At 36.3% G+C, this 288,358-nt stretch overlaps 2 long non-coding RNA genes across 4 annotated transcripts; both read right to left on the bottom strand.

The window, feature by feature from the left end:
- Nucleotides 1-53,877: 53,877 nt before the first annotated feature.
- Nucleotides 53,878-266,830, bottom strand: LOC134470359 (uncharacterized). Of its 3 annotated transcripts, none has more exons than XR_010039209.1 (5): nucleotides 259,392-266,830; nucleotides 163,455-163,648; nucleotides 162,430-162,546; nucleotides 79,814-79,860; nucleotides 53,878-62,557 (listed from the first exon to the last, which is right to left on the bottom strand). It is a non-coding gene; the product is annotated as an uncharacterized LOC134470359 (long non-coding RNA). The 3 variants fall into 3 exon arrangements; XR_010039207.1 differs by lacking the exon at nucleotides 259,392-266,830 and adding an exon at nucleotides 166,969-167,139; XR_010039208.1 differs by lacking the exons at nucleotides 53,878-62,557; nucleotides 79,814-79,860; nucleotides 259,392-266,830 and adding exons at nucleotides 116,109-118,116; nucleotides 166,969-167,136.
- On the bottom strand, nucleotides 185,910-214,908 carry LOC134470360 (uncharacterized). Its single transcript, XR_010039210.1, has 3 exons — nucleotides 213,120-214,908; nucleotides 202,781-202,901; nucleotides 185,910-192,627 (listed from the first exon to the last, which is right to left on the bottom strand). It is a non-coding gene; the product is annotated as an uncharacterized LOC134470360 (long non-coding RNA).
- Nucleotides 266,831-288,358: the final 21,528 nt, after the last annotated feature.

Genomic DNA, 288,358 nt, shown 5'->3' with positions numbered 1-288,358 from the left:
AGCTCCCTTGGATTACTTGGTCTACATCCCAACGAGCCTAAAGCAAATTCAGTCTTCTGGCTAGTATCATGCATGTAGTATGCAGCCCTCAAAGGCTACCTTGGGGTGTCCTCATGAATTCACAGAAATGCTTTGGAAGCCCAGTCCTAATCTAGAGAGCTGCAAAGAGAGAGTAAAAGAAGCAGCTTACAGAATTATCCCACACCCCTGTGCCCACAACACCCAGAGCATTGAAAAGCAATGTCTGCCCCAGTATTCCTGAATTCCACACCTGTTTTGCTGTTTACTTTCGCAAGGACTTTGGGGAAACCTAGTCTCTGTATGCTTTAAATATCTCATCTGCAAAACAGAGATAACTGTAGAGACTATATTAAGGTTTATTGTGAGGATTAGATGGGCAAATACGTTGAAAGTATATGACCCACACCTAGGATTCCCATAACTAGAGAATGTTAACTGCTATTATCATTGTGAAGTAGGCAGATGTGATAAATTTCCTAGGAAAGAGCAGGTTTGCAAAAAGTGGGTTTTGGATTTTCAGTGTTCCAGGTGCCACCAGAATAGACATTTCCTTCCTTCCAGAGGTAAGCGATAACATATTATTATTGTTTTGCTTTGTTTTGAGACAGCATCTAGCTATGTAGTCCAGGCTGGCCTCGAACCCATGGCAATCTTACTGCCTCAGTCTCTCAAGTGCTGGCATTACAGTTGTGCATTATATTTTCTTTAACACAGAGAGAGACAGAAACGGAGACTGAGACAGAGACAACAAGGCAGAGAGAGAGAGAGAGAGAGAGAGGCAATGAGAACGAGAGAGTCAGAGAGAGAGAAAAGGCAGAGAGAGAGAGAATTCAAATATTGAAATATATAAAATACATATAAATTATATATATATATATATATATGATTTATTTCTCTTACTTCTGAGACAAAGAAGTCCAAGGCCAAGGTGCCAGTCTCTGGTGAACACCTTCTCGTATGTATAATCCTAAAAGAGGGATAGATTTATAAGAAAAGTTTCTTTTCTCCTTACAAAGTCACTAATTCTACCACAAAGGCCTTACCCTTATGACCTCAACTAATTCTGGTTACCTACAGAAGTCCCACTTCCAAATGAGGGCTAAACTTCCAATACATGGATTTTGGTGGATACAGTCAAATCATTGCATATACATACTATTTAGTACATATGTGTGTATGTGTGTGAGTGTATGTGTGTACTACCTAGAAGCAAGTGGTACTTATGCTTGTGTACAAGTGCATTTCCAAATGACAAAACTACAAGTGGCCTACAGTTTGGTTGATCTGTTGTCTTGGGTTCTTCATGGAGAAGAACTTAGTTTAATGTGGAAATTCACGAAAAAGAAAGAAAGAAAGAAAGAAAGAAAGAAAGAAAGAAAGAAAGAAAGCAAGAAAGAAAGAAAGAAAAAAGAAACATAAGCAGGATGAGCAAAAGCCTTAAGAAAGTACTGTGGTCTACACTGCCTCAGGCAATAGAAAGAGTTAACAGCACAATCTGAATCTCACACATCTGACTGCAGCACTGAACAGCAGCGGCTTTATCATACCTAGGTCTGCGGGAAGATAGAGAAGTAAATAGCCTATACCTTGGTGTTGCCAAAGTAAAATTACCTAGATCACTTTTCAACCCAGAAAACAGGCTCCATTATCAGAGATATGCAAAGAGGAAAATCCAAATCACTTAGTAAATAACCTAAAATATAAACTGATGTGGTTCATTATGCAAAATAAGGGACAAAAGTTGAAAGAAAAACAAAAACAAAATTCAAGAGAAAATGCCATCTTTTATTGTTAGAAAAAACAATTGGGCCTGGAAATTGAAAATCCAAAAAGCTTATTCATTTATTTTGGGTTTTAATCCAGAGCTAAAGAACTCCTTAATTTAAATGTATCAGATAATACATGTAAAAAGTAAGAGGAATTAGTTCTGAATAAAAATAAACAAGTAACAAAAGCTAGACATTTAGGACATATGGGGAATGGAGTGACTACATTCTTCATCAAAGGTAGCTCCTTCATTCAGTTGGTAATATTAAAGGAAAACACTGTAAAAGTGTTAATGAAGCAAAAAAAGTCATTTTGAAAACTTTTGCATACGTTTTGTTTTTCTCCCAGAGCTGCTCACAACTACATCCCTATAAAAGAGAAGCAACACCAGGAACTGACCTGCGGTTGCTTATTAATCATTTACCTTAGAGACTACATATAAAACAGTCCAATATAAAAGAAACTTTCAATTTTACAATTTATCTAGTGCACAAAGGGCAACCCCAAACTGCTAAAGGAGACAAGGGACCTAGGAGGAGTGTTCTTTAAGCGTTTATTCCCTCCTTTTGAAATGCTGTAAAAAATATAAGTTGGCAACAGTCAAGACATTGCCTGAGCTTGGTTTCTCTTTTCATCCTGCCTTCCAAATTTATGAACTCACCTTTGACCACTGCTTTCCCAACTAACTCTCAAAGACAACTCTCCTATGTCACACTGCTTCCAAAATACCTTCCCTTCTTCTTTTAAAGTTCAGCTATCATTTGATCTCTTCTCTTTGTTTAATGTAATGGCAATATTGTATATATTTCCCCCACACTGGAACCTTGGGGTGTCATCAAAATTATGGCCCACAGCATAAATTATTATATTTTTGTTTATCTACTATGAAGATTGAAGGTTTTTTTTAGATGTACAAAGAAAATATTCAAGCACCAGACTTACGGAGTGAATACCAGATGATCATGATGTTAGATTTTTTCTATAGTTAAATGATAAAGAAGTTAATTACAGGGTAGGAGAATTGGATATTTAATTCATGAAAAGTGGGAGAAGATAGATGAGAGAGGGAGAGAGCAACAGAGACAGAGAAGAGGTAGATAATCTTAGCTTTCCAACTATAATAGCATGTAGCCCTTTAATCTTTTTAAGTGTTTACATATAAACATTTCTATTTCACTAAACATTCTCCTGGGTGTCTTTGTAATTGTTATGGTTGATACATTGTGTCAACCTGAGAAGTCTAGAAGCTTAACTAATTAACTCAGCAGTTCTCCATCCTGGGGTGTAAAGGGCACGCCCTTACCTCTCTAGGACATTGTTCATGGAGACAATTTGAGGTCAGAAGTTTAACTAAGTGATTCATCAGGGGGCCAGAGTTCTTTGTAACATCCTCTACCTGTGCAAGAGGAGGGCACAGAGATGGTGTGAGTGCTACACCCGCCCATAGGAGTGTCCTATTTCCAGTATAAGAGAGGAAAGAAGTCACGCTCCCCCTTTTTGCCCTTTCTGCTCTTAGCGTTTTTGGTATCCACCACAAGCCACCATGAACAGTTGCCTCTCAGCCCTGCCACCCTGTGTTAGAATCAGCTGAGTACGGCTTGAAACTAATACAAACCATGAGCTAAATGAACTTTTCCTTCTTTCATTTTGGGTGTCAGGTATTTTGTCTCAGTAATGAGAGAAAAGTAACCAAGACAGTACTGTCTAACTTCAACATCCGAGAGCTCCTGAAGTAAATATTCATGGACATATTTACTCCACCCTTGTGGTTCTCTCTAGAGCCCTACTGATTTGAAGCCACAGTGCCTTTTATATCTGCTTTCCTACTAACTAATTTCCTTTGCTAAATCTACTTCTGTTTTCTTTCTCATGCGAGTAAAGTATACTTTCCTGGATACTCCAGATAAAAATAAGAGTTTGAGAAAATGTGGGATGTATATTGATATTCATGGACTTTTCTCCTCTTAATTCTTAAATTCTCTAGACAAAAACAAAAGTTCTTAATTTCTAACTTTTCTAAGATAGTCTTCTAAGATTTTCTAAGGGTTTATATTCTGGGTATTTTATGACTCATTAGTTGTGGCCGCCTTTGTCAAGATTTATGATATATCTGACTAATATTATTTCCACTAAATGCTTAAAATGTTTTATGATAAAGTCATGTCATTTCTGGGTTCCAGTGTTAGCTATTGATTTAGGGGAAATTTCTGCCATTTTTTCCCTCAGTGATTCATTATCTAGTCAAATTTATAAACTAATTGCATTAAATTTGCCACATTTCTACCATAGGACTTAATAGTATTCCCTTCCATTTGAGAAACTATCTCCCAGCTACCTCAAATTGTGGTTCCTACTGTCTTCAGTGAAAAGCTAAACTAAGAAAGTCTCTATTTCTAAATTAAAAGTTAAAAATCTATATTCTAGAAAGTAATAAGCACAATAGGAATAACAAACATCAAACTTATTTTATTCAGTTCCTGATATATTCTACTTAAGTGTTTCTCATTATGCCTTTCACTAGAAATGCTGGATATGTATACTTATTTCTCCCCTTAGTCTCCTCTTGATTTTAAAGAGGTAAACTGTGAAGAAAGCTACTAACTCTTTCTTTCATAATATTCTGTCAGGACTGCAGCCAAGGCCTGCATAAGACAACTATGTGAAAATGCCATTGGTAAGGAGGCAAGAGTCACCTGAACAGTCTCTCATGACATTTAGTCACTAGCAAGTATCACTTACTTACTGCTGTCACTGGACTCAAGTGTCACCTCAGGACCCATATACACTAAATGTTTGGTCCTGGGATAGCAACGTTGGGAGGCAGTGGAAGCTTAGAGATGGGACCTCATGAGAGATCATTAGGTCATGGGAGGCGTGCCTGGAAGGGGACTGTGGAACCCTAGTTCCTCATTTCTCTCTTTTGCTGCCAGGCCATGAGAAGAGCTGCTTTGCTTTGCCAGGCACTGCCACCCTGATGTACTGCCTTGCCCCAGGCCCAAAGCTTGGCACTAATCAATCGTGGGCTGAAACTTCCCATGGAGCCAAAATCAACCTTCTCTTTTTATAAATTGATTTATGTCAGTAGTTTTTATACCATTAAAAAGCTAACATCCTTACAAATAGAAGAAAAATTCTTCAGTGGGTAAGAGGAATTCTACAGCATTTGAACATATGTCACCTCACTTCGCCTAGCATAGCTGTTTCATTTGGGGCTCTCTGGTCTGAGTAAAAGCAGTGTTTGATTTACTAAATGTCTTTTATCTTTCCTTTTTTCTGTCATTCCATAAAAACAGTGACAATGTATGAAAGACCGCATTCTACTTACTCTTTTGTCTGCCTATAACCTTGTCCTTACCAATTAAACCTAGGAGAGTAAAATTTCAGATTTCTCATAGGCTAAGTACTACTTTGACAGGTAAAGTTAAGCACTTTAAATTAGAAAAAAACTAGACAAGGTGGACAGTGATACATTTCTAACACTAAAGATAGCCTACTAGTTACCAGAAAATGGGATATGTTGGCTCAACAGTTTTTGGAATACAGGAGACATTATAAGTATTATACAGAAAGGAAGCCAGCAACCAAACTGAAGCAGCAATGAATCAGAAAGTGGACGGGAAAAGATGATACTTTACAGAAGACACATTGACTTGGTATGACTCACAGTGTGTCCCTTTGGTTTAGATGAAGTTAGAATCATGGAACTGAGAATCACAGAGCCAGAGTGGCCCCTCCAGATCTGGTGAGCCCTTCCTAGTTAGACCCCAAGGAACTCCTTGATCCTTTTTGTAGCTATTTTCAGCAACTCTTAAATCAAGCTTTGCCTGCCTGGGCAGCACGCAGAGCAGAGGAATTGTCTTGGGCTGCATATGAAATATATACATAATATCATTACTATATAAAAGGGGCAATATTATATTTCACTTCTTAGGTTGTTTGACAAAGTACAGAAACATGAATTTGTTAATTAAGTAAGAAAACTGGTTTCTTTGCTTAATAGCTATACCTGTCTTCACAGGCACAAGCACAAGCAATCAGTTCTTTGTCAAGTCTCACAAATGCACTAACGTCTGCCCGATATTTTCAGGGTCTTTCATTTTTAGAGGGATTAAATCCAGAACTTTCATACAGGTCTTATTTTTACTTTGAGACAGGGTTTCACTGAGTTGCCTAGGGTGATCTGAACTTGTTTTCCTCTTGCTTCAGTGTCCCAGAGTGCTGGGATGACAGGTGTACACCACCAAATCCAGCTATGGAAGTTTTGGTTGAACTGCATGGCAGGCTCACGGGTACAGGAAGCACCATGCTGTATAGTCCACTGCAGAACTTTCTTGTAAAACCCACACTTCATGCATGAGCACTGTAAAACAGGGTCATGAAAAATGTCATTAAAAATCACATGTAATATTAAAAGTTTACAATCCTCTGGGGCTGCATTACTAGCTGTCCTGGTACATGTGGCATATAGGCTACAAGTCAGACACACCTGTTTGAACCAACTTCAATTATCTCTGTGGTTGAAAGGTGAAATATACTTTCCTTATCCGTACAGTTAATCTATGCAGTATTTAAAGGTTTTACCAAGAAAATCACACAGATAGTTAGACCTACTTAGTTAATATTGAAACTTTTTTATAAAGAACCCCAAATATTTTCCCCAATTCTCTATAAACAGAAGATGTGATTTAATATAGGGGGAAATCCTACCTCTTATTTTACAAACTTATGATAACTAAGGCCCTGGGAGATGAAACCACAATTATGCTATCTTTTCAAAAAATGAATCTTCTCATACATCACGTTGATAAGCACTTTGAGTACATTTCCTTGGTCATTGTCACAAGTTTATAGTATATTCCATAGCTACACTGAGAATCTGATCCTTTCTTAATCCCTCTAGGATCCATTGAACCTAATTTTCTATGCTATATTATTACACACACACGCAAGCACATACACAGGGCCTTTTAGAATTTGGAGTGGTGTGTTGGAACTGACTGGTTTCATTAGAGTTCTCATTTTGAACACTACAAATCTACATAATGACTACCAGACTAGGAATCTGATCCATGATCATGAAACAGAGCAGAGCTCACTGGCTCATACAGAGATCAAACGGGTAAACCGTCTCATTAATGTCCTTATTAATAAAGCTAACCAGTTGTCCTAAAACACACGCCCAATCAAAAGTAGACTCAATGCATCTAATATCTAATAAGTAATTCTCAACTCTGTCAACTAATGACATACAATTTGCAATAAGATTTACCACTAATAAGTCCTATGTTTTGTGAACCATTAATTTCAAGATCTCCTATTTAACAATCACTAATTTATACTTCATTATGAATCTGCCTCTTATAATTCTATTCATTGTTCTATTTAAAACTGAATTTCCCTGATTTGAAGAGTTTCATTCTAGAGACACGGTAACTAAAGTACTTACTCAAAGTCACGTTTTAATAAAGTAGTAAACCCTAATCTGGAACCATTTCAGTTTGTCTTAATTTAAACTTGTTAATTTTAGCCAATATGTAATATACTTTGTAAGAAACTAGCAAATGCTAATGAAGGATTATTCTGTGCTAAGCACCAGCTAAATACTTAGTAATTCCACTATCACAGATGAACTTCACATCAACTTCATGAGGAAGTTATTAAGAGATTTTCCCTGTCTCATAGATGAGAAAAACAGTGACTTGGGGTGAAAATATAATTTAGCCTATACTTATAAGCAAACATTTCCTTATGCATAGTCAATTGGAAGTCATGCAAGTGCACAATTTAAAGGCACTTGCTTATGAAATCCTTGCCTGAACTGTATTCTGTTTTGTTATTACAAGGTGTTACAGCTAAGATCTAAAATATTCCTCAAAGTCTCATGTGTTCAGAAGTGGGTTTTTAAGAGGTGTCTGGGTCATGGGGGCACTATGCTCTTCAGTGAATTAATCCATCCGTGAATTCATAGTTCAATATGCTGTAAGGAAGAGGGCCTGGTCAAAAGATGTGAGCCACTGGAGGTGTGACCTAGAAGGGTATATCTTTGTCCCAGGCTTCTCTCTTCTCTCTGCTTTCTGGCTGCCAGGGATTAAGTGATCGTTCTCCACCATGCTCATCTACCAGGCAATTCCACCATGCTATTTCTGCTTTGGATCCTGCTGACCACGGACTGAACTCTCTGAAACCCTGAGCCAATTATAAGTTTGAACTGTATGTGTTATATGTTCAGTCCCAGCTATAGGAAGGTGACTAATACAGATTGCAAACCCTTTGAGTTAAAGCATCATGTCTTAAGTAAAATCATAACAAACACAACAATAATTCTAGTAAAAGTAATACACTGCCTTAGGTGTTTATTCTAGAAGCAGATCCTCAAAGAAATGCTTATGTGACAGTGATGTCTACACCTGAGGAGGGTAACAGAAAAGAGGGAAGTAAGCCAGAGAGGAAACAATAAAACCAAATCAAGCCCCAGCCTGATTTCAACAGGTTAACCCTGAAATGTCAGCTTTGCCTCACAGATGTTCTGACTCAAGTGAGAGGTCTGGACTTTCACAATCCAATACTCCAGGATTGTTTAGTAAGAACCACTTGAGAAGAATTTAAGTTCCCAGATTTTGTGGCCAAAAAGGATTCCAAGGTAATTGGCTTTGGCTATTGAAAGCAACAGCACACCCAGAGAGGAGAGTGCCCAAGATGAAAAGAGAAACTGGGCAGAGCACCAAAATTATCTGCATGCATTGAACTCACCCACTTGTCAGTATTTGTCCAAGAAAGGAGCTAAATCCCTGGGGGAGAAAGTGTGAAGCAGGAGGTTCTGTTGAAGACAGAAAGCCAGCCAAGGTCCAGGCTGAGAAGGGCATAGGACATTGACGTAAGGGTCCCGAGAGCTGTTCTTACTACAGAAAGGGGACCACACTGGGAATGGGAATGAGAGAAGAAAGAACTCAAAGAAGCGACATGCAGACAGAACTTCTTCCCTGTGACTCAGCCTTCTATGGCCTTCCTTTGGTGGATAATTTTTCAAATACCTCAGCAGCTTTCTAAGGAGAGCTCTCTTCACATCCATGGTCCCTTTGGAAACACTGGAACTCCCATATGGATTTTTATGAAAATAAAAACCACCATGTATTATTATGATAAGAGGCCTCAAATTTCTCACAATAAAGAAAAATGAGAAATTTCAAAAATTCTTTTCATTTCTCACCAATTTATTGTATTTGTTTCTTGCCAGTTTTGACTGCTTCTTGTAGAAGTCAACAGTTAGAGCTAGGATTTTCTTTCCCCTTTTCTAAGATCTTCAAATTTTGGAAATGTTATACAGTCTACGTGATGGTGGAAAAAATATACTTTGTACCTGTTTTCAGAAACTCTGTTACATGTGCACATTAATCATGTTTGGAATGATTTATTTCTGCATTCATGCCGGCCAATTTTATTAGTGTTTGGTTTGGCTGAGTAAAAGAAAATCTGCTTTCTATTTCACCTCTGTGAAAAGAAGAGTTAGAGCTGTGCTAGCTTATAGAAAGTCTATACCTCAGCTTTGCTCCTTAATCTCAGGAACTTCCGTATCCATCTTTCTCCTACATTCTTCTTCAGCAATAGTCTTTGTAAAATCTCTTAATCTCGGTCTATTCAAGTTATATTTTTGTTTTGCTTTCCAACCCGTGCAGAACTTTCAAAGCTTTACAAAAACGTTTCATGCTGTGTAGACCTTGTCGCAAACATTCCTCACTTTATTAGTTAGTCCTCTACACTGGACTCAAATAATTCTACTGCTAGGTCTGTTTATTTGCAGACTTCATTTGTCCAGCCCCCTTGAGCAGCCCTTGAGCTTCTTTTCTTTGGCTACTGAAACATAAATGCCTTCCAAATACTGCCATGTCTCTTCAGTCCACAAAGCAAACATCCTCTATCTTTTTATTCATTGTTGCACCACTCACATTCAGAAAGTTTTTCCACCCTTTATTTCCAAAACAGCACCCCAAACATTGCAAAACGCTCAACAATACATAATTCTGTATTTCATCTTTATTATCACTATGGCCTTCTTGAGGGTAGAATTCATATACAATAATGAATTCTTAATGCCAAGTAAGTCTATCACCTAAACATGCTATTTGGACTTGCTGTAATATTTTGGTCATAGTATTTCAATTTTCTTTTTCTTATGGGGTAATTGAGAGACAGAAGTCCAGAGATATTTTTGTCCACTTCCAACGTTCAGACTTGCACCATTTTCCAGCACCTCTGCCTCCTAGCAATAACTTGATAAAAATTAATCTATATATATCTGTCTATAGTATTTCTACCTTGTGACAAATATTTGGCTAATATGTTGAGCACTATTCTTTTGCCCTTGGCCCTTGGGTGTCTTTCTTACAGTAAATCTATATGAAGAATAGAAGGTAAGACTAGCTTCAATTAATTCAAAACATTAGGTGCTACAGTGTTTTTAATAAGTTATAGAATTTGCTAGCCAAATCACAGATTTAAACAGCTCAGGCCATGTTATGACATATGAATAAAGAGCAAGAAATAAATCTTCTGGTTATTTAGTCTATGCTGGAATATAGGTTGAAATGTTAAGCTGAAATTTTATAGTCTCTACAAATATTCTTGGATCTATAGATACAGCTCTATGTGGACAGTTTAAGCTTCCAAAAGCATGATGAGTATAATATTTTCTTCTTTTTATACTCCTTGATGCTATACTTCATCTGGCAAATATTTTGAGACAAGAACTTTTATCCTATGGCTGAGTAAAGAGCTACTCTTTGTAGAAAAGATGGAGGAGAGGGCCTGGATTTCAGGGTAATAATTTGAACTGTGACTTTGAAGTCAGATATCAAGTACAGTTTTGATTCTGCCCAGGGTCTTGACCCCAGGTCATGCTACTGAATCTCTCTATACTTCTGCTTTGTCATCTATTAAATGAGGCCAACACTAGTACTTTTTATCAGGTGGCATTATTGCATAAACTGTGTAACTTCATGCTTATAAAAACCAGTGATTAATAAATGTTAACAGTAGTAAATTAAAAACAGTTATAGTGACCGTTATTATTCTAGATGCCAAATATATTCAAATCTCAATGAAGTTCCAAGTGAAAGATAGTGTGAGATGAAAGAACACTGGAGACTTGGGAGGCAGAAAACTCAGACAAGTAAATCAATCAGCTTTGCAAGATGAAGAGGGAAATCTTGATCTTATACTGATTCTCTGTACCAAAATCTTCATTAGGTAGATGACCATATACTTCATCATCCAAATTGGGAAACTTTAGAGATTGAAGGGGGCACTACTAATAATTACTCTAGGAAAACATCATAAACAAAATCAATCCAAGCTGAACCAGCACCTCAGGTCACTCCTTCATTAGCTCTTTTTGAATTTTGGTATTCGAAATAAAGAAAATTGAGAAAAAAGCTAACTCTGCAGTGTTGGGATTTTTTTTTTTTTTTTGTCTTTTTCCTTTTTCCCGGTACCTGGGATTGAACTCATGACTGCCTGGTTACAAGGCAGGCGCTTATGCCACTGAGCTAAATCCCCAGCCCCCAGTGTTGGGATTTTATGTGCAACGTACTCTTTGAAATGCTGACTAAGAAAAACTGATGAAAACAAAAATAATAACAACAAAAACATGGACCTAAGAAACAAGAGTGAAATTCAAAGTAATGGATTTGTGCAAAGCTTGCAAATTTTAGTAGCAAAACCTTGACTGCATTTTAAACCTGCACATGACTCAGGTGGGTTATTCAGGATATCTAACTTTTTGCTGATACCTTCAAGTGGAAAAAAGAAGACTAATGATGAATACCCAGTACATTACATATCATACAGTAGTATCAATTAGTTGCATTGATCAATTATCAAGGGGAATTTCTTGAAGATCCTACTACAATCATGCCTTGGAGAAATGAAAAAGAACCTTGCCTATGAAATACAAGAACTCTAGGAAAAATGAGTGCATAATCACAACCATGCCCTGATAATTGCTCAGCTGATATTAGAGTCTTCTAGTTGTGAAAACTTGATGTCTTTCAACAAAATGTTGAAATTAAATCAGTAAATATAGTATTGCATTTTTAAAAAATTTGTCTAGACATCATTAAATGAAAACAGAAGTCCAGCTTTAAGCAGTTGAAATAAAGATGGTTTACTTCAAAGTCTGCAGATGGGTTAGGGAGGACTTGATGAAAATGTTACCTGAGCCTCTAATTTTCCTAATTCCGTGGTTATCAATTTGAAGAAATGCTTGCATTAGGTATGGGGCTTTTAAACACTAAAGATGCCCTCCTCAATCGGATCTTAATCTTTGAGGTTCTGAGGCAGGGGCTGGGGTGCTGGTAGTTATCAGCATTAAAAGCTTTCAGCTTCTCAGAGGATTCCTGTGCACAATGAAGGTTTTGACTGTTGCCAAATCAAAGGAGTTACACTTGAGTAAGGGGGTTCCTCCTATCTACCCCAAAGCACCACTCTGTAATCCTGCCTCCATGCATTCCTTCCTAACCCCTCTAGTCCTACAATCCCAGCAGAGTAAGCCCATCTTTTTAACATGTTTCCCAGTCAAATCCCACTGAAAGGAAGATGGCTAATACATCCATTCACCTCAAAGAGTGGCTGGTAAAAGACTAAAAGGATTAATCATAATAATGTTTATATTTTCACAATTACCTAAAGTTTAAAGTAAAGAACGTAAGGGAAATAGGAGATATCAATATTTGAGGAGGGGATTTCTAAGCATTTTCTTGAGTTTTCCGGTATTTCAGGAGTCACATCATGGCTCTCTGCTTGTGTCTAAACTTGTAAGCCTGATGCAGATAATAGTGCAGGAGTAAATCAATACAACTCAATCAACTAACATAATACTTGATTTATATCTTTTATTTCCAGATGTATCTTTTACGTCACATGTTGTCTTCCATTATATGACCCTGACAGGAAGTTAGGAATTGCTATTTCCTCTTCATAAATGAGAAACCGAGGCCCTTAAAAGACATTGCACCTCAAGACCTAGAAATGGGCTGGTCACCTTGATCCATTGTCTTCAAACCCCAGCGTTTTCTGTCCCACAAACATCTTCCTTAGAGGTGTTCTGTAGGAAGTGATCTAGGCCCTGATAAGGTGGATTCAGAACAAAAGATAACCAAAAAACAAATAAAAGAAAAACTATTAGATATGTTGATAAATTTGGAGCTGAGTTTCTGTGTTTGTCTTCTGTATGTTAAATCAAGCTACCATAGGGAAGCACAAACACGTTTAATCTAAAAGCATTTATTATGTCTACTCAACCATGGCTGTTTTCACTGCTATTTCACATATCATGGGTCATCAGTAAATTCTGATAAATTGCCATTGGCAGTCCACATAAACATCATATCCTGTATAATCTTCTAAAGGAAAAGAGAATTGTATCATCTCAGGGATAAAAAGAACTTCAATGATTTGTATATTCCATACTTTAAAAATCTGTTTAGGAACATCCCATATACTTCAAAATGTATAGGTTTGATATTTTAGAGACATTAACTATCCATCCAGGTAATGGTCTATGCCAAAGATATCAGTTAGAAACTTGGCATACTGATCATTTTTTAAAGTGCCTTAGTGGCTAGAAAATAGGCAGAAATGCTTTATAAGATGATCAACTGTTGTATTATTTTAAGACAGATTTTAAATTTTACAACTAGGCATTTAATTTGAATTTCTTATCACATGTTGTTGAAATTAGATTTGAAAATTTCATATGAAATAATATGAACTCAAATTAATGTCCTAATTCCTAAGATTAATACATATATATGGACAGCATTTTCTAGGAGGGATATTTTTGAAAGAAGAGAGAGAAAATACGGAAAGGAAGAGCAGTGGAAGTTCTTATTCCATTATGATTAAAAGAATAAGACCTTCCTCATAGTGTACTTTTTTTTTGTCTTGGAAAGATCCAAGTTTCAAGAAGCAGAAATGCCTTTGGTTTTGTTCCCGTTAATGGTTAGAAGGATGGACACACACTGCACAGAATGAGAGGTGAGAGACACCGTTGGCTTTCACTGGGAAAGAGGGGTAAATGGTGGGAACAACAACATGGAAGCATCAGTGTAAACAGACAGAAACAGAGGGTAGCCCAGCCTCAGAGTGTTTTGGAATGAACAGGAAGGACAATTTCAAACTGCATAAAGATGCAGACATACATCAGGGCTGTCCCTGGAATGAACAAGTGGCAGGGCACCTGCAGCGAGCAGTTATACTCTGGTTGGCATTTGAAACTTTAGTGACCACACACAATATTTATACCAGGCACAGCTTGAGCTTTATGCCCTTAAAAGGCCAGAAAGGTCCTCTAACCCAAATGAAAAGGCAAACGTTACCCAACAGGTAAACAATACCGCGCTTCCTCTGACTCCATAGTTAAGCTGCTCACTCCGGATAACATCACTGTGCGGCCAGACACTGAGCCAGGAAGTAGTTTATTTCCAGTGAAACTGAGGAGGGAGCTAAAGAGAAAAACAGCTGCAACTTGATCAATCCAGGAAAACCAAGTAGGAAGAAAGAGAACAAGTTAAAGATGAAAGCCAGCTCCAGTTTGCTGGGAGCTAACTCTTGCACTCCAGGAAAAAACAACCATCACTGTCTTGTGTGTATTCACCATAGAGAAGGCAGTGCTGGGCTTTGGGCCTTTGGGGTAAGAGGGTAGGCTTGGCTCTAGGAAGAGGTGGAGCCATGGGAAAGCCAGAAATCAAAGACTTTTGATCAGATCTCTGGATTCCTCCTAGGCCAGAGGGAAAAGAGGAGTGAGGGTAAGAGGAAAAGGAGAGTTTCAGAGGGAGAAGGCAGGAAAGGGTACAAAGTAGGGCAAGCTACTTGTTTCAAATCAGAGTTCCTTAAAGAGGATGCTGTGCTTCATCAGGGATATTTCTGGGTACAGAGCCTGACACCCCTAATGTCTGTTAGTCCGAGGTGGCTTTCGCTTCACAGGAGCCCCTTACTCTGCAGCTTCTTCTCTGACTGCACTGCGCCATGATTGCCCACCCTGCCTTCCTTCTCCGAGAGCTCATTTTCCTCCCTCAGGGTCAAGAAAAGCAAAAAAAAAAAATCACCATGCTTGCTCTCAACAGCTGAATAATTCTTCCACACTTTTTTTTTTTTTTTTTAATAGCAAAGTGGTTCAAAGTATTTGTGAGCATTGTGGAAACTGTCAAAGGGATTACAGAATGAAAAAAAAGTTTTGAGAAGCGTGCTCTAAATAAAGAATTGGAGACGAAAACCTGTCATAATGAAAAATTAAACTAAAATGCTTCAAATAAAGCAGAGGAGCATCCAGTGCTTGGCGAGCAGGGAGAAGAATTCATACACCGCGGCTCTGTTAATGAGGCAACTTCTTGCCAATGCCTGAGCCTTTCTCTACCTGGCATGTGCTAAGAAAATTCAAGGGAAGCAATGCCATTGTACCACGCAGAATTGGAAAAGCGAAGTATGGATTTATTTCTAAACTTGAAATTTCCAGTCAATAACTCCTACCTGTATAAACAAACCTATGTGAATGAATGACTCTGAAAAGCACAGTGGACTACAAAACCAAGCTGATCTGTTCCTGATTATGTGGTCACTGAAGTTTCCAGTCTTCAAATAATCAATAGAGTGTGGCCATAAAACGTCTAGAAAAAAACTACCATCCTTGTTAGTTATGTGACCTTGAGAAAGCTTGTCATTCTTTCTAAATATTAATTAACTTGTTAAATAGGCATCATCACACAGATGTAGTACTAAAATTTTTAAAATATTATTAGTTCATGCTTCTATGTTCCAGATAGCACACTAAATACTTTACATGCATTATATCATTCATCTCTGCAACTACCCTTTAAAGACTCAAAAGATAACTGGATGGATGGGCCTGTGAATGGATGGAATTATTATTTTTTTTTATTTTGAAGGTAGTAAAATACAACAGAACAAGACAGAATAAAGCCACCTGAGACAGTATATGAAATTGGTACAGAACTTCATAGCAGGTTACCAGGATAACAGTAATAGTTATCAAGTAATAGGTATCACAGTATATTTCATTATCTTTACAATAGTTGTTCTTTCAATCACGTATATCAAAATAAAACGAAATACAGAACATTATAGAACTTATCAAAACAGAGTATTGAATAGAGCAGTACCATTAATCAGAATAAAGCAAAACAGTAATACAAATATTTGCCTTCAAAGAGATGGTAGAAGGAAATCCCCCTTATTTGCTATAGTCAGTCTCCCAAGAGATGCTCAGATCTTTGGTTCCCAATTTGCTAATGGCAGGCAGGGGAAGTGGGGTAAAGGAAGTGGGATGTTTGATTCTCAGCCTGTGCACCACTAGGCTCACTATTGCTTAGCAGGCAGGCAGGCTGGTTGCTTGGTTCTAAGATCCAACATGGTGTGGATCTCAGGAGACACTGATGCTCGCCCCCTGGAGGGTTCGCAGCCTGCCACACCACAGCCGCTTACCCAGAAGGTGAATTGGTTGCCTGGTTTCCCAACATCCTAAGTTCCAATATGGCATGGATCTCAGGAGTTGCTGGTGGTTCTCCCCCTGGAGGGTCCGTAGCCGAATGGATGGAATTATTAACCTCCACTTTAGGGATGAGGTGCTGAAATTGTGCTAAGCCTTATGGCAATTAGAATATATTCTCCTTTCTTATAATATTTTCTGTCTCCTCCACGTCCATCCTCTGTTTATCCTGCCTCCTTCTTCATCGTGGAACTTTGGTGAGTCCCATTCCTCACCCAATCAACTAGAGTTTTCAAGATTCTCTTTTTCTTTCTCTTTCCAAAATCTGATCTCGTGAAAAAACTGAAAAATCTCTTATTCAATTCAGCAAACAATAATCTGCCAAAAGCAATGTGTCTGGCCATAAGTTAGATGCTGGAAAGATAAGATAAAGCTTGGCTTCTGTCTTCAAATTATTCACAAGTAATAACATAAGACTTCAATCCTTGCATTCACCTCTCCAACTCCTTGTTGCTCGAGATCTAAGCCCCAGCCAATTCTTCCATTACTACTCCTTTCCTCAAAGCCTTGCAAGTAAAATCCGCTTTTTTAGTAAAAAGGGAAGCAATTCAGTGGCATAGGGTTTCAGCTTTGGTGAGCAGGTCTGTGAGAAATGTCCTTTGGTGCTTTTAAAGTCATACCCCCTTAGTGTCCACTTGCTCTTCCTGACCATCAGAAATATGATTTTTGAGGCAAAAATAGCCTGATCTTGAAGAAATGTCCCAAAGTTTCTAACAGCATGGTGTTTTCACAAGAAGACTAGACCTAGACTTGGAAATCCTGGTGTTCAAGGAAGTACAGCTGCTGGGACACAGGAGGATTTTTAGTTCAGAAAGACAGGATTCTTCATTTTCAACTCTTCTTCTCCTTGGGAGTGGGACTATGGGCAAATTAATTTATCTCTGAATGTAATTCTCCTGTATTTTGTAAAATGGGTATTATAATACCTTTGTTTCATGGTTGCTCCAGAAATTCAGTAAGATAATTATAAAAAACACTTAAGCACACTAGTTGTCAATAAATGGTAGCTGTTAGCACTGTTACTATCTGAGGAAATCAACCAAACAAACTTCTGAGAACTTTTAAGATAACCCTGTTTCTTTTGTCTTTCAGTTTTTAGGCTCCCTACATACATGCTTTGTCTTTGTTTTCACATCACATTTGTTTAAGCCCATGATAGCCAGCTAACCTCTCTGCAGTCGGACATTGCCAGAATGTGTCTCTGCTTAGTGGACTTTATTACAGAATCGCATTAATATTCCCATGAAATTACTTATAATAGCCACAGTGTGCCAAAACGCGTCATTACGATTAAATCAGTGAGAATGGCTACCAAGGAAACTGTGCGTGAGTTTCCCTCCTGTAGGCCATTTGGGAACATGAAACCAACATCTAATGAGAAATGCCCTAGGGAGCTAGAGAAATCATAGGCAATAAATACAGTAAGTGGTTTCACGCATCAGATAGAAACCTAAGTGACAATATTCTATTAGGCCCCACGGTGTACTTTCCTTTCCAGTAAGTTAAGAATTAAAGATACAGTATTCTCATACATCTTTAATCATTCACATATATATTTTAATTTTAGGAAAGACATAGAATAAAATAACTAGAAAATATACATATGATATATGATGATGTGTTATTATATTGATATTACAGTTACATTTGTTTAAAATATTAGTCATACTGTACATATCAAGCGGAAAACCAAATCCACCACATATTTCCATTTAAAAGGAGTAAAAATATATCGTTCTTTCCTCCTGCTCTTGAATTGTTCCTTGGAAAGTCACTTTTAAAATCTTTAAGTGTTTTCTACAGGTGTGTTTTAAAGTTAGCATACATTGTTTGCATATAAAATTTAGCATATAAATCCATCCATATTGATACATTTAGTTCTTGAGATTCAAAAGAATCAACAAAAATAAAAATTGCACAATGCAATAGGTATGATCAAAAACTCTGGTGAATGTCAAGGTTTTCAAAAAACAGTTGCCATAGAGGACACTTTACCATTAATCCCCAGGCTATCAGTCTCTCCCAACACCCTTACCTGGTTGTTCCTACCTCTTCCTGAAGCAGGGCTGGACATTGTCTTCTGTATCTGGTGGCACTGTCATGGCTGCCTTGTCCCAAGTCACTTTTTTTGACTTTGGGAAAGAGCCAGAAGTTGCATAGTGCCAGACCTGGTGACTTAGGTAAATGAGGACATGCCATACTGCTTTTTCCCTGTCTGTCTTTCTGTTGGATGGCAACAGCAGTCACCAAATTTAGATCACATCTTATAAAAGTGCTCACAAAAGACGACTTCCAGAACTGCTTCAGAGTATAGCAAAATGATGGGATAAGGGTGTTTGAAGAGAGGAAGAGTTTTTGAGGGGATTTTACTGTAATACAGTAGTTTACTGTAAGAAGATTTTTTATAATTTAAACATTCACTAAATATTTGACTACCCTTGTAAACTTTTGCTTGACTCCACCAATGTGTAAGAATTCTCTTCAGATTTCAATAATATTGCAAAATTTTTGTACCGCTAGGACATTATAATTTGCTTAGGTAGGATCAGCTGCCCTCGGGTCCTCTCTGGCTTCTACAAGGCCAAGTCACCGTGTGAGTGGGAGGAGGGGCTGAGGAGCAGCCAGAGGCAGAATTAAAAAGAGGGGAAGCTTCTGAAAGCAAAATTCAGGGGAAATAAAGGTTTATGTGGTCAGATGCTGGCGGAATCATTCTATATTTTACTCAATTTGAAAAATTTGTAAGTTCCACAGACTATATTTAGAAAAGACGATTTTGTGGAATGGGTCAAAATCAGGCAAACCAGTGATGGGTTAGGTTTTGCATAGATTTTTTCCCCCAAAAGCCACCCTTCCCTCAAAATGTATAATAGCAATGACAGTGACCATTTTAGAGCTTTCAGTGATACAAATACCCTGTTGCAACACATGTGACATAGGTGAGCCACCACTGGTACAGAATTTCACAAATGTAATATAGTTTTGCTTTCATATAGTTCTGCTCTCAGCTGGCTCTACACACTTTTAACTCTAATTTTATTCTTTTTAATTTTAAGCACATATAGTGACATATCCAAAAGACTGAATTTATCTTATGTCAACAAGAAATGTTCTCTTGAAATCTCACTACTGTAATTTTTCTATTGTCATCCTCTGTTCATCGTGAATGAGAAGGGTATGATTTCCACTTGTTTTACATTTGACAGACACTGGGGTTAAGGCCTCTTAGTTGTCACTGAATCAGAAGCAGCTAAAGGCCAGGGATCTCTCATTCTATCCCTCCCCCTTTGTAACTGCCATGGGAAAGCTTCAATCTTGTACAGTTTTTTTTTCCCCTCTACTTGCTACTGGAGGCTCACATCTTTCCTAACTTTATTTACATTTTGCTTATCTCCTTTCAGTTCTAAACCGGAAACAACAAGGGGCAGAAACAAAGCTAGGTGAGAGTAGCTAACTTGGGATGCAGGTGACCATTGCTAGTAATTTGCTCTATTCTTTCATTTACTTCCTTATGCTCACTTAAACCAACATTTCTGAGAGAAACGCTTGGTCTTGAGAGGAAGAGTTTAGGTTTTCATAGTAGACATTTGCTGTAGCCTCTATAGCCAGCCATTTGCCTTCTTTCCCCATATTTGAATGAAGATAGTGGTGATTCCATAGCATGCCTGACAAGCACTAAATAACAGATCTATCCAGTTACCAAACGCAGTCATCCTCGTGGTAAGAATATAATAAAAGCCACTATAACAAAAGTTACATGATCCGTAACTGCTAACCATGCCCTGCTCCCCACCACCACTCTGACCAATTTGTCTTCCTCCCAGGGAACCCTACATCCCTTTAGCACCCTCCCAGACAACTTTTCAGCTAATATTACTATATGCAAAACACCATTCAGAGAATTTTTAAATGCCACTCAGTGTGGAAATGTTCTGTGTAAGTTGTGGTAAAAAATATATGCTGAATGTTTAAATTGAAAAAATAAATAAATAAATACAATAATTGCCAAGAATCTCCCTGATAGCACTCCCCTTGATTTGAACACACTTATCTCATCATTCTTGCCTCATTCTGAAGCAGTTCTGGAAGTCCTCCTTCGTGAGTGTCTCTAGGTGGTAAGATCAAAAATGCAGAGACCGCTGCTGTTGCTGAGCACCATCCCATGGAAAGGGCGGATCCTTCAAACATTGTGCTGTGTCCCTCATCACCCACCTTCGTCACTGGACCTGGCTCCCCGTGACCTCTAGCTCTTCCCCAGAATCAGAATGGCCCTGTAAAGTAAACTGCTTGGGGGGATCAAAGCAAAAAAAGACAAGAAAATGGACTTCCAGAAATGCTTTGGAAATTGACAAGACTAATAGGATTAGAATGTTAGTAGGAGGGTTATTTTGAGGAAGATGGATGGAAATGTGTCTGTAACTTTTTAATTTAAGCTTTCATCATATTTTTCTGTCATACCATGTAGATACGAAGCATCACATCCCTGTGCTCTGTTTGCACACCTCCGAGAGGTGCAGTTGAGCTCCTAACCTGGTGTGAAGTGGGCTTCGGCAGGTCATGTCACTCTGGGGAGACAGTAACCACACATTAACACTGATCTGAACACTATTACTGATTTACTATTTTTGGATGTTTTATTACATTATTCTATTAGATCAAATGGTATCAATGGGGAGAGTGAATTTTGAGAAATAAATCATCTGCAAAATGTTAGGTACACATGTAAAAATTACATCCCACTTGTGATGACACTTGTAGAGACTGTCTGTACAGGGATACATTTCTTACACCACTTTAATTTCATTTTTTATTCTGATTTCAGAACTCACCAAGGCAGGGATTTGAACTTCCCCTGCCTCAAAAATATGACTCAATCTTTCCTCCAATTGCCATCTCACTGGAGCCTAATGAAGTGAGGAGGCAACCAGGTTATGTGTCAGCCTTTAAATTCCATATAGAGTTTTTGAAAGCAGTGTTTCAAAATTAATATCAGTAAAAGAAAATAAAGATTTTTCTAAGCTTCCTTAAAGAAGGTAACTTTGGGGTGAAATATGAGTTTCATTCATATATGTCATTTACATTTTCCTTCTGATTTCAACAAAATAGTCTCTCCAGTTTGTATCTGAATCAAACTCTCCTTGGCTGTGTAGACTGGCTAGATTAGGTAATCTGAAGTCCCATCCAGATAAAGTTGCCCTGAGGACCATAAAAAGACACTAGAGAAAAGTCAGGTGAATAGAGTCTTCTGTGTGGAATAAATTAAATACAAAAGTCCCCAGGCAGCTTTCCTATCTTCCAAGAATTAACAGTATTCCATTGTTGACAAATTTGTGGTATTATTTTTAAATAAGAGAATAAATGTGATATATGTAAATATACTATGTAAGTCATTACATCCGGTATTGATGTAATGAACAGTTTTCACTTCTTTCTAGGGAATTACACAAACAGCTGGATGACCTTGAAATCCTTTAATATGAAAAAGTAGTGATTACCCCCAAATGTACTAATGTTTCACGTTTATTTCCTGCAAATTTCTTTGTCAATGAGAATTATAGGAGTGCTTGCCAAGGCGTTCATGTTGCCTTATGTAAAGGTGTAACTCTGATCTTAGTCCTACAGAAATTTACAGAAAGTTCAATTTTATCATTTCCAAGGTGACTTGATTTCTTAATTTAACAGTTGTTCTTTTTCAAAAAATTACTTATATAGCTCCCTTTGGTTTCAAATATCGAGCTGAAAAGTCTTTTTAATACAATGACTTCTGTTACATGGTTATTTACATCTAGCTCTACGTTTTCATCCATCACTACCCTGTGGAAGAATTTGGGCAGGCAACATACAACTGTGACGTGGGTATCAAGTATATCTCAGAAGCAAATGATTAAAAAAAACAGCAAAAGCAAAGTGATGATGACAACAATGAAACAGTGGCGATATAGGATTTCAAAATAAGATGATAGAAATTTAACAGTGGTTGAGATGCTTGATACCGTGCACTGTTATCCTCAGAGTAATTGCTCAGGTGACCAGATACAGGCATGCAAGACTGATCAAGCAAAAAAACTTCCCTTTAAGCTGTTTCTTCCACTTTTACTACATCTATATTGTAATTTTTAATCATTTGCTTCTTGATTTTTTCTTTTTCCCTTTAAAATGAAAATAAAATAAAAGTCTCAGAGATCTGAAATCTCTGAAGATTTCTTGGGAGCTTCAAAACCAGGGCTGAGATAATGATTGACAGGACCCAGCTCCACCATAATGGAAGCTGTGAAACCGTCTCCATTCTTTGGGTGAGCCTGTCTGATCTTCATCCGTGTGCTCCTTCGGCTTCTATCCACCCTGAAATCCCTTCTTTATTTTTCCTATTTTCCAATGAAAGCATGGCCTGCAAGTTCATAGGAGAGCTTTGCTTTTAATTTCCATTTCTACTAAAGCAAGAGCCCATGCTAGCAAATGACGTGTCCGTCTCTCTTACATTTTCCTACAGTATTCCTCTCTCCATGTATGTATTACTGAGTGTTAGTTTTTATTCTGTTGTTCAACATGTTATGTGTATTGTAGTTTTTCTCACAGGCTCTTCTTTCCTTCGTGTCTCCTTTGCTAGGTCAGAGCAATTTTTGTCAGTTAGGCTTTTTGGTTTAGTTCACTTAGAACTGTACTGTTTTCTTCATGTGATCCAAATTTGAATTATTTCCTTAGGTTAGTCTTAGTGTTCTCTAATGTATTATGGGGCCCTTTTTTTTAAATTTTATTTAAAAGGAAAAAGAGAAAAACACAGAACAAAACAAAGTGGTGTAAGGGTACACGTAATACAGAACTACAAAAAAAAAAAAAAGACAGTAAGAAATCACCAGTTAATAGATTACATATTATCATCTTAGAAATAGTTGCTCAAATCACAGTATCAAAGAATACAAAGTGGACATTCAAACAGTGAGTGGGGCCCTTAAGGAAGAGAAAAGCTGAGTATTCTGGATGGTTGCTGAGTTATAAAGTTTTATCTTGGTACAGGTACATTTTTTTTAACTTTTGGTATGTTTATGGACTCATAATTTTTTTAGATTCTGTATTCCTGACTTGAAATAATTAAGTATATATTATCAGGTTTTGGTATGAGGCAATTAATTATTCCTTCTAAATTGTTTGAAAGCATAAATTGCACTTAGAATTAAATTAAAATAATAAATATTTAACAGCACCTACTGTTTGCTTGACCATCTTGCTTTGTACTTAAGACAAAAAGATAGGCTGGCATAATTTATCTTCAGGCATTTTTTGAGAGACAGAGTCACAGAACAGTGAATTTTCTATAGACATGGTAAAGGTAAAGACTTTGCAACGTGCAACTTACATCATTTTTAACATTTGATACAAAAATAAAGCTGAATTAAAGAAAAATAAATCTTCAACTATCATGTCTTTCTATATCAAGCAAAATATCCAAACATCTTGAACAAAACCTACTCTGCTAATTTCAGTCATTAAATCTGTTTTGAAATATTTTTCTATATAAGCAAATATATAGTTTTGCTTCATTTTAATCTCCCTTACATCTTAAGTGGAAGGAAGCAAAGAGGGAAATAATATCTGATGATACATAGTATATACTGAATATGATACTGTTTCAAAAATATTATTTTAATAAAGTAATAAAAATTCTTCAAAATAGGTCTTATTATCTTCAGTTTAAGCATTTAGGACATCAGACTGACACATCAGGTGATCCATTCAATGTCACTCAATAAGAAAAGGCCAGTCAGTAGTCACACCCAGAAAATCACCCCAAAACCCACTGTTTCGTTTTACCACATCTCTCTCAAAAGAAACCACAAAATTTTGTTTTCAAATAGCTCTTGTAGGATATAAAGTTTCCAAATAAAAGGCTCTAATATCCGTCCAAAATAGTCAATATTTGGGATTTATTCTTTTACCTGAAGAATGACAGCTCTCTAGGAACCAGATCCATACTATCTTGACCATTGGCCTCTTGCCACCAAGAAACAGCTTTAATCCTTTATGGGACTTACCAGATTTTGTAATTTTGGCCTATCTAATTTTGGACTAATGAGGCTATCAAAGGCCCTGAGGCCATGCCCCTAGATGGACAAAAGTGACTGACGATGCTTTAAGAGAAATAAAGCATACATTAGGGTCCAGCACTGAGAATACCGTATTTAAGAAAACTCTTCTTTCTCTACATATCAGGAAAAAGAGGAATTGGTTTGGGGGCCTTGATTCAAGGGCTAGGACAAGAACTTTCCCCAGGGACAATCTTTTCAAAAGAGCTTAGATAGATAGAGTGGCTGCTAGATGGTTACTACGTTAGTTACTTTTCTCTTATTGCTGAGACAAAATACCTGACACTCAAATTTAAAGGAGAAAAGTTTTATTTAGCCCACAATGGTAGAGGTTTCAATACATAATTGACTGGATCCAAAACAGGGCAGCACATGGAAGAGGGGCAACGGATCAAGGCAGGGTAGCATACATCAAAGGAACAATGGAAGACAGCAAAAGCAAGAAAAAAAGAAAGAAAGGTCAAGCCTCTTTCTATCGCTTACGTTGTATGCAGGTTTCCCACCCTAGGATGGATGTAGCACTCACACACTTACTGCAGGCATTGGACCATGAGTCAATTACAAACTCTAGATTCAGCCACTTCTCAACAGGGCCATGACTGCATAGGACTTGATGGGTGATGGAGGCTTCCAGACACAAACCAGCCAGCCTTGCAGAGAGTGTTAGCGGCTACAGTTATGCTGTCAGAGAAAGCTGCAAAGTTAACTTTGGACTAGATTCTAGAAGTCTTAACTACTGGGCTACTAATTATGAAGCTTTTTTCTCCCATGAAATACACAGCTCAGTGGACACTATTTTTTCAGTATCTTCTGACAAGTTTTTCATTTCTTCAACCCAACCAGTGAGCCACAGAACCAAGGCAGTTGGAAAAGACATAACCCCCACCTGGGAGAGTTTAAAGTCCCTGCCAGCTTAAAGAAGCTATGGAAGACAGAAACCTCTGCTCCCTCGGTACCCCATAACTAATGGGGATTTGTGTCTCTGGAGAAAAATGAAACAAACAATTAGGGCATGGCATAGCTGGCTGGGGAAGTAGGTGTGACAGTTAATTACAAAATTCCAGGACACATGCACAACGGTCCTCACAGCTCTGCTTGAGGACTTCTCCTGAGAACTTGAGCAGGTTTCCATGGGATGGCCTATTCCTGGTGTCCTCCTGAGAAGTGAGTGGTATCAAAAGGACAGTCCACATTGAGTTTGTGCCCCTGTGCTCTTTCTTGAGCATGGCTCACCTCTGTACTGTGGGGTGTATTTCTTTCCTTCCTTTTACTTGGTCCAAACTCACTCTGCAGAGCCTATTTGTTTTCCTACATTTAATAAAACTTTGCTACCCTTAAAAAATTAAAGTAGTCCTTTTACAGAAATACAGGAGTCTAGAGGCTTCTGATCATGACTGTCTCACCCTATAGACAAGGAAAATAAAACTTGGAAATTTCAGTGAATCTACTGGTTGACATTTTTTCCCCTAGAAGTTCATGAGCTGAAGCATTCTGCCTAGAGATAAAAGAATGGGCTTCATGCTGTAAGAAATGCTAAACGGGTTTATAATAACCAGAATTATAGGAGGAACTTTTTAGTGGATGAAAGTGTGACTGTAAAGGGCTGAAATCTCTCTTCTATCTCTCCAATTCTTTTAGGCCACGTAATGGAAGATACTTTTCCATTGTTGTCTCTTCAATTAAAAGCAAATTTTACATTTGACAACTTTCTCAATTTTTCTGCTCTAGGATTTCTTAGACTTTATTTTCTCTAAATTTAAAGTAGAATCCAGAAGGAGGACCAAGGAGAAGTCACCTCAGAGAGATAAAGATCTCTCTCTCCTCCTCTCTCTCTCTCTCTCTCTCTCTCTCTCTCTCTCTCTCTCCCATCTCTTTCACTCAGGGGCTCCTTCTTTCTATTTTTCTTCTCTCTCCTTCTGAGCATCTTTCCCTTCCATCTCCATCTCCCATTACTCACACACTTAAAAACACCTTCTATCCTCAGACAGTTTTTGGTTAACTTTATCAAAACAACACCAAGCATTTGTGACTATGGAACTGCCCAGCGCTTGGTTTTTCTGTGCATTTCTGTACATTATCCCAACAGTCAATTACACCTTACATGTAGAGTGTTTTGTTTTATCCAATGGGTTTCTGAGCTTTTTAGTTTTAAACGATTATCATTTTAAGTTTTCAACACAGTGTGAGAAAGATGATTTTCTCTTTTTTTCTTTAAAAATTATTTCTTTAATATAAATTCAATTGCTAACATTCATTTTTAAACTATTAAGTTTCAATTTTAATTTTGCTTCTTACATTGTAAGTTTGGATTAAATTGAATCTGTGATTCCAAGGCCATTACATTAATTTTTATCAATGGTTTTCAGGATTATGGGTGGAAGGACAATTAGATATAAAATATGTTCTTATTTTATTTTTTTAAAACCAATGAATAACTAGCAGTTAATTTGAATAGAGAAAAATTAACTTTATAAGTTTTACTTTTAACTTTCATAAGAATTCATGCCTACTGTGAGTCATTCTAATATTACAGAATTGTGTTTACTAGAAGATAAATTCTTTATTCTCATGCACACTCACCTTCCATTCTTCAAGGATGACGACTATTAGATCTTTCAGTTTGTGCACATACAGTTACATTTTTGTGCCCGAGAACAGGATAACGCTATATATGATATTCTACAGTTTTCTTTTTTCCACCTAACAATATGCTGTGGAAAAATTTTTACTTTCCCACATACAGATTTACCTCATTCATTTTAGTGTCTACTAGCATTCCATCTATGGATGAAACACAATTTATTTAACCATTCTCTGATTGACAAATATTTAGTCTGTTTTCAATTCTTCACCATTACAAATAGTGCTGCAGTAAAGAACTGCGTACATATATACCTATGACAATTTCATTTGAACCATTTACTCAGAAAATCTAAGGCCATCTGAAAGGAGAAACACATGTCGGTCTGTTTCCAAGGTTAATGTGGGGGACTCACAGTAGGGAAGCCCCATGGAAGTACAAGACAAACAGCATAGATTTTAATGCAGGTGGCTTCAGATGCCTTAAGGCTTTGGAAACAATTGTATCTTATATAGTCTCAATAAGGAGAGCACCGATTAGATTCAGGCTGGACCCACAGTTCATGTTTAGAAAGGGAGGGGAAAAATGGGAGGGGAAACGAATGTCAAAAAGGGTAGTACCTGAAATATTAGATATGCTAAAGGGCATCTAAGGTAAGACTCAGGGAAAAAATTCTCCAGCATATTCCAAACACTTACAGAAATCAAAGGCCAAAGCTCAGAAAAGTTTGAGCAAGTTTTCTGGATCTTTAAGGTTATACATCCAACTGAATTACACAGTCATCCCATATCGTGAATGTGACATTACCATAGCAGAGTCTAACAGCAAGTGTCACGTAAAGTAGCCAGTGTGCCATGTAGCATGGAAGTGACAGCTTGATCCCTGTCAGAATGCCTAATTTCTTAGAACTAAATTTTTATCATTTGTAGAAAACACCCTCTTAAACTTTAATTCTGCTTCAGTTAAGGATTTTTTTAAAAATTAAGATAATACAGCTACAAAGTTTTAATGATTTCATGTGTTCGGCCCTCAACTAAGTATCTCTGGGGCACTATCTCATGTGACTTCCACAATACTGCTATGAATCAATGCTACTATTACCTGCAGTGTGAAGGTTCAGAGAGGTAACACCTCTAATAAATAGCAGAACCAGGACTCAATATCTAATCAGTCTTTAGATGAAGCCTGTGTAGCTAATCACCATAGGAGATCCTTTATTTTATTTGGTGTCCAAGGAATAACTGGAGTTGACTGGAGTAATGGAATCATATTAACACATGATTAACACATCTTCATCTTCCTGTTAATGTAATTCTCAGATTATCAAAGCAAAACATTGGTGAAAAATCCTGAAGCCCCAAAGTAAGTGAGGAGTGTGGGCCCTTTGAGATGATTTGAGATTTGTATTGGGTAGCTTTATTTGGCTCCAGGTTTCTAGGTGTTCACTCATGGTTATCTGGATCCAAGGTGGAAATGCCATGGCAGAAGAGACTGGAGAAGGAACTCTGCTTAACCAATAGCTGTCAGGAAGCACAGATCAAGGAAGGTCAAGGAAGAAGAATATACCTTTCCAAGTTACAATTCCAGTGTCTTGTCTCCCGCAGTCAGTTCCCAACTCCTAACAATTCATTATGCTAATGACCAATCACTTTCTACAAATCTCAACTCTAAACACATGAGACTTTGGAGACCGGGCAGGGTATTTTAGATCTAAACTGTCACTTGCTTTTCCCAAAAGTTCTAAAAGTATGTCAAGTAAAACTGCTTAATTACATCTCAATCTTGGAGCAATCATGGACAATAAAATAGATTCATAAGGATAGAAAACAGACAAAAATTCAAATTGTAAGGTGGATTTTACAGAATTTAAGGCTATTTAAGAACTTAAGACTATTTAAAGCTATTTAAGATGTAGGAGTCAGACACTCAGACTGATCATTAAAAAGAGTCCCTCATTTGGATACAAAACAAAAAATTCTAGACAGAAGTACAGACTTTAAAAAGTAAAGTCTTTTTTTTTCTTTCTTTGATAGACCAATCTATCTGGACATCGTCAAAGAATCTGACCATCATTTCACGTGAAGACATTTTGCCAAAACTTTCATGGGAGAGATGAAAAGGTAGAGAAATATAAGGTCAGTGATGTGCAATTAGATGAAGGACTAATTCATCAATTTAACTATCAAAACTAAGCTGCTGCTTAATCGTCCAAAAGTACCCCAAATATATCTCCATCAACAAATAACAAATACAGTGAAGAGAAAAAGCAAGATTTAAACAATTTATCACAGCATGTTTAGCCCTGAGTCTAGAAAACTACATTTTAATGTGGATAAATAAAAGTAAAATATCTGAGACAGTTCATTTCTCCAAGTATCTTTCAATATATTTCCTAACGTCGTGATTAAGCATTCCTAATATTATTTTAAAAGCCAGGATAAGCAAAACTAAGGTCTAAGAAGAAATTTAATTAAATAGCAACCAGAATATTAGGCAAGTATAAAGCCTTCAGTAGATGGGATGTATAAAGACACAGTTGGTCAATCTCAAGCAGCAAGACTCAGTTACTTTCTGCAACCCATGTATCTTCAGTGGGAGTGGGCTGGAAAAAATCGTTTACTGATGTTTAGTTCATTCTTGCTTCTTCTTCTTCTTTGATGGGGAGTAGTTACTAGAGATTATACTCAAGACTATAACCGCACACTCCTCCATTATGTTTTTTTTTTCATTTTAAGACAGATTCTAGCTAAGCTTTCCAGGTGAGGTTTAGATGTACAATCTTCCTGCTTCCGCCTCTCATAGTGCTAGTGCAGGGATTACCGCATGCACCATCAGCCCTAGTGATTCAGACAGGCTTCTTTATTAACTCGACTCAAAACTCATTGCACCTGCTGACTTCCACTATGATGCAAAGTCTCTAGCCCTGGCATTTACAGCAGACCACACATCAAACCAACCCCAATTCACTCCCTTTCCTACTTTCAGGACCAGTTATGCTACTAGAACCACGCTTCTTCATTCAATTCAAGTAAACTCTGATGGCTCATAATCTCAGGGGGCCCATCGACCCTAAGGCTGTTGGTTAACTGCCCAAAGACATCTCTAATAGCAAGGAGAAGCAAGATTTAAACAATCTAAACAAGCAAGACATAAACAGTCTGTGACATTCCTAGTCCTGTGAATGGTTTGGGGGGAAAGCACACAATTCGGTTTGGCAAATAAGGAATTCATACAGTCATCAATTTATTCCACAAGTATTAGGTGACTAAGCACCTATTACATGACAGATTCTAGGTGTTGTAGATTGAAGTCAATAAAACATAAATATCTGCCTGCATGAGCTCCAGATTCTAACCGGAAAAGAGAGACAGGAAGTAAGAAGAGTACTAAAGGACTTGTGAGAAGAGATTACTTACTCCTAATATAGTTTTAATAATGCCAAAGGAAGAAGCCATTCCTTATCTCTGTCTGACACTGATGAATAGGCTGTGTTGGAAGAGCACCTAGCCAACCTGGCTGGGGTGGCAGTGCTGAAAGGCAGATGAACGAGCTGCCGAACTACTCAGCCTGTCCACCACGTGTGACTCGCTTTCATTTGAGTTTCCTATTCCATTCTGTTGAGAGCATTCTGATGGCTGTGATACAGTACACAGGTCCTGGTGGAAAGACTGTAGAGCAATCTCTGACCATCTGTGACAGGCCAGGCTGACTGGGAAACCCATCGCCTCACTGGTGACAGACAACATTAAACAAAAGTCAAATACATATCTCACTGTGCTACGTTTATGCACTGGACTCAGAGAGGAAAAGAATAAGTGAATAAAGAAACACAACCAGTCCAATAAGATAAGAATGTGTATCTTTAGTAAATATATATTAGATACAGATTGCACCTGCCTGCTACTGAAAAAGTATGAATCATCCCATCATCACAGAGAGATTACAATTATTTTGAGAATATCCTTGTCCATGTTTATTAGGAGAATATCCTGTGTCCATCTTTGTCTCTTGTAACAGTGTGCCATCCTTTTTTTTTATTTTAAAGAGGATAAAACCAAGGAAAATAAAACATAATGAAATCAAAACAAACCAGTGTGACACATGACTTCAAAACAATACAAAATCAGCAATAGTTACCATATTGCCTGTTATTGTAGTCAAAATAGCTGCAGATACCTTCAGACACAGTAAAACATCAAACAACAGAACAGAACAGAACCAATAAAAACAAAACAATGAATGCAGTAAAGGACTTCAAAGCAAGACAATAGTAAATTCAAAATGGTTATCATAATATATCTTGCTATCTTTGAAATAGCTGCCCATGACATCGGATATAACAAAATCAAGCAAAACAAAACAGAACAAAACCCAACCCAAAAAACAATGAAAATGACGCAGGACTTCAAAACAAGATAATAGGGAATAACAGTGGCTACCACCTTCCAGTGGCCCATCCTTCACCATCTTATGTGCTATATATATATATATATATATATACACACACACACACACACACGTATGTATGAACACAGACATTTTCCAAATCATCTTCTAAGAAAGACTTCATATGGTATATACATGTAATCATCTTTATATAATATACTATATATATATATGTGATATGTGTTTCATCTTTTGAAAATTATTTGGAAATTCTAATCTGAGGTTTTAATTATTAATATTGAGAATATTATATTATAGAAGCATTGATTTTGTATAGATATAGAGATGGATATTACTGAAAACTTGCTTGGAAAAAGTGATGTTATTTTTCCAAATTTTGAAATGAGGCAAAGAGAAATAATGTGCATTCTCTTTGATGACACATCAAAGATCTCTCACTGACAGAAAAGAAATGAATACTTACTGAAAGAATGAATGAAATAAGCAGATAGTAGTCATTATTTCTGTATTCACAAAGATATGGCCCTTTTTTTTTCAAAAATATACATTTTTATTCATGAGACAAAAGTTAAGTAGGTCCTTTATTCTCCTTCCCTGTCTCTGGTTCTTTCTCTTCTCTTCCTCCTTCCTTTCTTTATTCTCTCTCCCTCCTCCTTTTTTCTCTTTTCTTCCTTTCCATTCTTTTTCAGCAAGCCTTGTGCACCTTTTATGAGCTGCATGTAAATTAGACGTATAAGACAGTGTTGTCCATAAGAAGCTCATTATATTCTAAGGAAAGATGCTTTTAAGATAGATGTATTTACCTGGTGAAAGGACTCTGATAAACAGTGAATGATACTGCCTTACAGGCTGCTGTGAGAAAGGACCCTACAGGGTGGCTTATCAATAGCAGAAATTTCTTTCTCATGGTGTTGGAAGCCAGAAGCTCAAGGTCAGGCTATCAGCATGGTCTAAGTCTAGTGTAGGCCCTCTTCTGGGACTGCCAGTTGCCAGCCTGTCATTCTAGCCCCCATGGAAGTAGAAGGACCAGAGAGCCCTCCGGGGAAGCCCACTCATGAGGGTTCTTCCATCGCTTCTTACTTTAAAACACCCACTTCTGAATACCATCCTATTAGGGGCAGAGCCATCGGCATTTCAACTGTAGAAGGACACAAGAATTCAATGAATGACAGCTACTGAAAGCCAATGTGAGGAAAGAGAAAGGTAGGAGCAGAGTTTGTGTGGAGACACTTTAAAAGGCGGTTGTTCAACTGGATTATAGGGTTATAACAATATGTAAAGGGAAAGGGACAGCAAAGATTGAGGACGGTATCTAGCTTAGCATACGTATCCACACATGCACACAGCTTCACAGGAGCAGGAGCTCACTTGGTTGAAGATACATGTTTCCTGGAGAAGTCCTGACAGCTAGGGTTAGAAGAGGAGAATATGTTTGTAACAAAAGACATTTTTGCAGGTCAGACTAGTACTTGAATATTAAAGTGACACAGGCAATGGGAAACATTAACAACAACAAGCAAGAAATATGACACAGAAAAGATTCTAACAGGACTAGCCCTTCTCTAATGTAGGCAATGGTAAACAAACAAACAAAAAACCTTTTTAACTTGCTGAACTGTGAACTGAAATAAGGTTTCCAAAGAAAATTCGACAACTCTATCTGGAAGTATCACATTCGAAATGGAAGAAGTCAAGTGACCGTCTGTCCAGCTTCCTGAATCTAAGACTCCTATAACAATACAGAATAGCAATTTGAGGTTTTTTAAAACTGTATTTGAACATAGCATGAATAAGAGTAGGAAACAGTTTAAGCGATAGAATCTCCAAAGCTATCATTACTTCAAACAAGTAGTTTTGAATTTCAAATAACCAAGATGTTACTTTAAAACACACAGTTTGTTTAACTCATTCATCATGTTCAATTGTTTCAAAATAAAGTATTTTAAATGCTCATTTTGATCTTAAAAATCCCATTTAATGAATTGAGAAGTCTCTAGAAAACCTTTTATTAATCCAATCACATTTTTGTCACAATAGGAAATCCTGAGTATGCTACTAAGAAAAGGAGTGTTTTAATGAAAAGAAACATCCTAACATGAAGCTACTTGGATTGTGCTTCTCAAGGGTCTCAGTAGAGAAACGCTAAATATTATCAAAAGTCTCTCCAAAGCCAAAGCTCTGGGGCATAACAAACTCCTTCAAGAATTATGGTCTAAATTAGCTAGTGTTCTCTTGGATCGTTTATTAGAATTTTATAACCCAGATCCTGAAATTAAAACCATCCATATTACATGCTATGTCGATATTTTATGCATTATATTAAGAAGGAAGAACTTCTCCAGTTTATATTTCTCATTGGCTCTCTGCCTTCAAAAACACCGGTGGGGAATCTATGACTGGGATTCTTACCTGGCAGGTGGAACACAAAATGTTCTCTCTTTACTCATGAAGACAAGTCTGGACTTAGGCCAAAAATTTCACTGGCTAATTTGCAAACACTCATTTATACTATTTTATACAGAAGGTTTTATATGAATAAATGACCATGTTTTAGATATTTAGTGGAAATGGATATTTACAGGTGTTAAGCTTACTTGAATGATTTCCTTTAACTCGAAAACTTTGATGCAAAGGTTTTCTTTGCTGCCAATATTCACTTCTGAAAAGAAAGTTAAGGATGAAAGCAATGACATGCAGAATTTTCCGAAGGTAAAAAGCAGACCTGTTACTGAAAAGAAGTCACAAAAGAAATTATTGATATTCTGTCCATCCCCCACCCTCAAAACTGCATAACTATTACATAATATAAATTGGAAAATGATTTTTTTCTTACACTCCAGATTCTTTCCCCTCTGATATGCCTATGTTAAAGTAAAGCAGAGTCCTTTTCAGCTAGAACTAGAAATTAACACAGAAATACTACAAGCTTACAAGGAAATGGGACGCAAGTGGATAGCCCTTCCTTGGTCTAGGCACTCCACTAATCATCAGTGGTGAGTGTACCCCAGAGTATGAGATGCAGCCTTGCTGTGGAGTTCCTTCCTGTCTCCTGCTTCCCCCAATATCAATGGGTTTATGTGATTTCTGAAGTGTGGTTTCAAGCTCATTCATCAATATTAGCAACTCACTGCTTAGCATCACCTAAAACTGAATATACCAACATAAGGATTGATGCGGTGTACACTGTAGGACCAAAATGAGTCTTCAGTTTTGTAGATGGACTCCACCAATAACCTTTTCAGTAACCTTGATGTCTAAAAAAGAGTGATCATTTAATCACCTTGTTTGTTTTTTTTAAAAAAAAAAAATTGAACGTTAAAATTAGCAATTGACCTTAAGGCAATCTCAAGCATCTGAGGGCTGTATATCAAGGTGAGAAAAATAAAATAATAATAATTTTTAAAACTTTAGGTAGAAGTCGTAAACATGGAAAGTATTTAATAGAGGTATGCAAGTTTTTCTTAACCCTTAATTCAGTGTTTTCTTGACTGGTTTTAACATCTTTGTCATCGTGAGATACTAATTTCAGAGACTCTGTAATTCCTTTCTTAGCACAACTAAAGTTTCAAACTAGATATTTGCATGTTGTATTGAATAAGGAGCAACACAGTACCTGCATGTCAGGTACACAGGAGGTTGCTGGAGAGAAAGACCAAAGGGCCAGTTATGAAACTAGAAAAACAAGAAAGAAAAAACTATTTTCCAGAGAATAGGATTAAAAAATAGCTATCTGATAAACAACATAAATATCTCATAAAATAAATAAAAATATGAACAAATTTTCAGTATTTGGCATATACTTAATCAATCTTTTATTTGAGCCCTATCAGGGAAAAAAGAAATTCCAATAATACCTAGTCCAGCCAACCATTTCAGCTTTTAAACTTCTTGTAAGCAGTCTAATTATTCCCTGTACACATTGCCTTTAGCATGTCAAGAAAAAGTCTTTAATATCCTCGTTTTAAAAGATTTACATCATTGCTCCAGCTCGCCAGGATGCTGTCATTTCCACACATCCATCATTAAATGAGCACCGCACCCCTACTTCCTTTCCCATTTTCAAAGGAAAGCTAGCCTGGGCTTTCCTAGCATTTTAAATCTCTTTTTCTTAAGGGAAAAAGATACTCAAAATCAACCAAACTTTTCACTGTGATATTAAAAATCGCTGGGTGGTCTTAACTTTTCTGCTTTTATATTCCTCTTTCATGTCAGACACTTGAAGTATATTTTGAGTTGGCTTTTCCCCAAAAAGAACTTGAGTTGGCTCAAGCATGAACAGGCAAACTGTGGTTTCTTTAAAAAAACAACAACAACAAATAAACACTATCACTTGGACATGACAATTCATAAGACAAAACAACAACAACAAAAAAGAACATTGATTTAATTTATTTTTCAGTGGAAAACATTTATACATAGAAAAAAATTAAGGATGAAAATCCCTCAGAATCACATATGTAGCCAAGGTGAATAAACCAAAGCCAAAGGTCTTCTGGGTTGAATGAATGTATCAGGCAGTTAGAACATGGTGATACGAAATGTGAGACTAGAGGATCAGTTTATGTGACAGATGAGCTGTTTTATCCAGTTTGCCACCAATAACTTAGTGTCAGCCAATTGTTACACAAATAGGTATTCAAAGACAAAAGGAGTCTCCAAGTGACAAAAATTTAAGTCTCTCTGCATTATTGCAAAAACTTGAAGCACACAACTTTTCAAGTCATTAGTTTTTCTATAAGTTTCCTCTAAACACCATCTTAATAAATTCTTCATAATAAATAGATGCTTCGTTAGATGATATGGTGATCTAAATACTGATTTCATTTATTTGCATATTTCACACACACAAAATTTTTATAATACACAACAGAAGAAAAAACACAGCAAATATAATAGTTTGGCTTAAAATTACTGTATATTTAGAGTATGACTTAAAATGCTGAGAGGATTTTCATCTTTCTAAACATTCCCCTTTAGAAATAAGCTAAAAACATGTATATTTTTCAGCACTTTACCTATAATTAAATGTTTTGTTACAAGCATTAAATACAGTTCTATGTCCTTAACCAAAACTCTGCTATTGAAAACTGCATTTGAAAATAGGTCTCCTAAAAGAAAAAAGTTCACCTTTCTAAAATGTTTTATATAGTCATACGGCATGAAATTTTATTTCAGTTTAAAATTTCTGCTTGGAAAGTATGCTATCTAAAACTCAGTAAGAATTCAATAACTCTGGGCAACAAAAATGCTGAATCCACACAAACCTGAGTTTCAGTCCTAATTTTGTGACATACTAATGCAGTCACTTTGGGAAATGTGACCATCTTTAGTACTAGCATATAAAATAAAAATGAAGATAATGATCTCTACTTTGTCAGGCTCTTGTAAAGATTTCCAACGTGCCAATTACGGGGCTTGGTTATGGCAGCACAGCATCGTAATTAACAGCATAAAATCTAGGATCAGATTGGTTTGGGTTCAAATCCAGCTCAATCATTGTAAGTCTTAACATCGAACAAGTTATTGCTTCACTTTCCCAATCTGCAAAATGGGAATAAAGATAGTTTGTGAATTATTGAACAATACACAGTGAATATCAACCAGATTTTGGATAATGTTCAACACAGATTAAGTATTATAAAAAATGCTGCCTGCAATTACAAAACACATTAATGAATGACAATGAATACTCTGCTACTCCTGCAGAGGACAAACCATATAAGGGGTCAAAAGCAGGCAGGAGAAACCCAGCCAACTCCAGTCTAAGAGACTACAATGGATCAAAACAACTGCACCTTGGAGAGGACATATATACAGAGCCTTCCATTTACATTGTATTCAGACCTGAGGGATGTTTCCCAATCATAGCCCTGTAATTCTTTGAAATAATCTCTTTCACACACCCAATGGTAAAATATAAAAGTTGTCATGTTTTTCAATCTTGATGATTTTTAAAACGTATTTATATTTAATTTTTTTCCTCTACCATGTTATCAGTTTTTCATTTTTTTATTTTTTGGTACAGGGAATCAAACTCATGGCCTTGCACTGGCCAGGCAGGCACTGGGCCACTGAGCTGTATTCTTAACCATTTATCAGTTTCTTTGATGGCAAGGTTCTAATTGTTACTTATCTTTATAGCCTACTTTGAATAAAGGCAAGAAAAGTGTTATTGAACATAAATGTTATTACTCTTAAATAATTGATAAACTATTGTTAATTCTTTGTGTTTCCTATGTGAGGCATATATATTTGTCACTAATATTCATTTGTAATGCATCATTGTTTTCCTTATCTCTTTAATTCCAATTTCATGTGAGTCAACCTAGAGTTTATTTATTCACCTATGTTTAAACTTTGCTTGGTTTTGGCACAAATGAAATTTCAATCATCATAATTACAGTACTCAAATATTGTAGAGCTGTACTCTTCTTGGCTAGAAACTAATGTACCTAAAGTATTGGGACATTTTACTTAATTATACAAATAATGTATACAAGAAAAGTAATACACTGTTGTTTTCTAGTTTACGTTCATTGTAGTTTCATATCTAGTTAAAATATGATTGTTACTTTCTAGATATTTTCTAGTTCTTTTTTTTTTTTTGCTTTTTAGTTCTAGAATGAGATAATAGAAATTAGCAAGTTAAATAGTTATTTTTTGAGCTCAGAAACCTTTTTTCCAGTATATCTTAAATAAGTATTTCTTTTTTTTGTTTTGTTTTGTTTTCTGTCCCAAAAAACATTAACTAATGTATGGCTCTCTTATTTATTCTCCCAAAGTCATTATTTTCACTTATTTGCATAATAATATGCATTGGGAGAACTTCTCACAATTTCTTTCATGTCACTAATTTGATTTTTCTCAGTATCATTCCTGCATCTACTTCATACCAGTGTGGATTTTAATTTAGTTACTACATCTAATGACTTCTCTACTGTATCATTTCTCTATAAATGTTACCATGAGCTGAAGCAAATACTCTCATTATTTTTAGAAGCAAATACGATATGTTTTTTACTTCTTTGAAATGCTTTATTTTTAATTGAATTCAATCTCACAATTAAGCTTTCAGCTTCTTAAGTAAGCATTGTTGTCTGCATTTTAAATAATTTATTAGCTGACTGGAGTTAGAAACAGAATAAAAATCTAAGTTACGTAGCTTCTGGACTAATGCTTATTTATACAGCAAGTGCCATAATGATAGTTCCACACTGACAGCTGATATGTCTTAGAGATAACCTGTGACCGTATCCACACAACACTAAGCTACTTTTTCCTGACTGGCATAACTGACAGAGATTTTCTCACCCATTTGTAAAATTGGAATCAAGTAAATTATGAAATTGTTCTGTTCTGATCTGCTTTGTTATGTCCTCATTTGTCTTAATCTCTTTAAAATAAAAAAAAATTGTTAAAGGAATAATCTTTTTTTTTCCTTTTTTTTTTATTGGTTCCAGGGATCAAACTCACAACTGCCTGCTTGCAAGGCAGGTGCTTATGCTGCTGAGCTAAATCTCCAGCCCCAAGAAATGATAATCTTATACTTTATAATTATTAACAATTTAATGTTAATACCTGACATGTAGATTATGTATCATAGTAATGATTTGGAAAGTTCACAAGATCTTTGTTGAATATAGACTCATAGGTTGTCACTAAAAATAGGCTTTAGTATATCTTCTTATCAAATTCTATATATTTTTATGCATTCATTGGTTGATAGGCATTTGGGCTATTTTCAAGGTTTAGCTATTGCAAACTGTGCTGTTAGAAACATGAGTACGCATCTATCACTGTGGTGTGCTATTTTTAATTTTATCCTCTTAAGAGAAATAAATTGGATACAATGTGTAACTATTGTATTGTCGCTCTGGTGTAAGAAATTGAAAGTGCAAATAAGAACCAAAATATGCAATAAATATGGTGAATAACAGCTGCGTGTGATGATGCATGCCTGTGATCCCAGCACTCAGGACTGAGGCAGGAGAATCATTGGGAGATTGAGACCAGTCGGCTACAAAGTAAACCCAAGACCAGCCTGAACCAAACAGTGAGACCCTGTCTCAAAAGGACAAAAAAAAAAAAAAAATGAGAAAAAGGATAAAATGGGGGAAAAAAGCTTTGGAAATAATGAAGGGAACAGGGGTTGAAGAGAGGAGAAGGGAATGAGGGAAAGAAGAGGAACTAGGATATATCACATAGAGGTACAAATTTCCTGATGAATATAACCATTATGCATATCTAAATTGGACCAATAAACTTAATAAAAATGGCCTTTTGCTTACTTAGTTTTTGTAGAGCACTTATCATGTTTGTATATATAATCGGCTTTGATAATTATTTATATATGTTCCCCAATGAGACCATAAATTCCTTGAGGACACAGATTGTGTGCTGTTTTTATTGCAGTCCTCAGGACCTGATAGTGTGGTACCCAACAATCCTTAAAATATATTTGCTTAATAAATTAGTAAGTTAACAGAATCAAGAGATTTTAGCAGTTTGGTTCCAAGATTCAGTATCTAGACCCACCTTTGTAATTTCAAAGCCAATCCCTGAGTTCTGTATTTTGATTTTTTGTGTATTAAGATTTCATTCATTTGGGGGAAGATAAGTTTTTTTGGTTCTCTGTTTAAACTACTCTTTGCACCCTTTGTCAGTCTACCACGCTAATCCTTTCCTTGTGTTTTCATCTGCTTGACACCTCTTCAAGCTACCGCTTCATGTCACACAAAAAGCCCTGCTTCCTGAACACGGAATAATGGTGACCACAGGTTTTACAGCAGATGGAGAACAGGCAGAAGCCTGAGTCAGCCAGCCACAGTGGCTCCTGTTCCAACGCTTTGCAGTCCCATCATTTTGCAGGTCAGGAGGATTGCCTGAGTCCAGAGTTCAAGACCAGCCTGAAATCAGGGGAGAGCGTTCTTACAAAGGAAGGGTGGGAGAGCAAAGACAAAGGAATCTGATCCCCCAATACAAAGTGTAGGGGCTTCAGCTGTAAGCAGAAGTCATGGTGAAGGGGACAAATTAAAATTGTAAATAAGATCCTGCCCAGGATGCAGGCCAAGACCTACTGGACATTTCCAGCAGACCAGATAACAGAACACTTCTTCCTTTGTGTAAACTCGTGTCTTGGAGTAACTAGTGACCTTACAATGTAACTTAAAATGTAACAGGACATTTCTTCCTTTGTGTAACCCATGCTTTGTATAACTGACAGTCTTATGATGTAACCTGAAATGTTTAGACTCCCCTAACAACCCATGACGTCACCCAATCCTCCAATCACATGCGCCTAATCTGCCTATGTATCTCTCCACTCGCTTTCCCTTTAAAAACTCTAAAGCCCAGCAGGGCAGGGCTCTGGCTCTTTGGGAGAGATATCCTAGTCAGAAGCCCACCGTGGAATAAACTGCCTCCTGAACCTCCTCAGTGCCTTTTCTTTCCACCTTTGGCCTGTTTGCTATAACGATGGAAAGAAAGGTATGAATGAGAACTCTTGGTTATAAATTTTACTCTTACATTCTCTCAAGAGTATTTTTGTAACACTGTCAAAGTTTCACTATATTAAAAAAATTAGCTATATCATTCCAGAAAGCCAACTGTTATGCAGTTTAAAAAACAAAATAAGCAAAAACTTCCTCCAAGATAGAAATGGCATGACAGAAAAGTAAATGTATATTTTATAATTGAATCATTTGTTCCACCCTCCAAACAAAATGCTCAAAGCATCAAGAAGTTCATGTTTGAGAGCTGAAAGACGTTTATGCGTATGATGGAATGGACAGTGGGTCAAATTAAATATAATGGACAGGAGGACACTTTCTCTATGTGTGACTTCCAGTTCTGTAACCCTCCCGAATAAAATGGGACTGCAAGGCAGAGTCCAATTATATACTCAGAGCCTTACACATGAGAATGGCTTTCTAATGCAAAAGGCAATCTGGTGATGTCAGTCAGGGCTTTCTCATCATCCTGCATTTTTCCTCCATCAAAGGAAAGGAAAGAAAAATACCTGAATGTGATGCAGCCCTGACAAAGAAACCAAAGAACACAGGAAATGCTATTTCTCCTTGTCGCACTGTCATTAACCAGCAGCAGACCAATTGGAGAGGCAGGTTATTTCCCAGGGGCAGAACAGAGAGGGCTTCTCAGGGTCTTGAACAGAGGACTTTACCCAAAAATGTCTCCTCTCTGTCACTCTATCTCTATCTCTGTCTCTCTGTCTGTCTCTCTGTGTTTCTCTGTCTCTGCCTCTCTGTCTCTGTCTCTCTCTCTCTGCCTCTGTCTTTCTCTCTCTCTCTTCCTTAAAATTTTTCCTGCCTACGTTTCAGTGATGCAGTGATCTGTTTCCCATCCCTGTTGTCCCTAATGACAGGGAAATGTGTGTGTAGAAAATCAAACTCTTAGGAAGAGGAACACCATGAAGCATCCTGCAGATATTTGAGACCAAGGAAAGATGAGCCTCTTTGCTGGGTTTGTTGATGAATATGCTTCATCTCAATCCAGGCTAAGAGTAGAGTCTGGTTTCCTTCTGTGGCCAGACCTTTCTTGATATTATTGTTCTTGCTGGAGGGGAAATAAACTACAATTTTGGTGTGCAAAAGAGCATGAGTTTGTTTCCATAGACTTATACTGAATTCAGAGATCTGTTTCTATTGTACTTTTTAAAGTGGGAACTTGTTTCTTTTCCCACCAATTCTTTTGGTCCATGCCTCTCTCAAGGGGAATGAGGGCAAAGAAACATGGCCCCTCAAGTGGAGCCTGGGTGGCTTATTCCACCCTGGGCATCCAGAATCATCAGCACATGGGGGCCAGCAGGGTCAAGAAGGTACTCTAATATAGACAAAGGTGGAGTTTTACCTATCCACCAGCTCTCCACAAAAGCACTAACTAAATAAGGCACCCCAGCCTGGGAAAATTCATGATCGGCATTGCTTACCTAAGTGAGTCCATTTATATACAAATAATATAATTAGAACACATGAACAGTCTGTTTTGATGTATTGCCTACAAGCCCCTGACTGTTTCGTGTAAATCTTCACTGAGACAACACTTCCTTAGCAGTATTCTATTAGTAACTGTGAAACTAAATAACTTAATTTCTTGGGGAAAAACAAAAGATTCAGATGCTGTATTTCCTTGATACTAAACCCATGAGACCCAGATTGAATTCCTTGGGCAAATATATTTACTGATACTCACTTTCATCATCTGAAAAGAAGATAAATAAACTTTTGTTACTATGAGAAATAAATGGGATGAAAAATAAAATATCTGCCAGAGTGCCTAGGAAAACAGTAGGTTCCATGTCACTGATTGCTGAATTTGAACTTTTAACTAAATTGTCCCCCCACAACATTGCATCATTCAAGGAGTTTTATGCTTAAAATATAGAATGTTTATTTTAATATCATCCCTGAAAGACTCCTTAGAAATATTTTTAAAGAGAAAATATAATAATAAAAACAATGATACAGAATTTCAAAACAAGATAATAGGAAATTAACAGTTAATATATTATGTTATCTTCAAAGTAGTTGCTCAAATTTAAAGATATAAGCATACATAACTGATCAAACAATGTAACCACAAACCATTTTTTAATGAACTAAAAGAAATCAGTAGTGTAACCTAGTTATCTTTTGTTTCATAAATTTATTTTTCTTTTCCCTTCTTTCTTTTCTTCTTTCACACATTGCAGTTATTTTTCCTTTTGAGCAATTTCTTCCTTTTCACAGTATCTATTGCAGATTTTGGCTGTTACTCACTTAAGCATCATATTGTCTCCCGAGTGAAAAATTCTTACTTTACTTTATTTAATTTGGTAAGGTGGACTGCACAGCCTTGCTCATGCTAGGCGAGAACTGACCGTTAAGCTTCACCTCCAGCCCCTACCAGTCCCTTAGTTTAACTGTCTCTCGTGCTTACACCATTCTATAACTCTTTAGTAAAATACTGTTTTTAATATAGAGTGTCTTCTTACAAATACTACTTTAAGAATCTTTGGCCATGGGGATTTAAAGTTATATCTTCTATTGCCTATTTACAATCCAGAAAAATAAAGTTTAAGAGCACGCTGGCTTTGGAATTTCTGGAGAGGAAAACAGTAATGAAAAGGTCTGTGAGGATTCGTTCCAGATGTCCACACATTCTTAATGCTCCCCTAACAGCCTTCAAGAAAAGTCTTCCTTAGTAAAGAATGACAGCTTTTTCAACACAAAATCCTACATGTAACTTTCTGGTCAGCTTAGTTTAACTGAATTAACAGTATTTCTTTCATAAACTTCAAGCATCAAACTACTCGGTTAAAATAAAGATAGTATTTTGGTCAGCATTAGGAATTTTAATTACTATCATCAATATCTGTGGATTATATATTTGTAAACCTTAGAATATTAGGGTCTAAATTAGAGGAAACATCTAGCTCACCATTCTCATTTGTCAAAATGAGGAGAAAGAGACCTAGAAACTTTTCCCCTTGTCAGTCACCTAATGGCAGCTACAATTCTAGAATTTTGATCTACCAACCAGTCTCCAAGTCATTTTAACAGCATCATTCCTTTTCCACGACTGTAGCTACTCAAAACACACAGAGCTTTGCCCTGTGTTCTATACCATCATGAATAACTACATGGAAAGAAGGGCTTGTCCTGTTTTTCAAAGTGAAACCTTTCATAATTCATTGAGATTCTGGTTTTATACTTGATGACAAACTCAAGTGAAACCAAAAAAGCAAAGAGTTATTAAAAAAAAAAAAGCATGTAGACCAAGAATGAAAAAATTTAATTTGATGGACATCTTAATAAGTTTTATGAGAAAAACGTAAATCTACCACAAAAAGTCACTCTTCAGAGTTACCTGGGAATGCAAGGGGTGGGGAGGAGGGAAGACTGAGTTTGGAGAAGTATTTGATGGAAAACATAAAACATTCCACTTTCCCATCAACAGACAGGTCATCTCAGAGCAGTGGCAGTGAACCTGTGAGGACTTTCCATGATAACAAACAGCCGGCTGCGGTGTGCATGCCGTAGGTTCACCACACTGGCTTAGACCCTTCTCACGTTTGCCTGTTTGGGAATATTTCAATTACCTATTCTGAGTCTTGGAATACCTGGCCAATGTCCACACTGCAAATTGAGAGTTAGGAAGAAAGTCTCCGGAGAAAAACAAAGAAATATTTAAAACAACCTGCAGAGGATGCAGCTGGTTAACCAGCGTGCACACCACACCCATAATCCCCTTCCATTTGTTTGTCAGACAGCTGGAAAAAATTCAGTATTTAGGAAAGACATCTCAGTCCTCTTGACTTAGGCAATGAAGTAGTGAAGAAGACATGTTGTTTCTGTTTTAATTTAAAAATATAGGTAAGACAAAGTCAAGAGCTCAGTTTGGGAAGCCATAACATATAACTCAAGGCTCTCACTATAGATTACGTTGCTTTATCTTTCATCTGGCTTTAAATGTTTCCTCATAGTCACTTCTATACCCCCTACATCATCATTCCTAATGCTCAACTGTTTCCCCAAGTCTCTCTGAAAAAAGTTTCCCTGGAAGAGCAAACATTCTGAATAAAGCATCATGGGCATGAATCCTGCCAATTTAGTTTGCTTATTAAGTAAATTTTATTTTGAGTCCCCATCTACAAAATTTTAAAGTATTACCTTAAGGTACCCTAAAGCACAACTGCAGCTTTAACTACTGCAAAAAACACTTAGCAACCTAGTAGGCTTCCAAATATTTGCTTTTTTGCAATTAATACCTTTCACAGCAAACATGGTGAAGTGTTAGCACTGTAATCACTGTTATCCAAACTTTTCTCTTTCTCTTTCCAAAATGAACTTCTATTCACTCAACCACAATCTTATAATTCGTAAAATATTCTCTTTCATAAACGGGCACAATTCTTTCATATCCTGGATGATATTCAGTTCTAAATTAATACATGTGCTACTATCACAAGTAAATGCAAGACCCATATTCCGCGGGGCCAAAAGGGCAAAAGGCAAGCCTAGTACTAGACTGTTCTGCCATGTCTGAAATATTTGTAAAATTCAAAATACCTAAAGAATGTCATAAGAAATAAAGAGACCGAAGTCTTTCTGAAATCAAAACCTATCTGACTAGCAGAAATACTGAGCAATTTATTTTGGACAAAATGAAAACTCAGTTCACTTTGGCAATGGAAAACCACTGGTAGAAGTGTTAAATGTGTTGAAAATCCTCATGTCACTATTAAAATATTCCCAGATAGCTCTCTAAAGATCTCTGATCTCTGTAATGGAAACTCAATGATTGGAATGTATATCTAGTTCTAGGTGGTTTTCCTTCTTTCTGCATTAGGGCAGCAAGATTTCCACTCATGTTCAAGTCTGAAAATAGATATTGTGCTGAGACTGACCAAATCCCTTTGCACAGAAAGAAAGGGAATGAACACATCTCAGTTAAGCTCTGGTACTAACCAGTAACCTAGAACATCAAATTTCTTTGGATCTTTTCCCACACCAGGCTTAATATGTGTTTTGTATAAAAGCTGGATCTACAACCAAGAAATAAAACCTCTTCCTTCTAGAGAACAAACAAGTCAGCTGAATCTGTGCAATGAACATATTTCTTATGAAAAGAGAAGTATGAACTCACTGTAATAAATTACAGCATGAACTTTGAGTTTTTATTCCAATTTTGATACAATTGCGATTAACACAGAAATTATCTAAAATAAGAGAGAAAAGGGAGAGCTAAAAACACCTATAAATATATCACCAGGAGGGCAAAACAGTACATAGAAAAAAATAAACTAAAAGGAGATACAAGGGAACATAAAATATGGGCTAGAATATGGAGGGGAGAAGTGTATAGAGTAAAAATAGGATACAAGCTCTATGTTCTAGGATCAATGAAACTTGCGTTGTCTATCAGGGTCTCTCACACCTGCAGCCTTTCTCTCAAGCTGAACAGGCTGCTCAGAGCCATAGTAGAGTTCTTTAGTAAACCTAAGTAAAAATCTGAAGAAGCTGTCTTTTATAGCATGCACTTTCATCCTTGGAAAGATACCAACCATCCAAAACATCTCCTCCAAGGGGAAGGCACTGATTCATCTTTGTGTTTCCAGAACTTAGTAGAAAACTTGCACACAGTAAGCTCTCAGTGTATGCTTGGGAAATGAAGAATTAAGAGGTCACAGAGGTCAAAGGCCAAACTCCCCATCAAGCCGTAGGAAGAGAAGATAGCTTGGCAGCTGTGACATTCATACCAAAGTTGTTAGTGTTGGCAATTGCAACACTGGAAGAATTAGGGCTTACCTGTCTGGTGCCAATCACAATATCACTATATGAGTACCTACCAAATACCTTATAATAACAAATATAACTCTGCAGTCTCACAGATTTGTGCTTGCAACTCTGGACCTGCTCCCAGCTCATGAACTCCAGACACCAAGTTAACAAGGCCTCTGGAGTGAAAATAGCATGAGTCCTCACAGGTGCATCTGAGCAAGACTAGGACCTGGACCTTACCGTGCACCTCCCAAGTTTCCAACAGGGTGTGAGTCAGGCATGCGACTGAGAGAATTGTTCTCTGTTAAAGAAACGGAATGTTTACCTTAAATTACCCTCTTTTTCTGCAGCTAGGAGATGTAACACACAGATTGCCTGTAACCATGGCAATCAGTTCAGCTGTGAGCACCCTCATTTATTCAAAGCACAGAGGCAGTATAGGAGAGAAAATACTATTACAAATAGGAACAATAAGGTTTAATTTCAGATGCCAAAGCATGATTGGTTTGATATTAGATTCCCAACCATATGAAGCACATTACACTTTCTGGATTTCATCTGCCCTCTCCTAATCCTCAAGAGTAATATTAATTTCAATTTCCTCCAGAAATAATGATTAACTTGTTTCCAGGGCTATCTTGAGAGTGAAAAAATTTGGAGAAACATATTCTCAGTCGTGCGTTGTATGCAAGACTGTCACGATAACCACGCCAAGGACTGTAAAGAATGTCAATGTACAGCTTTTATATGATTTTATTTTTTAACTTTTAACATTCTTTTATGGTAGTATCCAAATTCACTGAGTACTAGAGGATATGCTCTGCATTTATTGATTTTCCTAATTTTAGTTTATTTACACCCTTATCTACAGTGGCACCTTGATACATGAATGCTTGTTTGCAAACAATTTGATCTGCAAACAGAAGCAGTTGGAAAAATTTTGTTTTTGTTTGCAAACTCTGCATCAGATGGCAAACGTGACCACAGTGATCTTTCCCACACAGACACAAACGTGGACATCTTTTCCAAAGCCACAGAACAAATTAAGTTCTTGAACCAAGACACCACTTATATTTATATATGATTTCCTTTATCCCATAAGAAGAATGACACAAACAGTATTCTTGACTGCCAAAGTAATTATTTGTGAGTTATTAATTTACTAAACCTCAGGGATTTCCAAAATTTGTCTATGCATCCTGGGCTTTCCACTGATAAAAACTCACCAAGCATATTACAAAGGTACACAAATATCAACATTGGAAAGAAAAGAGAAAATGGCAGTAGAGTTTTGCAGTCTCCAAGGAAAGCATCACCATTCATCAGGCATTCATTGGTTACTGTGTTCCTACTACGTGAAAACCATGTGAGACCCAGCCAGAGTGGATGTGATGCTGTTCCCACTGTGTATAAACAATGGGAAACATACAACAATGGCATAAAAGATCTTTATTTCACAGTACATCAGCACAGAAGGAAATGTCAATTTGAACCACTAAGGAAATACTTCCTTGAAACAAATGCTGCTGAAATCATTAGTTTAATCAGAAAAATATAAAGTTATTTTTATCTTAGTAGTAATTGAATTGATTTGATTCAAACTGTCTACAATTTTCATTGCAGAATCTAAAGCTTCACAAAGCTATAATTTGAATGCTATTTCATATCCCTAAAGCTCAAACTATTTTTCATACTTTTAATTCAGAAAAGATTTTTTAAAGTGACAAGAAATAACATTAAATGCAATGCATGCATGTTCTTAATATTATTTCACTTTCTTTTGTCCTCAGACTCCCCACTAAAACTTCTTTTTTGCTCTATCCTGTAAGGGACTCCAGAGATCCCACTTCTTATTAGAAGATCTTGAAAGAAAACAAATTCAAGAGGCCTTTGTCCTGTGCTTCCTGTGTTGCTCAGGATTTTCTTAATTGGTTCAAGTCATCGTCTTGCCTCAGCCGCCTCAGCTGGTCCTAGAGGCCAATCTGACCACACTAGGCAAGGGGTACATTTTAGGATGGCCATTAAAGTCATCTAAGATTTGCTTACACTCCTAACCACCAGAAGCTATCATTATTTTTAGATAAGGATTCATTAAAAAAAAGTTGATCACTACTACTCCTTTAATACTGGAATTTAGTAATGCACAATTTTCTTGATAATGCTGGTTATCAACTACTTAGCAAAAAATTGAAGGATAGCATTCATATCAATCCCTCTTTCACAAAGCCCAAACCAAACAAACTGGGTTACTGCTGATATGATGAATTTCGCCTTCTGTCAAAGAAGATTTGGGTTTGTTCTACTTAGGCATTTCATTGGTGGCCATTATTTTGTAGCCAAATCTGTACATTCTAGGCATTGTTGAGTACCTAGCCCTGTAAACTGAATACTTCCAGGCCTTCTTTCCATGTAAATTCTTAGTAATGTAACTGTCAGACTTAGTGATATTGTCAGCGGTGTATATAAATTCTTATATGCCAAGTCCCATACACATATGTGTATATTTATATATAAATATACAAATTAGTGACTGGATATGGTAATTTAAAGAATAAATATGGGCTGTATATGTGGCTCAGTGATATAGTGTTTGCTTAGCACACACAAGACACTGGGTTTGACTCCCAGTACCTAATAATCATCATCATAACAACTATTATTATTTTAAAAGTCAGATGGAATTGAACACATGTAGCCAAGATTGTTAATTAGCTAATGAGGCTCTCATTTCCTTTTCCCCAAGACTAAGAGCAATGTCAGCATCTAAGGTAACGAATAAATGCTTTAGGAAATCACAGCTATAAATACTTGCAGACCTGGGCTGAGGGACACAGGTCAGAGCAAGTGGCCTATTGAATGCCCAGAAATAATGTATATGCAAAGAAGATATTCATTTCTAGCAAATGTTTGCAGAATATTTATTATTTTCCAGACACCAAGAATACAAATTGTTAAAGTACAGGTCAGCCCTGAAAAAGTATAAAATCATGTTCAGACAGAGCTGGATTCAGGTCTTTCTTCTGTTCTTCAGTAGCTCTATAATCTAAAAATCCTTGAAACAGAAATTTTAAGTGGCACAAAAACAACCATGTTCATAAAATGCCACCAACACAGTGCCACAGAGATATTTGTTACATACTCAGTTATGAGCAAATATTTATTGAATGTTATATTTTAGACATTGTCCCAAGAATTAGGGTTACAACAGGAGACAAGTGTCTCTGATTTTATTAATGCTTTGTTAGAGTGAATTAATCAGGTCAAAGGACATGATTCTGCTCCTTTTTCATGCCAACAGATCTCATCCCCAAAAAAACTCTGGTTTCTAAAATTTCCATAAATAGATTGTATGACATTGAGACCTCTGACCATTATAGTTGGAGGAGATATGAAAAGACTACCTAAAAATCTAGTTTGCTCATCTTATTCTACATTGGCTGGTTTTGTCTCTGGATGTCAATATTGTATTCTACTGACACAGACATTTTGTGTAAGCAAGTTAGAACACTCAATCCTCATGGCTACATGGTGTGTTTGTGTGTGTGTGTGTGTGTGTGTGTGTGTGTGTGTGTGTGTTCTGAGGGGAGACAGACATAGTGGCAGGAAGGGGAAAGGAAGGGAGAGAGGGAGAAAGAATACTGCTAAAAGAATACTGATAAAGATGATGGAAAATTCCACATTTGTTTGAAAACACTTAACCTGGAGTTAATTACTCAAAACCGGTACATCTTCTATATCCATGCTTCTCTGATCTGCTTTTCCCTGATACCTTGTGGCAATAACTGAACACTATTTTTAAAGAACATTTTTAGATTTACAAAGAGTTGCTAAGACAGTACAGAAGGTCCATGCTTTATTGAAATCACCTCAGTGTGTCTTCATGCCATTTTCCTGTTTCCAGGTCCCATCCAGGTACCATATTGTATTTAGCCATCATGACTCCTTAGACAATCATTTTTGATTGTTGTGATCTCTCAAATTTCCTTAGATATTGGTGATTGGTTTAGAAATACTAGTCAGATTTTTTTGTGGAACACTCTCTAATTGGGATTTGTCTGAATTTTTTTTCAGGATTCCTTTGAGACTATGAATTCTCAGGGAGAAAATAGCAGAAACAAAGTTCTATATTCCTCACATCAAATCAAGGCAACATACAACCAATAGGAGTTATTACTATTGATTTTTGCTATGACCAGCTGGCTGAGCTAGCACAAATAGTAAATTCTTACTATTTATTTATTTGCATTAGCAAACCCTACCCCAAAACATTTATCAAGAAATCTCAAAATAACTTCTTAATTTCTCTAAAAAATTGCTTCTTTCTTAATTTTCAGTAGGAAAATATAATGACCATACATCATTGAATACCAGACATTGAATAGATAGGCATAAAGAAAACCTGTTGCTACTTTTAAGAATTCATGGCCTGTGTACTGCAAGAGAAACTTGTAAGATATGAATAATAAGCAAAGGGGCACTGTGTCAAGGATCAAAGGAACTTACGGAAAGCGATCCCTGCAGTCATGTTTGGGTGGGACTGGAAGAGAACTTCCTTTCTGTAGCAAAATCCTGGGGCTAGTTCTCAAAGGGTAACAGGATTCCTTCCGGCAGGTAAAGGAGGAAGGTGATCCAAAGCAGACCATGCGATGGGAAGGAAAATGGACTAGCGGGCAGAGAGCATGAGAGTCCAGCTGGTTGATAAACAGTTCGGCTGCTACTCTTTCAGGCTGCTAGAGTCACAGGCAAAGCCTGATTCAGGCCAACTCCACACCTGTAATCTCCAGAGGCATGGAGTCAGATTTAAGTTATTGGAGAGAGACAGGACAGAGGAGACAGGAGAGACCAGAGAAGAGAGAGGAGACAGACAGAGAAGAAAGAAGAGAGAAACAGGAGAGAGGAGTGAGGGAGGTAAGAGAAGAAAGGAGAAAGGAGAGAAACGGAGGACAGAGTAGAGAAAAGAGAGAGGAGACAAAGAGAGGGGCAGACAGGGAGGAAGAGTGAGCTAGAGAGTGAGTGAGAGAGAGAGAGAGACTCCCACTGCACATGCGCTCCCTGAGAGGTGCCAGTCCACACTGGTACAGTGCCAGGTGTGGATGGAGAGACACCAGCTATGGCTCAGGAAGGAAGCAGCCTATGTAGTGCTATCAGCAAAGATTTCAGTGGTTTGGCTATTCCTGCTTATCGGGGCCCTTGAGAACACAGTGTCAGCACCCAAAAGGAGCCAGAAGATTTTTGTATCACACGCCCATCACATGCTGTGGGACTTTCCTGATTTTGGAGGAAAGCTGCCTTTCCTCAGGAAAACCTCTACTCCTAAGAATCCCTGCTATGTAGCTTAAGAATCTGCCTCCAGAAACAAAACCCCTACATCTTTACATATGAAAACTTCCATAAAGAGTAGCAGGAACTTCTGGCCCACAGGAAGAGATAGTGGATGAAGTTTTTGCATTCTGTAAGAAGACTAAATACCCTTTACATTCTCTATGGTCTTCCTCACCCCAATATCTTTGTCTCTATGTTCTGGGATGTCTACAATAGAATATAAAATAAATCACTATAAAATACAATCTTCAAGCTCTCATGAAACCCTTTTAGGATCAAGATGCTGCTGTTGGCTCTCACCTCGTCTTTCATCCTCACCACTTTTGCATTTAATCCTCCCTCTTCCCTTAACAATAGAGCACCAAGTCAGCAATCACACGATGTTCTCTATGTTCTCTTTTGCTACCATACCTTGTACCTGTTGGTCTCTATGTTTGAATTCTTTTTCCTGAAGCACAATTGTTTTTAATTTTTTTTAAAGGAAAAACAAAACAAAACAAAGCGGTGTAAAGGTACAAGTAATACAAAACTACAAAAACAAACAAACAAACAAACAAAAAAAACAGTAAGAAATCACCAGTTAATAGATTACACATTATCATCTTAGAGATAGTTGCTCAAGTCACAGTATCAAAGCATACAAAGTGAACATTCAAACAGTGAGACTGCAAACAGTTGTGTTCAATGATCCATCCAAAAACATTAATATGGTCAGCTATTTAACACCCCTAAACACACTTGCTGTTGTATCCTTTAGAGCTCTTTTTTTTTCCCTCTCTTTTTTACAACACAATTTACACATTTTGGGTTTTATTACTCCTTAGTTCTTATTACTTTTTTTTGGAAGAGAATAAAGTCAAATATGGCAAAACAAAGCTGTCAGTCAAAACCAAGGATAGACATAGCACATGATGTAAAAACAGAGTACAAGGTTATCAACAATGGTTACCATAATGTCTCTTGCTGAAGCACATTTTTGAGGGTTGCTTTTTAACATGACATTGGATTTTATTTAATTTTAGAGAAAAAAGATAAAACAAAATTCCATGACAAGATAACAGGAGAACAACAACAGTTAATACATTACATGTAGTTATCTTTAAACTTGTTACTCAGAGTATAAAATATGGGCATAAAAATTGTTTCAAACTATATTAACACAAACCTTCATTTCCTGTGAACTAAGAAACACTAACTTGCAGTTTTCCTCTCCCTACCCCATCCTAGTTCCTTTTTCCTTTTAAACAGTTTTTTTTCCCATTTCACAATATCTACTACACATTTTAGACCTTATTTATTTTTTTTCTTTTCTCACACCAAGGAAAGAATATGATATTTACACATGTGAGTCTGATTTATTTCACCCAACAGTATGGTCTCAAGTTGCATCCATTTACCTGTAAAAGTCTCAAGTTTATCCTTCATTGTACAAAAATACCACATCTTTTTAATCCACTCCTTGGTTGGTGGTCATTTGGGTTATTTCCAAGATTTAGCTGTTACAAATCCATCTTCATCAGGGTAATTCCTGACTTACTACCATCCTTTAGAATTGAGCTGATTATCTTTCGTGTTATCCTTGCTACACCTTGAGGGCCCTTAGCCTTCCTCTACGATGGCTTACCTAATTGTGTTACAGGGCTTGTGTCTTTGACCTTGCCAACCGGGATTACATCCTATTTGGGGGGTTTGGGCCTTATGTTGAGTGCAACAGGTCAGCCAGCCTTTTGCTCTGCCATCCTTGATGCACAGCTTCTTTGTTCTTCAGCTTGTTACCCTACAATTGCAGATGAGTCATTATCCTTCAGTGAATCGCATCTCCATTTCAAGATCTCAAGCAGGAAGGAAGAAGACAGTAGAGGGAAGGAAGATAGCACTATTTTTTAATCAGAGAGAAAGAAAGGAGCTCCAAGTTTTATTTTTATGCCTCATTGGCCAAAATGAGTCACATGTCCATCCATTGCAAAAAAGAGGGCTACAAAAGCAAGTGAGGATAGTCACAATTGGTCCAATATGATGCATTCATTTCGAGGAGTCAATACATAGTTACCATAATGAGTAAGATTATGCTAGCCAAGGAAACTACAGCTTTTGACCAGTCAAGTAATAGTTTCACAACACGAACATAGAAAATACAATCTTGAATATTGTACCAACTAGGAAGCCACCTACAAAGAGAAAGAAAAACTGTATATGCAGGTGGTAAAATAGTTACTACTTATCAGTTGAGACTTAGTTAATGTTTTATTCCAGAATTATCTCCACGCATCAAGACATCTCTGAAAGTCTTTACCCATGCCTTTTGATTTATTATGTCTAGAGAAATAAATGAAGCTCTATTCCTGTACATAGCAAAGGTGATCCTAACTTCATAGATCCATTTACATGTAAAGTCTTACTTAATGTAATAAGACTTGGCAACTCTCTACACAGGCTAATAAGTTTGATTTGATTTATATTATATTAGTCACATTTCCATTGCTGGAAAAATACTCAAAATGAAAGGGAGAGAGGATTATTTGTGGCTCACGGTTTCAGATGTTCCAATCCATGGTCAACAGGCTCCAAGGAAGAAACTGGTGGAAAATAATGATGCAGAAAAACTCTTCAGTTTATGGCAGCAAAGAGGCAGAGGACAGCAGCAGTGCCAGAGAAGTGGGGACCAGGGACCAGATCTAGATCCACAAGGACCTCCATGACCCACATGTACATAACTTGGAAGGAAACCTACTCAACTTATGCATCCAAGATGGAGCAAACAGGAAAAGAACCAGAGAGGAAGGGACCAGGGACTAGACATGGCTAGCAAGATCACAACCTCATGATCTACTTTCTCTAGCAAAGCCCTGTAGCCCATTCATCTATGAAATCACCACTGAGTAAACCTACTGATGAGTTTAGTACCTTCAGAACCCAATCATTCCTTGAGGAATCTTTTAATCTAGTCAAGTTGGTGATCAAAATTAACTGGTGTTTGTGTTTAGAAGTTAGGGATAGTTTTCTAAAATAAACAGCTAGGTCTCCATAACTAATACATTAAATGGATCCATCAGCCACTTCTTTCAGATATTTTGTGAGTGACTTTCTTCTCTGAAGATATTCTACTCCAAATTACATGACAAAACATTTCCACTGAAATATATAAAGGATATGGTCAAATGTGTAGCTTGTAATTTAAGGTAAAATTATTTCACCTAACCTAAAATTAGCCTAGCCTTGTTAACTTGGAAGGTTAATTCACAAGGATTAAATAATGATGATATTGTAAGTTCTGGACATTCCATCAAATCAATGAGTACTACTGTCTCATTGCCCAGATAAGGTGACATTTGTCCTACACTACCTCCATTGTCACTGGCATTAATGTGTCTTCAATCAATGTATTCACAGACAAGAGAGACTTGGGGGCCCTAAGGTAATAATTTTCACAAGGTTGAAGATTGGAGTTAAAACTATAGTGTTCCAAAAAGTGAGGATTGCCACACTTGGGACTCTAGGATTTGTTATTTCTCAGAAGAAACTCAAATACCTGTCTCTTTGAATTTATGTCTTTCTTGCAAAGTAAAGTAGGATCAGGCTCTGGCCCTACTTAAAAATAAGTGCCCCTTCTACCCTGTATCCTCTTAGAAGCTATCTTAGTCCATTTTCTGTTGCTACAACAAAGCACCTAACACTGGGGAATTTTTAAAGAACACAGAAGCTCAAGAGCACACTCGTGAGGGCCCCATTCTGCTTCAATTCAGAGCAAAAATAAGAGTGAAAAGCAGACATATGTAAGTGGAAGGACAAGAGAAGATTCCATTTACAGCAACTCCCTATGAATCCACTCCTTCCAGGAAAGTCTTAACTCATTTCATCCTTCCTAATACCCTGATCATCTCTTTGAGTTGCTGCATTGGGAACAAATCGCCCAACATAAATTGTGTGAATTCCAAGGGACATGTTTACACTCCAAGTGGGACACAGAGGGACAGATAAGGGAGAAGGAAGCATCTTAGCCAACTGTTGGCCTCAGTAAGAGTTTAACCTTCTCTGCAAGGTCTGGATTACAGCCCCAAGGAAATACACAACTGAGATTAAAGATGTAGATATCTGTGTGACATGCTCCTGTTTTCCAAATGCGATCTGCTCACACATGGGTCTCCATGAAGGGTTTACTCAAGTAAGTGTGGTAAATGAAGGATTTCATTGGAAGTTTCCCAGACTATATAACTAACAAATATCTTAGTTACTTTTCTCTCATTGTTGAGACAAAACATCTGATATCCAAAGTTAAAAGGGGAAAGGTTTATTTAGCTAGCAGTTTGTAGAAATTTTAGTCCATAATCAGCTGGCTCCAAGGCAGGGTGGTATTGCAGGATCAACAGTTCATGGTTATGAAAAACATCAAAATCAACAAGTAAGGGGTAAGACAAGACTCTTTGTGTCCCTTATATTGTATGCAGGCTGCCTTCCCTAAAGTGAGTGTAGCACTCACATCCTAAATCCCAGCCAGAATTATGTCAGACCAATCAGTGGCGTGATTTCTTAATCATAGAGCCTTATAGTTCCAGCATTATACCTTCTAGATTCAGCTACCTTTGAAGAAAACCCCATAACCATATAAGGCTTAGCAGAGATATCTATACACAAGTCTTATCAACAGCCATCTTTTATTTTCTTGGCCATTTGTCCTCACATTGCTCCTTCCACAAAGCTAGTCATCTTGTCATATACAGCCATTGTTAGAACATGGAAAGGCCACAAACCTTTCCAGTATAAGGAACCACGCACAGAAAATGGAGAATACTACTCCATACTTGTTAGAATACTACTAACCCAGAGATCGAAATTTCATTCTCAACATTGCCACCTCATTTTGTGACTAGAAAGTTATTCGTCTTTCTGAACTTTCATTTTTTTAATGGTTTAGTAGTACTTACTTCAGGAATTATGTGGTTTAAAGGTAAAAATGAAAGTTTATAAAGTGGACCGGGCATTTATTGTTTATGCTATGATTGAAAACTATGATGGATACATTTTTAAATGTATCTCAATAAAACCACATTGCAATTAATCCTCCTCAAAATACTCTCCCATGCTTCAAACATACTTATCTCATCAGTCGTGCCTCTTTCTGAAACAGTTTTGAAAGTTTCTCTCATGAGTATCTTTAATCACGCTGTTGCAGCTTCTTTGATGTCCTGAGTTGAATCAAAATATTTACCTTTCATGGTTATTTTGAGTTGGAGGAAGAATCAGAAGTCTCTTTTCTTAGAAGTTTGTCTTTGCATTATATTGCATTCAGCCCTATCATTCACAATTTTTAATCACAATTCAAAAAGACATTGATGAAAAACGGATTTCCAGAAATACTTCATAAAGTGGCAGAAAGGAGAGTATAAGTGTGTTTGAAGCTAGAGGTATTTTTAAGGGGAATTAAAGACATTTTTTATTTAAATATTTACCATATTGTTATGGTTGGTGTCTGAATATGCCCCTAAAGCCTCATGCAGTCATGGGGATAGGTTTCTAAACTTTGTGATCAATTCATTGTCCAATTCTGGGGTTATGAGTCTGAGTACTACACCCACCCTTGAGTGTGGCCTACATACAATATGAGGGGCAAAAAGAGTCTTTTCTGTACACTCTTCCCCTTTTCTCTTGTTGATTTTGCTGTTTTCCACCTCATGAGCTGTTACTCCTCTTCCATGTACCAATCTGCCTTAGAGTCAGCTGAGTATGGACCAAATTTCCACAATCTGTGAGCTAAATAAACCTTTCCTTCCTTAATCTGAGCATCAAGTATTTTGTCTCAACAACAAAAGTAATCAGAACAAAAGGTTTCAAGCATCTCTTCTATATTCAACAAGTTATCCATATCCTACTTGAATATTATTAGTAGCAAATTGCCTCAAACATCTATTAATGATAGGCCAATATGAATATACTCTTGGACTGGATATAGCTCAGTGGTAGAACACTTAGCATAAACAATGCTTTGGGTTTAATCATCAATACTGCAGATAGATATAGACACAGATATAGATATAGGTATAGGTATAGATATAGATATATACATAATATCTATGACAGGATAAATAAATATAGATGAAATAGATATAGATATACAGTATCTATGACAGGATAGACAGAGAGGACTAGAAAAGCCATGTAGCTGATGACCTATATTTTTAGACCAGCTATGTCACATAATTAAAGTTAATTGAAACAGACAGATGACATTAGCTAAGTACTTATTATCTTTATTTCAGGATTTTCAAAAGCAGCAGGTTTAAGAGCTGGCCATATTTGAAAGTTTCTAATATGTCACAGAACTGATGAAAGGTCTGTCACCACAGATTGGATGTGTTGATTTTGTTTCCCCAAAGGTATCCACATAGCAACTTGGCAGTACACAAGTATTCTAAAAATTCTACCAGTTTTTATAGAAAATAATAATTGTACCCTTACCTAAAATGTTAGATCTCATTTTCATTTTAAAGACTCATAATGCTTTTCCTAAGCTAATAAGTTTGTTCATTCCAAACCTGTCATTGTGAATTTGAAAGAAGGCCACAAAAAATTGGTATTTAACTAAAGTAGGTGCTTTTTCAGTTGATTTTACAAATGTGAATTTATTGATTAAAGGGATAAAACAGAATTGGGAAAACAAGGAAATGACTCTCAATTACACTATAATTGCAGCTCATTTTTCGATCTGTTTTTTACAGTTAATTTAAGGTCATGACCCAACCTGAGAAGCTCTTGTAGACAGTGGCCCCCATGCAGCCTCTGTCAGGAGCTCTGGTATACAGTGGTGCCCAATGAGTGCACTGAGTTAATCATTCGTCTTATTCACTATATTTGCATTTGACTACTTTATTCTCACATGAAAATGCTATCTTATAAAAACAGGTCTTGGTTCCAGTCCCAGTTTCCCAAAATTTCGGACAAATCACTCCATCTTTCTACATCAAGTTTCTCCATATCATGAAGACACTAGACCAGACACATGTACCAAGCTATATATCAAGGCATGCTCTGTGACAGAGTAGTGCCCCCAGAACTGTAGACCCTTGCAGAGACTAACAATGGTTTTTAAGAATGTCAGAATTACTAGGTTAAGCACTAGCACTCAGGAGGATGACTTCGAAGTAATAACATATATTTATTATCTCTGGAGTGTTTTGAGGGTTTAGATTTACGTTTTTAAATTATGCTACTTTAATTCTGTGTCACATACTCATTAGGATACAATTTAAGAGAGCAAATGTCTACAAAGGCTTGAAACTTCTTGGCATATTATCAATCATTATTTAGAATTTCTTCATGTTATTTTCTTAAGGTATTTTTCCAGGAACACAAGCTTTGTGTGATGTAATGAGAAAGAAATAAAGGAAGTTTAATCTGCGGCTCTTTCACCCTTATCCACTCAACACTTACCTCGTGACAAACCCGAAGCTCTTAATGAATTCCGAGGTTACCGTAGAACTCGGAAACTCTTAGATTCTTACAATATGATCATAGAGGTTCATATTTTGCTAAGCTGTATGCAAGTGGCTACAGGGTACATTTATTTTATCTTCATGTCATCTGGGTTCCTTTTTAATGAATGTTTCTTTAATGATCACATAAAGTACTCTACTGGTCACTTCCCACCCAAATAACTATTACACAAGTGACCATGCAGCAACCTATGTGTTGCCTCAAACCCACGTCAGAGAAAGTTTTCTGGTTTATATAATCCACTATGCAGCAGCTAGTACACACTGTAAAAAGTATAAGCCTTTACATTGTGTGTGTATGGTGGTGGGCTGGGGTGAGACTGGGTTTGTTTCATACTGCACAGAAGTACACCTCTTTTCTCCCCTTGAAATATATGGGATAAGTGAGATTCTCAATACACACAGAGCTCTCTGCAGACACAATGAATGGCAGAGATCCGACTCACACCCACGTACTTCCCTTAGTGACAGAACTGTGCTAAAGACCAGAAGTTGTCCATGGCTGTGCTGAATACATACTTCTGGATTCCTATGGTATTTGGCTTTGTTAGATTATATGTTAGACTAAATATGATTTTACAAGCCTTAATCTTCCTACCTTAAAGCTAGGGTGTGTCACAGGGGTAATCCTGCCTTGCTACTGTCCCTTCGCCAGCCTGAGACAGTCTTCTCCAGCCGAGCCCAGCTCGCACCGGATCACTGTGGAGCGGAACCAATTTTTAAATGTCTTCATCTGGTCCCTCCTACTTTCATGGTTGCTCTGGGGGTGGTGAGAATCGGGACACACTGAAAGCTGCTGGGACATCTGACTCTTTATTTTCTTGGCTCTGTGTGGTTTAACTCTGCACCAGTCCTCCCGCCTGTGCAGAAATTTACTTTTTAGTGCAGACACAAAAGGAGATCCGGAAAAAGGGGCAGGAACCTTCACTGCTGGCTAGTAAAAAGGGAGAAGAGGAATACTACAACTGCCACCTTGATGAGCTGCCACACCCATCGGTGACCCCTCTTCCCTGGCCCCTGACCTGGATCTCTCTTCCCACAGCATGATGATGGCGGTGAATGATCCCAAGAGGAAACTGATGCTAAGTGCCCTTCTATTTTCAGAAAATACTTCCTAGTGCTCGCTCCTGAATGCCTTTGGATTTTGTGGATCAGTGCCACGGTTTCTAGGGGAAGGGTGTATGGAGAGAGATAATGATCTCGAACATGTGGAAACCAGCTATATGATTTGGCCTGCCCTTTGCTGCCTGGAGCACAGCAACAAGGCACACGCTGAAAATCACAGGACAGATCTAGTTTCAGATAAGACTTCCCTGCCAGCATCCTGCAACATAATGGATTGCAATGTGTGGTGAGCACCCACTTTATGGAGGTATCTGAGCAAGTTCTGCATGGTCACTTGCCTCAGGAATTATTCAAAGGAGTCCACTGTTGAAAGAAATGGGATATTAAGGAAGGCTGGCCCTCCCTTCCTCCTCCCCAGCCCAGCCTGTGCCCATGAAGCACAAAACAGCTCCCCCATCCCACAGCTCTGTGGGTGAGTTGTCTTCCAGTTGTCTTAAAGCTGGCATCTGGGTGCCATAATTTAATAGAAAGTTCTGTCATCGCATCTTGAGAAAGACAGGGCCATAGCCCGCTTTCTTCTTTCGCTTTGTACCAACTCAAAGCCTGTCTTTCCCCCACTTTTCTCTCAGAACTTTGCTTCCTTGGTCAGAGAGCCAAAGCCTACTCCCCTTCTTGTCCTGACACAGAAGCAGTCAGACCTCACAGCGACAGAAGCTGGGAGCAGCCACCAGTGGAGGGAACCTCTCCCCTGGCTGCCTTTCTGCTGACCCTGGCCACAGATAAGCACAGCAGATTGGCTTTTTCCCTGTTGCAGAGATGAGTTCCTTTGGCCCCAAGAGGCCTCATCTGGTTTCCAGGCTTAAACTGTGTTCTCAAAGCTCTCCTTTAACAAAGCCAAAATACAGTAGTATTTCCATTAATCCACTCACTAACTAAGTTGGTTCTTCATTTACCACTCAGCCATTATTCGTCATACAATCAAACCCAAAACAAAAACCCAACAGTTTCTCTCAGGTATAGTGCTGTACTTACACAGAGTGATCTAAATGACCCAGGAAATGTCTCTACCATCGCTAAATAGAAACAGAATTATACATAACCTGCAAGAAAGAATTGAAGAATTTTCCTATGAAATGGTGAGGTACAATACATAGAAATTTGAGAATCATCATACAATTTATGACGCCTCCTTGAACCCTAAGTTTCTATGACTCAGTACTGTGTGATATTTTCTGTTTAGCCTTTCTTAACTCAATTTTCATCTATTGAGTTTGCAAATTAAAATTTCTGCAGATTCATGTGCTATTCCAGAATAGATATCATCTCTTGGTACCTTTACCTACCTAATCAATTGAGAGGAATCCTTTGCAGAAAGGGTAAGTTCTAATTAATCCCTTGGAACAAATCATCAGCATACCAACCATACTAACTTTGGTAAATACTGCACCCTGCAGTTACTAGGTGTTACCAATAAATAATAAACAATCACTATTTGTACATTTCACCAAAAGTTCTTCCTTGCCTTAAAAGAAACCATTCTATAAAATTCTGTGTCTCAATCTCTTTTTTATTTCTGGTGTTTCTGATACCAGCATAATCAGGAAACAATGAAAATGCTCCCTGAAAAACCAGTTCTCACTAAGCTCTGCAAACCAATGAGAATGGAGATTAACTCAAATAAACTCTGGAATGCCAGCCAAACCCTGAAACTTGTCAGCAGTTCACCCGCTGAGAGTGGTTATGATTTTCCAGTAGTACCTTGTCCTGAAATAACCTGAAGAAAGCCAGTGTCAGATGACACGTGACATCAAGGGTTCCATGCAGATCCTCCTGGCAGAATATTCCATCAGACTTTACACGCTCTGAAGCTGCCACAGTTGCTGGTCTGAAACAGTGCCTCGTCATCTTCTGCAAAACATACAACTTCATTCTTCCAGGAAGGACCTCCCTTTGGCATTCATGGACTTGATTTTAGGTTGGAAAATGAGAAATCTCTTTAAAAAATACAAAAATAAAACACCTTTTTTATTTTCAAGAATAGTTCTGATATGAACTTCACTTATGCAGGATAACAATTTTATACTTTATTTTGTTTCTGAAGATACACAGAAGTGTCTCTATTTCATCCAAAATTGAAAATGAATGATTTTAAGCTAATTGACTTTGCTTTTTCCCCAAAAAAATGTTAAATTCAGTATGGTATCTCATTTGAGGTTTCAGATATGGTATTTTATAGCACCTTGATTTATAACCCTGTATACAGAAAAGTTATGTCAGCGTTTACATTAGGAAGCTATGTTTTTGTGTGTTTATAACTAAGCCATAAAATTATTCTGGCTGAAATTTGGAATGCCAAGTTTCTACCTTGAAACACAAGTTTGTCCCCAGACGTACACCACATGTGTCACACACATTCACACATTCACACATATACACCAGAATTTAACAATTACTGTCTTGCATTCACTCAATGTATTGCCTTGATGAAAATTAGTTGAAAGAAACTCAAGGTTATATAGCAAAATCAAACATAGCTGTCATCCACTGGTAGTGACTTATATCCTAACATCTATTTTAGCAGATTGGAAAGTTAATGACAAAAGAATTGATTGTATAGTTTTCACAGTTAAGATGAAAGGACGTAAAGATGAATTAAGACTTCCACAGCACAAGTTGCTTTTCCTTACCTGAAAATGTTTACAACTTTCCTCCACACTGTTAATATTCTCTGAATTTCAAACATGTGATCTAATGTCCCCAAACATATTTATTACAAGTGATCATCTACATAGCAACAGACAGGGAAGTGCTAATAAACCAGACCTGGGAATAAATCTGGTAATTCATTAAGCAAACCTACTTCTATGTCATGCAGGTTTGTGCACCATTGCCTGCCTATAAAAGGGAAATAGAATTTCTGATAAACAAGTTACTTCCTCAGACTTGTAAAGCTGTTGCCTTCAGTTCACATCTCAACAGTTTATTTTGTATCTTTTCACACTCAAAATGCTAAAACACACCAGTATAAAATTTTCACATTTTAAAAAAAATTAATTTTGTAAACTGAACTAGTTCAGAGATAACAATGTGCAATATATTAACTAGTATTAATTCCCTACTTTTTTCTTTGCTCTTTTGAAATTCTGTATCATTTCAATACTTTTTTTCCTGTTTTGATTTTTAAAATAAAAAAATATATTTTTATTTACCATGACCATGAAATCTGATAGCAAGTGAAAAAAAGAATTATTTTCTCACAGTGAAAAAATATTGAAAATTAGAAGGGAGAAGAAAAATTTGAGTTACCTGAAACACTAAAGTCTAATCTTATGAAAGAGATAATGCAATTGGTGTGAAAAATCCCTTAGTTACTATTAATACTACTATATAGAATCTATACATCCCAACAGGATTCAAGAAAAGTTGTTTTATTGCACTGTAGTTTGTAGTGTATAAAACTGTTTGAACTGGGGGCTGGGGATTTAGCTCAGCGGCATAAGCGCCTGACTTGCAAGCAGGCAGTTGTGAGTTCGATCCCTGGTACCGATAAAAAGGAAAAAGACAAAAAAAAAAAAAAAAAAAAAACTGTTTGAACTGGTGACAAAACATACCTGATTGGGCTTCCTGACACCTAGATCTAACTAGCAAGCACTTACTAGCTGCATAACCTTGGACTACTCAATCTCTAAGTGTCTTAGCTTCCTCATTTGGAAAGCAGAGAAATAGAATCTCCCTCATAAAGCAGTTTTAGAGTTTTGATGAGTTAATTAAAAGCATATCCTCTCAATGCCTGGTACATGATAAGTGCTTACAAAGATTAACAATTGGTAAGTGACCAAGCTCAGAATGAAATTCTACAGGAAGTAGCAATGTTGTTTAGTGCATCAAAATTATGTATTACCCTTCAGTTGTGGCTCTTTACAGTCAAGAAATTCTAACAAGAAGAAAATCTACTGCTTCAGAGAAAATGGGGAAGAACAGTATTGGCTTACTTGTTATTTACCTAATAAAATAAAACCTCTTGAAGAGATACCAAGTTATGAAATATTTAAATCCTTGATTGGCTCTAAGGGGGAAAATATGTGAAACCACATTTGTTACATGGTGGTTTGTTTTGTTTTTATTTATTGTTTATTGTGGTTACTAGGGACCCAAAACTTTCACACTGATCTCCATCCCTGATCTTTTAAAATTTTGAGACAAGTTCTTGCCAAGATGCTCAAGTAGGAGTCAGACCTGAGATCCTCATGCCTCAGTTTCCCAAAGTGCTAGGACTATACACATGGGGCACCACACCTATCTATAAGGTGCATTTTTATATGAAGATAAAGAGTGATAAATCTGTCTCAGTGTCTGAATCTTGGCTAAAGGTATGTATGAAACAGAAGCCTTAGGTGTTCTCTAAAAGGAAAAGCTTGTTTTATTATTGGGAAGGGGAGAAAGAGTAAAGTTACATGATCATCAAAAGAAGCTTTCTTGCATCTCTATATCATCTTGATTACATCAGAAAGCATCTTTCTCTTTTCTGGGCATGAAGAAGATAGAAATTTAGGACTTTATAATTTAGTAAGAGAGAATTCAGGATAAGTCCAGGGACATCCAACCTTGAAGCAGCTAGAGACAGAAGAGTTTAGTTCTCTCTTTATTACTGTGATTCGATCTGATTTTGATTAACTCAAAAACATATGGCAAAACCCAAAGACAAGACACAAAGTAATTTGATTAAGATGCTCATTGCTGGGGGAAAAAAAATAGTACTTTTCAGAGTACCTGAAGATATATGTGGATTAATTATCTCCTTCAGAGTAGCAGGAACAGAGCTTCTAGACACAGAAAGACAAGTTTTACCATGCTTTGTCTTCCCATATTTTTCTGTCAATCCAGAATCTAGTTTCTAGGGTTCTGTCAATAACCACCAGCAGAGAAATTTCGTATACCCATGTCACACAAAGAGAACTCCCAGGGAAGACACCCTGGGTGGATGTATTTATCAACAATCTTAAGACAAAGTGAAGAAAGAAACAGTCTTACTGCTGCAAGAGAAGTTCCCCTCCCTGCTTGAGCTGCATTCCCTCCACCACCAAAACTGAGTCCAGGTGCACGAAGCTGTTTGAACGTATCCTTTCGTTCATTATCTGTGCTGAATATGCAGCAGCAAAAGAGGGGAACTTTAGTGACTTTCTTTACAATTTCCAAGCTTGTTCGTCATTAAAGCTATGATTGCCTTCCTCCACCTCTTACTCAATTTCACTGCACATTGTAGGGGTTGTGTAATCCTCGCTCCCTCTATACGTGTTATTAGAAAATAGGAAAATTGCAATTAAAGTGTTTAGTTTCTTTTGGAGGCCAGGGTACAGCAATGAAATAAATTCTACCCCAGGAGACCAGTTAGAACACCTCACTGCATTTCTTTAAATATCAGACACACTATCCCTAATTCCTTATAAGGAGAACAGTGTGTCAATCTCCCATTTTACTTTCTCCATTTGATCTGATGTCTGCGTGAGTAAGCTTCTATCTTTTGTTGATCATTTGTCAGTGTATTAATTAAGCCTGTTTTGTAGATAATGCCTCACCAGGTGAATTTGAATTCATCATCGGCTCCCTTAACTGGTCATCTAAGGAGAAGGTAGACTTCCTAGAAATTTGGTTTTACAGCAAGTAGTCAGGGACCAGTGTGAGGATCAACTGGATGTACGGCTTTTACATATGAAGGAGAAAGTCTCAGGCCTCATCCCAAACCTACTGAATCAGATTGTGCATTTTAACAAGGTCTAACATGATTTATGTGCACATTAAGGCACCAGGTAAAATAGGAGCTCTGTTGTAATTCTGGAGGTTTCTCCATGCTGGTTTCAACAACAAATCAAGATCATTGTAGTGAAGCTTAACAAGAAAATATTTTAAAGAAATTTCAGGCCTACAATATGTGTTAATTAATTTTGAAGAAGTCATAATGATTTTGTTAGCCATGATGTATAAATTCCATGGAATATGTAAACTCAGAATTTTATGCATTTGCTTACAAATAAAGTATACTTCGTTTTGAGCACTGCTAACAGCAAGTGGAAATATGCAGCTATGTCTTAATAGAGCATCTTTTTACAAAGCCCTGCCATGAAAATTATTGTTATACATTAAATATTGATAATAGCTAAAGTCAATACTATTTATGCTGCAAATTAACTAGTAAATGGAAGCTTTCAGATTATTTTATAAGGAGTTAATGTATTTATAAAGCAGAGTGTGGTTTTAGTCTTATTTTTCAAATGCTCATTTTTCATTTATCCAAAATGTGCTAGCATTGTTAACGTCAGGGAGGAATTATAAGGACCCATGGAGAGAAAAGTCATCCCCCATGCTACAGGAAGGAAGACTGAAGATTTACAGTAAAGGCGCTGTCAGCTTGACTGTGATAGGCACTATGGAAGCAAGGAAAGACTAGGAGACCAGAAAAGAGCTCCTAGAGAAGTGGTCTGTGATGTTAGCCAGGTAGCCAAAAGAGCCTTATGAAGAAAGCATCCTTTTATCAAAGACCTTAAGGAAGTGACACTTACCAAGTCATTTGTACTCCCAGTCAAATCCTATAGGTGGCTATAAAGTGTAAACATTCATCAGGTGGAGAATTTGTGGATTACAGAGAAATCATCTGCATTTATTTACAATGATAGTACCAGATGCAAATGAAGATCGAGACAAACCATGTCACAGCCAGGAAATAGCCTCACAAGAGGTTCCTGCTGCTAGGAAAACAGCTTTATCAATCACTGCAAGTAGAAAATAGCTAATATCTATCCAGGACCTACACATGTCAGCCACTATATTTGTTAGTTAAGACTACCTTGTTAACATTAAATACACCAGTAGGTAAGATTTTACTGTTTTACAATCAAAGAAACCAACTGAGAGACTGACCATTGTCTTGCCCCAAGTAATACCACCTCCTTAGTCAAAACCAGAATTTAAATGAACCCTTGCTCTCTGTCCCCAATGTTTGAGTTTGACCCAATGCTTTTTGACATCGAGGGCAGATTTTCCATCATCATCTGAGTTACTAATTATTCTCCTAATTATACCAACTCCAAAGGATGCTTGGGAGAACAACTATTACTATTTAGATATTCTCCTTAAATATTGGTTAATGCCTGAGTTTTGCAGTAGCCACATAAGGCTCAATCATTAAGAAATGAAGAAAATACCTTCAGCAACATTCCAGGTAATGTTAAAAGTCCTACACTGGTGGTAATTTAACAAGCTTTAATGCAAAATGCATCCCTCGATGGGTTTCAATCCATCCTTTTCATTTAGATCTTCTTCATGGTGCTCTTTAGTCTGTATTTGAATTTACCAGGCAATTCAAGAAGCTGTCCTGATGAGATCAGCCCCAACCAGTCCCAGTTTTTAGCTGCTGATTCAGTTGAACAGCCTACGCTGCTGCTACAACAGTCCTCTATCTCCACAGCATAAGCGTCTCAGCCTCTGTCTCTGTGGCAGCAGCCACTGGGATTTTGGAATGAAATCCAAATGGATTTGATCTGCGAACCTATAGATTCTGTAACTTCAAATAGCATCACCATGGATTAAGCTTTAGCCTGGGAGAGGGCAGGCAAACAAGAGCAAGAAGACTAAAGATCAATCCATGGGCAAATAAGATTTCTGGATATAGTTGTCCATCTCTCCAGGCAATCACTGAAGACCTCATACATCACAGTGATATTGATACAGCAAATGAATGAAAACAGGCATTACTATAAACAGCCGGAGGTACAATCTGGCTTGTATCCCATTTTTATAAATAAAGTTTTATTGGAACACAATCTGCCTATATTCATTCACTTATTGTCCATGGCTGTTTTCATTTTGCAACAGCAAGACTGAAGGAAATTTTGCCCACACCTAAGACAAGAGCTTTCTGGAAAATGCTGTGCAGTGTCAAGCAATCAGTTGTGTTTCTTATAAAAATGAAGCCAGCTTGGTTATGAAACTTCTTGCATTTGCAATCCTTCATTCCTGCCTCAAGTTACCTTAAGAACTGACTCATTCATTCTTTGTAATATTTTTAAGTCTCAATTTCATTAATGTTTGCTCTGATCTTCATAATTTTCTTTCTCTCATTCATTTTCCAATTGAATTTTGTTTTGGTTTTCCAGGACCTTGAGGTACATCATTAGAGTATTTACCTTGGGTTCACTCTGTTTTAGTTTCCTCTTTTGGCTCTTTGTCCCATACGTTCTAGTATGTTGTACAGGCACTATTATTTGTTTCTAAAATCTGTCTAATTTCTTCCTTGATTTCTTCTGTGATCCATTTATTATTCAAGAGTATATTATGTATTCAATTTCCATGTTTTTGCACTATTTCTATTCATTTTGCCACTGGTTTCTAATTTTCAATTCCCTAAATTCTGATAACATGCATGGAATAATTTCAGTTATTTTGCATTCATCCATACATAGTTTATGGAGTATTATCAGTCAGTTTTGGAGAAAGTTCCATGTGCTGTGGAGAGAGGAATGTGTGGAGACAGGGCTGCTTTTGGAGGACCACTTTCTAGATGTCTATTAAGAGCATTTGTTCAGAGATATGACTCAGTTCTGATGTATCTTTGGCTATTTTTTGTCTGACTCATCTGTCCACTTGTGACAGTAGGGTACCGAGGAGTTCACCATAATAATTAGTTTGATGTTTATCTGATCTTTTATATTCAGTAATGTTTGTTTTATGAAATTGGGTGCACAGGTGTTCAGTGCAAGTATGTTTATAATTACAATTTTTTCCTGTTAAAATGTTTCCTTAACAATTATGTTAACTTCTTCTGATCAGTTTTCATTTGAAATCCACTTCATCTGGTAATAGGATAGCTACTCCTGATTGCTTTTGGGTTCCTGTTATGTAGATTCTGGTTTTCTAGTGATTTTTAATCTGTAATCCTTTGATATTTAGTCTATAAACTTCTTTTTGCATTAAGTGTGCTTCTTGTATACAGCACACCGTAGGGTTTTGTTTATTGATCCATTCTTCCAGTATATTTCTTGTTCTTTGGGGAATCAAGACCATTCCCATCCAGGATAATTACTGAAGGGTACTGGCTTAGTGCTGTCTTTGCATTAATTTCATGTTCCTCATTCTCTTTCTTTTTTTCCTTCTCCTGAACTCCTCATTCTACCTCCTATATCAATTCAATTATATGTTTTGGCATTGTTTGCTTCATTGTCTCTTGCTAGGACATTCTTGAGAATATTTTGAAATGCTAGTTTGATGGTCATAAATTTCTTGAATTGTTCTTTGTTATATGGTACCTCTGCTCATGAATGCTTTTATTTGTCAGCACTTTGGTTCACCAAACAGAAGTGTTTGGCAAATTTTTGTTTTTGCTTTCAAACTCAGCCTCAAGTGATGAACATGGCATTGCCATTGTTCTCACACAAACGCAAACATGGCCACCCTTCTGAGACTGTGGAAAAAATTAAATTCATGAACCAATGTCTTACTGTACCTTATTTCTTCATCAATTTTGAAGGAGAGTTTTGATATATATCAAAAATGACACATCAACCCTCAGTTAGGAATTGAAACATTTCATTGCAAACTTGCTGGTCCTTTAAGGTTATATTGAGAAATCTGATGTATAGCTAATGAATTTACCTTTATAACTGACTTGTTGGTTTTCTATAAAAGTTTTTAAACTTTAAAAGTCCTTATGTTGGACTTCTGGGACTTTGGTTGTAAAGTGATGCGGAGAAGTTCTTTTTGGTCATGGCCATGTGCCTCATTTATCTGTATGTAAAATCCTTTCCCTAGATTTTCAAAAATTTCTATCCTTATTCCTGCAAAAATGTTTTATGCAATTTGTGCTGTCTTCTAATTTTTCACTAGTTCAATTTAATTTTAGATGCATCTTCTTTGTGTCATCTTCCAGCTACTGAATCTATTTTTCGTGTTCCATTGTTGTTTTTAAGGTACCTCTGAGAATATAGTTACAGGCATCAAGCCTGTCCTCTATTTTTAACACTTTGTCCTTTTGTTGGTCACTTCTGTTGCCCAGACAGAAAGTGATTTTTTTTCTTTCAGATTTCCAACAATTATCTTTTCATAGTTTCCAATTATTTGCTAACCTGGTTATTCATATTTTATATTATTCTGTTCATCTCAAAGAGTTTTTCATTAGTGTTTTCTGAAAACTTGTTGTCTTATTTATTAAGCCCATTGAGTGTTTTATTAAATTATCTGTGTGACTGCGAAGCACTTTATTGATCTGCTTTTTCAAAATCTCTTCTTTTATAGTTTCAAATATTTTACTGTGCCTTTTTTTATTTCCTAACCATTGTTCCCTCATAGATCAGCCTTGGGGGAACTGAAAGTTTTTGGAGGCATTTTGTGAACTTGTCTTTCACGTTTCAACTGTGTGTGCACGTGTGTGTGTGTGTTGTGTGTGGTGTGTGTGTGTGTGTGTGTGTGTGTGTGTGTGTGTGTTGTGTGTGTGTGTGACAGACAGATTTTTGGGGTCCAATATATAAGAGAGACTTCATTCTTAGTATGGAGATCTCCTGAGTTAGCGTCTGCTTTTTAGTGTGGCACTGAGTGCATGGCTAATTACAGGCCTTTCCCACTGTTCCAAAGCCAGCTCCCTCTGTTAGTTTGTGAAGGAAGAAAGCAGTGTAATTGGGCCAGCACACAGGTCTATGAGAAGGTACCACAGTACTGTTAATGACAAAAAGACAATCCGGGGACTGTGGTGAAGAGAAAAGCTATTAATAGCAACAACTATGCCAACCTGGCAATAGCAAGACAACTAGCAACAATTGTATCATTAAAGACAAACTGGATATTGGTATAAGAGCCAATAATGTACTAACTTTAACATTGAAAAGAAATCTGCAATTATAGTTTAAACCAAAGACACACCAAATACTGACATACAGTAGAAATGTATTAAATCAATGACTATACTTCCACTAACTATAGAAAAACATCAACAATAATAGTAGAAAGTTAAGTAACTATCTAAAGATTAATAAAGCTTAATGGTGAAACTAATAAAGATAGAGGTGTCGAGAATGGGAACATTAAAGAAATACTATTCGAAAAAAAGAAAAGGAAAGAAGAAAAGTGAGTTAAAAGATCCCATTAAAAAGTGAAAGGCAATTAATAACAGAAAAGAATGGCAAAAATACAAAAGAGAAAAGAGCAAAGAAAATAAAATTTAAAAAGATAAAATTAAAAGAAAAAACAAACAATTCTAAAAAGAGAGAGAATGAAATGAGTCCAAAGTAGAAAATTCCATTGTGTTTTTGAATGATTCTTCTCTTTCCACAGTCTACAGTCTTGGAATCCAGGAGACATGGGAGATGGATTGTGAGTCATCGCTAAGACCTAATTTGTTTCTGTTCTGTTACTTGTTGTGTGTAGATGCTGGATCCTGCCCTGTCTTTCCTGCTGGGCATGAGTAGTTAATGGTGTCTATCTTAACACTGTGGTTGCTTTCACTTTCTAAGGGTCTCTGTGCATCCCAAGCTATGGTTTCCTCCACCCAGCTCTACAGGCTATGAGTGTGACAGGTGACCCCCCCACACTCCAGGCGCTGTTCCATCTGTATATCCCAGGCTATGGCAACTGTCCAAGCCATGCTGAATCTTTCTTCACTTGGGGACAAAGATGGGAAAAGCGAACAGAGCACGGATCTCTGCTTGATACAGAATGAGGGTCAAAGCAAACCACTGGACACAAGGCCAGATTTTCACACTCAGCAGCCTCTGAATCCTATGCACACTAGCTCTGCCTTACCATGGAGGGCAAGACCCCCACGTCCCTCTTGGTCGAGCTTAAATTTCCCTGGAGATCTATGTCCAGCCTATTCTTACTCTACAACTGTCTCTTGGGGCTGTCTCCAACCTAGCCCATGGCAGGGCAACAGAACGTACCTGTTCTACTATTGCTCTTTGTTTCAACCCTAAGGAAGTCATTCTTTCTCAGATCGGGCCCTGCTTAAAGCCTCTTCAACCCTGTTGGTGCTGCACTGGCTTCCCTACTCCCCCCCAACTCCCGGTCTTAGTCACCTTCAGAGTAAAATGCCAGTTTATAGTACCCTGGGCTTCTCCTGGGGCAAGCATGTCTGGTCTTGTCTTGTCTCTGTTCCTGGAACTGCTGGCACTCTCTAGGCCTACCCTGCATCAGTGAAGGCAAATTCCTCTCCCCAGGGCCAGGGTTGAGATTTCCAGGCTGCCTTGATTCTTTGTCCTGTGCTCAGTGTCTCCAGCTTCTCTGCAGTTGCTAGTCTTCCTGTCAGCTCCCTTCCGAACTCCCTGAAATTCACCTCTTTCCCCCTCTTTACCAAATTGTTGTTTTCCAGGTGTCGCAGCTCCAGGTTCCAAGGAAAAAGTACTTTGCTGCTGGTTTCTGCTTAGCCATATTGTGATATTTAAAGCCATTATAACTATAAGATCTATACCAAGAGATATATTATTATGATACATGCATACTCATCCTTATGGCAGCAGAACTCAGGATAGCTAAATCTTGGAAATGGCCTGTATGCCCATCAATAGATGAGTGGATAAAAAAATGTGGTACTTGTATATAATGTAGTACTCTGCCCTAAAGAAGGACAATCTTGAGTCATCAATAGGAAAATGAATGTACCTTGAGACCATCCTGTTAAACCAATCAGACACAACCTTAATGTCATATAATTTCTGTTATATGAGAAACTCAATATATAAAGTGCAAAACAAAAGATGTATAATAGAAAGTAGATCCTTTTTAAATGGAAAGAGGACCATAAGATGGGAACAAGGAATTGGGAGGAAAGGGAAGGGAATTAAATGGGAACTGAGATGTCTTTTGTGCATACACCAACACCCCATGAGAATATATTCATTATATTCGATATTTGCATTAGTACATGCAAACATGTACTATTAAATACAAAAATAAAAATAATAATAAAAGGAAAAGATCTCTAGTGAAAATATTTTTAAAACTCTGACCAACTTTACCTTTCAGGAAAATCCTGTTTAATTATGTCTAACATACCCACTTTTGCAACTTTACCTTTGTATATAGATTTGGGGGTGATTTTGCAATCCACAATTCCTTTTAAATAGTATTGTATGTGGTGTACACAGTTTGCAATCTTGGTGTTCTCTATGGTCATATTTAATGAACATTTTGATTGGCAGCCTTCCTCTATCATGACTCCAAAGTCATATTTCTTCTTTTGTATTTTCATTTCCCAATAGCAAAGTCTACCCGCTCTTGAAAATTTCTCCTTTGTCAACTGGATATTCTTCTTTTCAAATATAAAGACTTAGTTTATAAGTTCTGTTTAAAAAAACACATTCACTTTCAGCCTAAAGAAAAATTATACACTGCTAATATTAATAAAGAACACATTATAGAGAGGTGACATGACTCAAGAACTTTCAAAGATGAACACTGGAGTTGGTGGTAAACATTTGCTTAGCATGTATGATGCTCTGGGTTCAAGTACCACAAACAATAAGCAAATAAATAAGTAAATAAACAAACATTCACATTGCAGGTCTTTCTTCATGTCCTATGAAAGAGTATGAAAAAAACAAGAAACAATTTAACCTTAACAGTCTCCTAAAAACCAAAGATGATACAGGTTCTATAGGTATATCATAGCCTTAACGTTGATTTTCCCTCATCTTCTCCTGACTCTTTTGCATAAAATGAGCTGATCAAATTCGACCAGGGCATGAGTGATTGACCCTTTCAGTAGCAATTTGCTGAGCCCATCTGGCAAAAAGCCAAAGTGGCCTAGAACTTCTGAGTCAATTTCAGTCCTGAGTGATCCTATTGGAACAAAACTGGAGGAAATATTGCCTTGATTCCTTTTTCAAATTCTCCAGGCCCTTCCACCAAAATAAATTATTGCAACCCAATACTTTAGGGAACAATTTAGCAGTTCTTTGCAGTCCATTCAAATTTTTAAGGTGCAGATGATCACAAAAATAGTCATAATCAGATTAAGGAAATAAAGATTGAAAATAATAGTGCCCTCTTATACAGAAATGGAGACTGTGCTCCTCTCAACAGTAACTGCATTTCCCCAGCCTTCTCATCTTTTCCCTTTCATGCTTGAGGAAGCTTATTTGGGAGTTCGGAAAGTGAAATGAAATCTAAACTCCTCTAAAATGGTATAATGTTTTGATTTAGCCCAAAGAACTTTCTCTTTTGGTTAAATCCTGTTTAAATATCCATAGCAAGTCTACTTTTGCAAATAGAAACATTGACAGATCACTACCTTAGCTCTCCTTGAAGCATCAACGTTAAAGAAGCCATAAACATTTTAATTAATAAATTAAAGCATTCCTTTGTGTTACTATCATTGCTATATACATCTGCTCCAGTTACAAAGGAAGAATAACAATAATTACTTACAAAAGTAGAAAAAGTCTGAAAATGTGTAATGTATTTAAAAGCAAATATAAGCCATTGTATTTTGCTCTTACATTAAAGGTCATACAAGATTTGGTGGGGGGGAGATTGGCTTTCATTGAGATTATGCATAGACTAGTCAAATAAAAAACCCATACAAATCAAGCAAGAAAAGCCAAGAGACTATTTTAATTGTGCTAATAGCAATAATTACCTATGTGATTTGGGGTCTTTAGAATTACCTTCTAGAGTTCTACTCAGGACTTAAATATCTAGATTAATAGTTACGATAATATGCTGATGGCTTCCAAATAGTGTCATTTTTTTAACCTGGATATTTGAATAATATGTGATAATAAAGTGACCAAATTACCTTACCAAAATTGAAACTAATACAGATACAAAGCCCAGTTACAACTTCTCTTAGATTTTATTCTAAATCTTAGCTTTATTATTTCTTAGCTTTATTCTAAAGCTGCTTATTTACATGGCTCAAAGATCTACCCAGTGTATCCAAATCTGTTGTAAGTTTTAGAAATGATATTCTTATCAAAACTAATGTTAAACATAACAGGAAAAACTTTATCATCCCAATGAAGGATTTACTATTAAATACGAAATTTCCCAAAACAACAGGATTGTAATAGCAACAGATACTTCTGCAATGAGAAACATATCATAAAAGATCTTTAAAAATTATTGTTTTGTCTACAGTGCTGACTCTTATAATTTGAAGAGAGCATCCATAGTAATTAAGGCACTGAAATTTCTACTATTTCATAATGCTTTATATCTTTGAAATAGTTTCAAGAAGACTAGATTCCCAGAGCTCTGATCCCACTATGTTAGTTTGGACTGGCATTAAGATACACTGCACCTTGCCAATGTGGCCTCGTAGAGGGTTGAGTCCTCACCTTTAGGCGACATGTCCTTCAGTATGTCACCTTGCTACAAGGACCACAGATTTGGTTTCCTGATAAGGGTGACAATGGAGATTTGTTCACATTTCAGCCACATAAGGCATTTCAACCTGCAGAGAAACCCTACTTTTCTGAGATAAATGGAAGACATGTGGTGGCATGGTTGGCTATCTCGTCTTGCTGGCATGAAAGTGCCATGCTTTGTCTGTACATAACTGCTCCTTTGTTTTCTTAGCTTTTTCATTGAGCACTCCATATGTTATCATCTCAGAATCCTTGTCCCTGGACCCATAAAATTGGAAGGACCTCCCATATGCCGTTTAGCTCTGGGCTCTTCAGACGTTATGCGGAGAGGGACTATGGTTGAAATATCTGGGGAAAGTTGAAAACAGTAACTACAATGATAGGAAGAAAGTCATACTTTTCTTGAAACTCAAAATACTTCTTTCTTCTGCTCGGTTACGATAAACATTCATTTATCTTCAAAGCCTTGAGTGCATTATCATGTGCTGGTGTACTGGGTAAGAACACAAGGTAAGCTCTTAGCCAAAGATTTAGCATTTAAGGTTTTATCAATAGTAAGTAACCTTGAAGGAAGAGAATTCAAGTTGATCATGCTACAAACACACTGATCTCAGAATTCCCAGACCACCTTAGGTGTATTTTCCTCTTCTTGCTCAAACAGTGACAGTCATGAAGTGGTTTCCTTGTGGAAAAAAGAATAATCCTCAAAAGAAAAAGAATCATTAGTTCTAGATGCACAAGTGAAAGAGAATAACAAAGACTCTTTAAAAGTTATAGATCTTTGAATATATAAAAAGTTTTATTGGGGTAATAATTTGTTATTGTGATGTTTATAACTTGAATATTTACAAAGCCTTGAAATGTGCCTCTCTTGAATTTAAAGACTTTATATCATAAATCCAGGATTTTGTAATAAGCATAATATTATACATCAAGCAAACTATTTATGAGACTGAAAATTTAGGAAACCAAGCATAACCAATTCAGTCACAAAATCAGCAAAGAGAACAAGTCACAAAAATAAACGTTCCTTGAGGAAGTGACATGGAAATAGAATACCAATTCGGTCTCCATTCTACTTTGTCTTGATTTTTCACTTCCCACAAGGTTTTGGAATATTGTTAACACTGGTGCAGAGAATGGATTTTGAGTGCTTGGCATCAAAGATGATGCTTATACATTTTGACATATCTTTAGGTACATTATAGGACTTAAAACAGTTTGTAAGTAAAAGAAAAAGGCAGTTTGTAATAATGTACAATCTGACTGGTTTCTTTTATTTGCTTCAGTGTTTACTGTATTCCACATCTTTAATATGCACTACCAAAAGAGCAACTGTCTTTAGATATCAGATGTGCATGGTTTTATCAAGTTCAGTGATAAGTCTCAGTTCTGAACGTTTCAGCAGACAATTACAACTGAAGATAAAGAATGAAGAAATTCTCCAGAGAATTAAGAACATTTCATCACTCTCTGGAGTGTAGCCATGGCTGGCAATTATAAACCATTTTGTGAGCGTCACCCATATGGCCTTTATAGAGCACTAAACTTCCCATAAGCAGTGTCGTCCATCTGGTTTTTATGAATGTATGATGTATTTGCTTCAACTCAAATGGTAACATCTGTCTCTAGAGATAACCCAAAGCTAATCTATAAAGATGTATCTTGATATCTCTGTGAATCATCTAATGGATGACCTGGCTTGTCAGGATCATTGGTGGCAGTGTTATCTTGCTACCCTACGCCTACACTCATCATCTATACTTATTCCAGTGTCTTCTCTAACCACCAGAAATGCTTCAGAAATATATATTGATTAATTTCTCAGTGAGTCAGTGTGTGTGTGTGTGTGTGTGTGTGTGTGTGTGTGTGTTTATAAAGGAAGTCTTTATTATTTTTTCACCTATTCATTGATGGCTCAACATTTGTACTTAAATAAAAATTTTAAAACCTTAAAATGCAAAAAGCTTAATAATCTTCTAAAATCTATGTTAAGTTCCAACAACTTTTCTGGAAATAAACAATGGCGAAGAACCTGCCTGTCATGTGACACTGAGATTTCTTTCGTCAAGATGTATACCACACACAGTATCACAAAGTTAAATCTTTCAATTTATATGACCTTCACACTTCAATAATTTATCAAAAAATGCTCAATTCCATTGCAAGAAGTATCCTGTAACATTAAAAGTTCAAGACCATGAATGAAACAGAACAATTTAGAAATTATAATGTAAACAACAAGAATGAATTCTTATCACTCCAGCATTTTAACTGCTGGACATTAGGACTCTCATTGGCTATAATGTGTAGTGTTTGCTTTGGTAACTAAGCCAAAGGTTTGGCACTTAGGAGCTGCTGCAGTGTTATGTAAGATTAACCATTTATTAGGGCACTGAAGCGATCCTTGTGCAACGTCCTTGACTCAGTGCCAAACTCTGCCTTCCCTTCTGCTCAGCCTCCACTCAAAATAGACTTTATTCAATGATTTAGAATTTCCTTACATGAAAAGACTCTGACCCCAGATACTCACATGGACCCTTAGTAACAACAAACAATGCACCCCTCACCATCACATCTTTCCTACCAGTGAGAGTGGCTTTGGGTGCACAGGCATGAATGGCATATCATGCTCAATGAATTTTGTCCTCCTGGACAGAAAGGAAATCAAGATGTGTGTTGCTCATGAAAGTCTAATCTGACTTTAGGAGATGATACATGCAATCATCTTTTCCCTACTTTCTGGAGTTACTTATCTCTTCCCAGCTATTTATTTCATGGAAAACAATGCTACTATCTAGCTTCTACACTACAGGAATTCTCTCAGAAGACATCCCTATAACTAAAAGGATGGAGGATTAAGGATTTATATATTGAGATGATGTTTTCGGTTGCCATTCCATGAAGGCTTGTTATATCTAAAGCCACAGGAAGAAGTATGTTGTCCTTCCAGCTTTACTGTCCCTATCATTGGTGTCCTATCCACATGGAGAAAGAATCAGCTTGCCTTGGTGTCCTTCACAACCACTGGTGAGGTGAGTCATCCCCCAAGCATATTAGCTATTTCCAAATTACTCCTATGGTTCTTTACTTCCCAAAATAATAGTATATGTCATGCAATTTATATACACACAAGCACCAACATATATATATATATATATATATATATATATATATATATATACACATACACACAAATCACAAAATTATATTTTAAATACAAATTCTCATTGTATTCCAGTACAGATCAAAGAATTTAAAAAGGTTCATGATAAAAATCTACCACTGTCACACAATCTACTGCTTCGCAATTATTCCATGCATTTCTCTATCAGTTTTGGAAAATAATATAAATTTTAAAACAAAATAATTTAAAATGCCTAATTCTCTTTTTAAAATCACAATGTCACAGAAACACATGACAAAATTTTAAGTCTGCATATGTGTGTATGACTACATATATTAAAATAGATACAGGTATCACAAAAAGGAAATGGTTTTTAACAAAAAAAACACATGTGAATTAACTGTTGAGGACCTTTGGATGTGGATTTAGAATCTAAATTCTAATTTTAATTATTCATCGTATTAATTTGATCATTTTAGTTATTTTCCATCTACAGAAAAAATTATCCACAAATTTTAATGCATATAAATTGGCCAAGTAATGTTGGATACTCAGTAAATATCAGTATATCTCTCAATTATCCAGAGTTTTTATACCTTAATATAATCACTATTAAACTTCTGAAAACAACAAATAAAACCCAATCTCCATGCTGAAATTTTAAAAAGAAACTTATTTCAAAATATCAAAATGAAAGGTGAAATTGTCCCTGACTTAATATTTCTAATACAGTTATCAATTACAATAAAGAGGAGGGGAAAGAATCATTAACTTACAGTTTGAGGAATTTCAAGAGCTTTGCATCAGGTTGCAGGTAAGGAGCCTAAGAGAATAAAGAGATTCCTTCCTTAGTGTATGGCTTCAAGAAGGTCTCAACTCCCCAGCAAAGGAGAGCAGATAGACAACACTCCCCAGAGAAAGACTCATGCACCTCGATACTTTGAATATGTTGATGTTAAATTCTGATAATAATGTTAAGCTAAGCCCAAGCAAAATAATCACCTCATTCACTTCTTTGCTAGGCTAAGCAAATCAAGTAAATTTTTAGAAATTTAAAGAAAGCCTTTAAATGCATTGGCTCACCCAAGTTTATTTTACTGGCAACATTCTGTGATTATTTTATTTTGAAAGAGGAAAGAAAGATGCACTAGTGGGTCAGTTTCTTGGGAAGACGGCTCTGAGGACTGAAATTTGCTTGTTCCAAGTTTGGTAGGAAGTGCTCTTGGCATTGGCACCGTGGGACATAAAAGGAAGACTGGGCAGAGAGAGAAGGTGAGCACCGCGGTGTTGGAACAACCTCATGGGAACCCTTGAAACTGGGATTATGAAAGCAGAGTTGTTAGAAGTTGAGCAGAAGAGCCAGGCTTCATATTTTTCTTGTCAATCATTAGAATGAGCTTCCCTTGGGAATGAACAGTGACACAGTTGTTGAGGAGACAGGAAATTCTGCTTTCCATTTTTGGTCTTGAATGTTCTCAGCATCTGGGAGAGGGAAAGACATGCTCCCAGGAAGGCCAGATGAACATGGGAGCTATTGTCATGCTCTCACGTGGCGTTCCTCATCACCATTGCCCTAAGCTCATAAGAAGAGGAGCCAGGGGTTTCTGTCTCCCACATTCAGTTATAGGTTTGGAGATTGAGGAAATAATCACTAGGTGGGGTTTCTCACTCTGAGTCAAACTTGGACCAGGAGTCTTTAATCTTCCATAGGCCTCCGGTCCAGCATTCTTCTTTCTTCTTTCCCCATTGTGTAATCACCAGGTACCTGTGCACACATTGCTTTGGGGAAGTCATGGGCGAACTATTCCCATATGTAGCTGTCATGAGTTTGTTGTGTCCTTCCCTCAAGGCGTCCAGTATTTCCTGTGGTGAGTGAGTTCTGGACTGGTAAACCAGCTCAGATCCAGAAATAGACTAATTTATTTTGACATTTTAACTGCGTAACCCATTGATCATCTATTCTTGATTTTTTAAAATTATGTACATTGAGCAGTACATCTTCTGGCTTCCCAACTATCTTGCTCCTAGAGATACAATGTCCTGTTAACCATCTCCAGAGAGAGCTCTTTGCATCTCATGGTCACCCAGTGACCAGTCCAATCTTGCTACTCTTTATACTGTGTCTAACCAACTCCTGACATTCATGCTGCATCCCTTGGCTTCCTATTATTTGAGAATATTCTCATCCCCTTTGCTAGCAGAGAGTTCTGTTCTGTAAGGGCAGCATCAACCTTCTATTCTGACCTGTGGAGCCCAACCAGCCAGCAAAGGACTTCTGTGATATTGGTGTCTCTTGGTGTCTCTCTTGCCAAAGCATGGCCTTTGGAAATGTCCTCTTAACCTTCCCTTAGACAAATCATCAGAGGGCTTTTCCAGTCATACATAATACATTCGCCTCCCTAGATTTTAATCGCTCCTTCCCTCAATGTCCCTCTTTAACATGGGCCACCATGATCCTCAAGCTTAAGCCTTCCCCAACTGTATGACACTTTCAACTCTCAGGATCCTTTATCCATGTGGAGTTCTACCATCTGGACAAACTTTTCTCAGGCAAATTTTGTTTTCTTTCTTTGGGCAGCATACCAAATTACGTTTTAAAGCCTCAAAGAGCAACCAAGAAACAGAGAAAACTAACCTATCAGAAAAAGATACCCCAAATTGTATAACCTTTTGCAAAATAAATTAGCATCCCTCACATCAAACAATGCAGTGAAAAAGCACCCTGCATGCAAACAATAAAACAAGAAATCTAACACTGCCTCAAACGTTAGGGGAGCTGAAAGATAACTGTTACACACATATTTTCCTGTGATCTTAAAATCTTCAGATTTTTTTTTCCTTTCTTTCACTGAATAGGATAAGAGAGAAAAATCTGGTCCTGCAATAGTTGCAGATGGAATACTCAATAGTGCAATCGCTTGGCCAACACCAGTCTGTGAATGTCTTGGAGGGCGCACATTTTGACAGAATCTGCCTCAGTAGGATGTAAAAGGGACGTGTGCAAAACGTAGCTCTTTCTGGTGGAAATAAACACGTGCCTTTCTGAATTTCCAGGCAGACAAAAGGAACCATAACAATAGAAGCAAACCTGCAACGGTACTACCTGAGATCATACTGCCACTCATAATTGCAATTATTTCTTAAATGCCATCCTGAAAATTTCAGCATGTTTTCCTTGAGAAGTTGTCTCTACTGCTCCAAAACATAGCCTATCAGCACCTCTCACTTTTCTTGCTAGAATTAGAATGTGAGTGCAGTTTTTCTTTAAAGGCAGTTTTCTGAAGGCCAACAACGTCAAACAGGAGACCTTCAGAGCATGCTGCTCCCCAACAGTCTCTCTGTGAGCGAAGCTTCTACACCTGGCACCTAAACCACTAGGACTGAAATAACCTCTAGTTACGCAGTTATTACTAGGTACCCAAAATAAATTAGATTCCACTTCTCTCGTGTGTCATAGAGATGCCCTTTCCCTTACCTTTATCTTCAATACACGTACACACAGCTGGGGTCCAATGTCTTCTGCATATCTATCACAAAATTTTAAATACTGGATAATATATACTTATGCTCATAGCACATTTGTTTCTCTTATTACTTTGCCTCATTTTGTTTGAGAATTCCAGTGTATATGCTTTTAAGACACTTACACTTAAAGTGTTTTGTAACATTGGCCATTTAAAAGCTTAGAGATATTTTGTTTTTCATCTAAAGCTCTTTATTAAGTAAATACACACACACACACACACACACAAACTAGTTGACAAAACCAGATGATAAAGTATGGAGAAACTAGAGAAAGTATATTACCTATCAACTGTTCCTGGGCATGTAAAATGGCCCAGCTCCTCTGAAAAGTTTGTTAGTTTCCTTTAAAACTAAATTCAAATCTATCATACAGCTTAACGATTGTACTATTGGGCTTTTATCCTAAAGAAATTCAAAATTTGTTTTCACACAAAAGCCTGGTCATTTTATTTGTAATAGCCCAAATCTAGAATTAGCATCAGTGTCATCATCCTGTCACATTATAGTCTACTTTTTCAAAATGTTAGCACTGGGAAAGGGCTATCTCTATAAATTCCTACAATCACAAGTGAATCTGTATTTATTGCAATAAAATCTTAATGAAAAATAATATCAAGATTTTTTTTACTTGTTTCATTAGCAGAGGAGCAAATCTCTATCCATCATGTTGGTAGCAGTAAACACCTAGTAAGTCCACGTTAAAACTACTGCTATGTTATTTCCAATGCTTCAAGCTTGGTATATAGTTGGCACTCAAGTCAAGACTGAATAAGAGAATAAAAGACGGAAGGAAAGAAAGATAAAGAGGGACAGAGGAAAGACAGATGACAAGAAGAAACATCTGTGAGACAGAACTAAATTTTAAGTGAGTACAGGAGAAAGAAGTGCTGAAGCATACCATTCGCTAATGTTGAAAAGTATCGGCCATGTTGCTGTCTATAGTGACTGTAGTAATTTACCCGCCAACAGTATGCAATGGCTCCCTTTGCTCCACATCCTTCCCAGCACACATTACCTGTAGTCATTCCCACTGAGGTGAGGCGCTATCTCACTGTAGGTTTGATTTGCACTTTTTTGGTGATTGGTGATGTTGAGCATTGTAAAAGATTATTCACCATGATCAAATGGGATGTGTCCCAGGGTGCAGAGATGGTTCGCCATACACAGGCGAATAGATGTGATACACAGCATCAACAAAATGAAGCCCCAAAGCCATATGATCCAATAGATGCATGGTAAAAACACTGAATAATTTAGTTATAGATGGAACACAAGTAAGACCATTTGTAAAAGAAACAATAACTAACATTATATTGAATGGGAAAAGGTTACAGAGCCACCAAGAAAGAGAAAGATATAAAGAGTATAGAAATAGAAAAAGAAAAGTCAAAGCTAGGCATGGAGGTACATACTTATAATCCAAGCACCTGGGAGGCAGGAGCAGAAACATTGCAAACTCAAACCCAACCAGAGCAACTTAGAGCCTTTTTATTTAAAAAGGAAATGTCAACTTGTCTTTGTCTTTTTAAATGATACATGCTTATATACAAAAACTTCACATTATCTACCAAAATACATAAAAATCTATTAGTGTATTGGTGTATTGGTCAGGATACTCTAGAGAAAAGGAGTCAACAGAAAATATACCTAAAATTATGCAAGGGGATTCATTAGACAGGTTTCCCTATCAGAGGCAGGAGAGTCCGCAATGGCCATCTGAGTGGTGAAAAATCAGAGGACCCAGTAGCAGCTAAGATAGATAGATAGAAATTCCAGAAAGATAGAAATTGCAGACAGAGCAAGAGAAATTAAGCATCATCCCAAGGTCAAATGTCTGGAAGCTCCCTGGAGAGTGACTATTATGAGTCTGCTCTGGAAGCCTGAAGAAACAGGAGTCTGATGTCTGATATCCACAGCAGCAGCAAAAGACACACCTCCTAAAGCAGAACGGAACTTCTAAAAACAATGATAGCTTCCTTTTACGTTCCTTTTTATTCAATCCAGGTTACAAGCTTATTGGTTGGTGCAGTTGGGATGGACATTCCCTCTATCAGTTTGCTGGCCTACAGCACAGTCATCCCTGGGAATACACATGCACACCTATCAGTGTGCTTTATTAATCTGTTAGTCAATTCCTTAATCCAGTCAAGCTGACATTTCAGGAGCAACATTTACAAGAACTCATTAATGAATTCAGCAAGGTTGAAATTAACCTACAAAATCAACATACAAAAAATCAGTAGCATTGTTGTGTGCCAATTAGTCATCTAAAATAAAAATCAAGACAGCAATCCCAAAGAGGAGAAAGCTCTCTGTAACGAATCATAAAACACTTGTGAAAGAAGTTGAAGAGAATACCAAAAAAAGAAAGACATTCCACCATGTTCGTGAATCAGGAGAATCAAAATTACTAAAATATTTATACAATCCAATGGAATCCATAAGTAGAATATGATGCCTATCAGAATATCAATATCTTTCAAAGAAATGGGAAAACATCTATAAAATCAACAGAAAACCTAAGAAAAATTCCAAATAGCCAAACTAATCCTGAACCAAAAGAACAAAAGAGGAGATCTTGTACTAGCTGACTTCAAAATATACTAGAAACCATTATTATTCAAAACAGAGTATTGGCAATAAAATCAGACATATAGAGCAATATGATAGAACATGGAGCCCACAGGTAAGCCCACACATGCACAGCTGACTGATTTTCAACAAAAGCATGAAGATCATGAATTGGGAAAAAGATAGTCTTTTCAATGCAGGGTGTTTGGGAAACTGATTATGCACCTGCAGAAAAATAAAAATAGACACGTACCTGTAACCATCAAGAGTAAAATGAATGTAATCTAAAAATGGGATAAAAACTTACATGTAAGACCTGAAAGTATAAAACTATGGTTCTAAAAGAAATCATAGGGGAAAAATGTCTCAGGACACTAGAATAGGAAAGTCTTTTTTAAATTAGATCCCAAAATCATAGGCAATGAATGCAAAAAATAGACTAATGGAATTACTTCACACTGAAAGCTGCTGTCCAACAAAAGAAATAAGCAGCAGAGTGAAGAACAAAATATTTGCAAACTATACCTCTAACATGGTCTTGATATCCAGAATGCAAAAGGAACTCCAAAAATTCAACAGTAGAAAACAAAATTTAAAATGGATGATAGACTTTAATAAATATTTCTCAAGAATATATGAATGGTTGCCTTGTATGTAGAAAAAATATTAAACATCAGAAATCAGCATTTTAAATTTCAGTTCAGTTCTGGCAGTGTACTGATATGAACACATTTCTGTTCCCTTGCACACTTTCCAGATCATCCATAATGGAGATAATAACTCCAACTCTGCTCGGTCATTTAAAATTAAATAAAGCATTGAGTTTAAATAAGTAATGCAAGCACATTGCTCATGCATTGCATTCAATAAGTAACAGAATGCATTGTAGGAGTTAGAAAGTTAAAAGGAAGAAAAAAAGAAAAAGCAAATGTGCCTTCCTCTCCCCCACTCTAAGAAGCAAATGAGACCTTAGAGATGAGCCTCCTCTGTAGAAGCAGCATCCAGGATGTGAAGGTCCCTGCAGCTGCTTCATAGGGAGTTCAAGGGTAAGTTGTCTAGCAAGGATGAAAAGTAATGGAAGAGGATGCTTTCATGAACTGGTTCTGAATCTAGTGACTTCCATTGAAGCATACAAAGGATCACTGCTACCCTAGGACTCTGTGTAGCAAGTTTCACAGCCTTGGGATTTAAATGAAGGGGAAAGGAGTTCTGAGATATATGGTCAGGACACACAGCAAGACTTGCAGTGTCAAAGGAAATACTCACAGCTGGGGCAGTGACCAATCAGAAAGGAGAGTCTTTAGGGGGTTGGTAAACAGGAGGGAAAGGAAGGAGGATAAGGTGCTCATGGATATGTAAGACTTGATAGTAAGAAAAATGTAAGTTACATATGTTTACAGTTCCATAAATTCTCATCTGCTCCAGATGTACGTATGTCTGTGTGTAAATGTATAATTTACAGAATAGTTATCTCTGTTTTGGTTTTGCTAACTGTCTTAACATTTTCATAAAGTGGTTGCAGCTGTTGATGTTACAGCTCCGATTTTCCTACCCTCAATTAAAAGCAGGATGTTGGGGCTTAATTATACCATAGGGAGTTTTAATAGGGTATCACCAAAATTATCATGAGATCTCATTAGGTTTACCACAAAACTTTAAATATCTGTGATCACACCTCTCGAAGGCTAGATTCTAGAATCACAGTCATGGAAATTCCAGGTTTTTACCATATAGTAAATTAGCAATGAAATCGTCACACTTCATTACTTGAAAATGATTGGTATTTTCTTTCCAGGTGTAGTTGCATGGCAAGTGAAATTTGAGTAAGGAAAACAAAAATAATACATGCTGCTGAAAAACTGACAGCAAGACTGAAACCATCCAAAATAATGCTGAGAAAATATGTTAATTAGCAGCTCACTAACTGTATCCACTGAAAGCTGCATTTTTTTCACAGACCATCTGTAGCCTTGTGGGTTACAGACTGTCCAAATGAGATTAAATAAGTTGCCAGGGAGCACACAATGAATATGATGTCACATCTATAGGTATTAAAAAGTAGTAATAGTAGTAGTAATAATAATAATAATAATAATAATGGCAGCTATAGCATGATGTACACAGAGCCAGAACAGAATTGGATTTCTCAAGAGGCAAATAAGAGCCAGCTGGGAAAAATGCCCATCTCTAAAGACAAAAGACAATAATGAAAAGGTGGCACTGTTACTACACCAAGAGAAGCTTTAGGAGTCACACCATATTCATGGCAGAAGAATCAAGCCACTTCAGGAAGGAGACCTGAGATGAACCTCAGAGAACCAGGTAGGAAATGGATTTAATACCTGTTGACTGTGGCCCTGGTGGCTGTTTAGAGCGCTCTCAGTAATGGACCTAGCAGTACCAGGTAATACATGCTGTCCCGAGAACCCAACCATCCATCGCTTCACCTACAGCCCGCATGGCATGAAAACTTACATTTGTTTTCACTGTCAATCTGCTGCCAGTTTCCTTTGATTGAACTGGATCAGATTCTAGAAAACAAATCTAAGTATTTAAAAGACTTATATTTCTCTTCAACTATTACCCTCAATTCGCAGTGCACTTAGGTTTATGTAGTGAGATCTATCAAATGTCTAGTTATCCATTAGACTCGTGACTGTTATACCTTGGACTTTTTATGACACTAATTACATGCCCCTAGCTTGACATTCACAATTTCAGGATGTTTTTTTTTTTTGTTCCTGTCTCCTGCATATCTCTAACTTCATTTAGACATTTCTTCTTTTTTCCGTGTGTGAATTAACCTTGATGTTTTACTTTGGTCTTTCCAGGCTCCTTTGGATAAATCTGCTGTAGATTTATCCACTGAAGAATATTAGCTTAATGGAATTTCTGATTCTGATTTGTCAGATGCTATCATTCAGTGACAACTGTTACCAGCTTCTACACTTTGTATGCAATTTCTTTCTGAGAAACCAGGACACTCACACATACACCAATGTGGAAACCCATGTGGGCAGAGGTGGATACACACACACACACACACACACACACACACACACACACACAGACCCCACCCACCCACACACACACATACACACACACATTTAGGATTCCATAAAGTCCATGGAAGCATAAAGAATACTGATAACATTTGTGTGCTTGATTTGCCTATTATGTAAACTTTCACTTTTATACCTTTGGTCCTGGGCTTGTACCTATGTAAAGCACCTTCTTAGCCCTTTTTCAAAATCAGAGATCTATAATTTTGCTCATAAATGTGGGAAAGTGTTTCCTTTTTTTAAGGTCCACTACTTCAGCTTTGAAATCACCTGTGATTCTCGCTCAGGCTTGGTATGCTCAAGACTCCTAATTTGAGTGCACTACACAGCACATAGACCTTTATCTTAGCATAACCTAAGTGCTTTTATTTATATATACACTAAAACTTCCTGGACTCTTGTCTGTGACATTGCCTAAATATTCATAAGATGCAAATGGTCATACTTTCTTTAGAGCAGGTAGTCATGGGGCAACAATTCAGGAAAAGATATAGAAAAAAAGAGGCTGAAAAGACCAAAGAAAAACACCTAGAATTTTGCCAAGAACCAGACCCATGCTTCATGAGAAGTGAGATACATTTACATTTGGCTTTTAATTTTTTCCATCAATTTGGATTGTGTTTTTGTGAAAATGAGATAATATATGTGAGAGTACCTAGTCGAATTCTTGGGACATGGAAGACGCCCAATAAATACAAGTTTTTACTGCTATATTAAGCATCTTCTTGTCATAAGCAGAGTTTACTCAGTTGATAAAAAAGTTAAAACTTGGTTGAGCCAATTAGAATAAAACATTTCAAGCTGAGAACACACACTTAATGTTACCATAAAAATTCTAAGCCTTATCACCATCCAAGAATATCATGGTCTTTGAATTCAATTCAGTAAAGCCTAAGAATTTCTCATTTCCCACCACTAAATCTCCCTAAGCTATCAATCCAAATAGAAAGAGACACATTTTCAAGCCCTTGCATTTTTATTTGTTTCAGGTTACCTACCATTAGCTCAGATTAATAATTGTTAAACTCAAGCCATTTATGATTTCTACTGGCCCTTTCATACTTACAAGGGAATTTTAATGAAGGAGAGGTATCTAAAGGCACAATTCCATTTTGGAAAATCTATGTGCAGCATGTGTTTTTTCTCTTTCATGTTATTTCCATTCATTATCTGCTACCAGTAAGGTGTGACCATGTGTTATCTGTTTCACCATTGCTACAGGGAGACTGATTGCTCATTTTGAGGGGCTTTCATAAGCAATACATAGGAGGCTGACATGCAACAGGTAAATGCCAGGGAAGGCAGCGGAACCCAGGACTTTCATTCCCAGGCTGTAACAGGAGAAACTGAGCACTTGCTCGTTCATAAGCTGTACCTGCAGTTTAACACTTAAAAGGTCCTTTAGTGCTGTAATTCACATACAAACACACACGTTCTCCAATGTGGATAGCTCCCAGTTCACAGACTGTTTGAAGCACTAAAAGATAATCCAGCGTGGCCTACAAATTTGATGCTTTATAAGTATTAAACAAATGGGTGAATGACATAATATAAGGAAATCACTGTAAATATTAAAGCAAAGTCTATATACACTGTTAATGTTTTGCACAGTTGCTTTTAAGCCTTAATAAATTCTAGGTAGATTTTTCCACCACCAAACTCACCTTTAAAACAAACAATAGTAGCCAACAACTTTCTCATATTATCAAGGGACAACATTCATTCTTTACACAGCAGTGAGAAGCAAATGTCTTCATCTAACAAAGAGTACTTGTTTCTACCAGTACTAGCATCTCTCAGCCCTGCCTGCTACTCAGCAGTGTCTTTTGGAGAGCACTAATATTTTATTATATTTTATTCCTGTTATATTACTTCTTACCCTGTTTTACTACATCAGAAATTTTCCTATTATTAAATCAAATCTCCATTCTATTTAATTCTTGTACATGTGTAAAGTTATTATTTGTAGGTTTGTCTCTAGGTATAATTATTTGCTTGATTCGGTGATTCAAACAAAATATTAAATATATGTAAATTTTACACAGATACATTACTAGTTCATTTTTTAGATGTTTTCGAGGAATCATTTTTCATTTCCATTCATTCATTCTGGTTTAGGACAAACTAATTTTATGTGGCCAACTATGTAGAGACGTACTTATATGGGAAGAATTAACCATCTGAATTACTATGGAAAGAAAAATAAAACAATATTTTTAAAAAGATGCAAACAAAAATTTGTAGGCAGTATGATGGCTCTAATTATATTTATCTATTTACACTCTAGTGCATCAAATAAAATATTAGCATGTAGATCAAGTAAATTGAGGTTCCAATATCATATACTATGTGTTCAAATAAACTATGTCTATGATGAAGAAAACAAATTCCCAGACCTCAGTCTACACCCCCAACCTCATCTATTAGAGAAGAATGTACAGCTTCTAGGCATCCCCTGGGACATTTAGGTCAAGAGGCCAATTTGATTTCTTCACAGTGATTAACAGCTAATGATGACTTGCACTGAACAAGAATCCAATCACACCACAAGCTGCCATAGTTGGTACTAATTAACAGGTTTGGCAACTACAGTAAGTTCAGAAATTGGATATTGTGGCCAAGGATTGTTTCATTGGTGGAAGTACCTTACCCATCTCTAGTGTTCTGTGAAGGAAGCTTTGATATGTAGAAAATTGGCCACTGTGCAATCTCCACAATGCTCCAATATTTTACAAGACAAGAACTAATTTAAGTATGTGAGAGAAGGAAGAGAGAGGTGGTTGCTCCTAATATTCAAAGTACAACTCAAGGAAATATTATCCAAGGATAATTGAAGGCTTAGTTTAATCAAAAGCAGATTAAACATGTCACTGGCGGCACAACTCCAATATCCAATTATTAACAGGCAGTGCAGGCAGTAATAATAATGTACCTCGATGTTTACAGTAGGGGCACAGCCTGCAGGTGAATCAGTGAGAAAGGACGGAAGCCCCTGTATAAATTAGAAGTGCTAACATTTTCATGAATAATAAATAATTGACTCCTATTGTTCTATAAAGAAAACAATTTACCTGAAGAATTTTTATCTCATGCCAATTTATAACTCTTCTTGACATTTTGTTCTGTTACTCAAAATCATGTCAGAGCAAGTGAATTATTATAAGAAAATTTGTATTAATTTTACCATTGATATAAGGAAAACATATTGCATTTGATTTTTATGAATTTGTTTTTCATAAATACATAATTAACTCTATTTTTCTTTCTTCATGAAAGGAAAGGGAACTTTGAATACATAAGATATAGCTACAAAGATGTCAGTCTCTCTCTGTTTATATCTGTTCAGTCAATACATCTGAAATGTTCTGAAGCTGTATTTTTTTTTTATTTTTACATGTAATAAAGTGTGTCACCAATACAATGTGACAAGATTCATAACTGACCAACATTTCGTATTGCAGGTCTTCAACCTTGACTCAGGCAGAAATAAAAGTTTGGGGTGAATGTTATATTTGAGAAATTCTTCTAGAAACATACGGTATTTAGCTGCAGTATTCTTTTGTTCCCTTGTAAGCATACTGGTCTGCCCAAACAGGAAATACAGAAAACAAATAGTTACATCATTGTAGACATTTTCTTGTGGTTAAGTAATATGAAAGCAGAAACGGTCCTTAAATTTATTTTCTTCAAGCAAGAAACGCTTATGAATTTATGATATTAAGGAGTGTTTTGGAACTGGGGCCAGGGAGATGGTACTTTTAGGGAGTCTTTCTCTAATTGAGCATCCCATCAAACCAAGAAATCCTACACTTTATCTAACCAATAAAATTTGTTTCTGGTAGCAAACTCTTCAGGATGAAACATGATAGACTTCTTGTTGAATCGTTGTGGAGATGTTTCTAAAAGTAAGGAAAGAGATGTAAGCATCAAACCGTGGTCAAATGCTGCAATCATAATGTCTCATTTTTTTGCCATTCAATATACTTTATCAAAACTCTGTGGAAAAGAGTTTGCTTGCTCTTATGGTTTAGGCAAATTTAACTAAACCCGTGTGTTTCAGACTTGCCTGTCAGCCAGTGATGCCATTAGGAGTTGTGGGAACTTTAGGAGATGTGTGTAGAATCAGTGAGTTATGTCACTGAGGGTGTGTGTGCTTGAAGAGGACCCTGGGATCCATGTCCCTTCCTGTCCCTTTCTTTCACTTTCTGGCTCCCCTGAGGTGAACAGACTACTCCACATAGTCCACCAGTACGTTAGCTCAACACAGGCCCAGAAAAATGGGGCCAATGGACCGTGAACTGAGACTTGCAACATCATCAGCCAAAGTAAACCTCTTTTCTTTCTAAGTTGGTTACCTCAGGAATTTTGGTACCGCAATGGAAATCCAACTGGCACATTGGTCAAAGTAGAATTTCTGTGAATTCAGTATAACATAAAGACTGAAAGCAGCCAACCCAGCCTCTTCACTAAAGTTCATTTAGGGAAAAGTTGCATTTTCTCTTTTTGATAGGTATATAACAGGCAGCCTGCTAGTAAATGCTTTGAAGACTGAAACAGGAATGCATAAAGGATCATAATGAGTTCACGTTAGAGAAAGAGATGCTCAACTAGACTAGCAACTACTAGATAGCGAGACCAGTCAATGGGAAGAATCTAAGTAATTAATCAAATAATATTTGCCACCACTAAAATTCTGTATTAAAATGTCTAGCATAAGATCCATAGGAACTACTCAATAAAATATATTTATTAATATAAATTTAATTTTAAATGGAGCACAGTGGAAAGCTCACTTGTCCTTAAGTATTTTAAGATGATCTTCTTTTAGTGTTCTTTATTTTCTCACATAATCGCTGGTGTACATATATTTATGTTGCATAAAGTATTTTTTAGTTATCTTCATATCTACCAAATCCAATGCAACACAAATTTTCTAGTATACACTGGGCGCTTGGAAAGCATGGAACTATTCATACAAGGCACATAATCACTTAAAGCTGTAAGCCTCATACATATTATAAGCCAAAAACCCTAAGAAAGAATGAAGTAATAGAGATACCCTTCAGGTCATCTCATCACTGGGCTCATATAGAAACATACAGTCTCTGTTACATGTGGGTAGCACCCAATGTGTAGGCTGTTTAGAGACTTAGAAGGTAAGTCAGAGTGGCCTACATTCATGGTGTGATAAAAAACATGAGGAACGGACATGTAAAAGTATTTGTTTCAGTGATGAATGCATTGCCACTAATCTCCCTCAAAATACACCCTGTCCTGTCCAATATACAGACTACATCATTCTTGCCACTTTCTGAAGTCCTTAAAGTGTTCCTCATGAATGCCATTAGCTCTGCTGCCATGGCTGCCTCCACGTTTACCTTTTATGGTCATTTTTGACATTGCCAAAAACTCCAACAATTGCACAGTACCAGATATAGTGGATAAGTCAGATAAGGAGATGCCATAATATTTTTATTTGACAGACATTATAATAAATGTTTGATCAATATAACATGGTAAAGAGGAAAAAGAAAAAGAAGGAGAAGGAAGAGAAGGAAAAAAAGAAAAAAGAAGGAGGAAGAGGAAAAGAAAAAGAAGGAGGAGAAGAAGAAAATAGAGAGTATTTAAATTAAAAAATTACAGTAAAAGCTTGGCATTAACCCACTTCCAAATATTCAAAACACTCCCCCTTGCTTTAAACACACTTATCCCATCATTCTTGCCAAAGTGAGTCTTACTGCATAAGGTTTTTTTTTTTTTAATTTAAAAAGTTACTGTGGTTTTTTGAGTACCCTTTATGCTTGGCATTCGGTAAGTATTAAATGACAAAGTGAATGAACAAATGAAATAATATGTGGAAATCACTGTTAAATGGAAATCAATGTATACACAAGTGGTTAATGTTTGAATACTTGCTCTTAACACCTAATAATTTCTAGATACTTTTCATTCCCAAACTTATTTTTTAAAGCTGTTTAATTATCTCTCTACACTGTAGGGAGACAATATTTATTCTCTGTATGGAAGATGAGAAGCAAACATTTTCATCTGACAAAGAAGTGCTGTATACCTATCAGTGTATCAGCCAAGCCCATTAATCTAACGCAAGGAAATTCCTTCATATGTATCACCGCTTCCTTATAGTAAAACACAAAATGGAATGGCCTTACTAAAGGTACCAGCTTTTAAAAGAAAAATGAAAAAAATCTCTAGGCTTTAAATTAAAAGTGGTATATTATAGAGTCCTTCTTGGGTGTGGCCAGAGAATTATTCCTTGAGTACAAATAAGTTGATCAAGTATGGTTTGGGAGTTAAAGGCAACTGATTCTCCAACTCCTGAACTCATCTGTCATCTGATTTTTCTAACAGTAGTGGATCCAAGCGACAATGTCGTAACTTCTCTCTGATGAGAGAATCTTTCCTAAACACAAGCAGGACTGAATGAAAAGAGTTAAAGAATGTCCTCCTTGGGACAGCACATGATCTTGTAGCCAGGACCCATCAGCAAACAAACCCAGTCACCAACATTCATCATCAGCTTTTGTTTTATCATTTCTGCCTATTTTTAAATATTCAGACACAAATATTCCTATTGTTGTTGTTCTAATTTTGTAGTTAGTTTTACTAATGCTCCGGTGGTTTGTTCAACTGAGCATTCATCTAAATGGAAAATATTGGTGCTATTCTGAAAACACCTTCTTAAATGAAGGATGAATATTCTCTTGTTTGCTTATGGAGAGAACAAAGAACTTTTTCCTCAGAATTCTGCCTATGTGTCTCAATTGTGTTAAGAAGTTAGCAATCTATCCCTTTCCAAAAATGTTATTACTGTGCTCTGTCAGAAGGTATGTCCTTCAGATTTGTAGAATAAAAATATTCACTCAGAAAATCATGAGTTTTGGTTTTTCCACAGAGAGGCTGAGTCACCTTAGTAGTTCATTCAAGTTCCTGAATATAGCAAGTCATTGAAAACTCTTTCTGAATATCAAACCTAGAGAGTTTAAAGTGGTGGAATAGATAGTGTGATAAAAGGACCAGACGTATCCAAGGAAGAGTTATACATAATGACTTAACAGATGAATAAACTGCTTTCAGGTTCCCAGTGTTTGGCACATTCTCCTCAAATCAATTAGTACTAACATGTTCTTGACTCCTATTCCAATCCCTGGAAATAGGAATGACCACATGTGACTCTGAGTTACCTTTGTCTTTCTGATGGTGACTTCTCACCACTCAAGGACAGGGATGCTTTTGTTTGTGTTTTGCCTCTTAAGTACAGAATTCGTTTTCTCATTCGCTTGCCAGCATTGGTTAGCATCCCCTGGAAGCCATAGTTTGCTGGGAGCTGCTTTACCATGCTAAGGGCATCTGTCTTCTCCTATACACCTTGAAGGATGGGAATACCAACCCTGAAGTCTCAAAAGCAGACTTGGATCAAAACACAGAAATCTTTGGCATGCCCAACAAATGTAGCCCTCTCTGCAAATTAAAACAAATGGAGAAAGATTTAAATTACTGATGGAAATCATAGCAGATTCATATAGCTCATCTAGACTTTCTGAATTACTGGCATATAATTGTTCTGAACACTGCTTCTTAATCTTTAAATTTGTTTCTACTATTTTCCACTTTTTGAGTTTACTACTTTTCTTTGTCTTGATTTGCTTTTCATCTCTTATTTTATCAGGCATTACAGAGAGCTGTTTTTTTTTAATTTTATCTTTTTCTGTTTTATTACTTTTGCTGTTTTTCATTTTCTTGATTTCTTCCCCTCATTTTATTGCTCCTTTTCCCTTTTTTTCAGATTTAAGATTCATTTTCAATCTGTTAGAGTTAAATATTGGTTTTGTGGATTTTATTTTGTTTATAGTTTGCTCCCATTTTGATAAATATATCTAGTATTTTTTTACCTTAAACTATTTGTGCCATCTCATTTTGCGTTTTTTGTAATAATTTTATTTTTCCATAACTATTTCCTATTGAATAAATCAAACTTTCTTCTGGTATTTTATCAGTTATACCTCTTATTTGCATTATTATGTCACATACACTTGTTATTTGTATCATTATGGTGGGCATCCATTATGTAAAACTCTTTGACATAGCTATGAAAAAAGGAAACTTTCTACAGGCTCATTCCTCTCTGACCTGTCCTTCTCAGCACGCTCACTTCCTGGCTAATATTGGTGTTATCTAGAATTTGTAGTTTTGAATTTATATATACATATTCAAAAAATATATATGTAAATATACAAAATACATAAACTTTTCTGTTTTTGTTGATTTTATAATTAAGTTCTATTTTTCATATCCCATAGCTTCTTGATACACTTCTCTTTGCTTTAGAGAACACTCCCTAAGAGTTCTTTGAAAATAATTCCTTTGAGGTCAGTGACCTAAAACTTTTATGTTTGAAAATATGTTTATTTTATCCTAATAGTCAAATAATTATTTATTTGACCGTAGAAATGTAATACTTAAAACTCTTTCTTTCTTTTTTTAAAATTTTATTTAAAAGGAAAAAGAGAAAAAACAAAACAAAACAAAGTGGTGTCAGGGTACAAGTAATACAGAACTACAAAAAAAAAACAGTAAGAAATCACCAGTTAATAGATTACACATTATCGTCTTAGAGATAGTTGCTCAAGTCACAGTATCAAAGCATACAAAGTGAACATTCAAACAGAGAGACTGCAAACAGTTGTGTTCAATGATCCAACTGCTTCTTTCCTTCAACATATTGTTCAGTTGTCTCCGTTTTCAATATTCTTGTTTAGAAGTCTGATGTTAATATAATTATTGTTTTGTAAGTCATTTGCTTCGTTTCTCTAGAAAATTCTAGGCATTTTCCTTCGTGTCCTATGATATAAAAGGTTACTGTAATTTTTGTGTGTTGAGGCAAGAGTGCCCTCATTTATTCTACATGGCATTCCCTGTATCCTTTCCATCTGAAGTTTTATAATTTATTTTATTTAGATGGAAATAATTATTATTTTTCAAATATTTTTTTCTTTTTATCCATCTTTCCTTTTGACATTTTATAATCCAAAATCCATTACATTAACTTTGGAATCATACTTTGGAATCTCTTATTATTCATTAATGTTCAAGTTTCTACATCGTAGTATTTTTTCTCTATAGCCATTCTGATGTTCAAATCACCTCTTATGTTACGGTAACAAGTAAAATTTTAAAATGAAAATCATCCTTCATTGCCTTTACGCAACTTTTCTTCTCGTGTATGCTATTCTTGCCTATCCCCCTAATGACATTAAATTTATATCCTATATTCTATGATCTTCATTTCCTTTACTATATGTGTTGTCTCATCCTTTTCTTTAAAGCATACTTACTTGTTCTCCACCAAAGCTTCATTATCTTTTACCATACATGACTTTCCTTTTTACTCCTTTGTAATAAACAGGTACCCTGGCTAGTATAAAACGAACATCTATTTAAACAAAGCACCAGGAAAAATATCAGCTTTCTCCTGTCCCCCCCAAAATTTGATAGATGCCCATAGCATGTATGATGTTCAAGCTAGTAGGCTTTTCTCACAACCATGAATTCTATTCACACCAACTAAGGACAGCTAGCAAGCTTAGTTTGATTTGAGCTCAAACCTATTTATGCTTTATGGTATCATTACGAATATCAGCATAATCCTGTTAAATACAAGTACATGGATGAAGAAAATTGAAACACTTGTTCTTATGAAAGTAAGTTTTAGGAAAAAACAGAATTATGAATTTTTCAGGAACAATTCATCTAAAATAAGCATAGCCCATATGTCTATTTTTAGTAATGGGAAAAACAAAAATCTTGGAAAGCCTCTTTCAGATGGATCGTCAATTATTTTACAATTTTAATTCATTTTAAGAATTGAAAATGAAAATGATAGATGGGCAGAAAGGTGTGATGCATGCAAGAAAAATGACTGACCTTCAATTGAGGAGATCAGTACTCAAGGCATAGGGAGGTATGATTGAAACTTGCAGTGAATTTTAAATTTCAAAAACTCTTGGCATTAAAAGACATATTATCATTAATCCCTTCTCCAGATATTTACTTCCTGTCACTTCAGGTACACTTAGCCCATCCCTCTTGCCACTTGCTAAAGCAGTTCTGGAAGTCCTCTTTCGTGAGTGTCTTTAGTCATGCTTTTGGAGATATTTTGATGTGATAAATCAACTTACAGTGTGCATCTTCTATGGTTATTTTGACTTTGGGGAAGAGCCAGAAGTCCTTTGGTGTCAGGTCTCCTAAATAAGGTAGATGGAGACAAACCAAAACATTTGTAGGAGCCTGCCTTTCCATTGAAGGGCTGTTAGCAGTATTCACTGAATCTTGATCACATCTGAGAAAGTCAGTCACAAAAGAGGATTCCAGAACTGATTCAGAAAATAGAAAGAATATTTTGAAGCAATTGATGGTAAAATGTGTCTTTTACTGTAGTAAGTTGTTTTATTTTATTGGAAAAAAGTAAAACAGAATTGCATAATTAAATAAGAAAATAACAATAATTCATACATTGCATATTGTCATCTTCAAAATAGTTACTCAGAGTACAAGGTATGGGCATAAAATTTCTCCAATCAATGTCAGCATGAACCTTCCTTTTCAGTGAATTAAGAGGAAATGATAGCATCATTACTTTGCACTTTTCTCTCTTTTCCCTTCCTTCTTTTCCTCTTTTCTCCCTCTTAGTTCCTTTTCCCTGTTAAGCAATTACTTCCCACTTTACAATATCTACTGTACATTCAATCACTGTAGTAATTTTTTTAAACTTAAACATTGATCCTGTATTATGATTACACCTTTGTGCTAATATTTTGGCTTAAAATACACTTTATTTCATTAATTGTATGCTTTTGGTATATAAATTCTTTAATATAATTCTCTCCTTTCAATGCTTTTCAATAACGAGGACAGATGTTGTGGCCTTTCTGCATTTGTGGCACCCATGCAATGTACAGGCAGCCTGGCAAGTAGGAAAAGCTAATCAGGACCTTAGCTGCAGGGCACAGCAAGCGGGGTCCTGCCATGTCCATCATGCTGGTTTTTGCCTGGTAACATTGCAATGCTTCTGTCCCACACGGGAGGAAGGCAGATATGAGGCATGTCCCGATGCCACCTGAGAGGTCCCTCTCAGCTAAAAACATTGCGGCTCCTGACTGTCTAAGAGGCTCGCATTCACCTCCTCCACCCCAGATCACAGTCATCTTCCCCCACCCCCACAAGTTTCTGTATGGTTTTATTTCAGCGTTTGGGGAGACCTTTGAGATATTTAAATGTCCCCATATCTTGTCTGGCACTTACAGGTTCATCTGAGGGAAGGATCCAAGAGTTGGTGCTGGTTGTCTTGCTTTACTTATTTTTAAAAATCTAATTATATTTTGTAAGGAAAGAAAAACATTGGACTTTCTCCACTTACTAGTGTTTTGACATCTATACTGATTTTAGAAGTTATCTAAGGATTGGAAATATCCAGCACCTTTTGATTTAGCCCTTCTCCCACGTAAATCACAAGATTTTTTTTTGGCATTTTGATAAAATGTCTTTGAATTGTTAGTGACCACTCCCTTCTGACTACCTCCTCACCATGAGGGGTTGCTCACTTTACCCTGATTTGTTTTTTTCTGGAGCCAAAGTTTTGCAGCATGTAGAATAGGAAGCCTTTCAATGTGGCACCATCATCTCCACTACCAATGACAACAACAAAGTAACAACAACAATGTCAACAATAGCAAGGCTATCAATAAGAATCTCGAACTTGTAAAGTGCCTCCCACTACAAGGTCAAAGATATTAATCCAGAAAAATACATCAATGGATAATTTCAGTGTTGGGCAGGCTGTGTGTGTGTGCATGCATGTGTGTGTGTGCATGTGTGTGTATATATGTTTGCATGTTGCTTAAATAAAAAAGACAAATGGTACAAGATGAAGATATCATTAATTTCTCTTCCTTGCAGACAAAGCACTTGCACCTAATGAAGTGTTATTGAACTTGATACCTCTGTGCTTTGAAATCCTGCTACCTGTATCAGCACCTCTTTTCAGTGAGATCAGGTGTTCTAACAAATCAAAGTTCAAATGCTGAACTCACACACTGAACACTTATGAACACTGCCTTCTGCTTCATTTGTATCTAATATGAAATCCTTCCTGCACCAATACATACCAGACATAGAGTTTTTCCAAATAGATCAGTATGATCAGTCAACTGGGAAAGTCTGCTCAAGGGAGAGAAAGAGGAGTCAATGTGTTATTTTACACATAGTTTGCAAAGTTCTGAGGTGTCAAATGACTTGTCTCTTCAAGTACAGCTTGAGGTTAAAATTAAATTCAACAGAGATTGTAATTTGAGCTTTTTCATATAATTTTCGGGGTTTTCCATAGAGTCTAGCCAAATATTTCAAACAGCAGGTTATTAGCAAGTGTGTGTTTAGAAATACTAAATTTATTAGCCTAGTAGATGAATTACTAGACATTGGAGAGTGTGTGACCCCTAAAAATTGATCTTGTTTTTTATATGCTGTAATTTACATACACTAAAATATTAGCCTTAGGCTCTCAAAGAAGATTGTAGGTCACCGTGGAACAAAAATAATATAAGGAGTGGCACCCACAAACTCACTGTGAGGATGTAAGCATTGTAGTCTATGACTATTTCCACACTTAAGAGTAGAACATTTCATTGGCTCCCTTTGTCTCTGAATTAAATACAATTTCACGGCTCTTTTTCACTCATTTGGAGAACACTGAACTGTCCACCATGTGGTAGGCATTCTCTGATTTCCAAAGACATAAATATAACATGATCCTATGTGAATATTAAGGATTAGATAGGCAACTGACAATCCTAGGGCAGAGCCAAGGACAGGGAAACTCAAGTGTTAATACAGTTCTAGGGTCCTTGGGAGGTGTGAAAACAGCAATTGTGAGGCCATCCACGTTCACAGGGCCCATTTTGATATCTGAGTCTGCAATTATCAACTCAAAAGGAATAGAATTACAAAGATTCTTCTCTCTGTTTGCTTTCAAATTTGTCTACAACACACCAGTGTCTAAGTCATAATGATAAATGACTTCATTTCAAAAATTCAGCCCATATATTCCACCCAAAGGGGATTCTAACTATGTTTTTGGGCTCGTGCTTTTACCTGATAGTTGTCCTATAACCAAAAATAACTGAAATTCAGAACATCATGGCACTCTGAAGGCCTCTTGACAGCGGTTTCGTATTTTCAAACACTCTGAACAGAAACAGCAATCCAAACACCCTCATGCTTTTTGCTATTAGACAGACCCCCAAAGGTTCCTATTATCTGTCATTACTTCTAGCAAAGGTAATCTCGTCACCCTCCTGTTTCACCCTGCCTTCATTGCAGCAGGTTTAAACACACTTAGGTTAAGTGATGCTGTTGTAAGTGCTTCTTACTTCCACAGTTGTCCTCTAATTCATTCTCACTCTGCCCTACCCACTAAGGCAAAGATATCAAGGAAGGAAATTACCTAAGATCATTGGTCTACTTGCAAGTTTTGACCTTCCGCAAAGCAATTCAGAGTGAGAAGGGAATCATAGATCATACAATAGGGATTTGGTGAGAATTAGGTGACTGCTATGGTTTGAATGTTTTTCCCAAGTTCATCTTTGGACATGTGAATTCCCAAATTCAGATGTTAATGGAATTTGGAGATGGGACTTTCATGAGGTAATTGCATCATGAAAGTTCTGCCCTCATAAATAAATAATTAATTCTTTTATGGATAAAGGACATTTGCAGATTTTATTGCAAACATGACCTTGGGCCAGCTTGCTATGATGCAGGATTAAGGCTCCCAGCAGAAGATGATCCAGGGCTAACACCAAGCTCTTACATTTTCCAGCTTTTAAAACTGTGGATAAAATAAACTTCAGTTATTTATAAATGACCTGGTCTTGGATATTTTATTATAGCAACAGAAATTAGACTGGCATAGATAAATTTGACACTGAGCCATATACTTCACTCTGTTGATCTTAGTTTCCTCATCTGTAAAATTAGTTACAGTAAATGATCACTGAGTTTCCTTCCAACTTAAAAAAAAAAATCTATGATATTAACTAGGACAGTACTTCTCTTAAGCTATTTCCTGAACATTCACACACTCATTTACTAAACAACAGTTTAATTTAGGCCCCAAGTGTCAGACGTTTTTACACATTCAACAAATGGTACAATTCACAAGCTAAATGCTTTAGGCCTGATCATAAATTGCCAGAAGTTGGTTCTAGCCCCGAGCCTGTGATGAGAAGACTGGGGTTTATAATTGAAAGTGACAGCATGGCTTCTGGACCACAGCTGAGGGAAAGGAATCCATTCCAAAGAGAGACAGGCATTGCTGCTTCTCTAAGAAAAATATTCCAAGTCACATGGCCAGCCTATTAGGAACCCTACCTACTCTTGCCAATTTTTCTAGTGACTGCTTTGAGTTATCATGGCATAAAAAATAGGGTTTGTTTTCCTTTTTTTTTATTAGAAGGCACAGATGTATTTGATCATGAAAAGTAACCCTTCCAGAGATGGCATTTGGAGATGTGGAAAGTAAACGCGTGCCTGCGGAAGCTACAGTCACTCCCTCGTTTGGCATCCTCTGTGATTCCAAAACAACTGCTCTGAAGGGTGACTGAGGTCTTGTTTGGAGAATGTATTAGCCAACAGTGCTTGGGCCAGTACAGATTGGAATCCAAGTGTAGAAAGATTTGGGAAACACCTTTACTTTTGTGTTTTCTATAAGTAAACTTATGTGTGTTCTGCACAACTAACACAACATGTAACTTCACAAAGGAAGGACTCAGTCTAAAATGGATTTTATGTATTACTGCATTAACAAGGAAGATGCTGACCAAGTAAAAACCAGACTACTAGATATTTCATAAGTTTTGATGATAATATGAGCATTTTAAATCAGTTAAGTATCTTTTAAGCAATCAAACATTTTCTACACATATGATACATTCTTCAGAACACTTCCTTGGTGTGGTTACTCCACATGGAAAACATATTCGATGTAGGAAAAGAACAAGATTCCTGCCAATTGTGGGAGAGAGAGCAGTACTGGGATCCTGGGAAACCAGGTAGGTGCTGTGCCATTGAGCTCTGTCCCTGGTCCCTGTGCCAATTTTTAAATACTCAATTTTATACTGGTATCGTCATCAGTATCATTTTATTACTTTCATCCTCTATAGAAAATCACTGAAATATATTTAAATGGGTATAATACAATCACATAGGTAACTATATAATGAAAGTTTGGAGGTATTTATGAGTCAGCTTTCCTTTGCTGGGAAACAGTACCCGGCACCCAGCACCTATAGGAGAGATTTAGTTTCTCACAGTCTCAGGGGATTTAGGTCATGGTCTGCCAGCTCCCGGGCAGAAATGTCACAGTGAAGGAGTAAGACAAAGCAAAGTCACTGAGTTCACAGCAGCAGGGAAACATAGTTGGGAAACAGAGCCAGAGAGGAAGTAGCCAGAGACCCGATATAGAAGCCAAAGTCATGGCCTCCTGACCACCAAAACACACCCACAACTGTTCTTTACTAATCCCCTGGGCAGCTCCCAAGGCATTCAAACTGCTAATCTACTTTAACCAGCACAGGAGATATTCACATATAAATATAGATGACAACTGAGAAGCTGGTCTAACAATCCTCCCAAGCAATAATGAAAGGCTGAGTGAAGTTTTGGTAACGGGAATAAGTCACATACTGTAATTACTAGTCATTTAAAACAACACTTTATGTCTGTGTTGCCTAGCTCCTTTCCTCAATAGGAACAGATAGCTTTAAATTTATTTTATATTCTAAGAATTAAAGAAGTTTTGAAATATACTTTTCGTGGTAACTGAAATCACGCAACTAGGTAGATCATCAAAGGGTAGATTTAGAACAGAGTAGAAAAGCAGAGAAGGGAAGAAAATGGGGAAGAGAAGAGGAGAGGCATGGGGAGGAGAGAAGGGACATGATGATCAAACAAATAATTTGCATACATAAAGTTCTAGGTACTGGGAATTTATCAGAAAACTAATCAAAACAAAACAAAACATTCCTACTTTCTTAGAATTTTCGTTCTTTGTTTTAAATCAGCAAAATGAATAATATGTCAGATGTTTATAGATGTGTTCAAGAAAAACATATCAGGATATCAAAGCAGTAGCTGCAAAGGTGGTGGAAATTTCATGTACTATAGATATGAAAAGTCTTCTTAAAACTCAGAGTGGTATCTGGAAAACATTCTAAGTAGAGGTCACAGCACAGCAACGTGGCTACTCAGAAAATGAAGAACAGTAAAAACAAGGTTGCAAAATCACATTGGCTCTTGCGGGTCAATATAAGGAGTTTGGATTCTGCTCTGTGTTTGGGAAGCCAGTGCACGGTTTGTAGCAGGGAAGCATCTGCCTTGCTTTTTAACAGGATTCTGCCTGCTGCAGCATTAATGAAAAGCCTGTAAGAAGGCAATACTGAAGCAGGAAAGCTGTTTTTAGGAGACAATTGCAGTCACGGGAGTGAGAGATCACAGTGATGGTGGAACTGGAGAAACATGAGTAAGTCCAATATTTTTAAAGTGGTACCAGTGCAGTGTGAGACGTGTAAGATGGAACAATTAAAGGTAAGATTTTCTCTGGAGTCCCTGGAGAAACAAGAAATGACAGTGGTCAGGTCGAGCCCTTTTTTGTATGTGCCTATTAGATTTCCATTTCAAGATGTTGAGTAGGCACTTAAAACTTGGGGTCTAGGAAGAGATGACTCTGAAATGATCAGAGAGTTACCAACATAACTTGGCTGATGAGATGGAGAAGGCACAGAAGGCCAGTATAGATAGACAAGATGCCAAAGGCCACTTTGACAGTGAGCATGAGCACGGTGGCCAGGAAGAAGCAGAAATCCCCTGAGAAGGAGCAGCCAGAGGGGCAGGTGCTGAGGAGCAGGTCTAGAAACCAAGCCACAGACTTGAAGACTGAGAGGATTTGTTCTGGCGTGGGACAAATCAAAGCCTGGCTGTGTGACCACTGCAGTGGGTTCTGGTAGATACCGCAGTTTGGAGCTGGAATGTCCACCATTGGCCCATGTGGTAAAGGCCTGACTTACATGAGATAGAAACTATAAGATGTGGGATTGGGGGACACCTCTCAGTCACTGGAGGCAGCCCTGTAGGCAACAGAGCCACCCCACCCATTCCTCTTCTACTCTTTTGCACCCTGGCCATGAAGCAGGTGGTCACACACTGCATACACCTGCCTCGGTGTGATCCACTTCCCAACACAGAGTCCAAAGGCACCAAACCCGCCAAACTATGAGCCAGAATAAACCCTTCCTCTTTTTAAGTTGATTATCTCAAGGATTTGTTACAGTGACAGAAAGCTGACTAACACAGATCCAATTCTGTGCAGGTCAAAGGTAGATCAGGAAGGTTTAAAGAAAAAGAAAAAGAAATTAGATTCAAGATGATAAAGTTATAAATGTTTCTAAAAATTGGCTCCCATCCTGTGAGAACTCTTTCATGATCCTGATCTTTTCTAGAAGGGAAGCATTAAGTGTGTTTTATTATTTCTGTTAATTTTCTGTGTCTCAAGATGAAATAACCAGACTAACGTGCAGGAGCACCCTGCTTATTCTTCCTTTAAAAGGTTAGGCAATAGTCAAGAAATCCAAACATCTTTTGGAGAACAAAAAATGTTAATCCTCAAAAAGTGCATAATTTGCTCTAATTTTGATCAGTCACTACCAAAAGCAAATGATGATTTTTGCTTTCAATCTGTGCAATGGATCAGTGATGGAGTAACCTGCCCCAGATGCTATGGCTGCAACACCAAGTTGTATTTTTTCAGATACATCTCTCTTAAGAAAGCTACAGCTTATTAAAGATGAGGTGTGTATTCACATAACTAGGGTATAGATACACAAGCTGGAAGCCCTCCATGGCAAGGTTATTCTGATTTTGTTCTCTTTGCCAAATTGACTACTAGGATGGCCTGGGCATTTAACAAGGGCTCTACATTCTTTTAATCTCTTTCTTCTTTTTGTACATCATAAATCAAATCCCATAAAATTTTTATAAGCCAGGGGATTTGGGATGTGATATTCATTTAGATCTTAGCCATGCCCTCAGAGGGAAGAACAGGATGGAGCGTTCAGAGATGAGATGTTGTCACAGGTGTCTGAACGGTTCCTGGACAGAAGAGACAGTGCTTATAAGAATGTGAACTTTGGGGTCTTTTTCTGAATTTATTTCCTAAGGATCCATTTTTCCACAAACCTGTGTGGGTACAGGCATCCTATTTATTGCCACTGAATAGAATTTTGGTAATAGAATTTATGAAATGTTACTGTTTACACCAATAAAATCCTGACATTTATTTACTTACATAACGTATATCAAGCTGGAATTACAGGGAGTTAATTTGGCAGGACACCTTGTTTCATGCATGTCATAGAAAGTCTCTTTCCTGAAAAGAAACTATGTGCCACTTTAGGAAATCTCTAATATTTAGGAAGACCACTAGGTACCAAGCCTTGAAGTCTGAATGAAATATAGCTTCTATTCTATGCAATTAATTATTTTTAGAATCAATTATCAAACAGAGAAATCTGCCTACAAAATCATCCTCTCTATAAACTGAGTTTTCTTTCATTATGAATTGGAGTAGAATCCATAATATATGCTAAAGATGGCACCTAATGGCTAAGTCCTCAAAATAGTGAAAACAACCCATAGTTTGCTCTAAATTCTAGTGGGTACTAACAAATGGTAATATCCATTGAGTGATAAGATTTTCTCTTTATTTCAGAACCTTATCCAAGGTGTCAAAATGACACCTCTCCTTCAACCACATTTACAGTTAAAATCCTGTGCCAGATAGGAATCTGTGCTAGTAGTAGTCAGAACAGTGGCTCCTCTGGATGGCAAGGAGGTCATGTGGCAGGAAGGAGCACTAAGGCGCTGTGTGGTGCATAGATTATGTGGTTTTTCTTAACTTGGTTACACATGTTCAATTTGATATGTGTTACTCCTCTGCATGCATGGAATACTTCATTTTTAAAAGTTGAACACCAACAATCTATGATGCTTAAAATCTTCAGAAAGTAAGTTGTGTCACAGCATTTTAAGGAGTCTCAGCCCAGCAAACTTTGCATTTTGCATTTGACAGCATGAGTGGGATGATGGGTGTTCCCATCAGGATTCCACTATAGAAACAGGACCAGGGAGATACCGATCTTAGAAAATGAATTGAAAGAATGTATCAAGTGGCTGTGAGGTCTGGCTGGGCAAGTTCAGAATATGTAGGATGGGTTAGCAGGCTGCAGGCTGCTCAGCTGACACGTGTTCACAGGTGGAATTTCTTCTGCAGGAAGACATCAGCTTTGTTCTTAGAGATTTAAGAGATCAAATGAGGGCTGCATTATCAAGGACAGCCTACTTGAAGTCCATGCTAACCACATCTTCAAAACACTTTCACAGAAGCACTGAAGTTAGTGTTTGATTGGATAATGGAGTGCTACTGCCTTGCTACAACTGACATATAGAATTATCCATCATAGTGGGTTATGCGAGTTTATAGCTTCTACTTGAAACTCTCTTCATTTAGCAAGCCTGTGTTGTCTCATTGGGAGTTGTAAAAATAGGAGTACATAAAATAACAAATTAAGGATGAGAATAAACTCTTTTTGGTTGGATATGTGCACACATTCAGTACTTTCTAAGCTTCCCCCAGCATAACCTTTGAGAAATTCTTCATCCTTATTGTCTTCTCAGAAATGAATTACATTTAGAAAGCCTGAAAAAATCTGTTCAATCATTTGGAGTGATAATAACATTCCAACAAGTAAAAACTGTGTTTTTACCAGCATCAAAATTTGCCAGAATTTATGTGTATGCAAAAAATCAAAGGGGTTTGAATTTTAAAATTTCATACTTGGCACATGTATTTCTCCACTGAGGCATGTGGGTTTTGCAAGATTGCGGGGGCAGAAATGGGGGAGAAGGGATTTGCTTGAGAGCGAATGTTTCCAGTAAGAAAAGACTGAAGATTCTGTTTAGGTCACCAGGGATATAGTGATTCCCACCCTCACCTCCACCACTCAGTTTTCTGACTGATCCCACACAAAAAGAAAGGATGCATCATTCAGAGTAATTTGGTAAACTTCTATCAGTGGTGCCTTCTGCCCCCAGACTTTGTATTTTCTCATTGTTTCCCTTATATTATAACAACTCTGGAGTCAACAATAGTAGCAGTATCTTATAAATATTAACACCTAGTATATAGCAGGAACTGTTCTTAACATTTCATATTACTCACATAATCTCCTCAACAGCTATGAGGTAGGTACTATTATGTTCTTTCATGTTATAGATGAGAAACTTGCAGTACATAGAAAAATTATAACATGCTTTAGGTCATATAGTGACAAAATGCCCCAGCCAGGATTCAAACCCAAGAGTCTGACACTAGAAACTGTCTCTAAACCGCTAGATTAATTCCCTGGAAACCCCAGGACTGTACTTTATACTCAAGCAGAAGCTAGATGGTTATTATCCTCAAAAATCATTCAGCTGTTAAAATGTCTTCCATTGTTTTCACTAACACAGTTAGAGGTGAATCTCCATGAAACATTGGCACACCAAAAAATTTAAGTTTATTAATGAAATTCACCTAAACAGTGATTGTAAATGGATACTAGCTAGTAATACCTGCCGATTAGATGTGAGGCCAGCTTGCCTTCAGTTTTGAATGTCTGGAGTTTTCTATGGTAAACACAATTCATCATGTTGAGTTCTTTTATTTGGATTTCTGCTGGAGGGGACTTACCTGGGATTGCCACTGGGTAAATAATTATCAGTTTCTTTACTCTGAAATACTTTGAGGCAAACAGTTACAGCTCTTTTTTTTCTAATCCATTAATTTTTATTGGCTTATGAAAAGCTGTAGGATAAAACTCCGTGGAAGACAATTCATAACTTGCTCTTGGTAAAATTCCATTTTCTCCAGTATTTTGTCTCTAGACCAACAAAAAGAGCAGTGATAATATCTTTTCAGAAGCAAAATTGGTGTGGATTTTTTCCTTCTTAGCAGAACTTTAGACTCTAAGGAAGTATTTTGGTATGCTTATTTAAAGAACAGCTAGATTTACTGCCAAATAAGTCTTCATGAAAGACATATGTAAATACAGCAGAGTAAATGAGATAATTCTATTGCATTTGAAAAACACTTTCTTAATTATGTGAGCTTGTTTGAAAGAATATGAAAATGCACTGTATTTAGTTCTGTAAGAAGTTTGGTTGTGATATTTATGATGTAATCATAGCCAGAAGTTGAGATTATATTAATATTGAATGCAAACCTATTTTCTTGTTTCTTGTATTATTAATAAAGAAAAATGCTAATTAAAATTTGATTGCAAAAAATTCTATTTGGTAATAAGAATTGCCTTTAGCTTTATTCTATTTGTGTGTGTCAAAATTCATAATACTCTAAAAGCTAAACTATTATAGGTAAAAAATTAAATTAAATATATTCTGTCATCAGAATTGGCATTCAAATGTACAAAAATGTTAGTCTTATCTACATCATGCAGTAGCCCACTAAAATTTTTCCTATAATTTTGAAGTTTCTAACAAATATCTAATATTTTGTTTCTCATCACTCCAGATATTGAGCCAGCATATGGAAGTAATTTCATATCAACTATCTAGTTCAAGTCTAGAAATAATTGAAAGGTGATGTTATCTGTGAAATAATTGAAAGGTGATATTTTCTGTCTTTTACAAATAGGGAGCTGAGGAACCAAATGAAGTGCTTTGCCTTAAATCCTGTTGTTAATGAGTAAAGCACATTCAAGAATATTAATTTCCTGCCTTCCAAAGCTAAACCCTTCTCACTCCACCATCCAGCCACTGAACACTGATCTAAATACTGATATTTCTAGTTAATTTTTCCCCTTCATCTATGCCTTTGCAATAACATATTCACACTCAAACATTTCAAGGTGGCAGGACATGTTTACTATAAACTTACCTCATTTTATCATTGGAATACTTTTGTTGTTCTACCAAAGTTATCAGTGCCTCTGTAGAAAACTATCTGCATAAAATTACTAATAAAATTCCAAAAATGAACTCATCATAATCATTCCATAATCCACCCTCACTAAAGTAACTTATTTCATTATCACAGACACTGGGTCCGCAGTATTAACTAAGTAATAAGAACCATTCTAGATAATTCTTTGTGTGTGTTTGTGCAGGGATTGAACTCATGATCAGCGTTTGCCAAGCAGGCATTTATACTGCTGAGCTAAACGTGTGGTCCCAGATTATTCTTTTTCTTTTGCTTCTTCTTCCATTCATCTTCCCTCTTCAGGATTTCTGGAACCAATATAGCCCTCCATGTTACAGACCTGCCTTTAAATCAGACTGTTTTGTTTTTATCACCTAGACCACTGCAATGGTTTCCTATAGGGTTTCCTAAAAGAAATCTCTTGTTCCAATCAAATCACTGCCAGACATTTTCCTGTCCCACCATATCTCACACCTACTTTGAATATATGAATGGCTTAATGAGAATAAAGTAAATTCTATAGTTACACTCAGGTACATAAAATGTCCAGACCTCCTCAGCCTCTTTCTCTCATTCTTATGTACAGATCCTTCCCTACAGCAGTCCACTCGTGCAATCAACATGACTTACAGTGATCTTTTCCTACCTACTGATTTATACACATATTCTATCTCTGAGAACACTGCACCTACCCCCATGCTACAGAAAGAGATTCAGGGTTGCAACAGTAATAGCAAGATCACAGCGAGAGAACCATTTTCCATAATTCTGGTACTCATCAGTTCATTCACTTCCCTTTCACACTCATTCTGCTTTCTATTAGTGAACAACAGTTTCAATAATATATAACAATGGCTAGATTTAAAGCAGAGAGGTGATGTGCAGTGGAATATTAAGCCAGAAATTGGAGAGACAAAGACAATACAATCTCTAAGAGTAATTCAGAGGATTGAATTTTTAAGCATATCATTTCTAACAAAGAAATAAATGCATAATTCCTTGAGTTATTTATGAAAAATTACCTTTCTTAAACACGGTATAAATGGTAGGAGATTATGCTCAGCAAGAGGGGGCTGCTTTAATCTTTTGACCCACTCAAATCAGCTGGTTACTTTGGCACATCATCCAAATGTTAGCTTAAGATCCAACAAATGATGTCCAGTCACTACGAGCTAGGTGGGCTAGCTATACTGGGCTTGAATTAATTGTATTTTCATTTAAAGATGGCAAATATACACTTACGATGATTATAGGAAACTTGTAGGGATTCTACATAAAAAGAAGTAAAAGATACATATAAGGTACAGAAGACTAGGGGTATAAGAAAAAATCACTTTAAAGTATCAGAAATGTCCAGAAAGCATGCACTCTACTTAGAGTAACAAATGAAATAATATGGCATAGACTAAATAAAACTGAGCACAATCCAAATACAAAGGGAGGATCAAGGGATAAGCTTTGAGTTATGAAATAGTGAATGATGTGAGAAAATAGCATTTCAAGAAAAGAACTGAAATCTACATTGTAGTCAACATGATACAGAATATCATGAAAACTACAGAACAATCAAACCTATAATGAGATGCACAAGCCTGAAAAGTTAACGTAGAATCCAGTGAATTCAAATGAAAATTAATGGAGAAAAGCAAAACATTTAAACACACGAGAAAATCAAGGATGTAACTGTATAACCCCTCTTCATGTTGCAGGACAGTTTAGTGAATGGATGCCAATTAACTAAATTCTTGAAATGCATAAATTGCAAAGATCTAGAGCAGGTATACAGGCAGAAAATAGCATATTCAATAATTTGAAAACTCTTACATATATACTTAGAGACACAAAGTGGCAAAATAATGTAATAGTTAATAATTATGTATGTATCAAAATAACTATCTTAAATGAGTGCTACAATCAAAGATATTCCATAAGTTGCATAGCAAATCACACTCTCTCAGATAAAATGAATGGTACACAAGAGTAATGGAGTAATGAATCAAATTTCAGAGCCATACTAACAAGAGACACACACTTTTTAAGGGAAAAATTTTAAATACGTCAAAGACCAGTAATCACCTAAGATATGAGCTTGCATACTAGCAACACAACAGAATTATGAACATAAACTGTGTGTATGTTCATGGGTGTCTCTGTAAAAGTAAACAAAAGATATTTCTGTTTGACTCTTGGAGAATAAAACATATTTCCAAACATAATTTCAGCTCACTAACATAACAATCAAAATAGAGATTTCAAGAACACAAGCTACAGGGTTGGGGATTTAGCTCAGCGGCATAAGCACCTGCCTGCAAGCAGGCGGTCATGAGTTCGATCCCCGGTACCAATAAAAAAAGAAAAATGAATAAAAGAACACAAGCTACTGTACCTTTTGGGGCAACCCAGTGCCTTGAAACTAGTTAAACACAGTTAAAACTGTATTAGAATTTTTAATAAAGTTATGAGATGAATATAAATGCCATAAACCCTTATTTTACACAAGAATATAATGCTAATTCAAAGCAATGCAATAGTAATATTTTAGAAACAAGACACCAGATTCAATAATTTTGACAAATTCACTAAAATAAGAAAGTAACATTGTTCAAAAAACAGTGTTTTCTCTAATCAAATAAAATAAAATTAAGAATAGAGTGTAACATAGGAAACATTTTGAATATCTCCAAGAAACAAAACAGTGCAGAGGAACAGAATCAAAGCAAATGTAAAGTATGGTTATAAACAGGTCAAATACTACTATGCAGAAGAATTCTCTATAGCATAGGATGTCCTGCAAGTCAGTGGAGAAGGGATAACCTATTTAATAAATGGAGCCAGAAAAGTCCATTTTTTGATTGCTATTCTCAAGTAATTACTTAGGTTGGAAAAAATATTTACATTTTTAAAGTTTTATAAAAAATTATAAGGGAGTATTTACACAATTTTAACACAGTAAAAGCTTCCAAGGTATCCTATCAACCTGGGCAAAAACTATTAAAGAAAATTTTTTAATCTTTTTTTTTTTTTTTAACTTTTTAGTGGTACCAGGGATCAAACTCACAACCGCCTGCTTGCAAGGCAGGTGCTTATGCCGCTGAGCTAAATCCCCAGCCCATATTAAAGAAAATTTTAATACATTATTATAACTACATTTAAAATATTCTAATTATAGTCACATTAAAAACTAAAGGAAATGTTTTAAAAGTAAATTATAAGTAAATACTTAATATTAATATACAAAAAGTTTTTGGAAATCAAAAAGACATAAACCTCAATTTTAAAATGGCAAAACCAGTATAAGAAACATGTGACATGCAGTTTCACTACTAATGAATGAAATACGCATTTTAAAATAATGTCTCTTACCTTGACAAAGATTGTTGGTAGCATTTAATGTTAGGAAAGACATAAAGAAATTAGTTCTTTGTATACTTGAGTTATAAATTTAACTCAAGTGTTTCTTTGTTTACTCAAGCCTCTTGTAAATATTATAAGCAGTTTAGACCCAATAACTTTAACAAAAGAATTCATCCTGAAATGAGCACATACATGTACGTGTAAGTGTAGCACAAAATAACCTAGAACTCATCCATCAGAAAATAAAATATTGTACCTATGTCTTTTAGTATATATATATATATATATATATATATATATATATATTACTAATTAGTGGTAAGACTAAAAATTTGTATCTACCCCAAAATGCGTATGTTGAAACCTAACTTCCAGTATGATTGCATTTGGAGATGAGAATTTGGGCAATTAATTAGATCTGGAGAATAGAGCCCTTATCAAGAGATAGGATCACTCTCCCTCTCTCCTCTCCCCTCTCTGCTCCCCTCCGTCTCTATCTCTATCTCTATCTCTATCTCTATCTCTATCTCTATCTCTATCTCCATCTCTATCTCTATCTCTGTGTGAAATGAGGGAATAGAATGAGAAGATAGTTGTCTGAGAACCAGAGGAAATGAGAAGAATTCCTTACCAAATACTGGAGCTGCTGTCTCCTCTCTCTTAGACAACACCCCCACACACACCAGCCTCCAGAAGTCGAAAAAGTAAATATTTATAAAGTCACCAAATCTTTGATATCTCCTTGAGCTGCCCAAACTAAGACAACTGGAATTTAAAGTGTTTTAAATATGACATACCCCGAGTGTTATTTGTTAACCATTTGCAACTGGGCTTATGTAATTACCCTTGAAATGTCTTCAGCCTGGAAAATATAAATGAAGGGAGACAGTGAAACTCCTGTGACTGTGTTAGGCAAATAAGAAGATAAAGGATCTGCAGACAAAACAGGAGAATTGGAAGCAGAGTTCAGGATGAGGATAGACAACTGACAAATCTGTTGTCAGTTTCATCATATTTACAGGAACAAGAAACTGGGACTGCCCCCATGCCACACTCTAATCATCAATGAAGTGTCAAAGCAATATAGGTTTGGTTTCTAGAGTAGCTCTTACACCCTTCTCTAAATGCTTTGTCCAAAATTTCCTCAGACAAAAGCCCAGGGAATCTGAGTGTTGTTGAAGTTTGAGTCTATGAGAAACATTCACAGTCGTCCACACCAAAACAAACCCAACTGTATGCTTTGCAGCATGCCTAAGGTCAAGCTAGGATAAAAGTGCTAAGAAGTATGCTGGGTTTTGTGTTTGCATGATGCATTTAATTAAAAGTCTCTTTTTAAAGAGTCTGGGTATCATAATCCTGTACTGCTCAGCCTCATTCAAATCAGTAAGAGATTGAGTTCTCTCTGATTGTAAATTCAGACCTAAAAAGAATCACTCACTATCATAACAGACATGTGTCACTCTCTTGGGACTTTCTGTATTTGGGAAATTCCACGTCACGTCAGTCTTCATAGGTGATAAGCTGGGTTCCCTTTAGAGAAATGGATTATCTTACCATCCCACAGATGTTATTCTGGTTCATTCTATTAATACCTTAGAGGCTGTGAAGAATACAAAATGGAAAGACTGAGGTAAAATGCACCTGCGTAAAATTTACATGTGCCAAAAGATGGGAGATAAAATCACAAAAATAGAAATATCTAATACTAATTCCTCTGAAAGATGTTGCTAACCCCATACAAAGGAAATGATAGGGCTTCACTACAAAAGTGCATTAACACTTGGGCATTTCAACTTGGGAGTGAACGTATGACTGCTTTTGTCACTGTAGTCTAGGCATTTATGAGACCCTGTAAAGGGAACCAAGGATGAGGAAGGACTCTTCAGTCAACCATACTGTAGTGGAGGCAGCTCCACTACTTTACCCTGAAACCCATAAAATTCAACGTTATTCCAGTGGCTAAACCGACATCTAACTCCAGAAGGGTAATTGCAACAGAAACCTTTATAATTTGTGGACATGTCATTATGATTTTCTCAAGTGCCTAGGCTCATTTTGTATAACATTGTGACTTAAACCTGGTACCTATTTACAACTAAACACATGACCAGTGGAACTCCACATTATAAATCTAGGAAAGGATTTTGTTGTTGTTTTTGTTTGTTGATTCATCTTGTTGGTTTTTTGACACAGATTAGTTTTTACGTACTTCAGGCTGGTTCTAAACTCACAGTGATCCTCCTGCCTCAGCCTCCCAAACGCTGGGATTATGGGGGTATGTCACCATGTCTGGCTCACATTATAAATTCGATGGAGTGATGTACCTGTCTATGAAATCAGATGTGTCCCAAAATGCTCTATCATCAAATATAAATGGATGCATTAAATAAGACTGATGAGATTCTAAAATATCATGAATAATTTGTCTATGATCAACTCACTCAGGGAGTAGGACTGAAAAACTGGGACTTTAGAAGGTCCTATGCAGATACAGAAACTCATAAAATTTAGCTTTCTGTTAAAGAAACCCTGGGTGTTTTGTTTTGCCTGATTTAATAACCAAAGCAGGAATTCATGTATCAGACACTCAACAATGGTGCTATTAACTGGTAAGTTGATGGTGACACCTGGCCTACTCAGTCTCTTCATGCCAGTAAGCAAACAAGCTATACAGAGGATCATAGTGTTGATTTTTTTTATTGATTCCGACTGTCAAAAGGAATTATAATTACAGCTATGCAAATAAGAAAGTAAGAAACATAGATGGAGTTCAAAGAATGTCCTGGGGTGTTTCATGGTACAGACTTGTTCATTGATAAAATTAATTTGAAGAGTATGGCATCGATGTCAGAGAGACAGCCAAAGGCTTAATAGACTCTTAAGACTAAATGTCTGAGATAGGAGATTCAGGATAGCAATTTGACCCCTCGGAGTGTTGGCTAAATTTTAAAAGTTACAAGAAATGAACAGAGAGGAGGAAAGTGGTAGTGTCAACAGCAACAGCATGGCCACTTACAGAAAAGCAAGCAGAGATGACATCTTATATTTTCTTCCTTGCCAAATGGGATATTTTTTTTTAACTTCTCTCTTCTTCCTTATTCTTTTCTCCTACTTTGCATAGGGCATGTTGGGGCTGAATAGCTTTTTAATTTGGAACATCAGAAGGATTAAAATGATTGTGAAAGAGCTAGAAGAAAACTGGGTTATCACAGTAAGGTAATGAATGGGGCCTGCGTTGCTCCCTTAGAGGAAGCCAGTGCAGTTTGGATACATGCAGATTAGTTCTGTTAAATAGAGGGGGGATTTTTAATTACTGGAAGAAGGCTTTGCGTGCTGAAATGGATTTCAATGGACATGTCTTCAATCTGCTGTATCTAGACATCCATCTGAGTGAGAGACAGAAGTACTCTCCCAGTATAGAAATGCAAACTCTTAAGGATTCTCTTTTCTCTTCTTTTTTGCAAAGCATAGGATAGAGAACAGGGCTATTCCCATCACGTTCATCAACCCCACACTTGTGGCAGAAACCAAGAGAATCCTCTCTGGCAATCATGGTGCTGAAACATGGTGCCTGAGCTGCTGTGGCATCGATAATAGAGAGACCTCTGGATGGTGGTGGTGGTGTGACACCCACATTTAAGGTTTTCAGGTGGTTCATTCACTCATCAGACAGATTCTATGCCACTATTTTGATGTCTCCCATTGCTGTCTGGACTCCAGAGAAATATGCAGTGTGTCATTTTTTTCCATTTCATGTGATACTCTGTCTTATTTTTCATGGCTGATAACTTTTTATATTGATCTAATTTTTTATCAAATAGCTTTTTAATGAATCTTTTTTGTTTTATTTACTAAGAAAAAGTTTCTATTGTTTAAAATGAAGAATCCAAACTATATAACTTGATGTTGATCAAGGTTATTTATGAACAATAATTAGATCCTAAGTACTTAAAGTATAGTATTGGGATCCAGTGAAATTTGTTGTATTTATGCTACAGAATACTAATAATAACTTAAATTATGTTATAGGATACAATTATTAAATAAAGGAAAGACAAAGTTTGTTACAATATAAGTGGTGGGACACAGAGTTGAAAATTATTCTGTCTTTATAGCCTACATGTTTATTATCTATCCTGTAATGCTTACCCATTATCGTATAATAAACTCCTCCAAAACTGGACAGTTTAAAACAACAAACACTTTGTCCTCCTAGATTCTTTGAGTTAGGGATCTAGTTTGATAGTTTAGCTAGGTGTTTCTGGTTCACAACATCTCAAGAAGTCACAGACAAGTTCTGGGTTCAGGTTGCAATCTCTGGAGAAATTAAAGGATCCTCTTCGAAGATGTGGAAGATTTATTTCAAAAGGCTTCGTTTCTTCACCATGTGAACCTCTCCATGTCCTATTCACAGTATATTAATCAACCTTGCTGTTGTTGAGACACAATGTCTGACACTCACAACCTAAAAGAGAAGAGGTTTAGTTTCAGCATGACAGGGGATTCACCTCACCTATGCTGAAGTGACTGAAAGGCAGAGACATGGCAGGAGTCAGGGTGAAGCCAACTTCATGGTGGTCAACTTTCCTGACAATTTCTAGTGAATTGCAATAGCCCTGAGGTGTATTTCACTGTAAAGGGTATCCATTAATAATTAAGAGGGCAGAAACAGGAGAGTGACTTTTTCAGAACACTAGTATTCTATCACTAGTAAGACTTGGAAATACTGTTGTGACTTCACTTGTTTTTATTTATTTTAAAAAGTAGGTTTCACTGTGTTGTCAAGGCTGGCCTTAAGCCCCAGGGCTTAAGCAATCCTCCTACCTCAGCCTCCTCAGTACCTGGGACTAGAGGTGTCTGCCACTTCACCTAGTTCATTTCTGGCTGAAGACCACTTGGTAGGTTCAGATAAGATAGATATCAAGGAGTTGATCATTTTTGCTAACCTATTTTATACTAATGGAGATGGGTTTTTAAAATATTCTTTCAAATAGAGAGATAAGACAAATACAGTATATGACCATCTTGGTTACTTTTCTTGTTGCTGAGACAAAATACACAACACCCAAAATTAAAGGAGGAGAGGTCTATTTAGCTCACAGTTTGCATCGGTTTCAGTCTATAGTCAGAGCCAGCAAAAGACAGGGATGGGGGCTGGGGATTTAGCTCAGAGGCATAAGCGCCTGCCTTGCAAGCAGGCAGTCGTGAGTTCAATCCCTGGTACTGATAAAAAGGAAAAAGACAAAAAACAAGACAGGGATGCAGCAAGCAGCAATGGAAGCAGCAGGCACCTTCCTCTCCCTTTTAATCCTTCCAGGCTACCCACCTTTTGGATGCTGCCACTCACATCCAGGATGCGCTTTCTAATTATCTTTACCTAGAACTATGCTTACCAATTCAGTGGACTAAGTTAGGAATCATGCACTCTTAATCCTCTCACTGCACAATTAATTCCAGTATTACACACCATAGATCCGGTCACCTCTTAAAAACCTCACATCTCAGTGTATGAAACTTTGGGCAGAAATCTAGATACAAGCCATGACAATGATGATATCAAACATCAGCAGGATTAGAAGTGGTTTTACATAAATATATATATCATATATACATCATATCATTTTATATGTATATATATATATATATACATATGACAATACTTAAATGAATCATCCTCCTTTAAAGGACAGATTTATTTTCAGTCACAGCTGTAGACGGTTTAGCTCATGGTCACTTGGCCTGAGGTAAGAGAGAACATCATGGCAGCATGTGTCAAGAAAGGCTGCTTACCTCATGGCAAACAAGAAGCACTAAGAAGAGAAAGGGCCCAGGGTCCAATTAGGCATGGCCCCTGGAATCTCCCTCCCTCCCACTCAGCCCCACTTTTGAAAGCTTCCACTGTCCGCAGTAGAGAAACTAGCTGTGAACCAAGCCTTCATCAGGTGAGATTTGCAGAACATTTGAATTTCAAAGCATAGAAAAAATTAAAAGGAAAATAAATTATGATACCTTTATGTAATTAAATAATAAATAACTATTAAGATTACATTTTAAAAAATATAATACTATGATTAAATGCATATAACAGTGAAAAAACTAATAAAAGCACTTCATAATATATATATATATACATACATATATATATATGTATGTATGTATATATATATATATATATATATATATATATATATACACACACACACACAGGAGTTTGAATAGAACTTTTCCTGTTAATGTCTTAGAGTTTTGGCTGAAGTCCCAAAACTAAGAACAATGGGTTATAAATAAGCTCAAATTCTAAAGAAAGTTACTAGATCGCTCCATGTAGGATTTGGTGAAAAGAAACAGAACTAGTCCGGCACTACCCACCCCTATATCCTACCTCTAACCTACTTAAGTAAAGTCTAAAGTTCAAATTTTGAGAGAAAAGAGTAATCACCCTTAAAAGGAAATTAAGACCCATTTTCCTCCTCCTCCTCTAATTTTCCCGTAAGCAGTCCAAAAAGAACCAGCAATAGAAAGGCAAGATTCCCAAAAGACAGAGACAATCATCACTCACAGTCCCCTACTCCATGGAGGCCCTGGCCATGGCAGCCTGGAACCTGAAAGTGAAAGGTCAGGCCTTTATGAGTATCTCTCTTGAATTTGGATGATTGGACCCTGCTTCTCAGTTGCAGAAATTAGAAGCAGGCAACAAGCTGGAGTCACTTGAACTTCCAAGATAAGGTCAAAGGACCATCACAAAGCATGGCTCGTACTTCAACTCCTTAGCAGGGAAGAGAAGTATAAGGCTCCTGGGGGTTAAGCAGGGCTATGGCTGTGTCTCCATCCTAGAGAGACAATAGTAGGGCCTTTGGAGGTTTCAATGAGGCACTTTGAGTATAGAAAGGAAGGGCATCTTAGGCAGTCGGTCAGACAAATACCTGTACTGTAGAACAGTGTCAAGCTGAGCTAGTGGTGTGTGTGTGTGTGTGTGTGTGTGTGTGTGTGTGTGTGTGTGTATAGTTCAAAAACTATATAAATATATGAGCTTCTTCCAAATTGGAGCACATAGCTAACAAAATAAGGAATAATTATCAAGAAGGACCTAAAATCATCTAGAGTGTAGTCATCTACGAGTTGGTGTGTTTTTTGTGTAATGTTCTTTCCTTTATTTGAATCGTTGTGAGTAGAACAGCAGGATGAGGAAAGGAGATGGTAAAAGTATACTCCCTTTCCCATTCCAAGTCTTAGCCATGATGGGTGAAAAGCAGGCTGAGCAGGTGAAGGAGAGAAGTTTTGCTTTGGATAGGAGGTCAGAGTTTTGATTTAAATATTCCTGGGTGTGGTGGGTGACTGATGCTCTCCTTGGGTGGTAAGGCCATCTGTGCGGAGGGAACATGACTCTGGGGAACAGTAGGAAAGGTGATCAGGAGGGGAGGACTGGGTGGTGGTTTCCCTCGGAGAAGCTTCAGCTCTTCTCTTCCTCTGAGCACTGGTCTTCACTGAGGGTGACTGTTGTTCTCTTGGAAATCTCTCTGGTCCTCATCTTGGCCCTGAGTGTGTCTTCTAGCCCTTGACAGGAACACTTCGGCCAGGCACTCTGATCGTTGCCTTGTGTGACTCCTGGTTCTTGGCATGGGCTCCTTTGGTACCAGCATCGGTTTTCAGCCTGCACAGATGGTCTGTCCTCCTGCGCGGGCCCTTGGACTTCCCAGAGCAGATCCTTCAGTCTTTCATCCTGGATTCCTCAGCCTCCTGGTGTGGACTTGCACACAACATTGCTGTGGACTCTAGTCCTGGGATGGACACACATGGGTCATTGCTATTTAGATCCAGGACCTGGGCTGGATTCTTCACATCTTTAGCAGGGACAGAGCTATTGCACTCTTCGGCAATCAACTCTAGTAAGCATTGATTAATACACTGGACTTCTAAAATCTGAAGGTGAATGTTATTTTCCCAAAAATAATCCCATTATAATTAATTTAAAAATGGTTGTTGTGTTCACGTGCATGTGTATACATATGTGTGTTTATATATGCTCAGGAATAGATAGAAGGCTAGACAGTGCAGAGACACGAAGATAAAGATATATGAGTCTCAACACATAGATCGTCATACCCTCAAATAAAATGATTGAAATGAAATATATCAAAAGCTGTGCAATGATATCTCCAAAAGAGGAGATAAAAAAATATTTTTCATCTATCTTGGGCATCTCTGTCTTTTCTGGTTTACATTCCTACTATGCATTCATCTAATATACCATATAAGAAGTTATCTAAAAGATTCAGAGAAGGAGGATTGTATTATTATATTAAACTCTGCTATACTAAAAATTCCATAATGATGGGGACTAGTACCATTTGTTCACTGTTTTGTGTCCAACACAGTATTTGGAAGAAAACAGGCATGCAATAAAAGTATATTGAACTTGTTAATAAATTAGCTAAGTAATTAGGTTAAAACACTTCTATTATAGTACAAGAAGTGTTCTTTTTTAACATACTACTTAATAACTATCTCTCTGTGGCTGTTAATGAAAACCAGATCATGGAAAAGAAATGCCAAATTTAAGCTGAATTCAAATATACTCTTCCCATAAGCCAAGCATATTTTTATTGCTTCCTGACAATCAAACTACCTACACTGAAGCACAATTATATTGTTCTCTATAAGAAGAGCCATTTTATCAGGCATACATACACTATGTCACAAATATTTGCATCTCAATTTAATATTCCAATTTTGGCTTTTATCCTCCTATTTCACTCAGTTCCAGACAGAAAGTTTTGTACCCACATTTCATCCCCAGATTTACTATCAGTCACTGATTGAAGCACAGAATTGCCCTAACCTCACGCCTGGCCATGTGTCTGTCTCGAAGAATCCCCTTGACCTACTTCAGGGCTGCTTCCGCTTGTGCAGGAGAAGGAAGGGAATGTAGTTAAAAGACCTCAGCTTTGAGCCCTGAGGCTGCTTTTGATACTTGGTTCTGGCAAAGAAACAAGTACTAAATTAAGTCACCATTGTCCTCCACTTCCTCATCTGAATCACTGTACGTTCAAGTCTCTACATCTTGACTTGATACTTTCATGTTAGAGGATTTGGGGTGGTTCTCATGGACCAGCGCTCTTGAGAAGTGACTTCTTCCCTTCTCTTTCACTGGAAACAATACAGGTCCTAGACAGTATCCGATGCTCAATCTATTCTGGCAGTGATTTCCATGGACAGAGATGGACACAGGCTGGCAGCATGGACCTAGTAGAGTCAGAGGTTGCAGAAGTTCCTCCATCTGGAGTCCACTCCTAAGAGTTTAGAGAATGCGTTCTGCCTTCTTTTACATGTACTCATCCAAAGTCATGTATTAGGTGTTTCTTTCATGGAAAAAGGTTAAGCTACTCCTGTAAGAGTAAGGTGTATTTTGAGATCTGGGCAAATAGACTCTGTGCTGAGGTGGCTTTGTTTCCTGAAACTCCCCAGGCCAGGTTAGGCAGCACACTGCTAGGTCTCACAGCACAGGCCTGCAAGATGCTCAAGAGAACCTTAGGCTACCATTAATTTGGAAACCATAATACATCTTTTAGAAGGGAAGTGGAAGGGAAGAAAGGAGAATGAAAAAAAATTAAAAAGAGTCCATACTCTTAAATAAAATGAATTGGACACACATGTTTAGTATCACATTGTTTCTCTAGTGTGAGAAACTGAAAGGGTAAAGAAGGACCAAAATATACAACAGATACTGAGAAATAGGAAGAAAATATTCAAATAGGAAGAAGAACAAGGGATGGGAGGGGAAGAAGGAGGAAGGGAAGAGAAAAATGAGAATAGAAGGAAGAAATGAAAATAAAAATTTGTAAACAAGGAGAGGAAGAGAAGATCAAGGGAGGAGAAGGAACTGGAGAAAAAAGAATCAAGATATATCATGTCAGACACAAATGAGATCATTACATATAACTAAAAGATACCAATAAAATTAATCAAAATAAAAAAATAAATAAAGTATATTATACACCTTCTACCCCGTGAAATCTCACAGTTAACGGCATCACACAATACGTATTTCTGCTTTGGACTTCTTCCCTTTGGTTGAAGTTCTTCCTTGGTGGCCCTGCCTCTACCTTAGAATTCCTAGGAAAGCCAAGGTTTTGTCTCATACTATAACTTGCGAAATGCTCAGATTCCAAGAGCGGGTTGCAAATACAGGGTTCCCTGAGCCAACAGCTTCTTCACCGTGGCCCTATCTTCATGCTAATCTATCTCCCAGAGCATTGCTGGATCTGCTGTATGCTGGCAGTGCTCTCACCAAAGCTGCAAACAGGGAAATCGGTTCATGTTTCAGAAATGGAATCACCATGAAATTCAATCCATCAGCAGTAACTAGTGAACATGTAATTGTCCTTGTTTCAGCAGCATATTTTCTTTACCCCTAAAAGAAGAAATGTTTTGCCTTCCTCTGATATCAAATGGCCTGAGAGTTTCCTTCAGGAGATCTCAAAGTATCTTCTTACAGTCATTCATCTCTCTTTCAATGTAAACTGCAAAAATCTCAACAGTTTTACTTGGTGCTATTATTCTTCAATTTAGGTTTGCATTTTCTCTCAGGTGAAAGTTTTACTTCCTGGGCATGAATTAATTTCTTTCTTTCTTTCTTTCTTTCTTTCTTTCTTTCTTTCTTTTTTTTTAATCGGTACCAGGGATCGAACTCAGAACTGCCTGCTTGCAAGGCAGGTGCTTATGCCATTGAACTAAATCCCCAGTCCCTCCTGGGCATTAATTAATGATGTCAAAAAATAAAAGACATCATTCCTATTCATATGATATATATGTGCTTCTACCAGCTAGGAAAAACATGATAGGAATTTCAGTGAGAGTAGGTAAGTTGTAGGATTCCTTGAACAGGATTTACTGAAGACCCTTATTATTAATACAAGGCATGAACAACTCCTAAGAACTGAAGGCATTCATTCATTCAGGAGGATTTTTGGAGCTGGGAGACAATGAGACATTCAAGGAGCAGCTTCTCTACTAATCTTCTGAACCTGTATTTTTATCCTCTAATTCTATACTAATGTTTGAATCTCTTTTTTCCCTCCTCTAATTTTCAAACTCTGTGTGGTTCTCTGAAAAGAAATATATAGATATGCATTAGTATCTTATATCAGGTCTTTATTAGGTAGAGAATCATTTCATGCCTAAATAAATAGCATTGTTAGAAACTACTCTGAATAACCCACTGTCCAGATATTATACAAATACATTTATTTTAATAAAAATAGTTAATGTCTTATACAGCTTTTATTTTTGCAAACCTATTTCACGTGGATAGCTAATTCTCCAGTTATCAATGAGGTTTCACTAAAAATGTCTACCTCGATTGCTCTGCAAATAACACAGAACATTGCATGCAAGAAATCCCCAAAGTAAAAAGAAAGTCAATCTTGTGTCTTTGCTTTAAAATTTAAATACGCTGTAAGATTTTTTTAATTAAAAAGTGCAAATCACAAAGTACATACAACTGCTCATCTCTGCCACTGCTATATTTTATTCTGTTTATTTCACAGACATTTCCTAAAAAATAATTGATAGAAAATTTGCTCAGGCTTTAGTGTATACATTTGTACATGAAAGCACAGATGCCTGTAAATAAATTGCATCTTATACATTGTCCTGAAATATTATTTATTCTTACTTAATAATAGGGAGGTTTAATAGTCATATTCTTCTCTCTGGTAGATACTCCCTAAGTCTTTTTGACTATGGCAGGATATCTATAATACACAGCTATCATATAACCATTGCATTACTGATCTACATTTAGTCTAATTTCAGTGATGCATGATGATAAATCCTGCTACAATAAATATCCTAGTGTCTAATTTTAATACCTACATGCCAAAAAGTGGGCATTTGATTAAAAAATTAGCTTATCTTAAAAACTCAATAGATACTTTCAAAGGTCCACCCAGACATTTTAACCAATTTATATTCTCACCAACAGTATATTCAAAGTTACCATTTCCCCACAGATACACCAAAGTTGTATATTATCAAATAATATTATGTTTTCCTAAATTATGGTTAAGTTTTTTCAGTAATTTCACTTCTTTCATCCCCATAGTGCATTTTATTCATTTCAAAATTTTCAAAATTTTTATATTTAATATTCTTTGACTTTCTCTTTATTGCTTTTTGTATTGATCTCTGAATTTTTTTTTGCATTAAGGATTATTCTTTGTTACACATGAATCTATAATTTTTTTTATTCTAGTCTACAGCTTCACTTCTAAATTTGTCTTATCATGTCTATATTTTGTTTGTTTTAACTTGCTTTTGAAAATAATATCCTTTGCTTTATGTTCCCTTCAGATTCTAAGTTTCTACTGTGTTCAGATTCTAGGCATTCCTCAATTAAACTGAAATTCTACTATTTACTTTACATAGTAAACTAATTAATTTTACATTAATTTTATATATGTGCAGAATCTATTTCTGGATTTTAGACTCTGATCAGTTTTTAATTATGAATTGCTCTCCAAAGACTTAATATTGAGGACTCAGTGCCTGAAGGAGCAGTGCTGAGAAGAAAGGACGTAGAGATACGACTGGAACATAAGTGCGCTAGTTTCGCCAGTGAAGGAGTCCATCAACGCATTCATAGCTGAATAGCCTACTAGGAGGCGGCTTTCAGGTGAAGGAAATAGTTCACTGGCAATGTCTCTTTGAGGACTGTATCATACTCCGGACCTCTTTCTTTCCGGCTCGCTCCTGTTGTCTTTGCTCCCTGGCTATCAGAAGGGAAGTGGCCTCCTCTATATACCTTTCCACTGGATGGTTCGCATTTACTGCACAGGCAAAGCAGTAAGAGCCAGCTCAAGTCACACAAAGAGACCTCTGAAGCCTGGAGACAAAATGAACCTTTCCCCCTAATTTTTTTCCATGGATATTTTGTCACAACAGTGAAAATCTGACACATGTCCCATTACTCTGTTCATTTCCTTTTGTGCATGTCTCTATTATATATATATTTACATTTACAGTACTTGTTTAATGTGAGTATATTATGTAAATCTAAAAGATAATAATGTATTATATGGCATAATATGTTATAAAATAGTTATTACTTGTGTTGATAGTTATAATATAAATATGTGTCTTAGTTACTTTCTCTTTGCAGGGACAGAATAGCCAAAACTCATGAGATAAAGAAGGAAAGGTTTAGTTCAATTTAAAGTTTGTAGAGCTTATAGTCCATAGTCAGATGGCTCCATGGCAAGGTGGCAGGGCAGAGGACCCTGGCAGAGGAGAAACACTTCATATCATGGCAGCAAGAAGCAGAGAGGCAGCTGGGGAGGAGGAGAGAGTACACGCCTTTCAAGGCCGTGCCCACGGTGGCCCAGCTGTTCCCACCAGGCTTCACCTCCTAACATTACACCTAGCTATAAACCCATCAGTGGACCGATCAGTATCACACACCCATGATCCAGGCACCTGTCAAAAGCCCCACCCATGACACAGGATGTCTAGCATAAACCATAAGAACCTGTAAATTACCATACATAATAAAATATCAATAAAAAACTTATGTTTATATATTTTTAAAATTTCTATTTACTTGAGAAACATTTCTCATGCAATGTAATGTATTACTAGTTGTTATAAATATTTTTGTCTTGTGCATGGTCATAAGGTGAACAATTAAAATATTTTGTCATTAAGTATGATTTTTCATACTGAAAGTTGTTCATAAATATTCTATATGCAGTTAAAAGATTTGTCTCTTAACTCCTGTCTTTCTAACATATTTTCTCAATAATTGAAGTTTTTCAATATCCATTTATTATCCACTTGTTCTTTTAGGGTTACTGGTACACTAAGTACACTGTCCTTTTAATTTACTAGGAAAAGGAATTGCACTAGTATCTTTATGTTAAACTATCTTTGCAAATTCAAATAAAATTCACTTGGTCATGATATACAGTGATTTATGTATCACTGGGTAAATTTGCCATTGTTAAGTACTTCTGTATACATGTCTATAAGTGAAATGAAAGGATAGGGAAGAAAGGGAGGGAAAAGAAATGAAAAAGAAAAGAATTAAGATGTGTGATGTGCATATACCAACTCCACACAAGGAATGTAAGCAATATGTACTGCTAACAGGGACTAGCATAAATAATTAACAAATAAATAGGATTTATCTTTCAGACATTGCAGTGACTAGGAATTTGGAGGGACTAGTTATCCTCCTGAAAACAACTAGAAATACTGTATTAAATATAAAACTGTCATGTTCGAACCATTTATGATATGACAAAATAGTATTGTCAATCAAAAGTTAAATAGACCAGGGAATATAAATAGCAGGCAGAAGACTAAAGCTACTTTTGTCATAGACATATGTTCTGAACCAATAAACTTGAATTTCATTATAAACAGCCTCCTAGAATCATAGGCATGGAAAATAAGCCACAAATTTAACTCAACTCAGGAAGTCTTTTCCTAACCAGTGAGTTGGGGCCCCAAGTGATTACACACTTGGTGGAAATGAATCAGAATTAGCTCGCCCCTCCTTTTCTTGCTTATAGGGGCAACAAAGAAACATACTTTGCTATTCCAGTGAAGAAAAGGAACAAATCTTCCTTGATAAGTGGTAAACATAAACAAGCTTTTGTATAAATTTATAGCTCAAATTCATACCATGTGTGTGCTCCGGAAGACCTAATATTATAAATTTAGGTTAATATAGTCCCAGCTGGAGCTGCCTATGGTGTTGAGAAGAAACAAAAAAAAAACAAAAAATATCTCTGATATTTTTGAATATTTGTCTTCATCTTTGGTCTTATTTTAGGACTCAAAATATCCCCACAAATAATTTCCCAAACAAAAACTCATAACTACAACTGCTTGCAGGCCAAATCAAGGACCATAAGAATTACACAAATCCAAAATGGATAGAGACTTCAGATATTAGAGTCATTGACCGTTTATCATGCATACTTAAGGAAGATAATTGCTGTACTTGTGGTAAACTATAAAAATTGATCTAACAAATCTGAAAAACAATAAACATTGTGGAAATAAAAATACTTTTATCTAAATTGGCAACCTCAATTGATGCATTTGAAGGCAGATGAAACAGTTGAAATCAAAATTAAGAACTAAAAGATGGATCAGATGAAACTGTTCTATGACATATGAAGAAATAAAGAACTGGGCAGAAAATCAAAAGAAAAGTTAATAGAAATTGTGAACAGAATTAGCATATATAACATTTTCATCAGATCCTCATAAGGAAAGCAAAGGGAGAATTAAGGGAGATAATATCTGGGAAGATAATATCTGAAAATATTCTGGAAATGTTAAAAGACATTCATCCTCAGACTCAAGAATCTTACTTACATTCCTATCAGTAGAAAAGGGGAATTATATTTTTTAAAATACAACACCAAACATTGGAGATATTTAAGAAACCATAGAAGAAAGATTGCTTTCAAAGAAACAACAACCTGGCAGACAATTTCCCAAAGGCATTAGTGAAACTTAAAATAATACAATAAAATAATAGAATGACATTGTTGGTGGATTTAAAAAGTGCCTGTCAATTCAGAATTCTATATCCAGAGAACAGTGTTTTAAAAGAGGGAAAGAAGTCCACTTTTCTTACAAATAAAAATTAAGAAACTTGCTGGTAACAATCTCCAACAATAAAATTCTAGAAGATATTTGTCATATAGAATGAAAGTGATTCCAATGGAATATCTGAAATGTAAGACAATAAAGAAATTACTAAAGTTTTGAGTAAATCTAATAAATTTTACCATATAAATACAATAGCAATCATAATGTATTTTGGAGTGTAAGACAGAATTAAGCGTTGGGGTAGTGGTACACCACTATCCTACTACCTAATATGCTAAGTGCCAGATTTAATACCCAGCAGCACAAAAAAAGGTTTAAAATGATTATCAAAATAATGAAGCAAAGTTTCGTAAATAAGGAAGGGAAGAGGGGTTCAAGGGAGGAGAGGGAACAGAAAAAAAAGAGGAATTAAGATATATCATGCATAGGTAAAAATGTCCTATGATGAATGTGATAATTATGTATATCTAAATGGTACCAGTAAACAATAAAGAATTTTAAGACTTGCATTATCTGTGAAAGAAGTGAAAGTATTTTTGACATTACATTTTGACTTTAATTATTCATATTATCATTTCAGGGAAAAATACTGAAAGCAATGAAACCATACACAAATGACTTTGGAAGTGCTACGTAGGAATAATAATAAATAATCTTTAAAAAGAAAGAAAAGGAAAATACTGGATAATTTGAAATGTTAGAAATTTTATTAAATCGAAATGTGCTAAGTGCTGTGAGTAAAGGACAGAAAATTTTACACTGCATTTTTAAAACTCCAACTATATTCTTTGTGGATCCAACTGAAAAAAAAAAAAAAAAAAAAAAAAAAAAACCTCGATTCACAGTAGGAAAATGAGTCAGATCCTCCTCTGCTTGCCAGCCACCACCATCAAAAGGCTTGCTGATTTTGGGCAGCCATTGCCCACTGGAAGAATCAGACAAACACTCTCCTTTGTGCCTGCCATCATTGAAGGAGTCCCAGTGTAGACACAGGCTGAGAGAAGAAGCAGCTCCATCACCACACACCCCTGGACATTGGGGAAGCCACAGTGTAGTTTCATAGGTCTGGAGAAACCCACTGCATGCCATGCTACCTCGCTGGGAAACCGGGGTCAGAGAAACTCCAGTGCCTGTCCCATTCCCCTGCAACACAGAGGGGCAGCCAATGTGGGAAGTGTCTGGAACCCCAAACCAGCTTGTTGGGAGGAGCTTAAGAGAATGTGAAGACAAAGGTGCAAACGGCAATCTCAGACCTCCAACCTACACAGGATAGCTGGGTAATACAGTCATGGAAGAAAATGGAAGTCACACACCTGAAATCTCTGAGAGAATAGCAACTGGAGTAAAGAAACAATTTCATGAGACTGTAAAAGTAATCAAATCAGAAATAATGTCTTAGGTAAAAGAACATATCACAAACATAATGAAAGAATTTTTTAGCATATCTGAAGCAGACATAGATAAAAAAAAAGAGGAGCATAGGAAAATGATGGATACCTTGAATGAACAAGGAATTAAAATGCATACAACAGATTCAGAGAGATATACATGAAATTAAAAAGCTGTTTAGAAGCTGTCAAAACCACTTTAAAGAGACTTAACAAAGAATTTCAGATCTTGAAGAGAGGATCAAAGCTATCAGTCATGAAAGGAAAGAGCTCTTAAAAATAACAAGGAACCAGGAAATAACAATTCAAATGCCTGAAGATGATGCACAGAAAAATAAACTTAACAGTGATAGGTATAAATGAAGAAGCAGGGGTCAACACAAATGGAAAAAAAAAAAGTCTATTTACCGAAATAATAGCAGAGACTGTCCCAAACATGGGGAAAGGATCTGGCGTTCAGATAAGCAAGGCATACAGAATTCCAGCTAGCCATAACCAAAGTAAATCTACAACCAGACATATAATAATCAAAGATCCCAGAAATTCAGCACAAGAAGAAAATAATAAAAGATGTTGCAGAAAATAGATTCTCTATAAAGGAAAATCAATCAGAATCACGGCAGATTTCTCAATACAAATGATCATGTAAAGAAGAATTTGGAGTGAAGTATTTCAACTCCTAAAAGAAAACAACTTCCAACCCAGATTGATGTACCCTGCAAAACTATCTTTCAAAATTGATGGAAAAATAACACACTTCCATGATAAAGAACACCAGAAAGAATTTATGACCACAAAACCAACCCTACAGAGAGTACTGAAGGATATTCTAGAGAGAGAGAGAGAAAGATGACCATGTTTCCAGGAACAGCAGCAGAGAAGGGTCGCCAAACAAGGCAAACAACTGAACGGAGGGGAAAAGTGGAGGGTCAATAACAAGAGGATAGCATGGCTGAGATAAACCAATGTATGCTGGTTGACGACATTAATGTAGAGGGCCTCGGTTCAGCAATAAAAAGAAACACAGGGAGAATGGAACAAGAAAAAAGATCCATCAATATACTGTATGCAAGAAACACATTTAACTTGAAAGAAAATTCATAGTCTGAAATAAAAGGAATGAAAATAATTATTCCATGCAATAAGAGACCAGAAAAAAAAAGCCAAGTTATTTTGCCCATCAACTGCAAATGGATAAAAATGATATGGTATTTTCATACAGTGGAAAGCTATCCAGCTATAAAGTAGGAGGCTCTTGTAGACAAACGGATGCAACTGGTGATCATGTTCATGAGTGAAATGGTTTGAACTCATATGAGTAAATATTAGCATAAAAAACAGGAGTTAGTGGAATCCAAAAAGCACAACAGATATGAAAGTGATAAGGGAGGAAACACCTAGGAGGGGAAGGTATTAACCACTGTTAATTTCTCATTGTCTTGCCTTGAATTCTTGTATCATTTTCATAATATTGTTGTTTGGTTTTCTGTATTATTTTATTAGATTTTACTGTGTCTGATGGTATGTGCAGCTATTTTGCAGATAACAGAATGTATTATGGTATTAATGTATTATTGTTGGTTCTCTATTATCTTGTTTTGAAGTCCTATAACGCTGTCATTCTTTTGTTGAATTGTTTTATTCTCTTTTGTTTTATTTTATTATGTGTGATGGTCTGAACAACTATTTTGAAGAAAATGAGACATATGGTAGCCATTGTTGAATCCCTATCATCTTGATTTGAAGTCCTATAATGCTTTTATTCTTTTATTTTGATTGGCTTTATTCTGTTGTGTTTTATTTGATTTTATTATGTGTGATAGTATGGATGGCTATTTTGAAAAAAAAAATGAGACATTATAGTAACCATTGTTCATTTCCCATCATTTTGTTTTGAAGTCCTTTAATTCTTTCATTCTTTTGTTTTGATTGCTTTTAGTCTGTTTTCTATTATTTGATTTCATTATGTGTGAAGGTATGGACAGTTATTCTGAAGAAAACAAGAGACATTATGGTAGCCATTGCTGATTTCCTATTGTCTTGTTTTGAAGTTACATAATGTTTTCATTCTTTTGTTTTGATTGGTTTTATACTATTTTATTTTGCTTGACTTTATTGTTTGTGAAGCTATGGACAATTATTTTGAAGAAAACAAGAGATATTATGGGGGAAAAAGTAGGAAATTATATCCTAAAACATTAACCAAAACGAAATTGGTCTATTCTACCCACTATCTTCCCAAATATTTCCTCTCTCATTCTTCTGTTTTTCTAGGGCTCTGAAAAAAATAACAGAAAAGCAAACAAAAATAGAATGATAAAGATTTTTGAAAAGGAAAGGGATTTTTCTTGGGGAATCTAGTACTTGTTTGTTCAAGCCACCTTTCAGGTCTTCCTCTCATCAAGCTCATTAGGTCATTCCCACTTATACCTTGCAGTTGCAAGAGGAGGAGATGAGACACCCTGAAAATTATACCTCATCAATAACAGCAGTGCCAAAGCAAGGGGCCAGGGTGGCCTCGTACTAAGCAATTGGGAAATGACTCTAAGCTCTGTGGATTTGAACTCAACTTCATGAATATGTGCCATCATCAGTAGAAATTTCTGGAATTCTTCATAAATGGAACTCAAAAATATTAAACATCATGGTTTATGCAAATATAAACTGGGATTCATCAAGATTTGGCTAAATATGTTAATTAGCATCTGTCTTCACCAGCTGGTAGTAACTTCACCAGTTTCCATAGAATGCATCTCAACAAACCTCAAACTGTAAAGCTTAAAACTAAAATTATCGGAACAGGTAAGGTGCATTTTCCAATTGGGAAAAATAATTTTCAAAAGTAAACTAATGCATTTTGAGTTTTCTTCCTTAAAATATACTCTCTTTACATCCTTTTGGCTTGAGCAATAAGCATTATCTCTGAAAAGCAAAACATCAGGTGATGAAAGTAGCATGAACTCTTGTAAAGAGTCATGGAATGACTAGAACATTCAGAGTAATACATGGTTTCAAATGTTAAAGTGTGGAAAAAACTCACATTTAAAATGGTTTTAATTTTAAAACCATTTGAAAGGCTAAAGTCTAATGCTATAATTATTAAACTGCTCCCCTGTTTGCATAGCCTAAATAAAAACTGCAATGAACCCTTAACATCAAAACATCTTTTTATACTTCAAAACATAATGTATGCCTCTATGACCATGATCATGGAAAAGAGTTGTGTCTCTAGCTATGTGTTAGAACCCTTGCAACTGGTTTGCACTCCTGCTTGCAAAAAATATAAAGCCTTTGGATATCAATGCCATCTTTACATTTATCTTCTAGATAATGAAATTCAGGATTAGTTTACTTTCAAATTACTCAAGATCTAAAGATAATAATTGTCAGAAGTAGCAGTAGAATTCGGCTTCACTCCCTTTAGAATTCTTGCATTTAACAGTCACAACTGTTGAAAGCAATTAGTAGTTGGTTTATCACATCTAAAACATCTGGGCTACATAAAAATTCTATTACTCATCCTGTCACTTATACTAGATTATGAATATAAATATCACCGAAAGAATGATAGCATTACTGGGCAAAAAATGAATGAAAGTCCACTTTGAAACAAAAAAAATAAAGACTCATTCAAAATTTTAGATTGCTTCCTAGTTTAACATTGCTATGTCATTAGATATATAGCTATTTTTATTTTTAAAATTTTTATGAAGATATGTTTGGGATACATAATATACATTCATCATAGGTTATTGGTGTATATAATGTTTACACTTTAAAAACTCAAAGAAGCTACTAACATGAATGAAATTGTCAAAAGAAAGAAAGAATGAATGAATGAAACTGGAAGAGAATGCCCAGAAAATCAATAGAAAACTTGAACATTGTACCTTATAGTCTTCAGGAGGGAAGGGGAGGGGCTTCCAAGATGCTAATATTGGTATAGCTTTCTGACTCATGCCTGTATCCCCCACAGCACTTGCCACATTGCTTTGCATATGTACATAATCAATATGTAAATGAATGGATAGATGCATATGAAGATTTAGAGTTCCAAAATGCTGTATCTCAATTCTCCCCCTCAAATCCAACATCACATACTCATGAGAAGTTTTGAAATCTGAAATAAAAATAAGATTTGAACCTATGAAGGGTACAGATTACTTAATGTTGTAAACTTTACTATAAAAGACCTTACACCCCTCTGGGAACATATTTATGTGACAAGGTAATTTGTATATAATGCTCCTCTTTTATAAATAAGAAACTACCTTAAGACTTTGTGATCAAACATAATAATTATACTTCTTATGGTTCTGTAAGGTAAGCAGTTTTAACTTATTTTTTACTTTTTATGTGGTTGTAGTCCATCAGCCACTGGAGTCCTATAAAGCCCTTTGCTGGGCTGGTCACCCACTATGGTACATTTTGGTGGCTTGTCCCTGATAATAACTGCCAACAGGGCTCAGATAGGGCTGTAAACTGGCACTATACACATAAAGCTTCTTCACATGTCTTAGATTTTTCACAGCAAAGTAGGTGGATTCTGAGAAGAAACATCCCAAAAGATCAACAAAGAAACTGTGAAATGTCTTATAATCTGGTCTCAGAGTCTCTGGAGGATTTCTTCTACTGGGTTTTATTTACACTTATTACTATAGTAGCTCAGATGTAAGGAGATGGAAATTAGACTCTACATCTTCTGTGAGGAACAGTGTATGTGAATAAGGAAAGAAAGAATTGATGCTGTTCATCGTTGTAAAACACCACAAGTATCTATTCCTTCCAGAATTTATAAAGATGAGATGTGAAGCGCTACACCTGAAAATTGTACTGCATTAAAATGCATCATATAAAGTGAATATTTACATGATAAAAAGAATATTTCTGTTGTACCCAGTCTTTAAAACTCCAATCAACTCCATTCATTGTGATACTTTATCAAACTATACAGTAGTTTCAATGGCTTATAAAATTTCAAGTGAGAATACTGTACTCAGTTTACTTCTGAAAAAACATGGGAAACAATATTATTCTCTCAGTACTAAATCCTATTTCTTCTGAGTGACAGCCATAGACTTCATAAAATTAAACTATAATCTTTCCTCTCCTGCATCTTGCTCAATAAAAGTGAAGAATGGTTTGCATTGTCCTGATAACATACTCAACAATTAACCATAAAAAAGAAAAGATTGACACTTTTCTTTTACCTACAACGTATCAATATTGGGGGGAAGGTGGCATAAATTAATTTAATCTGCATAGAAACTAAGAAAGAGAAAAATGATTGGTTCTATGATGCAAATGAAACTGAAGTCCTTAAAGGTTTAGCAGTGTCTCTAAGTTAATAAAGGGAACAATAATAGGATTCCTATCTTTTTTTCTTGTGTCATTTTGACAGGGTGGGTCATGGAGGCATGACCTTGAGGACTGTGTTTAGTTCTTCATCCCTCTCTCTCTGGCACACCTGCTCCTATTCCTGGTCGCCATGAGCTAGCAGCTTTTCTCCACTACCCACTCTGGCCATCCTATTTCTGCTTGTGAACCAGTCAACTATTAACTGCATCCCCTAAAACCATGAGCCAAATTAAACCTCTCCTTTTTTGATTGTGGGAGTCAGTTACTATATTCAACAATGGGAAAGCTGACTAATAAATGATCTTCACGCTGGGGATTTAGATCAGCGGCATAAGCTCCTGCCTTGCAAGCAGGTAGTCGTGAGTTCGATCCCCAGTACCAATAAAAAGGAAAAAGACAAAAAAAAAAAAAAATGATCTTCACTTGTGAGGCCATGAGTTTATATATGTGAGTTTTTTATAAATACACACACATACCTATATATGTACACACATGATTACATATGCTTTCTTTCTCCATTACATATATGAGACTTTTTACATATATATATATATGCTTCCCTTTTCCATAACATATATATTATATATAATTTAGACATACTAGTATCTCCCAAAAGAAGATAATACTGCAGGAGTACACACCAATAAATAAGATAAAAGTTTTTGGGAAAAGATATCATCTAACTACACTGCATGGTTCACCAGATATAAAATAAGCTTTTAAAAAAACCAGCTGTATTCATATGGAGATCCTAGAAGGTTTGCCTTGTATCAGTGACTTGGGGAATGGAATGCTTCCGTACATGTGAAAAGACATGAACCTTCTTTTTCATAGGCTCATATTTAATACTGCACTCATTCCACACTTCTATCAGATATACTGGAAGAATATTACACATAACATTGCATTAAATTATTTGCCTTTAGGACTAATCCTTGATGTAAACTGGTCAAACAAATAGGAAAAATCTGAAGCAAAATGTGCACACTTGTTTTTTAAAGCTCATTAAGGTTCAGAGGAATACTGTCACCTTTCTGGTAAGGAGAAACATTAATTAAATTTAGAACTTCCAACAAAATCCTAAAACCAAAGATAACCAAAACATGGAAATAGAACCTGTTAGATGCATTATTTAAATATTGGCACAAATATGCTCTTGAATTTGAAGCATTAAAATTTAAATTGTTTACCTCTCAGGCAGATAAAATTTAATACCATGCAAGGCAAATAAGCCTTTGGTAAAGTAGTGCTAAATCAATTATAGCTACCGCCCATTAAAAGAGAACAGAAAAATGTAGCAACAATCATTTGTATAGCTAAAGAATAAAGAAAAACTTAAATATTATTATGAAATATTATTATAAAATAACTTTCCATGTCTTATAATTAGTAAACTAAAAACGTGCAGGCCTCCAGGTCCTTGTTCTGATATACCAATAGTCTGTCTTCTAGAAAAAATAACGAAGGTTAACAAGGCAACTGAGGTCAATGAATACTGTTTTGTTTTGTTTTATTTTTTATAATCTATCTCGATAATACTATGATATTTAGTAAAATTTTTAAATAGCAGAATTGCTTTCCTCCATAGGTAATCCTACACACAGCCACAATACCTTACATAAAATATTCAGTAGATATTTTAAGAATGAATTGAATGTGTCTTTTTCTAATCTATATGAGAATGCCACATTATATATGATCCCTCCTGCTAATTTAGATTTGTTTCATGAATTTTATACATTCGTGTAGTCTCTATGCTATATCAACATAGGGAATTTACACAAACGACGACTGTTTTAACTCATGAGATCACTCAAATAAGTCAAACTGCGTTCATTTACAAACCACACCATCTTAAAAGATGATTTTAATGTTGCTATTTCCCTTAAACAACTTACATAGATGAGGCATCTTACTGTAACTGCTGTTAAGGTTTGATAAAAATCGTAAAGTATGTGGAAGAATCCCCCCTCTGCCCCTGTTTAAAATACATAAGTACTACCTGATTGCTATGTTTTATGAGTATCCATTGGCTCAAGAAACAAGTGTTGTCTTTCAAATAAATCTCTTATCTTAGTCCCTGTTCAAGGTTTAGGTCTACTGCAATGGCTGATGTCACAGCCTTTAAAATTGGAGTCATTTAAAACGTTGTCCACACCCTTTGTAAGATAAGAAGTTGGCAATGTTAAATGCATGGGTAACCATTAAAGTAATAATCCCCAAACACTATGTCTAAGCAACCTCTAATTAAGTAGGGTGGCATTTGGTATATTTGAGTTATGTCAACTAGTCAAATGCCATAACCCTTACTGTGATCAGTCAAAGGTATTTCAAAGGAAAGGATCTAACTCTTTTCTTTTTGTGTCTTAAAAGTAATAGGGCATCGGAAAAATCACTAAATAGAATAGGTTCTTAGTACTAATGCCCATGCCCAAATATGTCCATATTTAGAAGCCTTATGTAATCTTTGTCTCACATCTCAATTGTCCAGGCTACAAGTAGCAAGTAGTGATCACAAAATTATCTTTTTGAAAACCCAACCACAATAATTATCTCAAAAATCTCACTCAGGCAGGTAGGTAACACACCTTGCTTTCCAAACACATTTCTTTCACTCTTTATTTAGCTCAGTGGCATAAGCGCCTGCCTTGCAAGCAGGCAGTCGTGAGTTCAACCCCTGGTACCGATAAAAACGAAAAAGACAAAAAAAAAAAAAAAGCTTTTTATCCATTTTCACTTTCTAAATAAATATTCTGGCAACAAGATAAGGCTTCTCAGAGTAAGAAGGTATCAATTTATTCTTCAGCTTATATCATGCCTCCTTCCCACATGAACCTAAACATTAACAAGTCTTTCTTAGTGAGTAAGACTCCACATACCCTTATTCAGATTCTATAGAGACTAGTGATACTGAACACTCCATTGCATCAAAACCTGCAGTTGCTCTTTGACTTTGACCTTGGTACTCCACTTAAAGAGTTTCTGGGTATTGGAGATTGAAGTTATCAAGCTGAAGTGAAACATATGGTTGACAGGATTGATTTGCTGATTTCAAACATTTAAGAGACATTTTTAACAAAAAAGCTTTCCTTTTGTAATCTGGTAATATCATCTCTGCACTACTTATAAACATTCACAAAGACAGTCTTAACCATCTTAGCACAATATTGTATAAAAGGTATCTGTTTGGTATGTCCTTTTCAATTAAGTGACATTACATTTCTGACATTCAAATGTCCCTAGAGGCCCCAAACTATAAGATTACAACCAAACTTTCAAATGTTAAACCCAAGCAGCAATCTTAATGTATTTTTTAAACCCAGAAAAGCCTTCAAAATTATTTAATTTATGTCTTATTATAAAAATATGAGTCACACTAAGATAAAATTTATAATGTACTGAAAGTATTTCTGTATATGAAACTGCACCTTTACAAATGCATGTTATTCTTCATGAGCTGAGAGTCGCAGGATACACTTAAACAGAAGGAATACAAAAACATTCTCCACTACCTGATGTATTTCCTGCTGTTTATTGGAATGGCAATGCCTTGTAGCAGGGAATGAGGTTAAATGAGAATGTATATGAAAATTTCCTGGTAAAATGCCTACCACACAGGAGAGCTCAATTAATGTTTAGTGATCAGCGTTTAATCAAAAGCAAAGATAGAAGTATTAGAAAGAAGCTTCTCATTCCACGCCTGTGATAAGGGCAAACCCTTAAAGAACTCACCTAGTTTTACAAACTAAGGATTTATATTATGTTGCCTTTTCCAAAAGAACTGTCACCATAGAGTGTGATGTAAGTAAGCATAAACTCTTCCATTCATCCTAAAGAAATGTCTTTTAGGTAACATCACATTCAGGAAATATATAAAAATTTCATTTTTTTTTTTTTGAAATCTTAGTCCTACTGAGTTAGTGAACTTGTTCTTCTATAAAGAGGACTTGGTTTCCAGGAGAATGAAAAATGGTTCTCTTCTGTAATCACGGACTCACCTCTGTTTCCTCCCTGGCAACATCGGCCATCATGACTGGCTCCTAGCAACCACATCTCTCTATCAGACAGCTTTATTTGAAACAATCATCACTGCAGAAAAAGTAGTAGGAAAAGAGTCCACTTAAAAATAAAAATAAAAGTGAAATATTCATGAAAATAGGGAGAAGTGATGCTTCTTTAAGATGCAAGTTGGTTTTGCTCTTTTGATTTTAACAAAAAATTTAAATTAAAAGAGAATAGATTTGTCAGAATCCTGGAAAGAGCTGTATTTCATTATCTAAGTACTGCATTCCAAATGCTATGTTAAAAGAACGTGATTGACGAAATCAAGTGGAGCAGCAATGGAAGGAGCAATTCTGTTCAAACTACAAAGTTCTAAAAACCCAAAAAAGGAACGTGTCAATTATTTCATGAGTGCTTTGTGTTTCTAAACACAATTTTGATACAACAAGCTGTACTTTGAGTGTTTCTGCCCTGCAGCCTCTGCATGAGCTATTTTCTATATTGAGTTGGCTCTCAGTGCCAAAGGTCTGACAGAACACAGGAAAGTTTAAGCAAACAGTTCACTTTATTTGAAATGGATTTACTGCTGTCATCAGGAACACTGTGTCCCTCATGGCCACATTTTATGGCCCATGCACCTGATGGGCTAGTTCCTGACAAACTCATTCCTCACTACCTGCTCCTTCCCTGTAGAAGCCTTCCCGCGGGTTCAGACAACCTCCATCCACCTCTTTACTGTAAACCCAGAGTTTCCTCAGCCCAAGACAGTGATCAGAAATAGCCGGATTTCATTTTATGTTTGCCAACAGACTAACTTATGTTCGTATCCACACGAAGGAATGAAATACCAAGTTACACCTTAAAAAAAATTAATTGATGTTCTAAACCAGGAAACATCTGCTATGGAAACTAAGAAAATTATATAAGCTAAAGAACATACATGCCATGCTCTTAAAAACTTGTATATAAAATATGGTATCTTATAGAAAACATTTAAAAATAAAAGTTTCGTGTTAATTTTTATTTTAATGAATGCATTGAAATGTGCTCATTGAGATACTTTTAATGTCTAGTTTTTAAGTTTAAATTTATTTTTAACTGATATATTAAAATTGTACATAAATATGTACAATGTTTATTTATCAGTTGAAAAATAAATTCAAGTAAAAACTAAGTAACAACAAAAATAAGGCACAAAATAAAATCTCTGATAATAATGTATTTACCAATGTGTAGCAATTTAAGTGTCTAAAACTATTTTAATGGCTTAAATAGGCTTACCTTGAAAAGTTTTTCAAGCCAAAAAATAGAGAAACAATTATTATTTCCATTTCATAGGCAATAAATCTATTCAATGTCATATCATAAATAATGACTACATAGAAGTAAAACCAAAATCTCCTAATGATAGACTAGATACTAAGGAAAATTTGGGGATTTTTTTGAACTAGAAAGCCCTCTTTCCAGTTCCCCATCAGTCCTATCTCTGGTTATACTTTCTCTGTCTTCTCAGACAAATGTCTGTTGTTCTCCTTCCAACTCACAGGCAAACAAAACAGACCATGCTTATGTAAGTGTAAGGCTCTGAGCTCCATTGACAAGAAGCTGGAGAACAGCATAAATGTGTAGTCAGCTTCCTATCTGTAACATATGCTCAAAACAATCAGCTTATAAAGAAAAAAGGGTTATTTTGGCTCACGGTTTTAGAGGATTCAGTCCATGACTGATTGGTCCTGTTGCTTTTGATCTATGGCAGGTCTTCATAGTGCCGTGTATAGTAGAACAAAACTGCTCACCTCAAAGCTGGAAAGCAAAGAGAGCAAGGGAAAGGCCAGAGTGGCTCAATTCCCTTTAAGGGGACACTCTTGTGATCTAAAGACCTCTTGTGGGGCCCTCCCTCTAAAGTTTCTACCACTTAAGTCCAGCCCAGGAACGAACAATTAAAGGCTGTAGGGGACACAGATGCAAACCAGAGCAATACCATTGGATATATGCCACTAAGCAATATTTGTAACCAGAGTTCCAATGATGCAGGCAATACTTAATTGCTTAACACTTCTTAAACTTTAGTCATTGTTCTAAAGCATTAATGAAACAAAAACTAAAAGAAGAAATATCTCTGTATGCATGGGGCTCTTTCTCTGAGAAGAAGAGGTAGACCAGAAATTATAACCATAATATAGTTATATAGAATATTGGAACATGACAAAAACTAAGGAAATAGACAATAGAGTGCATTAGGGAGTTCATAAATATCAAAATATGTTTGAAAAAGTGAGGTGTGATTGCACATGTGGTGGTAGGATAGACCAGGGGTCAGTACACTGGCCCTCCTTTAACTTGAAATACTTTATAAAAGTGAGCAGGGTACCAAAAAATAACAATAAACAGAGTATTAACAGAAAATACTCCATAATGAACATATTTGGCACTCACAGGAGACATTATAACTACATATAGAAAAGCCCACAGTGACCTGGGACACATCATTAAGCTTACATTTTCCACAATTTCTGCAGTTACATTCCAGTCGGACTGACATATTAGATCTTCAAATGTTTTTCTATCCAGATTGAACCACTTCCCATATTGCCTCATATGTTTTTTCATGTCCTACTCCCATCTCCAGACTCATTCATGCAGGAAATTTGGTTCACAAGATGTGTCTCTTAGAACCATGTTCTGGAACCAGAGTCAACTTGATTGCAGATAAAATGTTGTCTCTCCTGTCTGTTACTGTGAGACTTATCAGCCAGGCGCTGCTGGGTTGATGGGCTTTGGTTTTACTTGCTCCCTAGTCAAGGACATTTTTATCCCTAATAACACTCCCGTGAGAAGGAACAGAATCTTCCTTAGGTGAGGGCATTTTTCACTCTCTCTGTGTTAAATCTCCAGTATATGCCACACACTGTCTTAACCAGCACACTGCTTCCTTGTTCCTCTGGTCTTTCTTTACCCTTTAATCAATCTGCACGTCCTAATTCCCATTATAATTTACCTATGTCTGTTTTTTCTTCAAAATTTAGCCAAATTGGTCAGCGTTGCTAAATGCTTCTACTGGCAGTATTTGAGACAGGATATTTCTTGGCTACAAACTACTTCCTTGTAGGACTTTTTTTTTTCCATAATCAAGAACACATTCCTCGGCCAAGCAAAAGTAGAAGGTCAAATTCAAGGTAGATGCCTTCTTTATCTCAAAATTCAGATTCTGGGGAGGTAAAATAAAAATAACCAGGCATTTAAATGTAGTTTAGGTCTCCAGTGTCTTTCTTTTCTGAAGTCACTATCAAGAAGGCAGAGACCAACCAGGTCAGTCAAATGTAACATCACAGGTGAGAGAGAGGAAGGAGAGAGGGGAGGAGGGGAGGGAGAGAGAGCAGGGAGAGGGGGAGAGAGATATTTAACAGGGTGAGGGGATTCAGAAATATCAGAAAAATACAATAAATTGGTGTATGCCTCTAATTCTTAAAAGTTTTGGTTTAAAATATATGAAAGAACAAATAATTTTAATTAAGGATTTTCTAGGAAAGGAATCAGAAAAAGGGTAAATATTCACAAGTTAATTTAAATGTTTTTTCATTAAACATCAAAAGTAACAAATGATATTTTTAAATATGACAAATTATATTTCAATGATACAATTAAAATTTAAAATTAAAAAGAAAATAAATATAAAAGGCAGATTACAAAGCATAGTCTAGCGCTGTCTGCCTTTAACCATCTGTGTGGTAGGTAATTAGGGGCAAATCATTCTTAGTCACAGTTTTATCTAATATATTAATATTTCAATGTATCAATCCCTAGCATTGTTTTAGACTAGGAGTTCTCTAAGTTACTTCCATGCTGAAATTGTTTGAATCACCAGATGATTTGTACAGGTTTATAGAACTGTAGATAATAAATTACATAATTGTTTTACCTATGACCATTGATTCTAAAATCCTATTTTCATTACTTCAATTTGAAGCAGATTATCACATAAATTAAAACAGCGGTCCTACGAAGTAAGACAAGAAAGAATTTGCCCTACCCCAAACTATAAACCTGAGATTTGTTGTCTTTTAATCAAGCACATCAAAAAAAGTGTTCTGAAAAAAATAGAATAGGGATAACTCTTTTCAGTATGAAAATTCAACTTTTACATCCCTAAAATTATCTAAACAATTTCTCTCATAAATTACAGTCTTTAGTTTTAATTTTCTGAAAAGAAAATAAAGTACCTTATGATTTTTTATTACTGGTATTAATACTTTTTGCTATGCCTTAAGAAAAATTTTAAAACAAATTAATTACAGTTATTTTTTTACTTGGGCTAGATATAAATACAAAATTATCAAAGCCTAATTTCTGCAGTTCCATTGAGAATATTTAAGGAAAAAGTTGAATCATCCTCATTTACTGAGAGTGTTATTAGGGTGGGTATTTGTCTCTTTGAACAAGATGGCCGTAGAAAATTAGAAGCATGATAACAGAATTTCAACTGGACTTTTCTGAAGACCACAGTGAATGTTGTTCATTGGATGTGCCAGTTCTCAAAGTGTTTCATATAAAAAGTCCCTAAGAACTAAGACATCAGGAAGATGAGAGTGCTTTCTTCCAATCCTTACGATTTATTTCATTTATTTGTAGGCTTTTTCTGGAATCAATCTAACCCAGCTCACTGTTTCACTGAAAACCAAATCACAGAAAATCCAAGACTATTCCACACTGCATAGTCAGCAAACGGCTCCTTGAAGTTAAAAACCTCATTCTAAGCAGTAAAAACAGCAAATTTTATGAAATTTATTCACAACATACTTCATTATTTATTCACAAATATTTATCATGTGACCTCTACTGTGGAGTTATTTTTGCCCTTTGTGTCAAAGATCCTTGCTCTTGTGCTCTGAGGAGCTTACATTCTAAATCAGAAAGACGGATGATACCTGATACATGTTATAAATGGGTAAATCACAGTGTGTTAAGACCAGCAAATAAAATAAAATATGTTAAGATGGTTAGGTAGATGAGGAGAGGGAGAATGGAAGCAGTGTGGGCTTGGTTCCAAGGTTTTCATACTGAGTACCTGGAGGGAGCATATGTCTTCAACTGATTCTGGAAAGGGCAGGGGAGATTAGGTTACCAGAACAAGGGTGATGGGGTCCATGGCCTGGTGCCTACAAGTTAGGAGTTGAGCCTTAGCTATGCTGACACTGAGAGGTCTACTAGAAATGAACATCTTTTGAGACATTTTATTCTATATTAAAGTAAGATGGAAGGGCAGAGTGATTTTTCTCACACATATCAGATGTTGAAGGAAAATTGGAGATCCTGAAAAGAAAAACTGAAGCAGATATTCAAATGAACCTTCTGATGAAAAATATCAATAAATATCTTGGGTTTTTATGTGAAAGAAGCTGAACTCTTTTCATTGACTATGGACACATCAACATGGTTTTTCTTTCAGAAATGTAACACATTCCATAGGAAACAGACACTAGGGACTACAGGAGAGAGAAGCAAACTATGAACCACAAAGGGAAGTCTAACACAGAAGCATGGAAATCTAATAGAAGATGATTTTCTCTTTTTGCCTGCACAGATTTCCATTGTCCAGAGACCCATATTTCAAAAGAAAAGATGAAGTATCAAAAAGAAAGGATCAATGGACTGTTAGTGGTGGATGTCACCTCCAGCTGAAGAGCAAACCTCACCCAACCTGGGAGGAACAGCTTGTTGGTGAGTAAACTTCATAAAAAAAAGTCTGCATTAATGAAACCAGATAATGCTTAGGGGAGAAATGGCCATATAATCTTTTTTTTAATGAACATTTTTATATTACCTCATAAAACTGATAATGTATTGACATTTTATAACAAAACAGAATCTAGTATAGTGAGGTAAAAATATTTAACGACTGAAGTAGTAAAAGCTTGCTGTGTCCATCAAAGACAGATGCCTTTGCATAGCTGGACGGCAAATCTCTCCTTCTGCATCACTTTCCAAAGCTTCTAAACTCAGATCCTTCTCATCACCATCACAAAGCATCTAAAAGTCACACACCACATGGAATATCTTCTCGTTAGCATCCCTAGGTTTCATGCTTCTGTAGTACTAGATCCACATCAAGCAGTCATAAAATCACAGTGGATTGAAGTATATGGACATATGTGCATATAATATATAAGTATGTCACAGACATGTACTCAAAATATAAATATACATGAACACAGAATATGGGTATACACATATATGTACATATCATACATACTCAGTTCCTTAGCATCCTGACCTATATACATTAATATAGATTTAGTGAATATTGCTAATCTACTGACTTTTTATAAGTCTCTGAAATTTACTTATTGAAATGATATTTGGGATAATTTACCCCCCATTTCACTTTATTCACAAGAAAATGACCAACATGTTGGAAATGACAAAAGACATTAATTTTAAAGCATGTTTTCAAGTTATTTCTACAGCTATTCTTTGATAACCTTAAACAGATTTTAAAGATTAAAAGTATAATTAGAAAATAAAATTCTACTTCCTTCATAGCTACAGCTGAACTGCATCAGATTATATGCATTTGGTCAAGATTTCTCCCTGATTAACATTTTAAGATTCATTTAAAACATGCTATAAATTCTAGAGCATCACTAAACTAAGCCAGGCTTGATCTGTTAGCATTTTTATCTAACAAATCCAAAATTTGGTATATTTGTATTTCTGTAACATTTAACTCATGATTTTAAAAAGTTGCCATTATATTGCCTTAAACCTGTTTATTGGAGTGTAATCCCATTTTCTAGCTTTTAAGGAAAAGAAGCAACTATCTCAGTTAATTACTGTTTCATTGCTAGTACCCCAGAGCAAGCACAGTTAAGTGTGCAATGTTCCAATGTAATTGGCAAGGACTTAGAAGAACCAGGACATATAAATTTGCACTAACAACTTAAGCTAATTGGCAAAATGAAAATAAAGACAAGAACTTGGTGGTTACCCTACACTAAAGTCAAAGAAATGGCTGGTAGTAAGCACAATCCCAGAACACAAGTTGAACTAAGCCCGTTCAAGTTACAAGACACTTTAACTGGAATTGCAAATGAAATAATGTCTTCAAACAGCTTCTGTTTAATCAGCGTGCACACAGAGTGGATGGGGAAATATCCATGTCAAGAGAGGCCAAGACAACTGACAACTCTATAGATTTTTGTTTGTTTATAAAATTAGTGAAAGAGGAACTTCTTTTTGAAGGTTGAAAAATGCCACAAAACATTAGGCATCATTCAAATTGGAAAAACTAAAGAGTATGATATTTATGTGAAAGGCCTGAATGACCTGCAGTATGCTCAATGGAAGCACAAATGCCTTACGTTCAACCCCCAGCACTGAAATACAAAAATAAGTATAAATAAAAAGCCTCCATATACAGCATGTTACGTGAGTCATAGTGGATTATGAGATGTTTCAACCTATTGAATAACTAAACTGCACATTCATATGCTAACAAAATTATAAAACACCATAGATCACCAGGAGTCTGTTAGCAGAAATTATTATTTATTACAATGATATAATCTTTAGTTTGTTTGTCTAAGATCACTAAAACACAGATTTGGGGAAAGAAGGTCTCTTTTTTTTTTTGGCAAAATTCAACCACAGAAAATCATTTAAAAAGTTGCTGTTTGGGACTTGCAAGGTGGAGCTGAGTCATAAACAGAACTGGATGCTCCACAGGGAGGAGAGGACGGACCCCGGAGGCCGCGAGTGTTTGCAGGGCACAGGCCACATCAGACAGTAAACACAGCCCGTGCATTTGACAGCAGCTCAGTGGTACATGAGAAAGCTGATGAGGCAGGGCATAGCAAAAAAATCCTTACACAAAATCAATATTGAGCTTTACATTTTCTTCATCCAAATATATCTCCGCAGTACACTTTATACCTAGCCTCAGCCCCCACCCAAATCCTTGTCTGTCCCTCGAATCCCAGGGATGAACTATTGTTGGCTAGTATCAGAGAGGGTCTGGCCCTTTTCCCTTTCGCAGGATCTGTCCCTCAGCGATGCTGCCTGCACTGCACATTCTCTGTCTCCAAACCAGCAAAATGCAGGAGCTCCTGCGATTTGTTCTCGCCTAAGAACAACCCTCACTGGCAAACATTTATTCATCCCAGGTCAGCTCAGCTTCATGAAGTTCTTCGGTTTTTCTAAAGCAAGATAGAAATGCGTGAAAAGCCCAATCTATCACATACTCTGGGTATAATCCCCACTTGACAGATGAAATCTGCTTTCGCATTTGTACAACAAGGATGTTAATATATGTTACTAGCTCAAGATTATTGTTAAAATCAAATCTTTAGCTAAGTTTGTGGCACTAAGTAACTGTCCAAAACATACCTCTATAACCAGCATCATTTGTCCTCCCAGAACAATTTGCCACAGCCCTAGAATGGCATTTATGTGATTGTATAAGTCTCCATTGGTATTCTCAAGTAGGTAAGCTATGCTCAGCTTTGTGTCACCAGTATCTACACTGAGATAACACAAGTGTATTTAATTAATATATAGAACTGTAAAGAAATGGGTGACCCAGTGGCCATATTTAATGGTCTTCGGATTACTATTTTGAAATGTTCCCAGTGGAAGTTTTGGAGTATGATCCTTCCTTCCCTTTCTACAACCTTATGAATGATTAGGAAAAGAATAGTGTAGCTCCATAGCAGAGTGGTTTAGAAACCAGCAAGAACTTCTAGAGCAGATAGGAAAACAGGTCTCAAAATTGCACAGTACAAAAGAAGAACTGACTTTTGGAAACTGAGTCCCACTGAATGTTTGAACCCCTTAGCAGGGCCTGTGTTGAAGTTTGCATGGTAGATGCGGTTAAGGTCAGAATTACATACAGAAGGGAACAAACTGCCATGGAAAAGAATCAGCTGATGCAGCAAACATAGTAATTCATAATCTGAATTACTATGCAACCCAATATTATTTTAAATTTTTAAAAAAGTAAATGTAAATCTATACTTTTAAAGCAAAATCAAGATAGGTAAGGACAGAAATACTAGAAATAAAAACTGTAACCAGTATAATAAACAGTCTTGGTGAATGTATTAAGGAACTTTTAGAGCACACGAAATAAGAGAATGCATACATTATAGGATAGATGTAAGTGAGAAAATGGTCTGTAATATATCTGAAATCCCAGCTAGAGATATAACTTAGTGGTAGAGTTTGTCTATCATCATGAGGCCCTAAGTTCAATACCCAGTTTCAGTCAAACCATCAATCCATCTATCAGGAATCTCTGAGCGTAAACCATTGCACAATTTCTATACTGAGAAAGGTACTAAAATACACAGATGCTGAAAATAAATTAAGTATTTAATAAATTCTCCAGTCAGACTGACCCCTTTATAACACTATGTATGTATGTATGTGTATATATATATATATATATATATATATATATATATATTTAGCAAACTACCAAGTCATTTATTACCCCATGGATGCAAATATAGATATTCTAGTGACTAATATTTCTATGAAATAGTTGCCTATAACTTCCTTGATATTTAAAATAATAAACTTTCATAATAGTTTTTCAGACTTAAAAAATTATTTTGGAATATAGAGAGAATACAAAACTGAGTTAGATTCTCCCCCAAAAAATAAATCATGCCCTGAACATGTCTTAGGAACTTTGGGCAAAAACACTTGTAATGTCTAACTTTGTGATTTACAATTTAAACTGTGAAGAAAGCATGATTAAGCAATATGACCTTTCACTTTTAAAATATACCTGATGCAAGAAAGATTTTCATTAATCTCCTTAGATGTATGTTGTGGTTTGGCTGTCTATTGTTCTACAAAAACCCAGATTTTAATAGTATGGTTCCCAGAATCATGTTACCGGGAGGTGGGGACCTACTGAAAAGTCTTTAGGTCACTGGCAGCATGACCCCCAAGCAGATAGTAGGACCTCAGTTCTCTCTCTCTCTCTCTCTCTCTCTCTCTCAATCCCTCCTGGTTCATAACATGAGGACTTTTCTCTTCTACATGCTTCTTCGATGATGCACTGCCCTCCCCAGAGGCCCAAGGCAATGCTGTTCCGTATTGGAATCAGGGAAATCCCTTGCACCATATTGGAATCAGTTGTATAGTAGTCATGCATTATCTGATTGCTTTGTGAATTTTGTGTCTCATTACAAAGTGATATCATGCCTTCTTCATTAGAGAGAAGGAGAGAGATGATCTGTTGGAGTCACTTGGTCCTTAGATAGAAGAGGTCAAGATTCCCAAATAATTTGCGGATTGTCAGCCAGGACTGCGTATACAACCTGTGGGATGGGGCTATGATCACATGACTGAAGCCTACAGCAGCAGCTCACACAAGAACATAATCTCCAAGAGTGACTTTTGGGGAACACAAAAGAGAAGCAAAATGACCATGTTAGGGACAGAAAGATCCCATCTCAAAGGTGAAAATGAAGAACAATCTCATTCCACTCTTTTCTCCACTGGGTATCAGAAATGTCTTTTAAATGAACAAAAGTTGGAAAGAACAGGGGCATGTCATACACTCTAACGCTGGCTGTAAAAAGCAGCTACTGAGGAATGCTTTCAAGACTAAATGCAATGAATAGCAACAAGCATAAATCAATGTAACATGGAATCAGGATTATACTTTATCATATCTAGTGAGTAGATATGATCTGCTAATTGTCACCATTTTACAGGAAAAGAAAGAAACTGAGAAACCTAGTGGTTAAGAGATGTGCCTTGTGTTGCCCAGTGAACATAGAAAACAGCTTCTTTTCATTTCACAATTTCTATGATTGCCTTAAAAATAGTCCTTGCTCTTAGGGAGAACTGGAGATAGCAGGAAAATTGACCTTTGTAGAAGTGTTCTCAGCAGGACTCAGTCTCTGGCTCTCTGTGCCTAGAATCAAACTGACCATCTTTCTAGTTGCTCAGCCATGACGTCTTCTGTTCTTTCATTTCCAATGTAAGACCAAACTCTGGCAATTCTGCCTCCACAATGTCTCCCAGGACTTGTTTCCTCCCCGGTGGCCCCATCAAGGTTAGACCTCCATAATCTCTAGCTGGATTACAGGCCTCCTGGATTCAGGCTTGTCCCCGCCCACGTATTTCCCACCCTGAAGTGACGTTTTCAGTAAGCTCAGCTTCATGTCCTATTGCTGACAGGGCACTAGACAAATACCTTCTCTCCTCTTCCATTGCTTGATCCTGATTCACTTGCTTGCAGCATGTTGCATGATTTCAGTTCTCCTGTTCCACAATTGCCTTTCTTGATCCAGTCCATTCTGCTCCTACTGACATAAACATACTCCCTTTCTCCATCCTTTCTACTAATCAACTCCTATTCATAATTCACGACTAAACTCCAGGAAATCTTGTAATACTATAATTTCTCTAACATGCTTGTATTCCCAACTTGACTGCATGGATTACAAATGTACAGGTCTGATTTAACATTAAATCCCTAGTGTCTTGCAGTGCCTAAGAAGTGGTTTTTCTTTGTATAGTATTTTAATACTTTTGTATAAATTTTTACAAGAGGACTACAACACCTGTCCATTCATCCCATAGATAATCATATTGTTGATTTGCAACAGCTTCAATTAACGCTTTTGTTTTATATAAATCACATAGAACATTTGCCTATTAAATCTGGTTCCTTTTTTACCCAGATGTACCGTTGCAAGTGATTCTAGATCATCCAGTAATGCTCAATAAATACTTATTAAATGAAGATAATGAATTGAAGCAATAATCACTAAACACCAAAAGAGGAAGTAAGTGTCCACATGTCAATGAAGGAACTGGACCTACCCTTTTCTTCTGTCTAAATCTCCTCAAGTTACAAGAGATATAAGAAATAATATAATAGTATGTGTCACATGAGCCTCCCTCCTGTCATAGTAGTAAATTAAAACAGCAGCAATAGGATCACACATTTTCTATTGTTTTACTTTTAGGTGTATCCTCTTAGAATCAGAATCACAAAGCCAGGTGCAAAGGGCATCCACTGAGTTATAGGATGGTCACTAGAACACAAGCAAGCAATCCAGACATTAAAGGTGGAGCTACTTCCTGTTTTTGTGCTTCCCTGTATCCCCTTTCATATGCCAAACGGTCTATGAATCCCATCTGTCAGGAATTAAGGAAGTACAGTACAGTGCAAGCAAAGGAAGCAAATTGAAAGTGATTAAAAAAAAAAAAAAAACAGCAACAAGGAGGCGGAGTCCTGGAACAGAGGGATGATTCACTGAGAGCATCAGGTGATGGTCTTGGGAGGATTGCCTTCCTTGTGAACTCAGAATTCCAGTGAAAGTCACCTGGCAGAAGTTCTGGTGGCTGGGATCCTTCCTAAACCAGTTATTTTAGGATGGCTAGGGGTGGAGCACAGGCTTCAGTATGTTTTCAAAGCTCCCCAGGTGATTCTGACATGGAACTGGTATCAGAACCACTGATTTAAAACAAAGACCACAATGAGACAATAAACAGACACACCTGAAGCTGTTCCCAAACTTTATTATGAGGAAAAGTCACCGGAGAACTTGTTTAAATTGTGGATTTTCTCAAACCCACCCCACACCACCACCCCCCCCACGATAGTAGATTAGTTGCAGTGAATGAGCCTTAGGACTCCTCATTTCTCACAATCTCCCCGGTGATCCCCAGGAAAGTCAAATCCCAGGGAAAAGATGGCTACTAAGGACAAAGAAAGAAAAGAGAAGTGGACTTTTATTGAAGAGGATATTCTCAGAGCAGGTATGCTAACATTCAGACCAGAAAAAAGGTAACATATTTATATTCTCTTCAAATGGAGTTTCATATAGAATGACAGAGAGTGTGAGCATTCATTAAAATTTTACTTTCTGCTAATTTTAAATCTTTCTGAAAGCATGTAAATAACACTGAATGGGCACTACTGACCTTTTTACCTTATAACAGAAGCAAACCCGCCAGGCCAGTCTGAAGAGGACACACTATTGCATATGTTCTACAACACGTAGCTTTCTAAACTTACCTAATACTGAATAAGCATCTTCTAAAATTAACATGAGAGAGCTTTTAGGAAGGCCAGAGCAAAGGCTATTTGAACAAACAAGGGCATGGGGGTTGGGGTGGGGGGAGTAAACACCCTGTGGAATTCTTTTCATTGTAAGAGATGAAGAATTCAATTTAAGAATTTCAGGGTTTTTTCCCCTCTTACAACCTGCTGAATCATTCAGTGGTCTGCTCCCACAGTCCAAGGAATTGCAATGTCAAAAGGTGCAACTATTGCACAAAATATTAGTCCTCAAAATTTAGGTGAAGAGACAAACTTCAGCCTGGGTAAGCAGTCAGAGACATAAATCAAAAGCCAAGGCGGTAAATCACTTTACTGTCACCTGTGTGAATTCAGCACCTCACCCAATCTTTCTGGATCATGCTTTCATTGCCTGCAAATTAAACATGCTAATAACAACTACCATTTACTTCCCATGCACTAGGTCTTTTATGCACACTTTATACAATAATCCTGTTAGAAAATTTTACCCCGATTTAGAGATAAAAAATTAAGACTCTCAGAGACTGGGTAATGAACACCAGGTAAAGCTTCTATGAGGCAAAATAAGAAACCAGTTTCAGTGCCTCTGCAGTGCTGGAGTGCAGTGCCTGTATCTTGCTCACCATAGCAGCACAGGGGTCAAGCAACAGTAGGTACTCGGTGCATTTCTTAAGCCACTGAGTCAACACAGCTCCAAAGCCATGTTGTTTCTCCTTCCAATTATTCTGCATGCATCAAGAAATAGACACTAGTGTTAATCTCCCAAAACAAAGTTTGTGTGACTGAGGTTAGAAACATTTGAAAGGTTCAATATAAGTGGAAGAGGACAGGCGCTGGATTCATTAGGTGAAAGTTTGTTGTAGTTACCAGATAATAGAATGACGCAAGAATATGGACAACTCCCCACCTTCTTAATTTTGTGACTTTAATGCCAAAGAGCTCATCTCACTTTCCTCATCTGTGAGAGGCAGTGTGAATCCAAAAATCTCCAAGGTTCACTCAGATGTTAAATATTTACCATAAATGTTTCTTTCTTACTGTAATAAAAAGGCTAGCCATATTAAATATCCCCAACATTCTATTTTAAATATCCCCAACATTCACTTATAGGAGAGAAACCCGTATAATCTGTAAAAATGCTTGTAAACTGAATTGACTATTCATATTTTTTGCATATTATATTTATCCAAGGATCAGTCTCTCCATTCTGTTTATCTTTAGTCCATGGGTAATCCCTTAATCTTTTATTCAATGACAAGGAGTGGAAATCAAATATTATATTCAGAGTGAGCAAAATAGTTCCATTCCACTCAACACTCCTGAGTTCTCTTTTTATCAAAATCAGCCAACAGAACATTTAGAAAACTGTGCAAAAAAAAAAAAACCACTTTGTTATAGACACAGCATGCTAAGAAAATGGGATTAACCCAAGAGTCAAAAATTATTTCAGACTTAGAATACATTTATACTTAAGAATTGTGGTCCTAGGTTAACTACACAGTAATTCTTAGAATAGTCAAAAAAGCAGAAATGGTAATCTGGAAATGCACCTCGACTATCTAGAAGAGGGACTCCAACCCAGTTTCAGGAAGTAGCAATTATTTTCCTGTCATCTATCCAATGTCCTGTTCTTTTTCTTTCCACTTGTCTCTTCTACACACATCGCATACCTACCATGTGCACCAGATGGCGGAGATCAAAAAACACACTTTAAAAAGTGTCTAAATTTGGGAGACATGAACAGAACAGGGAGACACATAGATAATTGGACATCATAAAATATATTGGCACTAAAAACCCAGAGTCTGGGGTTTTAACACCTGCTCTACTAGCCACGTAAAGTTGGGCAAGGTATTTAACCTCTCTGATTCAGTTACCAATAAATAAAAAATAAATTATGATAACAATGATGATGACATCTACTTCACAAACTTACTACCATAACTTAATACATGACCTAGGTAAAGAAAGTTACAGTGAAGTTGTGTATTTGCTATTCCACAATTGATAGCCAGACTGGTAAACAGAGGGAAAGGCTACAAATCCACTTTACCAGGGCTGTAGTAATAGGCTCTCTAGGTTCTTAATTGACTCTGCTGCCTTATACTAAAGAACACTTAATTCTTAAAATTCACTTGGTTTTGCTGCTATCACAATAGCTGGTTTAGTGTTTTTTTCCTTGAACTTACTGAAAAGCTTCCTGGTTTTGTGTCCTTTATTCCCATTGTCACTCCAATATATCCTCCCTAGTTCTAGTCCTTGAATCTGTAATTTCATGTCTTGACTGTATTTCCTCTTGTGGAACAATTTCCATAGTTATGCTACTGCCTCTGTCCCTACCTCCAGAGCTGAATGGACCTCCACACGGGAATGGCTGGGTGTGCAAAAGGCCAGGGCCACAAAGGTTTTAGCACAGTCTAGAGACAAGATGCTGGAAATCAAAAGAGTGCTTGAGCTCATCACAGGAAAAGGCTTTCTTGGCTGACTAAGGGCTAATTTTGTGCACTAGGGAAACACTGCCATGGAAATCTCCTCAAAGTGTTGCCTGTATTCTTTTCTTTCTCTTTTCTGCCTCCCTCTAATAGCTACTGCTTCTCTGCAGGAATCTTTTCTGTGTACCCAGCATATATTCACCACCTCTCCCCAAGGCCATTCCCATCAACCCATCTTCTAGCTAATAAATTCAACAGGTTGCTCTTTTAAAGTAATAATACATGTTAAAGTACGTAACACTGCCAGGCAAATAAAGAGTTTCAATAACAGCCCTACATCAACTCCAGCTATTTTTGGAAACCACATGAATGGTTTTATCTGTTCACAGGCATCCACTGGCATAAGGGTAAGTGTCTGCCTTTGCCATTTCCAAGTGGTGACTCCACATAATCCTTGTTTCCTTCCTGCAGACGCCCTCAGAGATGGCACTCATGCTCTTTTCCCCTTTAAAGAGACAGTCTTGACTGTCCTCGACACTGTACAGAGATTCTCTAGAACCCTAACAGCCAACAAGGAAAAGAACTTCCCCTAAATTGTAAATCAGGAAGCAGGATATTAACAGTATGCTAGATTCAAACTTCAGGAAAACCCATGAGAAAAAGCACTGTGCTAAACAGTGATTTCTTTCTGTAGAACAAATAATTTGTTTTAACTTCACAGTTACATTCTGGTCTCTTGGTTGGCAAGACAGTGAGATTTACAGTTCCCTAAGAATTATATCTTCCTAACAAAAATCTCAAGACCTAGCTGCATTCATAGGGGTAGATCATTCAACAAATACGTATTGAGATCATGCTATCATGATGGCAGTGTTAGAGCCTTTAGGAAACTTCTAGGCTGTTAAAGACTGCACAAGCATGTGAGTTATGCACATAGTCACACTCTGGTGAAATAGAGAGAAAAGTATATGCCATTGTAGGGATTGAGAAAAGCAGGGACTTGTGTTTACAAATAACCCACTATCTTCTCAAGCACACACTATTTGAACTGGAGAGAAAGGTAAGATTATGACAGGTAGAAATAAAGAGAAAGTTTTATGGGCTGACAGCAGTAGGCACCAAGAAAGAACATGAGCTACTGTGTAGGGAACAGTGAACAGCCTGGTTGCACTAAGATGTACCATGTATTTGTGACAGTAAAACTAGAAAAGCTGAGGGAGAAAGGTGAGGGGCAGGCTGAAAGTGACCTTACTTTCTAATAAAGGTTATTAGTTTCAGTTTAGTAGTAAGTGAAACTACATTGAAGGGTTCTGAATATCCATGACCTGCACAGTGCTTTATGGAGCTAATTTCCCACAGGTTAAAAATTTGCTTGTGGTTTGAGGTCCTTGCCATTTTTTTTCCTGAAATTACTAGCATGGTAACCTGTCTCCTACTCAAAACTAATTACCTGGGTATGAGCATACAACGTACTGTTTAGCATTTAAACTAAAAAACTCTGTTGGGATCATTCTTTATTAATATTTCCCATACTATATTACAATGATAAAGGCAGAAGCTGTACCTTGCTGCCCGTCCACCTGGTTTTTATATAACACTGTTAACAGGTAGTGAGTTTGTCTTGACACGTGGTTCCTAGAGAGAAAGATTGAAAACTTTCATGCAGAAAGGCAGGCAGCAGGTTATTGAAGGGAACCAATAAGACTCAGGTTATCACATTGGGAGTGGACCCAAAACCACTACACACATGTTAAAATCTAAAACATTTTCTAAAATGATAATGAAGACCCTAACCTCATTTCTCTTTCATGAGCTTCAGGACAACAAAGTAAATAATGACTGGTAGACAACATAGGAAACATCTTTCATTCTCTTGCCATGTAGACAGGTTCACACTGAGTACATCAGTGTGTGCACATCAACACACACCCTAGCCTTGACGCTGATTTTACCATCAGTGAAGAAAATAAGTAAAAGAATATTACCGACAAAAATACAATAGGAATCAAAAAAAAAGAATAACATTTTTTTCAAAACAGATAAAGCCTTAAGTAATATTAATGATTAGAAAAACATGTTTACAGTCATGATATAGCCAGCAATCTAATCTTTTCACCATCCACACAAAAATCTTGTGCATCAGTGTTTAATGCGTGTTCATAATTGCCAAAACTTGGAAGCAGCCAAGAGGTTCTTCAACAGGTGAAGAGGCAAACTGTGATAGAGCCAAATGATGGAAAATTATTCAGCAATAAAAAGAAATGAGCTATCAAGCCACAAAAATATAGGGAGGAAACTTAAGAATGCATATTACTATATGGAAGAAGCCAATTTTGGAGGAAAAATATCATGATTCCATCTATACAAAATTCTGATATGTAAAATTACAGACAGTAAAAAGAACAGAAGTTGCCAGGAGTTCAGATGAACAAAATGAAGGAACTAAGGAACAAAAAGAGGTAGTGTGCACAGATGATTTTTAGACAGTGAAACTATCCCACTACTACTGCTCAGATAGGTACACGTCATTGTTTATCTGGAAGTACACAGAGACTATGCAGCAAAAAGCACGAACCCCAAAATAAGATAAGAATTTAATAACAATGTGTCCCTGACACACATATGTACAAGATTCAAAGTAACTGAGTTTGTATGCTTGTCACCATCAAAACAAAGCTCAAAGAGCATAACAATAGTTACAACTATCAGCTGTCTCACAAACAATAAACATTTTATAATCTAGATATAAGACATTTAATAACACAAGTATGAAGCAACATGGCAAAATAGGAGACCTCTGGCTTCATTTTACTGCATGAAAAATTACGAGTAGCAACTGTCCACAGGTAAGAATACACTCCTAGAACTCATAAATCCAGGTCAGAACTTCTGTGTAACACAGCCCTGAGATAAATAGTCAAGTGGCGTGCAGAATGATTCTCGCTGACCACACTGCCTCTCCCTCATGTACAGATCATCCATAGAGAATTGCCTAGGAATTACAGTTTCTACTGTGAGAAATACAAATTGAAGGTGTGCATTCAGCTTCTCCAGTGTTCTGGGTCCCCAGGTAGGAGACTCACTCGTGTTCTGTCCATGGGAAACATTAGGAGTATCTACATTCGTGGACCACCAGGGGTCAGGCAAAATGAAGAACAGGGAAAGAGCTCACAGCAAACTTGATGTTGGTTCACTGCTCTGTCTTTTAGCCAATGGAGGTACCACAAAAGGAAAACCAGCCCACAGCATCACAACATAATCCATAATCCTCCAGGCTTGAAGTCTCAGCCAGTTTCCCCACATTCCCCACACAGCCTGGGTGTTCTTACACCTTCTCCAGACTAAGAGACAACTTCGGTTCAGCAATTATAACAGAAGGAGTTTCTGACCTTTAATTCCAGTTATAGGGTTACAAATTCACCAGACTTCAGTGTCCTACCTAAGGGTACCCCAAGTCAGAAGGTAAGTCCATTTCCACATACATCTGAGTATAACTTCTAGCCATGTCCTCCCAAGTATTTGAGCAGCAAACCTCGAGACATTACCAACCTCAGAGACCATCACATGGCCTAACACAGATTCCAAATGGTTGTACTCCCAACAGGGAAAACAAACACTAGCCCTGCCTGATTACAATAATCTCTGAGCAGCCATATTTGAAAAAAACTCGCCCACCCCGTGGTCTTAACAGAGCATGGAGAGCAGTCACTAACATCATTCCATTGTAGAGGACAAGGAGTAGCCAGTCCAGTGAGCAAACCTTGCCTGTCCAGCATTAGCAGAGAGCTCATCCAGGTTCCTGGCTAAACAATGTTGAGTAAAAAAATAAAGCTGGAGGCATCACACTCTGATTTCAAAACACATTACAAAGTGATTGTAAGAACAAAGCAGCATGATACTGACATAAAAACAGACACTTTGATTAATGGAGCAAAATAGAGAACTGAGCAACAAAGCCCATGCCTTGACATTTAACTGATTTATGACAAAGATGCCATGAGAAGCCGAAGGGCAAAGGATGGTCCCTTCAGTAAATGGTACTGGGAATACTGAGTAGCCACATAGTAAAGGATGCAATTAATCCTTGATTTCATGTCACATGACAATCGGCTCAAAATGGATGAAATTTTTAAATATATGACCAAAAACTGTAAGGTTATTACAAGAAAATGAAGGAAAGACAAGGGTCTTAGCAAAGATTTTTTTTATATGACTGAAAACACAACAAGAACAAAAATAGATGAAAGTGATTTTTCCAAGCTTTTTTCTAGGAAATTGTTTTGATGTCTAGCTATGACTTGGTTTTCCCTATAATACAGAGAGGATAGATATATATATATATGTAGAAATTCACACATGGGTTTTTTTTTTATTATTTACGGGAACAGATTATATAATGCAAGATGTAATGAACAGATACTCTGAGGAAGAGACGCTAAGAAACCCGAGGCTAATTTTGTAGCATTATGATATAAATTCTAGCAATACTATTGTTCGCTGATTAGAATGACATTGGACTGGTTTCTTGAGTTCAATTTCAGCATATGTAGAGATGGGGACAGCTATCACAAAGAGAATGAGAGATGCAATGGTAGTTATTATTGTCTTCCCTAATTTGGAACTTGAGGACCTAAAAAGCCTTCATCATCCTGTAATGATTTGATTAGTTCTATAATATGCAATAAGTATATAAAGTGGGTGAAGATGGGGACAACTATTTGTAAGAAACTAGAGACAGTTAGATAGACAGTGAAGATCTCCAGTGGACTTGCTTTGAAATCTGTATTTCTTTAAATTGTTTTTTAAATGTTTTGTTCTGTTTTGATATGTTTAACCTTACCCTCTTTGAGATGTAAAACAAATGTGTAGGACTGATAACCATATTACTGAGCTTTTGTTCGATCATAGAGCAGAACGGTTTTTAGTGTCACTTTTTGAATGTCATTCTAAATACTTTAATTCTATAGCCTGAACAGCTATTTCTAAGATGACAATGTGTAACTTATCAACCAGCAATTTCTTACCGTTTGTTTTTCTGTAATTTTGTATTATTTCTACCCTTTTTTTAAATCTCCATGTATTTGTTTCCTTTTCTTTAAATAAAAAAAAGACTTTTGCACAGCAAAAGAAATAATTCACCAAGTGAATAGACAGCTCACAAAATAAGAGAAAGTGTTTGCAATCCATATATTTGATAAGGAGTTAATATCCAAAATGTACACAAACCACAAACAACTTGTAGCAAAAATACATTTAACTCAAAAATCTATGCATTTAACTCAAAAAAGTATGTAAAAGAAATTCACAATAAAAATATATTAAACTCACATGTGTTAAAATAGCCTTTATCAAAAACATGAAAAAGCCCTGTGTGGTGGCACAGTGCCTGTAGTCTCACCACTCAGGAGGCTGAGACAGGAGGATTACTGTGAGTTCACGGCCAGCCTGGCAACAAAGTAAGTTCAAGGCAATCTTGAACTGTGTAGCAAAACCCTGTCTCAAAAAGACCAAAAAAAATTAATTAAAGAAATAAAAAGACCATGAAAAATAAGTGTTATCAAGAGTGCAAAAAAATGAATCCTTACACATGGCCATATAAGTAAAACTAAAAATAGAACTAATCTGGGGCCCAGTAATCCCACTTCTAAAAGAATTCTGATTAATATGTCAAAGAGAAATCTGCACTTCCCTGCTCATAGCAGCATTATTCAAAGTTGCCAATAGTCTAAATGTCCATTCCGGATGAAGACAATGGAGCACCATGAGACCTGAAAGGAGTGGAATTCCTGTCCCAGGTGACAACGTAGAAGAATCTGGACAGCATTATGCCATGTGAAATAAAAAGATAAATATTGCATGATTTCATTTATATTTGAAATGTAATAAACTTGAACTCATAGTAGGGGAAAGGAGACTGTTTGTTACTAGAGGCTGGAAGAGTGGGGAGAAAAGCAAGACAGAGTAGCTGATCCAAGAGTGCTTGGTTTCAGGTGGACAGGAGGAATGGGGTTTGAGATTTATTACATACGTGGTGACTACTGTCAGTTAAAATGTACTGTATATTTCTGTCTTGGGGTAGAATATGGCCCAATTTATTTGGATAGGTTTATTTAATACTATCCATAAGTATAAAATTATAAGAAAGCATTTAGTTTGTAAAACTATATTTCATACTTACTGTAACAGTGATACATATTTCAGGAAATATATTTTGCTTTTAACACCCATTAATGGACTATAACTGGAACTATTAAAAATTGTGTGTGTATCATTAACAAATCACACACACACAAGGATGAGGTGGCGCACACCTGTAATCCCAGCTCTGATGGAAGCTGAGGCAGTAGGATAATAAATTTGAGTTTTCTTGGGCAACTTAGCATGGCAGTGCTTCAAAATAAGACATAGAAAGATGTGAGGATGGGTCTCACTGGTAGAGGGTCCCTGAGTTTGTGCCCCAGTACTCACACACACACACACACACACACACACACACACACACACACGTGTCCACACGTGCACATGCGGGAAATAGCAAACATAAGAGAAATTCATTATTCATAGCTGTTTGGGAATGATAAGCTTATTAGCATTAATTAAGTCACATCAGGAAAAGTTCTTTCATATAAAGATTCTCTTGTGCAATGGTTTTCCAGTCTGGCCAATTAAGACGGTTCTATTCTGTGGTAGGACTTAAAGGAACCTGGTTTGGGATTCATCTCTTAGTGTGTATCTTCCTGTTGTTGACTAATTAGTAACACATTGAACCAGGACGTCCTACAGAATCATCACAACATATTGGTGCCACCAAAATAAAATCTAACGTGACTGAAGCTTAAGCAATAGCTCCACCCTCTTCCTGTCGTCATAGATGTTTTGAGGCCACATATCCCCTATAGAGTACAAACCTTATGCTCAGGATGAGAGTCCTAGAGGTCTTCTGGCTGCCCATTTTGTAAGCAGGAAAATAAAATTCCCCAGCTCAGGAAATGAACAAGTGCTTTCAGTGTCCAGTGGAGTATAACCTGCACCAGAAGTAAACCTTATGTGTATTCAAGTCTTTTGGATGAGAGAAGGAACATTTTCATAGCCAATGAAAATTAGCAATCTATTCTCCAAAACTCATCATATTGAGGATCTATAGTTGAATTACTATACATTTAATAGAGAAAATATCATTGCCATACCCTTGTTATGTATAAAAGAACACTTATAATGATAAGTGCAATTTTAAAAAAAATCTGTATTACTTGCAACAATTAGAATGCATGTCTATCTTTTTCCTTTGTTAACAACTGCCCAAACTGAAAGTTTTTTTTCTAGAATAGCATATCATATAAATTTTGGAGTTAAATACATTTTTGTACTGTCTGTAATATATTTTACCATGAAGTTATTTTCAGAATAATGCAGCATTCTATAAGTTGTCACGTATTCAGACCATCTACTGAGAGATGTCATTTAACAGTGATCAGTTTGTAAAGATTATTTCATCTGATTCTTTCAAAAGAAAAACAAACTTTGAAATGAGGTAATACTTTAATCTTGGTGTTTGCAGACAGGTACAATGCATTTCATAAAGCTAAGTAGTTTAGACTGAAAGACTCTTGGAAGTGATTAAACCTTCAAGGCCTACATTAGAATCACTAGATAGATGAGATGTTTAAAATTTAGATTCCTAGACACCCCCCAACTCTTGTGAATTAGGATTTCTTGTAGAAAAACCCAGGAAGCACTGACAGGCCCTAATCACTCCCAAGCCACTGCCTAAATCATGGGCTTCTGCAGAATCAGTTCAGGGACAGCTGTGGGAACATAGAGAAGGCTTAATGGCTATTCCAAGTAGGCTGTATTTGGGGCATACATGGAGTTTCTCCTTATATTTCATTTAAAGGAAAAGTAGAGAAGGTGTTCTACTGTTTAAGATCTTTACCTGAAATTTTCAGATGAAGAAGTAAGTCTCATAAATATGAAAGGTCAAACAGTTGATCAGGACAAGCCGACATTCTTTGAAACTTTGATACTGTTCTAGATTTTTCTGCATGACATCACAGTGAATCTTCCTGCTGTGAAAATGGGCGAGGTCCAAAAAACCCCAAAGAAGATTTACAAAAAACAAGTACACACCTATAAACACAAAACACAAAGTCAGCACTGCAATGGAGACATGTCAAACCACAGTGTTAAGATTTTCAGGGGCTGGGGATTAGCTCAGCGGCATAAGCGCCTGCCTTGCAAGTGTGTGGTTGTGAGTTCAATCCCTGGTACCAATAAAAACGAAAAAGAAAAAGGAAAAAATTTTCTTGGGAATCACTTGGTTAACCAGGATGATTTTAGGTGCTTAAAGACACAAATACCACAACTACATGATTTAGGTCCCCCACCTCTACTGCTCCATCTCTAGGATGCCCCAGCTCCAGAAAAAGCTTAACCTCCTGTTTCATCTCTTCCTGCCCTATTTGCCCCGCCTTGAAGGCACAAAATCTAAGAGCAGGAATTCTCCCCACCCCTTCATTCATTTCCTACACAATCTTGGGGAAAACAGTTCAATAAATGAAGTAAAAGGTCACAAGTTCACTGGGGTAAAGCCAATATTCAGGCCTCCTTTTCCTGGAGATTTAAATCTAATGATCAGAAGATAGCCACAGGGATAAAATCTCAAAAAAAAAAAAAAAAACTCTGCTAAGAAAACACCTCAATACATGTATCTCTGGATTCAAAGATCATCTATCTGTAATAACCATCGAATAATTCTATGCTTGTATATATGAGTTGATCATACTGATCAAAGATTTTACAATTAGTGTTTGTTCATTCCACTCATTTTCATGTTTTTAACCATTAATTCTCTCTGATACTTCCCCTAAAGCCACAAATGAAGACTCCTTCAGGGTGGTGATGTGTAGCACCTGCATATATTCAGATATCTTCAAGGTGTCTAGATTACACTAAATTTTATAATTTTCAGCTAAGAGATTCATAACAAACACCTTGGTAGAATGGCCACTTTGCAAAGCTATTTGGAGATGTAACACCACTTTAACAACACAAGTGTTATTAGAAAGGTAGGAATGATCAGGGACTAGAAGAACTGCACTGGGAAGGATGAATTCTGAACTGCTCTTTGTTCTTATTTAGAGAGTGTCTGTGTATCTATGCCGGTTCCTTTCTCATTCCTACAAGGTGTTATAAAAGTGGTTCCCTACTTCTTTAAACCAAAACATAAGTTTGAGTTTTCCATTGAAGTTCAATTCCCTTGGGGGTTGGTGTTATTGTATTTGTGGTATGTGACCAGGTGCTGTGTATCATCCTGCTGTAGAAATGGTTCAGCTCAGAGCTTCTGCTATTGCATGTTTTCAAATACTGGTTATGTTTTTTAAAGTAAAAAAAAAAATGTTCCTACTATGGAACAAGAAAGTAGGAATGCTTTTAATTGAAAGCTAGCTGTCTAATTTTTAATATGGCCTTTATCATTAATACATTTTCAGATATAAAGAACCATGCAGATTAGTCTGAGTCCTCTATTTCTTGGTATTGATCTCTTTGTTCTGACTTTGCTACTGAACTTGGGTGGTACATCAATATTTGGAAAAGCAAGGCTTCTTTCTTGGCTTAGAAACTTCTTTTTCTTTTCTGTAAATTTTAAGGAAAAATATTGGTTCCTTAATATCTTGTTGGAAATTTGTTTTGAATGTATTGGGTTTAAGCCATCTCATCCACAATCATAGAAAGAGGTTTCTCTTTTGTTTCAAATAATCTTTCTTCCTTTTTGGAATTTAGAAGTTTTCTTCAAAGAGTTCTTTGTATTTTTTTTAATTAACATCTATTCATGTACATACTTGTAAATTTTGTACATACTTGTAAAATGTAAATTTTAAGTGTGATATTTCCATACACACATACACATTCTGTGCTCTGATCAAGTTCAAACTCATTTTTTCACTCTGTCCTGTGTTTTTAGAGTTTTATTCAGACTACAACTGACTATATCAAGGTCTTAAAATGTTTTTTCCTAGTAGTTTAAGTTTCTAGTGTTACATTTATGTCTTTGATCCATCTTGAGCTACTTTTGTACAGATAACCATCAAATTTTAATCTTCTACATGAGTATATCCAATTTCCACAGCTAATTGGTTGAAGAAGTTGCCCTCCCTACAATATATGTTTGTTATATGTATTTTTGTCTATAATCAGTTAACTGATTATAGACAAATATGCATGGATTATAAAGTACTGCATGGATTTGTTTCCAAATTGCCACATTGTTGCATTGGTTTATGCATGTATTTTTATGCCAATACCACATTGTTTTGATTACTATGACTTTGTAGTATATCTTAAAATCAGATGTTATATGCCTAGCTATGATTTTTGATGAGAATGCTCTGAATAGTTGAAATATTTTATACTTCTGCATGAATTTTAGGATTTTTTTTTCTTTTTGTGAAGAATATCATTATTTTGATGGGAGCTGCACTGAATCTGTAGTGTTTTGGAGACTTTCTCCTGAACATGTGTTTTAGAACATCACTTTGATATGTAACATTGACTTTCATTTCAGCTGGGCACCATGATAGACTCTCCTGTAGCTTCTTTTTCCGTGATTAATGGCATTGCACACAGTGTACAGTGCAGTGCAGCTGGAAAGACCCACTGTCTCTGTGGGTCATGCAAAAGAAGGCATATTCTAGTAGCTCAGACAGGTACAGTAGACAGCAGTAGATATGGGGCATTCACTGCGTGGATCTTCCTAAGATGTGAGTGATGCCCCAGTCAGGTGAAGAGGTTTCCTTAGGTTGACACTAACTTTACTACTATCAAGAGCCTCTGACACTGGCAGCATGGACAATGCTAAGGAGCCCAAAGGACTTGCCCTCCCCCCAGTAAGTGGTGCAGGTCTATAGCCTGCAAGAGGAGAAGCTGTGGCAAGAGCCATGGCGTCCCTTCCATGGTATTCCCACCAGTGCTGACAGCAGTGGGTGTTCAGGCCATGGCTATGGCCATGGGAACCACTGCATCCTCTCTATCTGCCAGTAATAGATATTTGCACAGAGACCCAAGGCTACCAAAGCCAAGTGGACATTTACATTCAGTCCTTGAATTTGTTTGGCTGTGACTGGTGACACCCTTAGTCTCAGAGGGCAAATGCACTGACCTGGCTCTTGAGGGCCACAACCTCCACTTCCCTCATCAAATACCAATCGTCTGCGGTACAGGGACCAAGCGTGGTTTGCTAGGCAGCTACCCCATGCCAGCACAGAAGAATGTCTATGGATCAGTCTCACAGATGGGGTACACAGGAATTTCTGCTTCCCCTACCCTTCCACCCTAGGAGTTGCTCAAACTCAGATAATAGCTCTGTTCTCAAGCGGGCTCCTGGAGTTTTCGCGGGAGATAGTGTGATGTCTTTCCTAAGCAGTCTACTGTGTCAATTTCAAGCTTCTTACCTAAGTGAGTTGCAGGCCTGCGAGGATTTAGAATCTCCTGAAGCTAGCATTTTCAATGTCTGTGGTGGTACAGGATGCTGGGACTCTTCCTTTCACCCCTCCTCCTGCAGAGGAGACACCCCCTTCTCAGCTGTGGAGCTTGGATGGCAGATACCAGAGTATTTTCTCTTACTAGATCTTTCTCTCTCTTACTGATTTCTATGTTCTGCACAGTCACTTACCTTAAAATAATCATACTTCGGTTACTTTTGTACCTCTTTGTAGAGGAAGATGTAAGTGCTGCTTGCCTCTATTCTGTTATTCTTAGATCATTTCCCAAAATTTTTAATTATTCAATCATTTTATAAAGTTTTCAGTAAAATAAGGAATTCGCTTTAAACAAAATGTACAGTATCAGTTCAGAAAGTTGAGAGTTACAATGAAAGTATAAAAGAAGTCTATGAGTTTTCCACTCATTCTTTTTTGTCTTTAACTTTCCACTAATCTAATGTATCTGAAGGAGAGTCTGCCCAAATTTTTCAAAATAAAATTACCTCTGGGCTTCCACTGTGCATTTTTCAAGCATGGATAATTTAAATCTGAAAGAGATTATTTCAGAAGGCTTTGAAAAACTGAAAGAAAGGTTTATAATGAAAATTACTTTCCTCTTCTATCACAGCACTGTATTGTAATATGGAATTCTCACATACTTAAATGTAGCTATTTCCTCACCCAATCCCCCACAAAATACAATCTAACTAGGAACCATTATAATTCCAGAGACCAGACCCTAAAATCCAAGTCAGCATCCAGGATAGTATAGGAAAAAGCTTGTATCCTAGAACATAGAATAGGTCCTGCCTGTGACCATCTACATCATCTGGACTGTGCCTTTTCCCACTTCTAAATTAAGTTCTCTGAAAAACACTAAATTAGACTAAATTAGATGCTCCATATTACACAGAAGTGGTATTCGCCTTTTATCTGAAATTTTCTAGAGGCTTGTGTAGAAATAGAGATAATAGATGCGTTGTATAGTACTGCTGAACTTCAAAATGAACCATGTTCCTTTTCTAAATCATGGGCATGGTGGGAATAACCTCTTTGGAGGGACGTAGATTTTTCATCTACTGAATAGGGGCTAGCATTCTAGACAATTTCTAAAGTGTTACACTGAATAAAAATTACATGACTCAGATTCCAAGTATGAAAAGTACATAATTCTTGCTCTTATCAAGTGACACATGTATAAATTAAAAAGTTTTGGTTTACAGAATGCTCAAACAGAGATTTTTTGCATCTAACAAAATAGCAACCAACGTAGCATTGGCTGGCAGCTCTGAAGCCCAGGCTTAGCCCTAGTAAGATACTAACATAGACTATAGAGAGGACAGGGAGGTAGAAGGGCTGTAACAATCAAACCAAAAGACTTTTAACATATGTAAAATTATTTGTTTAATTCAGGAAGAAAATAGGCTTCAGAAGCAATAAAATTTGGAAACTTTTAGGAGAAATGAATTTAGGTATGAGCTCTAATACATTTGGTATAACTTCTGGAAGAATAGAAGTGAAAATACAAGTTTAAAGTCAGAAAAAAACATAGGATTATGCAAGAGAAGCAAAAAAGAAACAAAATACAAGACAGATGACATAAAAGAACTTAACAGACTCCATCTTCACCGCAGACAACCTCGAGGCACCGGAAACTCCAGCCAGAGGCACGCACAGAGCTGGCTTAGACCCAGACCCGTACTATGGCTCCCATCATCTCTGCAGATGACCTTGCAGGACCAGGGAACTCCAGCCAGAGCTCCACCCTTTCTCCCAGAACCTTGGACTACAGTGGGATTAACTGTGCTAGCTTGAAGGGAGACTCAGTGACTGCCTCACCCAAACAGAAGAGCTGGGCAGGCTCCAGTCAGTGTGGTGAGTATGCCCCTAAAATAGAAGTGTATAGTGGGTAAATAGACCAGTGGTAAAGCCCCATTCAACTAACTGTAATACCTTGGTGAGTCTGACAATAGTGTGGGTGACTCCCTTCTGCATACAGAAAACATCCGGCAGGGTGAGGAGTGTGCCAGTAAGGACTCCCCCAACTTGGAGAAAATCAAAAGGGCTTATGAGACACACAGGCACACAATAGGGACACAGTAGGGCCTCCGACAAAAATACTATAGACAGGGAAATTTGGTGACCTGGAATAACCTGAAGATAAAGTAATAGCAGAAACTAAAAGTTGACCTACTACTAGGGTTAAAAGCCCAGGAAGAATATAGAACTCACCCAACAGGCCCTGCAGTGGGAAGTCAGGTGACTGGCCCACCTATTCATTGTGGGAACTAGCAACTGGACAAACATCAACCTTACATAGGACCCCAAGATACACACTACCAACAGTTGACACTAGTGGGATTGAAGGACCAAATATTAATTCGAAAGGGGAAAATGGAAAAACAAAAAAAGCAAAATGCAGTATCAAATATCTAGTCCACAAGGAGCACGTACAAGAGACCCTGAAATAGAGGAATTCAAAAGTAACACAATGGAAACTTCTGAGAATATAGCAAGTGAAATAAAAAAAAAAACCTTATGAGGCTATAGAGGAAATCAAATTAGAAGTATTCTCCCATAAAAGATAGAAATACCAACCTTAGTAAAGGAGTTGCTGAGCACAGCTAAAGAAGAAATACAGAAAAAGTACAAGAGCATGGGAAATTGATTGAAACCTTGAATGGACAATATAGAAAACATGCAGAATTCATAAAACAAACTTAAACAAACATCCAAGAGACAAAAAATTCTATTCAAAGCTTAAATGAAGCTGAAGATAGGATCGCAATTAGTGATCATGAAAGGATAGAACTTTTAAAAATAACAAAGCAGCATGTGGTGACAATCCAGCAGCTTCAAGATGATGCCAGGAGAAAAAAAAATATAAGATTAATAAACATTAGTGAAGATGCAGGAGTCCATGCAAATGATATAACCCAAATATTCACAGAAGGAATAGAAGAAAATTTCCCAAACATGGGGAAAAAATCTGATATGCAGACAAGTGAGGCATATAGAATGCCAAACAGCACAACCAATATAAATCTACACCCAGACACATAATAATTAAAATACTAAAAGCTGTTAGAGAAAAGACACAACTCACCTATCAAGGAAAGCCCATTAGAATCACAGCAGACTTTTCAGCACAAATCCTCAAATCAAGATTCACTTGGAGTGAGGTATTTCAAGCCCTGAAAGAAAACAACTTTCAACCCTGACTGAAAACTCTCATTCAGATTTAAGGGAGAAACAAGATACTTCTGTGAACAAGAAAAACTGAAGAAATTCATGTCCACCAAACCAATCCTAGGAGGAGTATTGAAAGACATACTAGATAGAGATAAAAATGAATATAATCTCCAGAACAACAACAGAAAGAAACCACCAGGTAGGACAAGCGATTAAGCAAGGAGGAAAAGCAGAAAACAAACAATTGGGACATAACATGTCAGTCAAGCCAGTACATACCAGTTATGCCCATAAATGTAAATGGCCTCAATTTACCTATCAAAAGAAAAAGATGGACAAAATGGATCAAGAAACATGATCCCACAATAGGCTGTATACAGGAAACACATCTGCCCCAAAAGGAAACTTATGGGTTAAAAGTCAAAGGATAGAAAACAGTATTCCATGCAACAGGAACCCAGTAAAAAGCAGAGGTGACTATTCTGTTTGCAGACAATGTGAACTTGAAACCTAAAATGATTAAAAGAGATCAAGAAGATCACTACGTACTTGGTAGTGGAAAAATTCAAGAGGAAAAACTAACAATTATAAATACACATGCACCAAATACAAGAACACACAACTATACAAGACAGATACTAATGGACAAGAAAAACCAAATACACAAGAGCACAACTATAACAGGGGACCTTAACAGCCATTGTCATAAACAGATAGATTAACTAGACAAAACGCTCCTAAAGAAATAATAGAACTGAATCATACCTGTGAGCAATTGGACTTAGTAGATGTTTACAGAGTGTTCCACCCAACCACATCAGAGTACACATTCTTTTCATGTGTGCATGGAACATTCTCCAAAATAGACCATATATTATCCCATAAAACATTCTTAAGTAACTACAAAGGTAATGAAATTATCCTATGCATAATATCTGACCATAGTGCACTGAAATTGGAAATTAATGGCAAAAGAAATTGTAAAACCTGCATAAATACATGGAACTTAAATAACAACCTTCTCAACACACAATGAGCTACAGATGAAATTAAAGAAGAAATAAAGCAATACCTACAAATCAATGAAAATGTGGGAACAATGTACTATAATCTGTGGGATGAAATGAAAGTAGTCTTAGGAGGAAAATATATAGCAATAAATTGTCACATCAAGAAAACAGAACAAGCACAAAAAACAATCTAATGCTTCATCTCAAGCTTCTAGAAAAAGAAGAGCAAGTTAAAACCAAAGCTCATAAAAGAGAGGAAATTGTAAAGATTAGAGCAAAAATCAATGCAATTTAAACTAAAAAAAAGGAATTAATGAATCAAAAAGCTGGTTTTTAGAGAAAATAAAATTGACAAACCTCTAGCTAACATTATAAAGAAAAAGAAAGAAAAAAACCCAAATCCATGCAATAAGGACTGAAAAGCGGGAAATTACTACAGAAGGAAATTCAAAAGATTAGGATTACCTACTTTGAAAATCTCTACTGACATAGAGTGAAAAACACAGAGGAAATGGACAGATTTCTAGAAACATATGAACTACCAATGCTCAACCAAGAAAATATAGCAATTTTAAATAACCCAATATCAGCTATTGAAAACTTAATTAAAAACTTACCAACACAGAAAAGCCCAGTTCCTGATGGATTCACAGCTGAATTCTTCAAGAAATTTAGAGAAGACCTGATGCCAATACTTCTTAAACTCTTCAATGAAATTGAAAAGGAAGCAATGTTCCCTAAATCATTTCTGGAGGCAAATATCACTCTCATAGCAAAACCAGAGAAAGACCCAACCAAAAAAGAGAACTATAGGCCAATCTCACTAATGAACATTATTGCAAAGATTCTCTATAAAATAATGGCAAATAGAATTCCAAAATCATCAAGAAGATTATACATCCTGACCAAGAGGCATTCATCCCAGGGATGCAGGGATGGTCTAACATATGCAAATCAACAAATATGATACACCACATCAACAGCACCAAAAACAAAAACCACATGATCATCTCAATAGGTGCAGAAAAAGCTTCAATAAAGTCCAACACCTGACTTCATGATTTAAAAAAATAACCTTCAGAAACATGGAATACACAGTGTCTATCTCAATCTCATACAGGCCATCTATGACAAACCAACAACCAACATTATACTGAATGGACAACAACTGAAAGGTTTCACTTTAAAATCAGAAACAAGACAAGGATGTCCACTATCCCCACTCCTATTCAATATAGTTCTGGAAACACTAGCCAGGGCAATCAGAGAAGAGAGAGAAATAAAAGGAATAAAGATAGGAAAGGAAGAAGTTAAATTATCACTATTTGCAGATCACATGATACTCTCTAGAGAAGATCTAAAAACTCCATTAAAGACACTAGAGGTAATAAACAATTCAGCAGTGTAGCTGGATACAAAACCAATGCTCAAAAATCAATAGCATTCCTGTACACAAACAAAAAAACTCACCAAGAGAGAAATTATGAAAATCTCACCCTTCACAATAGCATCTAAAAAATGAAATACTTAGGAATCAACCTAAGAACATAAAAGACCTATATGCTGAGTATTATGCTATGCTATAAAAGGAGATTGATGAGGATATTAGAAAATGGAAGGATAGTCCTTGCTCTTGGATAGGAAGAAACAACATTGTAAAAATGGCCATACTCCCAAAACTGCTATACATATTTAAAGCAGTCCCAATAAAATACCATTAACATACCACATAGATGTAGAAAAAACACTCTTAAAACTGATTTGGAAACAGAAGAAAACTAGAATAGCAAAGGTAATTCTGGGCAACAAAGGCAAGGCAGGAGGCATCTCAATTCCTAACTTGAAACTATACTACAAAGCCACAGTGATAAAATCAGCATGGTACTGGCAAAGAAACAGACCCAAGTATCAATGGAACAGATTGGAAGATGCAAGCACAACTACAAAGACTCAGTCACCTGATATTTGACAAAGGGGCTAAATATGTGCACTGGAAGAAGGACAGCCTCTTTAATAAATAGTGTTAGAAAAACTGGCTCTCCACATGCCCAAGACTGAAACTAGATCCATGCTTGTCACCATGCACAAAACTAAAGTCTAAATGGATCAAATATCTAAATATTAAAAGAGAAACACTAAATCTACTGGAAGATAAGGTAAGTAGAAATCTTGGAGACATAGAGGTAGGCAGAAAATTCAAGAACAAAATGCGAATTGCATGGGAAATACTTCAAAGAATCAACAACTGGGATCTCATATTATTGAAAAATTTCTGCACTTCAAAAGAAGTCACCAAGAGAGTGAAAAAAAAAGCCCACAGAATGGGAGAGAATTTTAGCCAACAATCCCTCAGACAAAGGACTTATATCCATAACATTAGAGAACTGAAAAACATCAAGCCCCCCAAATTCAAAGATGCTCTCCAAAAATGGCATCTGAGATCAACACACAGTTCTCAGATGAAGATATACAAATGGGAAATAAATACATGAAGAAATGTTCACCATCACTGGTCATACGAGAAATGCAAATTAAAATAGCACGGAGATTTCATCTCACTCCAGAAAGAATGGCTGCCATCAACAAATCAACTGATAACAAATGTTGGTGAGGCTGCGGGGGAAAAGGAACACTGCTCCACTGTTGGTGGGAGTCTAAACTGGTGCAGCCACTATGGAAATCAGTATGGAGATTTCTCAGAAGACTAGGGTTAGAAGTTCCATTCAATCCAGTTATTCCCATCCTGGGTAGTTTCCCAGAAAACCTGAAACGGTCATATCATAGTGATATATGTGCACCATGTTCATAGCAGCACAATTTGTAATAGCTAAATCTTAGAAACAACCAAAATGCCCAACAACTGCAGAGTGGATGAAAAAGATGTGTGTGTGTGTGTGTGTGTGTGTGTGTGTGTGTGTGTGTGTTTTACTCTTCTTATTGGTGCCGCGATGGAACTCACGACTGCCTGCTTGCATGGCAGGTTCTTATGCCACTGAGCTAAATCCCCAGCCCCAAGATGTGGTATTTTTATACAATGGAATATTACTCAGCTATAAAGAAGGATGCTCGTGAGGCCTTCATAGGTCAATGGAGACAACTTGAGACTATCCTAATAAATGAAATAAATAAGAAGCATATTTATAAATATTAATTGTGTCTCTAGTATAAAAAGTAATAAGAAATGTAGGACTAACATAACCCTAAATGTGTAATTGCTAAAAAAGAGAGGAAAAGAAAGTGCTCTAAAGGATATAACTGCAAGTATGTTTAAGTATGTAGGATTGATAACCGTATTACTAAGTTTTTGTAGGATTGTTGAACAGAACTGTTTGCAGTTTCACTGTTTGAATGTCCACCTTGTATGATTTACTTTTGTAACTTGAACAACTATTTCTACGAGGACAATATGTAATTTATCAACTAGTGATTTCTTACTTTTTTTTGAAGTTATATATTATTTCTACTCTTTTTCTGTTTTTTATCTTTTCTTTAAATAAAAAAAACTTTAAAGAACTTAATGTATTTTAAAATTAGCTACAGTAAATACAAATTATTTAAATCCACCAGTCCAAAGAAAGATTTCATATTGGAACAAGAGCAGAATCTAGCAACACAATAAATATTGGAGCTGCGATAAGAGCAAGTGTGTATAAAAAGGATGAGAACAATAGAAAAGGAGGAAACATGTGTCAAATACAACTATAAGATGTAAGGTGAACATTAAACCCCAGTACCAACATTGAAAGAGCCTAGAAATTTTCAGCTCTGTCCCTACAAGAAAGCACAAGCGAATGTTTAATCAGTAACTTTTTTTCAACCCATCAAAGAACTGAATGTATAGGGCAAACTGCATTCCAAAATCTAGCAAGAAAGAAAATTACGGACCCTCACAGTCAAGATCTACTTACCTGGAACAGAAGTGTCTGGTATCACAAATAAGTAGAAACTCTTTTTTTTTTTTTTTTAATTTTATTTAAGGAGAAAAGAAAAAAAAGCAGGGAAAGGGTACAAGTTATACAGATTTACAGAAAAAAAATGAACAGTAGGAAATCACTAGTTAATGGATTACATATTGTCATCTTAGAAATAATTGTTCAAGTCACAAAATTAAAGCTTGTAAAGTGGACATTCCATCAATGATACTGCAAACAGTTCTGTTCATTGATCCAATTAAACTCTGTGATATCATTTTCTATCTTATACACTTAAATATGCATGCAGTTATATAGTTTGGAGCACTTTCTTTTCCTCTCTTTTGTACAATGACTATTACACATTTTGGGTTTCATTGCTCTCACGGTTCTTATTACTTTTTTGGAAGAGAGTAAAACCAAATGTGACATAACAGAACAGAATCGGTCAAGTCAAAAGGGTGGACATAATAGATAATGTAAAAACATAATACAAGGTGATCAACAATGGTTACCATAATGCCTCCCGCTATCTCTAATAGAATTGCCTATATCATTAGTTATAATACAATTGAACAAAACAGTAAAGAATAAAACCGACAAAACCAAAACATTGGAGACATTGTAGGTCTTCAAAAGTAGATAAAAGTCAACAAGAATGGGCGTCATAATGAATCTCATTATCTTCACAGCTGATGCCTAAACTTTCGAACCTGATACTATCCAGCAAAACAGAATAGGGGAACATCAGTTAAAAACCAGATGGTGAGAGTAATACAGGGCTTTAAATCAAGGTAATGAAAAGTCAAAGTGGGTTACTATAATATATCCTGCTATTTTTTTCCTTTAATTAAAAGGATAAAGATAAAAAAGTAAATAATGGAGTGTAGATTGAGATAAAAGAGGGCATAACAACGAAACAGCGCAGATCAAAACATAACCATTTAAGCAGAATAGTGTTTCACCACCAGATAATCCTAACCTAAAAGTAGTTACCATATTGTCTCTTTCTTTGAAATCCTTGAGTACAACTTCGTATACTGTAGCATTAAGTATATCAAAACAATGTAAAACCATTCAAGAGAATGACAGCATTACAGAGTATTTAGAATCGACTAACAGAAAATGAACAATGGTTTCTGTATAATCTCCTTGTCTTTAAAAGGTTTTTGCTTATACTATCGTGCATAATAAAATCCAATAAGATACAGCCTATTTAGACCATTGGAGACAGGACAAAAGCTAGATGAGACTTCAAAACAAGATGATACTAAATCAGTATTACCTATTAAGATGTCATTTTCTCCAAAATAGCTGTTTCTATCATCCAATCTTCTCTGCCTCATTTCTGTTGAGCTCTTTTTCTGTCAGTAGCTGTCAGTTTGTCTTCTTCATTTTGTTCTCTGCTCCATTCGTTGTGGCCTCTCTGCCATTATTTCTGGATTCTTTGCATTTTTCTTTTTTTAGAATATCCTGCAATACTCTCTGTAGAGTTGAATTGGTGGTTGCAAATTCCCCCAGTTCCTCTTTATCCTGGAAGCACCTTGTTTTTCCATCAATTTCCAGGGACAGTTGTGCAGGATATCTCAATCTTGGCTGGAGATTATTATCTTTCAAAGCTTGAATTATTTCCCCCCACGCTCTTCGTGATTTGATGGTTTGTGCAGAGAAATCTGCTGTAATTCTGATGGGTGTTCCCTTGTAAGTGGTCTGTTTCTTGTCTCTTACAGCTTTTAATATTCTGTTCTTGTATTGAATTTCTGGAATTTTTATTATTATATGCCTGGGTGTTGCTCTGTTTGGGTTGTAGGCAGCTGGGGTCCTGTATGCCTCATACATCTGAGTATCTTTACCTTTTGCTAAATTAGGAAAATTCTCCTGGATTATTTCTGTGAGTAGCTTTTGTAGTTCACTTGTTTGTGTCCCTACTTCTTCTTTTATGTTCTTAATCCTTAAGTTATGGATCCTCTTATCATCTTCTTGTCTTTGTATTATTGCTGTTTGTTTCTTTGTTATTTTTAAGAAGTTTTTCATTTCATTCTCCCATATTACAAGTCTGCCCTCCAGTTCAGATAGTCTGTCCTTAGTTTCTTTCAAGCTGTTATGCCAGTCTTCTATAGACTTCTTAGTATCTTGGTAGTCCCTTTGAACCTGCTTCACGTATTCTATGCTTTCTCTGTTTTCTCCATCAAACAATTCTCCCCTTTTTTTCTGTTCTTCCATTCCACCACCTGTTTTTTCTTGGGTGGTACTTAGCATTTCTCTAACTATTCTGCATACTTCTAGCTTCAGGTCGTTGATAACTTCATTCCTGAATTGGTCTATGAGGCTCTCTATATGGTGCCTTATGTGTATTGGTGTGGTGTCTGCTATTGCCTGTTTCTCAGAATTGGGGGCCGAGGAGCCTTTTTTGTTGCTGCCTCTTCCCATGCTGCCTCTTCTTCTCTGTTCCTTATATATGCAAGCTTATATAAGAGGCCCAGCTTCTCTCCCAGTCAGCCACAGCCTGATCGAATTGCGCCAGTTAGGTGTTCCCGCTCACCGCTGCGCACCAGGGAGTTACGGATCAGGCAGCCTACGCGTCTCCCCTCCCGGCCACCGTCAGGCTCTGGGATCTGGGTTGGGACAGCCTACCAGGTCCGCTGGCAGCGTCACGCAGGCCAGGCACTTTTCACCAATCCCGCCCGAGAGGGGGATGTGTGGCTGGAGTCGCCACCGCGCCCTGCTCCCGCAGGACTGCTCGGGCCCAGAAAGTCCTCCGCTGGAGTCAAACTGTGGTAGAGTGTCAGTTTCTCTCACTCACCTCACCACAAGTCAGTGCATGCCTCCCTGCCGTTCGCAGATTGCCGTTCTCAGAGCTTCTGCGCGTCTCTCTCCTTGCCGAGCCGCTGTAGAGGCAGCCAGCCGCCGCGCGGCGGGAAACCCAAATCACGGCTTACAATGGCGCAGAGTCCAACCTCCACACCGAGGCTTTTCTGTTCCTGTTTTAGCACCAGGAATGCATTCCAAGTTGGTTTCTCTCAGCCCAGTTCGTTCCTGAGTCAGCAGAGCATATCTCCACCTGCTTATGTCTCTTTAGTCCGCACCATTCCTGGCTTCTGAGCCGAGTCTTTCAGAGAGCCTCCGGTAGTTGCTGTTATCTGTCTGCCATGTTCTCCCGGAGTAGAAACTCTTAAATAGCAACTTTAATGAACTGCTGAATGTAGCCTAACTTGAGTGAGAGAAACAGTCTACAAGTGCTGTATCTCTAGGAAATCCAACAACATTCAAAAATGAATGTTGAAAAAGATCCTCTTGTAGCTATAGCGAAGGAGAGGAAAGAGTAATCTTTAGGAAATACATCTGGAGACCCCTCTACCTTCAGAAAGAAATACATTATTAGAGCTCTATGTAATAGCTATAGGGGAGGACATTTATCTCAGTCCAGCCCCTTTTCTTGACTCATTTAAGAGGAATGGCATCAGACATACAAGAAGAAATGCTTGTGAGAGTCACAAACGAAAGGCCCAGATTCCCTGTACAACTGAGAGTTAATTGGAATATTACTGAATATGCTAGTACTTCTGTAGTTTGCCACCAGCACATCAATAATATTCCAGTATAAGATAATGTTTTCTGTAGGGCTTTATCATGAATGAATGAATGAATGATGGACTTTGTCAAATGCTTTTCTGCATCTTGGGGGAAGGTGTTGTCCTTGGCTCTGTTAATATGGCATGTTACATTTATTGATTTGTATATGTTGAATCATCCCTATATCATGGGATGAATCCTACTTGGTCATGATGTATAATCTACTTGATAATATGCTACATTCTAATTGCCAGAATTTTATTGAGGATTTTTACATCTATGTTCATTAGGGTGATTTGTCTGTAGCTCTCTTTTTTGCTTGGATCCTTCTCTGGTTTTGGTATCAGGGTAATGCTTCCTTCAAAAAATGAGTTTGGGAGTATTGTTTCCTTTTCAATTCTTTTAAAAAGTTTAAGGAGTAATCATATTAGATTTTCTCTAAATTTCTTGTTGTACTTAGCAGTGAATCCACCAGAATCTGGGTTTTTCTTTGTTGGTAGGTTTTTAATTATATCTTCAATTTCTTAACTGATATTGCATTGTTTATAATCTTTATATTTTCTTAATTTACCTTTGGTAATTTACAATGTATCTAGGAATCTTCTTTCTTCTGTGTTTTTGGTCTTATTAGACTATAGGTCTCAAAAAAAGTATTAATGATCTTTTGGATTTCTGCAGAATCTGTTGTGATTTCACTCTTTTCATTCCTGATTGCATGGATTTGAGTCTTTTCTTTTCTTTCCTTTTTTAATAAGGTTGGCTAAGGGTTTATCAATTAAATCATCCCAAATCCCTGAGATGAATACTACTTGGTCATGATGTATAATATACTTGATAATATGCTGCATTCTAATTGCCAGACTCTTATTGAGAATTTTGCACCTATAGTCATTCTTTCAAAGTGCCAACTCTTACATTCATTGATTCTTTATACTGTTTTGTTAGTCTCAAATGCATCAATGTCTGTGCTAATCTTTATCATGTCCTCCCTCACATGAGCTTTGGGTTTGACTTCTTTATCTCAAAGCTTGAGGTTCAACATTAGGTTGTACTTTGAGTCCCTTCTGTTTTCCTGATGTAGGAATTTAGTGCTATAAATTTCCCTGGTAGAACTGCTTTCATTGTGTCCTATAAAAGCTACATATGACAAACCCATAGCCAATATTGTACTAAACAGTCAAAAACTGAAAGATTTCACTCTAAAATCATGTAAAAGACAAGGTCATCCATGGTCACCATTCTCATTCAGTATTAGCCAGAACAATTAGACATGAAAAAGAAATAAAAGGAATAAGGATAGGAAAGGAAAGAAAGAAGTTAATTTATTATTTGCAGAGGACATTTACACTACATAAAAGTTTCCAGAAACCAGTCCGAAAGACTTCTAGATTTAATAGCCAAATTCAGGAATGTAACCAGATACACACTTAACATCCAAAATCAATAGCATTCTTGTACACAAATAACAAACTTACTGAAAGAGAATTTAGGGAAAGCACACCTTTAACAATAGCATACAAAAAAATGCAATACCTAAGATTCAATCTAACAAACTATATTAAAACTTCACTTACGCTGAAAACTATTGTAGCCTGAAAAAAGAGATCAAAGAGGATGTCATAAAATGGGAAGATGTACCTTAGTTTTGGGTAGGAAGAACCAGTATAATAAAAATGGCCATACTCCCAAAATCATTATACATATTTAATGGAATCTCAATCAAAATACAAATAGCATACCTCACTGAAGTACAGAAAACAATAAACTCTGGGCAACAAAGACAAGGCAGAAGGCATCACAATTTCTGACTTGAAAATATATTTCAAAGCTACAGTGATTAAAAAAAATAGTAGAGTACTGGCAAAAAAACAGACCTGAGGATCAATGAAGCAGACTAGCAAATGAGGAAACAATTCCAAATAAACTCAGCCACATTATCTTTGAAAAAGGGGCCAAACACGCTAACTCGAAGAAAGGTACTCTCTTCAATAAATGGTGCTGGAAAAACTGGCTTTCCATATGTCAAAGACTAAAACTAGACCCATAACTCTCCATGTACTAAACTAAAATCAAAATGTTTCAAAGGACTAAATATTAAAACAGAAACACTAAGTCTACCAGAACATAGAGTAGGAAAAACTCTGGGAGATATTGGTGTAGGCAAAGATTTATGAACAAAACCCTAAACCCACAGGAACTATCACAAAGAACCAACAACTGGGATCTCATCTTACTAAAAAATATTTGCACAACAAAAGAAGCCACCAACAAAGTGAAAAGACAATCCCAGAATGGGAGAAAAAAATTTCCTGCTGTTCTTCAGACAAAGGACTAATATCTATAATATATAAAGAACTCAAGAAAATCAGACCCCCAAATTTAAAGACCAAATTTTAAAAATGAGCATCTAAATTTAATAGACATTTGTCAGATGAAGTATAAATGACAAATATGTATATGAAAAAATGTTCAGTGTCACTGGTCATTTGAGAGATGCAAATTAAAGTACCACTGAGATTCAATCTCACTCTAGAAAGAATGACTATTATTAAAAAATCAACTTAATAAGAAATGTTGGAGGGCCTGGGGAAAAAAGGAACCGTGCCCCACTGTTGGTGGGAATATAGACTAGTGCAACCATTGTGTAAATTAGTGTGGAGATTCCTCAAAAAACTAACACAAGAAGTTCCATTTGACCCAGCTATTCCATTTCGTATTATCATACTGAAAGAACTAAAAGCATCATAATAAAGAGATATATGCACACCCATGTTTACAGCAGCACAGTTCTGTAACAGATTAACCTTGAAAACAGCCCAAATCTCCAAATGAATAAAAAATTAAAATGTAGTGCTTTATACAATGGTGTACTACTCTGCATAGAGAAGAATAAATTCGAGACATTGCTAGGTAAATGAACGGACCTTGAGCCCATTCTCTAAAGTGAATCAGCGACATATGTTCAAATATTACAGGATTTCTCTGTCATGAGAAACTAAAAGTTTAAATAAAGACCAAAATGTATAACAGATATTCTAAAATGGTCAGAAAATGCTCAAACAGGAAGGAGAACTATGGAGGGGAAAAGATAACAGAATAGAATGAAAAAATGGAAACAAACTTTTGTAAATAAGGCAGCATTGGAAGGAAGGGGAAGGGATTGAAGAAAAAAGGAAAATCAAGATATGTCATGTACAGGTACAAATTCCACAGGATGAATGCTACCAATATGCATATTTAAAATGTGTCAACAAAGTTAATTTCCTAAACGATCAAGTTTCCAGTAGAATGGTAGTGGATTACAGTAAGAAATAGTCCTTCCGAAGAGGAATTCTTAGGGAAACTGAAAGTCAAGAAGGAGGATAAAAGCCAGAACACTAGAGGAACATGAAGTTTCTGGCACTACAAATATTGAACAAAGCCCAACTCCTAGAGGGATGAGCATAAATCTGTAACTGGAGGCCTATTCGCCTCACTTTCTAGAACCAGTTACGTGTCCACCTTACAAGAAAGAAATATATAAAGCACAGAAATAGGGTTAAATAAAACCCACAGTCTAAAGACACAAAGCATTGTGAAAACCACACAGAGAGATAACACAGATTTTGAGTTTAGCAAAAAGGAATTCCCTATGATTAATATGTTGATGGCTCCAATGGAAAAAAGTAGTAAGCATTCAATCGCAGAGATGGATGCTGTGAATGGAGAGGAGACTCTAAAACTTTAAATTAAATGCTAGAAATCAACATTGTAACATAAATGAAAAATTCTTTGATAGACCCTCAATAGACAGAACATAGAAAAAGAAAGAGATGGTGATCTTGAATATATGTCAAGAGAAGCTTTACCAAAAAATGTAGAGTGCAACAAATTGAAAAAAATAGAAAATATCTCTAGGAGAATTTTGACAGGAAAGAAGTGTGGTCCAGGTGTGTTGGTCAAATGATGCACAAAAGACGCAACTCAAGAAAACACGTGAGACTAGAGGAGATTTGTGAAAGAAGAGGACAACTTACCTTGCAGGCCAGTGCTAAGGGGGTGGGCATCCTGGATACACTCAGGGAGGAGCAAGACAGTGGCTATCTGTATAGGAATAAGCTGGACATAGGTCACACAGGAACTACAAGGGCTTTGATTGTTAAAAGTACGATTTTGTGAGATGGATGCCTGGTCGTGAATCACACATTTAGACATGAGGCCATCAGTAAAGATATGGAGGTAAACTTTGCATTATACATGCTGAATGTACAGCCTCAAGAAAGCCTGTGGCTTCCTACTGGGGCGGGGCTAGAGTTTACAGCCACTCTCCATAGAAAAAGACCACAAGATCAAATTAGAGAAAACACAACAAAATCAGATTACAGAAAGAGAAGAGAATGAATTTATTTGAAATAATAATGACAGAGAATTTTTTAGAGTTAATAACAGACACCAAACCACAGAGTAGAATGCTCAAAAGACACAAAATAGAGTACCGAAAGAAATAAGTATGTATAAATGCATTTAAGTAAAATTAACTTGGATATAAATAAATATAAATATATTCTTATGCAAAATCAGAGGAAATCAAGATAAAATGTTTCATTTTTTTCTCAATCTTAATTTATTTGAGAATAACATTGCGTTCATTCAAAATGAATGTAGTTGAATATGTATTTTGTAAAATCTAGACCAAATCTTTCAAAAAAGTAAAACATACAATACACACTGAGAAATGATAAATGGAGTTCAGTAAGATGCTCAATTAGTATCAGAGAAAGAAACAAAGAAGCCACTGAATAGCATGAGATAGTTACAAATATAATTGAGATTTAGCCCAACTATATTAATAATCATTTTAAATATGCATGAACTAAGCACAATTAAAAGATAAAAATAAGGAGATTTTATGAAACTAGACCTAACAATACATTGTTTTAGAAAACCCACATTACATAAGGATTCCCATATTAAAAGCAAGATCGGAAAAGAATAGTAGTCAAAAGGAAGCTGACGTAGCTATATTAATTTCAGACAAAGCAGACTTCCAAACAAAAAAAGTTTGGAAATAAATGTATATGACAAAAAATAAATTATTCCCTAAAGCATTACCACCCTAAATGCGTTTTTTTTTTTTTTTTTCCTACCGGGAATCGAACTCATGACCATGAATTTCCTAGACAGGCACTTGTACCACTGAGCTAAATCCCTGGCCCCAATCTTAAAATACAAAATACGTAAGACAAAAACTGATAGGACAGAAAACAGAAATAGACAAATCTAAAACTATTGTTGCGGTTTTTAACATCCCCTCCTCACAAATTGATAGAAGAAGCAGGCAGAAATCAATGAAGGTGCAGTTGACCTGAACAGCACTATCAATCATTTGATCTAGTGGACATTTGCACATCACTCTGTTCAACAAAACAGAATCTCCTTTTTCAGACTCCCCAAGTTAAGCCACACTCTGGACCCTAAAAAACACACTTTGCCAAAGTTACAAGATTAGGAATCAAAGTATGTCCTCAGACTACCATGGAGATAATTTTATAAATGTGAAAATCCACTAATATTTGGAAATATAAAGCTATAACTTACAGCAGCACATGAATAAAAGGCAAGTGTTAAATATTTTAGCTAAATAAAAATAAAATGCAACACTAAAACTTTGTGGGATGCAGTGAAAGCGACGTTTGGAGAAGAAGTTACAGCATCTGATGCACATGCTACAAAAATGAAGAAAGATTTAAAATTAGAACCCTCATTCTCAACCACAGGAAACTTAAAAATGAGGCTTTAAACTTATAGCAAGAAATAGAAAAAAGATTATTAAAATTGAAGCACGGATCTATGAAATTGAGCAACAATTCACTAAGAAAACAATTGGAACAAAGTAATGAAACCAAAAGCTGGTTCTTTGAAAAGACTGATGAAATGAGCCCCAGCCATGCTAACCCAGGAATATAAAAAGAGAAGACTCAGATTACCAGTATCAAAAGTGAAAGAGTGATCATCATTACTGATCCCTTGGATGTCACGATAATAATAAAGAAATACTATAAATAACCCTATGGTAACAAATTTGGTGACTTAGATAAAATTAATCTAGCTTTGCAAAGAAAAGGATAATTAGAACATGCACAGAAAGAAATTCCTAGATAGGTCTTTATATAATAATAACAGTAACTGATACTCTTTCAAACCAGGAAATATTTGGTCTACATAGTTTCACTGATAAATTTTACCATTTGTGAAAGAAGTGCCATCTCTTCACAGTCTCTTTCAGTAAACAGAAACTTATTGTCTGAATCATTTTGGGAAGTCAGGATTTCCCAACTATGAAAGCCACATACAGCCACTATAAGAAAGGCAAATGATACACTAATATTTGTCATAAATACAAATGTAAAACTCTTGGCAAAACATTTTCAAGTGGAATTCAATAATAAGTAAAGAAAATTATACCACAACTCATTGGGACTTATTCCAATTATGCAAGACTGGTCCGACATTTAAAAATGAGTCTGTGTAATCAACTACATCAGCATGATTAAGAAATAAAATAATCATATCAACTGCTGTAGAAATATCATTTCAGAGAACCCCATACCTACTTATGATTTTAGATATATCTCAGCAAACTAATAAGGCAAACCCTCAACTTAATAAAGAATATCTATTTTAAAAAGGCTATTCCTAATACCTCCTTTAGCAATGTTGAAAGGAATACTTCTATAAGATTAGGAACAAACTAAAGATTGTTTCTTTCCACTCCTACTCAATACTGTCCCAGAATTCCTAGTTATAGTAAGACAAAAAAAGGATTAAAAAGACATATGGACTGGAAAGGAAATAAAATCTCTATTCACAGATAAAATGGTCATCTATACAGAAATCCCCAAAATTGACCACAAAATCCTTCATGAACTAATAAGCAGTAAAACAAAGTCACAAGAAATGAAGTTGATACAAATATCAATCGTTTATCTATATACTAGGAATGAATAACTGGTACCTGAAATTTGAATATATATCCACCCAATAAATTAAAGTACATAGCTATGACTCCAATAAAATATATGCAACATGTATATAAAGAAAATACAAAACACTGATTTTTTCTTAAATCAAATCTTAATAAAAATACATTTAATGCAACCCTGGAAAACTATCCCAGTAAACTATCTTTTAGACAATAGACAAGCATTGTAAAGCTTGTAAATCATGCCAAATGATGGTAGCCAAATTCATCATTTATTAAAGTAAGGTGTACTTATAAGCAAGGAACACATTCTAGAATGACCCATGTGTTGGTTTAGAATTGGACACAACCTTAGCTTAATATAGAAACAGAAGATTACACACAGAAATATTTCATAGGTGTGTGTACACACATATATTTCTTGCTCTGTCTGCTAAGAGTTTTTGTTTCATTTTTTGACAGTAGCCATCACACTATGTGTGAGGTAAATCGGTATCTCATTATAGTTTTGGTTTACATTTCCTAGTGATTCCTGAGGTCTAACATCTTTTCACATGCCATCAGAACACAACATCCTAGCATCCGAATCTTGATTCTCCAGTAAAAAGAACTGGGCTCCTTTAAAAAAAATAGTTAGATCTAGAGCTATACCAGTAAACACATAAAATAACCCTGGGGTATCTTGGAACACTGGACATTAAGAAAGTGCTCAAAGAAGAAGGGAAGAGATGTAATGGTGAGGGAAGAGAAGGGGAAGATAGGAGAGGGAGGAGAAAGAGAGAGATTAAGAAACCTCCAAGGATGGCATGTGTTAAAATGCCAAACTGATGTTTAAAAGTTTCAAAATAACCAAAATTAGAATAATTTTAGCAATAAAATAATTTAAATGATATTGGCTTATGACCTAAAATAGAAGTATCGCAAAATCCATTCTGATTTAAGCTGACAATTTAATGACTAAATGGAGATGAGGCAAGTGTCCCATGCAGAATTTCAAATGATTAATATTGATACTGTACCACTGAAGAAGTGGGTCATCTCTCTCCGCTCTTTAACCTTGGGTTGTGAATGACTTCTTCCAAGAAGCATAATACGGAAAAGGAAGATAAAAGGGGTAACCTGATGGTGGCCAAACTTGACAAACAAGTTGACCGAGTTAACATCAATATTGATAAGCTGTTTTCAGAATAGATACCCTTGATAATGTGATAATAATAGTCCTTTATTTCTGTGGTATTTCTCCCAGTAAGACATTTCCAATCTAATCATGAGAGCTATCAGACACATCTCAACTGAATGACTCTCTACAAAATTCCTAGGCCATATACTTTAAAATGCCTTAAAATTCCAGGATCACTGGAAGTAATGAAAGCCTATAAAGACTGTCACAACCAAGTGAGGTAACAAAACCAAAGTGTGAGTAAATCCCTTGGTTGGGAACAAGACATTAGGGTAAAACTCAGGAAAGCAGAGCAAAGTATTAACATAAAAGACAGCCAAAGAAAAAGAGAAATACTGGATTTCAGGAAAATTTAAAATGTTTGTGCATCAAAAGACATTATCATCAAAGGAATAAGGTAGCCTTTAGAAAGTATGTATTTGCAAATCATATGAAGAAAAGAGGCAACGGAAAGAGTGGTTTAAAAAATTGTAAATCTTATCTGATGAAGGATTCATATCCAAAATATGTAAAGAGAACTCTAAAATTCAATGACAAAAAAAGCAACCTGATTCAAAGACATATACAATTGGCCAATAAGCACGTGAAAAGATGTTAGACCTCAGGAATCACTGGGAAATGTAAACCAAAACTATAATGAGATACCAATTTACCTCACATAGTGTGATGGGTACTGTCAAAAAAATAAAACAAAAACTGAAGACAAATGTTGATAAGGATGTGGAGACATGTCAACCCCTGTACACTGCTGGTAGGAATGCAAATTCAATGCAGCTACTGTGGGAAATAGTGTGGCAGGTTCTCAAAAATTGACACAGAGTTAGTTACCTTACAATCCATCAAATCTACCTCTGTTTAGATACATGTAAGAATCGAAAGCAGAGTCTTGGACAGATATATGTGTACTCACATTCATTATAACATCATTCACAATAACAAGCACAATACACACAATAGATATTGTGAAAGTGAAAGGGGAGGATATCTAAAAAGAGAAGGCAGTGGCCATTGTTAATCTATTGTCCTGTTTTGAAACTCTGTATCTTTTTCATTGTTCTTTTTAGTTTAGTTTTATTGTTTTGTTTTGATTTTGTTATATCTGATGGCATGGACAGCTATTTCAAAAATAACAAAATGTATTATGGCAGCCATTACTGACTTCCTATTATCTTGTTTCAAAGCCCCCTATTGCTTTATTTGTTTTCTTTTGATTTTATTCTATTTTTTATTTTATTGTGTCTCATAGTATAAGTAGCTGCTTTGAAGATAACAAGATGCATTATAGTAACCACTGTTGTATCCCTATTGTCTTGTTTGGAAGTCCTGTGTTGCTTTCATTGTTTTGTTTTGATTGGTTTTATTCTGTTCTGTTTTGTTTGATGGTGTGGGCAGTTATTTTGAAGATAGCAATAGGCATTATAGTATCCATTCTTGATTTCCTTTTATCTTGTTTTGAAGTCTTGTATCACCTCCACCTGTTTGTTTCCATTGACGCTACTCTGTTTTATTTCTTTCAGTTTTATTCTCTTTGAAACAACTCAAGTATTTATCAACAGATGAAGCAACAGAGAATGTGGTATATAAATACAATGTTTATTAGCTTTCCTGTTGCAGGAGAAAATACCCAACACTCACAACTTAATAGATGAATTGGTTTATTTGATTCATGATTTCAAGAGTGCAATCCACAACTGGATGGCTTCAAGGCAGAAATAGCATACATACTGAAAAGGTATGGTAGAGCAAAGTTCACTTTCATGGTGGCTAGGAAGCAGGGTAGAAGAAGAGCACCTGAAAGGAAGGAACCAGGAACCAGATATAAAGTCCCAAATCTTGCTTCTGTGAGCCACATGGGCACACTCAAAAGTGTGTTTTACTAAACCCCTAGGCAATTCTTAAGCCAATCAAGTTGACAATCCAGATTAACTATTGCACAATGAAATATTATTAGGACTTAAAAAGAAAATATAACTCATGTTACACTACAGATGAAATTTAAAGGCATTTTTTAGACGTGAGCAATGGTAAATACAAAATGTTGAATAGTGCATTCCCCTCTTATATGTGATACCTAGCACAGACAAATTTACAGCCAGAAACTGGGATGATGGTTGCCAGAGTTTAGAGAAAAAGAAAATAAATAGGTAATTACTGTATCACAGGCAAAGAGTTTCAGTTTTGCAAGATGAAAACAGTTCTGGATTATAGTTATGATTATACAGTACTGTATATTTAATACCCTTTAATGCCATAATTAAAATAGATAATAAATTGTATGTTAATAAGCATAAAATTTGGTCTTTTAAAATGAAACATTTCAAATAATAAAAATATTATATGAACTAATGAATAATTTGGCACAGTTACAAGATAAACTTACAAAAGTGAAAAATGTTTTTCTAAATTACAAATCAGAAAATAAAACAGAAAATAAAGTATTTATAATAACAGTGAAAACAAACTGCTTAATAAAAGATGAACAAAGCCTATAAGAAGAAACTTCCTAAGCTCCTTTAAAGATAATATGTAGAAATGAATGAATTTAATATAATGTTATAGAGAACATAATATAATAATATAGAGATATCAGTCTGCACAGGATTTTTCTCCAATGTAATTACATTGACATTTATTGATATTCAATATGATGTCAATACAGATCCTAGTAGTATAATTTTGCAAACTTGCCAAATTTTACCCAATATGTCTGTGGAAGCATAAATATTCATAAATATCAATTTTTTGTTTTGTATTTGCTCTTCTATTTTTAGTGACAATACTTATTTTCTACAATGACAATCTTTTTATTATTTCTTCTGATTATTTAAACATATGTTCCCTGAAAAAATTAGAATACATGTTAATAAATTCACCTGTAATTTCACTATTTTATGATGGTCAATCACTCTTAATACGTAGTGACTGTTCACCCTTGAATTTATACATTTATAAATACATAATTTTACACGGTTGGAATCATACCATATTTTCTTTTCTATTATGAACATCTTTCTCCTCTGTCTTCCCCAGTCTCACGTATCCATACCCACAATCTGTTTTCTTATCTACATCCTATTCACGATCATATACCCTATCATACACATATGCCTATTGCTCTAAACTGTTCTCATGACTGTAGAATACTACGTATGTTTGAACCTAATTCAGTTACATTCTTCTCAAAGGAAAATTACAGCTTTTTGGCAAGTATAAACAATGCATCATTGAAGATCTTTTCCCTTCACAAGTTTATACAACTTCATACTTTTATTTTTATGAGCAAGATGTGTACTTTTATTTCTGTAACAGAAATGTCCCAGAATAGAAATACTGAATAGAAAAGAATATGTATTTTTAAACTTCATACATTTTGCCAGATTTCCTTCTTAAAATGCCATAAACTGTAATATTCCTGCCACTAATATATATCACGCTTCCTTTCTTGCTGTAATCCTCCCTGTTCAGTGAGCATGAGGTTACAGTTGATTGACTGTCTTTAATTAGATGCATCTTTTCACATTTGTTGGCTATTTAAGTTTACTTTTTTGCTGTCAATTTTTTCATATCCATCTAATTGAGTTTGTAATCTCTGAATAATACAATGCTTTGTCATATGGGTTAAAAGTATCTTTTTTGTGTGTGTCCAATCATTGCCTGTTGATACTTTATGGAAAGTTTTTTCATATACAAGTTTTCAATCTCTATAGCGCCAATTATTTATATATCCTATTAAAGCACTAAATTTCTAGTTGTGCATTTATTCTCATAGAATTATTAACAAACTTTTACTTTTCATCATTTCTGGAATTATTTGTCTGGAATTTATTCCTATACAGTAGGATACATTTTTATTTCTTTCCATGTGAAAAGCCAGTTGGCTATTAGGTCAATTTTGAAAAAAAAAAAAAAAAGGAAAAATAACCAGAGACTTAATCTTTCAAATATTAAGGTATGCTGCAAAACTACAGTAATTTACAGCAATGTGACATTGGAATGAAACCAAACAGACCAGTGAAACAGATCAGCTCAAATAGAGCAGTATTTATGTGTTATTTACTATCATGTAAGATAGACACAAAAAATTAGTGTGAAAGATTAAAAGCTTATTTAGTATACAGTCTTGAATAAATTAGATAAATTATATTACTCAGAAATAAAGTAAAAAACAAAGATGTTATGTTTTGGAGGTGTCTACCAAAGGCTCATGTCACCAAGCAGAGACTTGGTCACCAAGCCTGCTACTATTTTCAGATGGTATAACCTTTAAAAAGTGGAGCTCAAACTAGCAATGACACTTTGGACACTTGTCCTACCTTAGCTCAATGTATGTCTGGGATAGGAAAGTTTGCTGGTCCCTAGAATTCCTTCACCATCACCACCACCATCAGCAAAGTAGGCGCCTGATCCAGGCTACACCAATTATTCTCTCTCCCAAGGAATGAAATCTTGAGACACCAATATTTGTGATGGCCCCAACCCAAGGAGAGTACTGAGCTCCTGCTTTCCAAACCAGAGCAGAAGTTATGTTTCTCAAAGTCTGCCTATTTAGCTCTTGTTGGACTGTGTGGGCTGCCCCACCTCCTCCAAGATGTTTTTGTTAATTGAATTAGTATGCATTGTTTTATGTGAGCGTGTCTGAAAGCAACATGCTAATTACAACAAACTTTAAACATTCAGTGAACAGCCATTGTTTGTGGTGTTTCACAATGTGATTGGCCATGGAGGAAGTTGATTTGGATTGCTGATGTTTCTTAAAATAGATTTTTATGATCCATGATTTTATTAAGAAAAAATGACTTTTAGTTTTGTAGTTAACAGAAATTCAAATCCATTCCACTGGTCAGTCACTCCAAGAGACATTTCAGCATGTTGGGAGGCGCATTCGGCATGCTGAGTGATAGGAGGTGGGTGTTATTTGAATACAAAAACCTTGAGCTTCTTTCTTTTATTTTTCCCTTTGTTACCATCTCCCTCCCCACTAGAAGAAAATATAAATCATAATAGCCTAGTGGTGGTATGTGTCCAATTGTACAATAGTTATTGGATGGCTATTTTTCCAGGAAAATAGTTTTAAACACGTTTTTTCAGTGTTGTATCACTGCCCATGTGAAGTCTGCTATGGAAATTAATGAAGAAGTGAATGAATACATTACAAATCATAGGCTGCTATAGCTATATAGCACAGAAATCACAAGAGCACAAATGCGTGTGCTGCTCGTGCTCCATGGAACCAGAATAGTGCATGCATTTTCTCACTGAGTCCATCACATCCCTGTGAGACAGGGGACAATCTCAAGATGCAGCACTTTTTCTTAGGTCTATTCCACATGCATGACCTCATCCTTCAGTTTTTAGGGACCTCTAGAAGATACAGACAGACCTCTTGGCTTGATAGATACAAAAATAGGTTAAAAATAGACCACGGTTTGTCTGCTGTCAACCTCCAATTTGGCCACAGAAGTAGGCACTGTCATACCCCAAGAATGACCCATTAAGACATTTAAGATGAATATTAAAGCCCTAGACCAAAAGGAATGAAGAATGAGACTAAAGAGAAGGAAAACTGAGGGTCCACTCAGTCCAATGACTCACCTGTCCTCACAGCATAGCTTTAGAAAAGAGACCAACTATTTTCATTTCAAAGTTTTGAAGTAAAACATTGAAATCTAGTTATCCGAGGATGCTGCTGGAGAGAGAGCTGTCTATGTTCACATGCCGTACCGCCTCTTGGTCGCGTTCTCCCTGTGTTGAGATGATTTATTTTTCACGTGTGAATTCTTGCTCTGTAATCGTGATTTCTGACTGAAAGTCAGAAAGAAAAGTAGAGTCACTGGGGATAAATGGAGCCAAGTTCCTTCTGGCGTATGGCCCCATGCTCTGGGTCAAAGACATACGATAGGGCAAATAAAGAATCCATCGTAAGGTTGTTTGAAGTTAAATTATCTATGTATAACTCACACTTAGTAGTATATTCTCTCTCTGCTTCTTCTATGTCTCTGCAATGGTCTCCCTTCTGCCCTACCCCAAATAGCTTACTTTGCACCCACTTTTTCTGAACATAAGAAGAGTTCGTTCATGCTTTGGTATTTTTAAAGTGCATGTTAGTTATGCAGAATAATAGGTTTCATTTTGTCGTAGTCATACTCACTTGAGAAACTTTGATCATTTCTGCTCCCTAACCACCTTTCTTTTCTTTTCTCCTCCCTCCCTATTTTCTTCATCTTGTCTAACAGTCTCTAGTCTACTTTCATGTTTCTTCTCTGGAATTACGTATGAGAGAAATGTGAGATTGTCTTTCTGATTCTGGTTTATTCTGCTTAATATGACAGTCTCCAGTTCCATCTGTTGTCTTTCAAATGACACGATTTTGTTCTTTATGGCTGAATTGCATTCCAGTAGGCATCTATACAACATTTCAGCATGCATTCATCAGTTGACTGGAACCTAGGCTCTTTCTATAGCTTAACTATTGTGAGTGATGCCACAATAGATGTGGACCTGCAGGCGTCTCTACAGTTTTCTAACTTTAAAACCTTTGGGGGCATACCTATGAGTGGGAAGACAGCTGAATCAAATGGTGTCTCTAGTTTTAATTTTAGAAGAAACGTCCATACTGATTTCCACAGTGGCTTCTGATTACATTCTGAGCAAGATGTATAAAGGTTCTTTTTCCCTCTGTCCTCTTCGGTATATATTGTTTTTGTATTCTGAGAGGAAATCTCAGGATAGTTTTGATTTGCATTTCCCTGATGGCTAAAGACATTGAATATTTTTGTACAGTTAATGGCAATTTCTACTGCCTTGGAGAAATGTCTGCTCAGTTCACTTGCTCATATATTAGTTGGGTTTTATCCCCTAGTGTTTTTTTGTTTTGAGTTCTTTATATATTCTGAATATTAATCCTCTGTAAAAGAATAGCTGAGGAGCCAGGGATATAATTCAGTGGCACAGGGCCTGCTCAGAAAGCACAATGTCATGTTTGATTCCCGGTACCAAAAAAGAAAAAGAAAGAAAGAAAGGATCATCTATTCTAAATTGACTTTTGAATAAGGTGTCAGATAGAGGTCTAGTTTCAGTCTTCTAATATGGACAGGAAGCTCTCCCAGGGCCACTCCTTAAAGAGCTTGTGTTTCCTCCAGTGCATGTTCGTGGCATCTTTGTCAAGGGGCAGCTTGCTGTGGTGGTGTAGGTTTCTTTCCGTGTCCTTTGCTCCCTCGGCCTACCTGTCTATTTTTATGCCAGCACCATAACTTTCGTAAAATCATTTGCCAACTTTTGGGGTTTAAGAAAAACAGTTATAGGTTTTAAATGCCCTTATTGCCTCGTGTTGTTAAACTTCCTTTACAAATCTGGAAACAAAAACTCTCTTGGTAGCTAAAACAAGCTCAGGCTTCTAGGAGAAGCCTTCTCTTCCCCAGTGTTCATGGTGGATAAGCACAGGAAGGAATGGGGGTGAGAGAGGAGAAGAGTGTCCCATGGGCAATGCAACTGGCCAGCTGCACTGAAAGGCAAGTCAACACTGAGTTTAAAAGTTAAAAGTTTGTTTTGGGCAATTTTACCAGACTAAGATTGGACCATGACTCGGCAACAAAGTCCAGTAGTGCCCTTTCACCCACTGTTTCATTTTCCATGGTTTTAGTCACTGGCTGTCAATTACAATTTAAGAAAAAAACACTAAATGGAAAATTTCATAACTAAAGAATTCATTTTAAATTGCACAGCACTCTGAGTCACCATGAATTCCCAGGCCATTCCTTCTAGCCTGCCCATTGGGAATTGTTCCTTTGTCCCCACATCCACACTGGCATGCTACCCACACATCTGTTACTCAGCAATCATCTCGGTTGTAGTTTGGTTGTGGAAGTATCAGAGTGTGTGTTACGATGCCTACGATGCTCACTTCACTTCCTCTCAGCACATAGGCATTGTCTCGTGTCACGTTATTATAGGAAGAAGCATGATTGTATCAAAACAAGATACTCTGAGAGAGATTCCATTCACATGACTTTACACTATATTGCTATAATTGTTCTGTTTTATTACTATTGTCACATTAACTGCTTCCTGTATCTCATTTATAAATTAAAATTTATTGTAGGTACAGATGTATAGGAAAAACAGACTGAGTAGAGTTTCATACCATCCATCTCTGGTTTCAGGTAACCCCTCTGGGTTTAGGGATATAGCCTATACAGATAAATGGAAACTACTACAGAGAAATATTTCAAGATTTAAGTGCTGTCCAAATGTCAAATGTTAGCAGTTACCTTAAAATCTCTAGCATGGTACTTACTTCCATCAAAATGTAAATTCTTTTCAGAGCATACTGTCATGGAGGATATCACTCTTGCACAAAAACAATGCTGACACTTTTCAACTAATTCTCTTAATCTTGAGCATATGATGAAGCAAATTTTGTACCAAGTCATTTCTCCCACCCTTAGTAAACACAAACTAATGATTTAGAGATTTTTGTGATGTTCTGTGAGCTAAAACATCACATGTGCATTTATATGGCTTCTTTATCTTTGCAACAATAAGTATCTTAGCGAGCTAAAGATAAGAAACTAACCATAAAAAACTGAAACAAAACAAAACTAAAGGAAAAGCTTCACGCAGACCTTCAAAAACTCTTCTGGATGAGAAAACATAATCACTTGTCAAATCTGATATGGAAGTTCTCTGAGTGAATCACACTCCCATTTCTACACTAAAAACACGTCACATGGAAGTGTTTGTGCTAGGACAGGAAGAGAACCTCTCGAAATAAACCTGGAGAGGTGCAGAACATTTCCTTCCGGATAGTGCATCTCCAAATTTATTTCTACCTGGGTTTTGTGTGTAGAGATAAGGCGACAGTTTTAACTCAGCAATGAGGCAACAAATGTGCTACCCTTAGTTACACAGAACCTCGTTGTTTTTTGTACTGAACTAAAATTAGAAATTTAGATATCACCGTATTTTCATAGATACTAAATACCAACTGCATGAAACACATATAGCATATTTTTTGGTGCTCTGTTCTCACCACTATGGATTACGTTTACCACTACTCGGCCAACCACTACTCTCCCCCACCCCACACCCCTACTTTTTTGCCCCTATTGGACAAAGAACCCTGAACTGAGGATGCTGGACACACAACTCTGGCCAAGTACAGAATCAGGATGCTCAGTCCTCTCTTCAGTTCAGCACAGCCTGAACCAAATGAACAACTGATGCTGGACAACACAGCCAGGTGAAGCCACAGGTGTGACTAATGCTTCAGACCTCCTTGCAGATGGTCTGAACTCCATTCCCTGTCCAAAATCTCCTACACCCTTGCCATCCTCTCTTGGAAACAGTTCTTCTTAGTTGCTTTTCCATAAGTACTCCTCTTTGAGCCTGTTTCTAGGGAAAATAACCTCAGAAACTCCAAACCATTCTTAAAACAATGCCATCTGCTTTCCCTATGCAACTATAACTATTGGTATATGCATATATGTACAGTTCAAAAACAGATTTTTCTCTGAATTCGCTTACCATAACTGAAATTCCCCAGTCTACTAAGCAACTTCCTTTTAATGCCTCTCCTTCAAAGAGAATATAAAACTAAATACTATCCTACCAGAAATGATGGTCAAATGTAAGATTAGAAGATATGAACCAGCTGAGATTTTTAAAATCATGTTTAGCTTTGTAGCAGTTTGAGGAACTCTTAACAAAATATTTTAGGCAAATTTCTTTCAAGTGACTTTTCAAAAATGTGATCCATCAATTATTCCTTTATGGCCCTTGAAAGAGACTTGGCTACTTTCCAGTTAATATAGAAGTTGTTCAGCTAATAGGATTTAATTCTGAGAGAGGACATGCTATGAAAATATTAGGAGAAAATTCATGATAAATCAGGAGCATTTTTTAAAAATGAGAAGTAAATGTTTTTTGACCTACTTCCAACTCATTAAAATTATTCTGAATTCAACCTGAATCCTTGTCTCAGAGCCTTAATAGCCTTTAGTTGGAAAATTAAATTAAGTTTCGAATTCAACTTGTAAAGGTCAAAAGGAACATACTTCTGATGACATAGGAAATTGTGTGCTAGTTCATCATCCATTGTTTAAGGCATTATTTGAAAATGATAGGGGAAAAACTTTCCATTCAAAAAAAAACCGTTTGTTTTTAGTTGGAAAATGCAACCATGTTCTTGTAGATTAACTTTATGTCCATACTTTCAAAAACTAGAGAACTATCCATATCTAATAAATAAACACATACGCAAGCAAAGGTAACTAGAGAACTTAAGGAACATATATCCCCCAAGGAAAACCCATAATCCATATCTATTTACTCATTCTATTAATATTTACTGAGTACCTAATATGTACCAAACACACAGATGGCCCCTCCTCTCAAGTACTTGGTCTAAAATTACTCTGTTTTTAAATTCCCATTGACTTCTTTGCAGTTTTTAACACTGTTATCTACTCCATTCCTCTTAAAATTATTTTCTCTCTAAAGTCAAAAGAGAGTCTAGCACTCTGAAATATTCATCCCACCTGACTCCTTCTGGTTTTTCTCACTTTCTTTGTGCTCCTGCCTTTTGCTTATCTCCAGGTCATAAGCTTCCCCAAGAGTCAGTTTATATCTGGCCATTGACCTGATTCCATCTAACCCTACAAACGCCTGACACAGTTAAACAGTTCCAGTCTGGACTAATTGTATGTGCACTAGATGCATATTCCAGCTGTCCAATTTGCTGCTCCCCCTGGATAACCTAGGTACCTCAAATTTGGGGTGTCCTCCTTCCTGCCACCAAAACACTAGCCCCATTAAATACAACACCTTCTAAGGATAAAGCCCAGATTGGAAACCCTGTTATGTGGATCACTTTAATAATCCTTCCCTGATGTTTTGGTTTTGGGCCTCTATTTCCCCAATTCTGGAGATCACAATTCAGGACACATCGCTGCAGAGTTAGCAATTGAAAGTCACACATAAAATATATTCTCACTTTAAAATCCTCATAGCTTTTTGTTAACTGTAGTATAAAGTTCAAAATTCTAGAGTGTGAGTCTTTTCCAATCTAATTTCAGCCTTCCTTTAGAGACCAGTTGCTATTCCATACCCAGAAGTGCTAGGTTATCATTATTCCCTAAAATCTCCAAAGCACACCAGGCATGGTAGTGCACGCCTATAATCCCATCACCCAAGGAGACTGAGACAGGAGGATTGCTGTGATTTCTAGGCCAGCCTGGGAGGCAAAGTAAGTTCAAGGCCAGCCTGACCTGCACAGTCATACCATCTCAAATAAATGAATAAATAAGTAAATAAATAAATAACCAACCAAGCGTCTGTTGTTTTTCCTCTTATAGTTCTTGGCCGAAAATACATCTACCACTTTGCATCTGACTCATCTATATAACTGAGGGCTTCTGGAAAATAAGTGGTCATTTATATTCATTTTTGTACCTTCAGAACATCGAATGTACTAGAATTCTCATGGATATTCAACTGATGTTGAATTTAAAACCTTTTACTGTGGGGTTCTCACTTTTCTTCTCTGTCTCACCTCTTGCCTCTCCTACAATGCAAACATTTTTCTAATGATACAAACTCTCATGATTGAACATATGTTCTTTCATGCTTAATCCTCTCCGGTAAATCCTATTCACTCTTTAAAAGTCAACGCAATCCAATCTGCGCTTAGTTGCATGTTCTCATTTGCTGTGTGAAGTTTTCCTATCTCTCCTTCTTTGATACAGCCATGTGGAACTGATTGTGCCCCCTCTGTCATTGCCTATTGGTTCATAATACAATTCTTAGCAGGTTAAATCATATATCCATGTATTCACACCTTTATCTCTGCTACTGAATCATGAGATTTTAATCTTATCTGATTATTATATGTCCAGCAACCAACATAACACCAGTGACCCACGACATGCTTAAAATTTGCAGTAAACCCAAAGATAAAACTAGACTAATTGATGCGTGGAATTCTCATAGCCCATGGTTTATAACCATGACTGACACTAAAATAGCATGAGGAACATTTAAAAATACTCATCCTCCTGCCCCATATTCTAATAGTCTCATCTCATTGGTCTGGAGAACACTGAGCCCCATCGCTCTAAATCGAGTTCCATGGGTGACGCTGCCTCTGGTGTGAATAGTAGAGGGCAGCACTGGAAGGGAGGAGTGAATGTCTGACTGTGGATGAATGCCAGCTTTAGCGATTAAGGTACTAACTTGCCCTGGGACCATACTTCTCACCATAGACTCTGCTTTCCAAGAGTCTGGAGAGATTTAAATGAATGGCATTTTCCATGATGATATAATACTATCCCAAGAGCTGGTTTTCAGAGTCAAGATATACAATACTAATTTCACCCCCATCTTCTCCTGTATCAAACTAGAACAAGTCTCCCTGTCTTCCAGTGAGTATGGCTTCAGTCTCTGAAATATCATTAGCACCAGCATGAATTCCCACCCCTCCCCTATCTTTGTTCCTCTGCTGCCATAGCAGTGATGGCCAAACCTTGCTTATTGGTCAGTCCTGCCTGTTTCTGAGTCGTTCAGACACTGCTGCAAACATTTCAGTAGCGTTAGCCCAGCACTTAACAATCTGGCAGCCGGAGCATCAAGTGCCAAAGGCATGCCTCCAAGACGCTCTCTGGACCACTGTGGTTCATGCTTGCCCAGAAGGTTGTCACTGTGCCTGCCCCATTTGCCTAGGAAAGACAGCCAGATCTTAGGAATTCTGAAATGATCCCTCTACCCTGTCTACCACTATCTAAGCTGTTTCACTACCGGTTATCCTATAGTGTCTCAGCATCAAACCCACCTTCTATCTTCTTGGTGATGCTAAGACTAGAACCCTAGAGATCCTGCTTTGTTGCCTTGAATGTTAGAGGGGGACTGCAGAGTTGGAGGAAGAAAAAGAACTTAGGAAAAGGAGAGTTGGAGGAAGAAAAAGAACTTAGGCAAGGATTCCTCCTTGCCATTGTACCCATTATTCTAGCCCTGACTCTAACAGCAATGTTTGCCTAGGTTACAGCCAACTATGTTAGTAACTTGACTCTCTGCGCCATTTTCACGGACTCATCCTCCATAACTACACATTCAGAAGCACTTGTGTTTATACCACCACTGGTGTAGTGTAGTCTCAGCTACGGATGACATAACTTGAATTTTACTTGCAAAATAAGGATGATATTAGCAGCATTTTCACTCAAGAGGAACAAATTTGACCAAGAGACTTGGAAAGATGATGAGGTTTGGGCTTGTGGTATCTTTGCATTTTCTAGTGATGTCACCTTCTTTCCATCTCTGTCACTTGCACTCGGCACAAACTGCAAAAGGTGGAAAAGTAAGATGTGGGTGTTACCATGGACTCGGCTCTCTCTAACTAAACAGTTATCCTTCACAGCATGGTTTCAAGAGCACGTGATATAAAACTCTCCCTCTTCTGTATACCTGTTGATTTTTTGATTCTTTCAAAGTCAACTGAATTTTTAAACAGCTAAATCTGCAAAGTATTGATATGCGTAAAAGACTATTCAAAGTGGTAGAACTAAATGTTTAACAATCTATACTTAACGTTTTACCTGCATTATTTTAATGAATCCTTGTAAAAAAATCTATGATGTAAATATATAACTACACCTATTGTTGCAGATGACAAAGTTGAAAGACCTAGAGGTAGTTTGTTGATATCATACAACTTGGAAGTGACAGAATCCAGATTCTGGGTGCAGGTCTACATCTCTCCATCAGTCCAGCATGTTAGTATTACACTCACTTTGCTTAAGAATGTATCCTTTACCTGAAAGAATATCTATAATTTGTTTTTACTAATGATGAGATGAGTAACTGATTGTTGTATAATAGCACAGGAAATCAATATATTTGAGTCTAGTTGATTCCAAAACTTTTATAATTTTAGAATATATGCTTTTCTGCATATTGTAGTTCTCAATATCTACATGTTATAGTTCCCAATTTATGAACTTAGAAAAGTTTCTTTATTAATCATCTTTCTGGATATAATGTATTTCCTTGTAGGAATTAAACCAGACATGGTAGGAATAATCCTAGACCAGTCCAAAAATATTTGGAGTTACTCATGCTATGCTTAGAAAACTGTTTAGTAATAAGGTTATGTGGAAACATCTGAGTTGCTTTTCCTTTTAATATTATACTGTTCAATGATTTTTAAACCTGTAGGATTCAGTGGGAGTGTGGGAAGCCCTACTTTCTGATGGGGGTCTTTTTGGAGGACACAATAGGAATAGGAGAGAACACAAATCAACTTGGCCCAAAAGCTTCTCCCCAAAGGAAAATATGACTCCATCATTATTTATCTGCTTTCTACAGAGAGAAGCCCAGAGCACACCCCCCCACAGGAGAAAGGAGGGAAGAAGGTGGGGGTCATGAACAGGGCAGATAAATTTAGGAACAGCCATGCTAACCGGCAGTGATGCAGAGGGAAAGGCATCAACTTAGGAGATAAAATAGTCTCCTCAGGGCCAGGCAGGTGACAGGTAGGAGACAGAAAGGAAATCTCTCTGAGTGACAGCATTTACTGGAAGCCAATATGACAGGACCAAATCCAGGAGTGAAAAAAGGGAGACTGTTTGGCTGTAACTCCATGACTGATTTAAAAAAAATAATAATAATAAATGAGCCATAGGCAAAAGATCTGCATTATTAGAGCTATTCTTTCCTCTATGTCTAGAACCACAGTTATCCTTGGGTTCTATTATTTCATTGTTTAGATAAGAATTTAAATAGATCTTGTTTCCTGGGAGAACTGCTTTGTTCAAAGACACTTTTAGCAAGATGCTACCACTAAGGAATGAATCTTGTTTAAATTAATCCTAAAGAGACTTTACATTTTTAGGCTCATTCATTGACTCATTCAATGAGTATTTCTCATTGCATGTGAACTACTGTCCTAGGTGCTAGAGGACATAGCCGACAAAAACATCTGCCTACTGTGAACTTGTTCTCTAGTTTTATTGTAGTTGGAAATTCATCTGCAAATAGTTAATGTCAAAAATATTTCCTTACATAAAGAAGTAATCTTAAACCTCAGGAGATATTTGTAGATAAATCAGATTATGGATACCACTCATAAAACTACAGTGGTGTAGAACTTTTCAGTAAAAAGACTTTTTAAGGAAAGGGCCAGGGAGGTGGCTCATCTGTAGTGCTTGCTTAGCATGTGAAAGCCACTGGGTTCAATCTTTAGAGCTGCAATAAAAAAATATAAATTCACAGATTTATCAATAAATTGTCTTCTTAAAGGGCTGCCAGACAAATGTGACTCACAGAATTTTTATTTTGCCTTACAGTTGTTGGCTTATGCATATTCAGATTATTTAAATCTGTTTGGAACACAGAGAGAAGACTAAGTAGATATATGATATGTAAGGTACACACGATGATAAGCAAAGTGTTTGATGTTTTTCCTGCTACTTTATAAACTTGCAGCTTTTTGAGCCAAAAGCTGAAATTGAACTCTGAGACTGTCCTTACAAAGAAATTTCTGTCATCAAATAGAATCCAAATATTATTCATTGAACATATATTAAGCGATTTCTCTGGGTCTGTTGGAAGTTTCTTAATTCAAAAGATAAAAACATGATACATAACTTTCTGCTGAGAACTGGAGAAAACTATGCAGTGGTTAGAAAAAAAAATACAATTCTCTGGAGAAGGATAAATGTCAAGATGTCAAAATCTTCCTCATACTGAATCCTATGGATCAAGTCTAGCCTCATTAAATAAATTGAAAGAGGATGTAAGTATGACTTCAACTTTAAAGACATGTTTTTTTTTCTCTCAAATGGATGACACAGGCCTTTGAAAAAGATAGCAAATAATAAAAATGTGAAAACATTAAAACAATGAAATGTAATATATAAAGAAGAGTGAAATTTAATAAAAGCTGATTCATTTCAAATTTACTTACCTGAAAATTGAGTTCATGGTAATCAGGATGAAAGATCTTCTAAGTCAATGTTTCTCAGACTTTAAAGAACATAGAAATCATCTAGCTATCCTGTTAAAATGCAGTTTCTGGTTCAGTAGTTCTGTAAGAGACCCCAAGATTCTGCGTTTATATCGAGCTTCTTGGTGATATTCATGTTCCTAATCCACTCTCATACTTTAAAGAGCAAGAAACTAAGTAAATCAGATAAGCTACATTGCAAGGAAACTATAAAACCAAATCAAAGATACTTTTTCAGTATCCTTAGTGTGGGGGGCACTCACTACATGACTATTTACAAATGAGTCTGTGTTGTTCATGAAAACAGGTTGTAGTAGGAGTTCTACTTGGCAACACGTTGTAAACAGCTAATTGGAGTTAAATCATCTAGTTAAAAATTTTAAAAGTGGTCTTTAAAATGATAGCTTGCTAATTTTTCATTGTGGTTTTACTTATCTGTATCTCCTTCATCTTAGTCAATGAACATGTAGGATTTGGAGAACTATAAGCAAAAAAGAATAATATCATCATCTATATCTAGTTCCTTTTGGGTTCCTTTGCCCAAGAGTTTTTGAGATCTCTTCATTTACATATTCATTTACTCAGAAAATCAGAAAAATAAGGAAAATCAATAAAGCAAAAATATAGAAAAATGATACAGAGTGCAAATCCTAAGATTTATTAGAAGAAAAACATAAAATATTCCTCTCCACCCTCCCTACCCTTGGCAAAATAAGCACCTAAGTTTTTGTAAATATTTTTTTTAAAAAATGGTTTTTGTAGTTTATTGTAACTTTTAATAAAAAACATTATTGTAAAACACTTATCATAAATAATAATACATGTGGTATCTTTATGGGTCACTACCATGGAGAGCAATTAGCTGAGATTATCCAAAAGCCTTTGATGTACCTTCATCCCTGTCACATTGCTGAAGCAAAGAATATTAAAAAGTAATGGTGATAGCACTTATTATAAACAGGAAATGATAAACATACATAAATTCTTCAAGGTATCTGTCTTTTTTCACCAACGACCTAGTTTCCTACGTGAACCCACAGTCCCTCCACCATAGGAAAACAGAGGACGGGAGGACAGAGATGGAGACAGTGGCAGGAACATCCAGCAAAATACATGAAATGTGACATAATAAAGTCCTGCAGAATACATAAAGGATGAGGGGTTGAGTAAAAAGGGTACAACTTTTAAAAATGCATTATTAAAAGCAAGAGGAAAGAGGAACAAGGAGATATTGAGGAGGTGGAAGAACTTCCAAAGCCTGTTTTAGTCATGCAAAAACAGTGTGCCTGGGAAAGGGGTACCCTGAGATCCAACGAATAGAAGTAAGACTAGTTCCACCCAAGACAGCAGAAGGAGTCCCAAGAACAAGAACACACCCAGATACAAAGGTTTTCCTCTGCAGAAACGTATAGATTACTCCACTTTTAGTCTCCTCACATTATACAGTCAAATAATAACGGATTTCCCTACATCTATTTCCCATGTGCATAAGCAAATTGACCTATAAGGAAAAAAATAAACCAATCTAACAAAATAAGCACTATGGTTAACTTCCTCATTATAAATTAATAAATTGGCACAGATGGAAAACAAAAGATTCAAGGAACAGTGGAAAATAAAAAGAGAACTCAGCCACAGTTTTGAGTTATTGTTCATGGCTATCACTAGATAATAGAAACCAAAATCTGCCAGTTACAAACTGTCCTTCCTAGACACACCCTCATACAGTGGGATCTAGGCTGAATACCAGATGATCGGGTCAATGGTCAAAAGAAATTTATTGGTTATAAGAGTTACAAGTCTTTGAATAGAGGGGGAAAAAGCACATGGAAGTCAAAACTGAGGAGGCAAAGAAAATTGAGGTTCAAGAAAATAAAATATCACATAAAATAGGCTGCAAATATGACATCACTCTCCATTCCATGCAACTATTCTGCCATCGTGGATGGTATTTTTTTTCTTTGTGTCCCATAAATCCAAGCTATGCTGGAACAGCACAGGAGACCAGTGTAAAACAGAGGGATAATTCAATAATTTTCATAATTGCCTTAGTAAGTAACAATGGTCCAAGCCCCTGGCTATATTTGGATGGGTGGGGCCATTCTCAAATACCAGAGAAAAGAAGCATTCTAGGTTGCTAGAGTTTGCTGGGGTTAGGCTCTTCTGTGAAGCGGACCTTCCTAGAACTATAGTGGAAGCAAAAAGCTTGCAAGCTCATGGCCAATGCTTACTTCAGATACATTACAGTTCCTGACTGCCCTATCTTCAGTAGGGCATGTTTTAGGCTGACATCCTAAAAGAAGGAAAAGCAATACAGAATTAATTCAGCCCTTCACAAGTGAGAACTAGTGAAATGTTTCTGTTTCTATTTCTTTCAGCATGACTTCCTGCTCAGTTGAAATTCCTACCTAAAGACAGCAGTTCCTATTCACCTTTTACCTCTCATGAATGGTACAATCTTCTGCTTTGACTGATCTCTGTACCTTTTGTGAGTGAATAATGATCTATTGGTGGACTAAAATCATGGGTCCTGAAAAAGACATTATCTGGAAGTACACTAAGATAAAATACTCATGTGAGCACAATGTTCTTACACACCCAACTATTTATGTCCTTAATACCAAGATGTCTTGTACTAAAAGCTACATTTGATGTCCCCAACAAGCACAAGTGACAAAGTCAACCACAAGACCCACACCAACATCTCAAGTGAACCGGTGCAGAAAGAAATGGGAACTCTGTTCTCAGCGTTTCTCCTAAGCAAGTAAGTGAAGACAGGAAAATTTTTCTTTGGGATTTTCCCATCTCACTCATTTTGGGTTCTTCTTGTCATGCTGTCCTATGACTCCAGTACATTCTAACACCCCATCCTTCTTCATGTGTCCCAGTGACCCAAGAGCACTCATACTGTTCAAGTATTTCAATTAGGGTAGGACTTCCTCAGGGAAGGTCCCAGCTATAGAAAGGCCAGGGGATAAAAGCAAGCTTTGAAATCATGATAACTGTACACAAAGAAACTTCTTGTGAATCAGACTGTCATGCTTTCAATGTAACAATGCCATCAGAAGTCAGAATAGTGTGCCCCGTAGACAGCTGGTCACTTGTTAGAAGATAGTTGGTAGATTTCTGGGTACTGGTTGTTTTCTATTACCTGACCCACGGCTTGTTCTAAGGATGCATTCAGTTTCAGAAAACTCATGAGACTCCACTCTTACAATAATGTGCCCTTGGGTGTACACAGACTACATCAATGAAATATATTAAAATAAAATGATGCTGGCAATGACACCACAAAAGACGACAGAGGGATTCAGGAAAAATCAAAAACTAGATAATATTATTTGGATATTTTAAGAAACATTAGAATGTCATCTAACAAGACTCTCAACACAAAACCCTTGCAAATATTTTTACACAGTTCGTTCCCATTGGGAAGTATTTTTTTTTAAAGGCATTCACCAGCCCCAAGTGAGTTTCACAGTCTGGGGTCTGTAAGATCCCAGCAGCAAAGAGCAGGACATTGTGTCTAGCACAGTCCTGAGAAGAGAGGGAGCACAGCTGTGTCAGATCATCCAAGCTGGGCCTTTGGTTGACTGGTTATTCAACCATTTCCTCTTGTTCAGAGTCTTACCCTTAGAAAGCATCCCTAGACAGGCAACTGCAATTACATTCATTGCTCCAGCTTAAAAATGTTCTCACTTTGCACAATTTTTTGTGGAGTTCTAAGCTTCTTCAGAGGAATAATCCTTTCTAAGATAAAAAGAATGTTGGTCACTATCACATAGTAGCAGGTATTTTACTATTATTTAGTAAAAATGTTTGCACTATCAATGTTTTCAGTGAGTTATATGTTTTATATTAATCTTATATCCATGACACTGAGCATACTTTATAATACCTGTCAATTTAATGGGATTTGATAACACCAGAAAACAATCACAAATCACTCAAAGGGAAAAAGCTCTGTTAACAACTGCAGCAGGACAAACAATAAAATATCCTTTTAAATATTTACATATATATATATCTGATTTCAAAATTCGCTGATAATATGTATATTTTCTAAAATCAAAGTCTTTTTTCTATCAAATTCTTTGTAGTTTTTATAAACTGAATTCATTTTGTTTTTCCTTAATCTGCTCCAATATGGAAACAGTACATCTTTCATATTTCATACAGACATCTCGAATATGAATTTTCCATTCAAAGAAACCTTGTGCCTTCCCTTTTGGGAGCTTATCTCAGCTTCTAGTTTGTGCCATTGTTTGTAATACACCTAAAACATTCTGTGTTGTTAATCAGTCAGTTCCTCAGCAATCATGAGGAAAACAGTTGTGGAAACTTGGTGTCTCACATTTAGGCATGCCTCAGTTCCTATTTTCTCATACTTCACTCTTCAACAACTGAGAAGGAGGAAAACATAAGCTACTCTCCCAGAGCAACCTTGGAAAAATATTTACGGTATCAACATTAGTTTTAAATCAGTTGTTAAAATGATTCCTAGATGTAAGCTGAAGTCATTCACATTTGTAGAAGAAAAAGGCAGTAAATAATAATCTTCAGTTTTCTGAGGTTTTCTCCTTGTTTTTACCTCAGTTACTAAACTAACCAGCTAAAATTACCTCACTTAACTTCCTCACACAGAACATTACTTGCCTGAGTCACCGGATGCTCATGAAACAAAGCCAGGTTAGCAGTGCAAAGAAAAAGACAAAATCTGCAACATTCACATCAGGAGAACAGAGAGAGAAGAAAGAGAAAAGAGAAGACCCTAGAAAGCATACAAAATGCATGAGGAAAAGAGTCCATAGCATGTTATTCATACACAAGTTTATTTAATGCTTAGTAATCTCTAGCCCAAAATTTGTGTTCTCCTCACCCTTCCAGCGGTCATGGCACCATACTGTAATTGTGAATGAGTATTCGTAATATCAAATATCGATTTTCCCTTTTGTGTTAAACCGTATCAGCTAGTTTGAATTATAAAAGGAAAAGTATACTTTTATCTTTTCTCCACATGACACAGTAGTTCTCAACCGGGGATGATGTTGTCTTTCACGAGACAGTAGACAATGTAATAAGACATTTTTGGTTGTCCCATCTTAAGAAAGGGAGACTTGCTACTGGTATTCATTGGGTAGAGATTTTTCTTAAATATCCTTCAAGGTACAAAAAAATATCTGGTTTTGGTGATTATAACCTGGGACAGATAGCCTCTGAAAAGAAGAATTTGGGATATCATAACACTCCACGTAAGAAATAGCTACAAGGGATTTACAGGGTGCCCAGAAACACTTAGGAAAAGTACTGAAAGTACTTTTCAGTGGACAAAGGCTCCATCTCAATGCATAAAGAAGTCTTCTCTAAGTGTACAGAAAATCCCTCCCACAACATGCACCAGTACACTTCAGTTTCTTAGTTTCCTAGGTAATAGTTCCTGTTCCAGTTCCTGTTGCTTCTGTCTCTCAGAAACAACTGGTTACTGTGACACATAGCTGGTCATTATAATGCACATTGTATAAAACAATCCCAACTGACAAGCCATTCTGCCTCTGTACTTCCGGCTTGCTCATCACATGTAAGCTCTAGTATACCAGAGATGGGTCCTGATATTTTGGGAATGATCTCGATCAGTGCCCGTCCACATAAAATAAATCTGCCTTCAAATCCTGGGTGTTGTTTTGGTGATTCTACTTGCCATTGCATCAGCAGAAAATTAGAAATGTTGCTGAGACACTGAAAATGGCTTATTCAAATTAAAGAGAGCTAGTCAGTGTGGTGCATACCTGCAATCCCAGCTACTTAAGAAGCTAAAACAGAAAAGAAAGTTGAAGGGCAGTTTGGTCAACTTAAGTCTTGACTCCCTATAAAAAGTTAAAAAAACAAGTAAACAAAGGACTTGGGGTATAGCTCAGTAGTAGTGCACTTGCCCTAGGAACACACACACACACACATACATACACACTATAAAAACTCCAAAGACCTTCTGAAAAACTAGGGAAAGATTTCCTATGAGGTAGACTGTAAGAGTTAAAAATGATCCCTCCATCTTCACCAAAAAAAACCTCTAGGACTTTGTAGCAGGCAGGAGCTACAGTGGTAGAGGGAGCCAACACTGCAGGCCTTGAGCCTTCCCAGCTGCTACCTAACCTCACAGTAACTAGCCAGAGTCTTTTCTGACCACAAATCCTCATCTTCAGGAAAGGAAAGCAGAACCACAAATCCATCATTGGTTGAAGTTAGGCTCAGAAATTTGGTAGTAGCTCAAGTTAACTAAAATACCAGCCGTGGAACAACCCACAGCACCTACAAGATGAGCCCATGAACCAGTAGACCATAAACCATGGCTGTTTCAGCACTGAGTCACCCCAAAAAATTGAATACATTTATTGTCAGAAAAGTGTGGGCTGCCAAAACTATCTTAAAGTTATTTGAAACTGAATAAAGAATTTGCACAGAGTGGTGTACAAAGAACTGTGTTTTATGGATCATTATAACGTGTTCTTATGGAAACTCATTTTTCAAACACATCTTTGGTTTAGCAGATAGGCATTTATTTTTGACAGATGTTGCCAGCATTTATAATACAAAACATTTCTGAAAATTGTCTTAAAATAATCTTCATGAAAATAAAATGTAAGCTTTTGTATTCGGATAGAAAATATTTAATGTCAGTGAGATATTCACTAAATAAGCAGGTAAAAATGAAAAATATGTATGTGTGTGAGTATGTATACGTGTGTATATATGTGTGTACATATCTGTATGTATATATATATATATATATATATATATATATTTATTAAGTGCTGTCAAATAAAGCAAATAGAGAACTTCAAAATTCTGTGCCTCATACTCTTCTCCAAAGAAAATATAGTGTCAGTTCACATTCTAAGACCAAATGTTCTAAACTGTTTATGGTCAGCCACATCATAGTTTACGGTCACCATCATACACCTAGCATTGTGGGGCTCAAGGTCCAATTGGATGAAATTTGTACCTGTCTTACTTATAGTTTCATAAATAATCAGAAGGATCCCACACAGTGTCCTGCATTTCTCCAGCCCACAGCCATGAGTATGAGACCTCAGCTGGAAAGAAGAAATGGCTGAAGAAGATAGACTGCCCTCAGAAGACATAGAGCTCACTAGAAATGGGACAAATGGAACAAAGAAGGAAAGGCAAAGATACTCTTTGTTGAGAGCAAAGGTAAGCCAATGAACCTTCCTAGAAAGGCTCTTATAGATGGTCACTGAAGGATGGAATCCATCAAAGAGGATGCAGAAATTTCCTATCGGGGATCTGAACTCTATAGTTAAGTCACAGGAAGTTAGATATCTTATATATAATTTTCTCATAAGTACACATATAGTATGTATATGCACATATCTATGTGTACATATGAATATGTTTGTATATACATTAAAAGTCATTTACAACTGTCTCCCTACATATAAATATATATGCACACATGCACTTACCTATGTACCCATTCAGAGATGTGTATACACCTGCACATAGGTACATGAACACATAAAGTCACTGCTTCCCCCTCAACTTATGATAGGATTATTACATTCTCATGATCTTACATTCTGACATCATAAATTGGAAATAACATCAGTCAAAACACATCGAATACCCTTAAGCTCCTAAACACCACAGCATAGCAGCAGAACACCGCAAGGTATCTGTTGTTCTTCCCCGTCATGATTCTGTGGCTGAGGAGGGGCTGTGGCTCACAGCTGCTCCCCAACATCACTAGGCACTTCTGTACCCCATGTCGCTAGCTTGGGAAAAGATCAAAATTCAAAACTCAAAACGCAATCTCTACTGAATTTGCATTGCTTTGGTATCATTGTACAGTAAAAATAAAAAAATTTGAATCCAACATTATAAGTCAGAGATTGTAGATGCACTGAAATCCTTAGAACTCAAGTTCATAGGAGAGCTCTTTGAGAAAGAAGCTTCAGGTCATGGTCTTACCAACAGCTGCTTCTCTAATCAGATTCACAGCAAAGAACAATTTGGCTAAGATGTAAGGACTCTGCCTTGGAGCTATATATTTGCTACCTGAAATCTTGCAAAGTTGTCCAAGGTTTCTAAGCATGCTGGTATTCTTTGGGTAAGTGACAAAACAAGCAGAGACTGGCCTATCATCATGTATTTTTACTTTTCTATATTCTGTTCTTAGTGATAAAAGTAGAAAAGGATTTAGGAGATGCCATGTTAACATTTGCATTAATTCACACTTTCTTTGGAAGTTTAATCCTACCAGTCAGGAAATGCAAAATTTAAGGTTCTTCCATTTATGTAAATTTGCATGCCTTTAATTGGCTGCATTTATAATTACTAAGGAGCAACTATTACTTTGTTGTCACATTTTTACAAAATAGCAAGTTAAATCTCACTGTAGCATCTAATTGGAGTGCCATTCATCAATTTTAAACTCAAACTGCGTTGCTGAATGTAAAACATTGTTTGAAGGACATGCATGCCCAATGAATGTGCAACTTACAATTCTAAATGAAGTCATAGAGCAATTGGAGAAAGCATACTGGCAAGCCAAAAACCTACAGTTTTTATAAGTGCACGAATGTAGCCTTGAATTTATCCACATCCCTGACTTCTCCATCTCACTGTTTCCCCCTCCTTTGGGAATCTCAATCGTTATTACCTCTCCCAGAGAAGTACCAAGGGCAAAAGGAAAGGCATGAATTTCAATTGTCCTGTTGCTTTTTAGTAGACCCTTCAAAGGACTTGTTGGAGAAAAAGTCAAATTTAGAGGCTAAAATGAGGTTTGAAGAATATTTAGATTTCATTTATTTGTGCTCTTACATGCTTGCTACCCCATTAGAACTTATAATTGAAAGTGTGGTTTATTTATCATAGCACGCCAAGCAAAGGCTGTCATTTTAAGTCAAGAGCACAAAAAAGGAGCAGGATTTTAAATGCTGCAAGAGGGACAATTACAGAAGTAAACAAGATTACTTCAAGGATGACAAAAGAAGCTGTAGACTCTTCTCTGAAACTTTTCTAAGAATCAAGTAAACACCTTTTCACTGCTTAGACAAAGGGAAATCAACCTGCAGTTTCTTAAGAACCTTTGCTCTATAGCTTTACATTAGCTTACCTTTTAAATGTCTAATCTATGAATTATTTCCAAAATGGGAAAATGCAGTAGTTCTTCATTTGCTGCAACCTTAAAGTCCCCAGTCTTCCTCAAACTATGATTACAAGATTTGGTTGCATTGCCACCAAAATCCAATTCCAAACAATCCTACTCCCCACATTCCCAGAGCAGTAATAGTAATGTCAATAGACATAGACAAATTATGAATAATCCTAGGTTAGCTGATTCTGGTGCATGAATCAGACAGATCATGCATCTCTCTCCATAAGAGGTCACTTTCTGAGACCCTGACCTATCAACTTTGACCTGCACTGGGCTCCTTTGCCAGGAACAACTAGAACCTAAACATCCTACAGAAACACCCGAACCTCCAGGCCATGATCAGTTTTGCACAGCTTGTAAGGAAGTGTTATATGTGTTAACATAGAGTTTAGTACTTTCTTGAGATATAAAGAAAGATATCAAACCCAAGTGCAAACCAAATCTGAAAAGAACTGCTTGGGTGCCAAGCTCTAATTGCTGATGTAGCTTTAGAGATTAGGTTCTATGAATCCCACTGCAGTTATAGACCGAGAACGGTTGTATCCCTGCCCCACAAGCCTATTCTTTGACTCAAACTGCATAAGCAAATTGAGGTTATGTCCATGGGGTACTAATGTTTAGTTTTAACACTCACTTGTGTCTCACAAGGTCTCGTATGCTGTTTGGGCACATGGTAAGCCATGTCTATAAATAGCCAGCATCTACATTTCCTGGGGGAAATTATAGGGGTTCAATTCAATATTCCTAACTAAGCAAACATTTATTGAAAACCTGTTGCTGGGACCCATTGCCTGTGCACACAGCGAGTTCCTTTTGTGCTTCACTAGAGGAAATGCAAGGTCCTTATGAGAACACTAGGAGACTGCTCCAGTTTGGGGAATCAGGAAGTTTTCTAGGTGAAAATGGCATTGAAATGGAGACCTGAAGGGAGATCAGGAAGTTCGGTAGAAATGAAAAATGAGAGTATTTCAGGAAATGGAAATAGTTTGGGCAGAGGCTTTCCCATGCAGACGAACACATGACTCTTCAGGAATTTCATGTGACCGAGGATGGCTAGGGAGGGAAGCAGCCCAGCACAGCAAGGGAGATAAGCTGGGGCCAGCTATGGAAGGAACCCACACTCACCTAAAGGTCTACAGCAACTCATCGACTGCTTTTAACCAGAGGAGTGATGTGATCCACTTTGTACACCAGATAGGTAATTCTCCATGCTCCTTGTAGAGAAGTGAGGCTGGAGCCCTTGGTAGAGGTACAGCAAGAGTACAAAAACAAAAGAAAATTTAAAAGGGCTTGATGAATGATCTACAGTCCCAATCCAAGGTACAATGACCCCAATCCCTTATTATTACTAGAATAGTGATGGTGATCCATTCTGTGATCCATTCTTTAAGCCCAGAGAGATCACTCCAGCAAATGTTCATTCTTAGATCATCTGTTCTTCATTTCGTGATATATGTTATAAACAACAAGCTCACTTCAGCTCTTGCATGGCTCAGTGCTTTAAATTTATACAAAAGTTTTTAAATCCTACAAAAGTTGATTGCATCCCCACTAAAATCCAAGGTACAATGACCCCAATCCCTTATTATTACTGGAATAGTGATGGTGATCCATTCTGTGTATACACTCTCTCTCTCTCTCTCTCTGTCTCTCACACACACACACACACACACACACACACACACACACGTTTATAACAGATCCTTACATCACTATCAGATGTGGTTTTAAAAGAATAAAATAATTCCCTGAAGGAGGTAAATTTTCAGAGCTGGATCAGGGAAAGTCTGTTCAGGACTAATAGCACAAATAAATTCGAGGACACACAAAACTGCAACAACCAAACCTGTTAAAATCAAAGTACTAGAGATGTTTGAGTAAAAGCATGGGGCTTGTGAGGAACTTTGGTGCCCGGTGAGGCTACAAGAGTAATTTGAAATGGCATCAGAGAAAATCTCACACTGCACATTAGTTTTATTCTCATAGCATTACATGCTTTTGGAAGGGTCCCGACACACCACGTTTTCAAAAGAGTGAAGTAGATGTTATTTTGCTTGTGTAGACTGAGCTGTGAGACTTTCAGTGACAGAGATCATCTCTCTACTATTTGAATTTGAATATTCTGGACTTTACACAGCATTCATTGGCAGGTACACAAATTCATTTATTGTTTATATAGACTGGTAGATGGAAGAATGAATGGGTAGAAAGATAAAGAAACAGATAAATCTTTACACCGGTGATAAATGATCTTCAGGTGACATAATTGATTGAGGAGGTAAAAACCTAAGAATTCTGTAAAATAGGCAATACGATCCTCATCAGAGGAGGCAATAAGACCCTGCAGGAGTTAATGGAAAAAAATAATCTCCCATCTCTTCACCGAGGAGCTCTCCATTTGGGATCCAATGATTTTTGGAGCTGTATTTTCCAAAAATCTGCCATATGACTTCTCCATTGATGCACTGTTTTTTTCAAGGAGATCTTCAAAATCTTTTACAATGGATTCCCATTTTCCCTGAGGATTTAGATAGGGGATTTCCCTTTCTTGGAATCATGTACAAAACCTTGGAGACAGAAATGCAAGTGTATTTTACTGCCACATACTCTTCCAGAAATCAACACCCCTTCTCACACCTAAAATAAAACTCTTAGAGCCAGTTCCTTAATTAGAAAGAAGAAGTTGTTTTCTTTGATTAATTGCACACTGCAGAAAAAAAGACTATGTAGGAGGTAATAATTTATGGTAGCAATTTGAGGTGATTTTGTCATAAACTTTCCATAGTTTCATATTGTAGATTTTGGCAAACATCAAATTTTGACAAAACGGGAGGGGGCTGGAGGAAGTAAAATAAATATTTAAGCCCAGAGAGATCACTCCAGCAAATGTTCATTCTTAGATCATCTGTTCTTCATTTCGTGATATATGTTATAAACAACAAGCTCACTTCAGCTCTTGCATGGCTCAGTGCTTTAAATTCATATATATATATATATATATATATATATATATATATATAATTTGTTGCATTGTTGTTTGCATTTACAGACAACACCGCTAATGGAGTTGTTTTGTTTGCCGTACACGTGGATAAGGTTAAAAATCTCAAAGGGAAACTAACAACACTTTCCCATAAGAGGACTCCTATTTTTGTAGCTCTAGAAACCATTTTAGAACAAATTGTTTCTTATGACTGTCTCTTTCTTTGCTCAATGGGTTACTGATGCCTTTGCTCTAAAAGTGCTACATCAATTTACGGACTGCCAAGTAGGTCTTTTGGTGACAGAGATAACCAGAATATCTTAACAATATAAGGTTTTAAATTGAATTTCAGGATGTCAAGTTAACATTTCTTTTCTGGAACCTGTTCCTGTTTTCCACACAGTCACACTAAAGTTTTTCTTTCTTTTAGTATGGAAGAATATACAGTGTCAGGAAGGATGATAAATACTAATCTATGGTTAAATTTGAAAGTTCATGAAAAAGCAAACAAATAAACCCAAAACGCACACACAATATGATATATTTTCCAAAATGCTACAGTATGCAAACAACTGAACTACTTTTTATTGCAGTCAGATTATGAGATCCACTTTCTGGAGAATTTTAATTATACAATACAGTCCATTAACTGTCTGCAAAATATTTTACACTAAATTTTTAAAACTTACTTCTCTTCCATTACTACAACTTTGTACATGTTTAGTAGCAATTTTGCATTTATCCCTACTCCCAATCCCTGAAAACTACATCCCACTCACTCCTTCTATGACTTTAGTTTTTTAAAATATCTCATGTAAATGGAATCATACAATTTGTGTTCTTCTATGGCTGGCTGATTTCACTTAGCATAATATTGTCAAGATTTATCCATGTTGTCACATATAATAATATTTCTTTTGAAATTTGAATCGTATGTCATTGCTTAAATACCACATTTCTTTCACCCATTCACCCTTAACCTAAATATCTACAGAATAATGTAGCAATGACACAGTCAGACATCTCTTCTAGATCCTGATTTCCATTCATTTGAATACATATCCAGAAGGAAGATTGCTGGAACCTGAGACATTTCTGTTTTTAATGTTGTGAAGAAGCTCCACATATTCCAATAGTTACAACACTTGACATTTCTACTACCAGTGAAAAAGAGTTCCTGTTCCTCCACTGCCTCACCAACACTTATTCTATTTTCATTTTTGAAGCAGCAATTCTAACAGGAGTGAGGTGAATTTCATTGTGAATTCGAACATCTTTTCATATAACTGTTGACTTCTTTGAGTAAATGTCTTTTCTACTCTTTTTGACCATTTTTAAACGGAACTTTTTGCTGTGATATGTAGGAATTTACTTTGTATAGCAATGTCTTAACAACTATATGCTTTGCCAATTTTATCTCTAATTATGAATTTGCCTTTTCACTCTGTTGATAATTCCCTCTGCCGTTAGGAAGTTATTATTTTAATCAAGTCACCTGACTATTTTTTTATTTTCTTGCCTATGATTTTGGTATCATAGCCAATATATTATTTCTGAGACCATTTTCATGATGCTTTCCTCCTGTTTTATCCTCTTAAGATAAGACAATTTCAAGTCTTATCTTTAAATCTGTAGATCATTTTTACTTGTTTTTTTTTTTTTAATTTTTGTGATGTATGACAAGGGTTCCCTTTCAAGCATGTGGATATTGTTTTCCACATCAATTTATTTTCTGTTTTTGAATCTTTCTCAGTGGACTGTTCAGGTAAAGTTGATTTCTAAGCTATTTGGATCTATTAGTCAATTTTGGCATTTTGCCAATGTCATACTGTCTTAACTACCACAGTTTTGCAAGATATTTTGAAATTCTGGTTATTTTACCTGTAGAACACTTTGTGTGTCTATATTAATTTTATTATTGTTTTCCATTTATGTGAAAAAATATAACTTGGATTTTCATAGAAATTACATTTAATGTGTGTCTTGTTTTAAACAGTATAAATATTTTAACAATATAAAGTCCCCAAATCCATGAATACAGAATGTCTTTATTTATATCGTCAGTATCTTCCATTATCATATCTTTTCTCTCTACAATTCTTTCACCTGTTTAAACTGTATTTGAAAATATTTCATTCATTTTTATGCTACTGTAAATGGGATTGTTTTCTTAATTTCCTTGTCAGGGAATATGTTGTTAATGTATACAAATGCAACTGATATTTCTATATACCAATTCTATATTCTGTAATTGCTTAATTTTTCTCACCAATTTTAACAGTTTTTGTTTGTGTTTGTCTTTTAGTTTAAGAGTTTTGTTTTTTGTGGAATCATTAGGGTTTTATACAAGCGAGATCATTAATCTGCAAATAGAGATAATTGTGTTTCTGTTCTCTTCAAGTTCCTACTTTCATTTTTCTTTCCTAATCAGAGAGGACTTCCAATATCACACACATAGAAGGGATGAGAGGGGGGCTGACTTGCCTTACTCCTACCTTACAGGAAAAGCTTTCCAGTTTTCATCCTGCACACCATGTAAATTAGCACCCTTTCACATATGGCCTTTATAATATTGAAATAATTCCTTTCTGGTTCTACTGGGTGGAGAGTTTTTGGCATAAAATGGTGTTGAATGTTGTCAAATACTTTTTTCTCCATCTACTGAGGTTATCATATATTTTTTAGTTTTCTCTTTAGTGTGGTAAAATATATTGATTTTTATATGTTGAGTCATCTTTGTAACTCAGGGATAAATCCCACTTCTTCATGATCTATGATTTTTATAGTGTGCTATTGAATTTACTATGCCAGTCTTTGACTGAGAATTTTTGCATCTATGTTTATCAGACAGACCAGCTTATGAAGTTTTTTTGTTTGTTTGTTTGTTTGTTTGTTTTGTAGTATCTTTGTTTGGTTTTGGTACCTGGATAGTGTCGGTTTTATATAATATGTTTGGAGTTATTTTTTCCTCTTCCACTTGAAAGAGTTTAAGAAAGAGTGGTATTCATTGTTCTTTAAAAGTCTGGTAGAATACACAAAGCCAAAATCAGTAGATTTGTTTTATTATTGATGCTGGAGTTTTGGACCCTTTGTTACTTATTGGTCTCTTCAAATTCTCTACCATTTTCAGTTTAGTCTTCATAGGCTGTATATTTTTATGATTTCTAGATTGTATAATTTATTGACATATATAGTTAATAGTTACATATTTTAATTCTTCTATTTCTGTGGCATCCCTTGTACTGTTTCTTTCATGTCTGGTTTTATTCTTTGAGCCTTCACTCTCCTTTTGATGGTCTAGCTAACACTGTGAATGTTATCTTTTCATATACCAACTGTTAGTTTTATTGATGTTTTCATTATTTTTCTGTTTTCTCTGTTATTTTAACTATGAACTTTATTTTTTTCCATTTTTCTGATAATTTTGTCCATGGGTTTCACTCGTATTTCTAGTTCCTTGAGATATAAAGTTAGGTAGTTTATTAGGTATAATTTTTAAGGAGGTATTTATCATTACAAACTTCTCCCTCATTATTTCCTTTACTACACCCAAAAGGTTTGCTGTGCTGTGTTTTCATTTTGATTTGTCTAAAGATGTTTTCTAATTGTACTTTCAATTTCTTTATCAATGCATTAGTTGCTCAGGAGTGGGCTATTTATAATTTCTATGTGCTTATGAATTTTCTGATTGTACTTTAGTAATTGGTTTCTAGTTCATTCTTTCTTGGTCATAAACGATACTGGCTATGATATCAATCAACTTAAAAATTTTAAAACTTGTTTTATGGCCTAACATGTGACATATCCTGGAGAATGTTCCTCATGCACTACGAAGTGAAATGAACGAAACACACAAGCTTAAGTATGACATTGTTTTACTTGTATGAGAAATCTGTAGGGTAAATAAGGAGTCAAAGGGAAGGTAGATGTTAGGAAACAGTAATAACTTGTTCAAATGGGAAGGATAATAACAAGGTGTGGGGGAGAGGAAAGACAAGAGATGCTTTTTTTGAAAGAAAAAGAGCAAAAACAGTAAAAAAAAAAAAATGGAAATAGTGCTTCTGTAAATGGGGACAGAAGAAGGGTTGAAACCTGAGCAGGACCTTGGGAGGAGTTCGAGGACCCCTTAGAGCAACAGAAGATGCTAATTAAGGAGAATCATGCTAGGAGAAAGTCTGCAGGTATCCTCAGCTGTGTCTTGCCCCCGAGGTGTCTCCTCGTTCTCAGTTCAGCCATGCCGGGCCACGCCACAGCCCTGCACATGTATTCCGCTTCGGTGGCTCCAACAAAGAGGTGTTAGTACAGGTACAAATTTCCCATGATGAAAGTAATCATTATGTATGGCAAGCACGCACTAATAAAAAATAAAGATTAAAAAGAGATAACACAAGATACATGTATAGTTTTAAACGAGCATATATTCTGAGCAGGATGTTCGGTGTGTGTTTGCTATGTCCATTTGGCGTATTGTACTCACTATTTTCTTATTGATTTTCTTCCTGAGTGCACTAGCCGCTACTGAACATTATTATGTGTCCAGAATTGGCCCTTTTACCATTATATAGTGTCATTCTTATCTCTTGCTATTCTTTTTGCAGCTAACATTGATTTTTTCTGATATGAGTATAGTCACATATCATATTCTCTTTCAATTACCATTTGTCTGAAATATCTTTTTCCAGTCTTCAATTTTTGGCCTATCTGTATTTTTAAAGCTAAAGTGAATCTCTTGCAAATAGCACATATTACTTCAACCTTCAGTTTGTTGTTGCTGTTTCTTATCCATTCAACTACCCTTTTGATTAACAAGTCAAACTATATTTAATAGGAAACGGTTGCTGTTTATTAATTTTTTATCTATCTTATAATTCTATTTTCCTTTGTTGTTCCCTTCCTTTGTGTAGTTTTTTACTGATAAACTTGATTCCTTTTTCTCTTTGTATCTTCTATATGTATTTTCTTTATACTTATAGGAAACACCATATAGTAACAATGGTGTATTTTAAACCACTAACAAATTAATTTTCTAAGCATACAAAAATCTATATTTTTGTCATATGCACACATACTTATGTTATCATTCTCAAAATTTACATCTTTTTATGCTGTGTATCGATTAGCATGTAGTTATAACTATTTTAATATATTTATTTTAACTTTAATATCAAAGTGCCTACTATTGAGGTAGTATTCTCCATTTTTAAAAAAACATTTTATTAGTACATATTTGTCATACATAATCATCACAGTCATCATAGGAAATTGTACCCATACCCACTCATACATTATATGGAAAGAATCAGAATTTCAGTACATATAGGTATATTTAAAAAATGAAAAACAATGTATTTGAAGGCTATAATAACTAAATAGAAAAATTCACTAGAGGAGTTTAATGAACTAGTTCAAATAAAAGAAAGAATTTGAGAACTCAAACATAGTGTCTGGGGACTTTGAAGAGCAAAATGAAAAAAGGAGCAATGAAAAATGGTGTCATGGTTTATGTCTGTGTCCTCCAGGCCTCAGGAGTTTGCATTGTGCATTTGTGATGGTTCATTGTCTAGTGCTTGGATTGATGGTGTCAGTGCTCCACCCACATCGGGGTGGAGCCAGGATGTGATGTAATGGCAGGAAGAAGGTGTGTCTTACTTTTTACTGGTTCCTGTTTGCTGTTTCCAGCCACCATGAACTGCAGCCCAGCCATGCCCACCTGCCTTGGAGCCAACTGAGTGTGGACTGAAACCTCCAAAAACTGTAAGAAATAAATCTTTCCTTCCCAACTTGGGCTTCAGGTTTTTGTCTCAGCAACAAGTAGAAGTAACTAAGACAAATAGTGAATAAAATTTTAGGGCATGCAAAATACCATCAAGTAGACCAGTCAGTACCTAAAGGGGGAGAGAGAAAGAAAAAGAAGGAAAAAACTAAATCTAAGAAATAAATAGTGGCCACAAATTCCCCAAATCTGGAGAAAAAATGGGTATGCAGATTCAGAAAACATACCAAATCTTGACTAAAACAAGCCAAAGAAATCAACACGGAGACCTATTTCTGCAAACTGTATGAAGTCAAAGAAAAAGAGAATCCTGAGAGAAGCAAAAGAAAAATGACTTTTCACGAAGCAAGGAATCTCAGTAAAAGTATTACTGAATTTAACAGCAGAAACTTTGCACTTTGGTGGTGGAGAATCACATTTTCAAATGGCAACGAAGAACAGTCCTACCCTTGCTGGGCATGGAGGTGCATGCCTATACTCGCAGCACTTAAGAGGCTGAGGCAGGGAGACTGCTTTGTGTTCAAGGCCATGCTGGGCTACAAAATGAGATGAAGGTCAACGTGAACTGCATAGGGAGACCCTGTCTCAAAAAAGCCCGAAAAAAAAAGAACACTCTACATACCAAAATTGTTCTTCAAAAATGAAGGCGTGATAAAGACCTTCCCAGAAAAACAGAAACTACGGTCACCTGCTATGCCTTAGAAGAGATGCTAAAGTCAGTTCTTCAAATTGAAATGAAAAGATGCTAAATGGAGATATAAAAGCCTTCAAAAGTATCAAACTTACTGGTACAGTAAAATACAGTTAAACCTTGGTTTCCAAGCATAATTCATTCCAGACACATGCTTGTATATCAAAATGAATTTCCCCATAAAAAAATAATGGAAACTCAGATAATGTATCCCACAACTTAAAAATTTCATATAAAAATGAAATTATTACAAGATAATAAAGAAAACACAAAATATATAGAATGTTGCTTCCACTGGTGAACTTTGCTTCTGTAAGCGAAAGAACCCTGGCCATGCCCCTGCATGAACAGGAATACAGCCATCTTCCCCAGTATCATGGAATGGATTGAATTCATGAACCAAGTGCACAAATCTTAAACTGGATGAATTTTTGCATAAGCATATGCAAAATCTCCAGATCACCATGAAAAATATCAGCAATTGCTACAAAGTCACCTGGGCGCTCCTTTGCAAACAAGACACACTGTAACTTCACCATACTTCAACAGCAGGTCACCTTCTGTCATCTCAGATTAACTTTGACTGTTCTTGATTTTCATGTCATTTATACAATGCAATCGTTACTAATTTTTAAGCCACTGTTACCTGTATGAGAGTCAATTAGAAAAGATAGAAGTCGTACAAACTTTCATTGCTTGCTTATATGGATCTTATATAATTGACCATAAAATTTAGCCTTTTATTTTGCAGCTACTCTGAACAAAACTACTAAAAGTATGACTTTATATAGCCTTTGGAAGATGTATAAAATCATTTCTTTTGTGGTTATACCTGTAACAAGAAAGCTGAGCTACAGTGTAGTTATGGGTTACTTGCTGCAAAATCATCTTCTAACACTGAGGATAAGCACATTCTCACATGTGACGCTGTCTCTCTTTTTATTCTGAGCATTTTGGTAGTGTTTAATGGGCACTCATTTGGTTTTAGTTTGCATTTCCTTGATAAGAAAGTATGATGAGTATTTTTTTCACAGCTTTATTGGTTTTGAGAAGCCAATTTTATGAAGTTAGTACTCAAATATTTTTTCCCTTCTGTAATTGAATTGTCTTTCTCTTAATGATTTGGAATGATTTTTACTTTTTCTGTAGCCTTTGTTTGCTGTATTATAAATATATTCTCAGTCTGCAGCCTTCTTTCTCACATCGTAATTCTGTGTTTTGAAGAACAGAAGCTCTCAATTTTGATGATGTTTGGTCATCAATCTTTTATTTCATAGTGTTTTGGAAACTATTCAATAAAACTATACAAACTATACTCTGATAGTCTCTTGCTTTCTTCTAAAAGTTTTATTGTTCTGTCCTCCACACTTAGATCTGTATAGCCACAGACTAATATTGTAAAAACAATTTAAAACTATTTTGTCCATGTAGATATCTAATATTTCCAGCCTGGTGTACTGAAAAGATCATCATTGTCCCCCTAAAATGCAGTTATATCCTTGTAGTATATGTGACCACATATGGGTGGAATTGTTTCTGCGTTTATATTCTTTTGAATCTGAGAAGTTTCTATCTTTGGACCAATGCTCGCTGTCTTAATTACTATATCTTTTTGATGAGTCTACTATTCTGTAACATGTAAATATTTACATTTTATTTTCTTTCCAAAAATATAGCCTTTACTTCTGTATGACATACAAACTATATAAACCCTGCTATGATTTGGGGCTTAATTATGAACATACATTTATTATGCTTATTTAGTGAATTCAGTGTAATATTTTAATACATATTTATGCAGGCATTAATCAAATCTGGTCTCCTTTTGTATACACTCATCCCAACTTCTAAAACTTTAGCAACAAATATTCTACAATAAAAGTAACTTTAAACTTATACATATGAAAGAAAACATGGTAATTGTTATGTGTCTGGCTCACTTCACTTACTGCATATGAAAAGAATACATTATTCTTTATGGCAGAATAGTATTCCATCTAGTATATATGCAATATTTTATCTCTAGATGATTATTTGATTCCATATGTCAACATTCATGCATAATGCCCAAATAAATATGGATATATATATGTTCCTCTTTGCTTTAATAATATATATTGTAATAATTATATATAATGCCATAATTATAACTATCTCCATATATATCTGCATATATCTCCATATATGTATCTCCATATATATATATATTTCCATATAACCTTCACAGATATGTATGAACTGTTTTTAGTTTTTTGAGAACTTTCCACTATGTTCTTCATAATGTTTGCAACAATTTGTATTAATTTATATTACCAGTGATAGTATGTGTGAGTTTATTTCTCTCCACATCTTCACAAACATTTGTTACTATTTGCCTTTTACCTGGGCTGAGATGATATTTCAGTATAGCTATTATTTGCACTCTCCTGACAGCTAATGCTATGGAGTATTTTCTCACATGTGTATTTCTTCTTTTGAGAAGGCTCTACTCAGAGCACTGCCCATCATTTAACAGGATTACTTGTTTATGTGAATTTTTTTTATTCCTTGTAGGTTCTGCACATCAGTCCTTTATAAATAGTGCTAATAGTTCTGTAGGAAGTCTCTGTACTCTGCTGATTCTTTCCTTTGATATGCAAACTTTTTGTTTAATGAGATTTTATTTGCAAACTTTTGCTTCAGTTTTCTATGCTTCAGGGTCCTATCCAGAAAAATATCGCCTGTTCCAATATTTCAAAAATAGTTCCCCTATGTTTTTTTTTCCCCCCTGGGTGTTTCAGGAACTTGGGTTTTATATTTAGATATTTGATCAATTTTGAGTTGATCTTTGGTCAGGGTAAGATGTTCAAATTCTGATCTTCTGCATGTGGATCACCAGTTTTCTTGGAACCACTAATCGAAAAGGACTTTCTTCCTTCACTGAATTTTTTTTTTTGGCATTTTTATCAAGAAGTGGCTGGCTATAGACACTCACTATACCTCTGGCTTATTTTACTTAACATAATATGAATTTCTTTATGGGATCCCTGTTTTGTTCCATTGGGCCGAGTGTCTCATTTTAGATGTTGCGATCTCTCTGTAATGCGTTAAGCCCAGGTATTGTGATGCTTATAGCTTCATATTTTTTATTCAAGACTTCTTTGGCTAGATTGATTTTGGAGGAGACTTTCATATGAATTTTAAGATTATTTGTCTGGCACTCTTAAGAGTGCTATGATATTTTGTTGGCAAATGAATTTATAGATCGTTCTTAGTAGTAGGGAAATTTTATTTTTTTACATTTTATTTTTATTAATATATGTTTGTGATACACAGTGATTACGTTCACCTTGGAGATTTGATACATATAAATAATCACAATTTGATCAGCTTTGTTTCCCTTCTCCCCACTCACTTTTCCTCCTCCTTTCCTAGATTCTTCTCTGGTCTCCACAGAGACTGCCTCTACTTGTCTTGAAAAGGCTTTCTGTTTTGCTCTTTAAATTGTCTCTCATATGGGTCTAAGTTTTTTTCATTATTTATGCTAGATATTCATCCTGTGTCTGAGGAATAGCCGGTAAAAATTATTTCACCAATCTGTAGTTTTCTACTTGGCTCTGTTGAATGTTACCTTTGCTGTGCAGAAGCTGTTTAATTTAATATAATCCCATTTGTTGATCCTTCATTTTATTTCTTGTCCAGCTGAGGTTTTGCAGGGGCCTTTCCCTAGGCCTGTGTCTTCAGGTGTTTCACAAGCATTTCTTCCAGCAAAGTCAGTGCTGCTGTATTTGTGTTTCGGTCTTTGAACAATACTGGTTAGATCTGGGGACTGAGTGAGAAGTGTGGACCTTCTGCATGTGGACCCTCGGCACCCTTAGTAGAAAAAGCTGACTTTTCTCCAGCGTACATCACTGGCCTGTCAAAACTCAGCTGGCTGAAGTGACACAAGATTGCTTCTGCAGCCTATTCTCTATTCCATTAGTCATACAGCTACTTTTGTGCCAGAACTGTGTTGGATCTTTGAAAAAAACTTATTGAGACTAGTTTTTGGCAATTTCTTAGATCTTATAGATTGAGTATTCCTAGAGAATACTCTATTCTATGTCATGAAGGAAGAGTATGTATTTTGTAGTACTAGGATAAAATAGTCTGTAAATATCTGTTAAGTGCATTTGAATGATGGTGTGGTTTACATTATTTCTGGCTAGATGATTTCTCCATGAATAAACTGCTGTGTTGAACTTTTCCACTCTGATTGTATTGGAACCTTTATTTTTGGAGCTAATATTGTTTTACAAAATTGAGTGTGCCAATACTATGTTCACGGACATTTATAATTGCTGTGCCTTCTTAGTGAATGGTTCCTGTCACTACAATATAGTAACACTTTTTATAAAAGTTTTTGTCTTTAAGTTTATTTTGCTTTATATACAATTGCTACTCTCACTTGCTTTTGGTTTCCATTTGTATATAATATCTTTTTCCATCCATCTACTTTCAATTTCTGTATATTTATAGGTAAAGAGAGATTCTTATGGCGTACTATTGTTTTTTTTTTTTATCCATTCAGCCAGTCTGTACCTTTTAATTTAGGGAAATTAGTTCATTTATACTGATGGTTATTGTAAATATATAAGAGCTACTTGTGTTAGTTCAATTTGGCTTAAACACAATCATTTATATTATACATGGACCCCTACTTATATTTTTGGTTTGTGGTTTATTTATCAATAAGGCATAATTGTTTTCTATTTTTCTTTTATACTTCAAGTGTTAAAATATGTATTAATTCTTAAAATAGTGACCCAAATTTCCCAAAGGATCTGTTTATTTTCTTATTTATTTCCTTTTTAAATTTTTATTTATGACTGGGATATTTCAAAAGATCTATCTCCAAGTTCAGATCTTTTTTTACAATTTTTCTACTCTGTCATCAAGATTTTCAGCTGTATTTTTTGATGGGCTTGTTACATTCTTCATTTCCGTGATTTGATTACTTCTTTTCAAGATCCTTAGCTCTTTACTGAATTTCTAAAGATATCATGCATTGTTTTCCTAATTTATTCAACTGTCTATATTCTTTTGAATCTCATTGATTATTTACAATCATTCTTTATATTTCTTTACCAGACATTTTATCAGATTTTTGTTTTGTAATCTGTTGCTAGAGAGCTATTGTGATTTTTAAAAGTGTTGTATCACACAATTTTCTTTATTTTTTATGCTCCTACACTGAGGCTTGTGGTTCAGGTAAATCAGTTATCAAAACTATTTTGATGAAGCAACTTTTACAATAAATGGCTTTCTCCTGAAGCTGTGTCTTGTAGTGTTGGCTTTGAATAAAATGTTGGCTATGGTTCCAGCTGGACAGTGTGATGTCATGTCTCTATAGTTTTGGCTGTAAGTGATTACAGTGGGCCCAGTGTACTGCATTGCAGAGTCAGACACTGTGTCCTGGGCCACACATGGAAGGGGACACTTGAAGTCTCAGCCAGCAGTGGTGTAAACAGCGTGGGTCGCAGTGCCCAGTGTGTAGCCACTCTGCCAGCAGGAGTAGCGGTCCCAGCTGTTTCCTTAGTTACTGCTGAAATGAGTTGTGCCGGGGCGAGAGCCTCTACTCTGGTAGCTTTAGCAGTGGTTGGAGCCTAAATTTCCACATACACAGTCATGTCATCTGAGAAAAAGGTAACAATTTAAGATTTTCCCCTGAATATTACCAACTGAATAATGCTGAGTAGGAAGACTGAGCTTCAATATCTTGGCTTCTAGAAATTTTTTTGATGTTTGCTCCTAATTTCAAGGTTAAAAATATTCCTTTGTACTCTCAGTTTCTAGAGAGTTCTTGTGAAAATGGGTCAAATTGTATCAAATGCTTTTTCTGTGTCAGTTGAGATAATCATGCTTTTTTCTCACTGTTATTTCTGTGTTTTTTTAATTTTGGTTATTTTGATGATTATCTTTCATTGATTGTGTTCAGCTAACCTTGCTTCCCTATAAAATTCACTCAGTCATGATTCATTATCCTGTTCATATGTTTCCAGTTCAATGTGTGTTTAAGAATTTGCATCTATTTTTCTAAGGATGGAATCTTCTAACTTTCCCTTCTTTTCATTGTCAGGTTTTGATGTTAGAGCTGTATCGATGCCATAAAGAAAGAAATATCTTCTTTTTCTCCAATGTCTGAAGGAGTTTTTAGAAGGGTGATATGTTCACCTGTTTAAATTTAGGAGAATTTACCAATGAGAGTGTCTTTCTCTGGAACTGTTCCTATGACAATTACTAGAGGATTCAATTTATACTTGAGTTTTCTTTGGGGAATTTATTTATTGGAGGATTTACTTTCCCTAAGGTTAAAAGTACTCAGATTTTTTCAATTATCTCTTGTGTCTGTTTACTAAGACTGTATTTCAAGAGTTTTTTTTTTTCATTTTGTCTCACATGTTAAATTTATTGCTATAGAGTTATATAAGATGACATTTTTAATTTTTTAGGATATATAATGACAAACTTTTCATCCCTAAAAACAACTGTTATTTTGTTTCTCTTTGATTTTTAATGACTTTTTATAACATAGGTAAAGTGTTACTGAAAGGTTTAGATGTAACTTGTACTGTCGGGGTTCTCCAGAGAAACAGAACTTCTAGAACTTTCAATGATACAAGCAGTGCACTCCAACATGCATGCCATGGATTCACTACCACTGCTGCAGGCGATATATAAAAAGGGATTCATTTTGAGAAACTGGTTTACACAATTATAAATGTTGATGATTTTGAATGGACCAGTTGGAGATCCAAGAAAATTGATGTTGTAATTCTAGTTAGAGTCCAAACGTCTAAGAAGCAACAAGACGATGATGTAAGTTCCAGTCCAAGTTAAGGTTAAAAGGCAGAACAGAAAGAATGTTTCCATACTGAGACTTTTGTTTTATTCAGCTGATTGGATGACGCTTATCGAAGAAGGATGAGGAAATTTGCTTTCCTCAGTCTACCAATTCAGTTAATTACATAAGCATATACACAGACACACAGAGTAAATGCATAACCAACTATCTGGCCACCCCATGATTCCATCAAGTTGATGCCAAAGTATTTGAGTGTACACTGGCATTCTGCTTTATTTTTCTCTTTACATTTTAATATCTTTCCTTCACCTTTCTTTGTGTTTTGTAGCATTTTCTATCCTCTCAAGCTATTAAGCATTGACATAAATTCTTAATCTTTCTTAGTTTTGAATTAATACATTCAAAGCTAAAATTTTCCATTTATGCAATGTTTTACCTGTGTTTAGTCTGGAGGTGTTGTACTGTTATTTGTTAGTTCAAAATATTCTAAATTTTTATCAGTCTTTCATATTATTTCTCAAGGATTTAATTTTTGAGACACTGCTTTTAAATTTTGAATTTCTAATTATTTAAAACATTTCTACCATGTGCCTCTCCCCCGTAAAGAAGGTTCCCACCAGATGAGGGGCATTCTTCCCCATGAGTCAAGAGGAGCCTCCTCCTGCAACTCCAAGCCAGATTTCCATCTTACTCCCTATAGAATGGAGCAGTACAGAGGAAGACTAACCATTCAACCCGATCCTGGACAAGGACAATCCCTAGGAAGAGAAAGAAGCAATGAGAGTCAAAATCATGGCCATAAAGTCCAACAGCCCATTGGAACCATTGCCTTGTGGTTTAAATTCAGTAGACACTAGAGATCTGATCACATTCATCATCTACCAACAGTAGTAAGACACATCTTGACTTGGAAATTAACCCTTGTCTGGGGTACAGACAAAGGGATATCTGGTATAAGGAAGGTACCTCAAAACTCCATAGGCACATTAATTGGCAGGGGCCCAAGATAGAGATCTTGGAAATGAGCTGCTCATTACAAAATAGCAGTTTTTACTTTGATTAAATCTTTCTTTCATTTTTTTATTTTAAAAATTATTTTAGCTTTCCTTCATCAGGATTTTGGGGGAGTTGTGGTATTTCTCCCCTTTTTTCTTTTAATTTCTTTTCTCTTTTTCCCTTTTTCTCTTCCTTCTTATCTTTCTTGTATTTCTTTTATTTGCTCTTTGTTTTTCTATTTTTTCCTTGTTTGATCTTTTCTGTGATTATATTCCACAACTATTTTTCTTTTGACATGAGAAAAAAATCCTTAGATTTGTATTCTGTTTATTACTCAGTTTTATGTAATGTGTAAATCAAATGCTGGAATACAATCAGGTAAGCCCAAGTCAGCAAACATGGCTAGATCCTGAGACTGAGGCCAAAAGTTAGCCATAGGACATCACTGAAAAGTAGACATGAGCAAAGCTTTCCAGTACATCACATTTCAAGCCCACACACACACACATACACACACATACACACACAAAGAGACATAAAAAAATGCAACCCAAAACTCCCAAGTTCCCAGAGTTGATCCATGGAGCATCAAAAGGGAATAAAATTAAAGCGACACACATGAGTTATTCGAAATTATATCAGGGGAGATAACAGAACTGATAAGGCATCTGACAGCTTATAGTAGAGACAAATAATAAGATACTGGGCCAAATAAACCAAGTGTCCTGGAAGTCTACAAAAACCACTAATAAAAAGCTAACTAAGAACAGCAAAATTATATAAAACATGAATATTAGTGTAGAAAATAAGTAGAGTCCATAAAATGTCCTTAAATAGAATATCAAAGCATTAAAAGTTGTATTGAAAGTATGGGCAGCAGAACAACAAAGGTTAGGACAGAATATCATGACCAGAAGACATCACTATTGTTAGCAACCACTTAATGAGAGATCACTTAAAAACAGTAAGAGAATAAAAATTAAAAATGGCTCCCTGACACAAAGAAAACTAAGATTAATTAGAATTAGTACAAAATTAGAAGTCAGCACATTGGCATAAAAAACTTGTTCACTGAAATAATAGCAGAAAAATTTCCAAATATAAATGAAAAGAATTTAACATACTGATAAATGTGGTACATAGAACCCCAGACAGCCAGGATTAGAAAAGTACTTCTCCATGATACATCATAGTTAAAATCCCAGAAGCCTCACTCAAGAAAAGAATCTTAAAAGCTGTTAGAGAAATCCAATGAATCACTTATAAAGGGACACCCAGAAAAATCAACAAACTTCTCAATACCAAACTTAAAAACCAAAAGAGCTTGAAGTGTTTCAATCCAAAGAAGAAAACCATTTCCCACCCAAGCTTCTATATTCCACAAAATTATTTTTCAAAATTTTTAGAGAAATAAGAGGTTTTCATGATAAAGAGCACCTAAAGAAGTACATACCAACCAATCCAGGGCCCAAAAGTTTCTCAGTGATAGAAGGAAACAATTCACCTAGCAATGACAAAAGTCTAACAGAATGAATATACCAGGTATAACAGAATGAGAATTTGAGTAAAAGGCCAAGATATGAAATCAGCAACAGTAAAATAAGGCAGTGACATCAACACCTCTCAGTAATAACTCTCAATATGAGTGGCCTCAATTCTCCAATCAAAAGACACCAAGTGACAGAATGAATCAAGAAATAAAATCCACAGTATACTGTATTGAAAAAATGTTTAACCCTAAAAGAAACACATAAACTAAAAATTAAAGGATAGAAAACAGCATTTCATCCAACAAGAACGAACAAAAAAGCAGGTGTAGCTATCCTATATACAGAAAAGTGGGACTTCCAGCTCAAACTAATCAAAAGAAGCAAAATACAAAGTTTGCTCTATGTGGATTAAGGGAATAATCCACAGAAAGTAATAATAATCATTAATATATAGAGACCCAAAAAACGCATGCTCAATTTTATAAAACAAACACTACTGGATATAAACATAAAGAGAAGTATAATGAGGATCTCAAAACTGTATCATTACACGATCAAACAGACAAAATAATTCACAAATCTGAATTGAACAAAACCTTTGCAAAACTCAGTTTAATAGATATCTACAGAGTGCTCCATCCAACAACAGAATACACATTCTTTTTGGAAGCACAGGGAACTTTCTCCAAAATAAACCAAATACCCCAATAAAGGAAGGTTAATTACATGAAAAAGAGTTAAAATTACAGTGTGTGTATTATCTAATCACATCACAGTGACATTACAAATCAACAAAAACACAGAAATCATGCAAATGCATACTGTAAAGCGACACGTTCAAATAAAAAAATGCTGCTTCTTCACTGCTGCCCGCTACTGACTGCTTGTGGCTTTCTCTGCCTCCTGCCTTCCATGCCATAAGCTGTTGCCTCATCTCTGTGAGGCCTTCTGCCATGCAACCCTGCCTTGGAGTCAGCTGACTGTGGCCTGAAACCTCTACAAATTATGAACCAAAATAAACTTTTCCTCCTTTAACTTTGTTTTTTTGTTTGTTTGATTTTTGTTTTTTGTACTAGAGATTGAACTCACAGCCCTGCACTTGCCAGGCAGGCACTTGTGCCGCTGAACTAAACCCCCAGTCCCTCCTCCGTTTTGATGTTGCAGATTATGTTTCAGCAATGAGACAAGTAAATAAGATACCAATAAATTGGAGAGTTCAGAAGAAATGGATAGATTCCTAGATATATATGAATTACCAAAACTGGACCAACAAGACTTTAAAACCCTGAGTTATTCAATAATAGATAATGAAATTGAAGCAATAAAAAGCCTTGCAAGTAAGGAATGCCTATGTCAGGTTGCTTTCATTTCTCAATCTACAAAATATTCAGGGGAGTTCTAATACCAACACTCCTCAAGCTTATTAATGAAATTGCAAATGACAGTTGTACTCCCAAAGTTATTTCTCAGAGCTACCATTTCCCTGATTCCAAAACCAGATAACAATCCAACCAAACATGAGAACTACACAAAATTCCTTTAATGAACGTAGATGCAAAAATCCTCAACAAGATACTAGCAAACAAAATTCAACAAGTCATCAAAGAGATCACACATCATAACTTAATAGGCTTCATTTATACCAGGACCACAAGGATGGTTCAACATATGCAAATCAGTAAATGGTATGTATCACATAAATAAAAACAAGAACAAAAACCACATAATCATCTCAATAGACACAGAAAAAGCCTTTGACAGTTCAACATCCTTTTATGATGAAAACACTAAAGAAAATAGGTATAGAAAGACATTATCTCAATGTCTTCTAAGCCATTCAAGACAAACATATTGCCAAAACCATATTAAGTGGATAAATTTAAAAGATTTTATTCTAAAATAAAGAACAAGATAAGGAAGTCCACTAATACCACTCCTGTTCAACATGGTACTAGACATGTTAGCAATAGAAATTAGGCAAGAAAAAGAAAATAAAAAGAGTTAGATATAGATATATAGAGATATTTATGGAATAAGTCAAATTATCACTATTTCCAAATGACATGATCACCAACATAGAAGACCCCAAAAAAGCCACCAAAAGATTCTTACAATTAGTAACCACATTTGGTAAAGTAGCAGGATACAAATCAACACACAAAAAACAATAGCATACTTCTACACTAATAATGAACCCACTAAAAAGAAATTAGGGGAAAATACCATTTATAGTAGCATGAAAAAATTAAATACTTATGAATTATTCCCACCAGTGAAGTGAAAGACCTCTACGTTAACAACTACAGCAATGTGAAAAGAAGGAAAATCAAAGGGAACATCTGCAAATGGAACGTTATCCCCTGTTCCTGGAGAGGCTGAACCAATACACAAAAATGGTCATAATTTCAAAATTGGTGTGCAGACTTGATGCAATTCCAATTAAAAGACCAACCAGTGTTCTTCACAGAGCTGGAGAAATTAATCATAATTTCATACCGAAGCACAGGAACTCAGAACAGTAAAAGCATTTCCAGGCAAAGCAACATGAACAAAGCAAGAAGCATTACAATCCCAGACTGGAAGTTATATTTCAAAACTACTGTGACAAAGATGGCATGGTACTGGCTCCAAAGCATAGATATAAAGATCAGGGGAACAGAACGGAGCATGCAGAATGGTGCTGGGAAAAGTAGCTATCCACATGCAGATTAAATTTAGACTAAAATATGTCCCTCACCATAACTAAAATCAAAATGGATCAAATCACTAAATATTAAAACAGAGTCACTTAACCTGCTGGAAGAGAAAACAGGTCAAAAAAAAAAAAAGGTCATAGTTGTAGGTAAACATAGTTGCGGGTAAGGATTCTCTGAACAGAATCCTAGCTGTACAAGAAACAGTATTGAAAATCAACAGATGGGATGATATCAAATTTAATAAGATAACAGCCAAGCCACACTACCTGTGAAGATAATTTTTACTGGAGCTGTCAATATAGCTTCTGAAATTTAGTGTTTATTTGTTTGTTTATTTGTTTAACTAACCGTCTTTTCATTTTCCTAGGTACAAATAATTCTAAAAAGAGTAGCAATTCACCTTTAATGTCCTGTCTGATTCTCTTGTTGTCTACCATATTTCTTCACTTAATTTAACACAAGAGAATAGAAAAGTTTGTGCCCATGTGTATTTGAGTTTTTCTTTGAAAATGCAATGAAAATGTACAGCAGATAATATTGATTTCCTATTTCATTTACTAATTTTTTAAACATGAGTAACTAACTGTATCTAAGCTTTGCAAATCCATCAAATCATTTGTTTTCTTGTATTGTCTTAAACATATGGAGCTCATAAGTAAACTTGCCTTTGCTGTGCAGTAATCTTCAGACATTTTTACTGAAACAAACAATTTTCTGTGTTCCTGTTTCCTAATGGAAAGGCGCTATAAACTCCAGCTCTCTGCAGCACTTCTGCAGGATCAAATGCTGTAGGTTTGGAAATTGCTTGTTGAATTCAGTGTACAATTGAAGCTATCATGACTACTTTATTTAGACTTTGATATTTCTGCTACTACATTTTATACTTTTCAAATTTCAGTGCTGAAAGATAATGAAAACCTTTCAGCAAACATTGTTTAACTTCTCAGAGCCTAATTTTATAACAATAACCTGCTAGTTTGGTTCTACAGAACTCAGGATTCCTTTACATCTCCTGATATACCATTTTCATTTTCTGTGGCAATTTTCTTAACCTGTCAGGATTTATGAAACAGATAACACAAAAAATTGAGCATTAATAATTCATTTTTACCAGATATAGGCATGCAAGATTGATCAAACAATAGAAGCACTATTTCTTTCAATGTAATAGAATAAGTAGGACAATTATCTTAGATACCTTGTGTTTATATATTTTCCCCGTTCTTTTCTTGTTTCTGCCATCCCAGTTGTTCTTTCCTTTTGAACAGTTTCTTTCCCTTTCAAAATATCTGTTGTACCTTTTATATCTTATTTACTCTTTCAGTTTCTTACACTAGGGAGACAATGCAATGTTTACACATATAAGTCTGATTTATTTCACTTTTGAGTATGGTCTCAAGGTGCATCCATTTTCCCATAAAAGCCTCAAGTTTATCTTTCTGTTCAACTAACACCCAATTATATAAAAATACCACATCTTTTTATCCATTCCTTAGTTGATGGGCATTTGGTTTATTTCCAAGATTTAGCTATTACAAATCGTGCTGCTACAAATATGGGTGCACATGTATCACTGTAGTGTGATGTATTGTTTGGTCAATTTGCATGTCTATAGCTGGTAATCTGCACAACTATTTTGAAGGCAGTATGCAATATAATAACCACTATGAATTTCCTATCATCTTGTTTTGAAATTCTGTGTCATCGTTATTGTTTTTTATTCTCTTTAAAATAAAAAAAATTCATTTTTTGAAGTGTGCTTCTATCTCACAAGCATTCTGATCCCATAGAATTCTGTGCAGACTGACCTGAAAAAGTCCTCAATGAATCAATTTTACTAAAGCTGTCTTCTCAAAATCATAATCATCTAATCATCTCCCATTTTCATGTTTTCTAAGATTAATTGATTTTCTAAGTGACATATTGGGATCTAAGAAATTTAGAGTGGTAGACAATGAAAATAAAAAGCATGAGAGCTAGATAAATAAACAGGTTATTTAAAATGATAGCTAGGATTTCATAGAAGTTACAGTTTTTCTTAAGATTATTTGTATTTATTAAAACCTATTGTATTAAAACCTATTGTAACCTATTACTGAGAAGAGATGGAAACATTATTATTATACCCAGGAAACCAGTGATATAATGAAACGGGCACTTTTTGCTTATCTCTGTCTTCAACTGGTCACTTACTAGCCTTGTGAACTGATCACTTAATAGCCTTGTGAACTGGAGCAAGGTATTGAGCTTCAGTGTCATCATCTCTAAACTGTAAACATACGCCCAAAAAGATAGTTGTGGAAATTAAGTAATGAAGTACATTACCTCAATACAGAGCATGCCAAGAATCTTCACTGAATGTTATCTTTCAGCATGGAGGGTGGAGTGGGGGGTCTCCCAAATTAGAATGCTAGACAAAATGACTTGTTCACTGCCACCACCACCATGGCTCTGTTTCTGATGGTGTGATTCCAAATGAAGACAGAAGAATAAAAAAAACAATCCATGCTTGGCCCTCACGCAGAAATTCAGATGTCTGGTGTGGGGTAAGTAGGGAGAGGAAGAGGGATTGAATAGAAGAGAGAGGATTGGGAAGAAAAGAAGAAGCAAAATATATTGTGTATGGTTACAAATTCCCCATAATAAATACGATCACTATGTATATCTAGATGTACCAATAAACTCAATAAAAAAGAGAAGTTCAGATGGCACCAAACACCCCATCTGCTGCACTACATTCTCCTAGATTGTCAGTTTCAGTTTATACAAAGCTGTTTGATCATGCAGAGTATTCACTGTACTGTTGGGACAAGAACAAGCATTCTACTTAAAAACACAGGCTTTCCTAGGTTAGAATTAGTGCCTAGATTCAAACTTCACTCCTCATTGTATATCCTTTTCCAATTCACCTAAGAACACAGCCTAATCAAATTCATGTATCTTTTACCTTAAGGGAGACTCTGCTAACAACTTTGTAAATACTGTTTTTTACAAATCTTAAAAGTCAAGATTAACAATAAAATTAAATGCATCCCTTCGAGAGAGGCTGGTGGTGTAGATGTTAATGAGATTGCTTGTAGGCCCTCTCCTGATGGAATCTGTTAATGATTCTCTTTGGATTTACAATTGTTTTGTCAAATCCCATTCTGTTTTTCTTGTATTTTGGGGAGTGTGTGTGTGTGTGTGTGTGTGTGTGTATTTGAAAATAGAGCATAACAAAACTGTGTAGCACAGCAACTACATACTTCATGAGATTACTTGATACCTCATCAGATAACATCTTAGTGATACTAATATATTTATAGAATATTGCTTTATTTGCCTGGTTTGAATTCTATAATTTTACCACTACTAGTTTGGTGACTTGTACAAATATGTACAAGTACTCACATTCATAAACACAGAATCACGTGAAATTAAGAATAAAATCAAACTAATATAGCAGGCTGCGAAATGTTAGTTCTTGCTTCCTATTGCTATGATTCCTCTCTGTGACTTTGTCATAACAATATTCTCTTGTTGCTTTCATTTATATTTTTACAATTTTCTTCTTGTTACTTCCACCCCTGATATAAACAAAAAAGCAATACTAGTGAAAGCCTAATAAAGACAAAGGAACTACTGCAAATTAAAGAGACTGACAAAACATGAAAACCAATTTCTAGGTTATATTCCGAAATATAACAGCTATTGGTGAAATAATTGGTGAGATCTAAGTAAAATCTGTAACTATGATAATTGTAGCCAGGTTAATTTCTCGGTTATAGCTATAATGTAGTTATATAAGATAGTGTCTGTTTTTAGTGTACACACATGAAAATACTTAAGATTAAAGCAGTAACATTTGTGCAGCTGACTCTCAAATAGATCACAAATAAATGTTCACATATCCATGTATGTGCATATATGTATGTGCAGAAATACACATATACACCCCCAATTTACAGTGGTCAGCTTACATTTTCAACTTATGTTGGTGCAAAGGCAATGCACATTAAACAGAAACATACTTAAGAGGCAGAATAGTCAGGAAAGAAGTTAACCTGTAGTTACAATAAAGCTACCTCTTGCCCCATTACACTCCTCTGAACTGGTGTATGAGAAGCAGTCATAACATTTCACACATGCAAAAGTAAATAACAAGTATGGCTTTGATGTACAACACGCATATTTCTTCCCAATGGGCTATGACCCTTTTCTTGGAGTTGATGTACACAGAAGTCCTTATCTTGAGCCTTTAGTCAAATTGGCACATTTAATGCATAGTAATTTCCACAATGCCATGATTCTTATGACATAAACAGAGTGCAAGCAGATCTAAAGAAAGCTGCCTAGGAGACTTGTCTTAATGACCCCATACCCTTTTCAGATCCTCAAACCCCAATAAGAGTCTCAGTCTTTCACCCTGAAGATGTGATCCTCTTTTGGAACTCATCACCACTCCTTCCAGTGTATTGATAAGAATTTTAACTTCTCTATACTCCTTGATTGTTGGTAAATTCCTCTATCATCATGATACTAACCTTCCTCATACCACACTTTACACAACACATAATTCAGTTTTCCAGTTATGGTCTTTTTTCAGCCTAGAAATACTCAGTCCCCTCGCCGGACAGAAGGAGGCCACAGCTACCAGTGAGTCATGTGATCACCCAGGTGAACCACTAACCTTCTTCTCCATACTGTGTTGCTGGTGGATTCTAGGTATCGCTATTCAATAATTACATAAAATGTTCAATACTTTATCAAACAATAGGCTCTTAGACGATTTTGCCCAAGTGTACACTCATATAAATGCTCTGAGCACATTAAAGGTAGGCCAGCCTAAGCTATGATGTAGATAGGTTAGGTGTAGTAAATGTATTTTCAACAACAATATTTTCAGTTTATAGTTGGTTTTCCAAGACATAATCCCGTTGTAAGTTAAGAAATAGCTGTGTATATGCATGCGTTTGTATGGCCTGTCCTCATTGTGTATCTTTGTTCCATCTTTGTGAATTCATTTTCTCTGTAAAATTGGTAAATAAATATAAAATCGGCATTTGCATTGCTTCTGTGGCCATTCGCAGCCATGCACACATTGGTGAGAATCTGAACTACTCAATGTGCAGAGTCCCAACTCAGGTCAAACAAGCCACACCCTTCCTTTTTGTCTTGCCCTCCTGTTATGAGCAGGTGTCCCTGTTATGTTCTACTGGGTGGCACGTTTTCACCTTTCTGTGCTTCTTATTGGTGATTTTGCTGTTTACAGCACCCCAAGTCACGGAGACAAAGTGCATCCCTGGTGTTCCTCAGCAGAAACAGCTTACTCTGTGCCTGCTGCGGAACACAAATATTAAGAGAAACTTTATCCAGGCAGGAGTGATAGTGCTATTGTTCATGGATCCCTTGTGAAGGAATCAACAACACAGTATATTTTAAATAAAGTGTCCATAAACAAATTTATATATTGATCAGTTAAGGAAACTAGTGACTCAGGAGTTATTAAGTCAGTGTTCATTGTCTCTTTATAGAACAGAGATAGCATGAATAACAAGAGTACAGAAGAAAAGAATGTAAAGGGCCATTTGAAATGTAGTAAATTCTGGAAGAAAAATACACAAGAATTCTTTGCACTGTTGTTGCAGATTTACTATAAGTCTGAAGTTTAAAAGAAATTTTAAGGATTGAGAAAAACAAAACAGCATCTCTGGTTCTGAATCCTAAGGTAGAGCAAAGAACAACCTAGAAGTACTGGATGCAGGCACGGAGGAGACAACTGCAGAGGTGCGGGATGTGAGAGCTGGCCCCTGTTTGCTGTCAGCAGCTGTGCGTAGCATAACTGAGAGGGTCTGGAAGACCCTCGTGGTCTAGAAGAGAGATGCACTGGAGGAGAATCAGGGAGTCAGAAGTGGCTCTGGTTTGCAGGAAGTTGGAAACAACCGATGAGGTGGATTACATGCGCTAAAATTTGAAGATTAAACAATGTTAGGTAATTGGGAACTGTTCCGTGGCCCCTGGGTCCACGTGATAACTTTAAAAGAAGCAGGCAGAGCCAGATACTTGCTGCCGCAGCATTAATATTCACCCATTTTTTGCATCGTAGATTTTCCCAGAGCCATTTGTCAAAACTTCTTTTTATTACAAAAAGAATGAAGTAAAAAAAGAATGATGAATAACATCCAAGACCTTCTGTTCCTAGGGAAAATATTACTTGCTTACTGAAATTGATATATATGTTCTTCTGGTTATGTGGATGGGCAGGCATTTTTGCTGGTTTGTTTAGGAGACAAGTACATTTAGCAAAATACCCTGGACACATTTTTAAGTGACTTCGTTATTAGATTGTAACATGCGTATAAACATAGTGCGTAGATCATAAGTGTGTAGCTTGACAAATGGGTAAAGTGATCAACAAAGAGAACACTGTCACTGCTCCAGTGGTCTTCTTACCTCCTCCTTGCTTTTTCCTCCAACAGGTACCACCATCCTCTCTTCCACAGATTAGTTTTGCTATTTTTCATGCATGTTATTATACAGTTTGTATCCCTTCATTTTTTATTTACTATTATCTGTATGAAAGTCATTTATGTATTTTCATATAAAAATACAGTGGTACCTCCATTCATGAATTTAATGTGTTCCATGTTTCTCAGGGAGATGGATGAGTGTTTGTGCTCATGTGGGGAAGGTGGTCACAGTAGCATCTGACTCTCAATACAATTTGTGGGCAGAAGAAAATTTCACTGAACGTTGTCATTTGTGAACTGTATTGCTCATGAACAGAAGCATCTGTAAACCAAGATATTACTAGAGTTTCTTTTTTGCTTGTGACTCTTTTTTTTGTTTGTTTGAATAAACTAAAATTCTGTTGTTTATTCTGTTGTTTACTGAAGGGGCTTTGAGTTGTTTTCTGTTTGAGGCTATTGCAGATAATCCTATTAGGAACAATCTTATGTTTTGGTATATATATATTTCCAGGGTTTCTCCCTAGAAGTGAGTTCATCTTACTGTGAAAACATACCTGAGATAATCAACTTATAAGGAGAACAGCTTGGGGTTTTTTGTGGGTTTATTTGTTTGTTTATGGTTTCAGATGTTTCAGTCCATGTTCTTTGGCTCTGCTGCTTTTGGATCTGTGGTAAAGCAGAACATCTAGGCATGGATTATGTGGTAGATGAAACTTCACCTTATGGCAGCCAGGACACAAGGAGAAAAACAGGAAGGGTCTGGGTTCCCAATGTCCCCTTCAAGAGCAACCCCCCAGTGATCTAACTTCCTCCTGCTAGGCTCCATCTTTTAAACAGTGCCACAGTCTGGGGACCAAATCTTAATACTTGGACCTTTGAGGTATATTCATCCCCACTGAAGCATACATTCAGTTTTATGGAATTATGGATATGGAGTATGCATATATTCACTTTTTATAGGTTTGCCAAAGATTTATGAGAGTTGTTAAAACAATTTTAATCTATTTCAGTGGTAAACTATTTTAGATAACTTGTTATATTTGGCTTTTTATCTGATTCCAGTCACAGGTTATACTCTGCAAACTTCACATTTTCAGAGCATATGGTTTTAATTACAATGAAGTACATGATACATGAAATACTTCATAGAAAAGAAAAAATATAGTATATCTTTGCTTACATATATAAGAAATCATCACATTATGACTTACATAACTTTATAGTGGCAGCATATTCCTAGGTGCAAAGTAATGAGAAATAAAATTTCTGCAACCAAAATTGGTTAGGTACTAGAAACTTCCAACCACAAACCACCAATAGCCATAAGACCTCAATGTTTCTGACATTTGTAAGTGATGGGACAAAACGAAGCTGAACTAAGAACAAAGCGGTCATCTTAAATTTTGTGCAACTACTGTGAAAACATTAAGATCACCAGAAAAGGTTTTGATCTCTCCACTGATAATAAATGCAAGCCATGAAAAGGCTAAAAAGTGGAGAGTTATCTAAACCCTGTGAATTGTTGAAACTGGGCTTCCTTATAGAACAGGATCACACACCGAAAAAAATACTAGGAATAAAATGAAAACTGAGTGAAGTTTTTATAAGAGAGAGTGAAAAAGTCCAAAGCAAATTAGGCAAAGTAATAAAATTTAAAAATACTAGAAATGAGGCTGGGGATTTAGCTCAGCGGCATAAGCACCTGCCTTGCAAGCAGGCAGTCGTGAGTTCGATCCCTGGTACCGATAAAAAAAAGTTAAAAAAAAAAAGTAAACAAAAAAATACTAGAAAGTATATTTTAACAGTATCCACACAAAAGAAAAATTTGTAAAGACATAAAGTTACCTGGGCCAAGTTCCTTCTTGTAACTGAAAACAACTGGAAAAAAACTTAAAATGGCCATGATTAAAAGCACAAAGATCAAATTCTATTCAAAATCTCCATAAGAAAAATAATAACAGAACTCTTTTAAAGATTCATACCTGCCCTGCTACCAAAAGCATATAAAACCATTACAAGAAAACTACACACCAATCCCTGTCATAACAGAGCTGAAAAATTCTCAGCAAAATTGAATATAGCTATGTGTACAAAAACTATATACCACAACTTAGTGGAATTTATCCCATGATTTTAAGATTGGTTCCAATTCAAAAATTATAAGAGATAACAATACTGAAAACTTATAAAAATTCAAAACTGAAAGAATAGAAGTAAACAAATTAAAAATAATAAAAAGTAATTTTAGAAATCAAGACTAACATGGAAAGAACACAGGAGCAGTTAAACCCAAAGTATATCTTCATGAATGTTAAAAATATAAATAATGAGAAAACAGAAAATATTTTTAAATAATAAAAAAGGGTTCAAGAGAATGACACAATAAAATAAGCAAAGAAGACCTAACATATGGATAATAGAAATCCTGAAAGGTAAATAAGATAATAAAACAAAAGTTTTATGTAAGTTTCCTAATTGTATCCTGCCTCTCCAACAACTATACCTATGAGTAATTAAATAATAGATGTGGGATCTATCTACTTATTAAATAGTATAAAATTAAAATAAGTGAAAATTTTAAAATGAAATATTCTGAAGAAAAATGCTTTGTGCGGTAGCATAGATCTTTATGGATACAAAACCACATATAAACACAATAGAATACAAAAAGTATCTAGTTGGGTGAGTGGCACACACTTGTAATCCTAGCACTCAGGAGACTGATCCAGGAAGATCATCCAGGAGTTCAAGACCAGCTAAGGAAAAACATAAATACCTTGTATCCAGAAAAAAAGCAAGAAAGAAAAGAGAGAAGGAAAGTCACCAGGAAAGACAGAAGAGGAGAGAGAGAAACAGACAGACAGAGACAGAGGAGACAGAGAGATAGATGGAGACAGAGGAAAGACAAAAGAGAAGAAGGGATGGGAGGGAGAGGAGAGAAAAACAGGAGACAAGAGGGGTGGAGTAGAGAGGGAGGAGGGGAAAGGAGAGGAGAGCAAAGGTGAGAAGGGCAGAGAAGGGAAGGAGGGTAGAAGAGAAGAGAAGAGAAGAGAAGAGAAGAGAAGAGAAGAGGGGAGGAGAGGAAAGGAGAGGAGGGAAAGAAAAGGAAGGGGAGGGGAGGGAGAGGAGAGGAGGGGATGGGAGAGGAGGAGAGGGGAGGGGAGAGGAGAGGAGAGGAAAGGAGAGGAGAGGAGAGGAGAGGGGAGGGGAGGGGAGGGGGCAGAGGGGAGGGGAGAGGAGAGGAGAGGAGAGGAGAGGAGAAGAGAAGAGAAGAGAAGAGAAGAGAAGAGAAGAGAAGAGAAGAGAAGAGATCTACTTGAAAGTACTGCTGATTATTGAATGTAAGTCTCATCAAGGCATTGGTTCTAGCTGACAATCTGTAGAAAATATAAAGAACAAATGACTGTGTAAACTATACCATGAATGTGAATCATCAACATGGAAACACTGTAGGTCACATGAGCAGGATTATTCAGCATAAACATATTGCAACAAAGTGAAGAAAAAATAGATGACCTTAGTCTTTGGTGTCTAGGGCTTTTCAGTTGAGTGATTGAAGACACAACACAATACAAAGAAATGATTACTGCACAAGTCAGAAAAGGAGCAATTTTGGAAGGGGAACAAGGCCTCATTGGAACAGGACACTGGAAATTTTCCAAAGTGGCAGCAAAGCAATATTTCTTCACCTGCACTGCTGTTACAAGTGGCTTCCTCCTATAAAACTTTCGTTAAGTCATTGATTTCCCAAGTATGGGCCCAGTCATAAAACCAGCATCACCCAGGAACTTCATATAAATGCAAGTTTTCAGACCCGAACCTACGCCTAAGAGTCAAGACATTCTCAGGCTGAGGGTCCAGCAATCTGGGTTTTGAACATCTCTTCAGGTTTATCAGATGCTGACTCAAGCATGAGAATCATTGCTTTAAGCTCTACTTTTTTGTGTGTAACTGGCTGGTTTGTTTTACTTTATGATAAAACAAAGTTAACATTTTTTAAATTGTGAAGTTCTGTATTTTTAAAAGACAATGGTAACTTCTATTATATATGCATAACATACATTCTATATTATATGTACATGATGTATTATATTCCTATGATGTATGCAAACTACAAGTGGTGATTGAACAATACAGTAAATGTTTGAATTTAAAATGCTTTCCCTCATTTCAGACACACTTATCTATGGTTCTTGACACTTTTAGAAGTTTCGTTTCATGAGTAAAATATGGTTATGAGGTGTGACCAAAAATGCAATGAATGCTGCTGTGAAGTGCCATCCAACAGAAAGGCAGGCTCCTGAAAACATTTCAGTGTGTCCTCATTGAACATGCCCACCAAAGGTGGCACCATGCAAATTCTGGCTCTTCCCCAAAGTCAGGATGGCTGTGAAAGGTAAATGTTCTGAAACAACTCATGTTATCCAAGGAGCTACGGTGGTGCATCTAAAGACCCTCATGAAAGAGCATTTCCAGAACTGCTTCTGAAAGTGACAAGAACAATGGGACACATTTGAGCCAAGGCGCAGTGTTTTGAAGAGCATTAATGGCACAGCGTCTTTCACTGTAACCATTTCTTCAATTTAGCCCTTCACTATATTTTAGATCATACCTTGTCCATGCAGGGGTTTTTGTTTATATAATAAAAAGTGCAAAGTAATATACATCACAACCTCAACACAGATTTAACACCTTAGAGGAGTTAGAAACTTCTTTTATTTTTAATTTTGACATTGAGTTGAATATCACTCTTTAATTTAAAAAGTATATAGTTTGAAAGATGTCAAATACACACACAAAAAAATCTTAAGACTTGGCTTAAACATTTCCTAAATTGCATTTCATGGAATAGTAGTATCCTACAAGATGTTAATCAGTGTTCCAATTAAAGTACTTAGCAGTCAAATAAGTATATAAAGAACATCTTAGAATTTCAAAACACACATTAGTACTTTAAAGGTTGTAATGTTTAACTTTACTCATCATTTTCCCCCCAACTTTTTCTTAAACTATGAATCCTTTCTTCAAAAATTTCCTATGAACATTTAGCAAGCATGACGTGTTGGAGCCAGCTTGTTTAGCTTGTGAGATTCAAATGTGCATGCCTCTTCCCAAGTTTGCATTCATTGACACTGGATTAATAGTTTTGAATCAGTTACAGTGGGAATATTTACACACACAAGTCTATAATCATATGGACACAACTCCACTTGCCTCCATAGTAACTTCCAGCAAACCAGAGTGTAACTCTGCATTAACATAGGACTCTGGGAAATTCTGCTTTATATTATTTTCTTTTACTGGAATATAATAGTCATCCCTAATTATAAATTTCTTATATTTCTAATTTATAGGGCTTAAGTAAATCAAAATAATAGTACTCTTAGCCTAGTGGGTTTTTCAAAACACTGGAAAGGAGGTTAGGGTGGCATAGAAGCCAAGAGAATAAATAATATCAAAGGCATCTCTTGATAGTGCTGCTGTACTGTGGCAAAACAGGACACCTGGGGCACTTTCAAAATAGATGACTGTGGCAATTTTCCCTTTACATGTGACTGGTTTCCTTACGTAATATAAAGTTCTAATTTATAATTATTTTTCTCTACCCACAACTCCCCCTAACGCTTTAAGACAGAAAGGGCTTCAGTTTCCTGTATACAGTATGCAAGCTCTTCTAGATTTGTGGGTTTTGGGCTGATATGATCCAGTCCTAAAGGACACTGTCACAACTATGTTGGACTAGTAAGCGACATCCTCTGTCAGGAGAGTCTGAAATACACTTCCAGTAAAGGCCACCGTCACTGGCACCTACATCATCCCTTTATCCTCTCTCAGCTACTTTTACACACACTCCCCAGAGATTAAAGCCTCATTCACCAGCAGAAGAGTGGGACGGGGGCCAGTGGTTAGAGGTCTTTGAACAGGTGGTGGTCAGCAAGAATGAGACAAGAGCATTAATAGAACTCATCTTGGCTTTCTAAAGGAAGGCTGACACTATTCCTTCACCTTCTTCCCAGAGACAGACGTTATATAACCCAAGTCCTATCTTGCCAAGCCAGGGTACAGGCAGCAGACCCCAGAATTAGAACACACCACACAGATGAGCTATGTGACACGCACCTAGGAGAGCAAAGTGGGAATCTCAGTGATGAGAAAACAAACCCTGTTGCTCAGTAACACTGCGGCCATGTGCTGTACAGTAACACCGAGCCCAGGCCTTACAGCAAAACTCCAATTCCTCCTTCATGGTGTCATGCATACCAGAATGACAGGCCTGCGTGCCGTAGGCTTCTGAGTGAAAGAAGAGACTCCCATTGTAAATCGTGCTGTGGGCTTTCCTCGGACACAGTGGTAGCTGTGACAGGAGCTCAGGTACAGTTCTCACTGAGATGCAACTGCCTTGAGACTGATAGAGGTCCATTTGTCCTTTACTGATCCCTGCTACAGCGCTACAACTAGACACAGCATGTATTAACCCACTGATAATAGCATTATGGAATTATATGCACACAACTTTAATTGATAAAAGTTATATCACATTTACACTTAATTCTGTGGGAAATTATATAAGCAGTTGAGCTTTTAAGAACTCAGTTCCCTCCTAATGACACAATGTGCACACATATACACACACACACACACACACACACACACACACACACTCATGCACGCACACACACAGAAGTGATAAAAGGTGCATGGGTGTCACAAAAAGCCAAGCCTGCTTCTCCTCATTTGTTCTGCTATGAAAATATCTCAGACTTGTAAAAGCGGTATTTGTTTTCTGTAATTATCCTGACTCTCTTTGCTGACAAGTGAACTTCAAATATTTTTTAGATTCCTTTGAAAAGCATACATCATTCTTACTTCCTTGAAACCCAGGGGAGCTGATGACTCTCTAAGGAGATCTTAGGATCTATTTTACTTTCTTGATTCCTACCATTTGCTTTCAAAGTGTGACACTTTACCAGACTGCTAAAAGCATAACTACCAGCCTGGTGAGGTGGTGCACATCCATAGTCACTGCACTCTGGAGGCTGAGATGGTGGATTACAAATTGGAGCAAAGCTTGGGCCATTTAGTGATTCACATTCTGTCTCAAAATTAAAAAACAAAATGTCCGGAGGTGAAATTCACTATGAAGGTGGCACCACAAACCAAACAAAGCAAAACCATAGCTATCCATACTCGAACTCCAAATGAAAGAGAATGTTCTAATCTTGGTGATCAACCTCCACCACAATTACTTACTGTATACACGGTTGGCGGTTATTTTTTCTTGTGGTTCGAATCTGAAGTATCCCACATACTCCCATGTGAAAGATTTAGTCACTGGCCTCTGGTACTACAGGAATGGCAAATACTGAAGGAAATGGAACCCTAATGGAAGGAGTTACACTACTGGGATTCCTGACAGCGTGGCCTGGATGGATAGATTGGGACCTAGGACCCTCCCTTTCCCTCCCTTTTTTGCTTCCTGACTGTGGTGAGTTGCACACTTTGCTTGAGCACAGATTCGACTGCCATCTCAGAATCAGCAAGACCAACAGAATAAGGACCAAACCTCTGAAACTAAGTCTAATATCCTTTCCTCCTTAAATGCATTTTCCCTCTCTCCCTCTCAATCACTGTCTCTCTGCAATTAATTAATTAATTAAGAGACAGGGTCTCACTAAGTAATGCAGGATGGCCTTGAACTCACTTCTGTAGCCCAGGCTGGCCTCAAACTCAGGTGATCCTCCAGCCTTAGCTTCCCGAGTTGAGTGTCTCTTCTTTAAATTGTTTTTCTCGGGTATTTTTGTCACACTGACATAATGCTAACACAATTTATTTCCTTGAGTTTTATATATTTCTTACAGGAGCCCTATGGGATAGATAGTTTACAGATCAGACTACTGAAACTAAGAAAAATTAAAAGCCCTGTCCAGAAATACACAGTAAGAGACGGAGCGAAAGATGTGACGCAAAATAGTGACTCTTCCTCCTAATTCTTTCATCATGGGTTCCTTGAAGGGTCAAACCGTAAGCACTATATTCCACACAGCCTACGGCAAATACAGAACAGGGCAGTGAGTGTCCTCTTTCGTTTCCCGCACGGTATGCCCCTTGAGAGTGAGCCCAACGGAAGAGCTGTAAATTGCCTCTCAGATCCCCTTGTTAGAGCAAGGTTAAGAGGAAGAAGGCCATCACAGAACTGTAATTAAGATGAGCTGACTCCAAGCTCTCTCTGTGACATCTGCTGCTGGCACTCACATTCCCTGGCCCTTCGCTTGCGTGTTGGCACAGCACTGTGGCTATTGCTCGCAGGAGTCTTAATGAATGATTACATTCTGATGGGTTTCCAGCCCAGACATAATGCTGAATGTGCTTGGTCTCAATACCCAGTGGCTCTTCCATTAATGAGAAGATGATATTTGTATGTAGCCCAAGGTTCTTAATAGATGGAGTGTAAGATTCATTCACAAAGTCAGAAACCACCCAGTGGGGCTTATAGCACATGGACAGACCTCAAGGTGAGAGGTGCTCATTTGCAAGATTCTTTTGGCCCAATGTTGGGAGCCAAAACAAACAAAAACAAAACAAAAAGATTATGAAGCGTTCTTAGGAACCACAATTTACTTCATTCATTTAGCTTTCTATGATATATTATCACTAGGAATAAAATGTTTCCCATCTTGGGTTTTGTTGAGAAAATGGCAATATAGTCTGACATTAGAATCTTAATAAAAACTCAAATGGACAATGTATTATGTAGAAAACTGAGCTGTAAAATTATAGATGTCATTGTTTATAAGCAGCACAGGTGGAATGATGGGAAAAGCTAGTATTATATCTGTGTATCTTTAGGCAAGAAACTATTATCTTTCTATCTTTGTATGTGCATTGAAAATAATATTATTTTTTCAGAGGATTCCTGTGAAAGATAAATAAGGTAATCAGTCTGCGTGCATTTCCAGATCTTTACAGTTCTATGCAAAGACTAATATTTATTAATACAATAGAGAAGCATGTAATTATTTGGCTAGCATTATAACTTTTCAGTCTTACTTGGGGGAAGACAGAATAATCTGTTTTTTATAAATATTAATTCTTTCATAGCAAAAAATAGAAAAGCATTTCAGAAAAGATATTTTTCAAAACATTCTATTCTAAATGCTTGGCACTTCTCTCCTTGTTCTTTCTTATCAGTTATAAGCAATTTTTTCATTATGAATAACACATCCTTTTTTCTGTTTTTTTGAGACAGGGTCTCACTGTCAGTGCAGCCTGGCCTCGAATGCACTCTGCAGCCCAGGCCAGTTTTGAACTTCCAGTGATCCTTTTGCCTCCGCCTCCCAAGTGCTGGGTTTATAGGCTTGCACCACCTTGCCTGCCAAATAACACCTCCTTAATGAAAATTAGAAAAAATATAAAAAGATATGAAAAATTATCTGTAATACCACCCAGACCAAAACACTGTTAACAGCCATATTTATTTTAAAACATTTTTCTACATGTTTCTATTTGGACTGTGCTACTAATTGAATCATGTACAATAATTTTTATTTTATAGTTATAATTTTTCTTTTCCTTGTATCAGTAAATGGTCTTCAAATACTATGCACTCTCAACTATACTGTTTTATAACAAAAATTATTTCTCTACTCATGAGTATTTTATTTGTATTTTATTTTTATTCAAATAGTTATACAATCAATGTATCACAAATATAATTTTATTCCAATCTGCCTCTGAGAAGTAAAAACAGTTTGACTAATACCAAGCCTCTTAAAATCTATGACCTGTAGGGTGTGGTGGCACATGCCTGTAATCCCACCATTCAGGAGACTGAGGGAGAAGGATTGCTGCAAGGTCAGCCTGGGTGCAAAGTGTATTAGGTTAGTCTGAGCTGTTAGCAAGACCCTTTCTCAAAGAGAAAAAAATGAAGGAAGGAAGGAAGGAAGGAAAGAAAGAAGGAAGGATGGAAGGAAGAGAGACTATGACCAGCTTAATATTTTCATAAATTTTAATCTATTTACATTTCCATGAATCATGAAAGAATCCATCTCAATAAACGCTTTTTAACACTGGCTGTTCTATTTTCAAAAGTCTTTTGCTTACTTGATAGAGCCAGTGTCTTATTTTGATTTTGTATTATTTCTGATGATAGTGAAATTAAGTAATCATATTCTTAATTACATATGTAATCGACCAATCACAGTTTCAAATCCCTCACACTGACTGCAGTTTTCTAAAATATATTTATAGTTTTCAGTTTTCTAAAATATATTTATAGTTTTTAGTTTTCAAACACTCCTGCCTTCTCCAGTAGTGATACTATATTATGCTGTACAGCATAGAAGGACTTTTAAATATTTTAATCTTCATTACTGACATTACTATCTTTTCATTAAGATGACCCTTCCTAATGTTAAGCATTAAAAAGGCATTGAATGTTTTGGCTTCATCTAATACTTTGTCTTTATTTGTATTTGCTTAGACTTATTTACTTGTACTTTCAAATGTATATTTTAGGTAAGAAAATGATAAGCAGTAATCACACATTTGCCTCTCAGTTAAGTAACACAGTTAAGTAAAATATTTTTGGTTTAGCTAATATTTTGTTATCATTTGTCTTTCACTGCAGCATTTAACTAACATATACTTTTAATTTAGCTACTATGTGCTTATGCTTCTACATGTATTTTCAATTTGTTTTTTGAATACATTTGCTTGTTTGCGTTGTCCTATTTTTTTGATAAAGGTTTTCTTAGGGGTTTTGTTTTGTATTTTGAGGTTTATTTTCTTATTTAGGGTCTTGACTGTTTATTCACAAGTTTGAAAAGAATAAATTTTACATTTTTTCCTGAGGTAACTACTTTAAACAGTTTTGAAACTATACTAAGCCAGAAGAGTTAAATGAAAGTTAATTATTTCTTAATTACTATTGATAGAAAATAAAATATTTATTCTTCTGCCTTACTACTCTTAATTTCTAGATTTTATTTTATTTTAGGGTTTTACCCCTGTATTTTCCTTCTGTAATATTTTCTATACTAAAAGACATTTATTGTAAAGGAAAATCAAAGTTTATAACCCATGTAGTCCATTAAAAATTATTAAACTAACAATTTACTGTAATAATTTTTATAAATAATTTAGATTAATGGCCTTTTGCATCCATTACTTCCTTTTTCAAGAGTTGTAGGTTTTGATTCAGCTTGTGCTGTTACAACCCAAGCTTCCAAATTTTTTATTCAAGTTGCCTGGATTGCATATTTTGAATCCATGGTTATTATAGCTTTATGCTGTGATAAGTGAGCTGAGTGTAAAATTTTTTCAAGCTCTGCAATAAAAATAAGGAGGAGGAGAAGAGAACAAGAACAACAAGATTAAAAGAAAAGGGAAGACCTGGAAAAAAAAATAAACTTGTAATTTTGGCATTATTACTCAGGTTCTTTTCTAATGCCTTCTGTGTATTAACTCATTCAATCTTGGCAATAACCATATGACGTATATTTATCTGCTTGGAACTATTGATGAACATGAACAACAAAAAGGATCAGGATTTTGTCCGTACCTGAAGAACTAATATTCAGTAGAGCTGAGGTCTGAAAGCAGGCAGTCTAACTCCAGCCTCTGCACGACCTTCAGTGCTAACCTCTTCCTTTATGCCCTAGTACTTAATAGCAAATAAATTAAGACATAATCAATATCCTTTACTGAGAACGGGGAAACATACATTATCTTTCAAGGCGGGCGTGCTCTTCGTTTTTCTTGATGTTTATGTGATGCTGGACTTTCAAGGAATTACACAAAAATCAGTGTAGTATCGACATGAACTTCAGCGTGCATTCTAGATTTGAGGCTGAGATCATCCATTTTGCAAAAGGTAGTTTCCTTTTTCCTTTGATCATTGCTCTTGATTAATCCTTCTATCTTTATTTATAGAAGTCTGATTTTACATAAATCTCTTGGATGGGTTATTCCTGCCTTTCATACTTTTCTTTCTGAAATTTGAACAAACATATTTAATTGCATCAATTCACTTTCATTAGAGTCTGTCTCATCCTGTTTCTCTTTTCCCTTTTCCTACTAAACCATTAAGTTTTCCAATTGCATGTAATACTTCCACATCATAGATGATTAGATTTTTCTTTTTCTATAATTTCCCCTCTTTCCATTTCGTTCTCTTTCTTTTTTCTGTCTTCTTCAACAGTTTTTTTCCTTAAATCTGATAGATTTCTTCTACACAAGACAGTGTGTGTTCAATTAGTAGAATCTTAGACTCAAACAGTGACATGATAGAATTTTTATGGATTTTTGCTTAAATATTTCACATTTCAAAGGCCTCAGTTTCATGCAGAAGAAATAAGAAATAAGGTGAAATTACATTCACGGTATATTTGCATCATAAACCTTGAGATTTCTAAGTGTAGGGAAGCGGTGGGGGGATTGGAGCCATCCACAGTTAAAGAACTCCATGTCGGTATTTGCGTGAAGCTCTGCTTCCCTAGGTCTCTCAAAAGCTGCAGCTCTCTGGTGCCATATCACGTCCTGTTCATTAGCCTGCCCTCTTGCCTGGCAGCCAATCATGAAGATCTTCCTAGAGTACACTGAGTTCTGAGCTTAGTACTGGAAAGCCAAGGAGGAATACACTTTTCCTACTTTCACGCATTTGATTGGTGCAAAAACACCAAATCAGTGTGTTCCAGCGTAATGCAATAATTGACATGATATGTAAACATTGAATACTACAGTATTTCACAGGGTATATACAGTGATGGTGAACTTTTTAGAGCCTTCAGTAACAAACAGCCCACTGTGTCATGTGTGCTATGGGTATGCCCACATTGATATACATTACCAGGTTGCAATAAACTACTGTACTTGTAAGTGAAACTATCTTTGCAAAATGTGCCCGTTTTTTGTTGAAATGATCTTTAAACATATTGAGAAGTTTGTATTTTTTTAACATCATTACCTAATCATCAGTTTACTTTATTCTGGTTAAAATTTATCTGATTACCTCCTCTCTAAGACATCTCAGGACAAAGCCATACTAACCAACGTGTTCATTCTTTTCACATAATCCCAAGTCTGTGTCTCAGAAACACACCCCAACAGTTGCATGTAGTTAAGTTGGAAGTCCAGGCACAATGCGCTCAACTTGTTTTGCCTCACACATCAGTAAATTAATTTTCACAGTAACATGATGATCCCTAAACTGTATCTGAACCTACACACCATCTCCTGACAGTTTAAATGGACATTACAATTTATTTTGCTCAAATTATTTGAGAAATATGAATCCTAAAGAGAAAAGTAATTTCCTTATTTTATACACCTATGTACAAATACACAACTGCATACATTCACAAAATATATAAACACAAGTGTTCAATCTGATATGCATTAACATTGCATATGCACAGTTTATATAACAGACATTGCTACAGCTATATTTATATAGACATGTATGTCATGTCCGGTCGAAATTTGACAGTACACTGGTGGAACAAGCGTCTGCATGAGTCCCATTCATTATGAAAACCATTATCCCTCCGTGACAATAAGGGAAGGATCAGAAAACAAATCAGAGGAAAGGTTAAAAACTCAAAAGCTTGACAAATCACTGTGCGAAGAGATTCTTTTCTCAATTTGCTGATGGTCCTTCCTCTAGATTAATAGTAATCCAATACCATATGTTTAGTTCAACCCCTACAGCTTTTAGTGCATGTCTTTTTCAAACTCAGGCTGCTAGGTCAGCAGCTTCAGCTGCTTCTGGCAGTGTTTTGATTTTTCACAAGAATTGTTACTGTAACTCCAAATCTAACTGAGTTTCTTAGATAAACTTTAAGCTAAGAGCTTTTAGCCCTTCACCAGGGTATCAGACTGCCAAGGAAGCCCACATTGTTCATGTATATTTGTATTTGTTTAGAAAGATGATTAGCATATATAAATATCATCTGGTGGTTTATAGAGATGTTTAGACAACTGTCAATCTACTATATTTATATGTATGTATCCAAGTTAAAATTTTAGCATATTTAAATTTTTAATTTTTGTTAGTGTGTGTTTGCAGTACGTAATGATTATATTCACTGTAGGAAACTGGTACAGGTACATAATGCATAGATTTGTTTTTCCCCTTCTCTTCCTCTTTTTATTATGCCAGCATCAGATTCACATATTTATTTTACAAGTCCTTATGAAGTTAATGCAGATTGGCAACCAGACTAATAGGCAAAAAACAAAAATAAGATATAAAACACATTAGACAATTATACTAAATCAAGGTATACTTTAGATACCTCATCCGTGCTGGATTACAATCACTTTTCTTCTTAATTAACAGTATTAGTTTGAAGTTTAGGTTGTATTTCAACAAAAATGAAATCTCAAATGTCTAGAAAAATATTATTCTTTTTACATTTATCATAAATCAAAGCCTTTTTTTCTAGAAACTTTTTTAGCTTTAAAGGAAATTAAGCTATCACACAAGTACATGAGAGATAAAATGAAAAGCTAAAGGCTCTAATTTATAACAAATGTGACCAGTTCATTTTTAATAAACTGGAATCCATAAAATGTGGATCAAGTGAACATATAGAAAGACAATTATTCAGAATTTCCTGTGAGTTCTCATATACTCTCATTTAGAAGGAAAACTCATATCCAAATCTATTTGGACTCTTTAATCAGTATTTTTTTTTCCAAGTAAGGAAACATCACTCCTTGCCATTCTCTGAAAGGTTGTGAACTTGTTGATTTAAATCTTTTAGGACACAAGTGGGGAACAAAAGGTGTGGGCAACAACTTCAATGTTTTCACGGAATATTTACCTCAATATTACATGAGTAGACTAACTTGGAAAGACAGATATTTTCTGGGACATTTTTTGCCAGCTCCTGGGGTTTGGAAATGCTGCTGGGAGAAGTCCATGCCTTATATTATCTCTAATAATTCATTTAGGGAAAATGACCTTGTTGTGCAACTCTGTTTGGAACTGTTAATTAAAATTAACGAGGATCTTGCTGTTTTGCACTGGCTTGTTTCTTAGATCAAGCTAGTTTAATCTGGACTGGTCTGACGTCCTGCTTGGACAGAGTTGACATTCTGCCAAGAAGCCAGCAATAGGCTGGGGAAGGTTAAAAATCTGAACTGGCAAGTAGCAGAGTTCTGAAAGTTGAATTCAGGACATTAACAATGGAAAAGGGAACTGAAGCTAGAGGTAAATGCAAGAAAATTCTAAATTACCAGTGAATGCTAAAGAAAGCCCCACCCTCCACAGCAGAAACGCTTGTGTTTTTCTGTTATTAGTTAAGAGCTATGCAGAGATATCATAAAATTTTTAGTAATTAGCAAGAGTTTGCATTAAAAAATATATGCAGATGCAAGAAAGACAAATACTTAATGTCAAAGACCTGCATTAAATCTGCTCTCTGCCTACAGTACATCTTAAAATTATCTCTTATGGAGTCCTCATTTTGGAGCTTAGTAGCAGAAAATATCACTTTTAATCAGTACTTTCAGAACTGTGGATTTTTAACAGCTTACTGGACTTTCTAAAGACCTACAAATGAAATGGGAGTTATGCTTGGCATAAATACATACGGGGGGGGGGTGGGATGAACAAGGCCTATAACAGGAATCAAAAACTACTGCTCTGTTCAGATCGACACAGATAATTCACTTCTACACAAAGTAGTTTTGTTCTGTTGATATTTACAATATGTTAAGTAAAAACTTGAGAAACAGTCATCATAATTTCTGTACTACTTAATTACTGCACTACAGTCATGTTTTAATATATATTCCTTTCCTTATATTGCTTATAATCAGTCCCTCTGACTAATTAATGATAAAAGAAAAGGAATATTTTAAGATGTTAGTTTTCCCAAATCATGTTATATTGATTGAATAAAATTCCAGTCCTAACCTAGGGAAAATGTTTTTGAAGATAATCAAGCTGGCTGTAAATATATTAAAGGCAAAAGGCATTGAAATAGGAAAAGAAATTTGAAAAAAGAAGTATGAAATTACAGGAATAACATTATCTTATTTCCAGATTTTCTTCCATAAAGCTATAGCAGTTAAGAGAGTGGTATTGGAGAAACAATAGACATGTAGATCAATGGAACAAAATACAGTCCAGAAATAGACCCGTACATATGTGGTCAACTGACTTTCAATAAATGTGCAAAAACAAATCAATGGCAAAAGTGTAGTCTTTTCAACAAATGACACTGGAACAATTACCTTTCCATATTGTAATAAAAAGTGTCTTGGACTTTACTACGTAACCCCCACAGAAATTAACTCAAAATGAATTACATGCCTTTATGTAAAACAGTAAAACTTTCAGGAGAACTTGATGAACTCTAATTAGCAAAAGCTCACTTAGGCATACCACCCAAACCACAGACTATAAAAATGGAAAAGAAAGAAAGAGAATGGATCCCAGAAAATGATGCTCCTGAATTTTCTAAAGGTCTACAAGTGAAATGTGAATTATGCTTGGCATATATGCATAAAGAGGCACAAAAACTAGCAAGACCTATGACAAGAATCAAAAACTACTGGTCTGTTGAGATCAACACAGATAATTCACTTCTGCTAGCTCCTAGTTAAGATAATAAAAAGACTAGCCATGTATTAGAAAACACTTGTAGTACACATACATGATTTATTAAAAAGTACAAATTATAAAATGTCTTTCAAAATTCATTAATAAGGAAGCAATCCAATAAAACAAATGGGCATATAGTTAAAACAGAAGATACACACATTACAAATAAGTATACAAGACATATTCAACATCATTTATCATCAAACAAACACATAAAAACTATCATAATTGTGGCTAAAGCCCTATGAGAATTCCTAACTTTTTGAAGTGCTGGTAAGAATGTGAAAAACTTCTATAAGTTATTGGTGAGGATGTAAAACAGTACTGAATTTCAAATACAGTTTGGCAATTTCTTAAAAAGGTAAGCATATACTTAATGTCAGTTATCTTATGTCTAGGTAGTTATCCAAGTGAAATGAAAACATATTTATAGAAAGCCTCTGTGCAAGTGCTTAAAGTAGCTTTCTTCGTAATTATCAAAAATTGGAAACAACCCAAATGTCCCTCAACTGGGGAATAAAAATGAACAAACCGTGGTTCAGCCACGTGATGAAATATTACTCAGTAAATGAAAGGCACAAACTATACATTCTTATAACAGCTTGGGTGATTTGCAAACCAGTATGTGAAAAAAAGAAACGAGACTCAAAAGGCGATATATGTGGCTTGTTTCCATTTGCTTGACTTTTCTACAAAGGCAGAATTATAGGGAAACAAAGCAACTCTAGTGATGTTGAGAAGCTGAGAGTGGGGAAGGGGTTTACTGTAAAGGATCATGAAAGGGTTAGGGACCCAGTGAACTGCTCCATAGATTGCTGAAGTTACATGGCTGTACATGTTTGCAAAAGCTTACACCACAAAAAGTAAGTGGCAGGGGCAATGAAGGGTTGGGGAAATACTACAGAAAAGGTAGCAGACAGAGTGCAAATTTAGAGTGAAGAAGAGTGGAGTATAATTGAGCTAGGAGTGTGCACAACACTGGCCAGGTTAGTAATCCTGTATCAGCCACTTGTGATCTTGCATATATTTGAGGTCTTGGGCAAGTTGCTCGACCTCCCTATGGCTCCATATCTTGTATGAAATACACAGGCACAGCATCCATTTCACGGGTAGTTGTGTGACTGTGAGAAAATGCACGTGCTTTCTCTTACAACAGACCCTGACACTCAGTGAACACAGTCAATGCTAGCTAGAGCAGATGCTCTGGTATCCTGGGTCCTTGACCCAATTCTAATTCCAGTCCCAGATGGAATGGACCAGATTTGTGTGCTGCCAACTCAGAACAGGCTAGCACTGTGGTCATTTCAAGTCTGTGCTTCTGATCTTTCTATAGTGGCCTGGGTTCTGAGAAAACTACTTAGCTGGCTGAAAATGCAACCCATGTATATTTCTGTATTAAGACCCCAAGACATTCCTCAGCAAATGATGGATAAGAACTAGTTTCCTGTTCTTTGAGAGAAGAACTGTGGAGCATCTAACCAAATAGAGGATCCAATGACACCCATGGGAATGCACCTTCTAGTATCTCTTCCTCTCCAATAGCGTACTCCTGACTCCCCTGTAGCTTCCTAATGTCACCTCTCAAAGAAACTGTTTATTCCAATGTCCCACTTCAGGATCTGCCTTCAAGAGAACCCAAAACAAAAAAATAGCTACTACCAGAAACTTGCACTTCAAAACCTGAAGCAACAACCTAATTAAATGTCCATTCCTCATATTTTCAACTGATCATCTCTTCAGCAAGCATTGGTAATTTCCAAAAGTACCAGTCTCTTTATACCTCGGTATTCTGTAATCTCAATCAGGTGTGGGGTACAGAATTTACAGACGGAGATCCCATTCTGCTCCTGTCACTTTGCATTACAATTATGTTCCACTCTTGTGTTCTTTTTCTTTTGCTAATAGGAAACCTCTAGTTGAAAATGGAGGACACCCCTCTTCCCAAGCCCAATTTTTCTCCATTCAAAGTACTACTGCACCACTGAGCTACTCTGTAAAGTGCGCTGGGTTGAGGCCTTGGGCTCCAAACATATTCACTCTCTGTGCTCTCAGGGGACCTCTTTCACCCCGACAAAATAAGAACATAGGGTGCACTCAAGTCAAAAGGCGAAACACAGACAGAGCAATACCCTGCCCCATCCCAAGAGATTAATGCTTCAAGGTTCTTAAAATATCTCCTTTTGCTACTTCCTGTCACCCCAACTCCCATTCATAGCTGTGTGGAAAAAAAAAGCTCATAACTATTTTCAAAAACTGCTTATACTATCAAAGAAAACTTAACCCCACACTGTGTAGCAAATAAGCCCCATTGTAACAAGATTTAACAAACACAGAGGCAGTCTTGAAATATTGTTGTATCTGTTAAAATGAGATTATTATCTATATATGGCACTTCACATCTGGTTATGATACCAGACAGCGCTTAAGATGGTTTTATAGCTTACACTTGTGCCATCTAATAGAAGTTTTCGTGGTGATGGAAAGTTTCTATATCTGTGCTGGCTACTGAGCACTTTAAATCTCTACGACCTAAATCATCACTTGCCTTCCATAAACAGGGCCCATCTGCTGGTCATCTGAAGCAAGAAAATCTCAGTCATCTTTGATTCCTCCTCTAATCTAAATGCAATTAAAAAAAAAAAACTTCATAGCAAATAAAGTATCAAATCCTCTTTCCTTTCCTATAATCACCACTTTATCCCTTTTCCTAGACAAATGCAACTCAGTTCCTGGTTAGTCTCACTATTTTGCCTCCGTCCAGCTCACCCTGCTGTGTTCTCATCCAAACTTGCAGATTACTGCTTTCTAATCACTCCCTTTATTCGTAGTCTTCAATGATCTGCATGGCTGACACTGTTAAACAAACTCCACAGCTTTTACTCACCAGCTTCATTCTCAAGCCCCACCTTCTCCACCAGGACTTCTTTCCTAAATGCTCTCCTTCCATTTAGACCATGCAGGGTTCCTACTTCTGAGTTTTTGTTACCTAGCAGCTCTCCAGCTCCCTGTCCAAGAATTCCCTCTCCTCCGCAGGCTATCACATGGCTCTTTTGGTACTCGGCGCCTTCTGATTTTAAAGAACTAATATTGTCCACATCACTCATCACTTGAGGCAGTTCTTGTGAGGTGACCATGTGTAAGGAGAGTCAGAATACAGAGCATTTGAACAGTGCCTAGGATGTGGTAGCTGTTATTAGCAAGATTAATCTTATTATTGTTACTGCTCGAAGGACAGTAATATCCTCACATAAAGTATTCAAATCGGTATGCTCTCAGTAAATACCTTATAAAGTGATTTCCATGAACAGATGCCTTACAAAGCTATTCACAGAAGCATAGAATAGAGTTATGGGGGACTTAACTAATTATTATGAGTTTGGAAAAATATCCTTTGCATGGAAAATTCTTTTATGAAGATCTTTATACAGTTTGTGTATACATCAAGATTATAATATATTTAGTCTCTTCTCAGGGATAACAGCCCTCCTCCTACCCATCTGTCATGTCAGGTTGCACTGAGAAAATGCTAATTTACCTTTTTGATATACCATTTGACAATCTCTGGTTTCAGATATCACACGCAAGGTTGCACATCAGTGAATTAAATTTGAATCCATATTGTCAAGTGCATATTTAGAATAAAATTATGTTGTATCTTTCATAAAAAATCTTAAAAGTAAAGTTGTATATCAAATGAGTGTGTGCATGTAACTCAAATGCAGGAGATAAAAACAAGGTAGAGGAAGACATTATTATCTTATTGGCTATGAAATTACTGAAACAACTCAGTTGATTTATGAAAGAAGATCTAAGCAGCTTCAGTTGAACTTTGGCAGTACAGGATCTGAATTCCTATTGCATTAATTCATTAAATAAAACAGTCTTCTTTTCATTCTAATTTTCTCAGCTATCCACGTTAAATATGCTGAAAGCTAAACATAAGCAATAAAGTTGTCATGTTTTTGATCAGCCACACCTCAGTAATAATTAACCTCTACTGAGAGAAGTATTTCTTCCCTCAAAATGATTTTACCAATGCAAAAGAATCAGGATGCAATAAAAATCCTACAACCTAGTATTCAGTGTAAAAATAGAAATGAACAACTAACAAGTTAGTTCAACACAAAGGAAAAATATCCTGTTTAATTTCATAGGATAAATATGTTTTATATTTGACAGTTATCTTGAAGACTCTTGTAAGTCTGCAGAGCAAATTTATTGAGATCAGAAGCATTGGAGGGCTTTTAAATTTTGAATTGAAAGTATCAATATTTCATCATTTTAAATTCAGGAAATATTAACATGATTTCCAGTCTCTAAAGCCAAAAGACCACCTGGGGAAAGATTCAAATGGAAGCTTTCTAAGGTGCTACAGTGGAGACAGTTTCATTTTTCTGAGGGAAAGCCCATGAACAGCCTCAGTCCTTCACTGATTCATTGACTGATTGATTGATTGATTGATAGACAAAAAGGTAGAAACAAAATTCTGATTAGCAGGATTCCCTACAACCTGGCACCATGTAAACAAAGGTCACCTTGATTCAAGCTCACATTTTCGAGCCCCTTAACATTTGTATCACCAAGTAAGAGCAGTTGAGCACAATACTATAAAACAGCTGGCTGCAGCAGGCGGCAAAAGGACACAATAGTATCCCCAGGGAAACAAACATTGTCCACGAAGTGCTTGGGGGGAGGTTTTCTTCCCTGGGTGCATTTTATGCAAAGCTTTGAAACTGTTTCTCCACCTGCAGATAAATTACCTCTCTCCCATTTCTTCCTAACTCAGAAGCTTCAAACCTGTTTCTCATAATTCCCCTATGTATCTACATTGACCTTTTCTCCTCTCAGGACAGCATCCAAAACTTACCATAGCTTTGTTTTTCTAAAGGCATTGCATTCTATTTATCTAAATTAGTATAAATAGCTAGAGCTGTTGTTTTTCTGTTTTGCATTGTTCATAAAGTTACACAATTACAAATAGTCAGCTCCAGTTCTGTTTTTTCCATTAGGTTACTTTTTAGACAGGATTTGGAGAAGCATGAGGCTTCTCAGAAAAGCATATATCCTACTATAGCAGGAAAATATTTATATTCTATTTTAGAATTTGTCAAGAAAATATTTCATCCTTACCCTGAAAACCATATTGCTTATGCTTTAATATAGTATGCATGGATTTTTTTCCCTAGATTACTCTGCAGGTATTTACAAATCTCACCTCTATTCTCCAGAACCTGTTTTGGCTCTGGACTGTGAAGACATCTTCAGTATATATGTCAGGCTATTCATGAATCCACTTAAGTGGCACAGAATGCTTATCAAAAGGGAGCACATCAAATATATTCCCCAAAATATTATTTGATATTAGTTGTTTAAGTCACCAAGGTACTTTATTCCACCCATAATCTGTGATTTACAACACTCTACCCTCTCTAATTACGGCTCTGTGACTCATCTCTCCTATTTCATCACACAAGACTCCTTGAAAAAGATAAAAGGGTTTTGTTCACCTGTCATCTAGCTTTTCACTGCCTGCTCTTCACTTATGCTGGTCTCTGTCCTGTGGACTTTGGTATTCTAGTCACCTGCCTGCTGTCTCGCTGACATATTTGGGAAAGTATTTTTGGCAAATCACTGTATACTGAGCTTGCCCTTCTCTTTCACATAGGCTATGTACTTTAGCACTTTCCTCTTGGCTGAACTCTTCCATCTGTTTAATAAGCAATTAATTTTATTCTTGGAAAAATAGGCATCAGTGGTAGTTTCACATATCAGTTTTTAATACATGGGAGAATGTCTTGGTCCAATTCAAGTGGTAGTTCTCTAGTCTTCTTACTCTTTTTATTTGCATTGTTCAGATCAAGCAATCCCTTTTATTACACTAGAGAAATACAGCAGGTATATTAGGAATGTGAGCTTTAAAGCCAAGATTTGGGGTTCACATCCTCTTCCACAATTTAGTTGCCATGTAGCCAAATTACTTGATCTTTCGGGGCCTCAGTTTTCTTAGAATAGTGGGATACTGCAGGAGTAAAGATGCAGGAACTGCTTATGACATTGCCTAGTATGCAGCAAGGAGACAGAAGTTTCCAAAGCTATCGCTCTTATCATCTTCCCATTAACACTGGGTTCACCATGTGCCATTCCTCAGTGTTCTTATACCAGGTATTTGGGTATTGAGACTGTGATAGTTCATTGATTATGTCAACTTAAGAAGTTTAGTTAAGAGAAGTTTAAATCAGCTCAGCAATTCCATACCCCACGGTGTAGAGGACCCCGCTCTGTATAGTGTCAAAGGGAAACAAGGATGGATCTGCTCTGCTTCTTCATGGAGCTCCAGTCTTTAACCTTAGATGTCATCTCCTGGCTTCCACTGCAGACTCACCAGCCTCCTGGGCGGACTCGCACGGCACACTGCAGTGAGCTCCAGACCTTAGATGGAAACCTTTGGCTGTCGGTGTGCAGATACCCTATGCACGCTTCCTCATCCAACTCTGGATAACCATGGTAAGCCTGTCTTGTAAATTCTTATACATTTGTGTATCTTGTTACATCTGTTTCTCTAGTTAACACTGACTGATATAGAGACATAAAGGTATAGCTTTGGAGTTTCACATGCCAGAATGTAACAAGTACAAGTTAATATCTACACACACACACACACACACACACACACACACACACACACATGGCAAGAATATTTCACAAACCCGGAATTTAAGAGTACAAAGATAAAAGATGTTGTGATTCTGATTCAAAGTTTGTAATCTGGCAGGGAAAACATACAAAGAAAACATTATCACTTTAGAGCTAAAAATAAATTTGGCAAGGTTTCATGGAGCATTTGGGAAGGACAGATCTATGAATCCTGATTATGATCCTGTTTGTCAGAGAAACCCTCCAGAGCAAGGGTGCTTAACCCAAAAACTTAAGAGAGGGTAGCAATTAGTAAAAGTGTGAGTGAGAAATTTTCTAGCAAAGTGAATAACAGGGGTGAAGGTTCTAACCCTAATAACACGCAGATAATAATTCTTTTCATGTGCTCCTCTCTCGCTCCCTTGGAGGAAGAGCCTCAGATTTGCCTAGTGAGTGCTCTGCTATGCTCCCAGTTCCCAGACAAGAGTGAATACAGTGGTTTACAGTAGGAGCTCTACAAATATTTATAGAATGAGTTAATAAATTTTATCAGCTCTGTTATGTTCTGCTTATAGCTTCCAGCTAAGATTTCTGGTTAGATTAACCTGATAATTAAATTTGAAGATTTGCCTGTGGCATCATTTGTTTGCGTCAAGGATGTATTACACAAATAATAGTAAATGTCATCCTTGTGTCCATATCAAAAGTTATGCCAGCTGGGCATGGTGGCACACACCTGTAATCCCAGCTCTTAGAAGGCTAAGGCAGGAGGATCACTGTGAGTTCAAGGCCAGTCTGCCCTGCAGAGCAAGATTCTGTCTCAAGAAAGTAAAACTAACAAACAAAAAACACACTATGTCTTGCTCTACAGTGCCTTTTAGAGGCAAAGAGACAATGAAGGTTATTGTGTTAAGAAAAATGATGTAACTATTTCTTCTTTTTCCATAAGCTCTATGACCTGCCATAAATATTCAGTGACACATGGAGATGTGCCATTGGATATGTCCACATGCTTGTTTATGTATATTTAGCACCCCATCTCAATTGTCTTTTCCTCCTAGTCATGGAAATTCAATAAAAAGCCCCCTAAAGTCTTAAATGCTAGTAGGAAGCAAATTCATTCTGTGTGAGGTTGAATAAGGCTACAATTTCAGCTTTAGGATCAAGGCTAAAATTTAACCAGGGCTCCTTAGAGAGTGTTAAAGCCCTGCCGAGGAAGCACAGGGATACATGAAGTGGAGCAAACCTAACAAATGTGAAGCCCAGAGGAACTGAGTTCTAGGAATCCAAATGATGTAAGCACTAAAGGAAACTGTGAGCCGACATACTTATTCCCTGTATCTCTTTGCTTTGCCTTTCAGAAATCTTTCTCTTCTTATTGCCCAAATCACCGTACCCCCAGGTTGCTCCCACTTTGGATTTTTCCTCTTTGGCAGCATCACACATTTTTAGTCTGCCTCTTTCTCCTCATTCAGAAGCTTAGCTAAATTGAAGGTTTCATTTCTATGTATTTGAGTCATGAAATGCCCAGTAAATATTACGGAGTTGAAAACCCAATGCATCCACTTGTTTGCTCTGTGATCCTGAGCAAGTTACATGAGCACCCTGATTTTTGTCAGTTAACAATGTATTTTTTAAAGGTAAAATAAAAAAGCCTCAGCTATTAACACATTGGGCGAATGTAGTAAATTAATCTTAATTGGAGAGTTAATGATTAAAGTACTCAATGAATCCTTCCAGAAAACTCACAGTTTCAAAGACAAGAGTCCAAAAGTGGAAAACAAAGGACATTCTCTGACATTAGTAAGATAAAACTGAAATTGATGACTTTTTTTAAAAATAACTTCAGCTTACATCATGTGGACAACTGTCTTTTCTGCTTCTCGTGGGGTAAGGCATATAAAAGGTATTTAAAAAACAGAAGCTGCTAGATAACCAAATCCTTTCAGATCAATTACTTGGCAACAAACTGGACCAGATCTAAAAATATTTCTTAATTTTTGAGTCCATGAAATTGACCACTGCCTTATATATTTCACTGTTCAGTGGTCTTCTGAGAAAATGTAGATACTTCTGAGAGTGTCACTACTTCTCATGAATCCTGAAATGCACTCTGTTCCTCAGTTTTACATCACTGAGATAAGGTCACATTCTACAGTTTACTTCAATTAAATATCCACTTTCTTCTTTCTTCATGGTACGTCACCAAAATCACTAATACGTAACAAACAGAATTCCAGACAATGAATAATCAGTAATTCCTAACAAAAAGTCAGATAGCAAGCACACCAAGCAATGGACTGGAATGATCTGTTCCTCTTTGTAGATGTGTAGTGCTTGAGTGTTAACTTTAAGAATGTTGTACAAGACAGACGGGAACAAGGTACACATGTAAAAAGGAATTTGGTTCAAGCCACTGAAAGCCCAATGCTAAATCTACAACAATAGGTGAGGGATATTCAACCTTTAGAAAGAGTTGACATCCTAAAGGTTTTTGTTTCTTGCGTATTTTTAAATAGCCAAAAATGGGTATCACGTTTAAAAACAAAGCAAATACATATTTCTCTTACTTGGAGACCTGTTTACATGGTCTGAAATAATTTATATTCCCTAGGTCATCACAATGCCTGTGCATTATCTTGAAATCACAAATATTTATGCAAAAATGTGCAATGTATTACAGCTCCTCTCAGTAATAGCCAAACTATACAGTCTACCCAAGAGGTTTTGAAAATCATTTTAGAAAGAAGAAAGAAAAAGAAAGAATGAAAAGAAATTGTTAATGGAAGTTTAGTACATTTATATTCAATCCCATTAATCTTCCATTATGAAAACATAGCCATGGAATTTTACTTTGGTGAAATTAACGCTCCTAAATTGCACCATGATTGCCGCTGACATTCATGTGCTCTCTTTCTCTAAAAGAGTATTTGTTTTCAAAAGACTCAAATATCCTTATTGCCTGGATATGTTTTGGTTGCAAATTTTTTATCTTAAAAATTTCAGATTTGTAGCTCAATTTCACATTTTTCCCAGTCAGACCACACTCAAATCTAGACACTCAAATCCACCATGGTCTCGATCTTCATGAGAAATGTCACATCAGACAGCCCTGTTGTGCCACAAATTCTCAAATTTAAAGTTTCAGAAATAAGTAAGAATAGAAGAGCATGCCCTATTTCTGCATCTACTAATACAAGATTCAGTATAACTCTTGTATTGATTTAAACATTTTCTTTGTGAAAGCAAATATTTGGCAAAGAAGATATTCTTTTGTGAAATAAAACAAGACTAGGGCAAGAGATATCTATGCAAACTTGAAAAGCAAAATAGAACCCTACAAATATTAAAACAAAGAGAGTGTTTTCTCTCTTTTTTCCATACGACAGACCATAGACAACAAACACAAAGTTAACAAAAGTCAATTTTAGATCAAGAAATGGTGGAAACACAATCCAAATATACATCATAGGATGGATGGATAATGAAAGATGGTATATCCATATAATGAAGTATTATGCAGTGAAAATGAATGCAGTACAGATACATGATGCAACATGGATGGCTCTTGAAAAGATAATGGAATGAATTGTATCCAGTAGACCATATATGTATGATTTGATTCATTTGAAATGTCCAGAATAGGTAAATCCATCAAGACCTGCAGTTGGTTGTTTACTGCCTTGGGGCGGGAGGAAGTAGCAAATGAAGAATTACTGTTAATTAGAGATGGGGTTTTCTTTGGGGTGAGGAAAACACGCTAAAAATTAGATTGTGGTAACAGCTTCCCAATTTGGAATACATTCAAAGTCATTCAATTTTGTGCTTTAAATGTGTGAATCGTATCGCATGTGAATTACATGTGTAAAGTACTCTATTTCCAAGAAGCAGTAATAGCACATAGGCAAAATAATTTTTCCTTCTACAGTGGTAAAACATTTTTCTAAGCTGAGATATAAAAGCTTTGCTACAAGTGCTGAAAAGTGTAAAAGGTTTTCCATAGCAGAAATTTACTGTGGAGAATTCAGGAAAGAAGTAATTATGCAATTCTATTAGCTGTGTTTAAACAAGTGATTCTATTAACCAGGAAACAGTTATCAGAGGCCTGATAGGATTGCTAAACAAGATGAAGGGAATCCAATTAAATTTGAATAGCAGATAGTGAAGATTTTTAGTATAAATGTACCCAAATATTATGCAAATATTAAATATAAACACACTATAGAACAATGGACATATATTAAAATTATGTACTACGTATCTGAAAATCAGATTTATCTGGATGCCTTGTGGTATCTGTGGTTCTCATAAGAAGTCATTTAGGTCTGTGATAATTTGCTTGTTTTTTAGTGATATTCAGTTATTTGCTACAAAGAGGTTAGAACAGTAGAAAACAGACTTGAGCAAGTCTAAGCGAGATGGGTCAAAGCTGTTCCAGCCCCTAAATTCTCTGGGTGTCCATTGAATGCTTTACAAGCTGAATGTTGTACAGAGCACTGGAGATGCATTAGGTTGGAAGGCAGCCTCCCAGCTGAGAGTGGGGTAAAGACTCACAGGCACAGGGGGAAATGCAGTCACGGTGAGAGAGAAGGCACAGAAAGATGGGAAGGAAAAGGCAAAGTCGGAAAATCCCAAGAGATAGGAGAGGTGAGCCAGACTCCCAGATGGACAAGAGCACAGCTATGGCAAAGAAACAAAGTGTCCTCAGAAAAGAATACAGCAACTGAATTCTACAGCAACAGAATTCCGGAGGGAGAATTTTAAGGAAAAATAAAACACACAAAACAAAACAGGGAAGCTGGGTTTTTTTTCTTTTAGTGCACTTCATTTTTAGAGCACTTTTAGATACAGAAACTGGAGGCAAAAGTCCAGGGAGTCCTGCACACCCCTGCCACATCCAAGTGTGGCCTCAACCACCATCACTTCTGCGCGTCAGGGCCGCATCTGTTGTATTTTGTGAGCACATATCATAATACCCTAGCTCTAGAGTTTACATTGATATCTCTCTTACTGTTGTATATTCTGTGGCTCTGAATAAATTTATGTCATGTATCCAATATTATATATCATAGAGTGTTTTCTCTGCTCAAAAGTCCTCCATGCTACCTCTATTCATCCTTCACTCCTCTCTTCCCTTAATTTCTGATTTTCTCTTTCTTTTTTTCTTTCTTTCATTCTTTTTAGTATCACAGATTGAAACAAGGTCCTTCACACATCCCTGCCCCACAAAATTTTAAAAATATTTTCCCCTGAATTACAAGGTCTCATTAAATTGCTGAGTTGCCCTGGCTTCAGTGGGAACTTTTAATCCTCCTGCCTCTGCCGCTCAGAGTGCTGGTGTACAAATGTGGGCTACTGATTTTTTTTACTGTCTCCATAGATTTGTTTTTTCTTAAATGTCATATAGTATACAGTAGAGTATAACAGTATAGGTTTTTTAGACTGTCACTTAGTAATACAGTCATACTTTGGTACATGACTGCTTTGAAACTGGTCAAATTTGGCACTTGACACATTTGGTGTAAACATTGTTGCTTGTTTGGTACTGGATATTCAAACTAGAATTTGTTTGTGTCAACTACCTCCTGACTCACTACTTTTTCCAGTCAAAACAATTTGTTTGGTACTTGGTTTTGGTACTTGTTACACTTCCTAGAGATTTAATGAGTACCAAGGTATCATTGTATGCAAAAAAAATTAAGATTTGTCCATATAATTCCATGGCTTTCTATCTCATTTCTTTTTAGGGCTGAATAATATTTCATTAACTGGATATATCTTTGGAAGGTGTCCTCATTTGTCAAGAACCTCAAGGCTTTGCTTAGTCTGCCCATTACGTATCTTGTTCTGCTGACAGAGAATGGTTAGCAGTATTGAATATTCAAGAAGAAATGAAATAAAAACTTTGATGTACCCATTAATTTAGAAATAAAGACAACGATAGAGTTGAAAAGTTTAAGTAGAAAGATGGATCAGAATCCAGACTGAAATTAGTTGTAGACTAAACTAGAAATGGATTGGGGTGAAAGAATATGGACAATGAATACTTGCACCATTTGAGAATTTCGGTTCTTTGAGCCAGGGGTACAGCTCAGCAGCACAGCGCCTGTCTGGAAAGCACAAGGTCCTGAGTTCAATTCCTTATACAAAAAAAAAAGGGTCTAGAATTTTGGGTCTAGAACAAATAGAACTCAGTGTAAAGGCTGGTCTGAAACATGAGCTTAAAGCTCTTATTATTTTTGTGCTTTCAGCCCTTTTAACTGATAGTTCTTATTCATAGATTGATAGCAGTATAATTGACAAATAAAATTGTCTATATTTAAGATATTCAGCACACTTCAATATACTTTGTGAAATGATTACCATAACCAAACTAATTAGCACACGTATCACCCTTGCATAAATACATTTTTTTGCAATTAACATTAAATCTATAGCAAATTTCAAATATATAAAACAGTAGTATCCATTGTGACATACTTCAAATTAAGTCTCCAGATCTTACTTAACCTGTATAATGAAATCCTGTACCTTTTGTATCCCAGTTCTTGGAAATTGCCATTCTAGTCTCTGCTTTTATGAGTTCAACTTTTCTAGATTCCACATAGAAACAAGATGGTGTTGTATGTGTCCTTCTGTGCCTGGCTCACTTCATCTAGTATAATGTCCTCCAGGTTTGTCCAGGCAGTCACAGACGATAGGACTTTCTTTCTTTAAGGCTGAATAATATTTCATTGACTCTGTGTGTGTCTGTCTGTGTGTGTGTCTCTCTGTGTGTGTGTGTGTGTGTGTGTGTGTGTGTGTTTGCATGTGTGTACCACATTTTCTCTATCCACTCACCTATCAATGACTGCTTAGGTTTATGCCATAAAATTGGGAATAATGCTAAAGTGAGCAACAGAGAAAGCTATCTCCTCAACATATCAATTTCATTTCCTTCGGACACATATTCAGTAGTAGGATTTCTTATGTGTATAGTAGTTCTGTTTTCAATTTTTTGAAACGCATTCATACCATGTTCCATAATGATAATTTACTTTCCCACCAACAGTATGCAAGAGTTACCTTGTATCTATGCACTTGCCAATATTGACCTTTTTTTCTTTTTGTCAGCAGTCATTCTAACATATGTGAGGTGCCTCATCAGTGTAGCTTTCACTCACATTTCCCTGGTGATGAGGGATGTTGAGAATGCTTTCAAATAACTATTATCTATTTGTATGTCTTCTTTTGGGCAATGGCTGTTGAGGAACTTTCTCTAATTTTTAATGAGATCATTTGGATTTTTCACTATTGAATGATTGAGCTCTTAAGAGAGTTTTTAATGTCATAGATGAGCATCTTTCCGTGCTGATGCAGGGGTATTGATGTCTGTAGAAAGAAGTAGAAGATGGTCCAGAGATAGGTGACAGCTCAGCCTCTGAGAAGGTGGTCTCCTCCTACTTTGTCAGAGGAATAAAGAAGGCAGGATGGAATTTCTGACAAACCTGTCAACTTCCTGGCAGAAATCTGCAAGCATTTAGGGCTAATGGCTTCATATTCTTATGAAATGCAAGGAAAAATAATTGCCTGAGGATAAAAAGAAAAATGGAACAGTAAGAAGTTCAAGGTGGATGGGGAAGAAATGGGTTGCTGGAAAGAAAAGAGAAGTTGACCAGGAGCCCCGTGTGTCTGGGAAGGAGGACTGAGGGACAGTGTTATGATGTAATTCTTTCCTTTGAGTAAGTATTCATTGAGTCACAGGGAATCACTTTTATGCTCATGTATATGCCAATGATAGAAATGTCTTGATAAAATATTTGACTTTCTTATAGATGCAAACATAAGAAGTTCTATCTAGAAAAGAGTAAGCTTTTCTTCACAATAAAAATCTAGGAAATTCGGTTGCTGGCATCCCACTGTTTATAAACATAGAGAATCAGGTTCAATTTACTAATCATCTACAATCCCATTATCCATGGTTAGATGCTAGAGGCATTGGGTGAATAATCTAAAACAGCAGATATTCCACAATGATTTAAATTAGCTTTTGAAAGATTCAAATTAGCTTTTGAAAACATAATTATTTACATTAAATTTGGATTCCCCATTTGCCTCACTTAAGAAAACATTAAAACTAACTTTCTCTTTGAAAATATTCAGTGGTTTCAGGGAATAGAAAATGAATATTCTTTGCATAGAGAATCAGCGAATAGCAGTTTGCATCAAATGATAAAATGAATCTCCTTGATTATATGGAGACAAATTTCAAACAGGGCTATTTTCCCCAATTATGGAATAATTAATGAGTAAAAATATCTCCCAATCTTCAGAACCATTCTTATCCTGGGCTAAATCTGACAGACTCAATGAATTCCTTCCAACATTCACACTTACCTGAATTAGTTCTCAGTAAAATATTCAACTTGTATACTATAGAACCAGGACATCTGGCCAACGCTGGTATAACTATACTATTCTCACATCCTTCATCCATTCACTTAACCAGTTTGTTCAATCTCAGTAATCACAAGTATATAAAGTTTACTATTGTCAGGGACTGAGATGAACTAAATAGATCACCAGTTTAAAACTATAGGATCACAAGAGCATGGTGCTAACACTTCTGTAATCATTGCTACTCACGAGGCTCCGGCAGGAAGATTACAGTTTTGAGCCAATGTGAGAAATTCAGTAAGATCATTTCAAAATAAAATCTAAAGTCACTATGGTGGCTTCCATCTGTGATCTCAGTGCACAGTGGGCAGAGGCAGGAGGATTCATCAGAGTTCTAGATCAACCTAGGCTGCAGAGTGAGAACCTGTCTCAAAAAAACCAACCAAACAACCAAGCAAACATATAAACATAAAACTAAAAAGAGCTGAGACTGTAGCTTAGAGGGAGAATTCTTGCTATGTGTACAGGCCCTAGATTTAATCCCAAGGGCTGAAAAAAAATCTATGGAGTATGATTCATGATACTTTGGTGTTAACTTATGAATGCTTTCCAAGAAAATGCCTTTGGATCAAGTCCTGAAGAGTAAGAGGCAGCCAGGTGGAGGAGAGGTTCAGAAAGGAAATGGAGATAAAGACTCAATCTGTACAAGGAAGAGATACCATGGTACATTCAAGAAAGTAGTTTCCTCTGGAGCACAGGGGTCAGACCTTGGAAAGACTTATAGCCCAGATGAGGATGCAGATCAAGGCTACGGGGCTTTACTGATAGAAACTTTGCGGTGTCACAGTAAGGCTTATGCTTTGCAACAAGTGTCCTAGCGGAACAGAAAGGATCTGTGGAAAATGCCAAGCAGGGAGTTAATCTGAAGTGGTCTGATTGAGACAGACGGTATAGGATGGGATGAGCTGAAATCCAGACACTAAGAAGACAAAACCCACAGGGTTACTATGTGATGAGAAAGGCCGATGATGGGAAGGAAGGAAGAACCTCAGTCAATTTTAGTGTCTTTAGTTTGAACATGAAATGAATGTTGGCAGAACCTCTCACAAAGTTAGAGGCTGTAGCAAGAAAAATGGGTTTGAGCAGAGGCAATGAGTTCAGATCTCTACATGCTGAGCTTAAAAAATGGCTGTGAGAATATCTTTGTTGAGATAATTGGGAAATAAATCAATTAAGTACATCAGTCACTTAGAAGACTAATCAAACCTGGAAGTAATATTGGGAATCATTATAATATATGTGGAGTCATAGCTCCTAAGAAGGAGAACAGAGGGAAATAGGCATTGACAGGGATTTTAAAAAACAAAAAACAAAACAACAACAACAAAACGTGTACACTTTTTAATCCCCTAAAAGATGTTGCTTCACACAGTAGGCTTGAAAATGTTGGGGCTAAAATAGAATCCAGCGTTCCTTTGTTCCACTCAACTCAGCCTGGTTTTCCACTCAAAATAGATGTTGGATGTTTTTATAAATTTTTGTTAATGAAGTATGTTTTAGATTCTAATAGGTAAATATTTTTCATAATAGCACCTAAGTTAGAGGAATTAAAGTGATAATGTTTACTTATTATTTTCACACCAAGAACTTGAACTAATTACACTGATCACTTAAGATAGCCATGACTTTATGTGTATGGACACTCAGTAACAGAGGAAAACTGAGTACCATATTGTAGAAAACTGCATGATATATGCCAAAAACAACAAATGCATCCTATTTCTGGAAATATGACTTTTCTCATCATTCCAAGAAGAGAAAGAATCTTATTCTGTTTCTTGAATCTTGTGGAGAGGAGTAAGTGGGTTGTTTAATTTTAATTTGATTTAACCAAAAGACCATCAGCAAACATGCAGGCAGAGACTTATAAAGGGTTTGTGCTTGGGAACTCACCATGTCTTGCTCTGGAAAAATTTCCCACTACCATTTAAAGATGCTCAAGTGAGCCCATCAGAGAAGCGTGTAGAACAAAACTGAACCACGGACCCAACCAAGCCTCCATCTGCAAGACACAGAAATGAAATCACCGAGAGCCTCCAGGCCTTGGGTTGACCACAGAAATTGACAAAACTGACTCAGAATAGCTGATCCAAAAAACTTATAACCAAATTGAACAATTAGTGTTTAAGTCACAAAGTTGTGGGATAATTTGATATGTAGCAAGAGAGAATTAAAATTTCACCTAGAGATAAATAAGAAAATATTTGTTATAAATAGTTCCCAAGTTATAATCTGTGATGAAAGAACCTTGATTCATAAACTTTATCTTCTAAGAATCGAAGCTAAAAAGGTAAACTTTACCTCTTCTGCAAATTTTTTTAAAATTTTATTTTAAAGAGGGTAAAGTTAAACAGAAGAAAATAGATTGGACGAAAACAATGTAAGAGACACAGATTTCAAAGCAAGACAACAGGAGATCTTCACTGTCTATCATGTTGTCTCTTGTTTTCTTCTAAATAGTTGTCTATATCTTCACACACAAATAATTCAAACAAAACAAAATATTATTAAACTGATCAGAACAGGCTGATGAAGGCATTTTAGGTCTTTAAAACCAGACAATAGGAATATCAACAATGGCTGCCATAATGTCTCTCAGTCCCTTCAAAATAGCTGTCCATACCTTCATCTATGTTGAAATTAAGCAATACAAAACAGACTAAAATCACTCAGAACAAAGAATAATGGTATTGCTGGATTTCATATTATGACGCTACAGAATCAGCACTGGGTACCTTAGTGTCTCTTTTTCTTCAAAATAGCTGTTCAATTCATCATATATTATCTAATCGATTCTCCTAAACTGTGTAGAAGTTCTACGCATGCATACGTCTTTACATGTATACCTATCCTTTCTGTATTAGAGGGAAAAACAAAACTAAACATAAAACAAAACAAATTCCTAGAAAAACACAAAACAAAAAAGACAAACAACAATAGCAAAGAACACAGACAATATAGGCCTTCAAAGCAGGGTGGTATGAGCATAACTAATGTTGTTATTTTACATAATGCTCTTCAAGAGTTTCTCAGATCACCATACAATAATATGCACAATTGTTCCAGTCCTATGAATGTTAACTATTTTGTTCTAAGAACCTACAGAATTTATAGCACAATCATCTTAGCTATTCTAAGTGTGTTTATATGATTTTAGATATTTTTTCTTTTCCCTTTCTTTTTCTTTTTCTTCATTTTCCCTGAGATATTATTTTTTCCCTTTAAGCAGCTTCTTAGCTTTTCACTGTTTATTGAGTTTTTTGTATCTTATATACTCTTACCATTTCATACACTAGGAAACTATATGATATTTACACATGTGAGTTGATTTATTTCACTTATGAGTATGGTTTCAAGGAACATCCATTTACTCATAAATATCTCCATGTGATCATTCTTTATACTTGCAAATTTAATGGGTAAACACACCGAAATTAACCATGTTTTAATGTAATAGACATACCTTAACTCATGACAATTAAGTATCCTCAATTTTAATCATAGTTAATAGCCTGGATTAACTCTGAGTTGAGAGACAAGAAGTTCTAACAAGTTTTCACCCTGTAGCTACACATTTTTAAATTTCTTAATTATAGTGAAGGCACATAACAGGTTTTTAAAATCCAAACGGCACACTAACACTTATTACTGAACTTCTATTTTTATGTAAAACTCAATGGGTATTCTAAAAACTATTTAGAGGAAGATGTCACAATAATTTCTCAAAAAATCCTAGGGTAAAAAAAAATTCCCAACTAAACATTAATATGATAGCAAAATTCCAATGGAACTCTTTTAGAATATCAATCTCACAAGATAAAACTAGTGTTCTTAAAGTTATTTTAGAAAAATTTATGATTTATTTATCTCTATATTTCCCATAATCCAGTTTATGAGGATTCCTAAACTCCTCCTATATATAGGAATGAATGGAAGAGCAATTTAGTAAGAATGATAAATTGGCCAATCACATTGTTTCAGGTTTTACAATATGTGGTAGTTGTACTTCAGAGGGTGTGATCTGACCCATGAGGTAACTGACTTGATTTAATTAATGAGTCATTTCACAACAAGGTTCTACCAGTATCGTACTCATAAATGAAACTACACTAATGATGCAGAGAATCATCACAACGAAGACATCCATCTCTGCAAGCAGGGTCTGTCAGGTTCTACTTCTTATCTATAATGGGTGATATTCTTTCAAAAGAATAAAATCAGCCAATGTATCTTCTACCTAATTTTAAAAATTGTGTGTAGTTATATAATAATGTGTACTACCTTTATATAAAGGAATAATGCTGGTGGGGATTGTCATCTGAGTGAATAGGGATGGTTAAGAAAACCTTTACCTGGCCAACTGTTATTTGCACACTGTACATACCCCAAGATCATTCTGTGGCTGGCAGAATTGCTACCACTGAGGAGCTTCTGTTGCAGAGCACACATTTCCCTTTTCACTTCATTAAAGAGCACATAGCTCTTTAATGTCACTTAGGCCACTGTTTGCACCTAACAGGTACATCATAAATGCTAATATTCAGATTAGCATTCTAGACAACCTCATTTTATGCTGGACTTCTGATTCATTTCTACTCCTGGTTGCTCAATGTCTAGGTCCTCCAAGATGCCCATAGAAGAAAACTCCTGATGGCTGTTATTCAGTCATGCCAGTCAAAATTACCTGTTACCTGCACTGCCTTTCTGCAAAGTGAGATCCAATTTTGTTCTTCCTCACTTCTAACAGGCCTGTCACCCATGTTTATTCTGCCAAGCTCTTCATTTTTTCATTCCTATTTCTCTGAGTGGCCCCATGTGTTCCAGGGATTCAGGTGTGGGCTCATGGCATGGATTTCTTAGATTTTTACAAAGGCCTTGTAATTCCCAGCCTTTATGACAAAATTAGAAAAGAAAAAGAAAACTCTGGCTTGTAACCAAGCAATAAATCCCTACAGGACTGGGAATTTGAATCAGGTAAATTCCTCTATGCCATAATCCGGACAGAAAATTGCGCATGCATATCTTTGTTAAAAATTACCTGAGTGTGATCTCAGTCCCCCAAGACTAAAACCACAGAACAATAAAAAAATCAAGTGTTTACTGTATACCCCCTGTATTTATAACAAACTGCCAGTTCCAGTGAAAAGAAAGATTATCATTTCCTTTCCTAAGGATCACTAAATTTTTAGTGAAGAAATACAGACCAAATAGTAACGTAATAATATGAAATGGCTAAAACCAAAATGGTATTTAGTAGTATTGCAGCAAAATCCTAAATATCACTTAAAAACCCGAAATCAATGGCTAATTGAATGGCACCACCAATTAGCACCAAAGGAACTCAGAGACAAGAGTATTACGAATTGTTCACGAGCTTTACTCAAGGGCAAATACTCTCCAAAAAGACACAGAATCCATACAGTTGGACTCCTGCATGGGGACCTGTGGATGTGCTGGAAGCACCTGTTTGCTGCGTTTCACCTGGGGTCCACCAATGAGGAGTACTGAGAGACGCATGAGAGATAAGAGTCCATTCTCTAAGCTTCTCCCCTGCAAAATTTCCTGGGCTGCACTCTCCACGAACAAGGTCCGTGACTCACTTCAACAAGCCTGTTTCACCATGTTCTTTCTCTGAGCACTGTTTAGTATTCTTGAGACATGGCAATGGTAGCAGAATTGCAAGCTGCTGGCTCTGGAGACTACTTTATTCTCCTGTTGCTAGAAACATGGATCCTTGCTTTTAACGATAGTGGAAATTAAAACTAAAGCACAAATTCAGAGGGAAAGTGCTTTAACTGGAAAGTAAAGAAAGAAGGTAAGAAATGGATTCCAGTTTGAGTAGTGATTAGAGGGGATGCTCTCTGATGCAGACTGACCCCCCACAAAAGAATATTGAATGATTTCATTGGGTGAAGATGGGCTGGGATCTGGTCAGTCGTTATCTCAGTCCTTGTCTTGTGTATCTGAAGAAATCTTCCTGGCTGGTCAGAAGGTTCTGTTGACATGAAATGATTGTCCTTGTAGTGGTCTCCATTATGTAAATGTTCTGCTTTTCCAGAGACCAGGTTACAGCCATGGCTAGAGACTGAGATGTTCAAGGGAATTCTCTGGGTGAGAACTGCAAGGCCCAGACATTGTAAGCGCTACTGCTCAGAAGCCACTCTGAATCCTGAGAATTAATTTACTTACTCTTATCTTGGTGTCCTTGCATTGAAGGGAGATGAGATTGGCTAGGTCAGTTCAGGGCTAATTAACTTCGTTCTGCCAGGGTTTCCTGTATGTGTAACATACCTGTATCCAAAGTTGTAAGGTAATGAAGGATATCAAACAAAGGTTAAACTTTTGTTCTGTCGTTAATACCTGTGGGTCCAAGTGAAGTTCCAGTTTTAGCAAAAATTGCCTTTAAGTGTTTGCTTTAAAAGAAAACTCAAATTGTTCCTTAAATGACTAACAGTTAAGGGTCCAAGAATTTGATTGTCTTCAGTCCCTATGGTGATGTCTGGGCTACATCACATGGTGTCTCCACACTCTCCAGTACCTGTGCAATAGTCCTTCTATGACCTGTCCATTGAACGAGTGTGTCATCACTCTTCTGAGAGGGCGCTGACCAATGTTAATACACAGCAGCATGTATTCGCAAATCCTGTAGAAGTATAAAAGCCTACAGAGAGAGGATGCATGCAGCCTTCAGATGAATGGCCAATACTGGGCAATGCAAAGGGAATGAGCATAATTGGACTGGACAGCAAAGCTATAGCAAGCAACAATAATACATTAATATATATTGCACCAAGGTTTATTCTGACAATTCACAGAATCCTTAATTTTGTATCATTTTGAAACTATTTTATGTTATAATCTATAACAATTACACTTTTACTCTCTTAAGTAGTAAGGATATATTTTAATCAATTAAAGTCTTTTCTTTCTTTCTTTTTTTCTTTCTTTCTTTCTTTAGTACTGAGATTGAACCCAGAGTCTTACTATTTAGCGGTATCTCAGCGTTTTTTTCCTTGAGTCAGGATCTTGCTAAGTTGATTTAGTGGCCCAGACTGGCTCAAACCTGTGATCCTCCTGCCTCAGCCTCCCGGAGTGCTGGGCTCACAGGTATGCATCACCATACCTGGCCTAAACTCAATTATAATGAAGTCCAACTTACCAATATTTCATAATTAGAGCTTTTTTGTTCTATTTGAGAAGTCTTTGCTTGTTTAACAATATCTTAAGCTTTAAATGAAATGTTTTAAGACCGAAGAGCAAACAGCTTCCAACCCACATTAACATATCTAGCAAAAGTTTCATTTAAAATAGATGGAGAAATAAGAGCATTTCATGGAGGAAAAAAACCCTAAAGACATTTATGAATACTAAAGTAGCTTTCTAGCAAATCTTCAAGAATATCTGAGACAGAAATGATGAAATAAGTAAAGCCAAAAACCAAGAAGGAATGAAAATATAAAGCAAGGTCAATGGTATTTAAACAACAGCAAATGAGAGAAAAAGAGAAGAAAAGAAATTACCAATAAAGAAACAGCAGAATGATAGCAGTTAATCAACACCTCTCACTAATATCTCTCAGTGTTAATGGTCTGAACTCTCCAATTAAATGACACAGATTGGCAAACTTAAAAACAGAATCAACAGTCTGTTGCATTTAAGAAACTCATCTAATCCAAAAAGATATTCAGAGGCTAAAATTCAAAGAATGAAAAGCAGTGTTTCATGTGTCGGTGCCCTGAAAAGAGCAGGGGAAGCAATTTGAATCTCAGACATCGTAAACTTTAGGTAAAACTGATTAGAAGAGACAAAAAAGGTCACTACATACTAGTTAAGGGAACAATCCAACAAAAAGAGATCACGCTTATAAATATGTACTGAATACTAGAGGACCTCACTTCATGAAAAATACTGCTCAATATAAAAAATCAAATAAATATTAACATGATCATATTGGAAGATAGTAGTAACTCACTTTCAAAAAAGAAAGATCAACTAAACAGAGATAAATAAGAAACATTAGAGGTGAACATGGACCTAGTAAATATCTACAGAGTATTCCACCCTACTGCAACAGAATATGCATTCTTTTTGCAGCATGTAATACTTTCTCAAAAATAGACTACATAATATTTTACAAAGCCTGCTTAAATAAATATAAGAGAATCAAGATCACCCCAAGTTTACTGTCAGACCACTGTACAATGAAAATAGTAATCAATCACAGAGAAAAACATGGAAAATTTATAAGCACTTAGAAACTTAGTAACACGTTACTGAATATCCAGTGGATCATTAAAGAGACCAAGGAAGAAATTAAACAGTTTTTGGAAGTTAACAACAATGCCTGTACAACACACTGAAACTTACAGTGCTAAAGCAAGAGGTCCTAATAAGGAAGTTCATTGAATCAATGCTCACATTAGGAAAATAAAACTCAAATACATAACCTATTGGAGAATCTTAAGAGACTTGAGAAAACAACAATCCAAGCCTAAATCAAAAATAAGGAGGAGAATCATAAACATTAGCGTGGAAATCAATGAAACTGAGACTGAAAAAGATAACAATTCAAAGATAAAAGATAACTAAAAGATAACAATTCAAAGAATCAATCAAATTCTGGTTCTTTGAACAAATAAACAAAATACATAAACCCTTAGCCAAACTTACCAAGACTGAGAAGACTAACATCAACGTAATGAGAAATGAAAAGGATGAAGTCACAATAGTCACAGTCAAAATCCAGAAGATAGTTGATAACTACTATGAAAAATTCTATTCCAATAAATTGGAAAATCTTGAAGAAATGCATAGATTCCTAGACTCATACAAATTACCAAAGCTAACCTAAGAAGATACAAAAATGCTGAATAACCCCACAACAAGCAATAAAATTAAAGCAGTAAGAAACCTACCAACTAAAATAAAAGTCCAGGACCTGATGGACCCACCACTGAATTCTGCAAAATCTGTAAGGATTCATCTTCATACTCTTCAGACTCTTAAGTGAAACTGAAAGGGATAGAGTGCATCCAAACTCAATTATGGAAGCCAGCATCATTCTGATCTCAAAATCAGACAAAGACCCAACTAAAAAAGAAAACTACAGGTTCATCTGTTTAATGAATATAAATGCAAAAATCCTTAACAAGAATTAGCAAATAGAATGCAACACATCTAAAAGATCTTACATCATGATCAAATTAGTTTCATCCTACAACTCCAAAGGTGGTTCAACATATACAAATCAATAAATACAATCAATACACCTCATGAACAGCAACAAGGAAAAAATACAGGATCATGTAAATAGTTGCATAAAAGGCTTTTGACAAAATCCAATGCCCCTTCATAACAGAATCTTGAAGAAAACAGAGACAGGAGGACCACACCTAAATTCTATAGAAGCTATTTAATGACAGACCAACAGCCAATATTATACTAAATAGGGGGAAACTGAATGCATTCCTGCCAAAATCATTAAAGGATCCTGCTATCACCATTTTTGTTCAACACAGCATTCAAAACACCCAAAGCAATTAGACAAGATTAAAAAATGAAAGGGATACATAAGAAAGAAAGAACTCAACAGAAACATTTAATCTACTGAAAGATAAAGTAGATAATACTCTTAAAGTCATCACAACGGCCAATCTGAATAGACCCTAAAAAAAAAGAAACAACTGAAATTATCATTATTTGCAAACGTCATGATATGCCACACACAAAATAACTCATAATTAAAAGCCAAATTCAGAAATGTTAATAAACAGAATCAATAGCATTTGTATACCTCAAGAACAATCTCAATGAGATGCAAATTATAAGAACAATACCATACACAGTAGAGTTAAGACAAATTAAATACATAGGAATTAGCCCAGTGAAAAACCTCTACAAAAAATTACAGTGTCCTGGAAAAGGAGATTAAAAAGGACATGGAAAAACTGAAACATACTCCTTTTAAAATGACAGAACCAATATTCTCAAAACAGCCACATTCCCAAAATTGTTACACAAATTAGTTGTAATCCCAATAGTAATGTTACAATCCTAAAATTCATATGGTATCAAAAGAATCCATGTATAGCAAAGGCAATTGTCTTGGTTTTCTCTCATTGCTAAGACAAAACACCTGATGCCCAAAATTAAGGAAGAAAAGATTTGTTTAGCTCACAGGTTTAGAGGTTTCAGTCCATAATCAGCTGACTCTGAGGCAGGGTGACCTAACAGTGGCAACAGTTCATGACAGCAGAAAACAGCAAAAGCAACAAGAGCAAAAAGGAGAGAGCAAGTGTCTTTTCCATCCTTATATTGTATGTAGGCCTGTAACACTGGCTATCTCTGTGCCCTCCTCTTTCACAGGCTCAGGGTGTTTACAAGTAAGGCCCCTTGGCCCCTGATGAGTTACCTAGTTAAATTTTTAAACTTCCCACAGTGACAAAATGAATTAATCATTACAACATCCTAGAGCATAAACAACCACCCTAGGGCATGTCCTCTATACCCTAGAATGTAGACCTGCTGGGTTACTTAGTGAAGCTTCTAAACTTCTCAAGATGACACAATGTATCAACCATAATAGCAATTTTGGCTAACAAGAGCAAAACAGAAGACATCACAGTACCTGGCTTAAGCTATACTAAAAGCAACAGTAATAAAAATACATGGTACTGGGTGGGGAAAAGACATATGGATCAATTGAGTGGAATGGAGGAGGCAGAAACATTCCCCAGACACATTCAGCTATTTGATCTTTGACAAAAGGGTCAAAATCATACATTGGAAGAAAGAGCCTATTTCAAAAACAGTGCTAGGAAAACTCTTTTTGAAAGAGATTGAAGCTGGAATCATATCCCTCACTATGTACTAAACTAAAATCAAAATGGATCAAAGATTTAAACATTAGAATAAAACCATTGAACCTACAGGAAGATAAAATAGATAAAACACTTCAAATTATGGAACAGACAAGAACTTTCTAAACAGAAATCCAACTGCACAAGAAATAACAGCAAGATCAACAGAAGATTTTATCAAATACTTCTGCACAGCAAAGGAATCAATTAGTAAAGCAAAAAGAAAACCTGCATGACAGAAACATATTTTTGTCTGCTATTCCTCAGAGAATGAATATCTAGAATATATAAAGAACTAAAATAAGAGATCACCTAAAATAAAAGACCCAATCAAGAAATGGACAAATGAAATGACAGACACTTCTCAGAAGTACCAATGGTCAACAAACGTATGGAAAACACATTGAACATCTCTGGCCATTAGAGAAATGCAAATTCAAACAACACTAAAATTTCATCTTATGCCAGGAAGAATGGCCATCACCAGGAAGTCAAAGAATAACAAATGCAGCATGGTTCTGGTGAAAAAGAAACCCTCCTACAAGGTTGTGAGAATATAAACTAGTACAACCATTATGAAAGTTATGGAAGTCGACATGGAGAATTCTCAAAAAACTAAAGTTAGAAATTCTGTATGACCCAGATATCCCCCTTCTAGATATCTTCCCTGAAGAGCTAAAGGCATCATATTACAGCAATATATGCATACCCATATTTATAACAGAGCCATTCATAATAACTAAATTATGGAAGCAGCTTGCTTGCCTATCAACGGATAAATGGATTACAAAGATGTGGTATTTATCAATAATGGAATATGACTCAGCAATAAAGAAGGATAAATTCAAGAGATCTGTAGGAAAATAGATGTGCCTGGAACATATCATTGGAATAAATCAGATACACGTGCTTAAATACTATATCTCATTAGATGCAAAGTACATACAAATAGCAAAATGAAGTGTGGTAGAAGAAAACAAGAGCTTAGACCTCTTGCAAAGGGGAAGCAGTCAGCAGACCAAGAGGAGAGGAAGAGGGAAACAGGAAATAATAATTGATAAACCATGTACAGGAGCCTAATAACCACAATGACTTGAAACATTACTTGTCATAAAATGAGCTAATAATAATAATGAAAGTGGGGAAAGAGAATTTAGAGACAGAGGAAGGGAGTTGGGTGCAGAGAGGATATTTAATAAAAGAAACAAGCTGTATTACATATACGCACCTATGCCCCAAGATAAATGTAAACTTCATGTAAAATAAACACGTACTTTTAAAAATAATATAGCTCCCCATTCCGGTTGCGCTCAGAGAACTGTGGAGTTTCCAGCAAGCTGGCAGGCACAAACTATCCCCGGAGCCCAGCCTATTTGGGACGCTTGCACCCTCTGGGTGCAGAGGGAGGGCAGGGCGGGTCTGGGGTGCCTGCATCCGCCTCCCTGTGTGTCTGGAGGACTGTGGATTTCTCAGCAAGCAGACCAGCATCACCAGTTACAGAGGCCCTGTGGCCTGCGGTAAGTGCCCAGAGCACTCTGCCCGAAGCCCAGACTGTTCGGGACCCTCCAGGCTTCCGGGCACAGCGAAGTGGCTAAGTGGGTCTGAGGCGCCGACATCTGCCTCCCCATCCCGGCTGCGCTCGGAGAACTGTGGAGTTTCGAGCAAGCACACCAGCACACAGTGTCCTTGGAGCCCAGCTTATCTGGAACTACGGAGTTCTAAACAGGCAGAAGAGGGCCACTGGTTTCAGAGGCCCAGCGGCCTGGGAGAACTGGGTGCCAGAGTCCCAGGAGCTGTGAACATAGAAGTGGATTTCCAACAGACACTGAGGAAGCTTTCAAATAACACTTGAAACACAGAAATATAGGAAAATGACAAAACAAAAGACCAAATTACAACCTCAAACCTCCAGCCCATATCAAGAAACCCTAGGAGTGATGTATATAGAAGAAAATGTATGCCATACACCTCAAATAGCAGATGTAATAACTACTGAAATAAACAAGCAACTCCAGGAAGCTTTAAAGGAATTCAAACTCAAAATAATCTCCCAGGTAAAAGAAGAAATGATAAAAGAAATGAAAGAGATTCTGAATATATCTAAAGAAAACACAGTTAAAAAATTGGAGGAAATAAACAAAAAGATAGAATTCCTGGATGAGCAATATAAGAAACAAACAGAATACATAATGCAGATGCACAGAGATATAAAGGAAATAAAAAACTCCACTGAAAGCTATAAAAACCGCCTCAATGAAACTGAAGATAAGAGTTTCAGACCTTGAAGACAGGATTGCAGCTAGTGAACAGGAAAGGAAAAATCTTTTAAAAATAACAAGGAATCAAGAAATAACAATTCAACAACTGCAAGATGATGCAAAGAAAAACAACATAAGATTGATAGGGATTAATGAAAAAGAAGGGGACAACATAAAGGATGTCAAGAGGATATTTAGAGAAGTAATAGCTGAAAATTTCCCAAGCATGAGATCAGAAACCGACATCAGGTTCAGTGAAGCCTATAGAACTCCAAATAGTCATAACCAAAATAAAACTACACCCAGACATATAATAATCACCATCCGAGAAATCCAACACAAGAATAGATTATTAAAAGCTGTCAGAGAGAAAAGACAGATCACTTATAAAGGGAAACCTATCAGAATCACAGCAGACTTCTTAGCACAAACAATGAAGTCAAGAAGAGCATGGAGTAAAGTATTCCAGATCCTAAAGCAAAATGATTTCCAACCTAGACTGATGTATCCTGCAAAACTATCATTCAAAATTGATGGTGAAATACGATACTTCCATGACAAAGAACAGCTGAAGAACTTTATGAACACCAAGCCAACCCTGCAAAAAATATTGAGAGACAATTTAGATACACAAAGGAAAAAACCACTAAACAAAGCAGATAATTAAATAGAACAGAAAGATAAAGATGCAACAGCAGAGAGATAACATGTCAACAATAAAGCAGCATATAACAGTTATAACCATTAATGTAAATGGTCTCAATGCACCAATCAAAAGAAACAGACTAGCAGAATGGATCAAGAAACAAAATCAACCATATGCTGTTTACAGGAAACCCATCTAACCCAGAAGGATACTCACAGACTGAAACTTAAAGGATGGAAAACAATACTTCACGCAACAGGAATCCAAAAAAAGCAGGAGTAGCCATTCTGTTTGCAGACAACGTGAACTTTAAATCAACAATGATGATAAAGGACAAAGAAGGTCACTACATACTCGTTAGGGGAAAACTCCAAGAGGAAGAGATAACTATCTTAAATATATATGGACCAAACTCCAGAGCACCCAGTTATATAAGACAACTATTAACAGAAATGAAAACTCAAATTATTACTACAATTGTAACAGGAGACCTTAACATGCCTTTGACACCAAGGGACAAATCAACCAGACAGAAAATGAGCAAAGAAATAACAGAACTGAATCACACCTGTAAACAAATGGATTTGATAGACATATACAGAATGTTCCACCCAACAACATCAGAATACACATTCTTCTCGGCAGTATATGGGTCGTTCTCTAAAATAGACCATATATTAGCTCACAGAACATATTTAAAACAAATGCAAAGGAGTTGAAATCATCCCTTGCATGTTATCAGATCATAGCACTTTGAAATTAGAAATTAATGATAAAAGATACTGCAAAAATCCCACAAACACATGGAAACTGAATAACACACTATTGAGTAATCAGTGGGTCACAAAGGAAATTAAAGAAGAAATTAAACAATACCTACAAGAAAATGAAAATACAGACACAACTTAGCGGAATCTCTGGGATGCAATTAAAGCCATCCTCAGAGGAAAATTTATTGCACTGAGTTCCCACATTAGGAAAACAGAATGAATACAAATAAATAACTGGATGCTACACCTCAAACAGCTAGAAAAAGAAGAGCAAGTCAAGCCCAAAGCCAAAAGAAGGGAGGAAATTATAAAAATTAGAGTAGAAATCAATGCAATAGAGACTAAGAAAACAATCCAAAGAATCAATGAATCAAAGAGTTGGTTCTTTGAAAGAATAAATAAAATCGATAAGCCCCTAGCCAACCTTATTTTAAAAAGGGAAGAAAAAGCTCAAATTCATGCAATAAGAAATGAAAAAGGTGAAATCACTACAGAACCCTACAGAAATACAGAAGATCATCAATACCTATTTTGAAAAACTCTATTCTCAAAGGTTTGATAACACAGAAGAAATAGACAGATTCCTAGAAACATATGAAGTACCAAAGCTAGATCAAGAGGATGTAAAACTGCTGAATAACCCAATCTCTATTAATGAAATTGAAAATGTAATTAAATCCTTACCTACAAAGAAGAGCCCAGGCCCAGATGGATTCACTGCAGAATTCTACAAGAAATACAAAGAAGACCTAATGCTGACACTCCTCAAACTATTCAATAAAATTGAAAGGGAAGCAATCATTCCTAAGTCATTCCTGGAAGCAAATATTACTCTAGTACCAAAACCTGAGAAAGACCCAACTAAAAAAGAGAACTATAGACCAATTTCCCTAATGAACACAGATGCAAAAATCCTCAATAAAATATTGGCAAACAGGATGCAGCAAATCATCAAGATTATACACCATGACCAAGTGGGATTCATCCCAGGAATGCAGGGATGGTTCAACATATGTAAATCAATAAATGTAATCTACCATATCAATAAAGCCAAAAGTAAGAATCACATGATCATTTTTATAGATGCAGAAAAAGCCTTTGATAAGGTCCAACATTCATTCATGATAAGAACTTTACAGAAAATTGGAATAGATGGTCTTTACCTCAATATAATAAAGGCCATTTATGACAAACCAACAGCCAGCATCATACTAAATGGCCAAAAATTGAAAGCCTTTACTTTAAAATCAGGTGATAAAGGATGTCCTGATATAATAAATAAATTCAGTAATGTAGCTGGACACAAAGTCAATACTCAGAAATCAATAGCATTCCTATACACTAACAACAAAATCACAGAAAGGGAAATAAGAGAAACCGCACTCTTCACACTAGTAAGCAAAAAAATGAAATATTTAGGAATTACTCTTACAAAAGAAGTGAAAGACCTATACAGGGAAAATTATAATACACTGAAAAAAGAAATTGAAGATGATCTCAGAAAATGGAAAGACATCCCTTGCTCATGGATAGGAAGAACAAACATTGTGAAAATGGCCATTCTCTCAAAGCTGTTATTCAGATTCAATGCAATCCCAATAAAAATACCATCAACATACCTTATATATCTAGAGAAATCACTCCTAAAATTCATCTGGAACCAGAAGAAACCTAGAATAGCAAAGGCAATTCTAAGCAGCAAAGGCAAGGCAGGAGGCATCACAATCCCTGACTTGAAGTTATACTACAAAGCAACAGTAGTAAAATCAACATGGTACTGGAATCAAAACAGAGCCAAAGATCAATGGAATAGATTAGAAGATACAACCACAACTACAAACACACTCAACCACCTTATCTTTGATAAAGGAGCCAAGCAGGTTCACTGGAAGAACGATAGTCTCTTTAATAAATGGTGTTGGAAAAACTGGCTCTCCATTTGTTGAAAACTAAAGCTAGACCCATGCCTATCACCATGTACCAAATTAAAATCTAAATGGATCAAAGATCTGAATATTAAAACAGAAACACTAAATCTATTGGAAGACAAATTGGGTAGAAACCTTAAAAACATAGGGGTAGGTAGAGAATTCATGAACAGGACTCAAACCACATGGGAAATACTTCCCAGAATCAATAACTGGGACCACCTGTTATTAAAAAGTTTCTGCATGTCAAAAGAAATCTCCAGCGTAGTGAAAAGAAAACCCACAAACTGGGAAAAGATCTTAGTGAACTCCCCCTCAGAC

The sequence above is a fragment of the Cavia porcellus genome, unplaced genomic scaffold, assembly GCF_034190915.1.
Source record: "Cavia porcellus strain 051 isolate PalLab524CR breed Dunkin Hartley unplaced genomic scaffold, mCavPor4.1 scaffold_14, whole genome shotgun sequence".
Taxonomy (NCBI): Eukaryota; Metazoa; Chordata; class Mammalia; order Rodentia; family Caviidae; genus Cavia; species Cavia porcellus.
The sequence above is the reverse complement of the archived record's forward strand: the minus strand, read 5'-3'. Positions and strand labels throughout refer to the sequence as shown.